General features: G+C 41.3%; 1 protein-coding gene across 14 annotated transcripts; it reads left to right on the plus strand.

The window, feature by feature from the left end:
* Positions 1 to 7,404: 7,404 nt before the first annotated feature.
* NRP1 (neuropilin 1) lies at positions 7,405 to 195,870 on the plus strand. 14 transcript variants are annotated; one of them, XM_064285103.1, is made up of 19 exons: positions 7,405 to 7,516; positions 8,956 to 9,472; positions 12,894 to 13,068; positions 81,105 to 81,286; positions 90,079 to 90,306; positions 96,882 to 97,037; positions 98,818 to 98,984; positions 142,407 to 142,562; positions 145,976 to 146,120; positions 155,084 to 155,415; positions 160,547 to 160,691; positions 163,932 to 164,036; positions 172,109 to 172,168; positions 178,063 to 178,200; positions 182,937 to 183,211; positions 183,926 to 184,022; positions 190,484 to 190,534; positions 192,738 to 192,887; positions 193,005 to 195,870. In XM_064285103.1, exons 2-19 carry the CDS (start codon positions 9,406 to 9,408, stop codon positions 193,292 to 193,294), a joined length of 2,919 nt encoding a protein of 972 aa, XP_064141173.1. In that variant the 5' UTR covers positions 7,405 to 7,516; positions 8,956 to 9,405; the 3' UTR covers positions 193,295 to 195,870. The 14 variants fall into 14 exon arrangements, with proteins under 14 accessions (XP_064141173.1, XP_023395554.1, XP_023395555.1 ...); XM_023539786.2 differs by lacking the exon at positions 7,405 to 7,516 and having other exon boundaries at positions 8,927 to 9,472; XM_023539787.2 differs by lacking the exon at positions 7,405 to 7,516 and having other exon boundaries at positions 182,940 to 183,211.
* Positions 195,871 to 288,358: the final 92,488 nt, after the last annotated feature.

Consider the following 288,358-nt stretch of genomic DNA (forward strand, 5'->3'; position numbering starts at 1 on the left):
CTGATTTTTCTTCAAATATATTGTTGCCAAGTGCTTTATCTTCAATCTCACCAATTCTGCCTTCCACTTGCTCAATTATGTTCCTCTGACTTTCTATCGAGTTGTCTAACTCTGTAATTTTATTGTTAATCTTCTGAATTTCTGATTGCTGTCTCTCTATGGATTCTTGCAGCTTATTAAATTTTTCATTATGTTCTTGAATAACCTTTTTAATTTCTTTAACTGCTTTATCTGTGTGTTCCTTGGCTTGTTCTGCATGATGCCTGATCTCCTTCCTGATGTCTTGAAGAGTTCTGTATATTAAGCTTTTGTATTCTGCAACTGGTAATTCCAGGAATGTACCTTCATCCAGGAGATCCCTTGATTCTTTGTTTTGAGAGCTTGTTGAAACAATCATGGTGTGCTTCTTTATGTGATTTGATATTGACTGTTGTCTCTGAGCTATCTATAAGTTATTGTATTAGTTTATGTTTGCCTACTATATTCTAGCTTCTTGTTTTGTTTTGTTTTATTTTGATATGTCCAAATTGGTTGCTTGAGTGACCTAGTTTGATTATTTCCACCTTTGAAGCTCTAACATCCTGTCACCAGATGGCTAGAGTTGTTACCAGGTATATGAGCCTAGCAGTCCATTCACTTTTCTTGTATGGATTCAGCTCAGGTGTCCAGGTAGTTGGTCATCAAGTGCGTTGTACAGGCTCTGTCCTACAGTCTTAGAGGGGTTGGGGTGATTGGTGTAGGTACCAGTATCTGGTCACAGCAGGAGGTCACACTCTGAACAGGGCAGAGTGCTGACAACCATCTCCTGAGTGTCTGTGAGGAAAGCGCATCCCTGTTCCGTAGAGTGCACAGGCGGGTGGGTTCTGCAGACAGACCTTGGGCACCCAATGCTTTTGGTTGTAAGGACTGAGAGATACCAGTTATCCCCGGACCCCTGTCACAGGTGGTTGGGTGACCTTAGTAGAGCCACCAGTCCTTAGGCCCCTGATGTGGGTAGATGAGGACCCTGTTTAATAGGCAAAGCAGTGTGAAATATCAAACAGCCACCTCTCCACCACACAGCTGAAACAGTTGCAGTCTGCCAACAAGGGCATACTCAAATAGGCCCACACGGGTCCATACAGAGGGGAAAGATATTCAAAGTTCACTGTCCGTTTATGCCTGGATAGGAGCCACTTCTGTCCTGAGTTCCCCAGGTTAGTGGAGCTGACAGATTATCTTTTCCCCAATTGTGAATTTATTCCTTCTCCAAGTCGGGGAGAATGGCTCAGGACATGCAATGGGACCTCTCTCAGGCCCAGGGAAATCGACAGCCACTGAAGCTGGCTTTGGGGCTGGGAGTGCAGGAAAATATACACAAGTACATAGCTTTTGCTGAAAACACTGTTCTTCTCTGGTTTTGGAGGTATGAGTAGGCTGTGTGACTGGCTGTTCCTCCCAGAGGAGACTATGACTGAACACTACCATCAACCCACCACAGCTTGAGAGTTCCTGGTGATTCAGATCCAGCACTCCTCTTCACTTCTGAACCATCTCCCCCTCCCCCTGCCACTCAGTCTGTTTTCTAACTTTGTCCTTGATATTCAGGGCTTCTAACTTGTCTTAAATGTAATCATTTTACTTGTTTTTTCTGGTCTTTGTTGTAGGAGTGTTCACGGGAAGCATCTGAACTACTCCGCCATCTTGGTCCTGCCTCCTAAATATATCTTGAATATATCTTTTTCCAATTTCCACTCCCACGACCCTCGTTCAAGCTCTTGCTTATATCACACTATAGTTGCTTCCTAATTGGTCTCCTCATTCCGTCCTTTCCCCCCTTCATAACTCATTCTCCACACAGCAGATTAACTAATAAAATTCAAATTAAAATTCTTCACTAGTTTCTAAATTCAGTTAGAATAAATTCCACAATTCTTAATTGCGTGGCGGGGGGGGGGCAGGTTATTGTTGTTGTTCTTTGTTTGATTTTTAAGAGTACTTCTTGCTTTTTTTTAGAATTTCTTAAAACTTGAGTTCTATATTAATTTTCACAAAACTATGACTGAATTTAAAGAGAGAGCCTCTTTCTTATTTTGGTCACTGAAATTATATTTTTAAAATAGTCCTTTTGAAATTTTGAATATTTTCTCTTTAATGTTCTTATGGTTTGGTGGGTATTTTATTGGTTATCTTGACTTTAATTTTCCTAATTGAAAAAGTAATTCAATTAAGACAGAATAATCTGAGATTATTCATTACAACCAATACAAGTGTTCAAATTCTAGCTTAACCTCTACTATTAACAAAATGTCTTGAATCCACCAACATGATTCAAAATTTACCATTTTCCTCCTGTATCTTCCAATTGCATGCACTATATTACAAACACTTTGTATTACAGCTTTATCTTAAAACTTTAGATGGTTATCTTTTCTTGAATACTTGAAGAGCTTTCAAGATAACTTTTTTTTTTTTTTAATTTTTATTAAGCTTCAAGTGAACATTTACCATTCCAATCAGTCTGTCACATGTAGGTTTACATACATCTTACTCCCTTCTCCCACTTGCTCTCCCCCTATTGAGTCAGCCCTTACAGTCTCTCGTTTCGTGCCAATTTTACCTTCTTCCATCTCTCTCTATCTTCCCATCCCCCCTCCAGTCAAGAGTTGCCAACACACTCTCCCGTGTCCACCTGATTTAATTAGCTCGCTCTTCATCAGTATCTCTCTCCCCCCCACTGACCAGTCCTTTTCATGCCTGATGATTTGTCTTCGGGGTTGGTTCCTGTCCTGTGCCATCAGAAGTTCTGGGGAGCATTGTCTCTGGGATTCCTCTAGTCGCAATCATACCATTAGGTGTGGTCTTTTAATGAGAATTTGGGGTCTGTATCCCATTGGTCTCCTGCTCCCTCAGGAGTTGTCTCTTGTGCTCCCTGACAGGGCAGACATCGATTGTGGCCGGGCACCAACTTGTTCTTCTGGTCTCAGGATATTGTAGGTCTCTGGTTCAAGTGGCCCTTTCTGTCTCTTGGGTTCTTAGTTGTCGTGTGACCTTGGTGTTCTTCCTTTGCCTTTGCTCCCGGTGGGTTGAGACCAATTAATGTATTTTAGATGGCTGCTTGTTGGCATTTAGGACCCCAGGTGCCACAATTCAAAGTGGGATGCAGAGTGTTTTCATAATAGAATTGTTTTGCCCATTGATTTAGAAGTCCTCTCAAACCAAGTTCCCCAGACCCCAGCCCCTGCTTCGCTATCCTTTGAAGCTTTCATTTTATCTCGGAAACCTCTTTACTTTTAATCCTGTCCAATTTGGCTGACCTTCCTTGTTTTGAGTGTTGTCTTTCCCTTCACCCAAAGCAGTTCCCATCTACAGATTGATCAATAAAAAGCCCTCTCCCTCCCTCCCTCCCTCCCTCCCCCCTTTGTAACCACAAAAGTATGTGTTCTTTTCCGTTTTTTCTATTCCTCAAGATCTTATAATAGTGGTCTTATACAATATTTGTCCTTTTGCAACTGACTCATTTCGCTCAGCATAATGCCTTCCAGATTCCTCCATGTTATGAAATGTTTCAGAGATTCGTCACTGTTCTTTATCGATGCGTAGTATTCCATTGTGTGAATATACCACAATTTATTTACCCATTCGTCCGTTGATGGACCTCTTGGTTGCTTCCAGCTTTTTGCTATTGTAAACAGAGCTGCAATAAACATGGGTGTGCATATATCTGTTTGTGTGAAGGGTCTTGTATTTTTAGGGTATATTCCGAGGAGTGGGATTTCTGGTTTGTATGGTAGTTCTATTTCTAACTGTTTAAGATAACGCCAGATGGATTTCCACAGTGGTTGTACCATTTTACAATCCCACCAGCAGTGTATGAGAGTTCCAGTCTCTCCGCAGCCTCTCCAACATTTATTATTTTGTGATTTTTGAATTAATGCCAGTCTAGTTGGTGTCAGATGGAATCTCATCGTAGTTTTAATTTGCATTTCTCTAATGACTAATGATCGAGAGCATTTTCTCATGTATCTGTTGGCTGCCTGAATATCTTCTTTAGTGAAATGTGTGTTCATATCCTTTGCCCACTTCTTGATTGGGTTGTTTGTCTTTTTGTGGTTGAGTTTTGACAGAATCATGTAGATTTTAGAGATCAGGCGCTGGTCTGAGATGTCATAGCTGAATATTCTTTCCCAGTCTGTAGGTGGTCTTTTTACTCTTTTGGTGAAGTCTTTAGATGAGCATAGGTGTTTGATTTTTAGAAGCTCCCAGTTATCGGGTTTCTCTTCATCATTTTTGGTAATGTTTTGTATTCTGTTTATGCCCTGTATTAGGGCTCCTAGGGTAGATCCTATTTTTTCTTCCAAGATTTTTATCGTTTTAGTCTTTATGTTTAGGTCTTTGATCCACTTGGAGTTAGTTTTTGTGCATGGTGTGAGGTATGGGTCCTGTTTCATTCTTTTGCAAATGGATATCCAGGTATGCCAGCACCATTTGTTAAAAAGACTATTATTTCCCCAATTGACTGACACTGGTCCTTTGTCAAATATCAGCTGCTCATACGTGGATGGATTTATATCTGGATTCTCAATTCTGTTCCATTGGTCTATGTGCCTGTTGTTGTACCAGTACCAGGCTGTTTTGACTACTGTAGCTATATAATAGGTTCTGAAATCAGGTAGGGTGAGGCCTCCCACTTTCTTCTTTTTCAGTAATGTTTTGCTTATCCGGGGATTCTTTCCTTTCCATATGAAGTTAGTGATTTGTTTCTCTATTCCCTTAAAGTATGACATTGGTATTTGGATTGGAAGTGCGTTGTATGTATAAATGGCTTTTGGTAGAACAGACATTTTTACTATGTTGAGTCTTCCTATCCATGAGCAGGGTATGTTTTTCCATTTAAGCGTGTCCTTTTGAATTTCTTGTAGCAGAGTTTTATAGTTTTCTTTGTATAGGTCTTTTACTTCCTTGGTAAGATTTATTCCTAAGTATTTTATCTTCTTGGGGGCTACTGTGAATGGTATTGATTTGGTTATTTCCTCTTTGGTGTTCTTTTTGTTGATGTAGAGGAATCCAAGTGATTTTTGTATGTTTATTTTATATCCTGAGACTCTTCCAAACTCTTCTATTAGTTTCAGTAGTTTTCTGGAGGATTTCTTAGGGTTTTCCATGTATACGATCATGTCATCAAGATAACTTTTGAAAGGCCAAAAATAAAGTATCATAAAGTAAAAATTCATTTGTTTAGTTCCTTCTTTCCTTTGGCAATACAAATTCAGGAGATAGGTATAAATGAGGTCCAAAAGACATCTCTTTATGATAGAGACATTTGACATAAATGCTGTTTTAAATTGAATTATTTTAAATAATGTAGATTAATTTAAATTCCAATTTTTTAGTCTTTTTCCAGTTTTACTTCTTCCATTCTTACATCTCAAATGTAGGTTAGAGCCTACTAAAAATATATTATTTTATTGCATTTCTGATGCCTGGGCTTGATGCTTTTAAAAACTTGACGAAGATAGACCTGATACTATTTTTGTATACCAACCTAAATCTCCACATTTCATCAACCTGAAATACTATGAGAAAGTTAGTGGCTTTAATGCCCTTCTGGGAACAATGGATCTCATCTTATTTCTGACGAATTGATGAGAGCTTGGTGAAAGGAATGAAGCATTTACCGCCCAGTCTATTCTTAACGATGAGCCATGGTTCCAGCCTGACTCTGGGGGACCCTAGCCAGCGCCTTATTTCTGGAGCAGTCCTTGAGTGCTAGTCAATGGGGCTGAATAATGCTGACCCAGGGCCTCCGCAAGGCCTTCTGGGAGTGCAGTCTATACCTCTTCCCTTCATTGGAAGTGGGTCCTATCTAGCCTGAGGATTTGCAATATCGGGAAAGAGTGATGCCTTCACCATACCAAAATAAAATCAACCCAGGAACACTGCCAAATTCCTCCTCTGGCTATCACTTATTCTTGTATAAAGGTCAGTCTGTCTCCCTTGCTGGGGAATTGCAGAAATCTAAAGCTGACCTTCTTCAGCACTTAGTGGAATACAAGAGCAAAGGAAAGAGGTTGTTAGCAGGGGCAATTTGCTCTGCAGCAGCCCACGAGCTAGCAATTATCAAGCAGCGTGGTAGGTAGGGTTCTATTATCCAGTACTGTACCTGGAAACTAAGGAGTCTAGAAAAGCCTTAAATCAGCTAAGACCAGGAAAATCAGTGGCAGAACTTAAGTATGGTATTTCCCCTAGAGTATATATTGCATGCCTTATTAGGTGACAGGAGAAAAGCGGGCAAAAGTGCTTAGCTGGTGAACAAGAAAGGAGACAGGCGTTCTCTGAGCGTTGACGCGCCGGAAGAGCCCTTCCCGCTGGGGAGGCGCGTGAGAGCCGGAGGAGGAGCGACTGCCGCCAGAGCCCGGAGGAAGCGAGGTCCGGGTGGGGGACAGTCCGTCCCTGAGTGCGCGACCCGATGGCTTTATTTATTGCCCTTTCGAGTCCAGGCTGGGAAATGCACGCTCAGCGGGGAAAGGGGAAGAGAGATTGGAAGCAGTTTTCTAAAAACAACACAGCTCCAGTCTTCCGCGTGTGCCCCCTCGCTGACCCGGCCGAGGCTCAGACGGGTCAGAACCGGCTCCCTGGAGCGAGGGCCGCACAGTCCCAGTAGGAAGAAGGCGACTATCTGTAACTCTAGGACGCCCTGATGCTGCACCTCCCTGTTTCCCTTTCTCTGTCAATATGCCAGGTGCTGAAAGCCGTCTCTCCCACCGAGCCCTGGACTGAGGTCACTAGGGGCCACCCCAAATCTGATGATGATGTTGATCCCGCGCAGCTGGGGACTGACTGGCGGGGCTGGGGCTGCGTGCAGAGCAGAGATAAGGCGGAGAGGCGGCGACGAGCAGAAGTCTTAGCCAGGAGCCCAGGTTTCCTCCGCCGGAGCGCTGGCTCCCCTGGGCTCTGCTCTGGGCGCGGCTTTCCCCCGCCTCCTCCCTCCTTCAGCCGCCAGGCCAGAGGCGTAGACCTGCCCACCCCCCTGCCGCAAACCCTATCTCTCGACCCATTTGATACCAGGGCCAGTGTCACCTTCCTACCCCACGCCTCGCTGGGAGTGCCTCCCAGGGGTCGGCGACTCGAAAAAGAGCAAACTGGACAGACAGGAGGCGCTCTGGAGACAGGGATGGCTTGCGGAGCGGAGGTGTCTTGGTCTCAAGATTGGCGGCTGGGGCTCAGCGGACGCGGGTAGGGTGAGAAGAAAGACTTGCAAAGGAGGGCTTGAAGCCAGAAACTGGCAAGGATCTGATCGGACCAATGAGTGCGGGCGCCGCGGACTGCTCCTCAGCGCGGGCACGGAGCCCGCCTGCACCCTGAGGGGCGCGCGTCACCGCGCCCAGCCTCAGCCCGCGAGTGTGAAACCCTTGCCTCCGGCCGGCGCGCTTTGGGCTGCCACTCTCCCTGCCCGCCCCTAGTTCTTCCGCCAAAACCTTTGACCAGAGTCTCCTTGTCAACATTCTTAATCTCCTTTGCCAGCTCTTTAAGCCAGGTAGGAATAAGCTCTGATTTGGGGATATGTAAATAAACGCCAATTCCCAGAAGGTAGAGTGACCTTTTCACCTTGTCCATGATCTCCTTTGGAGGGAATCCGCGGGCACTGACCCCTCTAAAGGGCTGAATCCATGATCACAAACTGTTCGTTTCTCTGAAATGTCCTTGCTATTCATATCCGCAGACGCACTTCAACAGCAGTTCTCTGGGAGCCCTTGGGGGATGAAACTGGGGAGCCTCCAGCGACAGTGACGACTCCTCTCTGTGGGGAGGTGGGAGTGGGCAGGAAGCTATAGGACTAGCGCACACAATTGCCTGTTGCCGGGAGTCGGCGACGTGCGGGCCCTGCCAATAGTCAGTCCCCCTTTCCACCTCTCTCCTCAGCGCTTCCTCTTCCCCCGGGATGCAAAAAAGCAGGGGCCACTGGACCCCTAATTTCTAAACCGCTGAGTACCTGGGCTCGGAGACGCGGGGCTGGGTGGGGTTGGGCGGCGACTGCCCCCTAGCTGGAAGGCGATTTATCTCCCACCCTGCGGGCGTCCCCTCTATCCCGAAGGGGAAGTCTTGTCCAAATCTCGGGGAACAACGGAGCCCCGCGGCGCACGGCGGGCACCCTGGCGCCCAGGCGCTCTGGCAACCAGCCGCGCGCCCTGACGTCGGGGCGGGAGACCGTGTCCGCCTGCAGCCCGGCCTCGCACGCCTAGGCGGTTTGACATGGCCGTACGTGGCACTGACACTACCTCCCCTTTCTCGGTTTTGCAGTGCGTCTCCTACTCCAGCTGGGCTTTCCACCTCTGGCCCGCCAGCCCTGACCAGGAGTGCCCAGCCGGCGCCCTGATCCTCCTTGCCACAGGTCCCAGTCTGGTCAGGCGGGGAGTAAGAGGTGGGGAGTAAGCTGGCATCGTAGCTCCCCTGCCCAGCTCCGCGCGGAGAAGCCCCGCTCTTAGCCAGCAAGGGGATTTGGAGTTGCAAGAAGCCGCCGCCACCTCCCGGCGCCCCGCACTTCTCGGCAGCGGGATCCTCGCTGCCCCGCAGCCTCCCCGGCTCTCATTCCGGGGTGCAGAAGCGAGGTCCGCCGAGGTAGGCGAACCCTGCGCCTTCTTTGGCACCAACATCGATACCCCCACCCCAAACACACACGCAAGCACGCCCTCGGCGCAGATCACAGAGCCTTCCTCCTCGTGAAGATCCCTGCAGGGCCTCGGAGAAAGACAGACAGACCGACCGGGAAGGCACAGTGAGGGAAACTTGTTCCTCCCCTCTCCTGTCAGGCAATTACTGGCGAGCTTGTGCAGGGAGAGGGGAGGAGGAAGCGAGGGAAGGGCTCAAGAAGGGGAGGGGGAGGACGGAAGGAGGTGGGGGAGGCGGGGGTGCAGTTAGTGAAACTCCTCTGTCTCCCGCTCCTCTTTTCATTCCTTGCTCCTCTCCTTTCCGCAGACACCCCGGACCTTCCCTGGGCGCCAGCTCCTCGGCTCCAACGGGTCCAGAGACTACTCGGATTTTTTTTTTTTTTCCTTTCTGGAAATTGGCTTTGGTGTATGTTTCCCTACCTCACTCCTCCCCCTCCCAGCCCCCACTTTTTTTTTTTTTTTTTTTTTTGAGACATGGCTCGGGCAGTGGCTCTTGGAAGAGGAACAAGTGTGGGAAAAGGGAGAGGAAACAGGAGCTAAATGACAGGATGCAGGCGACTTGAGACACAAAACGAGAACCGTTTCTCTGGGATCAAGGCATTGCCTCGCTGCTTTCCTTCCTCCAAGACCGGCTGGAGGATTTTACAGCTCTGAGCGGAGTTGCGGCGCTTGGGATTTTTCAGAGTACTCCCTTTGCTGTATTTTCCCTGCGCGATCTCGTTCTCCCGCTTTTGCCTGGAGGTCCGGAGAAGGTAGAATGGAGAGAGGACTGCTGCTCCTCTGCGCCGCGCTCGCCCTCGCCCTGGCCAGCGCTTTTCGCAACGGTAAGTGACAGGCGGAGGCGCGTCTGACAGCGCCGCGCCCGGGGCTCCCCGGCTGCGGGCGTCCTACCGGGCTCTGCCTCCTACCCCAGCAACCCGACTCACGCAGAGCTGCTGGGATGAAGCCGGAGGAGCCATCCGCCCGGACGAAGGAAACTTTTATCCGGGCGGAGAAATAAAGAAATCAAAGCAATCGGTTTATGGCAAGAGGATTTCAAGTCCTCTAGCTCCCTCCTGGACCACACAGCTCCCTCCTGGAAGTTGGCTGTTTGATTGTGGAGGTTTTCCTATCTCTCTTGCAAGACGGAGCTGCCGACCTTCCCAGATCAGCACACCAATTATCTTAATAATGTTTCCTCCCAAAGGCAATTAGATGAGCCTCCCTTTCAAAAATTTGATGGCAGTTAAAAGTTAATGAACACTTTACCAGGAGAAACAACTTCCTGGTTCTCTTGCAACTCCCCCAAACTGTTTCCTCTGGCGGGTGCCTGCAAAAGACAGTGGCTTGTTGGTTGATGGAACCCCCGCCCACGGTTTTGTAACTCGTCCCTAATCCGTCTGGAGTTTGAATGAAAGTTGCATGGTGTCAATAAAGGAATCTGATATATACAGCCTAAGGCACCAGGATATCTCGAAACCCCTAACCTAGTTGCAGCTTCCACTTTGCTCTTTCAAACCACTCACTGTTAAGTAAATGAAAGACCGTGCTGGGGTATAAACAGGACCATGTAACATAAATAATGTGTTTTATGTGACCTGGTTGTAGGCACGTTAAACTACCACTGAAAAGTTGCTGAAGGCAAGGGTATGAAATTATCTTTACAGTAAGTCTTGGGCGATTATTAATAACTAATTATCAAATATTTACTTTAGTCTGACTTAGATTTCAATCAAAGTAATTAGAAGAAAAGAACAACCACTACTTTCTGTGGTATATTGTTTTAATAAGAGACTGCAAGCGGAGGTGTTCATACCGAGAGGAATTTAAATCACATCTTTATGGTGGAAGTTAATCTCCCTAATACGTTTTCTGAAGGTCTTGTGATTTAAGCAATAGATTTTCCCCAACAGCTACCAAGTAGTGTTCTATAAGGTATGCTTGGAAGTAAAACACAGGGAGAAAAATTGTGAATGTGGAGTTCAATTTATTAATGAACCGGAGTTGGTGGCATCTTTGTGTAATCTGGCCAGGAATGAAATAACCGTCTCCTCCAACTGAAAGAGCACAAGTGGTTAGGAATTACAGTAACCCACCCTCTGCCCTCGACAACTCCTGGGACTAGATCAGTAGGGGAGGCGTTCACAAGGTGGATTTGAAGCCTAATACAAAAAGCTCTCAGGCTTCGGGTTGTGAATTGCACAAATACATGTGTGTGTGTGTGTATGTACATGACTTCTTTTTCTTAGCAGAAATGTAGGGAAGGCTGAGAACCTGAGCTTCGATCGGTGAGCCTGACTAGTTACAGCCACGTTGCTATGATTGGAGTGACCAGAGCCAGTTAATGCCCTTGTAACACAGCAGCCCTCTGAAAGCCGTGTCTACCTCCTCCAAGTGCCAGTCTCTGCTAAATTAATTCATTAACCTTATTTAGGACTAATGGTCCGGAGTCGTTAGAAATTGCTCTTTCTTAATCAACTGTTGGAGAGATTTAACAGAGCCAGGGAGTCTAGCAGTCCACCTTATCTTATTACACTGTCACTTTCTCAGAAGTCACAGATTAAAGAGCTCTTGGTGTGGTACCGAGTCCACCTAAATGTCTTCTGAAGTGACTCTGTCCAGTGACTGGAAGCTGTGCTGTTTTATTTCACTCCTCTAACAGATGCCAGACTCTGCCACGATGCTAGTACAGAGCTGAAGGAGACTTAATGAAACAGGGTCATTTTCCAAGTTTTCTGCACATTGAAAATAATGCAAGAGTCTCAATAGAATCACAGAACAGTGTCCAATATGATCATTAGCTGAGATTCTGAACTCCAGTTGCAACATCATTTTTTCTAGGCAAATCTTATGCTTTTAAAAGCACAGGCAAAGGAAGCCAGTCTAGGAAACACAGAAAGATCTGGCAACTGGGGGTGGGGGTGGGGGGGAATATATATATATATATAAATTATATATAATTTATATTGTCTTCTTTTTAATTTATGGGGAATGATTTCTGTAATGCATGTAGCTTTATGCATTTTTGATGTGCACTTCATCTTTCATTTCCATTTGACCTGGTTTTCCTGTAATAAAATTCTGTAGATTTATAAATTCATGCTGAGAGCAAAGAATGCCATTTTCTTTCCACAGGGAATCTATTAGATGCAATATTAAAATCTATATATACCATTACTGAAAATTTGTGATTGATAGGCTTATATATTTCGCTGCTTTCATACCTGTTCCTCTGACATAGTTTATGCGCCGAATTTTTATTGCTCAAAATTAAGCATCAATAAACGTGGCATCGTTTCAAGCTAAGGCTCTCCAGTATGAAATCCACCGTAAAAAGTGACCAGAAAAATCTACGCTGAACAATAAAGCAACCTCAGCAACTGGTTTATTTGGCTCTGGGTGAATCACTTCAGTACTTGGGTTTTTTGAAATGGAGGCTGAAAACTAGTTAGCTCACCTTTCCCAGAATGTGAGAATGTGGCTTACCATACCTGATCTCCAGGCCTCACTGTGGTGATTTTTCCCCAGTATTTAGGTAATTAGAATTAATGCTGCCTGGCTATTTATTTTTCTTTCTGCCCCATTGCTTTGATCTGGTCTCCAAGCCTGAGCAACTTAGAGAAGTGAAGCAGAATTATTTCTGCTTCACCAAATATACTTTGTTCTCTGTTGGCCTGGATCCCAAGAGCAGAGATAACTGAGACTCACTTAGATTTATGGACAGATAAAACAACAGAAAGGTTTGGTTTTAAGCCGATCGAGGCCTTGGAAGACAATCCCCACTGATCAATGACATAGACCAGGCTTATCATCAAAAAGCCACACAAGGGGTCGAACACTTCTTTTAGTCACCTTCCACTTAGAACTTGCTACTTAATGGGATTACACTTCTTGGGGGTAATTACGTCTAGCAGAAGCTCCCTGGGGGCCATGTTAACATCAATTGAGGGGATTTAATGTTTTTAATCCTTGTTATTCTTAGGTGCTAGAAGACCTTTTCTTGGGAAGGAACTTCCTGGGATGGGAGGAGGTGGGGAGAGCTCTCAGGTCTCCGTTGGTCAGCCTTCCTGGGCAAACACTTGGAGATCAAAGATTGGTCCTTCCTAGGGTGTTGCTGTCACTGTCACTTTGAGGACCTGTGGAGACTTCTTGGAGTTCCCTTTTAAAAAGTTATGGAATGTTTAATATCTGGCAATTGACACATGAAGCTAGACTGCCTAACTGGGTGTAAGGGAAAGATCTGCTAAAATGTTGCTTTTCTTGCAGATAAATGTGGTGGTACAATAAAAATTGAAAACCCTGGGTATCTCACATCTCCTGGTTATCCTCATTCTTATCACCCAAGTGAAAAATGTGAATGGCTGATTCAGGCTCCGTACCCGTACCAGAGAATTATGATAAACTTCAACCCGCACTTCGATCTGGAGGACAGAGACTGCAAGTAAGTGATCGCGTGTTTGAACAGGCACCACAGCACCATCTGGTGGTCATAGGTGTCTATGGCGGAAAAGCCTGTGTACAGTACAGGGCATAAACGGATCCAGGAGGGGTTCCAATCTAGGGCAGATCATATGTCAACGGCATGGAAATTGAATTACTTTAAGTGATTTCTGAGTTCCCCAAACTGGGAAGATTATATTTAAATGTGTAATCTTCCATACTCCTTTTCCTGTTAACACTTTTGGTTCGGGAACTCTTTTATTAAGAAATATATACATTCCCACCCCCCCAGAGAAGGTGAAGAACCTGAAACGCAAGCTCTCGCTTGCATTTTTATTAAATATTGTGGGTCACTAACATATACAGCATCCACAGATAGTGAGGTCGAATATTTTGTAATAAATTTGTGGCACATTTCATGATTTAAAAGCTGTCTTTGTCTTACCGAGTTTTACAGGGAAAACAAATTGTCATTGACCAAAAAGTAAGGCATATAAGGATGAATTAGATGACGGTTTTTTTGATAGTTAATGATTGGAAGACTTTTATGAAAAATTCTAAAAAATAATTCTTAAGGCGCAATGAATACAATGGGAACTCAAAAAGAAGTCAGTTTGTATCCATCTGCATTAGCCAGCCTATCTCCTTCCGTTGTCATGTTACTAGTTAGTCCATTACGCCAGATTTCATTATTATGAAGATGTTCTCAACTGTTGTTGTAGTTACGTGCCATGGAGTGCAGCCCCTGACTCTTGGTGATCCCATGCAATGGGGTCAGACCATTAGGATCCACACGGTATAGTGACAGTCTAAATTTTATTTCCTCACATTGTATCAAAGAACTGGTGCATAGGTTTTGCTTTCCACAGTAGTTGGAGAGTGTGTTTTAACTTTAAATGTAGTAATTCACTCCACGTTTGCTCTTCTCTCTTGGACACCGAGCAGACCACCTGTCTCCATCTTTTCTTCATTCTCCCATTCTGTTGCATTGTACGTGGTGTGGTATCCAGAGAGTTGGATCTGAATACCAATCTTTTTATTAAGGGAAAATAATCTATTTCAATGTCAATTTTATAATGTTTCTCAGAGAATGATGTATTTTCCCAAGGTTTAAAATGAGTAGATTTGATTGTGTACAATGTATATAGGCTACTACTTGCTTTGGATACAAACGTTATTATTCAGGTCCGTTCATTATAGAGGAGATGTTCTCTTTGCATGCAAAGAGAATATCTCTTTTAGGGAAGAATAGAATACTATGCTAACGTCCCCACCTGTTGGAAGTGCTCAGCAACCTGTTGAGTTGATAGGGTCATCTAGTTTTTCATAGTCAGGAAAATGAGGTCATCTGGCTAATTCAACATCCTGGTTCCTGAGAATTAGCATAAATCCATATACCGATGATCAATTTCTAAACAATTAGTATACACTACAATGCGATGTAATTATGCTGATTCCAATTTAATCTTTGTTCTGTGATTCACAAGTGCGTGAGGGCATTATATTGGCTTTTTAATCTTGTGTGGAAGTGGCCATTAGCAGAGTGTTCTAGCGACTGTTGGGAACAGGGAGTTCATTGTCTTTTTTTCCCTCAGTATTCTGTATGGTGGTGTTTACAGTGTTGATCACCTAGACAACCTGGAGACTTGTTCTCTACTTTGTTTTATTTTATTTTACTTTTTGATAATGCCTAAACTGCTAGGAGATATTTTTAAGAAATTCTTGTAAAGTAATAACACTATGCCAAAATATAAGATGCCATTAGATTTCAGGAAAGTTGCGTTTACCAACTCCTGATCAGTAAATCATACACCATGTATATGTGTAATATAATAGTTAAAGAAGTTAGAAGAGTCACTAGTTTTAGCACTGGTGTGCCGGTAAATGTTTAACAACTGGGTCCCTTTGGGGGAGAGGGTAAAATTCTGCTGTGTAACATTTGCTGATTTCTGTGGCATAAATATTCCCATTACGGCCGATTTCTCCAACTACCAAGATGATGTCATTGTGCATGGAGCTGGGAAGACGCGGGCAGCGTTGGCTTTTGTTGGCTCTTGCAGGCACACCACTGGGGTAGAAGCCTAGAAAGGAAAACCAATTGAATGAGCTCATATATGTAAAGCGTTTACATCAGTGTCTGGCACAGTAAACCCTAAACACAGTAATGGTTTGCCATGTAGTGGTGTGAGGGTGGATATAGTGGGATTGGAAGAGCACTTTTCGGCTAGTTGGGGTTTGGGAAGAGATTTTTCAGCGATATCAACAAGGTATTGAAGAACTGATATGCCCAGGAAGATTGTTTTTATAATTATGACTGCGAGAATTTTTCTGTTTTATAATGCTACTGAGTTAGGCAATTTCTTAATTACAGGGAACCGAGGATTTGTTCTCTGTGAAGTTGCCACCTCCTGCCTGCCTTTGAAAGACTGATATATTTAGCTTGATGAAGTCAATGGAGATTGTGCCAGTGGAAAATATCTTTGTGCCATGTTTTAAATTTTCGCTCTATGATATCAATGAAAAATTTCTTTTATCAATGAAAAATTCCAAAAAGGTATAGGAAGACCAATATAAAACATTGCCTCAGCTGTCTTTCTGGGCTGGCCACATGTAAAAAAATACTCCTGGTCGTTGTTGAAGGTTGTAATTGGCATTCTACAAATGTGGCCCAATTCTTACTTCCTTTTGTTGGGGTTATGAGAGGAACCTACAGCTTTAAAATCTAAAGGTGGCTAGAACTCCCAAGAAAAATGGAAAACACCAGAAACCCTTTGAAAAACAAATTCATAGACTTCAAAAGTGTATTATTAGTGGCCCCAAAAACAAAGCTTTTTGTTTCATTGTTGTAGTTTATATTAGGCTACTTCCAAAAGTGGGCTTGAGATGATATAAATTGACATAAGATGATATAAGCTGGTAAGCTTTTAAGTATCGCTATTAGGAGCAAGTGGTTGTAAGACATTTAAACCATCCCTTACTCAGCTATATTTTCTGCCTGGTAGCAGGGAGAAATACTCACCATACCCATGTCACAGAGTAACTGTGAGGATAAAACAAAGTATTGGATATGAAAGTCCTTTAAGAAGTTGAAAGCTGCCCTCAAAATAAGTTGTCATTATTATTATGGTCTCTGTAACAACTTGGTCATTGGTAGAACATTTGGAAATAGGAAACTAGACAGATGTCAAACTAAGTATATTGATCTAGTAATGGGATGATCCACGTATAATATACCCTGCATTTTCTCTTTGAAATTGTCAGTATTCAACTGAAAATATCACCATGTATAGTCAACTTTCATCATGTGAGAGCTGAAGAAATCAATTTCGTAGTACATTTGCTTATTGAGACGCATCTTCCAGGCCCAAGTAAGCAATTTGCTTTTGTAGGGGGTAGGGATGTATAAGTAATTAAATAAACAACTCATACAGTTCTGGTAAAAATAGATATTTTATTTTAACTCTTACTATTTTATTTATAAGTAGGTAAAAAAATGATCTAGTAACTTCAACAATACACTAAAATGTATACAGTCACACCTTTTCACCTGAGTGGCACCAAGACTGACTCAGTTCTTACGTACACCACGGGCCTTACTTTACAAAACGGTGCTAAGTTTTCACAGTGGTTATCAAGAGGGAGTATTTCCCTAAGGAAAATAAATGTGTGAGCTAAGCCTGGTAGTTTCAAAATGCATCACTTTATGTTTGTGCCACCACTGAGCCACGTTCCTTACAAATGGGCATCGAAAACATAATACTACACCCTCCTCAACTATTTTATTGAACAGAGTGTGGCATCAATCCATCACTCAATAGAACAGTAGAGTATCTGTCTTTGGGGCTAACATTGGGCTGAGATTTCTAGCTGACATACTGCTGTGTTTTTATTGTTACGTGATGTGGAAGAAGAGACTAGAGAATGTTCTGAGAGGAGAAGACAGTGCTGAGGGTGTGGAAGGAATGGTGACTTCCGTTTTTAACACCAGCAAAATCCCGCGTGCTTGGGAAGTGTGAAAAACCCAGTTAATAGTAGAAGAGAAAGGAAAAAGAGACCGGCTGAATGTTTCTCAGAAAGCAATGTTCATGGTGCACTGGAAATGGTTTCCAGTATTTACATTGAGTTAGTTGGTTCTTGCTCACCTCAAGTTTCTCTCAATGGTAAGGCAGACATCTTGAAATGCATAAAACTTTATATCTGTATAATAAACAAGAATGTCAATGATACAGTAGTTAGAATTTATGGAAGTTTTCCGGTTTCCCAGCAATGCAAACTATCAGCATGATAATTTATAATGGTTTGTGACAAATACTGCTGAGCAAAGAGGTGTGTGGTTACATTCAGATCAGATGTCGTCATCTGGGGAGCAATAAAAATTTCACAGACATTGGGTTAAAAACATTAAAAAAGAATGAATGTGATGCTTCAGAAAAGGAGTCTTAAAAGGTAGTAGTGTGGTGGGAGAAAGCACAGTAGTGGTTTCTTCTGACAAGTTCCTGACTTCGGGGCCTGATTTGACAGTGGTGTTTTGCAGGACTTAACCCAAACTTAAGGCTGGCATAGCAGAGTTCTTTCCTGTCTATAATTTAGATTTGCAAGCTCTTCCTTGTGTAACCAATAATAGGTGTGTATTTTTCTAATTAAATGCATTGGAAGGCAGATTTCAGTCTTGTAATGTCATATGAAGTTTAATCACAGTGCAATTATAATTAGAGATATTCAAGTTTTGGGAGGTTTGTTAGAGTAAATCACACATCTTTTCTTTAATGCTACTTTTAAAATTGCCTAAGTTAGTATTAACTTGGAAACACTGCTAATCTCATTGATTTTCATAGAATATAAACTCACTGAATGAAAATGGATCTTCCCTTAGTTTCCCAAATCTGATTTGTTCCTGTAAATTTAATGACAGAATGGCCGGTTAGCGGTTTGGTGGCAATTTTTGGAGTATAAGTTCTATTTTTGGTTTCCCTGAGTAATATTTTCTGTGGTGAGCCTTTCTTTAGTTAAAATATTGATATTATATTCATTGTGGGTTTTTTGCCCAAGGTGACTGCCTCACTTGCTTCACCCAAGTTCTAGTGGTCTGCGTGTGTTTTTCCAGTTGCCTTCAAGTTGATTCCAACTCAGGGTGACCCAATGTGTGTCAGAGTAGCACTGTGCTCACTGGGTTTTCAGTAGCAGCTTCTGAGAAGTAGATCATCCGACCTTTTTTCCAAGGCACCCCTGGGTACACTCGAACCTCCAACCTTTCTGTTATCAGCCAAACACACTAATCATTTGCACCACCCAGGGGCCCTGGTCTTGTGTTTAGAGCATTATTGAGGCCAAATCAAACCTACAAAAAATTGCCCTTGTATTATGGAAAACAGTGGATATTTTAAGCCAAAAAAGTCTTTATTTTTTAGATGACATTTAGAAATGTATGTACTTTTAATCAAAGCATAATATATATCTAATAAAAACAAAAGCAGTAACTGTTAAGTTTGGTAGAATCTTACAAGGTGAACACATCCATGGAACCAGTCAAGAAGCAAACATTTCCAGCTTCATAAAAGCCCACTTATGTCCATTTTCAGTCACTAAACTTCCCCATCAAGGGTGATGACAGTCCTGCATTATTGATTCCATTTTTATAAATTTAAATTTCAGACAAAACTGAACTCCTTTGAATATAGACAGTGAAACGCTTAGGAATGGAGCTAGAAAACCGCATACTGTTCCCTTTCTAATCACATAGCAGAGTCTCACTAAAGCACTTAAAAATGTTTTCAGTAGCTACCGTAGAAGTAGCTTATATTTGTTGCATATGATACAGTTCTGTTAAAATAAACAAAGTTTTCAATCTGGTGCCTGGTTTACGTGCAAGGCCAATCCAGAAAAACCATCCTTTGCTTTATTTTTCTAATTTTTTCATTCCTGGTTTTGATCTAGGGTGAATTTCCAGTGTGGTCAAGGGCAGAAGAACCACCACCAAGCTCAATTTAATTAAAAAAAATTATTGGATGAGTAAGAATAAAGTCTTTTCAGAGCAAGCATTCTTGGCCAAGGCTGTTGTTCCCACCTGCAGCATCCTTGCTTATTCCTCAGGCAGATAATTACCTACTTTCTTCCTTTTGGATTTTTCTTGATTGTTTCTTGCTATAAGCAATCACATTTGATCATAATGAATTTCAAGTATTACAAGGTTGTTTTGTGTTAGGTATTTCTGTAATTTTTCTTTTTTTTAAAGCAAACTTTATGAGAAGGTGAAGGAGAAGGTTAGTTGAAATCTTATCAAATTGAATCAACATGTGCCTGGCATTTCCAACCAGATTTCACTTTGGAGAGCAGGCACTTAAAAATCGATCCAAGTGAGACATATGCCTTCAGCCGGCGTGCCTGTTCTCAGCTCTTTCTTCCCAGCATAAAACTTGATACTTCCAGGCATGCTGACATACGTCAGCAGCGGCACATACACAAACACATATGTGCATACATGTGTGTGCTTGTGAAGGAGGCTAAAGAATAAACCTAACTAATGACAGTTGTAGTAGTCATCTACGGCCGATAATTAAGAGGAGAGACAAGATCCGTGTTCAGGTCAGGTTCCAAATGCCTCTTAATTGGATGTTTATAGTCAATCCTGATTGTAGGAGTTGGTGACTTGGCAGAAAGTAGCACCTTAAAAGAAGGTTTTTCCTGCCGTACGCTGGTTGTTTGACTTGTGCCTCGTATTTGGGTCACTTCGGGACGGCATGAGGTCGGTGGTGTAACTTCCAGATTGGCTGTGAAGCACACCAAACCCGTTCTATTGTCTGAAGGTTGAAATCTTTTAGAGACTTGGTGGACAGCTTAGAGAATGAACTACACTCATTCAGAATTCTGCTAAGCTCTGCAAAAGAGCAGAGAAAGGAAAAAAAACAAAAACTCCATCTTCTGGCTTCCATCCACTCAATTCCTTAAAAGCGTTCAAATTCACCAAGACCTTCTTGCCTTATAACGAGGCTTTATTCCTTATCAAGACAAGGTCTACCTGTATTGCTATGTATTATTGCATCAACACGTGTTTTCTTAACATGTTTTAATTTCGATAATTATAGGGTGTTTAAGAAAGGAATAATCCTGGCTGGTTTTTACTGTGGCAGCCATGGTGTTAAGCACTCTGTGTATATAACTCACTAAGTCTTCCTATCATCCCCATTTTACAGATGACAGCACTGAGGCACAGAAAAGTTAAATTACCTGAGTCTGAATGCTCAGCCGTTATCTCTCCCCTTTGTGACCAAAAGGCTTGTGATGTACCTTTTGAATTAGAAAATTCTCATACAATGGTTGCCAGCTTTTTTTTTTTCTTTTCTAATTCAAGCAGTCGTTTTCTTTGATGAAATTCTTCACTTAAAGGTTTAAATACAAAACAACAAATCCTGAGGGAGGGCTTGGTTTTTAAACTTGCAGAATAAATAAGCGCTTGTGAAACTGTGCACCACAACATTCAACCAATTTGTGATTTCATTCATCAAAACTTGTCTTAAATCAGAAATGGAAATTCTAGGGGCAACACCCAAATTCTGGTCCCTTTGGCTCAGGAGTTTGAAATCGCAACCAAAAAACCAAAACTAGTGCCATCGAGTCGATTCTGACTCATAGCAACCCTACAGGACAGAGTAGAACTGCCCCATAAAGTTTCCGAGGAGTGCTTGGCGGATTCGAACTGCCGACCCTTTGGTTAGCAGCCGTAGCACTTAACCGCTACTCCAACAGGGTTTCCTTGAAACCGCAAAGCACATATAAACATAGTATTTATTTGAAGCCTGCTAACCAGGCAGCACAGGCCTTCGAGCTACGAGATTAGCTGAAGGGACCTAGGAGACCCCAGCTGGGCCCGGTACTGAATCACAGGCCTGGGGGTAAGACGCCTGCATTCTTCTGGAAACACTTCTCTTTTAGCTAATCTCTGGCAAAGACCAGGAAAGTTTGCACTGGCCCACAGCTCCCTAGTTCGCAAAATTTCGATTGCTGTGTTTGCCACTGAGGCTCTGTAAGGGTCAAAGGGAGGATGTTTGCTCAGACGCTGGGTTCCTATGAGAAACAGAGCGGTGTTTTTGAGATGGAACAGATGCTCTGGAGTATTTTGTTTTTATCTCAGCAGTTGCTTGGTACAAGCAGCCGACCAGGTTTGAGGTGATTGCTTGCTTGCTTCTGTAATGGACTGGACATGTCAGGGGGAGAGCTTCCCGTCTGGGGGTGAGAGGGGATGCCAAATGTCTCGTTATTCACGTTCTTTAATTCCCCTAAAACAGCAGCAGCTATTGTAAAGACCAGCCTGTGTAGTCCCAGCTCCAACTCCTTATCTGATTCCCCAACTAACAGGTGCTACTACCAGGGCAGCTATTATATAAATTATAAGCAACAAATGAAATATCATGTAAAGAATTAAGATGTGCACAAAATCTTAGTAGATAACTTAAAAAAAAATTAAAGCAAAGTATTTCTAATTTTAAAGGAAAAAATAAAAAGAGCATGCTCTTTCTTCAAAGAACAAAAAGAAGGACACAAAACCCCACAAGCTTGGTAGCAGGAATGTTGACTTGGTCTCACTGGTAACTATGTTGTTTTTTAAGTGTAGTATCCCTTGACTAAGTCAGATTTCTGTTTTACCTTTAATTTGGTTTCATATTTGGCCATTTTTGAATAACTTGGGAAAGCAGAGATTTATTTATTAACCAATTTGGTCACTGAAAGGATGATTAAAATAAATTAACATTTTAAATTTCTAGACAAATTCACTCTTTTGAAAAAATGGTAGCCAATACAAATTTCTTAAATGGGAAAATCTCAGTAATTTCACAAGGTCACGTCTCCCTTCCGTAGTACTCTGTCTGCACATCTATTCCAATACCCGTCTCCGTAGATTCTTCATTCTAATTGTGTAGGTAAGTGTTTGTCTCTCAACTGCATGATAAATCTACCAGGGCAGAAACCATGTCTTACTTACATTTCGACCCCGTACAATCCAAGGAATGCTTTGCACATCATAGGCACAAGTTTAATTAAATAGCTGACAGTTTATTGAAGTGGGAATCTAGCATATAAAGACTCGTTGTTGTTAGTTGCCATTGACCATTGAGTCGATTCCAACTCATGGTGACCCCATGCTATAGATAAAAAAAAAAAAAAAAGTGTTTCCCTGAGTACAGTCCGTGATTCACAATAGGCAAAATGGAGAAGAGACCAGCAAATTCCATGAAGGGAGAATGAAAGAGGCAATTTTGCTAACTGCTGTAATGGACGGTCACTCTGAGTGGCAACCTTTAAGAAAGGGCTATGGCAGGAACAGCTACTACTTGGACGCGGAGGTGGTAGCTGCATTAATCCATGCAGAGAATTTGACCAGACCTCACCCATCACCCCAGCCTGTCAGAGGCATCAAAACTTGAATTTTGGAGGCTCTAGTTCACAGCAGCGCAGGTAAGGGCTACGGATTGTCTACAGAGTGGCAGTGCAATGGGGGTAGGCTCTATGGCACACAGCATGACCCTCTTCCACTGGGTATAGGTGGGATTATAGGTGCCAACCTTAACTTGGACGTTTGGTTCTATAGGAGCTGCTAACATCAACAGCTCTGCGCAGCACAGTTCTTCTCTGACATACCTGGGGCCACCGTAAGTTGGAGTCAATTCAATGGCAACTGGTTTGCTTTTTCTTGTGTGCATGTAACATCATCAAACAGTTCTAGCAGTTTCTTCGCTTCTGCAAAGGGTAGCCCATAATTTTATTGTTTAATGAAGGTTGATGGTCTGCTGAAAGAGAGATGATGGCTTTTAGTTTTCTTTGTTTTTAGTGATGGTAGGAATTAAAAAAAAAAATAGGAAAAAATCTGCATTTCTCTTACCCTTTATTCCAGTGCCAATTTCTTTGCCCAGGACTGGGGACCCTACTGAGTAACTATTAGGACCTATTGGTTGAGTCCTTAAAGACCCAGCCTCTTTTCCCTCTTTAGAAGTTCTAGCATCATACCTGATATGTGTGTTAGTTCATTAAAGCAAGCCAGGGGTTTCTGATTGTCAGGGGACTGTGTTAGCAGCTCCCTGTGAAAAAGTATTCTGGTGACAATTAGGATGTGGGTTATAATTGCTCCTCTGCCATTCATTCCCATCTGTGAGACAGGAGACAGGTCATATGGGCTGGGTACCAATGACTTGATTGTGGCAGTGTTACTACTGGACTTTGACAGTGTTAATCAGTGCAGTTCATGAAGATGATAAAAATGACTAGGTTGCTTACAGCATAGTCTGGTTGAGGAACACCACCTAGACACAGCTTTAATTCATCTTTTTACCTTCTCTTTCTGAAAAAAAAAAAAAAATCCTTCCTTCTTTTACCTATCTCAGTAACACCGTGTTGATGAGATAATGTAGGTGGAAGTATCTTACGAACACAAGGGAAAAATGTTAAATAAAGCCTAGGTATTATTTTAACAGGAAGTACATCCTCAAGTTTCGTTCCTTAAAATAAGTTCAGACTGTAAACAACAAAGCCTGCATCTTTAGGAAGAGGCACTTATAAATATTTCAAAAGCACTGCACACGTCCACAATAGAGATAGCATCTAATGCTCAGCATGGATTCAGCCAGCAAGAATTTCTGAATTCAGTGTGTTATCATTGTGGTCTTCTAAAAATCTAGATGGGTGGGGTTTCTGGAAAATCTTATGCAGGATGCTACCTCAACATCCCAAACTTGATAAAAGCATTGATGGCTTCAAAAAAAAAAAAAAAATCCCTTTTTTCCCCAAGTGTGTCTGAGGACTTATAAACATATTCAGTACATTCAGAACGTAAAGCAGCCCATTCTCAAATAGCAAGACTGGAGAAAGTATTGTGGTGGCTATCACAGCAGGAATGCCAGCCCTTCTCAAACAGTTGAACCGAATAGTGCCGTTGTTTTCCTTTCCAAGAAAGAGGAACTTCATTGATTTTATACCACAAATTTATGAAAATGATAAAGCAGCTGGGAAAAGAAACATTTTAAAACCTAGGGTCCATTCCATTCTCATCCCTCTCCCTCTATTTCTAGTAGCCTAAGATCCCTTAGCTTTACCTTCTCTTTCCCTCATTTCCAGTAATGATTGTTGTTGTTAGCTGCCTTCAAGTTGGCCTCTGACTTATGATGACCAACGAAATGAAACTCTGCCTGGTCCTGCTCCATTCCCATGTTCAGTTGTGGATCGAACCTTTGTGAGCCATAGGGTTTCCATAGACTTCCCAATAGAGAGAGGTGTTCTCAGCGGGAATATCAAGATCAGACTTGTAGGAAAGGTCTTGGAATGGTGGCAAAAAAGAAATTACTATTTTAGTTCTTTTTCCCCCACCCCACCCCCATGCAATGGCCTTATGTGATATAAATTGTATCTGCAGCCCTTCAAAAGTACTTCTCAGCTCTGTTCTCATTTGAAAAGAATCCAGGCGTGGCTGGGAAATCCGACAGAAGAGTTTGGCTCTCCTTTTTGTGGGATCATTGTGGCCCTCCAGGGGTCAAATTGATCCTGTAGGACTTTCCCATTCATGAGTAAAGGAAATCTTCATTGGACCTTATTACCCTTTAAATAAATATCCCATCTCTCTTTCCTATTACTGCCAAATTTATTGAAAACTGTATCTACACTCCAGAACTCCACTTTTTTTCTTTTCTTTTTTTTTTTATTGTGCTTTAAGTGAAAGTTTACAAATCAAGTCAGCCTCTCATACAAAACCTTATATATACCTTGCTATATATATATTTTTTTATATACTCCTAGTTGCTCTCCCCCTAATGAGACAGCACACTCCTTCTCTCCACCTTGTATTTCTGTGTCCATCCAGCCAGCTTCTGTCCCTTCAGCCTTCACATCTCCCCTCCAGAGAGGAACTGCACACATAGTCTCATGTGTCTACTTGATCCAAGAAGCCCACTCCTCACCAGTATCATTTTCTGTTTTATAGTCCAGTCCAATTCCTGTCTGAGGAATCGGCTTTGGGAATGGTTCCTGTCTTGGGCTAACAGAAGGTCTGGGGACTATGATCTCTGGGGTCCCTCCAGTCTCACTGAGACCATTAAGTCCAGTCTTTTTACAAGAATTTGAGGCCCACATCCCACTGCTCTCCTGCTCCTTCAGGGATTCTCTGTTGTGTTCCCTGTCATGGCAGTCATTGGTTGTAGACAGGCACCATCCAGCTCTTCTGGTCTCAGGCTGATGTAGTCTCTTAATTACATGGCCCATCCTGACTTTTGGGCTCATACTTACCTGCGTGTTTGATGTTCTTCATTCTCCTTTGCTCCATGTGGGTTGAGGTCAATTGTTGCATCTTAGATGGCCACTTGCTACATTTAAGACCCCAGACACCACTCTCCAAAATGGGATGCAGAATGTTTTCTTAATAGATTTTATTATGCTAATTGACCTGGATGTCCCCTGAAACCATGGTCCCCAAACCTCCACCCCTGCTATGCTGGCCTTTGAAGTGTTTGGTTTATTCAGGAAACTTCTTTGCTTTTGGCTTATTCCAGTTGTGCTGACCTCTCCTGTATTGTGTGTTGTCCTCACATTCAGCTAAATTAGTTCTTGTCTCCTATCTCCTTAGTGAATTCCCCTCTCCTTCCCCATCTCATAACCATCAAAGAATATTTTCTTCTCTATTTAAGCTATTTGAGAACTCCACTTCTTACTTAACTCTTTCACCGTAGTTTCTATCCCCTCCAGTTGAATGAAATTTCTTGCTCAAATGTTACACTGAGGTTATTCTTTCATTGCCTCAAACCACTGGCCATTTCTTGGTCCTAACTTCTTCTGTACAACATTATACACAGTTGGGTCCTGATTACCTCTGGAACTTTCTTCTTTCCTGCATCTCGTGATATCATTTTGGTTTTCTCCCTTCTTGTCTCAATTTCGGTAGTTTCTCTTTCCTACACTAAATTACATGCATTTGGCAAGGATTTCCCTTTGCCCTGCATCCATGAGCAGCCACTTCTGTTTTTGATCTTAGCTACTCCTGCTTACTTCCTTGGAGATAATCCCCAAATTTCTGCCCAGCCTTAGATCTGACCTAAGTGCTGGACTCACAATTCCCAGTTCTTCCTGGATTCTGCTGACCACCTGCATGACTGATAATTGCCTCAAATGGTCAAATCCAGCTTTTCACCTTCTCCTGCAAACCGACTTCTCTTTTGCCTTTTCTCTTCCTCTTATGGAATCCTTCAATTCCTGTTTATCCTAACTTCAAACTCTAGAAAGTTTTCTGATTCCTGTTTGTTCCTCAAATCTGGTCAGTTTAAAATTCCCCCGAACCTAATTAGTTTAAAGTCTTCTAAATTCCGTATCTACAATGCCCCTCATATCTATCTTTTTGTTGTTGTTGTTACATTTCCACTGCTGCCACCCAAATTCTAACACTCTTTAACCTCCCTTCTGAGTTATCAAATTAACCTCCTAAAGGAGCTTTCCTCGTTCCTGCCCTCTGATCTAAATTAATTTTGGGAAAGCATAGCTTTGATTCTGTTACCTCTCTGCTTAGAAATGTTAAGATTTCCCCCTTGCTTCTGTCTGTACTTCTGACCTTCCACAAAATAGCTCCCGCCTAGCTCTCTTGCCTTATCCCCTGTAGTTCCCTATACACTAGCCTAAAGGGTCACCTTGTATGTCTTCAAAATCACCCTTGCTCTCCCATCCCATTCCTAACTTATGTTGTTTCCTCATCTAAAACCCTTTACGCCCCTGTGTGTTTCTGTCAAAATGCTGAGCATCGTCCTAGTTGCACCTGATATAATACTTCTTTCATAAAGCCATTTATGATAGCTAACTGCTAATTAGATGAAGACTGTTTCCTACAACATACTGAGAATTGTGTTTGTGCATCATTCATGTTCTTTAGGATATTCTGTATTGTGTCACAATGTTTACTATTCGTCTACTATTCCTCCAAATAGATCACAAAGTGCTTGAGAGCAGAGACTGGGTGTTCTTTTCCACCACTTTTCTACCCAGCACACTTCTTTGCCCTTAGGAGATGCTCAATATTTGCTGAATTGAACTGACCAACTGACAGATATCAAGTCGTCTCCAGTGTATTCATTGAGTGCTGGAGGACCAAGTCAGCTCTTTGGAGAGAGGCTTAACTTAATCAGACTATAGAAATGCATGCTTATACTTCTCATTTCCATGGTAAACCCTTCATTTTCCCGGGTAGTGGAGTCAGACTTTCAATTTTCCTCTAGAAACCCCTATTTTTAAAAGCCTAGATTTCAACACATGAGCAGCTTTAGCTAAATCTCAAAAAAAAAAAAAAAAAAAAATATGCAGAGGTAGTGCTTAGCTGAAAGCATTTCTTTCTGTCTCATAGTCATCTCCATAATCTGTTGTGGAGTTAGAGGCATAAAATGTATTAACATTGTAGGCATATGTCCTGATTGTTGAGTGTTTTCTGACATCCCCACAACTCTTGGGACTTTGTGTCACAATTCTGTAAACTTTGTCTATTGTATATTCATATCTGGGCTCACGTCCAAACCACCTTTACATAAATTTAACACAAATAATTTAGAGCCTTCTTCCGTTCCAGCTGGCAACCCCAGTAACTGCACATGTTGACTTCTCAGCAGGCTTGCCAGGGGGAGACGTCTAAAGTGAGCTTCTCCATTGTAGAAGTTAACATAGGTTGCATCCCATGCAGAATGGTACAAGTATGTTACCCTATACAGCCACATAAATAACAAGCCCCAGTTTCTAATGATGGGGCAGTGGTGGTTCTCTGGTAGGATTCTCACCTTCCATGCGGGAGATGCAGGTTCAATTCCTGGCTGCCTTGTGCATCTGTCAGTGGAGGCTTGGGTGTAATTAGCTGTGGAATCAAGTGTTTAGTCTTTCTAGATCTCAGTTTTCTCATCTGTGGATTGAGAGGGATGGACTCTGCTCTTTAAGTTCTTTTAACTCTAATACCATAAGATCCTATCCATCCAGGGGAATCCCACTGCATAAGAACAAATTCCAACGATGTCTCTTCTGTTGGTTTAGCCTGGCACTGATCCTTTGACCTTTCTTGGGCCTTTGACAAAGACCATGCGCAATATAAAAAATTCTGCCTGGTCCTGTGCCATCCCCATGACCAGTTGGGGATCGAACTATTGTGATCCATAGGGTTTTCATTGGCTGGTTTTCGGAAGTAGATCCCCAGGCCTTTCTTTCTAGCCCATCTTTCTCTATCTTTGGCTGTTCTTTCTCCTTTCCCAGATCAAAACTAACCCCCAGCCCAGCCCAGACCCTCCCTGCCTTTTTGCAACACAGCTCCATCCCCCCTTCCCAATCTTCCTTCACCAAGATTTTTATATCACTTTTCTACTCCAAAATTGCATCAGATATTTCAATTTCTATTTTAGCAAAATTTGCTCTGAGAAATTGCCCACTTTTTCATGAAGATTTTCATCTTACCCATTCACAGATATGTTTTACTTACTCAGTTATTGAGAAGGGCTGTGAAAGTGGTCTTCATTTATTGTTCTGCTGTGGTAATACAGCATCTACAGTTAGCAGAGATTCCATGTAGGATGAGATGTTTGGTCTTGAAACTAGATGAGCCACAAGCCAAGGTGTAATTTAACTGCAGTTGATAACTTGAATAGTAAGCCAAACTCGGATTTGATCACTAACAAAAAAGTAGTTGTTACCTTATCTTTTTGTTCAGCATGTAGCTTGTTAAAATTAAATTGTAAAGAATAGGGATTGCATTGAAAAAAATGGGAAAGCATGACAACAGCAATTTTGTTAATGAATCCCACCTCACTCTCTATGCCTCAGAGGCAGTGTAAGCAATGCAGTAAGCTGCGTATCTACTTGTAAAGCAGTCTCAAATTAAGGCACTTATTCAGATGCCATTGTAAAAATAATTTTCTGAAATTGTGGTCTATCAACAGGAGATAAGATGGCACTCTGTTGTTGCCTGCTGAGACCCATTATGATATTCTATTTCAGAAGCAAATCACACTGTAAATGCAATGTTCAGATTCATTTATTCCCACAATAGCATTTTTGCAAAGGTGCAGTTTCATAACTTGACTTAGCACTGAGAGCAAGCACATCATCGTTTCAAAGCTCTTTGTAACCACTGGTTAGTTCACACATCCTTGGGAGATTGCTTATTTGTACCAGACCCATTTTAAAATGAGATAACCAAATGTATATAGGTAAAGCAGCTTGCCAAAGGCTAGTCAGACAGAGATGTGATTAAAACTTGCCTTCCTTCCATACTGTGTTCTTTGCATCTCTGATGAGGAACTTCTGAACACCTAAAGCTTAGATATGTTACCAATAAAGATTAAAGAGCCCATTAGCAGCCTTGGATTAACAAATAAAATCAAGTCCCCCCAGATCCAAATGTAAATGGGACCTCAAATGAACAAACATATTGTGCTTTTCTCCTCTGATCCTCCTGAGCCATATTTTTTAGAGCAAATAATCACCAGTGGACTAATGTCTAAAGTTATTTGGCTAATTCCCAGTGTTAATTGGAAAAATGTCTAGTATTTCTAAACACCAGAATAAAAAGGACTTGGACTGTCAACCCATAGTTTTCGTTTTTTTCCTATATCTTTCCTGACACTGACTTTGAGATTTAAACTATTCAGGTTTCTTGTCAATGTTGCATAGGGTTTGATTTATATATTGAATATTATACAAGTCCTGAGATTGATGGTGAACTTGAGTCCACTGTTATACATTCATCCCTACATATACATAGACAAAATATACATAGTGATAAATTCAAAATTGTATGCTGGACTATATGAAGAAGAACAAGCCATCAGGGTTGGAGGAAGACCCATTAACAACCTGTGTTACGCAGATGACTCAACCTTGGTTACTGAAAGTGAAGAGGACTTGAAGCATTTACTAATGAAGATCAAAGACCACAGCCTTCAGTATGGATTACACCTCAACATAAAAAAAAAAAAAAAAAAAAAATCCTCACAACTGGACCAATGAGCAACATCATGATAAATGGAGAAAAATCCATTTTACTTGGATCCACAATGAACATCCCTGGAAGTACAGGGTTAGTGGAAGAGAGGAAGACCCCCAATGAGATGGACTGACACAGTGGCTGCAATAATAGGCTCAAGGATAACAACGGTTGTAAGGATGGCACAGGACCGGGCAGTGTTTTGTCCTGCGGTTCATAGTGTCGCTATCAGTCAGAACTGACTTGAAGCACCTAGCAACAACAACAACAAATTCAAAGTTCACCAACGTGGAATTTGGAGTAAATTCAGGCACTTTCTCAAGGCACGTTTCCTTGGACACCACAATTCCGCCTGTGAACTTCTCTCCTGTTGCCTATTACTCCATTCGTTCACTCAGCAGACACTTGTTGACCACCTTTGCCAGTTGCTGTCAAGTCGACTCCAACTCATAGTGATCCCGTGTATGTCAGAGTAGAGCTGTGCTCCATAGGGTTTTCAGTGGCTGATTTTTTAGGAGTAGATGGCCAGGCTTTTCTTCCAAGGCTCTTCTGGGTGGACTCTGACCACCAACCTTTCAGTTAGCATCTGAGTGCCTTAACCATTTTCACCCCCCAGGGACGCTACATTGACCACCCAAACTAAGCCAGTTGCCCTTCGAGTCAATTCACCTGGGGACCCCGTGTGTGCCAGAGCGGCACGGTGCTCCACAGGGCTTTCTTGGCTGTGACCTTTCAGAAGCAGATCATCAGGCTTTCTTCTGAGGTGCCCCTGGGTGAATATGAACCTCTAACCTTTCCATTAGAAGCTGAGCATGTTTTCTCTGCCCAGGGACTCCGCTGACCACCTAATAGGGGTCTGTTATTGTTTTAGTGACAGAGTAGTGAGCAAGACAGAGATCTTTCCCTGCTGTCATGGTACTTACATTCTAGAGGGTTGAGACAAAGATCAACAAAAAATCTGCTAGAGGAGTGGCCCTTGTGTTCCCTCCACAGCTGCAGCTTGCCGATCCTTATTATCTCAACCTGTAACTTCCAAGACCGGCCCACTTGGGACCTGGCTCTTGCCCTAAACAAAATGCATATAAAAAGCGCCTGGGTGAGGCAATTGTTGGCTGAGCTGAGGTTCATTCCTGGATGCTGGTGCTCTGTATTCTAACCCTCTGCTGTGGTTCCAGATCCTCTGTGATTCAGTCCTCAACTGGCCTCATATAACCCACTTTGTTCTTATGCTGCTCCTTCGATGTTTTCTAATCTACCAGTCAACTTTTGTTTCCCAGTTTCGCTCAGTACCTAATCCTGAACACTTGGCCAACACGTACCTGTCCTGCACATCTGGCACTCACTGGCTAGTCCTAACTGTAGTTCCAGTCTTCTCTGCCTTTATGGGGTCTAGTCAACCCCCTTTTACTCTCCTACGTACTGTGGCCCTATGCTCCAAAGTGACAGGCCTCAGGGAACAGTAGCCATCGGCAGAGTGAGCGTGTGGTTTCCAAAGCTTCCTATGATGGTTTTAGGTCACTTTCAAGTATATCTTGATCAGAAGCCAGCTCAGCAGGGGCTGCGGGGGTTGTGGCTTTGGGTGATTCATACGTAAGAATTTCTCAGCGGGGGACTGAACAAAGTCGGCTGTGACTTTTTAGAGTTGGCTTATGGTCATAGCAGCCGTTTTAGTGGGTCTTCAAGTGTCACTAATTTAGCAGAAAGCTTAAAGAGAAACTCTAGGAAATCTTTTTCTCTTCATATCCCTAGCCTGGGTCTACAAATAATGGTTCTTCAGTAAATATTACTGACTAAAAAAATGAATAGAATGTATTATCTTACCATTCCACCTTCATCTCTTTCCACGAAAGGCCCCCAGCCACTCCCTGAGAGTAGTTAATGGAACCAGAGCTAGAAAGAAAGGATGTTGTCGAGGATACATGGACGGCATGTGACTAGTGATGGGACTGGAGGAAGGTGGAGACTGGGATGTTAATGATTATACAGATGCCTCCATCACTGGGTCTGAGAGAAAAGTGGAACAAGTGACACCAATCTCAAAAAAGAAAGGTGATGAGCCCCATTTTAGACATCTCGAGATGCTTTTGAGCGCTTTGGGTAGAGATATCCAGAAAAGACTCTTGGAAATGGAAAACTGTTGCTGTTAGCTGCTGTCAAGCCAGCCCCCCTGCTTATGGCAACCCCCTGCACAGTGGAACGAAAAGCTGCCTGGTGCTGCACCATCCTCATGACCAGATGGGGAATGGACTGTTGTGATTCGTAGGGTTTTCATTGGCTGACTTTCAGAAGTAGGTCACCAGGTCTTTCTTCCCAGCTTTTCTTCGTCTGGAAGTTCTGATGAAACCTGTTCAGCATCATAGCACACAGGCTTCCACTGACAGACAGGTGGTGGCCACGCATGAAGCGCCTAGCCAGGAATCAAACGGGGTCTCTCACATGGAAAGTGAGAATTCTGCCATATAGAGAACTGGAAATCATCTGATTGTTGAAGTTGTAGAAACTGACATTCCTTAGAAGGCCAAGCAGAGAAAGAAAAGAAATTAAGGCCTTGGCAAAAAAAGCCCCCTTCATGGGATAGGTTGAGTGTGGAGGGCGCTCAAGGGAGAGTGAAAAGAAGCTATGAGAGCTGTGGAGTGAGAGGAGTGTCTCACTACAGGCAGTTGCTGAGGTGGAAGGTTCAAGAAGGGTGACATGATTCACAGTATCATATACTGTAAAGACATAAAAGAAATTGTGGAGATGGAATATGTGGTAACCAGGCTCATTGGTGACTCAGTTTTTTACTGTGGTAAAATATGTAAAACAAAATATTTGCCATTTTAACTATTTTTGAGTGTGCAATTTGGAGATGTTAATTACCTTCATCATGCTGTGTAACCATCACCACTCTTCATTTGTGACCCTTGAGAAAGCAATTTCTCTCAACTCTTAGGCAGTAAGCCCTAACATAAGGCATTAAGCATCAAATTCATATGAAGAAGCAGAGATCGTGAGTGTAAACATTTCTATTACGTTTCTATCAGGCTCTCATTATTGAAGTAAGATGATCACGTTCAATGCCCACATAAATGAGTTTTACAATTTAGTTTTGAGGGAAGGATAAAACTAGACATATTAACTTACCAAACTGGTTATGTAGCCATGTCAAGGATGGTGAACGTGTCTGATATCACATGATAGCTCTGAGTGATTAGTAGTAGCTTTCTGTGATATGTTTCAGAAATCTTTTTGGAAAGCATGGCACAATAGATTGCAATACCTGCTATAACCAGAAACCAAACCCAGTGCCGTCGAGTCGATTCCGACTCACAGTGACCCTATAGGACAGAGTAGAACTGCCCCACAGAGTTCCCAAGGAGCACCTGGTTGATTCAAATTGCCTGTCGAGCCTTTTGGTTAGCAGCCGTAGCACTTACCCACTACACCACCAGGGTTTCCCCATAAAGATTACAGCCTAGAAAACCCTTTTTGGCAGTTCTACTCTGCCACATGGGGTCACTATGAGTTGAAATTGACTTGACAGCACCTAACAACAACATATTTTAGTATATCCTTTTTCAGCCTATTTGCATTTAGAAATATACATGTTAAAATCCAAGAATGATACTTTTTATACAATTTTTGTCCTACCATTTTCTCTGAAAATATTTTAAGCATTATATTAGGCCTTAGAATAGTTTTTAAAACATGTTTCTTACATGTCACACTGTCTTCTCAAAATAGTAAAATCCAAACTGTTTAGGATATTTAGATTGTTTTAAATTATTTTAAAATTATAAATAGTTGTAAATAATGCTGGGATAAACATCTGTGTGCATAAGTCTTTGTGTATCTTTGAGTATTTCTTTAGAAGAGATTCTAGAAATAGGGTTCCTGGACCAACTTGCTTTAGAGGGCACTTCATGGAGGTGGGCGGGGACAAGTGAGGTTTACTATAAAACCACATCTACGTTTTCAAAAAAACTGATAGGTTTTTTTTTCATGACCTAAGTTGGTATTTTAAATTAGAGGTCTGTAACCTTTTCCTGAAAATGATCAGATTATAAATATTTTAGACTTTGTGGGCCAGAGGATCTCTATTTCCACTGCTCACTGTACTCTGTTGTTAAAGCATGAAAGCAATCATAGGTAATACATGAGGGAACGAGCATAGCTGTGTGCCAATAAAACTTTATTTACAAAAACAGGCAATGGGCCAGATTTGGTCTGTAGGCCACACTTGGCTGACCTCTGCCTTAAACATTTGAAAACTGCAGTTTTGTGAAAAAGTCTGCATTTGTGGCAGTCAAGAATTGGGAGGCATGTTTTGCAATGTTTCCTTTACAAAGACTTGAGCTTGTGGAACCCTGAATTCCAGCTATAATCTAGGCAAGGGAGTAAATCTGCTTTTGTTTCAAGGAGAATTGGACACTCTGCATGGAAGCTATGAATCAGCCTGTTGTTTTAACATATGCAGGGTACAGAAGTCTATAAAGTTGGGCTTCTGTTCGCCTGTCAGAGCTGCCAGCTGTATATCTACCCTGCCTCTTTTCTTGAGACACTCATTCCAACTCCCACAAAAGTAGTCATATCAATGTACACAAATTAATTTCACCCAGTATTGATTCCAAGGCTACAACACTCATTAATTCCAGCATCACTACACAATTCTTAGGAAAACAAAGCTCAAAACTGGCAGGAAAAAAAATCTTCTGAGAAATAACTTTGTTCTCATGAAACCTACCCAATAGGGAATATTTTTCCCAGATGTTAAGCATACAATGGCTTTTCCTTAGGTGACCCTTTACAGACGGAGCTAAAAGGTAGTACAGACTACTTTTAACAAAAGCGTAAGATGTGAAGCAAATAAACCATAATTTAATTCCCTAAATAATGCCACTATCTCATGGATAATTAGCAATGATCTGCCAAGGAAACGTGTAAACTAGCCACAGGGATAAAATAGGTTTTATCAACTAGTGGTTGTCTGCCCGCTTTGTTGTTTATTGCTTCTGAAGGCACTTTGAGTTCAGAATCTTTATGGCAAAAGGGAGGCTAAAGGAAGCCACTTTTAGGAACTGTTGGATCTTACATAGATGTGTGCATGCACGCCCTTCTGCCCTCAGAATGCAAAAACATCTGCCTTTGTATACACCACACTGTGTCCCGTACTGCTGGGCGCAACGCGGTCTCTTTTTTATTTATGCTAGAAAAACAATGTGGACTGGATGTAGACAGCTTTCTGCCAACTATAGAACAGTGGATGCAAGCTAGCCCAAGCAAGTAATGAAGAGTTGAAAAAATAAACTTGACCTTAGCAAATTAATATAAATGATAACTTTTTTACACACACACACACACACACATCCCACATGTAGAGCAGCTGGAGTTAAAATTTTGGTTATAAATACTTTTATGCTAAGATACCCCAAATTGTGTTCCATCATGAGATTTTAGGCATAATACACTTTTTAGAAAGTTTATAGAATTTTATAAACACACATATACTGCTTGCTGAAATGATAACCCCAGATTTGTATTCTGACTTCTCTATTTTATGGATGAAGAAACTGAAATTTAGACTTGCCCAGTGAGCGAGTCTGTGGTGAAAACTCAGTTCTCTGGGATCCCAGGACAGTGATCTTCCCATTCCATCACACTTCCTCGTTAGCCATGTTGCTCTTCTCATTTCCTCCATTTGTTCCAGGTAGTGTATTATTCATACAAATTCGTTGCTTTAGGATACATGTGCCCTTTTTGCAACTAGTCCTTCCAGGCATTAAAAATTATTCTGTGTCATCCCAAAGAGTAGAACAGGTACCAAGGGGCAGAAATTATAATCTTAATATACCATGACAAACTTTCTAACTTCCATAAAATATTACTTACCTGGGATGTCCAGGTCCCATCTTGAGCTACTTTAACTAAAAAGAGGCACACATTTTTTAAAATGTACATTATATGTTTTCACAGATGCAATCCAACATATTAAAGTAGTCCTTAGCCACCTAAACATATAAATAAGACAGAATCTCCAGAATGGAGTGTCCAGCATGATCACCCTAAATCATCGGTTCTCACTCTGCTCTCCCCGTGTGCTGTGGCTCGGTCAAATGCAATGCCACACAGTGCTCATTTGTAGCCTGGCAGAAACCACCATCAGGCTTGTGCTGTTCTGTAGCAAATTGTTCCCCACCATGACAAATAGTTAATTTTTTACATTATTTTAAATTAACCTGGCTGTATTACACTTTTGCCTTTTGGGTTTTATTGTTTCAACTCCAAGTACAGGTAGTCTTCGACTAGGATTCTGTTCTTACAACTCCATTATAAGTCAAATACTTCATTTTTTTTTTTTTTAGTTTTCATTATTATTGCCTTTTATTACCAATATCTTTATAAATACAATCTTTATTTGTCTTTGGGGGTTGGAAACATTACATATAAACTCACAGATATGTTTTAACATTTATGTAGTACATATTATTAATGCTAAAAAAATGATAGCATGTAAAAAACAAAAAAGGATGGTTCATCATAACTCGAATACATCACAAGTTAGGGACTACCTCTACATGGCTTTCTTCTCTACTGGCGGAATCCCTGGGTGGTGCAAACGGTTAACTCGCTTAGTAGCTAACTGAAAGTTTGCAGTTCGAGTCCACCTAGAGCAGCTTGGAAGAAAAGCTTGGTGATCTACTTTTGAAAAATCAGCCATTGAAAACTCTGTGGAGCACAGTTCTACTCTGACACACATGGGATCTCCATGAGCTGGAGTCGCCTAGATGGTAACTGGTTTACACCAGTAGAAGTGTCTACTGATCGAATAGACTGCCTCAAAAGAAATGAGCTCCCCTTCCCCAGAAGCCTTCAAACAGTTGTCAGATGCCATCTGTGAGGAATATCATGCAAAGAATTCCTGCAAGTGTTGGAAGGCTAAGTTAGGAAACTCTTAAAGTCCCTTTCAACTCTTTTATCAGTCACTGGTTTGTCTCATACTTGCTTGTGGAATTTGTCACCCAATGCCTAGCCTTTCCCTACATTAAGGCAAGTACATGTGCCCACACATCTCAGCATGAGTAAACCCAAAGTGCTGGTTTTTTTTGGGGGGGGGTTGCGTAGAGTCTTCCGACTGATGTGGCATCTTGGAATCCTCTTTTGGAAAAATTCAGGCCTAGACTAAATGAGATCCATTTAGTGAGCAGACTATCAAGTGCCAGCCATTGGTTTAGATGGAGTCATTTTCATTTCATTCCCAAGAGTACTGTCTCAGTTATCTAGTGCTGCTAGAATGGAAATACCACAAGTGGATAGCTTTAACAAAGAGAAATTAATTCTTTCACAATCTAGGGGGCTAGAAGTCCGAAGTCATGTCATCAACTCCAGGGGAAGCCTTTCTCTCTCTCTGGATTCTAGGGGAAGGTCCTTGTAACCAATCTTCCCCAGTTGAGGAGCTTCTCAGCACAGAGACCCTGGGTCCAAAGGATGCACTATTCTCCTGGCTCTTGTTTCTTGATGGTATGAGGTCCCCATGTCTCTCGGCTTACTTCTTTCTTTTATATCTCAAAAGAGATTGGCTGAATACACAGCCTAATCTTGTAGATTGAGTCCTTCCTCATTAACATAACTGCCTCTAATTCTGCCTTATTAACTTCTTAGAGGTAGAATTCACAACACATAGGAAAATCATATTAGATGACAAAATGGTGGACAATCCCACAATACTGGGAATCATAGCCTAGCCAAGTTGACAGATATTTTTAGGGGACACAGTTCAATCCATGACAAGCACACAGTGAAAAACACAGTTTTCTGAAAGCTAAGTTTGCATTGGATAATGGCATTGGGATGGGTGCTAGGGGATAATCATCTTGCATTAGGCTTCCAGTGTCCCTGGGTGCTGAACAGCCAAGAGACCAGTGAAGACCAGTGAAGCAATAATTAGTTTAAAAAAAAAAAAAAAAAAAGCTTCTTCCAGGCAGCAGGAATCCTCTACAGCTGGGCAGGGCTGGCTGACAGAGAATCTCCTAGGAGGCAAAATCCTACCAAAGAGGTTCTCCTCTGGTGATGTTTGTTTTCTTTCCCAGTCTCTTCTTAGCTTTCTCAATTTTTTGCAATGGTGATATATTTATTACTCCTGGGCAGAGGTGAGGGGGCTCTATTCAAATAAAAGTTAAATCAGTGGAAAAAGAGAGAATTTTAGTAAGAACATGTCTTGGATCAATTCCTAAACTAATTATTATAAGTGTCTCGGTTATTTTCAACTGTTTGGCCTTTGTTTATGTATTAACCAAATTACATTTAGTCATTTTCCAGGAACGATTAAGTACCACACAGGAAATACTTGCTTCCTCATGTAATTTGGTTGAATCTTCTGTTTTTATCTTGACAATTAAACACATTCTCAACATTTGAAAAAAACCAGAATCTACCATTTCTTCATGCTTATCATCATGCTAATATTATTTGATTTTATTCATTAAAAACAATCTTTAGTCTATATTTTATGTCAATACCACAGTGAGGACTGAGAATAGAAAGATAAATAATACCTTATTTATTGTCCTTGAAGTGGTTGCAGTCAATGGGGAACATAGGACTTGTAAACAGATGTTTTATAAGATAAGATGGTAAGTGATATATAAAACCAAAAAAAACCAAGCCATTTGTCATTGAGACGATTCTGACTCATGGTGACCCCATGTATGTCAGAGTAGAACTGGGCTCCACAGTGTTTTCAGCAGCTGACTTTTCAGAAGGACATCGCCAGGACTTTGTCACGAGGTGCCTCTGGTGAACTTGAACCTCCAACATTTTGGTTAGCAGTGTGTACATTAAAGAAACACCGAAACCTGAACATCCATTCCACAGTGACCACTTTTGACCTCATTACTTCATTTCTCTCTTGTGAGGAAATAAGGCCCTGACCATCGCCAACTGGAAAAGAAGTAAGTTAGTTTAAACATGAAATAGTGGTTTATCTGTTTCTACCTATGGGGTGCTGAAGGGAGAGACAAAGAACCATATTAGATCCTCCTAAAATTTAAAAAGTTTATAATGTATTTCAGGAGATAAAATTTACCCAAATAATGAGATAGCAAATGAAGCAAGGCAGTATATAAGTAACTGCTAAGTGGAACAGAGAAAAGTGTGATAAGAACTCAAAGCATCCCTTGTTCTTGTCAGGTAATCAAAAAAGAAGAATGAGTTCCATAGACAAGACCTGTACAGGAAAGGAGGCATTTTAAAAATGTTTGTTTGTTTTGGTAAACTTTGATCTATCTTTCCAATTTAAGCAGGAGATCAAGGGGTAGCTAGGCTTGTTCTTCCTCTCATTTAACTCTTAGGTGACGGGTAAGGCTCACAGAACTCTGAGGTGTCGTTAACTAGAAAGACGTGCAAACTATCGAGACTGCAGAGGTGTAGGTTTTGCCTGGATTTGATAAAAAAAAAAAAAAAAATTTTTTTTTTTTTTTTTTTATCAAGAAATCATGGTCAGAAGATTAGCGGCCTTGGACAAAGACATACCGAACTTTGGATACAAGAGCTGTAACTATAAAGTAATACAGTTGACACTAAAAACAAACATAACCAGAACTTTTGCTAGGAAATGATGTCTCTGACTTATAAGTCACTGACTCAACTCCCATTGCTCAGAGAAGTTTCGAAATAGCCTCAGATCTTTTACTAGCCAAGGAGATAAAACAAATCTTTTTTGTTTGGAGTCATTATTCTTATTTCCAAAGTGGGGAAGTTTTCCCCAAGGTGGCCAAGCACTGAACATGGTGGCTCCCCTATTCTTCTTACATATTCTAAACTCAAGGCTGATCAGCTTGTCCTCCCTGACCTGGGCCCTTGCTCAGAGGAAATCTTTGTGTTCCTCCAGGCCCCACCTCCTCATTAACAGATGGGGCAGCTGCAGCTAATTCTTCCTGCAATGTCTGTGTGGCCCTCCGACTCCTGGTGAGATGCCCAGCACCTCTGCCATGGACACCTAGAATGTGCCCTCCAAGACAGCGTCTGATCTGGAAAAAACTAATGGTGGAAAATTGGGGGAGGGGGCGTGCTGGTGCAAGAGCCATCTTTTGATCCAGGAGGGGCCTGCAGCCTCAGAGGAAATCTTTCCTGTTTACAGACTTCTGGGGCTTTGAAAAGTCCCGACAGGCTGTGGGCCAGGCTCCTTAGCTTCTACGCAAAGGGGCCAAACAGGATGAGATCAGGACGGAAACTGTATATCATAGGAACCCAGAAGGGCAGGAAGTAACAACATAAGAAGGAATTCTTGATTAAAAGTATACTTGTAAAGGTTTGTGTTGGGTGGGGAGGGGATAATGACATTAAAATATGTCTAGTCTTTGTGCACGCATGTAATAATAAAGCATTAACCCACCTATTCTCGTTCTGTTCCGTTTCTCTTGTCACGTTATTCTCCACTTTGGAGAAATCTGAAATAATTTTTCTACACAGAGACACTGTGCTCTGTTTGGGGAAAAACAATCAAAACTTTTTTGTTTTGTTTTTTACTTCTCTACATTAAATAAAACCATTTGCCATTAAGTTGACTCTAACTCATGGGGGCCCCATGTGTGTCAGAGTAGAACTGTGCTCCAGGAAGTTTTCAATGGCTGATATTTCAGAAGCAGGTTGCCAGGCCTTTCTTCAGAGGTGGACTTGAACCTCCAACCTTTTGGTTAGCAACTGAGCCCAATAACATTTGCACCCCCCAGGGACTCCCTATGTTAAATAGAGCCTAGAAAACACGTTATCATCCCTTGTAGAATTAATTATTCTAGAATTAATAATTAAAAGATTAAAACTAAGAGAAGTGTGTAAAGGGTGAAGTTGCTATTCAATACACTCTTTCTACACTGTTATTACCCACAAATGGCACGGAGGCTTGTGAACCTTTAAAAAAAATGACTCCTAACTAATCAGACATCACTCTGAAAGGAACAATTTTTGCTGCTTCAAGAACTCTTTTTCTTTTTGTGGGGGTTGCTGTCGAAATCTTCACTTGTGGAATGGGGATTGCCATGCAATGCCCATCTAATTTGGGGATCCCTCTCCTGGCACCACCCAGGTTGTACACGACCGGCGGAGCCACCCGCAGCCAGCTCTGCAGCCTCACTACAGGGTTAACCGTGATCGTCTGTTTCCAGACAGAAGGCAGTAGTAACGTGTTTTCTAATTGTAGTCCTATGCCAACTAGAGAATAAATCGTCATTACCAGATGGCTCAGTGTTGCAAAAAATGTGCTCCTACAGAATTCTGCCTCAGCTTCCTTGACTTCCACCCAGTAGGTGATATTTATGGACTGTTTACAAGTTGCTCACATATGGCATTCTAAAGAGGTTTGTAACTTTTATATGCTGTCATCCAGTTTATTTTATGAAAATCCTACTCCAAAGGTCAGCCTCATTCTGCCTCCCTCCCTAACTTAAGGCTTAAGGAAAAACCCTCAATGCCATCTGAAGACAGAAGAACTAAACAAGCAGGATTTCAAACACTCCAAATTTAGTGCTCCACACTCCCATGCCCCTTAAACACCCACCCGTCTGGACTGTAGGCGCAATTCAAATGAGAACTGTGCAGAGTGCTTTTCTTATTCAAATGATACAGCATTCATGTTCTTTTATGTGGGAGCGTCTGCCCATTTTGGACTCTGTTCAATTCACACGGAGGAGAGGAGGGAAGGACAGGCATCCTATGGACAGGAGCGTAGTCGGAGCAGGAGGTCAAACGTGGGCACACATTCAAAACCCAAACGTGGCATCCTCCCTTCAGATGCTTCTGCCTGATTCTGTACAGGCCAGCAGCTCTTCTGAAATCCTCTCCTGGCTGCTATCCAGGTTGGAGAGTCGGGGCTCCCACCTGAGACAGCGACAAATCTGTACCTGAGCAAAGGTCTACCCGACACAAATGCACTTTGTTGGTGAACATTTGCATTCTTGACTTCTCCTTCCTTCTTCTAGGTGAACACACTTAAAAACAAAGTATGCAGAAATTGTGTCAGTCTTAGATAGCCAGTGAAAACAGGAGCGGTGATATTTTCTTGTTTCTGTTTCTGCACTCAGGTACCCAAACAGAAAGACTGGTGTGCGGAACTCAGCCACGGGGCTGATGGACCACAGAGCAGGAAAGCTAGTGGATTGAAGGGGGAAGGTGTTCCTGAGGGGAGAAGGGGCCACATTTTCAGCAGTGGGAGTGGTCCAGGTTTGGCTCTTCCTCTAGAAACGAGTATGGCATGGCTTTAGGAGCCCTAACGTGGTCTCAGAGAGACCCAGTTCTTGGCCCGGAGCAGCTACTTGCTCTGTGACACTGTAATCTTAGTAAGCTTCATTTCTCTCAGCTACAAAGTGGAGTTAAAAATACTATCTACCTTGTGGATTTATTGTAGTATGAAATGAGATAATGCTGGAAAAGTACTTAGTGAAGTTCCTGGCATAAGCAAATGCTGCTAGCAGTGGTAATATTAAGTAGTAGTGGTAATGATGGTAGTAGTGGTGAGAGCATTTTGATTAGTGGGAAGAATATAGAATTTATATTCTGGCAACATTCCACCCTAGGCTTATGTGTCTACTCTGCACCTGGTGGTATTTGTGTGTGTGTATAATATAGAGAATATGATGTGATATTATATGATATGGTATACACACACACGCGCACACTCATATATGTCATCTCTAATCATCACAAACACAATGTGAGGTATTATCAACCTCATTTTACAAATGTGGAAACTACCTATAAAGGGGTTAAAAGATTTGCCTGAGGGTTTGAAGCCAGGTCCACCTGATGCCAAAGCCACCACACGTTCTTTATGATGCCCGGCCGGATGCTAAGTCATTGTACCTTGTGTTCCCGGAGCACCAAAACAGAGGTCACAGAGTCTCTGCCTACATAACTGATATTACAATGGTTATTTCCTGGGTAGTAAGTGAGAGGCACTTGGGAAACTTGGGGATTAAGGTATTCTATGTGGTTAGCACATTAATTTTTTTTATGTGGTTAGGGCATTAAATGGGCTGTAAAATAAATAAAAAATAATAATTTTTTTTTTTATTCATAAGCTTAGAGGTTGGAGATTTCAGGGTAAAGAGTGGTTTTGAAAAATGGACCCGGGATGCCCAGAAGGTAGGAGCCAGCTGGGTGTACAGCCAGCTCTCTCACTTCCTTGAGGCACTCTTCAGCCTGGGCAATAAACCCCCAGAGAAACAGAGACCACAGGAGGGGTCCCTTGCATCTCTGATTGCCCAGCAGGTGAGGCCCTGGTCACCAAGGTAAAATTAAGCTTAGTACGACTTTCCCATGGTGCTTCTGGGACCAATGCTAAAAATACCATGCCCTCTTGCAAGTTCCCTTTCACCCACTGAAAAAAATATTTCCAGGGGACCCCAAAATCTTGGAAAACCTACCCAACTCCATAAAAACATGTATATTTGTATACCTACCAGAATCAACAAAATTAACAGGATAACCGTGTATGAATTGTGAAATGAAGTTGATAAGCATTATTTTCAACAGAAAAATGTGGTACTGGTTTTCAGAGGATAAAGTCATTACAAGGAATTTTTTTTTTTTTCTTAGGACAGCATCCAAGAGTCTGATTTTTTAGGCCCATAAGGCCATATCCTATTTGACTGTAGGGTCCTAGTAAATGACAAGGGGGTGGGTGTCTGTTCTCCCCCACATATCTCTGTGCCCTGAGGGCCGGCATGATTGATGAGGGTGTTTGAAGGAAAGTGGGTTCCTTAGAACTAGTTGTACTTTGACCACATGAGATGTTGGGTAAAAAAAAAAAAAACTTATTGCCATCAAGTCGATTCCGACTCATAGCGACCCTATAGGACAGAGTAGAGCTGTCCTGTAGGATTTTCAAGGAGCGGCTGGTGGGTTTGAACTGCCGACCTTTTGGTTAGCAGCCGTAGCACTTGACCACTATGTCACCAGGGTTTCTGAGATATTGGAAGATGTTGGGTAGGAAGTAAAATCTGCAGAGGCCCTGGGGATATTTAAGAATCCTTATATTTGATCTAAATATAAAGAAACTGAGAAATTCATAGCAAATGGCTTCTAGGAACATCCTTCGAGTGAACTTAACTCATAGGTTACAAGTCAAATATTTCCTCCTCAGATGAGTGCTGCTTCTTATACTAAGACACACTGCCCCATGCCTTCACTAATCCACCATAGATTCTATGGAATCAGGTTGAGATAGTAGTGTTTTAGTGTTTGGCTTGTATTACAGGTTGTGTGGACTTTCAATTTGTGATTTATAATCAATCTGTAGAGTATTTGAAGTTGTGCTGAATGAAAGGTTCTTCTTTGTTTACGTTGGATTATTTGGATTAAATTCTAATCCTGTCTGGGCTCTGGTGGTTCAGAGCCTTCCAGGGGACTTAGAGACTCCTCTAAACCAAAGTAGGTGTGAAGTCCTGGAAAACCCAGCTGCCATGTTACCTCAAGCTCTGGGGACTAAACAGGGCACCTCATGCATGCGCGGTCGAGGCAGTTATTGCTCCCGGCACTCTATCTGCAGCCAGACCTGCCCTGAAAGTCCAGAGACACCTTGTCCTTCCCCTCATCGAAGAACAAGCCAGTTCTGAGGATCCCAGATGACTCGGGGCTGGCTCAGGGGTAAGGAGCAGGATTAAGATGAAAACAGTCCTTTCTTCTAAGTCCGCTGACAGTAAACTGTAAGGAACAGGAAAAGGAGAACAAGAGAGTTCCAGAACAATTAAACCTGCTAGAGAGGTCTGTGAACCAGAAGGCAGCCTGGCTTCAAACAGACCTTCCTGTCTGCCTGTGGGTTTCCTGCCTTCACCCAAAGGCCTGGGGATATGGTTGAAAGAAAAGTGCTTCTCACACATAGGAATATACTTATCCCTTTACAAAGGAAAAAATTTCCCAGGACCCTTTAGTGTTGAAAAAAAAAATTTTTTTTTTTATAATCTTACTTCTTGTATATGTACAAAAAAATTATTCATGCGTTATTTATGCTTAGCATTTGCATATAATAAATAAAGCAAAGCAAGTTTACACATTAATCCTAATGTAACTACAAAACCAAAACACTCAGATAACAAGATTAATCTGAGGCGATGAATGATGGCATTTTAGGGAAACACAATTCCTGTGATCGGTAACACAATATAAGCATGTATTTGCACACTTTTATGCTCTTATTTGTTATGAACTTAATTTCTTGGTTTTTAGCATGAAGGAAAATCTTTTAGCCATTATCATTGTTTTTGCTATTACTTTTTTCCCTTTTCAGTGTTTAATTTATTTTAACCACTGTTTGACCAATTATTAATGGTAAAAAAAAATATGATATTGTCAAGAAAACCTTTTAATGAAAAGTTCTTCTGTGCCTATTTATCTCTGGAGTTACTATTAATGTATTACTGGTGCAAACAGCCCCATGGTTGGCGGTTTGAATCCGCTCAGAGGCACTTCAGAAGACAGGCCTAGTGATCTGCTTCTGAAAGGTCACAGCCTTGAAAACTCTATGGAGCAATTCTACTGTGCACACGTGGGGTCATCATGAGTCAGAACTGATATAATAGCAACTGGTTTCAACTGGTTTTTGGTTTTCCAAAGAATTGAGTATGGTGCCACCATTGAGGACGTGGGTTCTTTCTAGTTCAGTTCGATGTTACTCCTGTGACATTGTATAAAGATGAAAGTGGTGTCAGGGTTGGTCAAAGAGAAGCTCTGGGCTGAATGCTATGATGAAACAAGAGCATAACATGACTGTTTTTGGATCACCGTGTGTTGTTTGTGGAGGGACCTTAGAGATCTTCCAGAGCAATCCCCTTAGGTTGCAGATGAGGAAACAAAGGCCCAGAGAGGTAACGTGACTTGCTCAGCCTCACCCAACTGTTTAGCGGCAATCTGATTTAGAACTCCGCTCTCCTGGTTTTTTGGCCAAGGTTATTCCCCTCAGAGCTGCCTATATCATCCAGAACTGTTGACCTGGGCTGTATGGCAGGTTGGTAGTAATGGCTCTGAGGAAGATGATACTCATTTAATGTTTTTGTTATTGTTCAGATACAAAACAGTGGTTGATTCTCTCCAAGGCTCATTTATAAATGACAAACCTTTCAGGATCTCACAAGTTTGTCGTATGAGTTCTTTTCTTCCTCATTAACTTTTTCAAATACTTAATTTTCTGGCCCCTGTATCTCTTAGCACAGTAACTAGAAATAGATTTTGCTGGAACATTATTCTGTGAAAATACCAAACACCATGAAGAGGAGTGATACACATCAGTAGGAAGCCAGATGCCACATTAAATTTTCACTACATTATTCAACATTCTAAGGCTTTATCCCCAAATCCAGCACTCACGGAAGCATTTTAGATATGTAGGGGTCTCACCACTACATCAACTTACATGTATAAATAAAAAGCAGTAGATGACTAACATCTTATATTGACTGAAACACATTGATTTTAACTTGAGGTTGCAAGTTATATAAACAAGTTCTGATTTTATATAAAGAAGTTCTACTAACTTGAATTTGCTCACACATAGTATCATTCAATCGTAACATGAAACAAAGAGTATCTTTAACTTTTTTTTTTTTTTTTAACTAGTAATAGAGACTTGTTTGGTTGTCCTAGAGTTAATTCTTTAAAAAGAATATTATTCATCCTGCGACTGTGCTGGATATAATAATACATATTGGGTGTGGATAAGCAAACTCCATTCATTCACAGGGACATGCAAAAATGGATAATCCATAGTGTGGCAGTAGTGTCATGTCCTTATTATGCAAATAGGCTATATTTCAGGCAAGTTTTGTGGAATTTCACTGTGTATGTGTGTGTGTGCTATTAGCGATTAAAGATAATGACCATGTTTTCTGATTTTGCCCCTCTTTGCTGAATGCTGAGTTAGTGTGTTTTGATAGACGAAGCATTGGCTTTGGAAAAGAGAATCAAGAGTCTAGTAGTGCTTCTGATGCAAACTGCTGATCCCATGACCTTTGGCAATTCATATCACTTACTGGGGGGCTCCACTTCCTTATGGGTAATGTTTAGGGCTCAGAGAGGATGCCCTACAGATACCCTCCTATAATTCTGGCTCATGATATTTTTCTTTATTTCAAGCACACTGAAATTAATTTTATGGGATGAAATATATGAAAAGAAATTCCCTATTATAAGGATGTATTAGTCCAAATGGACTGTAAAATACCAAGGAAGCCCCATGGTTCTAGTTTCGTCAAGATATGTACTAAAGGTGTTAGTGTTAAAGGCTGTCGAGCCAAAAACATTCCAGCGAGGGAAAGCCTGGCGGAAATCCCTGTCCAGATTACTGTGTTAAAAGTTTATATTTCATAAACGTTTCTGGCCTCGTCTGAAAAGAAATGGAGAATCTAAGTACTCTGGGACAAAAATAGATGGTGTTGTTTTAGTCTATGTGTGTGTGCATATTTGAATAAATTGAAAGAAACAAGAAGAAACTGTCTCAAACTGAAACAAGGCAGTGGAACTATCTTCTAAAATTTTCTTGAAAGTAGGGGTTACAGAATACAGGAATGAGTTACTAAGGAGGCTGCAGAATTTCTTTCTTTGACGGGTTTTAAAAGCAGGACAGATGACATCTGCTCCTCTGCCTGAACAAGATTCGGTGTGCTAATGAACTCAAGGATCCTCAAGCCCTGCGATATTATGATTCCCACCAGAATGCCCAGTTGCTCCCCTTTTGCCTACTGGGGATTCGGTCTCAAAGTCAACAATGTGGAAATTTCTCTTCCTCTCTACCTTTATTTGAAATTAAGAATGAACTAAACCCGTGAGAATGGAGACGGTGGTGGTTCAGCGGTTGAAGTCTCGCCTTTCATGATGAGACCTGGGTTCGATTCCTGGCCAATGCATCTCACTCGCAGCCATCACCCATCACCCATCAGTCAGTGGAGGCTGGCGTGTTGCTGTGATGCTACAGGTTTCAGTGACCTTTCCAGACTAAGATGTGCTGGGAGGAAAGGTTGGCAATCTACTTCCAAAAATCAGCCAGTGAAAACCCTATGGATCACAATGGTCTGACTCACACTGATCATGGGGATGGTGAGGACTGGGCAGCGGTTCCTTCCGCTGAGCATAGTGTCATCACGAGTCAGGAGGCAACTCGATGGCAGCTAACAACAATAATAAGCCCATCAGAGCCCTTGAAAATGCTTGGTTTATTTAATGGAGGTTTTTTGTAGTCACTTAAACTTCCAAAATATGCTAGAAATATAAAACAAGCTACAATCAAGAGTTTGACATTGTAGAATTCTATTTTTCAAGAAAAGTTAGGACAAAAATACCTAGCAGAAATTATTTGTATTCTTAATTAACCGATACAGGTAGAAAAAAAATGTTTGGGAAGTCTGTGGAAACATACTGAATGAGGATTCAGAAGACCGGGTCTCCTTGATGTTGAAACTAACTTGTGATCTTGGGCAATGCCACCTTTCTGGGCCTCAGTTTTCAGATTTAAAAAATAAGGAAATTGAGCTTGATAATTTTCAAGGTCAATTCCAGGTCTGTTGTCTGCTTCCAGGAAACACTTTTTAACCTGTGTTTTAAACATTTAATATAAACAAGTTTTCAGGCTCTTGGAGTTTTTCTCTAGGAAACACGCCAACACTATCTCTTTGGAAGATTGTCTATTTGTGCCCACTTGAGGCATTCCTACTAATTTCTTACTGCATTCTGGGTTTCCACAGCACAGCTCTGTTCAGTAACGCTTTATGTTCGCTGCTGGTCGGAGTGGTCTGGAAAAGCCTTGTCTCCAAATTACAGTGGCTTTCTTTTTCTTGCCCTGAAGTTACAAATGATGGGAGAAATATGTGTTTGTTTCTGTTCTTCAGAATCAGAGCTGCCCTAGGCATAAAATTCTTAACCCTCTAGCTTAATCCAAATGCAATGAGTCAGTCAGAAAGTAAATGGGAACCACTGGCTGCATATCGTGGGGATTATGTAAGTTAAATTAATTTTTAGAACCAGATTGTATTAGTTAGGCCTGGGATCCTAATTTGTGCTGACAAAAACGTCAAATCAGTCTACCAAGGTGCCCGAGACTTACTGCCCAGATAATGGCTGAAAATTTAAGGGTGGCAGTTTTATGGATTGGTTTGTATCTAAAAAGCAGACAGCTTTTAAAAGTCTTGAATAAAGGTTGCTTTCTGTGGACACCTACGGCGTGACTATTTATAAGAGTACCCAATCATTTTTTTCCCTCCTAAAAGTGCTATTGGCAGAATAAGGCTTGGTATTTAATCCATAACCTGCTATGCACTGCACCCTACAGTGGCAAAGAACACAGCGCCAGAAGAAAGAGATCAAAAAAGCATTAAAAATGTCAGGCCACAAGACCACGTTTAAATGATTAGGTGAGACGTGTCTTGTACTTAACAATGGCCCAGCACACCCCGAGGCCCAACTTCCTCTCTCCTCGCTGTGTCTTGATAGGTTATTGCAATTTGCTCAGAAATTGAATTTCAGTTTATTTCAATAGCATTTTCTAGTAAATATGAGCGGCTCTGGTATCTCGTTTGTGAATCTTGATGTAATAATCAGAGGTAATTGAAGCATGCACAAGCCACAGAGTCTCATGACATGTTTTTAAACAAGTATTGACTGATATGAAACTAATTTAACAAAACTGGCAATCTGACTCCTATGAGAAGCAGTGAAGAGGATACAGGGTTTGTAGTCATTGCTCCTAGTTTGGTTTAAGAAATGGCATTTTCAAGTGTTCTTACCCTTTTAAGGGAGTTTGGGTGCCCAGTACTGACAGACGGGTTGTGACCCGAGCTACAAAGCCGATCATCTGATGATTGGAGCGGGTCACTTGGCAGTCCTGTGGTTTGGATTAACAGGGCCGGTTGGCCCCCACTCTCTGGCCTCTATAGACAAGAAAATCTCTTGGTACCAGAAGCATGCAAAATCAACTCCAAATGACAGCTCTGTGTGTAAATACGCACAGATTTGGAATCTTGTTGTTTTGGAAATTAACTTTCTTTGGATAAGATCACATTCTTTTCTATTTATGCTCACTTGTCCATGCATATATGTAGATGGAGACATAGCGCGTGTAAGCATTATAGGCACTGTACACGTCCTTACATTGCAGAGTGCCTGCTGGACTTATATTCCATTTCAATGGAAGTTAGATACTAAAAAGGAGAAATAAAAGAAGAACCCCTGCCATTTACATCTCTAAGCCGCACAAGAGACAAAGCGTTATTAGAGCAGGGTGGACCGTTCTACTTAGGCTCTGGTCATAAAGGGGGTGAAAAGCATTTGCAGATAAGCATTTGAAATTCAAATGACAGAAAAAATAATCAGTCTAAAATGTTGGCTTCCACAGATTCTCACCTTAAGTACAAATGGCTGTGATTTTTTACTATCACGCACTAAAGAAAAGAATGAATTGTATGTAGTACTCAGAAGACTAGTGATAAAGTATAGGAGACCTTTTGATGCTTGTCGCCTAATTGAAGGAAGTAGAAGGAAGTGATAATGCGGGGAGCAAACATAATGGGGAGAAAATAATTAACAGCATCATTAAGCAAAACTTACCATTTGTACATGTCTCTGACATACACTAATTCCAGTTGGACTGAGACTTTGTGTGGAGCAAATTCCTTTAAAAGATAATGAAAGTTTGAAATGGGTAAATGTCATCTTATCCGTGACAGTACCAGGGACTACTATTTTTCTGAACAGAAATCTTGAAGACCACGTACCTCGTTAGAACTATCAATCCACCTGTGGAAGCTGGAACAGAGAGCCCTGACATAAGCACCTGGGGATCTACAGACGTAATGCTTATTATCACTAATAGGAGTTAGGCACCCAAGTCCCAGAACGTCTAGATGAGCGTATGCCCCTAAGTACTTGGTGTGTTCTTCTGAAGACATGTTATTGTAATGATGGTTATTTTAATAAGTTTAATGTAATTGGAACAAATGCATAATGCCCAGTGCCTTGAGTTTTCCCCAAAGTGATCTATGTGATTTGTAGAAAAAAAAAAAAAAATTCTCAAACGATAAGATGTTTTCTTCCAGAATTATTTACTAAGAATTTTAGAAGATTCTGTTTAGTGTTATTAAAAGTATGACTATAAAATAGTTTGACTACTTGGGTTATGCTATGTTTGTTTTCTCATTTTTCTTGTGTATAATTTCCTCAATAAATATTAATTTATTTCCAGGAAATAGTTTTTTTTTTTTTGGATTCTCAGAAAAATGCAAGATAAACAGGGTGTTTTCTACCCACAAGAAGTATGATCTTATCGGGGAAATAAATAAGGCTTGGTTCATGGTAACAACTAACAAACAATCCCAATATACTCGGCAAATTTGTGACTCTGACCTACACTGTCTAACCAAGGGTTTCACAAATCCAAAGGGAAGAAACGTTTACAGATAATTGAGTTTAAAAAATTTTCTCAGAACAAATGAAACTTGAGTTGGGGGTTTTAAAGAATGGGATTTGAATGGGCAGAAGGAAGAAGAGAGAAACTTTTAGGAAAGAGAAGCAAGGATAACTCTGCACAGTCGTACTGAGATGATAGACATCAGGGCAGTGCAGAGGAGCTAATATGATCCCAGGCGTGGTGACTGGGCAAGGACCTGGGGCAGGGGCCCACAGCACTAGCCAGTGGGTATCTCCTTCAGCCTGTGCTTCCAAACGAAACTGTGCAGCTCATACCTGGACAGCCTCTGACCTCCAAATTGCCCTGTGTAATTTTCTTTTTACCTTACCATTTATCTACTTGGATTCATTATATATGTGTGTGTGTATATATATGTATATATATGTATATATATGTATATATATGTATATATATGTATATGTATATATATATATATATGTACATGGAGCCCTGGTGGCACAGTGGTTAAGAGCTCGGCTGCTAACCAAGAGATTAGCAGTTGGAATCCAGCAGCCACTCCTTGGGAACCCTATGGGGCAGTTCTATTCTGTCCTATAGGGTCACTATGAGTGGGAATGACTCAATGGCAATAAGTTTGGATTTTTTTTTATATTTACATGTATATAACAAACAAAAAAACCCAAACTCATTGCCATCAAGTCGATTCCAACTATACATATATATATGTGTATATGTATATACTTAAGACTATCATTGAAATTTATATATACACTTAAGACTATCATTGAAATTTTTATTTTAACCAGATTTAAACATGTTTTTTTTAAACATCTGGGGTTCACCAAGAAGAAAATGCACTATGTGATTTGCAGTCCCTAGAAAAGCCAGGGCTTGCTCCTGCCATGAGATAGCTCTAAAACGGAGACTGTGGTCAACATTGTTGTTGATGGCTGTTATCGAGCCAGCCCCTGTCAGGACTACCCCATGCACAATGGTATAAAATGCTGCCTGATCCTGCACCATCCCCATGATCAGTTGAAGATCGATGACTGTGATCCATATGGCTTTTATTGCTTGATTTTCAGAGGAAGATCACCAGGCCCTTGTTTCCATCTCAGTCTGGAAGTTCTGCTGAAACCTGTTCAGCTTCATAGCAGTCTGCAAGCCTCCACTGACATACAGGTGGTGGCTGCACGTGAGGCGCATTGACTGGGCATCCACCCTGGATCTCCTGCAGAAAAGGCCAGAATTCCACCACTGAAGTGACAACGCCCCCTGTGGCCAATGTACTATTCTGTTGTCAGGTGCCCTAGGGTTTCCTAGCCTGTAATCTTTACAGAAGCAGATCATCAGGTGTTTTCTTTGAGGAGTGGCTGGTGGGTTCCAACCAAGGCTTCAAACTGGCCATTTTCCATTCAACCTCCTGCTGAAAATTTGTATTTTTGACCCCAGATATAGATTCTCATTCAGTATATCTGGGGTTAAAATGCAAATTCTCAGCAGGGGATCGAACTGAAAATAACCAGTTTGAAGCCCTGGTTCCCACCGCCAACCTTTCAGTTAACGGCCGAGTGCTTAACCATTGCACAATCAAGGCTTCTTGTGGCTAATATCCAAAAAACCCACACATATTGCAGTCAAGTCGATTGTGACTCATGATGACCATACAGGACAGAGTAGAACTACTCCATAGGGTTTCCAAGGCTGTAATCTTGGGTTGGGTTTTTAATCTTTACAGAAGCAGACCGCCACATCTTGTCCCGTGGAGAGGCCAGTAGGTTCCAACCATTGACCTTTCAGCTAGCAGCTAAGTGCTCAGCCACTCTGTCACCAGGACTCCTCATGGCACACATACTGCTCTAGAAATGTTCTCAAATTATTTTCAACAAGCACAACTTCTCTTTCTTTCACCTTCTCTCTAGCACGCAGTCCAGTACTCAGCACTCATACTCTTAATTCACTTCCTGGCCACTGATAGGAAGTCCAGATGAGAGGATGAGGGATCGGCTCTGTCTGTACCCCACTCAGGCGCTTGGTTACATTCTAGGCAGTGTGGGACGCTGGATCAAGAATTCAGAAGTTAATTCAGTCAATTAGCTAGACAGTTCAGTGAAGACTTGCCTGTGAAACCAGTGGTTTAGCAAAATGGACTAACTGTTCTAATAATGATGTGGACACAGCTGCAGAAAAGATGTTCTCCCTCATAACAGGATACTACCTGGTCCCTCTCTTTCCAAGCCTGTGAAATAATGACAAGCATAAAAGCTCTCTCAGCATCTCAGAAAAGAGTGCTACATAAATGTACGCTATGACTCCTTTTTTCACTGAAAATTATATATATCACATACGCTGAGAATACTTTCATCCTTAATTGCAAAGCATAATGAGAGTCAAAATCAAAGCTTTGGCTCATAGTCTTTTACCATTTGTATGGAAAATGTCCATTTAGGAGATCAATATTGTTACTGTTTCAACATTTACACAGCCCGTGTTTAACACGTCTGTCATACATTAAGGGAAAAGTATTTTTGAAGACATTGGCATTTAAAGAGGAAAAAATAAGAAAAACATCAAGTTGAAGTTATTATTTTTAATGACTGCCAAATCCAGCCTTCCTTCTGCTTCAGAAGTAAACTTGTTAACCTGTGTTTCTGAGTCTACATCCATCAGCAAATAATTAGGGAGGCTATCTTTTGTAAGTAATTGATGGGAAGGCTGTTTGACTTCTAAATTTACAAAAGCCCATTTTAAGGTTGAAAAAATATATGAAGGCTATGCGAGTGTTTAATTAGTGAAAATAGGTATTTTGCCTATGTCTGGGAAGGAGAATTATTACAATCTGAGTCGTTAAGGAAAGTATCCTGAATCAGTGATACTTTTACAGTATAACAATAATCTTATTACATTACAAAAAAAAAAAAATGTTAATGGGGCTCTAGGATCCGACCTGAAATTACACAGTCGTGTGACGAGTAAGGGAGTAAGAGAAAATTCACCATAGTAATTAAATAGTTACAAAAATACGAATGTTCTCTGTTCAACGTTTGGAGTTCTTGGCTAGTATACCTAGTTTGTAAAAGAAAACTCAGCAGAATAAATTAAATTCTTTCTTTAGCATCAGAAAGCCAACCCTCAAAGTAAAAGTGGAAAATGCTCATGTTGAATTGTCACCTAGGTATTTTTTGGACCCTTTGACGCTGGGGCCCATCCATGGTGAGACCTGGCTCATTCCTTCCTTCTGCCCTGTACCTCTCTCCATTGGATCCTTGCTCCAGTGAACCAATTCTTCATTTCCATAGCAAAACCCTACCTTTAGGTTAAAACTAGCTACTATTGAGTCAACTCTGACTCATGGCGACGCGGTGTGTGTCAGAGTAGAACTGTGCTCCCTACGGTTTTCAATGGCTGATTTCTCAGAAGTAGATCATTAAGGCCTTCTTCTGAAGTTCCTCTGGGTGGACACAAACTGCCATCCTTTCAGTTAGTAGCTGAGCGTTAATCATTTGCACCAATGCCTCTCCAGAAAACTGGAGAATGTAAGGGCGGAGGCAGAAGGAAGGCATAAAAAGGGTTTGGAAATGAGAGAATAGAAGTCTAGCTATCCATCCTGCCCACCCGACACAGATAAAATCCCAGGGCCTAAATAATATAGCTCCAGAATCTTTGAAATCATACATACATTTTCAAAATGCTTGCTTAATCTTATAGCATAATGATGCCTCAACAACCTTCAATTAGTTAGAAAAAAAAATTTTTTTTTTTTTTTTTTTTTACTTATCTGTGCCTATTTTTTTAGTGACAGTCTAATAAGCAAGTTCTTTAAAGTTTTCTCTTCTTCCAATACCTAAAAAGTTAGAGACTCATCATGGAGGAGTAAAACTTAGTAAAAAGAAAATGATAGTCTTCAGAAAACTGAAGGTCTATCAGGTGGAAGAGCAATTAAGTGTAGTATTAGAGTCAACGAGTCGAAGCTATGATAAACGCTGAAAAAACATGAATTGAGTTCCAACTGTTGCCGGAGGGAAGGGATCCAAGGTAAGGTAAGGAAGGACTGGGAGTATCAAACTAGTGTCAAAGACGGAATGGCATTGTCTTTCCATGAAGGATGGCATAACAAGCTTTCTGCTCAGTTTATTATAAAGATACCTTGGGACTGGAGGGCACTGAGCTCAGTGCGTCTTCCCTTCCTATAGGTTTTTGACCCTAGCCTTGGTTGGAGTGCTATGGAGCGGACTCAGACTCTCAAATTTGTACATCATGATAATCTCAAAGACTCTTCTCAGCTTCTCCAAAAAAAAGAAAAGAGCTGTCCTTCATGATAATACAGTAGCAAGTTGTAGATCTTCTAGTAACTGTATTGAAATATTATTCCAATCTTTTGAGGGTTGTGTGCTTCAGTTTTCTCATCTATAAAATGCAATTCCAAAAACCAAACCCATTGCCCTGGAGTCAATTCCGCCTCATAGCGACCCCATGTGTTGCAGAACAGAATTGCTCCGTAGGGTTTTCTTGGCTGTAATCTTCATGGAAGCAGGTCACCAGGCCTTTCCTCTTTGATGCTGCTGGGTGGGTTTGAACCACCAACCTTTAGGTTAGTAGTCAAGTGTAAATGGTTATGCGCCACCTAAACCCACTGCTGTCGAGTCATAGCGACCCTATAGGACAGAGTAGAACTGCCCCATAGAGTTTCCACCTAGGAACCTATAAAAAGCAATATTGGTCTGTTATCTCTTAGGTTTCCTCCCACCGTAAAATTTTGCTTTGTCCTGTTCATGGCGGTCACCTTAACTCTGAGTAAGTGGCAACAACAGGGCGTTCCAGGTTTCTGCCCTCAGAGAGACAAACTAGAGTAAACCACGCTAAGCGCATTTGTCAGCCTTGGTTGAGCCAATTTACCAAGAACAGGTACAGTTTCAGGTATCAGCATTGTACTTGCTTAGCCAGAAACTGTTGCTAAAACAGTATTTCAAAGCACTGATTGAAATTAAATTCCTAACATTTGAGACAGATGAGGAGAAGGAATTAGGTTGCTAAATTTGTCCCCGTCATTTCAAATTCATGCCATCATCATTTATAAGGTTGATTCCTTCCCTGATTTTTTTTATTGCTTCTGACCTGTGGCTAGTGGAAAATAAATGACTTTTCAAAACAGCACATAGAAACTCCTTTTTGAAGAACATTAGTTTCACAGGTATTATGTAATAAAAGAATCTCATGATTAAATGAGTTTGGGATATATTGAATTAAACCAAGTTAAATCAAGGCTTCATAAATGCAGGACTTCTCAGAGCCTTTAATATGCTGATATAAATTGTGAGTTTTCATGAAAAAAGCACTATGTGCAGTGTTTCCCAAATGATTTGGGGAAAAACATTTTTTTTTACCTCGAAGCACTTCATAAAACTAGTATTTTGGGGAACACAATTTAGGAAATCCCATTCTCTACTATTTCTACTTCCTACTAAAAATGAGGAGTAAACACAGTGGATTGGCAAGTGATAAAAACAGTAATAGCATAATCTAGATAATTTGCCATAACTAGAGGAAAAGGCAATCAGAAATAATGAAATATCTGAAATATGGACTATTTTTTAAAGGCATACAGCAAATTTCAAGAACTTGCAGTGTTTTAAATAAATTCCACTTAAAGAGGTTCCCAAAAGACCTGCTCTAACATGCGTTTTTACCAGGTGCTGTTAAGCTGATTCCGACTCGTGATGTCTCCATGTGTCTCAGAGCAGAACTGTGTGCCCTAGAGTTTGCAATGGCTGGTTTTTCCAAAAGGAGATCTCCAAGTTCTTCTTCAGAGGTGCCCCTGGGTAGAACCAAACCTCCAACCTTTCAGTTAGCAGCCGAGTGTGTTAATTGTTTGCACCACCCACAGACTCTGTACATTTGTGAGCACTTAATCACCCCCAAATAATTCAAGAACTAAAATGCTGAAACACTTGCTTGTTCTTATCTCCCTCTGTGACTTTATCTATGCCATCAGTTCTCTTAATAAAGTTTTATTCCTAGATAGATAGAGTGTGGTAAACTTTAGCCCTTTACATTTGAAACGTTCAAAGAAGCTAGACTTAAATATAGTGAAATGTTAAATCATCATGTGTTCCGGTTTTTGGTGAAAAAAAAAATTGTCATTTCTTCATGGAATCATTAGTCAAAGTCAGGAAGGTAGAATACTTATCTGTCTTGTTTTTACAGCCCAGTCTTTGGAATTATTGGGGGGCTGGGGGGCTTGTACTGTTTTCTAGCTTATGTTGTACTTATGAGAGAGGACACTGGGAAATACTCACTTTGTGCTACGTTTTATTTTGGCTAACTTGGCCATATTCCCTTTTCCTTCCTGGTATGCTCGCCATAAAGATAGGTTGAGGCTAGGGAGTACTTTAGATGGGAGAATGGGAGTTATATATTTTCATGGTTGAGTTAAATCCATGCTCCAGTCCAAGAGCTCATTTCATTGTGCTGACCCTGTATGCGGACATATGGTTAAATTTAGGTGTTCTCGCTTTTAGGCTACTGGTAATGTTTATGGCCACTGCTTTCCTTTCTTCTAAACACACAATTACTCTTTAAGGTCCATATAAATCATGAGCCCACCTAGGTCATTAAAATCTTTTCTTCTCTCCATGAGTTTGTTCCAAATACAGATATAGTTAAAAGCTTACTGTACACCAATTAATTATCCAGTCGGTAAGGCAAGACAGCGAAAAAAATAAAATAGAAATCACGTAAACTTGTGGGTCAACCAAATAACCACCCACTGATTCTCAGCGTATCCTGCTTTCCAGCTGGTGTCCGTGTTGTCATACGGAAACAGCCCTAGTTGATATTTGAAGTATTTTATGTCCACTGCAATATTTCTCATTATATAAATTATTCACTGTGTTATAAATTGAGTTTTGGCTACAGAACACACACTAGGGTAGTAAGACTACTTAAACCTGGCCAGTCCACTTCAAGTGCAGCCAACATCCATCTGTCACTGGAGGTTCGTGTGTTGTTATGATGCTGAACAGGTATCAGCAAAGCTTTCAGGCTAAGACAGACTAGGAAGAAAGGCCTGGTGACCTACTTTCAAAAATCAGCCAGTGAAAACCCTGTGGATCACAACTGTCTGATCCATGACCCATCATGGGGCTGGCACAGGACTGGGCAGTATTTCATTCCGTTGAGCATGGGGTCATCATGAGTCAGGAGCCAAAACAACAGTAAGAATACTAGATGCGGTAGTCTGCAACTGATACAGCTGCCTTCCGAATTAATGGAATTTCGAATAATGATAAACAGCAAATGCTCTAAGCCTGAACGAAGCAGACTCTAAAGATGACTTACTGCAAACTCAATGCTACTTTCAATAAACATTAGGAATTGAGGAAAAGAAAATCTCCCTATGACATGATCTATTGTCCTCGTGTGCATTTCGTTCTAGTGTTATAACTACATTAGGCCTATATCTAAAAGACCCTGTTTCTGCTTACGGTTAGCTTTCTGGTTTGAACTTCAAGTAAACTTTAAGATTCTATTGAAAAAATAGCACAATTTTGTCTTGAGCTGTGTCCGCTGCCCATCCTAAAATTCGGCTTTTATCGCTGATGCCACTAAAAGTGTGAGCCTTTTAATCTGTGTCACTGAACCCATTTTTTTTCCCTCCGCTATTTTTGCTTTCTACTTTTTCAGAAAAGGTGGGTGGTCGTTTCACGGGAAGAGACTTCCCCACTTCAAAATGAATAACCTCACCTACTCAATGCTGAAAAGGTTTGAGAGTAATTACTACAAAAAGAAAAGGAAAACCTCTTTAAAAACGAGTATTCGCCAACTTTCAGTTCCTGTAGCTCCGTTAGAAAACTACCTAGATCCCCACTGAATGATTGCTAATTAATCAGGAGGATTTTGTTTTAACTGTTAAAATTAGTACGTTAGGCCCTATAGTCTAAAATAGACTTATTGTTTTACTTCCGTATTCCAAAGGACACTCAGTGACACTGTAAGCATGAGTTGCAACCTTTCCAGAATGGAAGTTACGCCCTGGTGCAGCCACCGTGTCAATTAACGGGACTTTGGGAGCACCTTCAGCACCACAGGCTGATAGCACTAATCCAGCTGCGGACCTTTAAATCAGCTGGGCACATCAATGGAAACACTTAGCGAATTTAGTGATTTTTTTTTGAAAAACGTACTTTGGAATACATAAATTGCTTTCTATAACTGCATTACTGAAAATTGCTTTAATTGGTTGAGTTTTGGCAGTAGTACTGAGGGAAGACCTACCCTCATTCTGAATAGTATTTTTGGGAACATGAGGTTATGGTCTTATTCTGAGAGAGTCGGTCATCTTCTGGCTGATAGGTCCTCCTGAGGGATAAGAATAGCTAGATTTCCTGTACCCCCTAAACCACAGCCTGCTGTGAACTGGTAGTACACAGTTTGGAAAATAGAGCTTTGCCCCGCTTAGTTTTTTGTGCATTTGTCTCATTCCTTCTCCTCGAATTCCAACCTCAGTTGGAAAGGGACAATCAAGCCCTGCAATGGGGACTGCATATATTATCTCATTTAATTCCCCCTTTCCTCCTAATTATCATTCTGTCCACTTTGCACATGAACAACTGAGTTTCACAGACGTTATTTAAGTAACCTGCCAAGGGCACCCAGCTGGTCAGGGGCAAAGAGTGTGAGGAAAGATTGACTCTGGTCACAGTGGAAAGTTGGCAAGAAGTTACAATTTTCTATGAAATAGGGAGGTGAACCAGTTGTAAACGATGTTAATATCTTCCAGATGGCACAGCTTTACTTGGGAACTGAATTTGGAGTAATTAAAGGCATGTGAATTTTCAATAAATGCTGAGCTCTGCAAGTCTGACGTGGGAAAACGCCATCATTCTTGAAGTGCAGTTGTTTTAAGGAAGGCTTACATTCAAAATGTATCTTTGGGGTTCTTTTTTTTTTTAATTAATTTTTATTGTGCTTTAAGTGAAAGTTTACAAATCAGGTCAGTCTCTCATACAAAAATTTACATACACCTTGCTACACACTCCTAATTGCTCTCCCTCTGATGAGATAGAACAGTACTTCCCTTCACTCTCTCTCCTCGTGTCCATTCGGGTAGCTTCTAACCCCCTCTGCCCTCTCATCTCCCCTCCAGACAGGAGACGCCAACATAGTCTCACATGACGGCTTGATCCAAGAACCTCGTTCTTCACCAGTATCATTTTTCCACCCCCTATTCCAGTCCAATCCCTGTCTGAAGAGTTTGGTTTAGGAATGGTTCCTGCCCTGGGCTAACAGAAGGTATGGGGCCCATTGGCCTCCAGGGTCTCTCCAGTCCCAGTCTGACCATTAAGTCTGGTCTTTTTTACAAGAATTTGGGGTCTGCATCCCGCTGCTCTCCTGCTCCCTTAGGGTTTCTCTGTTGAGATCCTTGTCAGGGCAGTCATCAGGTTGTGGCCAGGTACCATCTAGCTCTTCTGGTCTCAGGCTGATGTAGTCTCTGGTTTATGTGGCCCTTTCTGTCTCTTAGGCTCATAATTATTTTGTGTCTTTGGTGTTCTTCATTCTTACTTGTTCCAGGTGGGTTGAGACCAATTGATGCATCTTAGATGGCCGCTTGCCAGCGTTTAAGACCCCAGATGCCACTCTCCAAAGTGGGATGCAGAATGTTTTCTTAACAGATTTTATTATGCCAATAGACTTAGATGTCCCCTGAAACCATGGTCCTCAAATCCCCGCCCCTGCTACACTGGCCTTTGAAGTGTTCAGTTTATTAAGGAAACTTCTTTGTTTTTGGTTTAATCCATTTGTGTTGACCTCTCCTGTATCGTGTATTGTCTTTCCCTTCACCTAAAATGAAACTTTTCTACTTTCTAATTATTGAGTACCATTCTCCCTGCCTCCCTCCCTCCCCCCTCTCGTAACCATGGAAAAGTATCTTCTTCTCTGCTTAAAATGTTTCTCCAGTTCTTATAATAGTGGTCTTATGCAATATTTGTCCTTTTGCAACTGACCAATTTCACTCAGCATAATGTCTTCCAGATTTCTCCATGTTATGAAATGTTTCATGGATTCAATATTGTTCTTTACTGATGCTTAGTATTCTATTGGTTTTTTTTAGTATTCCGTTGCGTGAATATACCATAGTTCATTTATCCATTCATCTGTTGATGGGCACCTTGGTTGCTTCCACCTTTTTGCTATTGTAAACAGTACTGCAGTGAACATGGGTGTGCATACATCTGTTCGTGTAAAGGCCCTTCTTTCTCTAGGATATATTCCAAGGAGTAGGATTGCTGGATCATATGGTAGATCTATTTCTAGCTTTTTAAGGAAGCTCCAAATAGATTTCCAGAGTGGTTGTACCATTTTACGTTCCCACCAGCAGTGTATAAGTGTTCCGGTCTCTCCACAACCTCTCCAACATCGATTATTTTCTGTTTTTTTGATTAATGTCAGCCTTGTTGGAGTGAGATGGAATCTCATTGCAGTTTTGATTTGCATTTCTCTAATGGTTAATGATCGAGAGCATTTTCTCCTGTATCTGTTACCTGCCTTCTTCTTTAGTGAAGTACCTATTCATATCCTTTGCCTATTTTTTAATTGGGTTATTTGTCTTTTTGTGGTTGAGTTTTAGCAGAATCATGTAGATTTTAGAAATCACACGCTGGTCGGAAATGTCATAGCTGAAAACTTTTTCCCAGACTGTAGGTAGTCATTTTACTCTTTTTGTGAAGTCGTTGGATGAGCACAGGTGTTTGATTTTTAGGAGGTCCCAATTACCTGGTTTCTTTCTGGCATTTTTAGTAATGTTTTGTATTCTGTTTTTGCAATGTATTAGGGCTCCTACCTAACATTGTCCCTATTGTTTCTTCCATGATCTTTACCGTTTTAGACTTTATATGTAGGTCTTTGATCCATTTTGAGTTCGTTTTTGTGCATGGCGTGAGGTATGGGTCTTGTTTCATTTTTTTTTTTTTTTTGCAGACGGATATCCAGTTATGCCAGCACCACTAGTTTAAAAGACTGTCTTTTCCCCATTTAACTGACACTGGGCCTTTGTCAAATATCAGCTGCTCATATGTGGATGGATTTATATCCGGATTCTCAGTTCTGTTCCATTGGTCTATGTGCCTGTTGTTGTACCAGTACCAGGCTGTTTTGACTACTATGGCAGTATAATAGTTTCTAAAATCAGGTAGAGTGAGGACTCCCACTTTGTTCTTCTTTTTCAGTGATGCTTCGCTTATCCAGGGCCTCTTTCCCTTCCATATGAAGTAGGTGATTTGTTTCTCCATCTCACTAAAAAATGTCATTGGAATTTGGATCGGAATTGCATTGTATGTATAGATGGCTCTTGGTAGAACAGACATTTTTACAATGTTAAGTCTTCCTATCCACGAGCAAGGTATGTTTTTCCACTCATGTAGGTCTCTTTTGGTTTCTTGCAGAAGTGTAGTTTTCTTTGTATATGTCTTTTACATCTCTGGTTAGATTTATTCCAAAGAATTTTATCTTCTTGGGGGCCACTGTAAACGGTATTGATTTGGTGATTTCCTCTTCCATGTTCTTATTGTTGGTGTAAGGAATCCAACCGATTTTTGTATATTTATCTTGTATTGTAATACTCTGCTGAACTCTTCTATTAGTTTCAGTAGTTTTTTTGAGGATTCTTTAGGGTTTTCTGTGTATAAGATCATGTCATCTGCAAATAGAGATGCTTTTTCTTCTTCCTTGCCAATTTGGATGTCCTTTATTTCTCTATCTAGCCTAATTGCTCTGGCTAGGACCTCCAGCACAATGTAGAATAAGAGTGGTGATAAGGGGCATTCTTGTCTGGTTCCGGTTCTCCAGGGGAATGCTTTCAGAATCTCTCCATTAAAGATGATGTTGGCTGTTGGCTTTGTATAAATGCCCTTTATTATGTTGAGGAATTTTCCTTCTATTCCTATTTTGGTGAGAGTTTTTATCATGAATGGGTGTTGGACTTTCGTCAAATGCCTTTTCTGCATCAATTGATAAAATCATGTGGTTACTGTCTTTTGTTTTATTTATATGGTGGATTACAATAATTGTTTTTCTAATGTTGAACCATCCCTGCATACCTGGTATAAATCCCACTTGGTTATGGTGAATTATTTTTTTTGATATGTTGTTGGATTCTATTGGCTAGAATTTTGTTAAGGATTTTTCCATCTACATTCATGAGGGATATAGGTCTGTAATTTTCTTTTTTTTGTGGTGTGTTTACCTGGTTTTAGTATCAGGGATATGCTGGCTTCATAGAATGAGTTAGGGAGTATTCCATCCTTTTCTATGCTTTGAATTACCTTTAGTAGTAATGGGTGTTACCTCTTCTTTGAAAGTTTGGTAGAACTCTACAGTGAAGCCGTCAGGGCCAGGGCTTTTTTTTGTTGGGAGTTTTTTGATTACCTTTTCAATCTCTTTTTTTTTTGTTATGGGTTTATTTACTTGTTCTACTTCTGTTTGTATTAGTTTGGGTAGGTAGTGTGTTTCTAGGAATTCATCCTTTTCTTCTAGGTTTTCAAATTTGTTAGAGTACAATTATTCTTAGTAATCTGCTATGATTCTTTTAATTTCAGTTCGGTCTGTTGTGATTTGGCCCATCTCATTTCTTATTCAGGTTATTTGTTTCCTTTCCTGTATTTCTTTATTCAGTCTGGCCAAAGGCTTATCAATGTTGTTAATTTTTTCAAAGAAGTAGCTTTTGGTCTTGTTAACTCTTTCAATTGTTTTTCTGTTCTCTAATTCATTTAAATTCTGCTCTAATTTTTATTATTTGTTTTCTTCTGGTGCCTGACAGTTTCTTTTGTTTCTCTCTTTCTATTTGTTCAAGTTGTAGGGACATTTCTTTGATTTTGGCCCTTTCTTCTTTTTTGTATGTGTGCATTTACTGATAGAAATTGACCTGTGAGCACTGCTTTCGCTGTGTCCCAAAGGTTCTGATAGGAAGTGTTTTCATTCTCACTGGATTCTATGAGTTTCTTTATTCCATCCTTAATGTCTTCTATAACCCAGTCTTTTTTGAGCAGGGTATTGTTCAGTTTCCAAGTGTTTGATTTCTTTTCCCTGGTTTTTCTGTTATTGATTTCTACTTTTATGGCCTTATGGTCTGAGAAGATGCTTTGTAATATTTCAATGTTTTGGATTCTACAAAGGCTTGTTTTATGACCTAACATGTGGTCTTTTCTAGAGATGTTACATGTGCACTAGAAAAGAAAGTATACTTTGCAGCTGTTGGGTTGAGTGTTCTGTATATGTCTATGAGGTCAAGTTGGTTGACTGTGGCAATTAGATCTTCCGTGTCTTTATTGAGCTTCTTACTGGATGTCCTGTCCTTCACCGAAAGTGGTGTGTTGAAGTCTCCTACTATAATTGTTGAGGTGTCTATCTCCCTTTTCAGGGCTGTTAGAGTTTTTTTTATGTATCTTGCAGCCCTGTCATTGGGTGCATAAATATTTAATATGGTTATATCTTCCTGGTAAATTGTCCCCTGTAATCATTATATAGTGTCCTTCTTTATCCTTTGTGGTGGATTTAACTTTAAAGTCTATTTTGCCAGAAATTAATATTGGCATTCCTGCTCTTTTTTGCTTGTTGTTTGCTTGATATATTTTTTTCCATCCTTTGAGTTTCAGTTTGTTTGTGTCTCTTATTCTAAGGTGTGTCTCCTGTAGGCAGCAGATAGCTGGATTATGATTTTTTTACCCAGTCTGCAACTCTCTGTTTCTTTATTCGTGCATTTGGTCCATTTACATTCACCATAATTATAAATAAGTATGAGTTTAGTGCTGTCGTTTTAATGCCTTTTTTGTGTGTTGTTGACAATTTCATTTTTCCACTTACTTTTCTGTGCTGAGAAGTTTTTCTTTGTAAATTGTGTTTTCCTCATTTTCATTGTAGTTGAATTTATTTTTGTTGAGTTGTTATGTTTATCTTGGTTTTCATTTCAAAGTACAGAATTGTTAGCCCTCTTTGTGGTTACCTTAATACTTACCCCTATTTTTCGAAGTAAAAACCTAACTCGTCTTGCCCTATATTGTCTTGATTTCCTCTCCATATGGAAGATCTATGCCTCCTGTATTTAGTCCCTCTTTATTGATTATTGTCATCTTTTACATACTGACGTCAATGATTCCCTGTTTTGAGCACTTTTTTAAATCTTATTTTGTTTTTGTGTTTTCCCTATCTGAGTTGATATCAGGATGTTCTGTTCTGTGTCCTTGTGTTGTGCTGATATCTGATAGTACTGATTTTCTGACCAAAGAATTTCCTTTAGTAATTCTTGTAGCTTTGGTTTGGTTTTTGCAAATTCTCTAAGCTTGTGTTTATCTGTAAATGACTTAATTTCACCTTCATATTTGAGAGAGAGTTTTGCTGGATATATGATTCTTGGCTGGCAAATTTTCTCCTTCAGTGCTCTATATATGTCATCCCATTGCCTTCTTGCCTGCATGGTTTCTGACAAGTAGTCTGAACTTATTCTTGCTGATTCTCGTTTGTAGGTGACTTTTTGTTTATCCCTGGCTGCTTTTAAAAGTTTTTTCTCTTTATCTTTGGTTTTGGCAAGTTCGATGATAATATGTCTTGGTGATTTTCTTTTGGAATCTATCTTGTATGGAGTTCAGTGAGCATCTTGGATAGATATCCTTTCATCTTTCACAATGCCAGGGAAGTTTTCTGCCAATAGATCTTCAAATATTTTCTCTGTATTTTCTGTTATCCCTCCCTGTTCTAGAATTCCAATCATATGCAGGTTATTCTTCTTGATAGAGTTCCACAGGATTCTTAGGTTTTCTTCATTTTTTAAAATTCTTTTAACTGATTTTTCTTCAAATATATTGATGTCAATTGCCTTACTCTCCACCTCCCCAATTCTGCATTCCAATTGCTCGATTCTGCTCCTCTGACTTCTTATTGAGTTGTCTAATTCTGTAATTTTATTGTTAATCATTTGAATTTCTGAATGCTCTCTCTCTATGGATTCTTGAAGCTTATTGAATTTTTCACTGTGTTCTTGAATAATCTTTTTTATTTCTTCCACTGCTTTATCTGTGTGTTCCTTGGCTTTTTCTGTACATTGCCTTATTTCATTTCTGAGGTCATCCCTGATGTCTTGAAGCACTCTATTAGTTTGTTATATTCTACAGCTGGGAATTCCAGGAATGTTTCTTCATTTGGGAAAGATTTTGATTCTTTGATTTGGGGGTTTGTAGAAGCAATCATGGTCTGCTTCTTTATGTGATTTGATATCAGCTGCTGTCTCCGGGCCATCTATAAGTTATTGTAATGATTTATTTTATATTTGCTCACTGAGTCTTATCTTCTTGTTTTGTTTTGTTTCTGTACACCCAGATGGGCTACTAGAGTGCGCTAACTTGATTGTTGGAGCCTTTGAATCACTTATGTCCTGTTACCAGATGGTTAGAGCTGTTACCAGGTAAATGAGCCTATGAATCCATTCACTATTCTTGAATAGAATCAGCTCAAGTGTCCTGATGTTCGGTCACCTAGTGTGTGGTGTAGGCTCTCACCTACTATCTCAGAGGAGTAGTGATGATGGTCATATGCACTGGTTTCTGGTAGCGGCAGGGGGTCACACTCCGAGGAGGGCAGGGTGCTGATGGCCTTCCCCCAAGTGCCAGTGAGGCAGGAGCGTCTCTGTTCTCTAGAGTGCTCTGGTGGGTGAGCTCTGCAGCTGTACCTTAGGACCCAATGCTTGTACCTGTAAAGACTAGTAGGCGCCACTATCCTCAGACCCCTTTCACCCGTGGCTAGGTGGTGTGGATGGAGCCTTCGCCCTCAGGTCCTTGCTGTGGGTAGGCGAGAGCTTTGTTTAATAGGTAGAGCAATATCAGACCTCCAGAACCTACCTCTCCACCTCTCAGCTGAAACAATTACAGTCAGACCTCTAACAGAATTGCCTTTGCATTATAATAGCCACCTGGTTACATGTAGGGGTGAAGGCCAAAGTCTGTGAATCTCTTATGCCTGGATTGGAGATGCTTCTTCTCTGATCTTCCAGTTTAGGGAAGTCAAGAAAGGATTTTTCCCCTGATTGTTAATTTGGTGCTTTTCCCAGGGCAGGAGAATGGGCTGGAAAAAAGCAGGGCACTTCTATCTCTGGCCCAGGGAATTCAAATGTTAATGAAGCTGGCTGGGGCAGGGAGGGGAGGGATCAGATAGATAAGCAAGAGTAGTGTGGTAAAATAGACAAAACCACTTATCTTGTGTCGAGAAGGGTGTTTTATCTGAGATTCCAAAGGGGCATGTAGCCTGTGTGTGCTGGCTGAGTCCCCACCGAGATTACCTCAGGGGGATAGGGCTGCTCCTGCTTGCTTTGTCTCAGGAAGCCACCATCAGCCCCACCACACTCGCTCCAAAGCCCAATACCAAGGGATTAGGACTGGGAGGCTGCTTCTGCATGATCTCTCGCTTCCGTCACTCAGGTTGGTTTGTAGCCTGTGTGCGCTGGCTGGGTCCCTGTGCTGGTTGCCCCTGGGGGTTAAGGCTGTATCCCCTGCTTGCCTTGTCTCAGGAAGCCACTATCAACCCTGCTGCACTTGCTCCAAAGCCCAGCACCAAGGGATCAGGGCTGGGTCGCTGCGCACCAGGCTCCGGAACCAGTCGCTGCTTCCATGAGGTCTCTCCTTCCCCTGTCAGCCAGGTCGGTGTGTAGCCTGCGTGCACTGGCTGGGTCCCTGCTGATATTGCCCTAGGGGGTTAGGGCTGCATCTTGTGCTTGCCTTGTCTCAGGAAACCACGATCAGCCCCACCATTCTGGCACCAAAGCCCCACACCGAGGGCTCAGGGCTGCAGCGCGGCACGCCGGGCTCCGGAACTGGTTGCTGCTTCAGCCCATGGTCTCTCGCTCCCCTGTCACTCAGGTCGATTTCTTAGTTCTGTGTTTGATGGTCAAGGTTTGTATACTGTCATGTATGTAATTGATTCACTTGTTTTTTCGAGTCTTTGTTGCAAGAGGGTTCAGCAGAAGCTTCTGCCTAGTCAGCCATCTTGGTCCCACCAAAAAAAGAAAAAAAACTCTCTGGGTTTCTTAATCTGGGTTAAATCATAGAAATATTTTCCCACATTTTTTTTTTTTTTGTCTTCCATGGCAATAAATCTTAGTTATGAAGAGAAATTCCTCAGAAATGAAAATTTTACACTACAAATATTTTCCATTAAAATTACCTACTTTGACTATTATTTTGCCTCAGATCTTCATTTCTTTCATATTTTATTGTTGAATTAAGCCATTATCACTTTCTTGTCTCTAGACATGTGTGTTGAACAATCTTGGGATTTCTGGTTTTGGCTTTATCAGGAGAGTGGGTTCACTCAAGGACCTGTCTTCCTTTTCACTGTGCACAGCAGCACCCGTGGGCTGAGGCTCCCAAGCTTGCAGCCAGTATTGGTTCAGTTCCCAGTCCTAACCCTCGTCTTGCCCTGGATCCTACTACTCTTTATTCTATCCAGTGATGCAAGTGGATAATCCCTCCTGCTTTCAGTACCTTATCCAAAACCCAGCCCCATCTGTTCCATCAGAGCTTGATCTATGTGGTAGGCAGAATTGCAAAACACCCCCAAAATCCCCAGCAACTGGTATATACATACTCTTTCACAGTTATTCAGTCAAACACTAATTTGGTGCTGCTATCAAGGGATTTTGAAGATGTAATGAAGGTATCAAATCAGATGTTTACCTGTGTTTTATTGACTCTGAAAGGCATTCGACTGTATGGATCACAACAAATTATGGATAACATTGTGAAGAATGAAATTCCAGAACACTTAATTGTGCTCATGAGGAGCCATGTACCTAGATCAAGGGGCAGTTGTTCCAACAGAACGAGAGGATACTACATGGTTTAAAGTCAGGAAAGGTGTGTGTCAGGGCTGTATCCTTTCACCATACTTATTCAATTAGTATGCTGAGCAAATAATCTGAGAAGCTGGACTATATGAAGAAGAATGGGGCACCAGGGTTGGAGGAAGACTCTTTAACAACCTGCATTATGCAGATGACACAATCTTGCTTGCTGAGAGTGAAGGGAACTTGAAGCTGTTACTGATGAAGATCAAAGACCACAGCCTTCAGTATGGATTACACCTCAACATAAAGAAAACAAAATCCTCACAACTTGACCAGTAAGCAACATCATGACAAATGGAGAAAAGGATTTCATTTAACTTGGATCCATAATCAACACCCATGGAAGCAACAGTCAAGAAATCAAAAGACGCATTGCGTTGGGCAAATTTGCTGCAAAAGACCTCTTTAAAGTATTAAAAAGCAAAGATGTCACCCTGAAGACTAAGGTACATCTGACCCAAACCATGATGTTTTCAATCGCCTCCTAAGCATGCAAGAGTTGGACAGTGAATAAGGAAGACCAAAGTAGAGTTGACGCCTTTGAATTGTGCTGGCGAAGAATATTGAATATACCATGGACTGCCAAAAGAATGAACAAATCTGTCTTGGAAGAAGTTCAACCATAATGCTCCTTAGAAGCAAAGATGGTGAGACTAAGTCTCACATACTTTGGACATGTTATCAGGAAGGATCAGTCCCTGGAGAAGGACATCATACTTGGTAAAGTGGAGGGTCGGCAAAAAAGAGGAAGACCCTCAACGAGATGGATTGACACAGTGGCTGCAACAATGGACTCAATCATAACAACGATTGTGAGGATGGCAGAGGATCGAGCAGTGTTTCATTCTGTTGTACATAGGGTTGCTATGAGTCAGAACCGACTAGATGGCACCTAACAACAACCAAATCAGTTGGCGTCAAGAAAAGGAGCTGATTCTGGGTGACCCTGACTGATCAGGTGAGCCTTAAAAGAGAATAAGCTTGTCCTGAATAGATTTGAAGTGTGAAGATAGTTCAGTGTGAGGAGATTCACAGTTGCTGGCTTTGAAGACAGAGGGGGCCATGTGGCAAAGAATGGAGGTGGCCTCTAGGATCTGAAAGCAGCCCCCAGCTGACAAGGAAACAGGAACTGCAGTCCTATGACTGCAAGAAGCTGAATTCTTCCACAACCATGAGTTTCAATGAGGATTCCAAGCTCAAGATGAGAAGGCAGCTGAGCTGACACTTTGATTTTGGCCTTTTGATACCCTGCCATGCCATGCCTGACTTCTGATCTATAGACCTGTGAGATGATACATTTGTGCCATTTCAAGCCAATAAGTTTGTGGTAATTTGTTACGCAGCAATAGGAAACTAACAGTGTATTACCTACCCCAAGTTTATTTTCTCAATTTCTCTCCTTCTTAGTTGGTCCTGACCAGGCATGACCCATTGCAGCCCTCAAATTCCCTAACGCAATCAGTCATTACCTTTGGTATTGCTATAATGAAAGCCATTCCGTAGCTCTTTTAATTTTATTCCAGTAAAAGCTTCTTCTTCTTTACTAGATTTCTTCATTTCTGTAATGCCTTATTTCCTGGGACTGTAAACTCTCTAATTCTCTCATACCTGACTTGTTATCGAAGCTATTAATCATCATTTTCCTACAACTGCAATAAAATTATTGATCTTCATTATTATGACACTGAGGCACTACGAAAGCTTAAAGATTGTTTAGTGGATGAGATTAGTTCTGTGAGTTTTGCTGTACACTGATTATTTGAGAATTGGTCATCTGAGTATGATATATATGGGAACCTTGACAGCACTAGTCAGAAGGACACACATCATGGGAAAGGTGTTAGGATTTCCTGGAGGGGAATTACCTGGAAGCGTGTGGACAAATACAAGTGTAGCACCATGTGGGTCTTTGAGGAGGACAATGATATAACAAAAGACTTTTTTTTTGCAAAACATTTTTTTTTTGGCTCTAGGAGAGGTTAGGTGTTGGGGTCCCACTTACAGTCAGTGGAGTCTGTTGCAGGAGAGATGGTTTGGTCTAAATATACCCAGCAGCCCCCTGAGCACAGTTGCCCTGATCCCTACAGCACCATGCTCTTCCCAGCTGTGCTGCTTGTGGCCCAGCCAAGGGGGTAACCCCCACACTGTGAAACTTGTTCTCATCCTGCAGGTGGTAAAACATCGGGCCCTGAGTCTACTCTTTGATGGAAACTGAGTTTGGGTGATAAGACCAGTGAAGGAACTCAATAATGGGGAAATGGAAATGTTCCTAAAATAATGAATGGAGTCACCAGTATGTCACAGGTAGCTCCCCTAGCAGAGATAACGTTGTCTTACGTGCTGATAATGTCAACAGCATATTACTTGGTGCAAACACACATAAACACATTATAAGTGTAGAACTAGGAATGCTATGGATCAGAAGTTAGAACAGGTAAGGAAAACTGAGTTTTAGAGAGTGTCATACATGAAAATGAGACCCAGATCCAAGGCTAAAATGTCCTGTAATTCTGCTTATAATACACAGAGTAAGTTTGTGGTAATTTGTTACACCAAAACAGGAAACTGGAAACGTGGCGTAGTGGTTAAGAGCTACATTTGCTAACCAAAACGTCAGCAGTTCAAATCCACGAGGCGCTCCTTGGAAACTCTATACGGTAGTTCTACTCTGTCCTATAGGGTCGCTATGAGTCAGAATTGACTTGATGGCAACAGGTTTTTTTTTTTTTTTAAATAGGAAACTAATAGTGTATTACTACCCCATGTTTATACCTACCTCATGTGTATATTGAGATGTTTCAACAAACGGATGCAGTGCTGGAAGTGCTCATTCATCTATGCCAAGAAATTTGGAAGAGAGCTACCTGGCCAACTGACAGGAAGAGATCCATATTTATGCCTATTCCAAAGAAAAGTGATCCAACAAAATCCAGAAATTATTGAACAATATCATTAATATCACACCCAAGTAAAATTTTGCTGAAGCTCATTCAGAAGTGATTGCAGCAGTACATCCACAGGGACCTGCCAGAAACTCAAGCTGGATTCAGAAGAGGATGTGGAATCAGGGATATCATTGCTGATGTCAGATGGATCCTGGCTGAAAGCAGAGAATACCAGAAAGATGTTTACCTGTGTTTTATTGACTATGATAAGGCATTCAACTGAGTGGATCCTAACAAATTATAGATAACATTGAGAGGAATGGGAATTCCAGAACACTTAATTGTGCTCATGAGGAAACTGTACTTAGACCAAGAGGCAGTCGTTTGAACAGAACAAGGCGATACTGCATGGTTTAAAGTCAGGAAAGGTGTGTGTCAGGGTTTTATCCTTTCACCACACTTATTCGATCTTTACATAGAGTAAATAATCCGAGAAACTGGACTATATGAAGAAGAACGGGCATAAGGATTGGAAGAAGATTCATTAACAACCTGTTATGCAGATGACACTACCTTGCTTGCTGAAAGTGAAGAGGACTTGAAGCACTTACTTATAAAGATCAAAGGCCACATCCTTCAGTATGGATTACACCTTGAAACAAAGACAGCAAAAATCCTCACAGCTGGACCAATGAGCAACATCATGATAAACGGAGAAAAGATTGAAGTTGTCAAGGATTTCATTTTACTTGAATCCACAATCAACAGCCATGGAAGCAGCAGTCAAGAAATCGAAAGACTCATTGTATCGGGCAAATCTGCTGTAAAAGACCACTTTAAAGTGTTGAAAAGCAAAGATGTCATCTTGAAGACTAAGGTGTGCCTGACCCAAGCCATGGTGTTTTCAATCGCTTTATATGCATAAAAAGCTGGACACTGAATAAGGAAGGCTGAAGGAGAATCGACACCTTTGAATTATGGTGTTGGTGAAGAATATTAAATATACCATGGACTGCCAAAAGAACAAACAAATCTGTCTTGGAAGAGGTACAGCCAGAATGCTCCTTAAAAACAAGGATGGTGAGACTTCATCTCACATACTTTGAACATGTTATCAGGAGTGATCCCTGGAGAAGGACATCATGCTTGGTAAAGTGGAAGGTCAGCGAAAAAGAGGAAGACCCTTAATGAGATGGATTGACACCGTGGCAGCAACAATGAGCTCAAGCATAACAATGATTGTGAGGATGGCACAGGACCGGGCAGTGTTTCGTTCCATTTTACATATGGCCACTATGAATCGGAACCAACTTGATGGCACCTAACAACAACATTTGTATATAGGGGAAAAAATATACACACACACGTATATGTAGGAAAGACATGTATATAGGAAAACTATTCGACTTCATTTCAATGAAGGAAAAATTTACTTTATCAATTTGGAAACAAACTTTCAAAAGAAATGTGGCAATATAATAAACAAAGCAATATTCTATCAATAAAAATAGCACAGATTATATGATTTTGTACAGTTTTAGAATGGCTTTCTTAGAAAGGTAGCATTTGAACACAGGCCAGGAGTTGGGAGAACAACAGGGAGGTCATACCCCCAGCCACACTGTTCTTCTATTGTAAAAGTCTTTGGCATTCTCTGGCAGTACCTTCAAGCTCAGGCCCTCTACCCTGCTCTGAATCTGGGGTGTTGACAACTCTATCTTGGAGGAGTGCACCAGGCTGGCTTAAGCCCTGGTAGCGGTCAAGGAGCCCTGTCCTTCCCACTTACTCCTGGTGGGGAGGGGGTGGGCCTGCATGACCCAGGCTCTGCCCTGCCCCAGCCTTTACTGGGGGTGCCTATGTCCAGGCCCAGGGTGCTAACACTGAGGAGAAAGCAAAATTGCAGCCACCATTAGCACCACTCCAGCACCCACTATTGTCTCCTCCCTATTGCGAGGGTGGGCTTAGGTTTATCATGTAGTCCCTGAACACCCAGACTGAGCAGGAGCACTAGCCCAGCTCTGGCAGAGAGTCCATTCAATGGGACACTGTTAATGTCACCGAAATTTATAACTCACATGACCCCCTTGAACCCAAGAGCCTTCTCTCTCACACACATACACACACATGCATGTGCATATGTAGTTGCACACACCAAGATGTTTGTTTATATACCTGTCAGAAGTAGTGCAAATGGCTCACCCCCTTGGCTGCTAACCGAAAGGTTGGAGGTTCAAGTCCACCCAGATGTGCCTTGGAAGAAAGATGTGCAATCTGCTTCTGAAAAATCAGCCACTGAAAACCCTGTGGAGCACAGTTCTACCCTAACACACATGGGGTCACCATGAGTCAAAGTCAACTCAATGGCAACTGGTTTTTGTTTGTTGGTTTGAAAAGCACAGTTAAGTCAGTTAAGTATTTGTTGATGTGACAATTTCCTATCAACAATAACCAATAGGAAAAGTGCATTACCCGTAGCTAATGGCTAATTCTAAAACAATAAGACCATATCCATGGCCAAACCCCTCCAAAATGCTAAAGGGAGTAACGAGGGCAGATATTGGAAGCAAGTTATACACAAAAGTAGGCAGTGTTAAGAGGTTGCAAATTCCTTCATACATGTGCATGTGTGTGTGTGTGTGTGCACATATGTGATGGTTAAGATTGTGTGTCAACTTGGCTGGGACATGATGCTCAGTGTTTTGGCAATTGTATAGTGTTGTGATCACATTCCTATATAAATTTCATATGTGATCACCCCCATGATGGAATCTGCTGAGTGGTACCAGCGTGGGTGGTGCCTGTGGCAACTCATTGACCCCTCGGCCTTCATCTCTCTGCCTTCCGCCCACCTACTTCCTTCCTGCTCACCTTGCAAAGGTTGTTGGCTTATTTTGGATCCATCAGCTATCTCTTGTCTGACCTCTGGTTCTTGGGACTTGAGCTAGGAGCTTACCTGTCCATCTTGGGATTCGCAGATCTTCACAGCCTGTAAGCAAGAGTCCTGCTCCCTGACCTGCCTCTCTTGGGTTTGCCAGTCCCTACAGCTAAGTGATTCAGGAGAGACCTTGTGGTCTTGCCTGCCGACCTTGGGGAGTCCTTGACTGTCACAACCTGTGAGCAGGATCCCTGATCTCCAACCTGCTCACCTTGGGTTCACCAGCTTCTGCAGCTCCGTGAATCAGGAAAGGACTGTATCCTGACCCAAGGACTTGGGATGTTCCAACCCCTCCAATCGCGTGAGCAGTTTCCTTAATCTCTCTTTATACATTTATATGCATTATTGGTTTCGCTTCTCTAGAGAACCCAGCCTAAGACAGTGTGTGTGTGTGTGTCTTACCCAGCAATGCTTCCCTAGCTTCCTCTTGATTATAACACGTGCTATCTGCCTTTCTAGGATCACTGTAAAGACTAAACTAGATGATACATGTGAGTGCGTTTTGTCATACGGAAATTACTATACAAATGTAAAGTATTATTGCCAGCCTTTCAGAAAGTATGAGACTAAATCTAATTCAGTTTAACTTTGTGATACTAAAAAAAAAAAAAAAAAAATTCACACAGAGTCTCATTGATCCACTGGTTTTAAAAAAAAGCAAAGCCTTTGATTTACTTCCAAATAAAACACTATAAAAGATAGTGCTTTCTGACCAAGAAATATAAAATTGTGAGCTAGGCAAGCAGGTATTGATTTGCTACTTTATATACGGATTAGTTAATGCTTTTCAAAACAACATTTACATGATTGTAAAGGAACTCTTGTACACTGTGAAAATTTTGAAAAATGTGGACATGATTAAGGAACATAACCTCACTCTCCAGAGATAACTACTGTTAACAGCTTGGTGTATTTCCTTCCAGCTCTTTTTCTGCCTATGATATGATTTAAGAGTATATTATATATGGAGGTTATGTCCTGAATTTTCACTTGTTATATCATAAGCCTTTTCTGTGTTATAAACAAAACTTTTGTTGAACATATTTCATGGCTGAATAATATTCCGTGATATGAAGGTACCTAATCTCCTTCATCATTCCTTCTTATTTCCTTCCCTATTTCTGTTTTTCTTCTCTCCATTAATACAACTAGGGCTTCAGACCATAGGTATTTGACTTTATTCCAGATTATTTCCTTAGAATAACCAAACCAAACCAAACCCATTACTGTCGAGTTGATTCTGACTCATAGCAGCTCTATAGGACAGAGCAGAACTGCCCCACAGGGTTTCCAAGGAGCAGCTGGTGGATTCGAACTGCCAACCTTTTGGATAGCAGATGAATGCTTAGCCACTGCACCACCAGGGCTCCTTCCTAGATCCATAAAATGCAATTACTAAATAAGAGGCTATGAACATTGGAAGGGTTTTCATACATCGTAGTTAGAATATTATAACAGGCCAGAACTGTTTGGGGGTAAATCTCATGTAAATCTCTCAGAATCGCAAATGCAGACAAATTTGGCCCCTCCTAGCTCCATCATTGTATGTTTTTATTTCCAATTCCTCTCTCTAATACACTGGACAAAAAAAAAAAAAAACTCTTCTCTCGTGGGGGATTGCAAGGTACTCCTTGGACAGCAGCAGAGTGATCGTTTGCAGGTTGCTCAGTTGGGATAGCGATTAATGCCTTGTGCAAAGTAAACCAAAGAGCCAAGTAAACGCATTTCTACAGATGAAAATTATGCTAGCCAATGTAATTTCTCACTCTAGTTTACGACGTCAGGTATCAAATTTCTCCGTTATTAATGCATTTATGCACGTGGGGGTAGATCCTCTTGGAAGGAGATTAAAAAGACACTACCTCCTAGAATCCCTCTTCCTAATAATGCGAGAACGTCCAGAGCCTTGAGGGGCTGGCGCAGTAGCTCACTGTATCAGACAACACCCTGCAGAGAATTAACTTCCCTCCCATTAATGGGTTCCACCATACAGAGTCAGGGGTCATCTGCACTCATAAGAGAAAACCCGACTTAAGTAGAGTATGCCATCTGTCTATTCAGCACGGTCACCTATAAGGCAGCTGAAACCTCCCTGGAGTGACTGAATACATTGCTCATTTTCCCATCACTTTTTCCCCTACTTGGCCATTTTCCTAAACCCATAATTCAAACTTTCCAAAAGGGAAAAAAAAAAAAACTGGATAATCCTTTCAAGAATTTTTAGAAGAAGCCTTTATTCTTTTATCACTCTTATGGGAAACCTAACTCATGATTACTATTCAGATTCAAAATGGCTTCACCACCCACGTATACCTTATGTAGACTGAGAGTGGAGGAATACATTAGCAAGACATATTGTGGTATTAAAAGATATGGCCATCTAGCTTAAAGAGCTTGGGTTCTAAAGCCAGGGACACAAGTGAAAAGACCCACACAAACCTGTTAATTGCTGTCGCTTTGATTCCAACTCATAGCGATCTTACAGGACAGAGTAGAACTGCCCCATAGGGTTTCTGAGGCTGTAAATCTTTACAGAAGCAGACTGCCACATCTTTCTCCCAAGGTGCTGCTAGTTGGTTCAAACCACAGACCTTTTGGCTAGCAGCCGAGCACTTAACCACTGTGCTACCAGGGTTCCTTCACAAGCTAAAATTGAAATGGTTGGAGAATGCCTTTTAATTGCAAAAGGCTTAGGTAGCCATCTTTGCATTGTTGTTGTTGTTAGCTGCCCACGAGTTGCCAGTTACTTACAGTGACCTTAGGTACAACAGAACAAGACACTGCCTGTCCTGCATTATCCTTACAATTGCAGCATGTTTGAGTCTATCTTTGGGGCTTCTGTGCCAATCCATCTTGCTGAGGATGTCCCTTGCCCTCCCCATTCCTGCTCTTCACCAAACAGGATGTCCTTCTCTAGCGATTGATGCCTCCTGATGGTTCCTTAACTGGAACCTGTATTTGTGCTGTGAGCAAGGAAAAGGAAGCAGCCCTGGTTCCAGGCTGCATAGAAGGGTGCTACTCTTTGGATTCAGACATCTCCTTGTCACCTGAAACATCCTCTTTACAGAGCAGGGTGGTGGCTTTCAAGCCACAGGGCTCCCAACCGAGGAGTCACCTTTCTGACCCCCCCTCTAGCTTCCATGAAATCGCTTCCTGGGACACAATTCCCGCTTCTCCTCTAACAGCTGGAGCACGTGGTTCAGAACGAGAGTCAAACAAGTGTCTGCATTCTCACCTTTGCACGGCTGTGGCGTCGCTGCTAGGGGACTCGTGACATTCCTAGAAATGTAGTGTCTGCCACACTGGCAGCAGTCACAGAGCAATGTGCAGCCGGCTGAGGGACCAAAATTTGCAAACTCAGTATCCTGGGCCTCAGGCCAAGGCAGGCTGGGAGCGTTGCTGTGGTGACACATTGTGTCTCTGGAGAGGGATGTTGGCACACCAGCTGCATTCCTGGCACCAGGTTTGCCAGTGAGAAACTTATGGAGTGGAACTGGTATCAACTCCAGGGGGAGTCACAAGCTGCTGTCTTAACTTCTTTGGCGTGGCTACCCTTTTCAACTTGGGCACGTACACCCTCCTGAATGTTTACAAGAACTGCTTGCTATTTGTGGTACTCTTTGGGATCCTGATGGATGAGCCTTTGAAAGGAAGTGCTAAAGTGATACCAGAATTCCAGTTTACAAATGTAAGCTCTTGCATCCCCTGAATAATTCAATCTTCTAAAATTGGCACTTAAAGATGCAATGACTTATCTTTTGCTGGGAAGGGATTCTAATCCCTCTCCCCCTTTTAAGAATAGCTCTCGCTCTTGCCAAGAGGAGAGCCTAGTGTTTACTATTGGAGGATATGTGAATTAAAATACTAACTTCCTTCCCGGTTGCAATTCACTGGCACTCCATTGGCTTGAGTTCTGGAATACCTGGGAGAAAGGCCTCCTGGCTGGAATGCCCTCCCTTCCTCAGAAATGCCTGACCCACCTCTCTTATTTGTAATTGGAAGGCAGGATGCGCTTGAATTTGACCACTTAGTATTCAGACCATGTCAGGATCCAAATGAAAAGCCTATATGGCAACGCTAGATGCACAGTAGCCAGGCCAAACACAGCCAACAGTTCAAATCACAGCTAAATTATATGAAAGCATGGGGCAAAACATGCAGACCTGTCCTGTCAAAGAAGCAGTTGAGATAAAAGGAATTAGTCCATAAATGCCAACTTCTGAGGCTTTCATGAATACAGCGATGGTGTTCTTTTCAGCTGCTCCCAGTTGAATGTAAAAGACTAGTTAGGATTTTGAACAAAATGCATTCTTCATCCACCTCTTCCTTCTCCACTTCTATTTCTCCTCCTCCTTCTTTTAACATGCAAAGCATCTCCCAAAGTATTGAGAAATGCACAATTCCTTTGTGTATTTCCATCGTTTTGAAAAGGGGACAGCGATGCTAGCAGGCCAAGCGATTATTACTGGAAATATCAGATGCAGCTGAGGAAATGCGGTTAATACAATAATTCACATATGTGAATGCTTAGTTCCATCAACGTCAGCTTTATTTTCTTCTTGGTATACACAAAGCTGGCACACAGTTTTAACTGATGAGGTAATGTCATTTTTAATTTAAAGAGCCTTAAGCTCTCCACTTTAACTAGTGATATCATCTTAGCAGTTGTCTCAGGAGACCTCTGTGTAGACATAAGTAATGTGTCCTGGACAGTTTGAAAAGGGATTGTTAAAGATGACATTGGTCATCACGAAGACATCCCCCACTTTGATCTCTTTTGAATTGCCAGATACGGTTTATGTTACTGCCATATTTTAGCCATTCCCAAAATTAATATATCCCAGGACTTTGGAACCAAGTTGAACAGAGAAATAACATGAAGGTTTAAAATGAAATGCATTGTGATGTTTTCATGTCAGTTCTAGAAGAAAAATGGAAGACAAATTAGCTTATCTGGCTCCTAGGTGACTTGGTAAATAAAAAGAGAGGAAAGAGCAAGATTCTGTAGAACACTGAACAAACCGAGGCCTCCCTGTTTTCCTGGGGGACGCTGGTTTATCAGTGATGGTTTTCCAGGTTTTAGGGACAAATGAGGTCGGGACATACCTGTTATCTCAGTACAATCTTTAGAGTAATATTTTATTGTTGCTTCTTTATTGTATGCCTCATTAAAAAAAAAATAGCATATCATTATTAAGCCTGATTTTATATATATATATACATATCTCACATCACTTGGTGATTTCCAGTGTGTAACTTCATTTTCAAACAATGATATTCCTATAAAGATTCAGGCTGGTCGATATAAATGAAGTTACTTTCCATTTTTAAATAAACTCTTTTCTTTGGAGAAATTGTGCTCTATGATCCAAGTGTAGGTTGTGGGAAGATGATCCGTGTTTTAACCATGGGATGTGGATACTGAGAGAGTTTTTTCTAAGAAGTCTGGAGTTGGGTGCAATTGAGTTAAATAGTAAAGAATCTGTTTATTATTCTGTGGCCATATGTTTAGAGGGTCGCTCACAGAAATCCAAGTATTGTTCGTGGAGAGCTTCAGCCAAGGGGACATTTTGAATTCATAAAAGAACTTCACAGTTTGAAAAGAATGCATAGCATTATGTATTGACACCCCACCACCATACACAAAGGAACACAATTTAATAATAGAGAGTTGTGCTCATGAGATTTCTTTTTCTTGTTAATTGGTTACTTTAACTGACATTGTCTGCAAGTATAATGGACATCATTATTCTTAGTAGTTCTGTGTTGCCAGATGATGTATACAGACATGATGTAGTCCATTTTAATTATTTCATTTTGCTACATTTTTCTTTCCTCTACTTAATGCAGGGGTGAATGCAGATTGCACTTTTTTTTTTTTTCCTTGACAGACTATGCTGGATAATGCTGGTTTCTAAATTATGGAAATTATGTGGGCATTTCTCAGCAAGCTAATGCTTTCTTACTGTGTTTATACACTAGGTATGACTACGTGGAAGTCATTGATGGAGACAACCCAAATGGACGCTTATGGGGAAAGTTCTGTGGAAAGATAGCTCCTTCTCCTGTAGTGTCGTTGGGGCCGTTTCTTTTTATCAGATTTGTCTCTGACTATGAGACCCATGGCGCAGGATTTTCCATACGTTATGAAATTTTCAAGAGAGGTAAGTAAATAACTTATAATAGACCAAGTATGACTAAATGTTCATTGACACTGTTTGATTTTATGAAAGACAAAGTGAAAAGAAAGACTGAGAGTAATGATTTTATCTTCTCACAAATATATATATATATATATATATTTCCATTACAAACATGTTGGAAAACACTTTGAAACAGTTACCCATTGTATAGACGTGTGTTTAAAATTGGAAAACATATTTCAAGAATCAAATTGTATCAATTTGATGTGTTGACCAGTGTTGTATAAAGAATGTACTTGATAAAATTATTTTTAAAGCAGTTATTTTTATCTTTCTTCTCAAAAATTAGTTTTCAATATTCTTGAAATGATTTCTCTTCTTAAAAATGCATCAGTTCCCCTTCTTACCTTAAAGCTATGCACACCCTCTTCCCTTTATTTTATTACAACATTCAAGACTGGAAGTTCCGAGGGAAAGCCAAGAAGCCTCCCAGTTTTAGAGTTTCTAAAACTATTAAGGGAAGAAGAGGCTTTCTATTAAGAGGGGCTGGATGGGGGATAAAGCCTTTTGGAGGAAAAGAGATAATAATGCTTTAAATGACACTCCCATTAGGAATAAAAAATCAGCCACCCCTTTCAATACAGTCACTTTGTAATCTTCTGTTACAATGTCCTTGTGGTATATATCGGGATGGGCTAGAATCTAATGAGTCATAGCTTCCCGGCTTTGAGGGATTAAATACACATAAAAAAAAAAAAATCAACCAATAAATAAATGATGTAGCTTTATCTGGATGTCACCGTTTCCAGCAACAGCCAGTAAAATCCTTTCATGTGTTAAATTCAGCCTTTCAATTATTTACATTTTTAAGATGACATTAATGTGTGGGCCACTGATCCAGGGACAGAGGATCAAGATTTGAATGTATGGTCCTTGAATATAGGAGAAAAGGCTTTTTTTTTTTAAAGTAGAAAAAAATCTAGCCGTGCCAATTACAAAAGCCTAACCTCCCTGGGTCAGCAATATCTGAATAACAAAAAGAAAAGCCATAAGGAGTTTCTGGGAACACTGGTACAACTTCTTTAAATTTGGCCCTACCCATATGATTATAAATATGAATAAATGGAGAGAACTTTCTTCAAAAATGTATCTAAAACACATACTTGGAACACGTTTAGTATAAAGACCAGTATACATATGACATCACTATGTATAGATGATAACATATGTACATGTTTTCTTGTGTTGAAAGCTGACTGACTTGTTATATAAATAATATACATGTACGTATGTAAGTGTACATCTACATTCTTTTGCTTACCTGCATATGGCACTATCAAAGAAAAAAGCTGTCAGAAAAGAAACCAAGAATAGCCTTTCATTTTCAGTGTTTCCAAAGATCTGAAAAGGGTTGAAAGAGAAAAGAGATCTGTTGCTAAGCCAGTGAGAATTCTCCATGTTCCTTCCAAATGAACTCAGCTCTTACATTTCTGTTAGTCTAAAAAGTACCAGAGTCTCTGTCCTGGTCCCCAATACCATCCTTAAGACTTAAAAGCTTATTTTGTTGTTCTTCTACTTGACTCCCTATATCCAATATGGCTTCTTCTTCTTTTGAATGTTCATTGAAAGGTCTCAAAGAGTCATGGCTTCCTTTCTACATCTGCTGCTCTCTTAGTCATCTAATGCTGCCGCAACAGAAATACCACAGCTTGGTTAAACAGCCACACATGGTTTAACCAAGCTGACACATATTTTGGGGGGACACAAGTCAATCCATTACAACTGCCATTAACCATATGGGCCTCCAGTTGTGGTTCTCCCTATTTACTTTGTCCTACACACAGCTTTTCAAACAGCCATGAGCCACTGTCCTCAAAACACCCACAGAAGTTCCCCATTGACCATTGTGTCAAGCCTCAATGTCCCACTCAAGACTTGACATTACCTGCTGCCTGTACTTCTCCAACTTCAGCTCCTACAAAAACACAATTTGGCTTTCCTGCTTTGGAGAGTGTGGTGATTAGAAACACAAGTTGTAAAATCCAGCAGACCTGGATTTGAATCCTAATTTTGCCCCTGGCTATGTGTGTGAATGTTCAGAATCTTGGTTTTCTCATCTGAAAAATGGATAGTAATACCTAGCACAGGTGTTTGTGAAGATCAGTTGAAATGAAACCATGGAAACCCTTTGACCGGAGCCTGTCACTGAAGATGTGTCAATAAATAATATCTATTACAATTATTATGGATAAAGGTGATGCCTTCAAAATTCATTGCCATTGCCTGGGGAAGCCAGCACAAGTTCTCCAAGGCAAGGTCATATAAGCTCCATAGACACAACCAAACTCCCTGAGGGACCAAATTGCTGAGCTGAGGGCTGTGGGGACCATGGTCTCTGGGGAACATCTGGCTCAATTGGTATAATGTAGTTTATAAAGAAAATGTTCTACAGTCTACTTTGGTGAGTAACATTTGGGGTCTTAAAAGCCTGAAAGCGGCCATCTAAGATACTCCACTGGTCTTACCCTGCCAAGTGCAAGGGAGAATGAAGAAAACTAAAGACACAAAGGGAAGATAAGTCCAAAGGACTAACGGACCACATCTACCACGGCCTCCACCAGACTGAGTCCACTACAACTAGATGGTGTCTGGCTACTACCACTGACAGCTCTGACAGAGATCACAATAGAAGGTCCCAGGCAGAACTGGAGAAAAATGTAGAACAAATTCCTAACTCACAAAAAAAGACCAGACTTACTGGCCTGACAGAGACTGGAGAAACCCTGAGAGTATGGCCCCTGGATACCCTTTAGTTCAGTAATGAAGTCACTCCTGAGTGTCACCCTTCAGCCAAAGATTAGACAGGTCCATAAAACAAAACGAGACTAAAGGGGCACACCAGCCCAGGGCCAAGGACTAGAAGGCAGGAGGGAACAGGAGAGCTGGTAATAGGGAACCCAGGGTCGAGAGGGAGAGCGTTGACATGTCACGGGGTTGGTAACCAATGTCATAAAACAATATGTGTACTGTTTAATGAGAAGCTAGTTCTGTAAACCTTCATCTTAAGTACAATAATAAAAAAAATTAAATTAAAAAATTCATAGCCATTGCTCTCTTCCAGTTTATGTCCCCTGCCTCCTTAGAAATCTGGCTCTAAATGTATTCTTTTCAGAAAGATCTTTCTGATTAATCATATGCATACACACATGCACACGTGTATACACATGCGTATGTATACACACATAAACATATATATACACATATGTACTGTATACATACACACACATATTTCCCACTTACTAATATATTCCTCCTTAATATTTTCAAATTTCCTCACGTGTCTGTGTTTCATTTTCCAACTAGATTGGCACGACCTGAAGGATCCAAAGAACACATATTTTGTTGTTTCATTTCTCTCACTGCACATACTATCCATCTATTCCAGTGCCGTCGAGTCGATTCTGACTCATAGTGACCCTATAGGACAGAATAGAACTGCCCCATAGAGTTCCCAAGGAGCGCCTGGAATATTTGAACTTCCCCCGCTTTGGTTAGCAGCCATACCACTTAACCACTACACCACCAGGGTTTCCCCCAAAGCCTCAGCCTAACAATTCTGTCCCTCAGGGAGTTTGGATGTGTCCATGGAGCTACCACTACCTTGCCTTGTACAGGTTGTGCTGGCTTCCCCAGTATTATGCACTGTCTTACCCTTCACCCAAGTTACCACCTATCTATTGTCTATTTAGTGTTTTTCCATCCCCACCCTTCCACTCCCTCGTAACAATCAAAAATTGTTTCTTTCTGTGTGTAAACATTTTCATGAGTTTTTGCAGTAATGGTCTCATACAATATTTGTCCTTTTGTGATTAACTTATTTCACTCAGTCGAATGCCCTCCAGGTTCATCCATGGTACGAGATATTTCACGGATTCATCATTGCCCTTTATCGTTGTGTAATACTCCATTGTGTGTATGTACCATAGTTTGTTTATCCATTCATCTGTTGATGGGCATCTAGGTTGTTTCCATCTTTTTGCTATTGTGAATAATGCTGCAATGAACACGGGTGTGCATATGTCTATTTGTGTGACAACTCTTATTTCTCTAGGATATATTCCTAGGAGGGAGATTGCTGGATAGTCTGGTATTTCTATTTCTAGCTTTTTAAGAAAGTACCATATTGTTTTCCGAAATTGTTGTATTATTTTGCGTTCCCACCAGCAGTGCACAGAGTTCCAATCTCCCTGCAGCCTCTCCAACATTTGTTATTTCCTGTTTTTTTTGTTCCTATTCATGCTAGTACTGCAGGGGTGAGGTAGTATCTCATGGTTTTGATTTGTATTTCTCTAATGGCTAGTGATCATGAATCTTTCCTCATGGATCTGTTGGCCACTTGAATGTCTTTGGTAAAGTGTCTGTTCCTTTGCCTGTTTTTAGTTGGATCGTCTCTTTGTTGTAGAGGTGTTGGATTTTCTTGTAGACTTTAGAAATTAGACCTTTGTCAGATTTGTAATAGCCAAACATTTTTTCCTAGTCTGTAGGTTCTCTTTATACTCTTTTGGTGAAGTCTTTTGATGAGCGTAAGTTTTTAGATGATCCCAGTTATCTAGCTTATCTTCTGGAGTTTGTGTGTTGTTGATTATGGTTTGTATCCTGTTAATGCCATGTATTAGGGCCTCTAGCATTGATCCTATTTTTTCTTCTATGAACTTTATAGTTTTTGGCTTTACATTTAGGTCTTTGATCCATTTTGAATTCGTTTTTTGTATATGGTGTGAGGTATAGATCCTGTTACTTTTTTTTTGCAGATGGACATCCCATTTTGGCAGCACCATTTGTTAAAAAGACTGTCTTTTCCCCATTTGATGGACTTTGGACCCTTGTCAAAGATCAGGTGACTGTAGGTGGATGGATTTACATCTGGGTTCTCAACTCTGTTTCATTAGTCAATGTACCAGTACCAGACTGTTTTAACTACTATTGCTGTATAGTAGGTCCTGAGGTCAGGTAGTGCGAGTCCTCCTACTTAATTCTTCTTCTTCAGTAGTGTTTTACTTATCCAGGGCTTCTTCCCTTTCCATATAAAGTTAATGATTAGTTTTTCCATGTCTTTAAAGAATGTTGTTGGTATTTGGATAGGGATTGCATTGTATTTGTAACTTGCTTTGGGTAGAATTGTCGTTTTCACAATGTTGAGTCTACCTATCCATGAGCATGGTACATTTTTCTATTTATGTAGATCTCTTTTGGTTTCTTGCAATAGTGCTTTCTAGTTTCCTTTGTATAGGTGTTTTACATCCCTGGTTAGATTTATTCCTAAGTTGTTTTTTTTTTTAATGGGCTGTTATAAACAGTATTATTTTCCTGATTTCCTTTTCATTGTTCTCTTTATTGGTGTATTGGAATCCAACTGATTTTTGTATGTTTATCTTGTACCCTGCTACTCTGCTGAATCTATTATTTCCAGTAGTTTTTCTCATGAAGTCTTTTGAGTTTTCTATGTATACTATCATATCATCTTCAGATACGGACAGTTTAACTTCTTCATAACCAATTTGGATGCCCTTTATTTCTTTTTCTTGCTTTATTGCTCTAGCTAGGACTTCCAGCACAATATTAAATAGCAGCGGTGATAAAGGGCATCCTTGTTTCTGTTCTAAAGGTGAATGTTTTCAGACTATTAAGCATGATGCTGGCGTTGGTTTTGTAAATGTGGCATTATTATAGCTATGCAGGCTACTCTCAATCTTATAAATAATTTCAGGAGCATGGTGTTCACTGGCTCCCAATGCTTGTGTGTGCCCTACTCACACCAGCAGCTCATTCACTCCTAGACACAGGGGGCTGATACCACAATTGCTTCACTCCTGTTTATCAGTGTGGGTCTATACCAGTATTCTTTAACCTATTCCCACCATTGTCCTTTTGCAGAGAGGTTCTAGTTCAGTTGTGGCAAACTTACACAGCAATGAATAAGAAAATATTAAAACAAATGCTGTTAAATGATGGATAAAGTAGGGAATTACAGAATCTTTAACTTAGAAGGATTTTTTTTTTTCCAATTTCTAAAGCCCAACCCCACTCGTTATGCACAGAACCTGACAATCAGAAAGTCTAGGAGCCCCCCCCACCCTGCCAGCCCCAGGTTACACAGGGGGTTAGAGGCAAAGGTGGGGCTAGAGCTCAGATCTCCTGATGCTCAATCCAGTTCTTTCCATTACCTTATAGATCTTCCCCAAGATCAAAATATGTTAGAAAATCTGATCTAGCTTCTATAAGTTTTTGTCATGACAAGGGCACAGTGAAAGCCTTGAAATTCGTTGTTTGAAATTATGCTCTTAATTCCTCTTATTCTTTTTTTTTACTATTTTTATTTTTGTTGTTGCTGAGAATATAGAAATATACACAGCAAAACATACACCAGCTCAACAGTTTCTACATGTACAATTCAAACATTGATTACATTCTTGGAGTTGTGCAACCATTCTCACTCTCCTTTTCTGAGTTATTCCTCCTCCATTAACATAAACTCACTGCCCCCTAAGGTTCCAGTCTAATCTTTCAAGTTGCTATTGTCAATTTGATCCCATACAGATAGTTCTTAAAAGAACATAATTCTCAAAGCAGACAGTTTTTACTAGTAAGCTAAACTATCGTTTGGTTTTAGCAGACTTCAGGGCATGTTTTTGGTTTAAGATTTGAAGGTTATCTCAGGGCAGTATTTTCAGGGTTTCATTCAGCCTCCATGGCTCCAGAAAGTCTGGAGTCCAAGAGAAACTGAAATTCTGTTCTGCATTTTCTCACTGTTGATCAAGATTCTTCCTAACTCTCTTACTAAGTCTTATTCTCACCTAGATTTATCTTTTTAAGAGATGGCAACATTATTATTACCTGCATTAAACTCTGTTGTTTGCTTCGCCTTACAAGGACCTGCCCAAGCATTCTCTCCACCCCATTTACCCCCCAAGGAAGAGGTTGAGAGTCTCCAGTGTCACTATTCCCACATTTTGTAAATAAAATTCTAAAAAGTTCTCAGTACATATATTTTCTTTGGACCTGATGGCTTAAATTGGCACAGCAACTGCCCTGTCAGAAGCCACTGGAGTAATTTAGAAACAGATTATACACTATACAGCACATTCCAGAATCTCTTTAACTGAAATTGACATGGCAAATCGCAACACTTGAAGGCAGTGGTTTTTTGGGGGGTTATATATATATATATATTTTTTTTTAACCAGAATTAAATAGATAAGTATTTGAGGCAGTTATGGTGAAGGGTGAGCCTGTCCAAAAAGGTTTTGGTAGTAGTTTTAAGCAAATCAGACTTCTGTGAACCAGGCTCATTGGCCCATCTAGTAAGTATTCTTTGAGTCTCCAATGCCATGGCTATCTAATATGCCCACAGGGAGAAAACAATTGATTTGCTTTCTCAATTGGCTGTCAGATACACTAAAGTGGAGATTCCGCTTCCTGACCTGAGCCACTAAAAATAGAGACCTGGCGGGTTAAATTTAATCTGTTTTGATGCCTAATAAGTTGGATCTAGTTGCTTGGCACTTTTGGAGAACATTTAGTTAAGAAAAATCTCACCCAGCTACCTTCTTTAGGGTTGAATCCATGTATGGCATTGTAGAGTGCCGTTCTGCTTGCACATGGCAGTGAGACAAGAAAGAGTCACAAAAAACGGGCAAAACTACAGTTTAATGACTGAGGAAAAGCACTATCTAATTGAACATCCCCAAGATTGATCCAGAGACTCAAAAGGGTCAAGTCATCCCTGATTCACACAGATCCTTGAATTTAGTTACCTGAGAATCCTGGCAGCAATGGTGGTGGTGGCAGTGGAGGGGAGTTGGCAACACTTACGTCCAGATAGATTGATGTTATCAGTCATGTAGTGAATTCCCCGTTTAGCACTGGATGTCATCAATTGAAATTGTGGTCATTCATACAGTCAGAAGGTCAACTTGCATTCTATGCGTATGCCCTTGACCAATTTTAAATTAAAAGTCACCATAATTTAAAAAGTCTCATAACACTGAACAGTCATTAAAATTACACATTACAAATACACACACACATATTGCCCTTGTTGCCAATGTTTGCATAATAAACAATTTAGAACGGCATACAGTGTAGTATCTGATACTTTGGGGAAGGTTAGGATGTCAACGATAATATTAGGTGACTTCTAGCAACATGGCCTGTAATCACAGTTTATTGTGCCCTCACTAACAGCCACACTTTACCAGCACACCTGTGTCAACACCACTTGGAATGAGTCACTCACCCCAGGTCCATGTACGAATTACCTTTCACATTTAGTTTGTCAAAGAGGCATAGGTCACATCTGGCAGAGTTACTGAGTCACTGGTGTAGGAATCTGAAACCCAAACTCCCTCCACTGAATTCACTCTCTTGCTTTTGCAAATGTTCTATTTTCCCAATAAAGGGCTGTCAGCTCTAAGATTTAAAGATTTAAGCTTGAAGGGGCTATAATTATTTCTCTAGGGCTCTGTTGAGATTTCTGCAGCTTACTCATTCATTGTTCCCACGATTTTACATTTGTCATTTTTTTTTCCTGCAATAGCAGAAGTTTTTAAATTGCTCCACACAAATGGAAAACGAGAGTTAACACGATAAATCTCAAGCTGAATTTCCATACTTATCACTAATAGGAAAAAGCTGAGTAATGAATGACTAAAATGGTGGGCTTTTATTAGAAAGTTGTCTTTGCCCAGGTTCTTTCTTGGTGAAGTCCTATGAGTGGGATTGTCACTTTACTCCTTATTCTCTTTCACCTGTAGGTCCTGAGTGTTCCCAGAACTACACAACGCCTAGTGGAGTCATAAAGTCCCCCGGGTTCCCCGAAAAATATCCCAACAGCCTGGAATGCACTTATATTATCTTTGCGCCAAAGATGTCAGAGATTCTCCTGGAATTTGAAAGCTTTGACCTGGAGCCTGACTCCAATCCTCCAGGGGGGATATTCTGTCGCTACGACCGGCTAGAAATCTGGGACGGATTTCCCGAAGGTAAGGGCTATAGGAAGCATCCCGAAAAGAGAAAGTTCTGGGAGAGGGGCACCAGGATTCATCTACCAATGTCATGATACGTACAACGTTTTGAAAAGAGTGGTTGCAAAGGGGAGGGAGAAGGCAAAGCAAAGCAGCAATGCTTTTTCTACAGAGCAGCGATGAAATATCTGAGGTCAAAAGGACCTCTGAGATTCTCTAGTCCAGTTCCTTCATTTTATAAGAAAGCTGAGATCATTCAAGATTATGCAAGGTCTCCTAGCTACTTCGGTGATAGAATTGAGACCAAAACATAGCTTTCCTGGCTAAATAGTGTGCTAATTTCACTGACCTGCTTATTGTTGTTACTGTTATTAGCTGCCGTTGAGTCAGCCCCCACTCCAGGCACGATGGAACAAAATGCTGCCGGGTATCACACCATCCCCAGGATCACCTGCAGATGGACCATTTTGCTCCACAGGGTTTTCATTGGCTGATTTTCAGAAGTAGATTGGCAGGCCTTTCTTCACTGTCATCTGCCTACTGTCATTAAATCATAGACTGTCAGAGATTGAGATCTTTGAGATCAGTTAAACCAATTTCCTCATTTTTACAAATGCAGAGACTAAGGGCCAGAGAGGTTAAGTACCCGATAAAATTTTAAGGGTGAAATATGCATCCATTATGCTACAAAAAAAAAAAAAATGAGACATTTAGAAAAGGAATGAGAACGTGTGAGCAGTTCTAATTTAGGCAGATCTTCTGTCTGCCCTCTAGGGAATTTTTATCTTCAGAAATTTCTGTCACCTCAATATATGATTTATACTCATTGATCCTATCATCTAAATTCACTTATACATTGAAAAAATATGATTGAGTGCCTATCATGTACCAGGCACTGTTGTGGGCACTTGGCAAAGACAACGATCTGAGGGGGCTGCCCGTGTGTAGTATATACTCTGCCAGGAGGGATCAGACAATAAGCAACGCACATTATACATAAGTGAATTATGTATACAGAACATTGCTGTTGTTAGTTGTCATGGAGTCCATTTCAACTCATGGTGACCCCTTGAAAAACCTTATAAGCAAAAAGAAAGAAGAGAAGGAGGGAGGAGGAAAGAAGGAAGGAAGGAAAGAAACTAAAGTAGGGCAAAGGGATGAGAAGGATAAGGGGTTAGGAGAGGCAGATGTATGGACTGCAATTTTAAATGGCTTGCTCAAAGTACACCTTATTAAGAAAGTGACATTTGAGCAAAGATTTGAAGGAGGTGGAGGAGATAGCTGTATGGACCTCTAAATGAAAGGTTTCCATTCAATCCTCATGAATTAGCAGGTGAATGGCGAAAATACACACCCAGACTCTGAACAGAGAGAGATAATATCAAATAATTTGTTGCAGCTGCGTTGCTTCTCTTGTGTTTAGTCTGGTTTAGTATTAAGATTTCTCTAGAGAGCACATGCTACACAGATCAGTAGGGGCAGCTTGAAGGCTCTGACGAGTCATACAGTTAGAGATATATCGCCATCTATAAAATAGAGCCACATAGTATTGTCAAGTCAGAGCAAAGAATACGTAAATAAATTGCAAATGAATAGCAAGCACAACCTGAAAGAGATTGCCTTAGTCTTTGAATTGACATTAAATTATCAGTGTAATTCAATTTAGGAATGTCCCTCCACAGTGAATATCACGGGAGAAAATGTGGGTTTTGAGAAAGCTTATCTTCTCGTTAGAGAAAATGAGCGAGTGTTAGTTTAGCTTCTTCTTTGCTCTTTTACCATGTAAATAGGGTTATGATGGTCTTACGGAAACTCCTTCATTAAGTAATAAGATTTACCCAAACAGAATGCTGATTGGCTTCTCAGTGTTCAATCCCACAATTAGGAAAACAGTATTATAATAATATTGTAACAATAGTTGAAACATTTAATAATGGGTTTGTTTGTTCACAACCCAAATTCTCAGCCTTCTCATCTAGAACTTTCATTTAAAATGACATCTGAAAAGGAGGTCCAATGAACCAACTTATTTAGAATACTTTCAGAAAGCAGTGCATTGTTATTAGTGTCAAGGGTTTTTCAAAGTAGTAATTTTCTGGTTCTAGAAAATCACTGAGTTGAAAAGAGGAACAATTAACAATAAGAGTTATCAGCCTTACAATTCACCCATGTTTTGAACTATGGTGTGTTTGACATATTCCCAGAGAAAGCTGGCTTTGGAATACGAAAAATACGTTTATGTATTTGTGAATATTTACGTGGCCTGGTCCAGCCTACTCCAGCTAAATAGCTCTTTCTTTTTTAGGAGAAATGAAAGACTGCATTCCCCTGGTTTTTTGTCAGTGGCAGTGGGAACATTTTTGCCATAGTAGTTCAACGCCTTCAGCTCCCCTGCCAGAGAAATTGCTTTTAGTCTTGGATATCATTTCCAAAAACAACAACCAGAAGGTTTAAGCATCGAGTGATTCTATGTTGCATTTTATCATAAACATTGAATTAAATGACTAAGTAATTGAAAGCTACCCATTGATTCAGATTGATTTGAAGAAAAGCAGTTTACTCCAAAACTCAAAATACATGGCATGTGCATTGTGAATCACACATCTCCATCCATTACTTTCTTTGAAGATCTATGTGTTCTCAAGTAGCAACTCTGAAGTCATTTTTGTGGAAGTTTACGTGTGGTTTGAGAGCCACGAGCTAAGCTCTGCTGCCCCGGTCGACACCACAGTGCTGGAGCTGAGCTGTGGAGCCAAACATGAATGCTTAGCTCCCACCACGTGGGGGCTGATGACAGCAGCCTCTGTTTAGGCCGGGGATGGGGCTTGAACTACAGTCTTATCTACATTCCAAATATTGCAAACACTTTTAGGAAGGAGTTTCATAAAAGCTAGATTGAGCTCTGTTTGTCTTCTTTATTTACATTTATATTAAAATAAAACTTTTAAAACCACAGGGATAGGTAGAAATAAGCAAAAAAAAAAAAATTTCCTGAGGAAAAGTTGCCAAGTTTATATTTAGTCCTCCAAATATTCTCCACCAAAACGATTATTAATTTTTAAAACGTATACATGATTTATCTTGATCTTTGAAATGATTCACTTGTTTATTTAGTCAAAAGACCTCATTTTAAAAGCACCTTTTTATAGTAGATTGTTGCTTTTTTTTTCCACATTAAAAGTGACAGAAGGTAAAATTTTGTGCTGATAAGGTAGGACTGTAATTACTAGAGAGACTGAGGAAAATACAAAGAATGTGGTAACACCATGTCCACTTGCAGGTGTTTTTTAAACAGCACAAATTCTGTGTTACCTCCACACCTGAGAAGACAGAGTCAATATAGCCCTACTCGCTCCCAAGTGATAACTTGGTACATTTTGTTTGCTTAAAGTTTTCAATACACTTGAATTATACTTCTATCTCTGTGTCATTTTTCATTCCTCTCCTGGGCCTTTGGGTCCACAATAACGGAAATAGGAAATCCAATAGCCGCGTTCATGTAAATACACAAATGAGCACACGCAAAAAGGATAAGAGTACTTCGTCCACTCTTGCTCAGATCAATATTGCATTAGCTAGCCGAAGGTCTCGCTGTTGTTCAGGAAAATTCAATACTTCTTTGTATTATAGTCGCAAAAGCCTTTCACTCTCATGTCTTGAGGGCTCCTGAAGAGAGTTGCACACTGCTGTCCGGGGGCAATGTTCTAAAAGACAGAAGGCAGATTTACCCAGCATGTCTTAAACATTATCAACCAGTGAGTCATGGAGACACTCAAAATTATGAGTCTGCATTAGACAAGTTCTCTTCTGTTTGCTCTTTCAAAGAGACTCCCTCTCCTACCCTCCCCCAAAGACTTGGGTGATAGTGAAGGGGGAGGACCAGCAGCCAGAGCTTTACCAGGGTGATCACAGCTACCCTTCCTTGCTTATATTCTCGGTAAGGTCAGTGGCTTTGGGGATCAGAGATGACCTCGAAGATTAGGGTCGTAAAAGTTTGCGCACAAACTAAAGAAAAAGAAAGATCATGAAACCAGAATAATGGCATTTAAATGGAGGGAAAATGAGGACGTATGAATGGACTCTAAACCTCACATTTAAAACCGCAGACCAAAAATAAAATAAAATCTCAGACGAGCTATAAAATTCTTTTTGAGGAAAGGAAAGACTTGAGTTTATGGCACTAGCAAGATATTTTCATGCATATGTTATGGGCAACTTTGAGCTCTGTAGGAAAGAAAAAAAGTGTTGAATTGGCAGTAGGGCTACGTTCAGAATGAAGAAAAGCTGGCGAAGAACTAGTACTTGTTGCAGAAGAATATGAGGCTAAGATTAAAACTGACGAGAAAAAAAAAAAGCAGAAACGGCAAGAGTTTCGTCTTCTGAGATGCGTTCTCCTGCCAACAAGGAAGCCCAATATAACAAAATCCCCTTCCCAGAATGCACAGCTGTTTACCATTACAAGGTGATACCCTACAGACTGTCTCTATCAGTTCCTCTTACTGGGTCATTCTCCTGGCTTCCTTTATGATAAAGCAGAGTCTACACATGGAGAGTGAGGATTGCTGGAAAACAAGGGGATTGCAGTAGAGAGAAAAAAATTTGAATTCAGTCAAATCAGTTAATTTGGATGCCTTGAGAAGTTACTAGATAAATCAGGGTTTTTTGTTTTTAAAGAAGGTTGGCCAAGAACTGAAAATCTAAGCCCAGGATCTGCACACTCTAAAAATTGGGGGCTAAGATGAGCTAAGGAGCCCTGGTGGTGCAGTGGTTAAACACTCAGCTGCTAACTGAAAGATTAATGGTTTGAACCAACCAGCTAATCCTCAGGAAAAAGATGGGGGCAATCTACTTCCGTAAAGATTACAGCCTTGGAAACCCTGTGGGGCAGTTCTAGTCGGTCCTACGGGCCTATTAGGAGTTCAAATTAACTTGATGGCAACGGGTTTGTTTTTTGGTTTTGATTTAGGATGAACTGCCTACCAGGGACTTAGTTCATGTATGGGACTCCAGGGAGATCAGTTCTCAGGTCTGTTCTTGTGGGGTTAACTTTTTCATTTACACTTGTAGCTTCTCCTAGGCCTTATCAGCCGCCTTCTGAATCCAAGCTACACATGCAGACCTTGGAACAAACATGAAGAGTGGGGCACTGTTGAAAGCCCATCCTTCCAGGGAAAGGTCCACCTACTGTGCTTCTTAAACAAAGCAATAACTCTTAGTTGAAATGCACAGAACCATGGATTTCTTGGAGGGGAAAACAGTCCACACCAGATTGTCCTTCTAAGTCCAAACCATCTGGTATGTTTTCACCATATGTGCAATGAAAAAAACCCAGAGAAAAAAGGACTTATTTTTTTGTCTTACTGCTGATCCAGACAGGAAAATGGAAAGATTCTCCAAGTCCTGGAGGCTTCTGCGCTGTCCATAAGGCAATTTACAATTAGTAATTGCCAATGTCTGTCTAAAAGCACTTCTCAACAAAGATGGGGCTAGTTGGAGCCAAATCACAGTTTGACCTTAGCACAAATTAGTCAGTGTTCCAAATGGTCTGTTGCCTTGGGAATTACTTTTTTCATGGTGAGCACAGTCAAATGGCTGCTTTGGGCCATCTCTTGGCTACTGGACACAAGCATAACATAGCCAGCTCTTAGGTTTGGTTTAGGAAACCTCAAAAAAAAAAAAAAAAAACTGGGAACAAGTCAGAAAGATACATTTTTACTTCTTTTTTATTGAAAGTTGTGATTTGTAAATTATTGGCATCTGTATCTGTGTCTCTAGAAATTTTAAATTGGTACAATTACTAATTAGTCTTCAGAGTACACCATGAAAACCAAAAACCCCAAATACACTGCTGTTGAGTCGATTCCAACTCCTAGTGACCCTACAGGACAGAGCAGAGTTGCCCCGTAAGGTTTCCAAAGAGCAGCTGGTGGATCAGAACTGCCGATCTTTTGGTTAGCAGCCATAGCTCTTAACTACTGCACCACCAGGGCTCCAAGTACAGTATGAGTAGGGAATAATCCATTACCCTTGATGGTTATCCGTGATGCTTATCTTAATAGGAGTCCATGACTAAAAGGTGGGAGGAGGAAGGAAATTGGGGTTACCCAGTACTTGATCAGACCCTTGGGACTATTCTATTCTTGGGACATTATCCTTCCCCAGGATATTCTGCTATGACAGAACTGAGGACAGGTCTGTCCAGGAGGTCCTGGTGATGATCACAGCATGGCTGGGGGCCTTCAATGATGAGCTGTGGGTGGTGTTGGCCACAGAGGTGAATGCCAAGGTGTCACTTGATGGCCAGATCCCATTCTCTGCAACTGAACCGAGCGTTTCGATTCTGTCCCTGAAAACCCTCCTGCTGACTGGGGAATGCAGTCCCGCTGTCCTTGCCCACCTGAGCGTACTCTGAAATCCCCTCTGCACACCTGGTCCAACATGCTCGGTGCAAACTGATTCACTAGGGAAGAAAACACTTGCTTTGGGGTAGAAAACACTCTGGGTTCTGCCGGAACCCCAGTTTGTGAATGTTATTTTTTCACCTGCTTTAGGAGAAAAACATTTTGACATCGTCTGCGTTTTTCTCTTTCCAGTTGGCCCTCACATCGGGCGTTACTGTGGACAGAAAACACCAGGTCGAATCCGCTCTTCATCAGGCATCCTATCCATGGTTTTTTATACTGACAGCGCGATAGCAAAAGAAGGCTTCTCAGCAAACTATAGTGTCTTGCAGAGCAGTGTCTCTGAAGGTCAGTGTTTATTCATCTTGCAAAGCCTTGTGGTAAACATGCCCCATCATTTCTCCTCTCACACCTGCAGCTGCATGAAACGCTAAAGAAGTGTATTGTGAATTGGGATGCCAACTATTTTTGTTTCTCTTTTAAAATGGTTTTTATGAATATCAGTGTGAAGAACTATTTGGTGTGCTTTCTAAACAAAATTGTGGATGAGAAGGTTAGATTGTAAGCCTCTGAAATCATGGCAGAAAAAGGGGAAATGGCAAAAGAGTAGAAACAATGAACTATGACCAGACCACCTGCCTTGCTCCCCTGAATGTGGAATAGGCTGAGAATCATTCATCCCAGAGGAAAAGGACAAATCTGCAGAAAGCTCATTGACATAGCAGTCAGTCAGAATGTACAATGAGCACATGGTGGTTTGGTTTGTGGAAGACCCTGGAGGAAGCCATCTTTGTTTTTCTTTCTTACATGAATGAAAGTGGGTGTCCATGTAAAAGAAACACATCTTAATTTCGGCTATTCCTTAACATTAAAAAAAAAAAAAAGTAATGTATTTTTGGATTCTATTAAAATACTCAACTAATTCAACTCTTTCCCAAAATGTATGTGGTCTTCAGTTCTTTTAAGGGCCTAAAGAAAAAAACAGAGAACACAGAGTAAGTTGTTTGTATGTTTCATCAGTTCAAGCTCCCAGGTTGTAAAATAAAATAAGTAAAGGACAAGGGAGTGTTTGGCAGACCTGTTCTCAAGTTATATTAGTATCTTCTCTACCAGATCTTATTAAAAAAAAAAAAAAAAAAAAAGGCCAATTACATTTCAAGATCTAATTTGTAGCTAATTTATTCTTTTAATTAGTATGTGTTTTTGTGCTTATAATTTTCATTTTGCAAACAACAAACTTAAGTTTAAAAGTATAGCACCATAAAACCTTATCTGTCGTGACAAAAAAATTCAGAAAAGTCATCATTTTTGCCATTTTGGTTTGTTGAGCATTTCTGGATGGCTGAGAACCTTCCATTTAATCTCTAAAGCTTTTTTTCGCTTTTGCTACTTTGGATTAACATTTTCTTAAAATTGATTGCTCATTTCCCAATATCATCAAGCTGAGCACACAGGGCGTAATGGAAAACATGTTTTGATTGGTGGTCGTCATTGTGAGCATTATCATTTTACGCTGTAGAAGTGCAGTGCTCTTAGGAGCCATATGATACTGCGCGTTACCCCTGGTGGATACTTTTGTGTTTTAACATGATAAACTAATGATGTTCATAATGATGACCAGGCCAGAGAGGTGGTCTTGGTGCCGACTGCAAGGAGTCTCAAAGGCAGAGAGTCAAGATGTAGTGTCTACCCGATATGAATTCTAAGTGTGCATAGGCTCTTTTTCAGTTTGTATACGATATGGCAGGAAATAATTAAGTACTAAAATGCTATGTCAACACAGTCGGTGTGCATCCACATGACATCTCTGTATACAGTCAACTGCGAAAATACCTCAGCATTTGTATCACTTCCTAATAAATCCCAAGTAGTGTCTCTGCTGACCTAGGTCCAGTTTGTAAAGCAACTAATCACTGGGGTAATCTTCATCATCTCCTTTTTAAAATCCATTGCCATGAAAAGGCAAGTATTAGTGCTAAGTTCCTATAAGTCCCTTGCCATCATCTTCTTTAAATTAACATTAGAATGAACTCTTTAATCTGCCAGTTTAAAAAAGAAAAATGTGTTTTATCCTTATGTCACCTATGCTTTGATCTCTTTGGACCTTTTTTTCTTTTTTGCCCTTCAGATTTTAAATGTATGGAAGCTCTGGGCATGGAATCAGGAGAGATTCATTCTGACCAGATCACGGCTTCTTCCCAGTATAGCACCAACTGGTCTGCAGAACGATCCCGCCTGAACTACCCTGAGAATGGGTGGACTCCTGGAGAAGATTCCTACAGAGAGTGGATACAGGTATGTAGCATAACAGCTGGTATGCTTGTGCTGAGAAGATTTTGGTAATCCAGAAAATACTGTTAAAAAGAAGCAGTGCCATGCCTTGTGCCCTCCAAGGAGAAATACAGTGGACACCAGGCGCCATAACTGCAGCATTGTCAGAGAAGAGCTGGCCCAGGCGACTTCCTGAACATCCATTTACCTTCTCAGATAGTTGTATACTACTCTTCACACAATATGAGCACACGTGTCTCATTTTTTTAACAATGGAAGGATCTGGATTTTTTTCCAACAATGACAAATGCTTCTATTTACTTCCCACTTTAGCATATTTTCACTTCCTTGATGAAAGATATTAACCCTATGTGTAGACCTATATGAAATAATTTATTACAAATATAGGACTTTTTGTTCAGGGTAGGAGAAGGGAAAAAAGGAGTTGGGGTTTATTTTTCCATAAAGGTCTACATGGTGTTGTCTTTGTATGCCCTCAAGTCGATTCCAACTCATCGCAGCCATATAGGATAGAGTAGACCTGCCCCTTGGGGTTTCCTAGGCTGAAATCTTTATGGCAGCAGATCTCAGGGTCTTTCCTCCCACAGACCTGCTGGTGGATTTGAACCAAAGACCTTTCGGTTAGCAGCTGAGTGCTTAACCATTGCATCACCAGGGCTCCTTTCATAGGTCTATATAACATGTACCAAAGAAGGGGTTTAATTGAGGACACTGGTCTCTGTCAACTATGTATACACGTATGTATGAATGTGTGCCAATTTGTATCCTCATTGGTGTGGTTGTGTTCCTCCTTTGCTCTGACACTCCCTTCCTTGCTATAAACCAGTTGATATTGAATCGACTCCAGCTCATGGTGATCCGTGTGTGTCAGAGTAGAAATGTACTCCATAGTATTTTTAATGGCTGAGTCTCAGGTCGATTGCCAGGCTTTTCTTCCATGGCCCCTGTGAGTGGGCTCAAACTGCCAACCTTTCAGTGAGCAGCCCAATGCGTTAACTGTTTGTACTACCCAGTAATTTCTTTCCCTGCTGTAACCCTTACATTCCCCACTGATTCCTCTTCCTCTGCCTCACCACGATCAGTACTTCCAGCAGTCTAATCTTCCCCCTACTCAACCCCACCACCACTTCCAATTCCTAAACTTCCCCCACCTTGACACCTAGACACTCTCCCATCCAAAGCCTAATGCTCACTTTCTTGACTTTTTCACCCATTGCCAAATGAAACATCCACATCTGGTCTATAAGTTAAACTTTGAGCAAATTACATGAAAGGTATTTGCTGAAGAATCCAGGCTTCTTTTCAGTAGAGTAGGCAGAACCTGCCTTACACTGGCTGGTGGGTGTATAAAATGGTGAATTCCCACAGAGAATTTCTCAGCAAGAAAAAAACCAAGATGATTAATCCTCTACTTTCCACATCTATTGCTGTTTCAGTCCTTTGAGCACAAATACCGAATTTCATTTTACTTTGGAAAGGTCAATATTAGTTTAATATACACTTTAAGTGAAATGGCCTATTACAGGAGACTGAACTCATGCTAAACTCTAAATGATAACACTGAGGAATGTGTAGAGAGTGAGAAAAGATGAGACTCTCACCTTGGGATTGCTGAATCCAGCTCGAGATTAAGTCAAAAATGAAATGATTTTGCCTGTGTCAAAATAGCTCTTGGTAACTTGTTTTTCCACATCTCCAAACCAAAAAGCAGTTCGGTATGATTGACAGACGTGCCTCTGGAGGAAAACTTACATTTTGCAGTGCTAAGCATGTTAGAACAGTAATGTAGTCCTATTCTTGGTAATGTGTGGAGCACTCAATAATTTAGGGACAGTGATCTTGCAGGAGTTCTGAAATTGCAGCTATAGCAATTCTTCTGTCCAAGACAATTCCAGGTCAGTAGAAACATGTACACAGAATGGGCTCTCACAAACCATTTGTCAACAGGACAGGATTTACATCATTCTTAGGAGCTGGGCGTAATTGAGGTTGCCTCAGAAGAAAAAAATCTAGGTCTATTCAACTCTTTCTATCAATGATAAAATATGGTCATAATAAGCTAGTTGACTTAAACCTCAAAACAAGAAGATTGACTTCTTGCTCACGCTACACTCCATCTCTGCTTGGCTAGGGGTCACTCCAGGGCCCAGGCTTAGGGAGCAGCCATGATCTGAAATGTTGGCCATCACCAAGGCAGAGGGACAAACAGTTGTGAATCACACACTGGCTCTTAAAGTTCTGTTGCAGACACTTCACCCACATTTGATTGGCCAGAGGAAATCACAGGCACACCTAACTTCCAAGGGGCAGTTGTTGTTGCCAGCTGCCATCAAGTTGGCCCTGACTCATAGCAACCCCGTTCAAAACAGAAGAAACGCTGCCAGTCCTGCATCATAACCATAATTGGTTATGGATCGGACTATTGTGACCCATAGGGTTTTTACTGGCCAATTTTCAGAAGTAGATCCCCACACCTTTCTTCCTAGTCTGTTGTAGTATAGACACTCCCCTGAAGCCTGTTCAGCAGCATAGCAAAACACAAGCCTCCATTGACGGATGGGTGGTGGTTGCACATGGGGGTGCATTGGCTGCGAATTAAACTCGGGTCTCTTGGATGGAAGGGGAGAATTCTACCACTGAACCAAGTGGCAACAGAAAAACCAAAAACCAAACCCGCTGCCAACAAATCGATTCTGACTCATAGAGACCCTAAAGGACAGAGTAGAACTGCCCCATAGAGTTTCCAAGGAGCAGCTGGTAGACTCAAACTACCGACCTTTTTGATAGCAGCCATAGCACTTAACCACTACGACACGCAGTTGAACATATGCATGAGGGAGAAGAGCTAGAACAACTTGGTGATCAGCACTAGTGATAATTATGCCATTGATAGAATAATTTTATTGAGTGCTTATTATGTGGCCTGACTTGTGCTAAGCACTTTACATATTTCTTATTTAATCCCCATAGCAAACCTCATTTCAATATTGGGAGGTACAGTTATCTCCATTTCCTAATTAAGGACATTGATGTTCAGAGAGATTAGAAGTATGCCCAAGGGCACAGTAAGTGACCTGGCTTGGAACCAAGGTCTGCTTGACTCCAAAACCTTCCCCTTTATACCTCATTATGCTGTATCTTTGTTATTCATGACCATTCATATAAATTCAAGTAGAGCTTCTGAAGCAGTGGTCACCTCCTTTCCAACTTTTCCTCCTGCTGAGAAGGCTCACGCTGAGACAGGTGGGGTACTGACTGTTTCTAAACCCAGAACGCAGGGGCCTTGCTCCTGGATCCCTTTGAAAGGCGAATGTGAGAGAAGCTCAGCGTCAGTTTCACCCTGAGGTAAAAATTATCTTTTTTTTTTTTTTTGCCTGAGTTCAGTGGGCTCATTTACATGCTTGTTGAGTCTGAGTACACAGTAGCTGTTATTATCCGCCGATCACCGAATTACGAATAATTTTGTGTGTTTCCACCATTTCTGAAACTCCTTGGAAGTGGTTGGCTTTTTGTTTTCATTGGCTGAATGTTTTATAACCAACAAATAAAGCATAATTTAGATGGAGGGCAAGAGGTACCCACCTCTGATCTCAGAAATATTAACACACATACATTTCCATTTTTACGTACACGCGTATAGGGACAGCATTTGTTTTTTCAGCTTTTTCACATTTTGCATGAAACAAGCCCCCCAAAACATATTGCTGTAGCAACAGCAAGAACAAATACTCTCATGTGTTAAATTAATAAGGCAATGTTGGCAGCTGACTTCCCTTTAAGACAGGAATAATCTTTGGGCTCGCATTGTTTTGTCTAGGAAATTACTGAGTGACGTGAAAAAACAATGCATCATTAACGGTTGATGTGAATGTCCACATTGGTGTTTCCTGTGAGATCTGTTGTCTGCCAGAACACTTAAAAACAAGTCAAGGAGCACGTTAGTGAGAAGGAGCATGAAGGGAAGTTCCGGTTTGCCGGGTTTGCACACAACCGTATCCCGCTCAAAAGGCCACTCCATATCCTGAGCTGCTAAAACTTCTTCATTGTCAATGACAAAGTTTGTCACACTTTGAAATTTATCCATTTTTTCAGAGTATCCCATTCTGTATTGTGTGTCCTGGAGACGCTAATCTTATTATCAGTTTAATCTTTTTTCTTCCATTGTTTCTGGTTAAACAATCAAGGATTCAAAGTAAAGACTCAGTCTATCAGTGGTGCTGGCTGGTTGTCTGAACCCACCCAGAGGCATCTCGGAAGACAGGACAGGGGATCTGCTTCCACAAGGTCACAGCCTGGAAAACCCCAAGGAGCACAGTTCTACTCTGCACACATGGGGTCACCATGTGGCGGATCGACTCCAAGGAAATGAACAACAACAACATAGACATTCTTGATTTTCAAACACATTGTTATAGTCTATGCCATTAATCTCATTGAGGCTGAGTTTCCTTTTCCATAAAATAAAGAGAATATAACCTTAACTCCATTCAGGCCCTAGCTGATTATGATACTACGACTGCCAGAGACATGTAGTCTCAGATTTTTCTTCTCTTATCTTCCAACTAAATATATAGCACACTGGGTCTGCTCAGGAGACATCCTCTCATGGATCCTAAACGTAGCCACTCACACACAAAGCAGAATTTAACTCATTAATTATTTCAATGTTTTATTAATGACAGTGTTCACCACGCTGTAAACAGACTTCTACTTCTAACTTTAATGAAAGCCCTTGGGAGTGCTTTTCTCAAAACAGTTGTGACTTTTCCCTGGTTAAAATGCCAGAAGACAAAAAAAGAAAAGCAAGAGACATAATGCTTGGGTGGGATATGAACTTTGTTAATCTAATGAAATAAAAATGGCAACAGGGACTAATCAATTACCACACCCTCCAGTGATTTTAGAAATACAATGACTTGAGAAATTAACTCAGGCTAAAGCTCTGTGTTCTTCTCCAAATTTTGAGACATTGTGTCCCGTGAGAAAAATACTGGCACTGGATTATTTATGCCTTCCCTTATTTCAAAGGAGCAGAAAGTGGCTTCTAAACCACATCCTGTTCTGTGTGGTAAACTAGCCCTCTCATGGATTAATCACGCAGAGGAAAGGAAACCTCCATGAAGACACTCTGTAAGAAGACAGTAGCAACCCCTTCAAGCAAAAGTTCCTTTTCTCTCCACTACATTTTCTGGTACAGATGTTAATTCTGAGGTGTGAGGAAAAGGCACGTTCCAGAAGAGAAAAGCTAAAGTTAATTAACTTTCCCTTTGCCTTCTATTTATTTCTCTTGAATAATATTAAAGTCTTCAACATTTCTGTAACTGAAAGAACTTTATATTTCCTTTTTTTGTTGTTGTTGTGCTTTAGTGAGAGTTTACAGAGCAAACTAGTTTCTCATTAAACAACTAGTATATATACTGTTTTGTGACATTGGTTGCCAATCCCATGACGTGTCAACACTCTCCCCTTCTCGACCTTGGGTTCCCCATTTCCATTTGTCCCAGCTTTCTTGTCCCTCCTATATTTTCATCCTTGCCCCTGGGTTGGCATGCCCATTTAGTCTCATATATGTCGTTGAACTACGTGTATTATTGCTTTTTTACGGGCTTGTCTAATCTTTGGCTGAAAGTTGACTCTAGGAGTGACTTCAGTACTGAGTTAAAAGGGAGTCCGGGAGCCATACTCTCAGGGTTTCTCTAGTCAGGCTAGTAAGTCTGATCTATTGTTGTGAGTTTCAATTTTGTTCTACTTTTTTCTCCAGCTTTGTCCGGGACCCTCTATTGTGACTGGTGATGGTAGCTGGGCACCATCTATAGTTGAACTGGACTCGGTCTGGTGGAGGCTGTAGTCATTGTGCTCCATTAGTCCTTTGGACTTATCTTTCCCCCTGTGTTTTTGGTTTTCTTCATTCTCCCTTGCTCCAGACTGGGTGGGACCAGTGGAGTAACTTAGATGGCCACTCATAAGCTTTTAAGACCCTAGACACTACTTATCAAAGTAAGATATAGAATATTTTCTTTATAAACTATGTTATGCCAATTCTACATGCCCTTGAGATTACGGTCCCAAGCCCTCAGTAGTTCAGTTCCTCAGGGAGTTCAGATACGTCTATGAAGCTTCTATGATTTTACCCTGATCAAGTTGTGTTGCTTTCTCCAGTATTGTGTACTCTTATCCTTTACCAAAATTACCACTTATTTACTGTCTTAACTGAAAAAAAAAAAAAAACTGAAGGAACTTTAAAAGCAGACACCAATAGCAAAAGCCCTTGGTAGGGAGGCGAGCTAAACTAAATCAAAACACACCCACAACAACACACACACAATCATATCCACTCGCTCAGAACTATGGTGTCAGAGAAAATAAATGCTCTTGTTAAATGTTCAGCACATGAAGCTAGTCGAGTCCAAGTAGCCATTAGGTGGCTTTATGGATTTTAATATTAATTTTGAGATATATCTCTAGCCAACAAAACCTTATGCTCCTGTTGCACTTCTCCTTTCTTAAAGCACTTTTTCATACACACCACCCCCGTTTGCGTTTTAGAAGATCAGGTAAGTGAACCAGAGATTAGTATCTCCATCTTTATGGGAGACAACTGAGGCCCAGAGAGGTAAATGGCTCACCGAAGTCCCAACTTTGGGAAAAGATAGAACTTCTGGGAAATTCAGCATTACACAACTGAAGTGGACTTCTTCCCTGAGATTTGGATTAGCAAAGAGGCACTGAATAATAAGTTTGGACAGTAGATAGCTGATGAATCATAAATTGTGGTCAGATCTGACAGAGACCCAGGGAGCAGTCGATGTTTGTATTGCATAGCTCTTTGACATTCGAATTCTGAGTTTTTCAGTTCATATTCTCTTGATTGAGGTAAGCTGGACAGATAGGAATTTTGCCAAATATATAAAGACTACAAAGCATGGTGAGTAGTTAAGGCCTTAGGGTCACGAAGACAGATTTTCACTCAAATACCCAATTTCCTGACGGCTCCAGTGTCTTTTTTTTACATCCAGGGGGCCTTCAAGAAGTTAGAAGATCCTTCAAGGTTTATTACCCATAGGAGCCCCCAACATTCAAACCAGGACTGTGGCTCGTTGCTGCCAGCAACTCCCAAAGTGACTTTGCCGAGATTCAAAACTTGAATTGTCAGTTACAACTTGCTGAGAATGGAGATTAAAAAAAAAAAAAAATTATATAAAGCCATTGGGCCTTAAGAAAGGGATGACTGGACCATCTTTAAGGGCCAGATGGGTTCAAATGACTCATGAATCCTTGGAAATATTTCCTCTGACAGTGTTGTAAGTTTTATCAAACTGTGGGTAAGTGCTTGCTTATTCAATTAGAAGAATTTGACCCTTGAAACTCTTGTCTTCATCTTTAAGTTAGGGTCTCCCAAAATTGAAAATATTTTTCAAGCTAAAAAATGACTGAAGTAAATATCTAAATGCTTTAGAATGTCATTTAGTTCAATGAATTTCATATATAACCTTTTTCCTTATAAAGTTGAAATAATTCTTGATTTTTCATAAAATTGCCAGTTTCTAGCAGGTTTATAATCTTTAATGCTGGATTCAAAATGGGGTCCATCTGCTAAACGGACTGATCCAGAACATACTTAGAGCTAGGTTATCCTGACTGTAAACACTCTGTGGTTATAAACCAGACATTTAGGGAGCGTATTAACTCATTCAGATCATTAGTAAATTGCCAAAATTACAATAAAATGATACTTTGTAAATCTGTAACCAGAGAACTGACAGAAAGAACTTACTGGGTTACCCAAATGCGGAATGATGCGTATAAGATACAATGCTGGCAAATCTAGGGAAAATACAGCTGTTCAACTGAATGTTTATTCCCCAGGTGTGCTCTGTGTGTGTGTGTGTGTGTGTGTGTTTGTTGCAACTAATATTACCATGCTGTTTTAGCTAAAACATTCATCTGGAAGGGAGACAATTTGCTTCAAAAATTCCACCAGGTGAGCCTTTGTTATTTTAGCCCGATTCTGCATTGACTTCTACTTCCTGCCTCAAATAGATGCTTTACATCCTATTGTTTAACATATCATAGGTCTGTTCCACCCAGAAAGTCTGTGGTCCCAAGGCTACTCTGTCCTGAGAAACTTTTCCTAATGGTTTCTCTAGTGCATTGGTTTTTCACATTGCATGAAATCATTTGAGAAAAACATACAGAGATAGGTTAAATCCAGTTTTTTTTGTGAGCGGATTGTTTATTTTTTAAGAAGGATATGACTCAGGGAAAATGGAATGCCTATGTGCCAGGTAAATATTTGGATGTTTTTAACTGGTTCTTCTGCCATGGAGAAATTATCATGGTGACTTTAGTCTTTTTGGTTCAATTGTCCACTTAATTCAGTTGTAAAATATCCATCAGTTTTACTAATTAGTACTTCACATCAACACGCCCTAAAGAAAACGTGACCCTCAAAGGAACTGCTTAGATTTCTATGATGAAGTATCACTGGAGAGGCAATATGGGAAGCACCGCGACCGTTTAGATAGAATACTTGGAAATACATTAATTTGGGTGGCATGCAAGTTCCACTTTGCTTATGATTTTGAGTTTTATTGTTTTATGCCTGTACCAATTTGGAATCAACATTCACAGCCACATTCTAGAGGAAAAATTTTTTCTAAGATATCTCAAATTTCAGTGAATGACTAAAAGGGAATGCAAATATCATTTTGTCTAAAACCCTTATTTTGAATAGGTGCGGAGATTATGTCTAAGTGTCATTCTATGTGATTTGCAAGATCACACAGCAAGTTAATGACAGAACCTAGACTAGAACCTTAGCATTCTTGCTGCCACGACCTTGATACTACTCAGTTGTAACAACATGTGGAAATTGACTTTTGTCCATTTTGAGGCTGGTATTTTATCCTGTAGACAAGGAGCCGTGGTAGCACAGTGGTCAGAGGTTCTAACCCACTAGAAGCTCTGCAGGAGAAAACTGTGGCAGTCTGCTTCTGTACAGATTTACAGCCTTGGAAACCCTATGGGGCAGTTCTACTCTGTCCTATAGGGTCATTATGAGTCAGAATCGACTTGACAATAGTGGGTTTTGTTTGGTTTGGGTCTGAAAACTGAAACTGTTTGTGGTCACCAAGCAAGCATGTTTAAACCTCAGCCTTTCCCTACTTAACTGCTGATAAATAATATCTATTAAATTGAACAATCACTGCAGGAGCTTTATGTTTAACAAATGGTTGTTTTGTGCCTAGAACCAATACAAAACCAAACCCACTGCCATCGAGTCAATTCTGTCTCATGGCAACAGGGTATGTACAGAGTTGAACAGACTTCATAGGGTTTTCAAATCTATGATCTTTTGGAAGCAGATTGCCAGGCCTTTCTTCCAACGTGCCTCTGGATAGGTTCAAACCACCAGTCTTTTGGCTGGTTAGCAATTGAGCGCCTAAACGTTTCCATCACCCCGGACTCCAGAACAGGGTTTCTAGGCAATGCTGACATTCTGAATTGGCTAATTCTTTGTTGTGGGGTTGTGCTGTGCATTATAGCCAGTAGCATACACATGTAAAAAAACATGTACACCCACACAAACACGCACACCCAGCTGGTGACACCCCAAAATGTTTTCAAACATTACCCAATGACCCCTGGGGGACAAAATCACCCTCGACTGAAAACCACTGGTGTAGAAGATGCTCAAATTCCTAATAAAGTAACTTTTAAAAAATAATTAGGTTGGTGGATGTTTTGAAAGAAAAAGTAACTTATTACTTGACTGGGTTTTGTCTCATCTCAACTGCTTGTTGTCGATATTTAGGCAGACTTGAGTTCTTTTGTTTTCCAGAAATATGGATGTGCCTGTTTACCTTATGCAGGAAAATAGCATCGGGGCCCTCCCCAAGTATTTATCTTAAGCTTCACTATTTTTAGCTTTTAAAAGAGAACTGTTTTTCGCTAAATAAATACAGATGTTATTTTAGAAGGCTGCACCATCGAATATCAAAATCCACTGATAAGAACGGAATTAAGGAAACACAAGGGTAAAACCCCAAATTATAGTTGACAAGACTGAGGAAAAACAAGACCAAAATTAGCTCATTCACACAGGGACACTGTGTCATTGACCTTTGGCTACCTATTTTAGCTTCTTTTTTTTTTTTTAACAGTATCTATACTCGGGTTTTTTGTTTTTTTTTTTAAACTTCAGATGTAATCAAGAGCAAGGAACTGTGGTTGAAAAGCCTGTCTATCGCTTATTAACTTGTCATTTCATGGGAAAAATATTAAGTTTCCATTTCTATAAACTAAACAACAACACATTAAGAGCTATCAATTACCAACCAGTTTCTTAACTGTGGACCAGTAAGAAGGCAAAGTTGATAGTCTCACATCTGTTTTGGGTGAAAGGCTGTTCCTGTCCCTGGTATTTAAAATTTAAAGAACTTCTGTTATTATACAGTTGGGAATCCTCAGGGAGTAAAATGTTAATGAAACCCATAACATGCACAGATTTTATGACAGCAGTTTTAAGAAATTCCTTTAGTGGGGCTTGTTGCTTTCTGTCCCGGTGGTAATAACTGTACCTTTTACAGACTGCATGCATGTTCACATTTAGGAGCAATGGCTGTGTTTATGCAGCATGTAATGTAACACACCAATTCCTATGCTTTAAATAATTTCATATCGTAATTTGAAAGCCCCAGAGCAAAAAATGTGTTCTTCAAAACTGCCAGACCACGCAGTTTGAAACTTGTCTGGCGTGTACACAGCAACCCTGTCTGAACGGTGACAGACACCAGTGGACACTGAAAATTCCGACGTCCTTGATGTGGGTGGATGCTGCATGCCCTCATGTATTGCTCCTGTAATGTACCATTTGAAAGCTTCACATAAAAATGGTAACTCTGATCCACATCAGAATAGCAGTTTTGGATGCTGACCTGAAACACTGACACACACAGTCTCTGCCCCTGCCCACCATCTAATCTCACTCAATTCTAGGTTCAAATAGAGAGAGGAAAGTAGATTAAATCGAAAATGGTCTATATAAACCCCAATGGTAATCAACTGCATTATGTTTTTGTATGTCCGACTCCTGCACAGAGCAAGCATTTGAGACTAATAGCACATTATGGCTCAGAATAATCAGTATGCACCCATACAAGTGATGTGTGCACTTTTTTTTTCCAATCCTCCCTCAAGGGGTTAAAAAAATACTTTTAAGGTATTCTGCTAACTTTCTTCAGAAGAATGAAAATATGATTTTCCCAAAGTTTTATATTTCTTACAATTCTGATTCACTAAACTTCTACCTACCTTTTCTGGATTTAGCAGAAAAACACATTAATTTCTTTTTTTTTCTTTTAGCAAGCTTGAATGGGCACCACCCATTGCCACAGAGTCAGTCTGACTCGTAGTGACCCTACAGGACTGGGTAGAATGGCCCCATAGGGTTTCCAAGGAGCGGTTGGTGGATTCAAGCTGCTGACCTTTTGATTAGCAGCCGAACTCTTCAACACTGTGTTCCCAGGGCTCCCACTGAATGGGCTATAGATGAAATTCTTCAGGACATGGGTGATCTGACTAGATAGCCCCTCAGGTCCTTTCAAGCATTTAAGAATCTGATTCTACTAAAAATAAATTTCTGCTACCACTTAGTGTTCTGGGCTTGCCTGAGATGAAAATATAAATATATGGAGCATAACTGGATAATCATTTGAAGCCACACATAGAAAAGCTTTTTTTTTTTTAGTTAAGAACATATTCTTTTCCTTAGATCAAGTAATTGTTTAGGTTGGCTTCACCATGAAGCTTATCTGAGAATTTCACATAGGAACCCCACCAGTGGGGCCTGTTTTTCTTGGTTCTTTTGTGCCAGCTTGCAGGGAAGTGCAACCCACGAGGAGAGATAAGATGAACCCTCGACATCTTTCATGTTCCTCCAGTCTTAGAAGGAAATGTCTGGAAGGCCTGGGCTTACCCACCATTACAGACTGCTAACCCCTTAAAGTCCTGCCAATACCTGGCCTTTTCTTTTCCTTAAGAAGACAAATACCACATTCAATTCTGGGCATTTTAAAGGCCAATAATACCAACAGAGAACAGGGGGGGAACAGAGGAGCTCCAGGGATCCAGCTGCATGAAGAAAGTCATTACAGTTGTCTTATGCTTCTAAGATGTGCTGTGTTGACTTAGGGCTGAAGCTGAGCCAGGTAGATCCCACCTCAGAACAGAGAGAAAGGCTGAGACCCAGGTTGATGCACAGGCTCATGGCTATAAAAAAAAAAATTCATGGCTATAGGTGCAAGAAATCGAACAGAGCCTTAGGTTTGAGGATCTGAAAAGGAAATATAAAATTTCCCGTGGGAAATATTCATGATAATCAAAGGAAGTTATAAAAATGGTATGAAATGTGAAATACCAAAGAAATTTTTTTTTTTTTTTTGATATTTCAGGAGGCACACAGTGCTTGTGGGGAGAAGAGAAAAAAAATTAAGTTCCCAGTCTTAATAAATGAAGATATAATATGCAGAATTTTACTGGCCTAGCTATTTAAGGAGTCCCTGGGTGGTACAAACAGATAACATCCTCAGCTGCTAATTGAAAGGTTGGAGGTTTAAGTCCACCCAGAAGTGCCTTAGAAGGAAGGCCTGGCAATCTACTTCCAAATAAATCAGCCATTGAAAACCCTATGGAGCACGGTTCTACTCTGATACACATGGGTTCGCCACGAGCCTGAACCGACTTAACGGCAACTGGTATGGGTAAAATGACTGGTAGTTATTTAAACTGTTACAGAATACATCCTTACTGGTTATAATTACTCTCAATCAGCAACATTCTACAGTACACACATTATACTAGTTCTTTAATTTAACTGCTCTTTACAAGTATTTCATTCACTTGGAAGGATACTGTCATTTATTTAGAAAACTTCAATATTGAGATGGAAAGAATTCATCTAGTAATCATTTACCATGGAAAGAAAAACCAGTCAATACATTTGTTTTTTTAGTGTGATATTTCATCTAAATCAATCACCAATAAATAAATGAATCTTATCTAGAAAGCCAAATATGGAACGCATCTTAAATAGCCTTCCTCTGGACGTTCCCTGTGCCTTCTGCAGAGCAGGACAACAAAGAAAAGGAGCCAGGGATAGGTCATTTGGGGGTTCCACCAGTATATGCCCAAATTCAGCTCTGATTATCGACTTCTATAGCACAACAGAAGTCCCTTGGTGGTGCGAATGCTTAATGCGCTCAGCTGCTAACTGAAAAGTTGGAGGTTCTGGTCTACCCAGAGGAACCTGAGGAGAAAGGCCTAGCAATTCACTTCTGACAAATTAGCTATGCAAGATCCTGTGGAGCACAGTTCTATGGTGGCACGCATGGGGTTGCTGTGAGTCAGAATTGACTCCGGCAACTGGCAACCCATAAAATAATACGGTAACCCAACCCCCTTATTCAAAGGAATTTGCTGTTTCCAGAAAGGTTTGTGTGAATGTCTGTTTATCTATGTATCTTTCTTTAAAGGGTCTAGATTTAAAATATTCATGTCTCATATAAAATGCATCTCAAGTAAAATCTCTTTATCAAAAGTAATTCAAACAAATTAAAAGTTCATTCCACTGCTTTCCAGACACTGGCAGTTTATTAAAACCATGCAAAGTGACATGTGTCCATCCCTAGCTCTAAATCTAAAAGTACAGCAACAATGCGGTACGATTCTTGCTACTCCAGAAACCTGCAAGGAATACTTTTTTTCAGCATTTCTAAATATCTTCCTTAGCTCTATTAGTTTCTGGCTAGAAGCATCGCGCAGACACTTACACACCAGTATGGCCATCTTCGCCAAGGAAACATTTCACCTCTTGTCACCTCCAAGTATGTGTTTGAAATAGATGTGTCCAGCCACGTGTGAAGAATGCTTCCAGTGGATACACGCAAGTTAGAGCTTCCATTATGCCAAGGACTTTGGTCACTGCTAGGGGAGAAATAACATGGTGTGTTCAGTGCAGCAACATTTGTGCTTGTTCTTCTGTAGTTTGAAAGTGGTCGTGGGCATGCATTTTCCCATTGTGTGACCCAGGGGAAAATGCATGAAATTTGTATAGATAGGGTTTTGTTGTTTTTTTTTTTTTCCCTGTTTAGAACATGAAAAGAATTTGCACTTAATCCTCAGAGTGCATTTGGATGGCAATGCCACTTTGGTCCAGTAGGAATGCGGAGACCACGGTTCACTATGTAGGCATTTCTCCCTTCCTTGTTTTCATTTTGTGCCTCCATCCATGGAGCATCCAGCTTGGCTGCCCTTCTCCTGTCATGGACTTTCATTCATTTGAAAAGATGCTTCCATTTATTTAGAAAACTTGAATACCAAGATGGCAAGAATGTATCAATTTAACAATGCAAGGAAAAATCCAGTCAATGTGTTTCTTCATTTAGTGTGATGTTGTTGTTGTTAGGTGCTCTCAAGTCGGTTCTGACTTATAGTGACCCTGTGCACAACAGAACGGAACACTGCCCGGTCCTGAGCCATTCTTACAATCGTTGTTAAGCTTGAGCTCATTGTTGCAGCCACTGTGTCAATCCACCTCGTTTCCTCTCTTCTCTGTACTCTGCCAAGCATGATGTCCTTGTCCGGGGACTGATCCCTCCTGACAACATGTCCAAAGTATGTAAGACACAGTCTCACCATCCTTGCCTCTAAGGAGCATTCTGGCTGTACTTCTTCCAAGGCAGATGTGTTCATTCTTTTGGCAGTCCATGGTATATTCAACTCTGGTGGCGTCGTGGTTAAGTGCTACAGCTGCTAACCAAAGGGTCAGCAGTTCGAATATGCCAGGCACTCCTTGGAAACTCTATGGGGCAGTTCTACTCTGTCGATAGGGTCGCTATGAGTCGGAATCAACTCGATGGCACTGAGTTTGGTTTGGTTTTGGTATATTCGATATTCTTCGCCAACACCACAATTCAAAGGTGTCAGCTCTTCTTCGGTCTTCCTTATTCATTGTCCAGCTTTCGCATGCATAAGATGCGATTGAAAATACCATGGCTTGGGTCAGGCGCATCTTAGTCTTCAAGGTGACATCTTTGATCTTCGACACTTTAAAGAGCTCCTTTGTAGCAGATTTGCCCAATACAATGCGTCTTTTAGCGTGATATTTCCTCCTAATCAAACCACAAGTAATGAGTCTTATTCGGAAAGCCAAACACGGAACGCATCTTACACAGCCTCCTTCTGGATGCTCCCTGTGTCTTCTGGGGAGGAGCACAACAAAGAAAAGGAGCCAGGGACAGGTAATTTGGGGGTTCAACTAGGATATGCCCAAATTCAGCTCTGATTATCAATTTCTATAGTACCATAAAGTAGCCCCAGTGGCATGGTAGTTAAGCGCTCAGCTGTTAACCAAAAGTTGGCAGTTTGAACCAACCAGCCACTCCACGGGAGAAAGGTGTGGCAGTCTCCTTTATTAAAGATTGTTTTTGTCATGTGCCGTCAGGTCGATTCTGACTCACAGCGACCCTTAGGACAGAGTAGAGCTGCCCTGTAAAGCTCCCAAGCCTGTAATCTTCACAGGAGCAGACGGCCGCAGCTTTCTCCCCGGGAGCAGCTGGTAGGTTTGAACTGCCAGCTTTTCAGTTAGCAGCTAAGCACTTTAACCACTGTGCCACTGGGGCTCCTTCCATAAAGATTACAGCCTTGGAAACCCTATAGGGCAGTTCTGCTCTGTCCTCTAGGGTCACTATGAGTTGGAATTAGCTCAGCGACAATGGGTTTCGTTTTTGGTATAATACCACAACCCAGTTCCCTCAGTCACAGACTCAAGTCAAAACCACATCTCATTACAAATGATTCTCTTAGATAATAACTCCTGAAAAGGTATCATCTCAGGACCCCTCCCCCCACCCCTTATGAGTGATCTTCAAAAAAGTTCCGTATACACCTCCTGGCTGATTAGTAAGCCAAGTTTCCAAGAGGGAAAATGCAGTTGACCGAATATTAAATTGCCAAGTTCCTTTCATCTGTTCTCAGGGATGACTGGCATCTCTTCAGAGACTGTTTCCGCACCAGTTTCTGACAACCAGCTGGACCTAGGCAGCCTGTTCTTTCTTTTCTTTCTTGTCTTCAAGGTGGTGTTTGTTATAACCTTGGGGGTGAGGCGGTGGCAGACTTAAATCTCAGTAATCCTATCAGCTCTTGCAGAATTTGTAATGCCGAGTACAGGAGCTTTCTTGGACACCTGCATGTCCAGACTCTCCATCAGCACATGAAACTCTCATTATTAAGGAGGCCGCCTAGATCACTGAGAAGTACATGGGAAATTGGTGTAAAAGGATGTTATCAACGTTTATAGGCCAAAGGACTGGTGTAGACCATTGCCTCCATCTGCAAGTCTTTAGTGTCCAGAAATTCATCCTTACATTTGCGTTTGAAACCAAGCTTTTAGTAGGAAGGGGAGAAATTAAAGGCGTGACTTACTGCAACACCAATAATAAACAAGTTGTTTTGTTTTTGCTGAATTAGACAGATGCTGTTGGGGTACGAATGTGTGTTTAACTGAAGCCATTTAGGAATTTCCCCACTAGCACAGATAAAACTTCATGCGTAGCATAACGCAACAGCTTATAAAACAGAAATATGCCTTACCTGGACATTCTATTTAATATATTCTTGGTCTTTATGTTTGAAAAGCACTTTCAGCTGCCCCTAGACTGGGAAGGTGTCTGCTCGCCGATAGCTGAGGTTACTGCGTGTTGTAAAGACAGAATAAGACCTTGCCCCATGGCAGAGCTCAGCTCCAATTCTGCTGCTTTCAGGAGGCTTGCTTCTCAGCCTGCTTCTCTCATAGCAGGAGACAAACAAACAAACAACCAACAAAAAACCCTACAAAGATCACAGGAGGCATGAAGTCTGTGTTCATTCTCTAGCCACGCAAAGCTAAATTTTCAACACCTACTATAAAAGGGAACCCTGGTGGCATAGTGGTTAAGTGTTACGGCTGCTAACCTAGAGGTCAGCAGCTCAAATCTGCCAGGCGCTCCTTGGAAACTCTATGGGGCAGTTCTGCTCTGTCCTGTAGGGTCGCTATGAGTTGAAACCGACTTGTCAGCAGTGGGTTTCTATCAATAAAGATCACAGTGGGGCATTGGTGGTTCAGTGGTAGGATTTCTGCCTTCCATACAAAAGAACTGGCTTTAGTTCCTGGCCCATGCATCTCCTGCGCAGCCACCACTCATCTGTCAGTGGAGGCCTGCATGTTGATATGATGCTGCCCCAGTTTCAGCAGAGCTTCCAGACTGAGAATAGGAAGAAAGGCCTGGAGATCTACTTTAAAAAATCAGCTAGTGAATACGAGTCACTACAATCGGATCCTCGACCAATCATGGGGATGGTACAGGGCAGGGCAGCATTTTGTTCCACTCTTCGTGGGGTCGCCGTGAGTTGGGAGCCAACTCAATGGCAGCCAACAATAACAATAAAGATCACAGGTTAAGTGGTTGAAAGTATGGAGACCCATAGTGGTGCAGTGAGATTTTGATTTCGTTACTTTTTCAAAACTGTAGATAGGCTACAGGGAAAGTCTAAGATACCATATACGTAAACACATGTATAAACATGCTGGGACATCATGCATGCAAATAACTTAGCTCTAAAGAAAGAAAACGTAGGGGCTGAAAGGAGGTTTGAGTGAGATATTTGAGACCGTGATACATATCGTGAAAAAGTGCTGTCTTTTGGGACAACTGAGAGACCCTTATAAAGTTAACGAGAAGTCTTTTGAGAAATAACTAAAAAGAAATACTTCACACAGTGTGGGCCTGGCCAATGAAACTCATGGCTCAGCAGACTCTAGATTTAAGCAGTGGACTTATCTAAATACCAGATATTTTATGACTACTTATGATATTTGCAGTTATGAATACCAAGATAAGAATACTCACATCCCGGCTTGAAAACATACATTAGCTGCCGAAGCATTTTCACCCTGAGTTCAACAACGGGCACTTGGCTTTTGTTTGGAAGAAAGGAGGGTCAGCTCTTGCCAGCAATGCTGGGCTTACACAACTTTCATTTAAATGCAACAAACATTTATTAAGTACCTGCTAAGAATTAGAGACTGTGTGTGGGACTAGGCTAATTTAAAGGTAAAGAAGACCCTGTTCCTCCTTCAAAGAAGTTACATTCTAGGTTTTCTTTTTTTTTCTTTCAGTTGCCATGGAGCCACTTCCAACTCCTGGCAACGTCACATGTGTAGAGTAGAACTGTGCTCTGTAGGGTTTTCAATGGCTGATTTTTCAGAAGTAAATCACCAAACCTTTCTTTCGCCGCACCGCTAGGTGAAATTGAACCTCCTGCCTTTCAGTTAACAACCAAGCATGTTAACCATCTGCACCACCAAGAAAAATGCAAACGGTTGTTGTCAAGTTGATTCCAACCCATGATGACCCCATGTGTTTCAGAGTGCTACATAGGGTCTTCAATGGCTGTGATCTTTTGGAAGTAGATGGCCAGTCCTTTCTTTCAAGGCACCTTTGGGTGGATTTGAACCACCAACCTTTTGGTTAGCAGTCAAATACTTTACCATTTGCACCATCAGGGGCTCCTATAATCTAGGTACTTCAGTCAAAACTACACACACACACACACACACACACACACGCTCTCCCTAATGACCAAAGGAAAAATATCATAGTCCCATTCTAATGGCTATTGTGTGCACTTATATGTCATTGAGGAAACCCTGGTGTCATAGCAGTTAAGAGCTATGGCTTCTAAACAGGAGGTCGGCAGTTCGAATCCACCAGGCACTCCTTGGAAACCCCATGGGAAGTTCTACTCTGTCCTACAGGGTTACTATGAGTCGGAATCGACTCGATGGCAACTTTTTTTTTTTTTTATGTATCATTGTAATTATCTTAATAACTGTGAGAAGCAAGTAAATGGGCCAAGCATTGTTATTTCTGTTGGCCATAGAGGGAGACTAATGCTAACAGTGGCTAATTAAGGTGAGCCCTGGTGGTGCAGTGATTAAGTACTCAGCTGCTAACCAACAAGGTCAGCAGTTTGAACCCACTAGCCATTTCGCAGGAGAAAGATGTGAAAGTCTGCTTCTGAAAAGATTTACAGCCTTGGAAACCCTATGGGGGCAATTCTACTCTGTCCTACAGGGTTGTTATGAGCATGAATCAACTAGACGGCATCGAGTTTGGTTTTGGGTTTGGTTAACACTGTCCAGGTCATTCTTTCATGGCAAACTGACAGAGCTACTTCTGGGGTCTGTATCTTTGACCCCACATGCTGCCCTGTTTGCCCAAATTTCCTCTCTGCATATCAGAATCCCTTGAGCACTTTTAATGTAGTCTATTCACTCTGAGTTAAGATTTACTGTTGCACGGCTCTTCCCCTGACTAGAGAACAGGAATCTCCTAGCCTTCCCTTCCTCTCACCCCAGCACCTAGCGCTGATTTGCGTTCTAACAGAATAATTGCCAGTCACCAACTTCCCTCCACCAACTTCCAGTGTGATGGGTTAGGAACAAAAATACCAAACATCACAAGCTCACAATCAGGCTTCACAGCCCTCTCCTTTACATACTTGAGCTGCGAGCGCTGCAATTTCAATACCATTATGAATCCCTGAAGAAAACAGCACACAGTTTTTGTGCCATCTCATTGAAATGTTTTCTTTTAAACATAGACATAAACATGGGATAGGACTGAAGATGTACTTCAGACTCAAGAGAGAAAGTGTCTTGTGACTCATGTAGATGGAGGTTTAGCTCACACTCCTAGGAATGCTGAGATTCCCAGAAGCAGTGACAGTAAACATTCTAGCTAAATTACCTCAGCAATACGGTGCAAGATCATGGGCTTAAAGTTTAATTACAAATAAGGTTTTGTTGTCTCTCCGTCACCAGCCAAACACTTTCTGGCCTAGCCTGCTGAAGGCCAACACAAAGGATGATGTTCACGGGGTGGACACTTATCTTTACTCTCTAAAGGAATTTTGCCAAGAGATATTAGAAGGAAAAATTTCACCATATTATATTTTTGAATGTAGGCAATTGGGTGAGATTTTTTCCCCCATTCCTTCTGCCTTTAGCTCATCAACCCTGGCCATTTCCTCTTGCCAAAGTCTTACACCATCCTATGAGGTCCAGTTCCAATGGTTCAAATGGCCTCTTTTCCATAAAGCCTTATCTATTCCATTTCACAACAATCTTCCTTCTTCTGAATCCCTAGCATACAATAAATGTGTGTTAAATTTAATGCATGAAAATGTTATCTGGACAATTGTCATCCTTTGGTTTATTTTAATTTCACACTTTTAGTTGGAACATCTACAATTGGTAAAGCACCATGATTGGGCTTTAGGAAGTAGCTATGTGAGCACGAACCCTAGCTCCATTGTTTATTAGTTATTAGACTCAGCAAATGTTATAGCTGTTCTGTGTCTGTTTCCTCTTCTACAAAGCCTGCCTTGTGTGATTGTTTTGAGAATTGAAAGAGATTATGTATATAATTTAGTGCCTGATACAATGCCTGTCCCATAGTTGTTGCCCAAAAACTGTTTTTAACAACAACAATAATCAATACTTCATCCACATAATGCCAAAAAACCAAACCACGGGACTTCCGGCCAACATGGCGCCACAGACAGAAGCACCACGCGGTCATTCCATGGCAAAAACACTAAGTAAAACACAGAAAACATCATTCCTGGGACCTGAAGTGCCAAATGAAGAGAGAGAACTCAGTCAAACACCAAATGGAATAAGAAACTGACAGAGGACAGAGAGGGAGGAGAGATAGGTGCACAGAGCCCCATCAGCCAACGCAGCACAGATCCGCCATCCTGGACCCCTGTCGGGGATCCGCAGACAGGGAGGACGGGAAAGCACCTTCATGGAACTCTCAGCAGGAGACAGAGCAACGGGTAACCAGCGATATATGCTTTCCCACTCCCCATTCTCTTCCCACTGCTTTACCTCTGAGCTTCCAGCTGGCTACAGTGGCTCGGCCGGCCAGGAAGTGCAGCGTTTTTGCCGCTTGGTTTAGCCCCAACCACGTCGGAGATCAGCAGACAGGAAGTACAGGAAAGTAGCTTCAGGAAGTTCCCAGCAGCAGATGAGCACCAGTAACGAGAGAGATACGCTTTCCTAGCGCCGCTAACCCCTTCTCCCCCCCCGCCCAGGTTTGGCCTCCTCTGCTTCCCACCAGCTGCAGTCTTTTGGCCAGGAGGCAACTGCTTTGGCCTCAGGCTGTTTGGATTTGCTGTCTACACTGGCTGGACCCCTGAGCTAGTGTTGGGGTTCTTTCTGTCTCTTTTGGTTTCTTCTATGTCTCCCACCATCTACCTCTCCTTTGTCTGGAACACCTGGCTCCATGTTTTATGTTTGAAACTTCTTGAAAGGCTGTGAAGCCACGCTTGACGGGGGACCACTCCCCCAACCGGTGACACCATACTGGTGGGATCCCTGGGGCTTTTCTTTTCCTTGTTTTGCTTTGTTCTGTTTTATTTTGCTTTGTTTGTTTGTTTTCTTTTCTTTTCCCAGCTTGGGAGCCCCTTCTAGCCAGGCTGCACCACACAGCTTAGGAGCCACTCCCCCAATCTGTGCAGCCGTGTAGGATCCCTGGGGCATTTCTTTTTTTCTTCTTTCTTTTCTCTCTCTGTCTGTCTTCATTTCTCAGTTCTTGTCTCTCTACACTTACCTTCTTTTCCTGTCTCTTGAATACCTGTTGCTGTGTAACATCTATACCCCATCTAGCCAGGCTGTACTGCGCATCCTGGGAGCCACTTCCCTGGTCTTAGCAGCACCATCGATGGGACTCTGGGACTCCCGGGGGCTTTTCTTTTCCAAATTTTTATCTAGTTTTTTTTTTCTTTCTTTTTCCCCCTTTTTTTTTTTCCTTTTCTCCATTTCTTGGTTTCTCATCTTTCCACTCCAATGGCAAGCTCCCTTAGTGCTTTTTTTCCCCTCCCTTTCTTTCTTTGCTTGTTTGTTTTTGGCTCCTGTTTTTCTCTCCTCTCTCTCCTCTTTCCCATACCCCTATTAGCTCCACACATCACAACCTCCCCCCTCTTTCCTGCCTATTTGTACCATGCAATGAACATCACACCCCGGAGCAGCACAGGCACGGCCTCCTGGAACCTGCCCAGCACTGATTCCTGGCCCGCCCTGTTGGCCCTAGTACGTGGCACAAACAACCCATCCTAGACCCCCCCTTCAACTGGACCTGTCTCCTGCACCATAGCTGAATGACTGGCCCTGACCATTGGACAAGGAGGTGAAAATTATCGTGACTACAGATGAGGAAACAACAAAAGAACGCACAGCCCATCTGCTCAGGCATAACCAAATACAACAAAAAGCAGGCCAAGCAAATCTACAATCAAGAAATGAAGAAAATAACTACTGAATGTCCTGAACAGCAGACAATATCAAAACATATTAAAAAACAGGACAGGATGGGTCCAGTAGGCATCCAAAGTAAAACACCAGGTGACTCTCCAGTAGAAGAAAAGGCACTAGAACTCCCTGACAGGGAACTTAAATCTCTACTATTCAGAGCAATCCAAGAGTTGAAACAAAAGCAGACAAAAATGAGAAAAAAATAGACAAATTCATGGAAAATACAGACAAAAAAATGGAACAATTCAGGAAAGTAATACAGGAACAAAATGCTAAAATTCACAACTAGAAATCATACAAAAACAACAATTAGAAATCCAAAAGATAAACAAGATTTCAGAAATGGACAGTGTCATAGAAGGGCTGAGGAGCAGGTTTGAAATGATGGAAGACAGTATCAGCAAAATTGAAGACAAACACTGGGATACAACTCTGAGGAAAAATCAGAAAAAAACAAAGAAAAAATGAAGGAATCCTGAGAATTATGTGGGATACAATCAAAAGCAAAAATTTGTGAGTGATCAGAGTTCCAGAGCAGGGAGAGAAAACAGAAAATGCAGAGAGAATCATTGAAGAATTGCTGACAGAAAACTTCCTTAATATCATGAATGATGAAAAGCTAACTGAAGCTCAACGAACCCCATATAGGATAAACCCCAAAAGAAAAACACCAAGGCATATCATAATCACACTCATTAAAACCAAAGACAAAGAAAAAATCCTGTGAGCAGCTCGAGAAAAACAAAAAGTCACATACAGAGGAGAAACAATAAGACTAAGGTCCGATTATTCAGCAGAAACCATGCAGGCAAGAAGGCAATGGGATGACATATATAAAACCTTGAAAAAAAAAATTGCCAGCCAAGAATAATATACCCTGCAAAACTTTTGTTCAAATGTGATGGTGAGATTAGGACATTTCTAGATAAACAGAAATTAAGGGAATATGTAAAAACCAAACCAAATTTACAAGAATTATTAAAGGGAGTCGTTCTGAGAACAAACAACATCAGACCACAGCTTGAATCTAGGGTGCAAGATTGTACCAGCCAGATAATAATCTAGGAAGTGAACTCTCAAAGACTATCCAAAACCAAAACAATTGCAACAGGGAATCAGAGAGGTTAATCTTTAAGTGACAACAATGTCAGAACAATAAAAGAGGGAATAAATGGTATAGGTATAGAACTTTCTAATGGAGAGGAAGGCAAGGCAATACCAAGTAATTATTTATTACCTAGGAAGTCAAGAGTAAATTTCAAGGTAACCACAAAGAAAGTTAAAAAACCTACTCATCAAAATAAAGAAGAAAAATATAAAGTCTCAATAAAAACAAAAGAAATGAAAAAGAAATCCACAAACCAAAGCAATTCAGCACAGGACAGTAAGAAGAACAAAGAAAACGTTAGCATCACCAAAAAAAGCACTACAAAATAACCGCAATAAACTCAGTGATAAAGAACAACAATGGATCTGTGAAGCATTTCATCTGGAGGACATTATGCTGAATGAAATAAGTCAATCACAAAAGGACAAATATTGTCTGAGACCACTACTGTAAAAACTCATAAAAAGGATTACGTAGAAAACAGAACAATATTTGATGGTTACGGGGCGGGTGAAAGGTAAGACGGTACACAATACTGGGGAAACCAGCACAACCTGTACAAGGCAAGGCCACGGTAGCTCCATAGACACATCCAAACTCCCTGAGGGACCGAATTGCTGGGCTGGGGGCTGTGGACACCATGGTCTGAGGGAACATCTAGCTCAATTGGCATAACAGAGTTTATAAAGAAAACGTTCTACATTCTACTTTGGTGAGTAGTGTCTGGGGTCTTAAAAGCCTGTGAATGGCCATCTAGTATACTCCACTGGTCTCACCTCTTTCAGACAAAGGAAGAATGAAGAAAACTAAAGACACAGGGAAGGATCAGTCCAAAGGACTAATGGACCACATCTACCACGGCCTCCACCAGACTGAGTCCAGTACAACTAGATGGTGCCTGGGTACCACCACTGACTGCTCTGACAGGGATCACAATAGAGGGTCCTGGACAAAGCTGGAGAAAAATGTAGAACAAAACCCTAACTCAAAAAGAAGGACCAGACTTTGTGGCCTGACAGAGACTGGAGAAACCCTGAAAGTATGGCCCCTGGACACCCTTTCAGCTCAGTGATGAGGCCACTCCTGAGATTCACCCTTCAGCCAAAGATTAGACAGGCCCATAAAACGAGACTAAAGGGGCACATCAGCCCTAAGGCAGGGATTGGAAGGCAGGAGGGAACAGGAAAGCTGGTAATAGGGAAACCAGGGTTGAGAAGAGAGAGTGTTGACATGTTGTGGGGTTGTTAACCAATGTCCTACAACAATGTGTGAACTGTTTGATAAGAAACTAGCTCGTTCTGTAAACTTTCATCTAAAGTTCAATAAAATATATATATATATACATAAATAAAAATGGCTACCATCATTTCGGACTCATGGTGACCCATGTGTGTCAAAGCAGAACTGTGCTCCATGGAGTTCAGTAGCTCATTTTTTGGAAGTAGATCACCAGGTCTTTCTTCCAAGGCATCTCTGGGTTGACTTAACCAACCAACCTTTCAGTTATACTGAGCACTTAACCATTTATGCCACTCAGGGACTCCACTGAAATTATGTGCAAAGATAATAAATTCTGCTACTAAGTGTTAAAAGGTCATAATCCAGACCATCCATTTCCATCCCTCTGATACTGTGCCATCTTTGTTTTGAAAGAAACCAGTAACAGAAGCCAAAGACCTCGATGTGCAATCTACTTGACCTTACAGAATATCAAGAGTCACATCCCTGTGGACAACTGGGTCAGAACCACTTGACCCATCAGCCTACCTACCTCACATGGTTTCTTGCCCTCTAGCACTTCTACTAGAAGAGCTCTTTTCCTGGCTTTGAATGGGTATTACCCATACATGATTAATCACGTTGGAACCAAGAGTTACAGCAGGAGAGCATTGTCCCAGACCATGCCAGCCATATAGGGGGTGCTCGTCAAATCTCTGTGGAGTAAACCTCTCTGTGGAGAACACATGCTATGGCTCTCCTATAAGGCATTTGTATAGGAGATTTGCATCACATTTATATGCATTTGGGGTTCACTAGCATTAAAAAAAAAAACTGTAGCATTCTTGTTTTTCTCAAGAAATTCCAGTTAAGTGATTTTTGTCACAGAGTTTTTAAGTTAAATACATTCTTAACTAAGTTTCCAGGGATTGCATTTGTTCTGTTAAGCATACTTGTTCTCTTTTCAGATCAAAGGAGTAGGCTCAGATTTTAAATAAAATGTAAATTAAAAATAAGCATTCAAAAATGTTGATAGAAAGTATTAAGTCCCTGAGTCTTTTACTGCCCAATGAGAGCTCCTATCTTAGTTGGGAAAGGGGCTATTTAAATATCATCTTCTTGACCAAGCTATTAAAGGTTTCTGAGGTACCCATCTGGAAGTTAACATGATATTGAACCAAAAGATTTCATTTTAAGGGGAAAAGGATTTAACAAGTCAGTGTACATCTTAAAAAATATAAAACGATCTTTTCTAAAGCATAGGGATTTAATCAGCCTTTCTCTTTAACTCTACGTAAAACTCAAAAAACTCACTGCCATTGAGTAGATTCCAACTCAGTGATCCTATAGGACAGAGTAAAACTGCCCTATAGTGTTTCCAAGGCTGTAAATCTTTTATGGAAGCTGACTGCCACATCTTTCTCCCGCAGAGCGACTGGTGAGTTTGAACTGCAGATCTTTTGGTTAGTAGCCGAGCGCTTTAACCACTGCCACAAGGGCTCCTTAACTCTACATGTTGTTAGGTGCCATCGAGTCAGGTCCAACTCATAGTGACCCTATGTACAACAGAGCAAAACACTTCCCGGTCCTGCACCGTCCTCATGATGGTTGTTATGCTTGAGACCATTGTTGCAGCCACTGTGTCAGTCCCTCTCATTGAAGGTCTTCCTCTTTTCCGATGACCTTCTACTTTACCAAGCGTGATGTCCTTCTCCAGGGACTGGCCCCCTCCCGATAACTCTACATAACCAAAGAACCAAACCAAACCCGCTGCCCTCAAGTCGATTCCGACTCATGGCGACTCTATTAAAAAAAAAAAAAAAAAAAAGAGTAAAACTGCCCCATAGAGTTTCCAAGGAGAGCCTGGTAGATTCCAACTGCTGACCTTTTGGTTAGCAGCTGTAGCACTTAACCACTACACCACCAGGGTTTCTACATAGGAGTTTCAGATTGTCTTAGACACTAATTACTAGTATCCCAGAGACTATAGAAACTCCAGTACTATTTCCTTTTCTCCTCACTGGTTGTCAGAATGCTTGTGTCCTGGTGTCCCGATCGTCTTACAGGTTTATCCAGTAGGACAGGAATCAAAATTAAATATTTGTCTGATTTTTCAGAATACAATTATATTTGTTCTAGAATGTATGAAGAAAAAAAAAAACCTTTAGGCTTTGCATAGAAGATTTGGAAACTCTTTTCTCAAATTGGCTTTAAAAATGGTTTAGAAAATAAGCTGGGCATTTTCTGGTGGGTTGTCACAGCCCCACACAGTGCTCTGGAAGCAAAGATCTCTCAAAGCCTCATGTCGTTGCTCACCACGCTGAGGAAACGTGGAGCGGAGGTGGGGTTTCTACCCCGGAAGAGCATTCTCCTCCTTCATGTTTGATCTTTACGGTTTCCATATTGGAGTAATTTGGGGAGCTGGATTCTGGAAATGTCTCTCATTGAAATGCCAGTGTATTAACCTGCTGCGGAGTCCCTTTTGTCTCTTTTTTGCCAATGCCACTTGCCAATTTTAACAACTACGGCAGATTTTACTATTCAAACAGAACCAGATGGAACTCCAGTTCAAAGAACATGTCAGAATTAAATATTTCTTTTTTAATTAGTTGCTTCTGATTTATGCAAAAAGAATCAACAGGAGAGTGAGAGAATGTGCTATGCATCCAGATACAGGGTAGCCCACACAAATGTTACCTCATTTTATCTGTAAAAAAAGACAAAGTTCAGCCCTTTGTTGGGGACTTCTTTTTTTTTCTTTTCCCTTTCCTTGTTGTTCTTCTTTGCTGTAAGTACAGTGGCAGCCAGGGAAGCCTGCCTTTCCACTGCATCTGTGCTTTTACGTTCTTATCTAATGTTATTCCAACCGGCTGGTTCAAGTCTTTTGATAGGGAAAGTCATCTGTTCATTCACTTGGCATTATTTTACTATCAGCAAAGGTTCTGTTGCAACCAGTCGTGTGTTTCCACCAAGGAAAATTCTTTCTTTTAATTTTAACATTGGAAAAAAAGGTTGATTTGGGCAATTAAGGCATGAAAAGAGATGTGGTGAGGTTCTTCAAGCGCTGCGCTTTACTTCTACTTCGGCGTCTGTTACCTTTATCAGAACTTGGAAATGTTTTTTCATCGTCGTTTGCTAATAACGATCCGTGACCACTGTCTTGTTTTTCAACAGCATAACTAAGTCATTTGCAAAGTTTTGCTTTCCGGTAACCAGTATAAATTTTCAACTGCTAGAGTAATTATAAATGGTTTTTGTCCTGTATAATTACTAACGTAGTTAATTTTAAAAAAGAATGGCTATCAGATTTCATTATTTGTTAAAATTCTAAATTACATTCTAAATAGGTACGGTTTTTTAAAAAAAGCTATTTGGGGATCAGAATAGATGTAGTGGCTCGTGCCTGGGCTTTGAATGCAATCCGTCTGGGGCAAGTGCTGACTTAACAACTGGTAATTTATGACTCTGGGCATATATTGCTTTGGGCCTCAATTTCTTTACCCAGAAAACCTTTCTTGTATGATTGCTGGAGTGCCAGGATGGTGTAAATGGTTATTGTGCTCAGCTGCTAACCAAAAGATTAGCAATTCAAGTCCATCCAGAGGGACATCAGAAGAAGGCCTGGTGATCTACCTCCAAAATATCAGCTATTGAAAACCCTACGGAGCACACTTCCACTCTGACACACATGGGGTTTCTATGAGTTGTAATTGACTCTACGGCAACCATTAACTGGTTTGTAAGATGGTCAAGAAAATCAGAGGACATAGTGTATATAAATTTTAAAACCAAAACTAAACCTGTTGCCATCGAGTCTGACTCATAGCGACCCTATAGGACAGAGTAGAACCTCCCCACAGAGTTCCCAAGGAATGGCTAGTGGATTCGCACTGCCAGCCTTTTGGTTAGCAGCTGTAGCTCTTAACCACTGCACCACCAGGGCTCCATGTAAATTTAGCACCTAATAAAATGCCTGACACAAATGCGTTTTGCTCCTGAAATGTTTCTAATAATAACAGTAGTTTCAGCCATCAGTATTTCATCCACATAATACAGTAATACTGACAAAATACATAGAGAGAAGAGCCCTGCCCCTAACTATAATGTGGCTGTAATTTATGCATGCAGTAACCACAAACAGTCCAAGATCCTAAGCTGAAGGAGCACAAAGATCAGGTGCTGTGAATTAAGCCCCCAGATCCTAGAATAGCAGTGATGTTCAAATGTCTAGGCACTGTTAGAAAACATGTGTTCTAGCTAAGGAAATGAGACAATTGCTTAAAAATATTTTCTTTAGCTTCTAGCGTCAAGTGATGAATTAAACAGCACTTTGAGTCATCAGAGATGCTCTAAAGAAAATCCAACATACTCCCACCACAAAAAAAAATTTTTTCCTGTTTTTAATCAGACCTTTGTCCTTTATTTTTTCAGGCTGTTGTATTGACCTACCTTGGGAGTGTCAAAAGCTGGGAAACGCTCACTTGCCAACGCTAGCTCGATGGACAGCATTTTATTGAGCAAGACAGATTTTCATTTCAGAAATGAGGCTTCCCACGTTGTGACATTGCCAGTAGCTGCTTATGTATTATTATAGGAAGCAATGATATTCATTTCATGGCTGGAAGACCACAGGCTAGTGTGTACCGAGCGGTTTGCAAAGATTTGCTACAGGATTTCCTTGCTATACAATGCTAAAACATGCTGCTTTGTCCTCAAAGGATTCCCAGGAAAATGTGCACCTCTCATTGCTTCCCTGTATCTGGGGAATGTGTTCCCCATCGTCATTAAGACAATGCAGTAGCCGTAAAGTACACGTGGATTGTTTCTGGAGACATCTTACAACAAAGAAAGTTGAAAACGTGGGCAGAACCCAGTCACCACAGAGGAATGACTATGACACCCCTCCCTCAAAAATGGGAGAGGACAGCTGTGTCTTCTGCTAGTGTGTTTTTCCCCACCCAAAATGAAAGGCTTAGGATTTCCTCTTCTGTATACGCTGTCCAGCAATGTCTTCTCTTTGCGAAGTTATTAGTATGAAGCACAGTAAAAGTTAGATGGAGGTAAACATTCTACAGCCAGTGGTAGAACTGTATATTTAGATTGCAAACAGGGTGTCGTGTCGGGTCACTTATGCCATGTATAAGCTAAGTCAGAGAGTGGTCGCTAGAACTCGAAGTTTGATAAACTTCTGTAACATAGTCTGCATACCATCAGATAAGTACCAGATGTGTGTGTTCGTCACACACACAGAGGGAAACGTCCAGTAATTTTAGTGAACGCATTCGATGTTCAGTTCCGTACGGACCGCCGCCGTCGCCATATGCCCTCACCATTAACCTTAACGCAAACCGGAAGTGCATCCAATTCAAATGTGAAGTCACGGCCGTTTTCTAATTAAAGATAAAGCCAGCTGTGAAATAATGATATTCCTTCAAAATAAGAAAATGGTGACTGGAGAAGAGCTGATTGGATTTAGGGAAAGCAGGTTACTTAATTATGGTTATAGTGTGCCTGAATTTTTATGGAAAGAAAGGAAGTATTGTTTAGGACTGTGAACCCTCCGAAACACAGAGGGTAGCATTATGTAGAACTGCTCTGGGGTTTTATCTTTGTTTCTCCAGAGGCTCTTCTTGGGTCACCAGTCTTGCCTATTAGATTGTGAGGTTGATGAGAACTCATCGCAATTCAAAAAGCTAAGCCACCAAGAGGCTGATTTCAGCTGGTTTTCATAACAACTGATTCTTTTGATTGCCAAATGACCAGAGCAAAATAAGCTTTACAGATCAATAAATTTCCTGACAGATAATGTCTATAGTGATCAGGGAAACATATTATGTTGTTCCACGTCCAGTATTTCATGCATTCATTTCCTTCTGCTTGCCTCTGCACTTTCTGTTCCTTCTCCCAGAAACGCTTTTGCTCTTTGTATCCACTTGTGAGCTCCTGCTATAGGAATTTTGAGCATCAGAGTCTACCTCTGCAACCCCCTTTACCTCCATCTCTGGAGGAAGGAGTAAACCAGGAGTAAACTGTTTACTCCCTCCACTCCTCTGCAGCATACTTTGTGTATTTCGTCCCATATTATAATTATTTGTTTTGTTTCCCACAGTCTTGCTGTTGTTAGCTGCCCTTGAGTTGGCCCCTGACTCGTGCACCCATCACAGCAGAACACACTTCGCAGTCCTGCGCCACCCAGAGGATCAGATCGTTGTGATCCATAGAGTTTTCACTGGCCGATTTTTAGAAGTAGATCACCAGGCCTTTCTTCCTAGTCCCTCTTAATCTGGAAGCCCTGCAGAAACCTGTTCAGCATCACAGCAACAGGCAAATCATCACTGGCAGTCAGGTGATGGCTGTTCATGAAGAGCATTGGCCTGGAATTAAACCCAGGTCTCCCACATGAAAGGCCAGAATTCCAGTACCTCATTTCCACATCTTACTGTTCTTTACATCCTAACCATTTAACAAAGACTTTAGCAGATAAAAGGTATTCATTCAGTTAAGCATCCACTGAGTGAATGTCAGTTCAGCTGAGTAAAATACAATCCAATACCTGAATTTTCTAGGTAACAGACTGATTAAATAGGTTATGGTACAACCATACAATGGAATACCATAAAGCCATTAAAAATGATGTAGGAGAATATTCTGGGCATGGAAGTATATCCATAAAATTAAATGGAAAAACAGGTTATCAAACATAGTGATGATACGACCTCGTTTTTGTAATAACAAAGCATATGCACAAGTAGTCACATATATTTGCATATGGAAAAATTCTATATGTCTATTCTTGGTGGTAGAAACCCTGGTGCTGTAGTGGTTAAGAACTATGGCTGCTAATCAAAAGGTCGGCTATTCAAATCCACCAGACTCTCCTTGGAAACTCTGTGAGGCAGTTCTACTCTGTCCTATAGGGTCACTCTGGGTCAGAACTGACTCTGCGGCAATGGGTTTAGTGGGTATTCTTGGTGGTTATTTTCTAATAGCGATCTTATGGAGATTTTATTTTCTTTCTTAACCTTTACTGTATCTTATGAAATTTATAACAAAATCTATTACGTTCTATGTAGAAAAAAGACGCTTCTCCAAAGAAATAAAAATCTAAAAGGAAGTGTAGCAAAAACACGCTGTGATAAATTCACTGAACTTTGGAGTAGAGCTGACTAACTTAGCCAAACAGGCTGAAAGAGGAAGGAGTCATTTCCAAGTCAAGAGAGCTTTACATGCCAAGGCATGCAGACAGAAAAGGCTTATCTTGTGTTAGGAGTCACAAATATTTTAAAGTGGCTGTAGGATCCAGTCACAAGTGGGTAGATACAGGATGTAGGACCAGGAAGGTAGATTGAGGCCAATAGCATGGTTAGCAGAGACAACAATGCCTCTAGAAAGGCGTAAACATCCCAGGGTTAAGTCCTGCTCCATCTTTCCAACACAGACGCCAGCAGCGTCAGCACTGGGGCTTCTGAGTGGGAAGACTCTGTCTCATCCCAGACTCGCTGTTTGAGAATTCACCAAAAGGCACCTAGGGAGAAAGGACTTCTGGAAAGAACTTCACGATGTTGCCAGTGAGAGTTCCCACAGTGCTTCGGGGGCTCTGGGTACCATCCAGTTTTAATTGCAATGGTTCAGGTCCCATCCCTAATCATTTTGTGAGGTTGCCATTCATCCTTACTAAACCCAGTGGCAGTAATATTAGACAGAAAAATGAAATGAAATTTCAAGTATCCCAGTGTGGCAAATAAGAGGATCTGCAGAGTTTTAAAGCACAGCAGGAGACTTTATGCAATTACAAGGGAGGTTGCTAGTGCATGTCACTGCTGTTGAGAAAAGAAAATTTCTTTTTTTATGAGTGTTTCGTGTATATGCTTTTGGGGCCTTGATATTCAGGACCTTGATCATTTCCTGTGTTGGTTACTAGTTAATTCCAGTCAATTGCTCCTTCAAGTCAACTGTTTCCACTACCTAGGATTCTTCTGGAGCCCTGGTGGTACAGTAGTTTAGAGCTTTGGCGCTAATCGAAAGGTCAGGAGTTCAAATCTACCAGCTACTCCTTGGAAACCCTATGGGGCAGTTCTACTGTGTCCTGTAGAGTCTAGCTGACCATCAGCTAACTTCTTTCCTACTGTTATGGATTGAATTGTGTCCCCCAAAAATATGTGTCAACTTGGCTAGATCGTGATTTCCAGTTTTGCATGGTGGTCCTCCATTTTGTGATCTGATTTAATTATCCTCCATTCTGTGATGTGTTATAAATCCTAACCTCTATATGTTAATGAGGCAGAATTGGTATAGGTTGTATTGTGAGTCACTGCCTTACAAGGCACACCTTATTTAAGCCATATACTTTTTGTCTAAGAGCAGGGAGATAAAAGGAAAGAGAAGCAAGCAGAGGAGGGAGAGAACTCACTACCACCAAGAAGGAAGAACCGGGGGCAGAGTGTGTCACTTGGACCCAGGGTTCCTGTGCTGAGAACCTCCTAGATCCAGGGCAAGATTGATGCCAAGACACACGGAGATCTCTAAGGAGTGCTGGGCCCACAGATGTTGAAAGGAGAGAAGGCCTTTCCCCAGAGCCGACAGACAGAGAGAGAAAGCCTTTCCCTAGAGCTGGTACCCTGAATTCGGATGTCTAGCCTTCTAAACTGTGAAAGAATAAATTTCTGTCCGTTAAAGCCATCCACGTGTGGTATTTCTGTTACAGCAGCACTAGATGACTAAGACACCTACCCATTGAGGAAATCTTACCCTAAAAGCAAAATTTAAAAAATAGGGAGAGGACATCTAAGGAATGAAGTTCTAGAGTTATTTCCAATCAGCCTAAGCTGAATCTGCACTCCTGAGAATTTCATCTTTTACAAGCTGAAAATCCATTTGTAAGTTTGACAGAAAAGGTTTATTTGAATAGCTCTGCTTCGTGCTCCCTTAGGCTTCAAGATTTTAAGGACCCTTCAGCTTGAAAGAATATGGCATTGGGCATGACTCAGTGGACAATCAGTAAAGCACTAAATGTTCCCAGAGCTTTTGAAAACAGCTGAAATTGTTCAGTGTAACTATGTCCAGAGACCCCTTTAACTTTCAGGTTGCAGTGGTATGAAATCACAGAGGTTTTGCAGCAACTTAAAATCACCTGATTATTTGTGTGAGTTAGAGTTAGATTTAGGGTTGCCAGATAACTACAGGATGCCCAGTTAAATTTGAATGCCAAGTAAACAGCCAATTCATTTTTAGTATATCCCAAATATTGCATGACACATAAACCCCATGAGACATACTTACACTAAAAAAAAAAAAAAAAAAAAGTATCTTTTTACCTAAAATTAAAATGTATCTGGCTGTCCTGTATTTGCCTTTTCTAAATACAGCAACTCTGGATTCCTCCACACTTTTTAAAAATTCATATATAAAGGGGGGATAGGGATGTGGAAGTATCAAACATTCATACAAATTACCATGGTTGCTTTTTAATAAATACACATTTTTGGTAACTAGAGTAAGCACTGGATAAAAATATGTTCAGTAAATATTTTTTGGCGCTCCGGTGGCACAGTGATTAAATGCTTGACTGATAACCAAAATGTCGGCAGTTCAAATCCACCAGCCACTCCTTAGAAACCCTATGGGGCAGTTCTACTCTGCCCTACAGGGTCACTCTGAGTCAAAATTGACTAGATGGCAATGGTTTGGGTTTTGGGGGCGAAATATTTGTTACTCGTTAAATTAAAATGTCAAACATCATAATTTTCCTAAAATACTAATTTCTATTAAAGTCTTGTTACTTTTTCTCTTGAAGCTGGTAAAAGCATACAGAGCACAGACTTTATATTTTTTAAATTCAGGGAAATAAAATAGAGATTGCTTTGCTTTGAATGGAAGGACCCTGGGAGGTGAAGCAGTTTGCTAACTGAAAGGTTGGTGGTTTAAACCTACCAAGTGGGGCAGTGGAAGAAAGGCCTGGCGATGTGCGTCTATTAAGATTGTAGCCAAAAAACCCTACAGAGCAGTTCTACTTTGACACATATGGGGTATCCTTGAGTCGTAATCCACTCCATGGCAACAGGTTTGGTTTCTGGTTTGTGCATTGAATGGCACTCCCATCCTTTCCAGATGAAGTTCACAGCTGTTGAATAACTTCAAACTGGCTTCTACCCAAAGGAGATATCGAAGTAGCCAGTTTTCCCCAGATGTAACTCTTGGTTTAGTGTTGAAGAGACTTAGCAACGTGATGATTTAACCAGTTATTCCAAGGGCCTTCGGGAAAAAGCAGTTCGTGAAAGACAGTTATTCTGCATGAGGCAGACTGCATAGAACAGAAATTATCTAGGTGTTCATGGCACACAGGCATTAGAGGGTTAATTGAAATATTGTTTTTCTGAAAATTGGATTGTCATGGTGTAGCAACTGGAAAGTACAATTCAAACTTTTGGTCAGTTATAGGGGGTTTTGTTTTGTTTCGCTTTGCTTTTGTTTCTGTTTTCAGAGGAAATGGCATTCCATTGCCTGTTAATGATAAATGTATTGTTGCAATATCTTGTAGTTGTTAACTTATCATAATGTTTAATTACATGCTGCGTCCTTTAAGAAATATTTACTATAGACAGTAAAACCGCTGAGAGCCAGAGCCCAATGGGATTGCCTTGTTTTCCAAGTCACGCAAGTTTTCCGCCCTTGGCAGGGTACAGTCTTACCACTTTTCTATCGCTCTCTGTTATTGAAAATATTTGAGTTTTCCTTCTCTGGGAAGTTTCTGCTTTACACAGTTTCTGGCTTTTGCAGGTTTTACTGTCAGGCATACCTTGTTTTATTGCGCTTGGCAGATACTGTGGGGTTTTTTTTTTTAACAAATTGAAGGTTTGTGGCAACCCTGCCTCAAGCAAATCTCTTGGCGCCATTTTTCCAAAAGCATGTGCTCACTTCGTGTCTATGAGTCACATTTTGGTAATTCTTGCAATATTTCAAACTTTTTTATTATTGTTTTACCTGTTATGGTGATCTGTGGTCCGTGATCTTTGATATTACTATTATAATTATTTTGGGGCCTCATGAACCACACCCATATAAGAACTTAATTGATTAATGTTGTATGCATTCTGACTAGTCCACCAACCGGTTATTTCCCCATCTCTCTCCCTCTCCTTGGGCCTCCCTATTCCCTGAGACATGACAATATTGAAATTAGGTCAGTAAGAACCCTACAATGGCCTTTAAGTGTTAAGTGAGTGCAAGTGTCGCTCATGTCTCACTTTAAATCAAAAGCTAGAAATGATTGAGCTTAGTGAGGAAGGCGTGTTGAAAGCTAAGAGAGGCCAAAAGCTAGGCCTCTTGCACCAAAGTTAGCAAGTTGTGAATGCAAAGGAAAAGTTCTTGAAGGAAATGAAAAATGCTATTCCAGTGAACACAAAAATGATAAAAAGGCAAAATGGCCTTATTGCTGACATGGAGAAAGTTTTAGTGGTCTGGATAGAAGATCAAACCAGCCAGGTTGCCTAAAGTCAAAGCCTAATCCAGAGCCAGGCCCTAACTCTCTTCAATTCTATGAAGGCTGAAAGAGGTGAGGAAGCTGCAGAAGAAAAGTTTGAAACTAGCAGAGGTTGGCTCATGAGGTTTAAGGAAAGAAGCGGTCTCCGTAACATAAAAGTGCAAGGTGAAGCACCAAGTGCTCATGTAGAAGCTGCAGAAAGTTATCTAGAAGATCTAGCTGAGATAATTGATGAAGGTGGCTACACTAAACAACAGATTTTCAATGTAGATGAAACGGCCTTATACTGGAAGAAGATACAATCTAGAACTTTCATAGCTAGAGAGGAGAAGTCAATGCCTGGCTTCAAAGGACAGACTGACTCTAAATTGACTTTAAGTTGAAGCCAGTGCTCATTTATGATTCCAGAAATCCTAGGGTCCTCAAGAATGATGCTAAATCTACTCTGTCTGTACTCATAAATGAAACAACAAAGCCTGGATGACGGCACACCTGTTTACAACATGATTTACTGAATATTTTAAGCCCACTGTTGAGACCTACTGCTCAGAAAAGAAGATTCCTTTCAAAATATTATCGCTTATTGACAATGTGCCTGGCTACCCAAGAACTCTGATGGAGATGTACAAGGAGATTAACGTTGTTTCCATGCCTTTCGTTTACTAACACAACATCCATTCTGCAGCCCATGGCTCAAGGAGTAATTTCAACTTTCAAGTCTTATTATTTAAGAAATACATTTCATAAGGCTATAGCTGCCATAAATAGTGCTTATATATAGCGACGGCTCTGGGTAAAGTCAATCAAAACCTTCTGGCAAGGATTCACCATACTAGATAACAGTAAGAACATTCATGATTCTTGTGAGGAGTTCAAAATATCAACATTAATAGAGGTTTGGAAGAATTTGCTTCCAACCCTCGTGGATGACTTTGAGGAGGTGAAGACTTCAGTGGAGGAAGTAACTGCACATGTGATGGAAATGGCAAGAGAACTAGAATTATAAGTGGACCCTGAAGATGTGACCGAATTGCTGCAATCTTGTGATAAAAATTTTATGGATGAGAAGTTGCTTCTTACAGATGAGCAAAGAAAGTGGATTATTGAGATGGAATCTAGTCCTGGTGAAGATGCTGCGAACATTGTTGAAATGACATCAAAGGATTTAAAATATTACAGTAACTTAGTTGATAGAGCAGAAGCAGGGTTTGAGAGGATTGACTCCAATTTCGAAAGAAGCTGTACTCTGGGTAAAACGCTATCAAACAGCGTCGCATGCTACAGACAAATCTTCCCGGAAGGAAGAGTCAATCGATGAGGCAAACTTCGTTCTTGTCTTATTTTAAGGAATTGCCACAGCCCCCACAACCTTCAGCAACCATCACCCTGATTAGTCAGCACCCATCAACATTGAAGAAGACCCTTCACAAGCAAAAAAATTACGAGTCTCTGAAGGCTCAGATGATGGTTAACATTTAGCAATAAAATGTTTTTTTTTTAATTGTGTTTTAGGTGAAAGTTTATAATGCAAATTAGTTTCTCATTCAAAAATTTATACACAAATTGTGTTGTGTCATTGGTTGCAATTCCCACAATGTGTCAGTGCGCTGTCCCATTCCCTTTCTACACCAGGTTTCCCATGTCCATTCATCCAGGTTTCCTGTTCCTTTCTGCCTTCTAGTCTTTGCTTTTGGTCTCATATGCTTGACTGAACTAAGAAGCATGTTCCTCATGTGTGTTATTTTATTGTTTATTTTATAAGCCTGTCTAATCTTTGGCAGAAAGGTAGACTTGGAGAGCGGCTTCAGCTCTGAGTTAGCAGAGTGTCCGGGGGCCTTGTCTCAGGAGTTCCTCCATTCTCCATCAGACCAGTAAGTCTGGTCTTTTTTTTGTGAATTCGAATTCTGTTCTACATTTTCTCCCACTCTGTTCAGAACCCTTTATTGTGATTGATTCCTGTCAAAGCAATCAGTGGTGGTAGCCGGGCACCATCTGGTTCTTCTGGGCTCAGGCTGGCGGAGGCCGTGGTAGATGTGGTTCATTAGTCCTTTGGACTAATATTTTCCTTGTGTCTTTGATTTTCTTCATTTTCCTTTGCTCCGAACCTGCTGAGACCAATAGATGTATCTCAGGTGGCCACCCGCAAGCTTTTAAGACCACAGACACTGCTCACCAAAGTAGAGTGTAGAACATTTTCTTTATGAACTGTGTTATGCCAGTTGACCTAGATGGCCCACAAAACCATGATCCCCAGCCCTCAGCCCCAGTACTCAGTCCCTCAAGGTGTTTGCTTGTGTCTAGGAAGCTTCTATGACTTTGCCTTGTTCAAGCTGTACTGACTTTCCCTATATTGTATGTTGTCTTTTCCTTCATCAAAGTTAACACTTGTCTACTATTTAGTTAATGATTCCTCACCCCCACCTCTCCCCTCCCTCATAACCATCAAAGATTTTTTTTCCTGGTATGTAAACCTTTCTTGAGTTTTATAATAGTAGTCTCATACAATATTTGTCCTTTTGTGATTGACTTATTTCACTCAGCATAATGCCTTACAGATTCATCCATGTTGTAAGATGTTTCATGGATTTATCATTGTTCTTTATCTTTGTGTGGTATTCCATAGTGTGTGTGTACCATAATTTGTTTATCCATTCATCTGTTGACGGGCGCTTAGGTTGTTTCCATCTTTCTGCTATTGTGAGTAATGGTACGATGAACATGGGTGTGTGCATATGTCTATTTGTGTGAAGGCTCTTATGTCTCTGGGATATCCTAGGAGTGGGATTGCTGGATTGCGTGATATTTCTATTTCTAGCTTTTTAAGGAGGCGCTGTATTCTTTTCCGTAGTGGTTACATCACTCTACATTCCCACCAGTAGTGTGTAAGAGTTCTAGTCTTCTCATAACCTTTCCAACATTTGTTATTTTCTGTTTTTTTGATTCATGACAGTAATGTCAGGGTGAAAAGATATCGCATTGTAGTTTTGATTTGCATTTCTCTAATGTCTAATGTCTGATGATCCCAAGCATTTCCTCATATGTCTTTTGGCTGCCTGAATGTCTTCTTTGGTAAAGTGTCTATTCATATCCTTTACCCATATTTTTAATTGGTTTATTTGTCTTTTTGTTGCTGATGTGTTGAAGAAGTCTACAGATTTTAGAGATTAGACTCTTGTCAGGAATGTGGCAGCCAAATTTTTTTTCCCAGTCTATAGGTTCTCTTTTCACTCTTTTGGTGAAGTCTTGTGATGAATGTAAGTGTTTAATTTTTAAGGAGCTCGTAGTTATCTAGTTTCTCTTCTGGTGTTTGTGCATTTTTAGTTATGGTTTATATTAAATTTATGCCATGCATTAGGGTCCCTAGCATTGTCCCTATTTTTTCTTCCACAGTCTTTATCATTTTAGGTTTTATATTTAGACCTTTGATCCACTTTCAGCTAATTTTTGTGTATGGTGTGAGTTATGGGTCCTGTTTCATTTTTTTACAAATGTATATCCAGTTATGCCAGCACCATTTGTTAAAAAGACTATTTTTTCCGCATTTAATGGACTTTGGTCCTTTGTCAAAGATAGGTGGATGCATTTACATCTGGGTTCTTGATTCTGTTCCACTGGTCTTTGTATCTGTCATTGTACCAGTACCAGGCTGTTTTGACTACCAGGGCTGTCTAGTAGGTCCTGAGATTAGGTAGTGTGAGGCCTCCTACTTTGTTCTTTTTCTTCAATAATGCCTTGATTATCTGTTGTCTCTTTCTTTTCCTTATAAAGTTGGTGATCAGTTTTTCCATCTCTTTTTAAAGAATGCTGTTGATATTTGGATCCGGATTGCATTATATCTGTAGAGTACTTTGGGTAGAGTTTATATTTTCACAGTGTTGAGTCTTCCTATCCATTAGTACGGTACGTTTTCCGTTTATGTACATCTCTTTTGGTTTCTTGCAGTAGTGTTCTGTAGTTTTCTTAGGATAGGTCTTTTATGCCCTCGGTTAGATTTATTCCTAAGAATTTCTTTTTTAGGGGCTATAATAAATGCTATTGCTGTCCTGACTTCCTTTTTGTAGCTCTCTTTATTGGTGTACAGGAATATGACTGATTTTTGTATGTTTACCTTGTATTCTCTTATTTTGCTCAATCTTTCTATTAGTTCTAACAGTTTTCTTGTGGAATCTTTGGAATTCTCTATGTGTAGGGTCTTATTATCTGTGAATAGGCCTAGTTTTACTTTTTTCTTTCCAATTTGGGTGTCTTTTATTTTTCTTGCCTTGTTGCTCTAGCTAAGACTTTTGTGATAAAGAGCATCTTTGTCTGTTCCTGTTCTCAGGAGGAATGCTTTCAGCCTCTCTCCATTGAAAATGATGTTGGCTGTTGGTTTTGTATAGATGCCCTTCATGATTTTGAGAAATTTCCCTTCTATTCCTATTTTATTGAGAGTTTTTATCAGGAATGGGTGTTGGACTTTATCAAATGCCTTTTCTGTTTCGATTGAAATGATCATCTTTATGTGGTGGATTATTTTGATTAATTGTCTAATGTTGAACCATCCTTGCATACCTGGTATGAATCCCACTTAGTTGTGGTGTGTTTTTTTTTTTTTGAAATGATGATGAATTCTATTGGCTAGAATTTCATTGAGAATTTTTGCATTTATATTCATGACAGACATTCCTTTTTTGGAGTGTCTTTGTCTGGCATTGGTATTGGAGTTATGTTGGCTTCACAGAATGAATTCAGGAGTATTCCTTCCTCTTCTGTGCTCTGAAATAGTTTGAGTAGTACTGGTGTGGGCTCTTCTCTCCAGTGAAGAGAATTGGTAGAATTCTCTAGTGAAGCCATCTAGGCCAGGCCGTTTTTTCAGTTTGGAGTTTTTAAAATTGTTTCTTCAATCTCTTCTCTTGTTACGGGTCTATTCAGATTTTCTATCTCAGTTTGTGTTAGTGTAGGTAGGTAGTGTGTTTGTAGAAATTAATTAAGGTATGTACATTTTTTTTAGGCCTAATGCTATTGCACATTTAATAGATTACTGTATAGTGTAAACATAACTTTTATATGCATTGGGAAACCAAAAAATTCATGAGACTCGCTTTATTGAGATATTTGCTTTATTGTAGTGGTCTGGAACCAAACCCACAATATCTCCGAGCCATGCCTATATTTGTGTTTCACTTTTGTAAAGTTCCTGTATAATCCTGAGCATACAGTAGATCCACCCACTGCCACTGAGTCGATTCCAACTCATAGTGACCCTATAGGACAGAGTAGAACTGCCGTATAGGGTTTCCAAGGCTGTAAATCTGTACAGAAGCAGACTGCCACATCTTTCTCCCACAGAGCAGCTGGTGTATTGAACCACCAACATTTTGGTTAGCAGTAAAGTGCTTAACTGCTCCACCACCAGCAGTCCTTATACATTAGATAGAGTGAAAGAATTTTAAGAAATAATCAAATGTATTATTTAAAATAAAAAGGAAACTGAAAATATTGCTAATATATGGTAACTGGTGAAGAGTTTTATTCTATGATTATTCTTAGTTATTAATGATAGAAATAAGGAAAATTAAAGAAAAAGCAAACTAGTTTACTGAAAACATCTGTAAGGAATATGAAAGAAGGAATCATAGAAAGTCAGAGCTGAAAAGGCTCTTCCAGGTTATCTAGTCCAGTTCCTGCATGTTACAAATCAGGAACTGAAAGCCTGTAGATGAAGTGACTTGTCCAAGGCTGGACAGCTACTAATAGCAGAGAGAGAGGACCACAGCCTTGAGTGCCCGATGCTTAGCTCTGCATGCTTCCCACTAATATCACAGGGACACAGGAATGACTCTGGGCTATCTCTGGGATGAAATCATGGACCTTTGAGAATTTGGTCACCCTCTGGTCATCACTACTGCGATGCCCTCAAAGTGAAGCTCTCTAGTGTGGCCCAGCCTTCAGGGATATGAGATAGGTTAGTGAGATACGGAGTTGCTGATGGTGCAAACAGTTAACATACTCAGCTGCTAATTGAAAGTTTGAAGGTTCAAGTCCACCCAGAGGTTCCTCAGAAGAAAGATCTGGCAAACTAATTTTAAAAAATCAGTCATTAAAAACCCTATGAAGCACAGTTGTACTCTGACACACATGGGATCGCCATGAGTTGGAATCAACTCCACGGCAACTGGTTTCATGAGAGATGAAGTCAGGATGTCATGGTGAGCAGGTGCTCCATTGGAAACTCACCAATAAAAGCTTGCAAAGCCTAGCAGTTGTTGCATCGGAAGCATCATCCTTATTAGATGATACCTGGAATCCACCTGCCTCTCAAGTTGAACTGCAAGGAGAGAGGTCACAAGAAGATACAGGGAAGAAAGAAATTTTGAGATGAAACAAAAACCCATAATTTGCCCTCCTCCTCTCCACTTCATTCCTGATTATAAATCTACGGCCCATTTCCTAAACCACAACACTCACAGTGCTTTCAAAGTGAGTATTGTTTCAGTCTGCATTTTATTTGGAAGGAGGTAGCATGCTAACCAGAACAATCGCTGGTGAAAGGCATCATGCTTGGCAAAGTAGAAGCTCAACAAAAAAGAGAGACTCAAAATGAGATGGACTGACACCGCGGTTACAACAATGGGCTCAAACATAGCAAGGACTGTGAGGATGCGCATGACCAGGCAATGTTTCATTCTGTTATACATAAGGTCACTGCAAGTTGGAGCTGACTCTATGGCACCTAACAACAATGACGGGATGCCGAATAGTGATGGAAAACAGAATCATGTTAGGCTTGAATTCTAGTCAAGACCTCTCTAATGACCAGTACATGAATTTATCTTGTTTGTCTTGATTTTCTATATATAAACTAGGTATATCAATGTGTGCTGTTTGAAAAGAATTTTTAATTTTTAGAAAATATAGCAACATGACATTGAACCCAGTTTTCTCCTTTGCACCAGGGACCATGCAATCCTGCTTACAGCAATGAGAGATGTCTCTTCCTAGCCTTCCTCCTAACAATACAAACCAGCCTGGGACAATTGCCGTCAGCTGGTCTGTACCTTTCTTTGTAAGGAGTGGAAGGGACTTAGGGGCTGTTGACACTGGATGGAATTGGGGCCTACTGATCACAGGTGGATGTCCCCAGGAAAAGGTGCTCCAGTTTAGGGTGATGCAAAGATACCCAACTGACCGTACTATACCAACCCACTTGTAATTGTCTTGCAGGTAGACTTGGGTCATCTGCGCTTCATCACAGCTGTTGGGACACAGGGAGCCATTTCAAAAGAAACCAAGAAGAAATATTACGTCAGGACTTACAGAATAGACATTAGCTCCAATGGGGAAGACTGGATCACCATAAAAGAAGGAAATAAACCTGTCGTAAGTTTCGCTGCCACCTCTGAGCTGATTAAGACTTTTAAATGGATGACCAATTTGTACTTGTTTGTTTGGGGGCCCTCTGTTTGGCCTGACTTATTTTTTTAATTGACTGAAAGTGAAAAGTGCAATTAGAGGTTTAAGTCTGACCAAAGGGTCTCGTGTTCCCAGACCTAACAGCAAAAAAGGAAATTGTACAGATGCTTCCAAGAAAAGTTAATATGAGCCAAATTAAGAGTTAGACTAAAGAATCACTTTAAACATTCCACAGGGACGTAGACTATACATAGGACATCCTCTTACAACCTAAGGCCTCCCCGCATCTCATGTTTTTTTTTTTTTTCTTTTCATTCTTTTTCAAAGATTCAATCTTTCTTCCTCTATGTAATGGACCAGTTTTAGAAAACTCCTTTTCATCTACCTTCTGTGGCTTACAAACTAATTTACAAGTCTGTTTGGCCGCTTCTGGTGAGAACTAATAGAACTAAAGCTATTTCATACTGTTCCCTTAAAAAAACTAACATACTACTTCCTAACTGCTTTCAACCAAAGAGGCAACATAGACCATGCCATCCCTGGGGCTCTCTGCCCTAAATCATTTGGAACTGGAAGGTTTTTCTCAACTTGCTCATTTATTTGAAGTTACACTTGCTCTGATTTACTAATCAAAAGATTTCTGGGAGCTCATACCAAAAATTAAAAACTCACCCCTGAAGGCAGAGTAAAACAGAGGGAATTGATAACACCAGTAGAGGAGATTCAGGTAACTTGAAGTTAATGTTTTGAGAAAAGGCCAATTAACATGTTCTTGTCTCTCTTTTGAGCATCATTGCCTTGATTTTCTCCTTCTGGGTCTGGGACTGAGAAAAGCCTTCTGGGTGTCAAGTGAGAGAAGAGCTATGAATTCCCTTTGATTGGTGTAAACCACCGTTCTCATTTAGGGCAAACAACATGAAGGGGGATAGTAGCTAGCTGCTCAGTGGAAGGAATGTTCGTTCTATGGACAGGCAAGTTCAGGACCACTGTCGCACTGGAGGGCCTGGAACCAATTCGCTCCCTGGGGAAGAGAATCCTCCCAATCAACATTTGTGGAGATTGAATGAGTAAATATTGACCCCAATTTTCATGATGTATTCTTGTTTCAGAGTAGATTTTTAAAGATTTTGCATTCATTAAAAAAAATAAAAACACTAGATGTTAAGGATACACCAACAATGAAAAGAATGTATAGAATTGAAAGAATGGACACTAGACCTTCAGCCTATTACTTTAAAAAATAAATGCCAAGCCTCCAAGATGTCCTCTTCTGTCATTTTGTGTGGATTTTTTCATAGCCTGGTAGCAGGGTGTCAGAGAGCATACACATGAACTAGGTCTATTAACAGGAACATCCTGGCACACAGATGGGCTTCCAGCACAGGAGACAGAATAAGGAAAGATTCAGCAGAGATGAAGATGTGGTATCTCTCTGGGACTTCAGCTGAACTTAAATAAATCAAACACCCAGCTGGAGTCTCATTCCTGTTGACCACTCTGCCTTTCTCTGTACTGTGGGGCCTTTCAGCCACTGCTGTCTGCATCTTTCCTGTTTTCCTCAGAAACGGTTGGCCATACCACACAGATCCTTGGACTAATAACAGCTCCAGCAGTCCCTTTATGTTGAACTGAATCCATATATTTGGATAGTTTTTGGTGAACATAAAATTCCCTCAACGTGAGCAAAATGTGAATCTCCTTCAACCTCTGTCAGAGCACTCAGCAGGCTTCTGGCTTCTCTCTGAAGTGGCCATGCTGACCCTGCAAGGAGACCCTGGGGTTAACGACTCTCCTTCTGGACGTAACTACCCATCATTCTTCGTCACACAGAATGCTGCCACTAAAATTGTTTCTCAGAGAGAGCTGTTGGAAGTAGGACAGCAATCTAAAAGCCATTACAGGCTAGGACAAATTATGATAGTAAATTTTCTCCAGAAAAGAATCAGGCTAACAACCAAATTTCTGAAGCATTTGACCACGTTCGCTTGTACAGCCCACTTAAAGGAAATGAAGTAAAAACACTAGCCAGACATTTACAAACACTTTCTCCCAGGAGGTAAGTTCAAGCTTTGGTAAACTATAGCCCCCCTCTAAGTATCCATCTGGAAAGGTAGGGAGAAATCTCCATTTCTCTTCTGGGTCCCCAAAATGCTCTAGTTGCACGGCCTCCAAGGAAGATTATGACTCAGCTGTGCAAAGAAGCATGGTGCTAAGCATAAACTGTTCATTAAACCCATCACCACTGAGTCAATTTCAACTCATAGTGGCCCTGTAGGACAGAGTAGAACTGCCCCACAGGGTTTCCAAGAATCAGCTGGTAGATCTAAACTGCCAAGCTTTTGGTTAGCAGCCACTCTCTTAACCACTGCACCACCAGGGCTCCAAAAACCCATTGCCTTTGAGTTGATTCCATCTCACAGTGACCCTATAACCATAAAATCAGGAAGCACTATGTAAAATTAGTGCTTATGGTTATAGGGCTGAAGTAAAAATCTAGGAGTGGAGTAAAGGGAAGGCTTTCTATTCCACCTAAGCCCCTTCTAGTGCTGGAATGTTCCACAATAGCAAAGGATCTCCATTCCTCAGAGATCTTACTAGAGAACACTTGCAATGCCATGCCCAGGACAGAGTGGTCCCAATAGATACTTACTGGGAAAGGGATTCATGTCTGGCACTAGTTACATTTGCAGTTATACCCCTCATCTTTCTAATAATAAAATGACTCATTTTAAAACTAGAAGTCCTGGAAAAGGTGATTTTCAGTGAAAAATCATTTATACCGCATTTTTGATCTTGACCACAAAAACATCATCCTACGGATAACTAAAGAAATGGCAAGCTCGTTAATTAATGTCAAGGATAAGACCTTCCATGAAGAAATGGAGAGAAAAGGGAGGAGGCTACTAGATGTAGTACAATAGCTGGGAGCTCAGCCTAGAATTTCAAAAAGCCACACCCTACACTGAATTCAAAAAGAGCATTCCATCTGGAGGTCCCTGGGAAAGTGAAACCCTGACAGTTCCCCTAAAATGCCTATAGCATTCTATAGGTCCTTATGGTGAAAGTAATAATTCTCCACTTTATAGGTGATGCTATGGATCCTTAAAAAATGTTTTCCTTGTAGTAGTGTTTTAGGATTCCAGTTGTTCCAGCCACTCAGGAAACCGTACAGATGATTAGGACAACATTCTGTCAAATATGATTCTTCCTGATAGCCATCATTTGAAAAAATAACATGGAAATTTATTAAGGCCACCCAACTTGATAGACAATGCCGAAATTGTAAATATTTTTTGCAAGCATTTATGAAAAGCTATTTTTGGATTTGTTTTAAATCCCAAAGTTCTGTTATTTAAAAGCCCTTCTCTTTCTCCATACAGATCTTTCAGGGGAACACCAACCCCACAGATGTTGTATTTGGAATTTTCCCCAAACCACTGATAACTCGTTTTGTCCGAATCAAACCTATGACTTGGGAAACTGGCATTTCTATGAGATTTGAAGTATATGGCTGCAAGATAACAGGTAAGCGCCAGCTTTAGGATTGCTGGTTCTGCTATATACGAACTTTTACGTATAGGAAGAGTAATTTTGTATGAATGAAGTGATTTTTCGTGTGGGAGTTAAGAGCATCTGTTTTGTAGTGAAACAAATCTGAGTTCAGAGACTGCACCTTGCATTAGCTTGTTTCTCTGGGCAATACACTTAGCTTTCAAGGCCTCAGTTATCTGACTGGAAATAGTCATAATACTATACACCACACAGGGTTCTTGGGATAATGAATGAAATAATGGATGTGAAGAATTTAGCACAGTCTGGCGTGTATGTGGTATTTGCTAAATGGTGAAGCCCCTGGGAGGCACAAATGGCTAAACACTTGACTAATAGACAAAGGGTTGGCAGTTCAAACCCATCTGGAGGCACCTTGGAAGACAGGGCTGGTGATGTACTTCCAAAAGGCCACAGCCTCAAAAACCCTACGGAGCAGCTCTACTCTGCCCACATGGGGTCTTCACAAGTCAGAATCAACTCTACGGCAGCCAGCAACAACCTTTTCCACCAGACTATAAGTTCTGTGAGGTCAAGCACCATGCTTCTCACCTGGGCTTCCCTGGTAGTTTAGTAAATTTGCAGTAAATGCTTGTTGCAGGGAAGATTTTCCACACATTTTATCTTTTTAATTTTGGAGGCGAGAGACAGCCTTAACAACTACGGTCAAGGAGGAGTTTAACTCATGACAACATTCTCCTAGATAGGTTTTGTTTCTATAAATATTTACCTTTTGCTGAATGAATATCCTGAAATTAGAAATCAATTGGTAAATATTTCTAGTTTTTTTGGATAGTTTCTTTTAACACTAACAGGACTTTAAAAGTTTCTGTCAAATTTGGAGAAGTGAAGAAATTGAGTTACTGAGAAGTTAAGCAGATAAAAAAGTGGACCAGGTCAGGATGAAACGGAAGGTGTAACTATTTCCATGACTGTTATTCTCACTGCATCTCTATGGCCACCAGTACTGCTGTTACTTGTCCGCTGATCTTCCTGTAAGACTACTCGGTATTCTGAAGTGAATAGCAATCACAAAGGAATTCCTTTCCATTTAAGCAATTACATTGCAAAGCTTTCTTAACAAAAAGCAGTACAAAGTAACAGTCATATTAAGCTTCACAGTTCAAAAGACAAAATCAGTAGATCCATTCACCAAAAATAATTAAAAGTTAAACAACTTTTAAAAGTTTGTGAAGTATCTCTAATATTATCACTGGTGGTGCAGTGGTTAAGAGCTCAGCTGCTCTTAACCAGCCTCTCCTTGGAAACCCAGTAGGGCAGTTCTACTTTGTCCTATAGGGTTGCTAGGGGTTGGAATCAACTCATCGACGATGGGTTGTATATGTATTTAGGGCATTTAATTTCTCATTCCGTGAATGCCAACACTATTATTTTTATTTGTATCTTTTTCGTATAATTATTTTTAGAGGCAATTGACAGATTTAACAGACTAAACGCGGAAAAAAAAAAATCAGCTAGAAAGTTTTCCATGGAATTGCGAGTAATTTGGAGAAGAGCTAGGGGAAAAAAAAAAAATTACACTTGCTAATAGTAAACTCCATCTTGGAAAATAAAAACTGCCATCTAATTTCTTACTAAAATCTTATTTATTGCCATCCCACAGACAGATTTGTTTATCGTTTTAGAATCGAAGACTTACAAAGTTTAAGGCCTTAGAGACTGGAATTAGGTGGAGAGGGGTTTGGAAGAAGAAAGGACATTGAAAAATTAGATGTAACCTTGGTTTTATTTTTCAATCAGCAGTTAGATGAAAGTTCTAGGTTATTTTTAGAGCATTGCAAATTTGAGAGTCTACCCATAAATCCATAGAAACAAGGCCTTTTGAGGTCAGGGTAGAAATTTCTGGCATTTTCCTCCAACCTTAGCTCATGTCACTGTACAAAAAAAAAAAAAAGAAGAAGTCATTAACTTCCTAATGACTTCAAATGTGTTAGTCTGAACTCTGAATTTTCAGACTCTTGAAGACTTATGTCAACTCCTTTCAGTTAAATAAAATACTTATTTAAACTCAAGTTGGCCTTTTTTATTTTCACAAGAATTTCCCTGAGAGTTAATTCTGGCAGTACGTATCTTCACATGTAAAAAGGGCAAATGATTTATTGGGTTAAAAAAGTTTTCATTAAATGACCCAGTTATTTAATGATAGATCTCTAAAATAGCATATTCTAATATTTTCATATATATTCTATTTTACAATTATTTTAAGTAGCTAATTATTATTATTTTTTTCAAATAGGGTAACCATACTGCTTTTAAGCTCATAACGCTAGTCTCTTAATCATGACCTTTAATATATTTTAAGTATTTAATATATAGACAGAGTTTGGAGAGGCCACCACGTAATAGTGGTGGTCACACGGACAGATATTACGCCAACATACAGAGCTCAGTTTTGGACCGCCTACTTAGTGACTGCGGAACCGCAGGCTAGTGATTCAGTCCCTCCGATCTCCATCTTCTGATGTGTGAGGTTAATCAGGATGCAGCTACAATGAGGATTACATGAAAGAGTGCTCGTAAAGCAACTGTCCTAGGGTAAATGCTCACTACATAGTATCCGTAAATTAAAGCAATACATGGTACCCAGTGTATTTAGCCTAGAATCAGCCCCAACAAACAGAGCCTTTAATAAGACAATGACATCAGAGTTTTCTGCATGGCTACCCCAGCAGGCAATTTCCTTCTTTTTAAGGCCACAGTCCCTCCAGAGTAAAAATTAATGAAAGAAGGATAGGACAGTAGTATCCCTCTAGACTGGAAGAGCCGTGAAGCAGGGGCAGCCATGTTTGCATTTTTTCTACTGTGTTCTGTATGCCTGAAACATAAAGTGTTCAGTGGGTAATCTTTTAATGAGTTGCAATTCTAATCTATGCCTTCTGACAGACAAGTGGCTGGACCTCAAAATCGCACCCTCTCTTTAGTCAATGCTCAGTAGGCAAGTCATAACTCAGTATTCCTGGATTAAAAAAAAAAAACTATCAATTTAGAAGTTACCATGGAAACATATCGTTTGACTTCCGGAGTCTCCAGAGCCCTGTGTTTTATTTATTTATTTTTTGTTTGCTTTTTTGGCTTTTTGTTTGTTTGTTTTTTGCTGTGGTAAAAGTATATATAAGACCCCTGCAGCCCCATATTTTTAACCAAATGTTTTAGTTCAGAAGTCATCTTGCAGAAATATAGTAATCCTATTAGGTTGCTGTGAGTCAGAATCGACAGGACAGCAACGGGTGTGTGGTGTGTGAGTGTACTATGGGTGTCACCATATGGAGATGTAAAGAAAACCAGATTAGAGCAAACCATTCCACTTTATAAATAACTGATAAAGGAGTGTTTTTGTAAGCAGGCTTCATCATTTTCCAAATATGAATCTCTGTGAAAATAAGCTCGCAGGGTTGCTGCTTGATGTATGAGAACACACTACGACCTCCATCACTTGTGCTTGCTAACCAGAAGTCTATTAGCTGGTGCATCTGCACATGTCAGCATGCTCCTGTGTGAATCAAAGTTCACTGTGAGGAGTTCGGGCACTGCCACATCCAGAGGTACTTTCTGAGTCACCAAAGGAAGACAAAATTACACTCATTCAGGTTCTCCCATCAAATGTGGCCATTACCTTCTCATTCTTTGAAAATTTGTTAACTGGGTATTTGATTTACCATTTGTCCCAGTTATCCAGGGCCACTTTAATAGAAATATCACAGGTGGATGGTTTCAACAAACAGAAGTCCATGCTCTCACAGTTTAGGAGGCTAGAAGTCCAAATCCAGGGCGCCAGCTCTAGGGGAAGGCCCTCTCCCTTTTTTGGCTCTGGGGGAAGATCCTTGTCTCCCTTCAACGTCTGTGGGCCCGGCTATCCTTAGAGATCTCCATGTGTCTTGGTATCAGCCTTCGCCTGGGTCTAGGAGGTTCTCAGTCCAGGCACTCCATATTCAAATGATGCACTTCACTCTTGGCTCTTCTTTCTTGGTGGTAGTCTCTGCTTGCTTGTTAAATCCCTTTGTCTCAAGAGAGACTGATTCAAGATACAACCTAATTCTGTTGATTGTGTCCTGCCTCATCAACACAACTGCCTCTAATCCTGCCTTATTAACATCGTAGAGGTTAGGATTTACAATACTTAGGATAATTACAGCAGACCACAAAATGGAGAATAATTACATAATAATGGGGATCATGGCCTAGTCAAGTTGACACATATCCTTGGGGGGCACAATTCAATCTGAACACCAGGATATATCAGTTTTTCCATTAAAGCTGAATACAGAGATTAACCCACCTCAATTCCCCATCACAGAACTCATCTCTTCCTCCCGTGTAGAACTCATTTTAAGTTTTACCAATAAGGTCACCAGGTTAAGTATAGGATATCCAGTTAAGTTGATGCAGATAAATAATGAGTAACTTTTAGTGTAAGTATGTCCCGTGCTATATTTGGGGCATACTTAAATACTAAGAAATTATTGTTTATCTGAGATTCAAATTTAGTTGGATACCCTGATTTTTGTTTTATTTTATTGTTTGTTTGATTGCAGTGGTGGTGGTTTTAGGTAAATTTGGCAAGCCTATTAAAAAAAAAAAAAATTTTTTTTTTTCTTTTTATTTACAGAGGGTCTGACTGTAGCCAAGCCGTATCTGAGCCAGCCTTCTACGGAAGAACAGAGTCATAGCCTAGCATCTCATTCAAGTGCTTAATTATGAGTAAATTTTTTCTCCTAATCATTGTTAAAATGAGTCACATAGTTTTCAGTGAAAAGCAGTCACAGTGCCTCTTCATTGTTTCTTTGGGTGAAGTAGACATGTAAAAGGAATAGCAGTTTAGCTGTGCTCTACGGATGGGCTGGCTGAACGGAGGCTGGGCATCACTGGCTCTGAGGATGTGTACACTACTCCTCAGCCAACCCTGCATTAGACAAAGGACATTAATCTGGTAAAGGTTCTGCTCTCCTAACAATATTCAAGTTAATTATGTTTTTCTACAAATGGTGACATCTGGTACCCATTACCAGCTAAATATTGCTTTTATAAAAGTTGGTTTTGAATCAGGCAGGTGTGACCGCAGTGGCCAAAAATGTGACTTCTATTTTTGACACTTACAGTTTCATAGTCCTTCAGTAAAATAGTTTTTTGTAAATCTTTTTTTAATCGACATCAAGTTTATTCTTGGTGTCTAGATCCCAGTCTGGAGCAAACACTGAGGCTGAATTACAGGAAAGGGTGTTTGAGAAAAGAACATCTGCCTTTTATTGTATTAACAAGTTGATTCATTCAACAAATATTTGCCAAGAAAATGCTCTGTATAAAACAGGGTGCAAAGAATCATAGGAAGTAGAAAAATATAACTTGATTCAGGCCCTCAAGGCTTAAAATCTGGGTGGAGAAAATAACAGCAATCCAAGGAACTGAATAGAAGAAATATCCCACGTCTGAGGAATGCAGATAAAGTACTGGGGAGAGTCCAAGAAAAGGAAAACCCATGCAGTTAGAGGGAATAAGTGACATGGCACTTGAAAATGGGTCAAGATTTTAAGAGGTTTGGACAGTAGCGAGGGAAAAATGATGGGGAATTTCTAGTGGAGGGAATAGAATGAGAGATAGCCCCTCCAGAGGTGAGAAGGTTATTCACCTCAGTTGGCTATGGCAAAAGGCATGTGTAGGGGCACCTGGAGAGGGCAGTGGTCGTTCAGTGGTAGAATTTTCACCTTCCATGCAGGAGAGTAGGGTTCTATTCCCAGCCAATGTACCTCATTAGCAGCCACCATTCATCTGTCATTGGAGGCTTGGGTGTTGCTATGATGCTGAAAAGATTTCAATGGAGCTTCCAAACTAAGAAGGACTAGGCAGAGAGGCCTGGGAATCTACTTCCACAAATCAGCCAATGAAAGCCTTATGGATCACAACAGTCTGATTGTGTTGTGCATGAGTTCACCATGAGACCAGCTGACATGATGGTAGCTAACAACAACAATGAAGAATACCTGGGAGAGATCTTGAGAAGACGTGATATAGAAGATCTTGCATGCCTGGTTGAAAAGTACATATATAATTCCTAGACAGGCAGATGCTGAAGGTATGAGTAAAAAGATGACATGAGCTGAACTGTGCAACTCATGTGGAAAGTATCTAAGTAATTACTTCTTAAGGTTCATCTGCTAACATGAATGTAGTGCAATGGCATTAGATACATGCCTCTCCCTTAGGATAGTCATGTTTTAAGGTTAAACTTTGATTAAATAATGAAGAATTGGGTTGTTTCAAAGAATAATAGGTTATCATTTCTGTCCATGTTCTTGACCAAGATGTACAATTTTGAAAGAATAATTCAAATCTTGGACATTTTGTTAAGCCACCAATCAGTTGATCCATTGTTATTCTCATGCTAAGCATTCTTTTGGTTGCTATAAAAAATATAGAAGATATAAAAAGATGTGTGATGTTGTTCATTGCCTTCGGGAATTTACAGCCTAGCTATGTGTCATAGGCTGGGTTCTCTAGAGAAGCAAATGCACTGAAGAGTATATATATATACATATATGTATATGTATATATATATGTGTGTATATATGTATGTATATATGTGTGTATGTATGTATTATCTAGAGAGAGAACTTATCTCAAGAAAATGGCTCATACAGTTGTAGAGGCTGGTAAGTCTCAAGTCCATGGGTCAGGTGTCAGGCTGGAGGCTTCTTCTGACTCACTCCCAAGATTGGCAGGTCAGACAGCAGCCTGCTGGTTCAGAGGCTGTGGAGACAGATGAATCCCATGATTGGCAGGCAATGCAGCAGACCACTGGCTAAAGTCCCAAGAACCAGAGGTGAGACGATGACGAGCCAGATGCAGGATCCAGAGCAAGCAAGCAAATGTTGCCAGAACATCCATACATATACGGGTGTTTCCTCGGCCCACGTTCCAGAAGAAACTCCTCTTACAAATGATTGGCCGATCACATCAGGTCACATAATGGATCAAACTATATCATTTCATAACTGCCAAACTACATCATTACATGACTGCCAAACCACCGAGAATCTGATACACAACCAAGCTGATACACAACCTTAAGCATCACACTATGGATATAAGACTAACACACTTAAAATACCTAAACCAAAACAAACCAAACCCAGTGCCGTCGAGTCGATTCTGACTCATAGCGACCCTATAGGACAGAGTAGAACTGCCCCATAGAGTTTCCAAGGAGCACCTGGCGGATTTGAACTGCTGACCCTCTGGTTAGCAGCCATAGCAATTAACCACTACGCCACCAGGGTTTCCCGTAAAATATCTAGAGAACAATTTAATACTGAATTCTATGCTACTGACTGTTCATGCAATCATATTCCTGAGAGGTTGTTGCTCTTGTTGGGTGCTGCCATTGAGTCGATTCTGACTCATAGCAACCCCATATATGCAGAGTAGAACTGTCCGATAGGATTTTCTAGGCTGTAATCTTTACAACAACAGATCACCAGGTCTTTCTCAGTCGAGGAGCCACTGGGTGGGTTCAGACCATCAACCTTTCAGTTAGCAACTGCACTCTTAACTGTTTGCCACCAGGGTTTCTTTTTCTTAAGAAGAGAGGGCTCAAAATAAAGACAGGAGTAATTCGAGAAGTTTTTATGATGAGTATTAAGCTAGACCTTAAGGGTTGGGCAGAAGTTAGCTCTGTTAAGGAGGAGAAAGACACAGCAGGAAATTTTTGAGCAAAGGCAATGACCAAAAGCTATCTATAGTATATGAGAGGAAAATGAATGAACTGGAATATACTTCCAGTCGTAGGAAATAAAATACAGAAATAAGGCAAAATCAAAATGAGGGTCTTGAGAGACAGAGGACTACTCATGTCATCCTATAAACAGCAGGGAGCCATGGGGGAGCTGAGCATGGCAAAAGCAGATTTACTAAAATATCGTATGGCAGTTATGTGTAGTGCAGATTCAAGACTGGGGTTAGGAGGCCAACTAGCGGACCCTGGCCATGAGCGCGTGGAGCAGGATAGTGCCGAAAGAAATGAAGGCTGCACGTAGGTCCAAGATACTTTAAGTAAATATGTATATATGACAGAGTTTGGTAGCAAAAGAGGAATGAAAAATACAAAATAAGGAAAGACAAGGTAATACTACTGATTAAAATACATGGTTCCATAAAGGGATTCAGTGTCAAGGGAGTAAGGAAGGATTGCTTCAGATTGGACATCATATGTTTGAGATGACAATGGGATATTTGTGTGGAAAGATTCTAATGCAATTAGACACAGGGATGGAGAAGACAGCTGAGTGTGGAGACAGGCGCAATTCTTCACGCTCAGTAAGTCCAAATGTCACCTTCTCTGGGAAACCGCTATTATTTCTCCAAGCTGAGTCAAGCACTTTCCTTCTCTTTACCTCCTTACCCAGTCTGTTCTGACTCATGGTGACCCCATGTGTGTCAGAGTAAAACTATGATTCTTAGGGTTTTCAGTAGCTGTGATTTTTCAGAAGTAAACGAGGCCAATTTTCCCTTCACCTCCTAGCCACTTTCTTTTTACCTTTGCTTAGCACTCTCTTGCTCTTGGGATTATTTATTTCTGTATGTCCAATCCATTATAAACTATGAACTTCTACTGGGCAGGGCCTATATACTTTAGCTACAGAGAATTTCTGGATACCAAAGAGAGTGAAACATCAACAGTTTGGCATTAAACTTCGCAGAACTCAAAAGATATACGTGTTTTATTGAAAATTTTCTTTGCTGGAATGTGAGTTAGGGAGGGGAGTTCTGAAAGGATGGGAGAAACTATTGAGGGAGGGAGAGCTGTAGCCTGTAGAAGGTAAAATATTCCAGATTTTAAAAATTATATGAATGGAAGGAAACAATGTTTTTATTCAATATTCTCTCAGGAAATCATTTTACATTATCTATTTCATTCCTTCTCTCAGATTATCCTTGTTCTGGAATGTTGGGTATGGTGTCTGGACTCATTTCTGACTCCCAGATCACAGCATCAAACCAAGCAGACAGAAACTGGATGCCTGAAAATATTCGCTTGGTCACCAGTCGCTCCGGCTGGGCACTGCCACCCGCACCTCATACCTATGTAAACCAGTGGCTCCAAGTAGACCTGGGGGAAGAGAAGATCGTGCGGGGCGTCATCATTCAGGGTGGGAAGCACCGGGAGAACAAGGTGTTCATGAGGAAATTCAAGATTGGCTACAGCAACAACGGCTCTGACTGGAAAATGATCATGGACGACAGCAAGCGCAAGGCCAAGGTGGGTGGTCTGGGGACAGCGATATCCCAGTGAGGAGGTCCTTAAACCTTAACTCCAGGGTCTCCACCACTTCCAGAGGAAGTGCTACTTCTTTTTTTTGTTGTTGTTGTCATTGTTCCCTTAAGCCTTGAGGTCAGTGGAGGTTTGTAATGGTGTCCGTAAAGCTGGCCATCCTGGGGAAGTCAGAAATGGGCTGCCGAGAGTGGTGTCTGAGACAAGCACAGAAGAGAACCGCACTGCTGGTTGCATGCTTTCCCCTCCCTGTCAGGAAGCCCAGATAGCTGAATACTCAGACAATTGACATGGGAAAGGTGAGAGTGGGACGAGGGGATTCACAGCAGCAACCAGGTAGGAACCCAAAAATCTCTCTGCAGATTCTATCAGTTAAACCAACAGCCATGGAGCCAACTCTGACCCACGGCGACCCGATGTGTGTCAGAGTAGAACTGTGCTCCACAGGGTTTTCAGTGGCTGACTTTTTGGAATTAGATCCCTAGGCCTTTCTTCCAAGGTGCCTATGGGTGGACTTGAACCTCCAACCTTTTGATTAGCATAGTGCTTAACTGTTCACACCACTCGAGGACTCCAATCTCTCAGTTAGGTCTCCCTTTTGCTTCCGTTCTTTGATTTAAATGTATTTTTTATACACTGGAAACATTTAAAATACAGTTGGCTCTTTATGAGTTGGTCAAAAGAGAAGGAAACCCCCATATAAAAATATTACAAAATTCACCAGAACACATGATTTTTTTTTTTTTTTTTTTACACCTAACAGATGTACTTGACTAATAATATTTCAGTTAGGCTGGGAGTTGAATTTGTCTGCATTTCCTGAGCACACATCACCAACTAGTAAAGGGAGCCCAGAAGTACTCTGGGTGGCCAGGAAGCCTGTTTGGGATTAAAATAAGTAATCAACCCACAGACAATCAAAAGTTTAGATTTTGTATACAGTGTGGGAATTCTTTTCAGCTGATAATGCTTCTCCCAATCCACGCAACTGGCCTTTTGTTCCCACCCCTGCTTTGCCTGGACCTACTGGCTTGTGAAATGAAGATCTTAGCCCACTGGAGGGAATATTATCCTTGTTCCCACTCTAAGCGAGTGTGGGAATATGGCTTAGTTTAGTGACTCAGGCCAAAGGCGTTGCAGGCAGGAAACGTAAGTCCGGAGACGTCGCCAGCTCCCGTCCCTCCAGATGTAGAGGCTCTGTTCTTTGGAGACAGCCCTGCGTCCCCTGGGCTGCTGAGAGCCAGCCCCCTGCACGGGGCCCAAGCAAGAATCTCTCTGCCATCTCTTTTCCCTTTAACTTCGGGCTTCCAAAACGTGTTCATGTTGTTGTTACCTCTGTGAGGTCACCTTCTTTCTTGTGTCCATTTTCTTTCCCCTTTGGGATCTGCCCCTTTTGCTTGGGGGAAAGAAAAAATAAAATAAACACCAGAAACTGGAAATCCCTTACGAGCCAAACTTTCCTGAGGGGTGGTGAGCGTCGTGACTTCATCGTGAAGTGTGAATACGCTTCAAATCAACAACTTCGGGGAAGTGCCGTCCTATTGAAGTGTGTGCTGTTTTGACATGTTCTTCAACACTCTGGTTCTAAGAGAGAAAGAAAACAAATCGCCATATGTTTTTGATAGGATACTCCTTTGCTTCCCGGTCCGTTGTTATCTCATCCCAGCGTCTACAATCAAGCCTGAAACTATCACTCTTTTGTAGTGACTGGAGTACAGAATTCCACATGAAGCCTATCCACAGTTTTTCAACTTTAACACAAAACTCAATTCAAGATGGGTTGAATGTGTGACAATCTTACTTCTAAAATATGATTGTATCCACCCTTGTCATTCTCCTATGATACTTAAAACCATAAAGCTTCTAAATTGTTTACATGGAGCCTGATCTGTAATTCTTAACATGCCCTGCCACTGAAATATAATCTTTAAAATGAAAAAGGACTGGTAAAACCTCCCATTTAGGAGCACCACATATTTAAAAATGTTATAAAGATGGAGCCCTGGTGGCACAGTGGTTAAAAGTTAGAGTGCTAACCAAAAAGTCAGCAGTTTGAATCCAATAGCCACTCCTTGGAAATCCTATGGGGCAGTTCTGCTCTGGTCTATAGGGTCACTATAAATCAGAAAGGACTCAAAGGCAACAGTGGTTTTTATATTTAAATTTACAAATGAGGGCTACCGGCTTAGGATATCAAGCACCTTTTAGGTAAGTGCCAAGCACTCTGCTTTGTGAAATAAAACAGCATTTTGATTGGATTGGAATCCCTGGGTGGTACAAAGGGTTAACGTGCTCCGCTGCTAACTCAAAGGTTGAAGGCTCAAGTCCACCCAGAATCACTTTGTAAGAAAGTCCTGGCAACCTACTTGTGAAAATTCAGTCATTAAAAACCCTATTGAGCAGAGTTCTACTCTAACACACGTTGGGTTGCCATGAGTAGGAATCGACTCAACTGCAGCTGGTTTTTTGTTTTGTTTTGTTTTGTTTCTTATTGGATTTAAAATCTTGTATGCCTCTCCTCAGCCCCTACCCTTAAATAGTTTATGATGGACCAGGTATATCAGAGTCTGAATTAACTAGACTTTTCAGGAAGAGATTGAAGATCCAAATACCCAAAGCCCTCTTCTTCTAAAAAGTGATTAGTAAAAGAACACAAAAATAATTCGTAAGCAATCGTTCGTTATCAAAGTTAGCCCAGTTCCATATGGCTTTTCATTGCTAATATCTCCTGAACTCATCACTGTCAGCTCTTATAATGTATTTACATTATGCTAATCCTTCCCTCAAGTGAAAATTAAGAGATAGAAATGCTTTTCTCCTATGGTCTTTAAATCTGTGTTAACACAGACAAAACTTGCATGTATAGTAATGGTATTTTCATTATAATTGGTATCTTACTGACAACAACTTAATTGGGCCTAGCAATAACATATGTCAGATTCTCAATTACTGGCTTGAATTGCAGTTCTATCAAAAGAGTACAGTTCTATTAAAAGAGGACTCTTAAAAAAAAAAAAAATTGGAAGGAAACTTTAATTGGGAGGAGCAGGTCTATGTTACTCACACACTTTTAGGTCCCTGGAAGCTCCGCTGGGTTGAAAAAGGCCGAATAATTCACTTCTAGAACTTGGAAAGGGTCCCTGGGTGGTGCAAACAGTTAACATGCTCTGCTGCTAACAAAAAGATTGGAGGTTCAAGTCCACCCAGAAGCACTTCAGAAAAAAAGACCTACTTCCAAAAAATCAGCCCTTGAAAATCCTACGGAGCACAGTTCTACTCTGACACATGCTGGGTCACCATGAGGAGGAATCAACTCAAAGGCAACTGGTTAACTGGTTAGAACTTGGACAACCCCTGGTTGTTTATGTAACCAACTACCCAATCTGTCTATCTCCACTTACACACCTCCACTATTGGGTCATGATATTTCCACTGTTGAATGAACCTATCTTTGGCTTGGTAATGATGCCTTGACCCAGTTATTGAGCATGGTTCCCACTACTGACCAACGTGGCCTTGGATCAGCCACCTACTCAATCTGATCAACCAGACTTTGGTAGCCCATATTGCTTCAAATTTAATGAAACATTAATGAAAGTAAATGTGTGGCCTTGGGCATAGACATTTCGTGAATCTCAGTGTTTTGATCTATTAAAGTGAGGAGAATTTGATTATTTCTAAGGGCACAGGCATCATTTTGGTGTGGTTAAGGGCCCCAGTTCAGACTGCCTAGGTTTGAATCCCAGCTCTGCCACTTACCATCCAGATGGCTGTGGACAAATTAATTAACCTCTCTATGCCTCAGTTTCCCCATTTGTAAAATACTAGAACTTACCTCATGGAGCTGTTTTGGGGATTAAATGAGTGACTATATTAAGCACTGAGAACAGTGCTGTCATCTATAAACAAGATATGATTGTCAATATATACAAGGACGCTCCCAATGCTAAGATAATTTTATTTTTCTAATTTCTCCCCCTCTCCTATCTTGAATGAGATTAAGAATGGTGTTGGGAGAAGAGTATACATGGAGGCTCGTCCAGTTCTAGAAAAAGAAAACAGGCCTAATCACTGCTCCACTTTCCAATGATCCTGCTGAAGGATTCTGACTTTCCTGACAATGTAAAAAGGGAAATACTCAAGCAGTGGCACTGCAATGGGTGCCCTAGCTCCCAAAAAATGTCACAGTGACTTCAAAAGAGGTACAGATTCATACTGCAGTTCATCCAGTCTCAAAGCATAAAGTGAGGACACTTGTTACTTTCCTGAGATGAGAACGTCTTTTACCCACAAATGCCTCCAAGTGGTAGGTACTTCTTAAGTAAATAGTAATTTCAATGGGTTTCAATAACTGCCTTAGATTTGGGAATAAATGAAGTTATTGAATATACAACACTTGCCTTAGATTAAGGCTGTCTGGGTGGCACAAATGGTCAAGCACCCGGCTACTAACTGAAAAGTTGCTGGTTCAAGCTCACCGAGAGGCACCTTGGAAGAAAGGCTGGTGATCTACTTCTAAAAGATCATAGCCATTGAACACTCTATGGAGCTCAGTTCTACTCTGACACACATAGGGTCGCCATGAGTTGGAACTGACTCAACAGCTCAACAGCAACTGGTTTGGCTTTTTGGTCTGCCATAGATAAAATTTACTAGTTCCTACTTCAGGAATCTAATTCCTCCCTCTTCTACAGCAAAACTGGGACCCTCTCCTTTAAAAGGATGTAGCCGGAGTGCTTGTTAAGCTCTAAAAATCAGCAGGTTCTCTTCCTGAGCTATCTTCCTCCACCTCAAGGAAGTGATAAAAGTGTCACTTCACCAAGGCGCACATCAGCATATCATTTAAAAACGTGTCTCATTAAATCCTCAGCTTCTGGGATAGCCTCCGTGTGTACAGAAGTTCTGAGAAATGACATCTGTCACTTCTCAGGGAAGGTTTAATTGTTTCTTTCCTTCCTCATTTATGAAATAAATGTCAGCCATTTACAAAGCGATAGAAAGAGGCCTATTTCTTTGTCCTAGTAAGAATCCTGAACGACAGAAGAAACAACTGTGGTTGAAAGGGAGGTTTTATTGATTTATTTTTTTCTTCATAACCAGTGTTTTTCATGCTTCACAGTCTTTTGAGGGCAACAACAACTATGACACACCTGAGCTGAGAACTTTTCCACCTCTTTCCACGCGATTCATCAGAATCTACCCCGAGAGAGCCACTCATGGAGGACTAGGGCTAAGGATGGAGCTGCTGGGCTGTGAAGTGGAAGGTAATGACATTTCCAGAGCCCCTTCTAGTTCTCTAGTTTGTTTGTTTGTTTTTTCCTTTTTCATGCATTTATACCCCTTTGGTGCTGTTACAAATTGCCACCTTTTCCCCCTGGATGACCATCTCCTCTAGCATACACCATGAATCAGGGCCTTTAGCATCACATTCTTTTCTCAAATGTTTGCTTAACTCCCCTCAGATTCGGGGATTTTTCTCTTCTGACTTTTTTAATGTTTAGAGATCTATTTCTGATTCGAGTTTGCATCTGCGGTGTTGACTACCATTGGCATACTAGTAGGAAGTAGCATTGGACAGGCTGGGACACGAAGACAGCATCTTGGATGATTTTTTTAGCTGCTGCAAAGAGACAAAACTTTACCTGCAATAATGTATATAAAAGTGCTGTTTAAGGGTATGACTGCATCAGCTTAGGTTAACATCAAAGACAAATTCAGTTCCCATGCTGACCTCAGGATTCCATTCTCCTCTACAGTTTTTAACACGTGATGAATGAGATACATGCTAGAAAAGATGCTATAATGGTTGCTTATTGTACCGTTTATTGAGTTCATGCATTGTAATTCCCATCTGCCTTAGATTTGGGAATAAATGAATAACCCTATGCCAACTTTTCCATCCCCATTGAGGTCTTTCTCCCGGTTAGCTGAGAGAATGGCTATTGTTGGTACCCAGATGTTAATTAATAGAGCATATGCTCATCGTTGTTTTGAAGAATGCTTTTTAATATCACCTTCTCCTTGTGATTTCCAAAATTATTTGTGTTTTGAGCTACCCAAGTATGATTACATTCCTGAGGGCATCAAATGCCATAAAACTTTTCTTCTGCACTGTAGAATCTTAGGCTATAAATCACCGCACTACTAAATAATTCATAGCTACTTTTCTATGTGTTTATTTAAAGCCAGGCCACTATCTCCCATTCTTTATAGTGCCATTGTTTCCAGATTTGTAGTCATGTCCTGGACCTCTGAGTTAACTAACTGCTATCAGCACAGACCAAGAAGTCTTCTCTGCCAGGGCTTTGGCAAGGATGCCAAGAAAAAGAAGGGATAGACAGGCTGAACCAACTGCAGACACATTCATTCAATTTACTAAGAAACACAGGCATCTGGAAAAGGGAGTCTGCTGCTATGATGCAGGTCTTAAGCCTAGATTCTGGAAAGACACTCTGATTTAGGAGGTGGAGTGAATGGATGGTTGAAAAGACTGAGCCTGGTGGCAGTTTGCCAGTGTAAACTCTGTAGTGAGGTAGAAATTGTTGGTGAAGTGACTTGCCTGCAGATGTTTCCAAGGACTCGCAAAAGTGAGGAAGTCGCCCCCAAGCCATTTGAGAAACCAACATCCGGGAAAGGAGTGTCAAAGTTTTTAGCACAGTTGGTGAAAGGGTACGTTTCTTTTCCCCTCAATCAATTAACAGGCCCTTAATAAATATCTTCTCTGGGCCATGTTCTTTGAGAGGCACCTAGAGGAAAGATCAGGAGTAGCTCCACCTTCATGAGTTTTCCCCTTGTTGTAAGCTAGCAAGTATATTTAAGAAACAGTTGGAGAACCACAGAAGCTAAAATATTTTCAAGTAGCAAAATTGGGAAGCAAAATCATTCACTTTCTAATTTCTTCTGTTCAGCTTAGGCGCCACTAAGGGTCACTTCCAAGGTGGAACCCCCTCTTTATAAATAGCATAAGGAATGCAGAAAAAGCAGCAGATAAACCAAAACCAAACCAGTTACCATCAAGTCCATTCCAACTCATGGCAAGATTGTTCAAAACACTCGAAAGTGGCACATTATCAAGAACAAGGACAGCTTAGAGAACACAGCTACCTGGACTGCCAGAAAGGGTTCTATTGATTCAATGACATCACTGAGTAGAGCCCAGAATACACGTCTACATTTTATGAAGTCTGAACTCCATGCCAGGATTTTGCGTGCATTAACTATACTTGGTGATCTAGTTATTATCGGTGTGTGTATTTGGGCAGTTAAGGATGTTGGAGGAAGCTGAAACTTAGATACTTGCCTACATTTGTCATAACCCTGCTCTTTACTTAATTGCAATAATAACTAGTATCAGACTTTTATTGAGAAAGTGGCAGTAACCAGAAAATTCCTACTGTCCAGAAACTGTAAAAGAACAGGCCCCCACTCCCGACATCTTGTCTGGCTCTCCAACATCAAGAGAAATGTACATTATCTCAAGTCTTGTAAAGTGATATGTAATGCCAAAAACTGTAAAATATTAAACAGATTGCAAAAATGAAAAACAGGTTAAAAAAAAAATGACTGAACTAAATGTAAAGGACTTCAAAAGCAGTCTTTGATTAATGTTGGCTACCTTTCAACTACAAATTCAAAAATATGGGAATACCTGCCAACAGTGGAATGCAATCCTATGGGAGTCAAGGTAAAACGACCCCAGGATATCTGAGACAAATCCTCTCAGACACCTGCTCTGAATAGAGGAATTTTAGGTTGAGAAGCTTACTTAAAGGGAAATAGAGAGATGGAGTGACTCTAAAAAAGAACAATGTTGCACTAAATGAAAGGGGCTCCAATTTGGAGAAATAATATTATTAATAATATATTTTTAGAAAAACTGAGTAAGTACTAAGGATATAAAAAAATTCGTAGCAAGTGAGTTCTCTAGCACCTTGAAAATGAAAGGAAAGATGGTGCAAGCAAAATCTCTATCATCAAAGTTCTCAACTCCAAAAAATAAAATAAAAACTATTGTCAAGTCAATTCCAACTCCTGGTGACCTATGTGTTTCAAAAAGTAGAACTGCACTCCATAGGGTTTTCAATGGCTGTGACCTTTTGGAAGTAAATTGCTAGGCCTTTCTTTCGAGGCGCCTCTGGGTGAGTTTGAACTGCCAGCCTTTCAGTTAGTGCCACCCAGGGATGACTCCTCAACTCCAGGGTCATGAATAAATAACCAGTGAGAATTCAAGAGCTTTCCAAAACACCAAAAAACGTTTATGTATGATGTATAAAATGTGAAGGCAGCCAACTCAGCAGATATGGATCAAATACCAAAACAAAACATCTCCTGATGCATTCTGCAAAATCCAAGTATATTTAGCCCCTGAAAGAAAGGCAAACCATGCTCCCGGCCTGCTTAGCAGAGATTGGAGTTTTCTGCAGAGGGATTAGCAGATTCAACAGCCAGAGGCCTGAGAATACATTTCTGAGGGGTGAAATAATAACCTTTGGATTTTGTTTCAGTACCTACAGCTGGACCGACCACTCCCAATGGGAACCCCATCGATGAATGTGATGACGACCAAGCCAACTGCCACAGTGGAACAGGTGATGACTTCCAACTCACAGGTGCAGAAACCATCTTCATCCCATTGCTGGGCCATTTTAGTTGACATCATATAGTGGGGACCAGCTGATGCCTGTCTGTGTTAGCCTAACTCCTCACGGCAGTGGGCCATCAAAGTTCTGAGAGAGCAGCCCCAGGGATAGAGGCAGCTTTGCCAGGACACATGCATCATCATTTCTTTCATGTCGTCCATGTAACAAATTGTTCTAAATATCCACAGCTATTTGAAACAATCATTTTAGCCATTTTCAGAGCCAATAGCTTAATTGAATAAGAATTTCTCCATGGTTGAAGTCTCTGGGTGGTGCAAAAGTTAAGCACTCAGCCTGACCCATACGTTGAAGGTTCAGATCTACCCAGAGATGTCTCAGAAGAAAAGGCCTGAAAAATCAACCACTGGAAATCCTATGGAGCACAGTTCTACTCTGACACACATGGGGTTGCCATGAGTCAAGGTCGAAGCCATGGCAACTGGTTAAATGTGCTAAACTGATCCTCATCTTCCCCTCTCACCCTGCCTCTTCAGCTCTCCCCTAACACATGCATTCATCAGACACAACCACACACTGGAATGTTTATTTTCCTGTTCTAACTAGGACAAAGTTATTTGAGTGGACCCTTTCTGCAACTAATTGATGAAACCAGGCTTATACCTGAAATGCAGCTTTTAAATGAGGATTTCACAAAGCGTTTTACATTTGAATTTACTAAGGCAGGTTAGTTGTTGAGTCACATCACCACCAGCTAGCATCTACATCAGAGATGGCGTGTGCCAAATATCTCACTAATCTGCCTAGAGTGTTACTCTGTGACATACTAAAACTCTGCAAGCTAGAAAATGACCTTCTCTTCCACTTGGAAAAGCAGAAGAAATATTAGGCAAGTGGGGAAATGGGATTACGCCATTTGGAAATTGGCCAAGGCACGAGGATTTTCACCCTATTGTCGCAAAAGCTTTTGTGGGGCCTTTACTGCTACCCAGGTCATTTGCAGTTTTATATAGAACCTGACTCTCGTTTTAAGAATCCCAAACCTCAGAGATTAAATATGAGCCCTTGGATGCAGGTCTGTATTTTTACCCAGTAGGGACTCAGAGAGCCAACAGAATTAATTTCCACGGGAAAACTGAAGTCGTTACCATGTAACTTCATGTTATTGTCTAAAGCGTTAGTGCAAAATCTTGAAAGACACTTCCCACAGTACATTTTCAATTACTTCAAAAGCTCTGCTCTGAAGAAGCAAGAGAGTTTTGCATTCTGAGATGGATAATGGGTTAAAAAAAAAAAAAAATCTAGCTCAGAAGTTTAGTACCTTGCCCTGGGTTTACATTTAAATCCCACCTTCCTAAAGCCGTCTCTCTCCAAATTTCCAGAATAATCATTTACATCTCCACGGCCAATAAATGTTACATTGCTGTGGGCTTTTGAATGCAAATCTGGTAGGTAAATGGCCACAAAGATCACTGTAATTAATGCAGAGGCATTTTCTGCATAAGGCATCAAGTTCAAGTTGAAAAACTCCATCTCCAATTCTGTAAAAAACAGAAAACTGTCCCAAGAACCAGGTCCTTTGAAACCTTCCTGGGGCTGCCTGTAAACACTCTGCTGCTAACCCCAGGCTTTTTGTGGACCCCATCAGGCATCTGTAGTGAAATGCCTCATGAGCAGGAGTGACTGCAGTAATCGCAGTATACGCTTTTCAAGTACAGTCTGGTGGAGGAGGTTCTTTTCTTCATAAATCCTGAAGTGGTCAGTTAATATTGATTAGAAACAAAGCCTCAGACCTACTCCTTATATCAGAACAACCAGCCTTCTCATTTGCGCATTAGCTCATGACTGAATCAATTGAAACTGAAGACTTTGAACGAAATAGGGCAAGTATGTTAGCCTGGAGCAAATTGTGTATGGCAAGGAGTTACAAACCACAGAAAATGGGTCATTTATAGTGGAAACACTGACAAGCCTGTGGAAGTACAAGGTTTGACTTTATCTAGAGTGTTTAAAAAAGTACATTCTAATTTTTTTTTTTTTTACATATTTAAAAAAAAAAAAAGCCGTTATCCTCTAGTTGATTTCCAACTCATGGCGACCCCATGTGTGTCAGAGTAGAACTGTGCTCCACAGGGTTTTCAATGGCTAGTTTTTAGGAAGCAGATCACCAGCTTTTCTTCCTTTTACCTATTTAAAAAAAAATAGTGCTATCGAGTTTACCTATTACCATAGCAAAAATCATAATTAATAATAAGTTATTTTCTCAGGCCAGTACATTTGTCTCAATATTTCTATGTTGCTGCTGTTGTTGAGTGCTGTTGAGTCTATTCCAATGCATGGTGACCCCATGTGACAGAGTAGAACTGCCCCATAGGCTTTTCTAGGCTGTAATCTTTATAGAAGCAGATTTCCAGGTCTTTCTCCCGAAGGGCCACTGGGTAGGTTCCAACCACCCACCCTGCAGTTAGCAGCCATTGCAGCGTCAGGGCTTTTTCAATAATTCTGTAAACACGTATGTATTTTAAGATCCTCTGGAGGTGTTGATAATGCCAACCAATGCCCGCATGAAGTAGGGGTGATTTTAGAAGGCATTATCATGGTTCTTATTCATTTATTGCATGAAGGGCAATTTGTCCTTTTAAAAAAACAAAACGAACCTGATTTTGGTTTATGAAGCAATGTGTTATCCTGTTCTGAAAAAGGATGCGTTGTTGTTATGTGCCATCGAGTCACTCCGACTCATAGCAACCCTACAGGACAGAGTAGAACTGCCCCATACAGTTTCCAAGGAGCACCTGGCAGATTCGAACTGCCGACCCTTTGGTTAGCAGCCGTGGCACTTAACCACCATGTCACTAGGGTTTCCAAAAGGGCTGTGCTCCTATGTAAATGTAAGGAGCAAAAGCTTCACCTAACCCAGGTGCATCTTTCCATCTAAATACTGTGCTCATTATTGCTCACACAGAACCGCATCCTCCCTGCTAACTCCGTCACAGGCTTTACTGTTCGAGCGGCAAACTTTGGCTCTGCAGTGTAAGGAAACCAAACCAAGAGCATTCTCACTTTAACCCTGACTGGTGGCAACACGGAAATTGGGTTCAATGCTCTCTTCAGCATTTTTTTGTGTTTTTTGTTTGTTTGTTCTTTAACACAGATGGTGTTGATTTAATTTCTCCTCCTGGGGTGACCTATTTGTACATAGAAAGGGAGAAGGATTGTAGCGAAATGTTCATTACTTACAAAGAACAACTCTGAATTCCAGATGAACCGCACCAAATGCATGGAAATTAGGAGAGATTTTGCACTTCTATACTTGCTTGCCAAGGTGAAAATTCAACACTGAAGTTAATCATTTGCAAATGCCTTTGAAGTCTTGGATAATACAATTGGCTTCAAAGGTACCAGAAGGCCGAATATCACTTTGGAGCTGTGTGTACCCAGCAGCGGAATTTGGCTCCCAACCTCTAACAAAAACTGATAATGCATATCGGTTTTAAAAAGTGAATTTTCACCTTGAGCCTTTCTCCTGTAAGGCCATGGGGGACAGAATGCTAATATATTCTGGCCTCCCTCCAATTCTGCCATTATAGATTCACCTTCTTAACCCATAATATATATAATTCCTTCTTTCTGGTGCCTGCCTCACTGAGGCCAGGCACATATGTGGCCACTCAGCCAGCATATTTACTGGGACAGCGAGTGTAACGTGACTTGATGCTGCAGCTGATGAGCTCATAAAATCCTAAGATCATTCCAAGGGCATGAGTTTTACAGCTTTCTCATTCGTGCTCTGGATTTGTAGCATGATTTCTCATCTGTGGGAGCTGCAAGTATAAGACTAGGGCCTGGCCAGGATAAAGATAATCACAAATCTTTATCGAATGATGCTGTTGCAAGGTACCCGATCACAACACCTTAGAACAATCTCAAAATTTCCATGATAGTCTTGGGCCCACCGCCTACCCTGAGTCAGCTCAGTACATTATCTCTTGGGGTAACAGATTACCTTAGCCCGTGAGCTGCGTCATAGACACACATAAGGAGAAATGGCTTTCTCAAGCACCTAAGTAATAAGTATCAAATGATAGTTTCCCAAATTCAGCAGATTGTAAAACTCAGCTAAAAGCTTTCAAAATATAGATTTCAAGGCTCACGCTTAGAAATTCTGATTCTTTGTTAGGTCTGATGGAGATAAGTGGATAGGCAGATAGTTCAATCGACAAACAGATAGATAGCTGTCATCCAGTCGACTCCAACTCACAGTGCCCTTATGTACATACAACAGAACAAAACAATGCCCAGTCCTGTGTCACCCTCACCTGACAAAAAAATCAAAACACCTAGATGCCAGTCCTGGCTCTGTCACTTAGCCCAGTGACCTTAGACAAGTGATTTGCTGATCTACAGTTTGAGTGCCTTCTTTTTAATGATAGTGATAACCTCCATCCCACCTTCCTCATGGAGCTGCGGTGTACATGAGACAGAAGGTATATAAAGATGCTTTAAAACATGTTGTAGCTGGGTTTTTTGGTTGCAAGGAACATAAACACACTCAGATTATATCAGATAGTAGGCAGTTTACAGCAAGGTTACCAAAGGAAAGTTTTTAAAAGGTGGCAAGTGTGTGATAATGCATATCGGTTTTAAAAAGCAAATTTTCACCTTGAGTCTTTCTTCTATAAGGCCACCGGGAACAGAATGCTAATGTGTTCTTAGCCAAAATCTTAGCCAAAAGTATAGGCTAATCAGAAAACTAGGGGGTGGCAAACTCTGTAGCAAGAGCTTGCCAGTCTTTTCTGAGTGCTTCCAATAACACTACATCTATTCCTCTGTCTCTTTCTCTCAGGGGGACTCTCTGCTCTTACTTCCAACTAACCGACCCCTAAATCTATGGTTCAAACACCCTATAGATTGTTGCTGTTGACCTAATGGGCAAAGCTCTTGCTCCAGGTTTCTTGGTAGGAAGCCAGCCAACCAAGAGTTGGTTGTTCTTAGGTGGAAGGTGCTTTCCTGGTCCAGTCAGTAGTGGCCATGGTGATGGTGTCATGAGGAACAAAAACACCCACTTATTCCTATGCCCAAGGCTGTTGCTTTAGCAGGGATTGTTGGATGAAGGTTTCTCTTAGAAAGAGACTGTGGGTCAGCTGGTCCTCCCAGTGAGACAGGCCCTTCTTCAGTATATCTGACCCAAAAAAAAACCCAGTCGCATACAGAAATGTTAGGTGGCATTATTATCAGGAACAGAATTCAAAGCTTTAAACTAAAAAAGATAAGACAACTTTAGGCTCTGCCCAGCAGGATGAGGGATGGTCAGGGTGGGAACAGGGATCAGTCAGTCTAAACTAGCAGTATCCAGACTGTAACAAGGTAAGGTCTTTATACCGTAGGGTCTCCTCAGGCTTACAGAAAACACTCATTCAGATAGAACGCGATGCAGGGAACTGGTTACATAAGTGTTGGAAGAAGGAATCTAGGGATTAGCCACAGTAGGACACCACCCCACCACTAGGCTGAAGGGACAAAAGGAGCAGGAAGTGTGGAAAAATCCCAGGGACTAGGGTTACCCTGTGGAAGCCTGCCCAGCAGCCACTGAAATCGTGAAGGAAGCAGCTGATACCCAAGATGCCACCGGATGGGGCCATAACCAGAAATAACCTGCTTTTTCCTTTTGCCCTCCAAACTCCTCCCATCAGCCAAATACATCGGGAAGCCAGTGACACAGAAACATCAGCCCTCCCTGTGACACGGAGATCAGGGAAGGGCAAGAAATGGATCTGAGGGCAAACAGGCCCAGGACCAGCTCTGTGTCTTGTCATTAATTGAGCCGAATCTCCAGTGTATTTAGGGGTGGCCAAGAGAGTCAGCATTGCTGTAAAGTAGACTGAGTACAAGCTTTGGAATGGCTTTGAGTCTCAGCTCTGTTATTCCATTTTACTTGGGATGGATTACTTAACCCTTCCAAACCTCAACTTCTTATTCTGCAACAGGATGGTTTTGATTCAGTTCCGGGAACGTAAAGATTCAGTATAAGGAACATAAAGGTTTCAGTATAATGTCTAGACCTGGAAGATGCATAATTGTTACGGTGATGATGGTGGTGGTGGCGGAAGTGCTGGAGACTGTGGTTGTCCTCGAGCTATCTTTCCTTTTTGCATCCTCAACAGCTTGTCTTAGCAGGTTTTTCCAAACTGATCCAAAACACAGGCATTGTGGGGCTTCTAAGTACCCTTAGCAATACCAAGGTGTCTGAGGCTAAAAAGTCAGTGAGTAAAATGCCATAGAGGTTTCTACATCTCATCAAACAAAATTACAAGGTGCTTTACATGTATAAAATCCTTCCCTGCGTAGACAGTAACAATAGTAACCACAATATTAAACATTTAAGAAAGAGTACAAAGGGTAAGTAGCTAAGTGGGACTGTATCTTTGAAATTGCAAATATATTTGAGCAGACCAGCAGGCATTCTTAGGGGAATTGTAATAAAGATTTATGTGACTATGATTTTGAACAAGCGACTCATCCGTTTTAACAGACGGGAACTTAGTAGATAGTTTAACAGAAAGAGTTTGGGTGGATTAACCAAATTTTGGGAAAGCGCTGACACTAATTGCCATTATCTGGAGTGTCAGAATTTAAAATGCTGTCTTTTTTTTCCCAGCTAAATCTCCTTGTACTTTATAAGTAAATGCCCTGGGTGCAGAAGACTTGGTGTTTTTGTCTCTCTTTTCTGATGTTGCTATGACTTTTAAAAAGATTTTTAATCCATCAAATAAAAAAATACATATTGTGCAATACATACTGTACATAAAAGAAAGTGTGCACAATTTCCGACATATTCAGGCCCGTAATTGCGGCTATTGTGCCAATCCATCTCACCCAAGGGTCTCCCACACCCTGGTCGGCCCTCTGCTTCACCAGGCATGTTGTCCTGCTGCAGCAAGTGACCCCTCCTGATGAAATATCTCAAAGAAGCAGAGTTGAACAATGTTCTGTTGTGATCCCTAAGGTTTTTATTGGCTAGTTTTTGGAGGCAGATCACCAGGCCTTTCTTGCTGGCCATCTACCTCCAAGTTTGGAAGCTCCACTGAAACCTTTCTACCACGGTGACCTCGCTGGTATTTGAAATGCTGGCGGCATAGCTTCCAGCGTCATAGCAACATGGAAGGCACCACATTACAACAAACTGACGGGCGATGGTGAATCCACAATTTCAACAAGCACTCAGGGGATTTTTATGATTGGGCATGTTTGAGAGCACCACTTTAAAGCAGAATAACGATAAGAGTGGAAAATGGAAGAGCTAAAACATAGATGAATAGAGGGTAAGGCAAAGTCTCGCTCGACTCAGTTAGCACATGTCGCCTGACTGGGAATTCCAAAATGTGCCCACACTGATTGAAAGTTCAGTGTTCAACTGGCCTTTTGTTCAGTCTTGCAGTTCCTTGGGGTGATGAAGAAATATTTCTTCCCTTCCCCTTTTCCTGCTGCTTCCTGCAGCTTCTCCAGACCACATACTGGGCGGAATATTTGTCCTTGGGAAAAATAAACAACTATAGCAGTGCTTTAAAAAAAAAAAAAAAAAGGAGGAGCCACTCTCACTCACATTAAAAGTTCAGTTGTAAAATAGATTGTGGGGTCTAGCCTCGCAATTCCCCTGAAGACACATCTGAAACCTTGGAGAACTATTTGAAGCTTAGAGGTCTAGGTCAAGTTTAATGCCCCAGGCACCCAGGGCCTTCAGAGACCTTTGCTTTTTGCTATTACAGTTGTACACCAGGCTTAGGCAGGGAACCACTGAATGCCCTTGTAACAAATTCTCAAACTCCGGCTGCTGCCTGGATGCATTAGAAGAAACTTGTTGGGTTAAAAAAAAAAAAAAAAAAGCAATGGTTAGTTTGAATTTGTTACTTGTGGAGAATAAAATTTAAGTAAAATCATTACTACAGCTGGAATTAAAGGAAGAATTTCCTGTGGAAAATCTTTGCTTCTAACAGATGCATGTGGCATGCAAAGTGTCTGCGTTGCAAAGTATCTACTGTGCTTCCTTTTTCTCATTTTTGTCTGTTATTGTTTTTGTTTTTCAGGGGGTACCACTGTGCTGACCACAGAAAAGCCAACAGTATTAGACAGTACAATACAATCAGGTATCAAATTAAATATAAAATTTGGTCAATCCCACGCGTGCTCTCCCTCCAAAAAAAAAAAAAATACTGCATTGCTGCGCTTCTCGGTTTTCAGTTTCCCTGAACGGCCTAGAAGGAGAGATGCCACACAGCATCTGGTCTCCAAGCGTGAGCCATAAATATTTCTTGCCTTCCATCCACATGTATATGCAGCAGGGAGCGAGACTTCCTTCTCCATCAGTAATTGCCAAATGTGACAATCCCAGCTCACGATTGAAGGAGCTGAGTAACATACTTTGTTTAAACGCAGCGCGTCTAGGACATGGACTGTGTTTGCAAACTACAGGAGAAGGAAATCGCACAGGCAGCAGCCTTCCTATTTATTTTCATCACAATTCTGCACTGCCGAGACAGGCAAAGTTTGTCAGTTTTGCCTGCCACAGAGCTGGCAGTTTTACAAGAGCGTTTCCAGTGGGCGGGCCATGAAACGGGGTTCAGGGAACCATGGCTGGAATTGTCCACGGGGCGAGGAGCCTTCTCAGGAACGGCACCATCTCCTCCGTTTATTAATAGAAAAGCGTAGTGACTTTTAAAGTCCTTCATTTACTATTTAGCAGAGGCTCAAACCGAAAACCAAACCCACTGTTGTTGAGTGGATTTCGACTCACAGCAACCCTCTAGGGCAGGGTAGAACTAACTGCCCCATAGGGTTTCCAAGGCTGTAAATCTGTATGGAAGCAAGTAGACTGCCACATCTTTCTCCCCAGGAGCAGCAGGTGGTTTCGAACTGCCGACCTGTTGGTTAGCAGCCAAGCACTTAACCACCGCACCACCCGGGCTTCTTTGCCGGAGGCCAGCCACGGTTAAAGGGTGACCTCCCTCGCTCTCTTTTTTTGTTTTGTTGTTAGGATTCTGTGAAACTCCTCCCCACAGACACACATGAAGGGAAACAGTCAATCTAAGCAATCAGAGGTTTTAAATACTTTAATCATTAGAGAAAGGTGACCAGGTCAGTTGTCCTGCTTTTCCCATTTCCTTTCCTGAAGCCTTGGCCTCCACAGACATTTATTATTGGGGCATGTGGTGTATATCAATGTTTCCTCAACAGCATGACACTACCCAGCTAGGCTGAAAGTAGAAAGGATGGCTCTAATTAGTGTGCTTCCTTAAAGGACTCTGTTACTGTTGACCTGATTAAACTGCAAAACAAACTTCTCTTCAGCTGAACTTAACCCCGAGTTTCTCCGTGGTGTACTCAGGTTGACACAATTCCTGCCACCACTAAGCTTAAAAAAAAAAAAAAACCCTAAATGCCAAAAAATAAAATAGAAGATCACCTAAATCCTGAAAACCCTATGGTCCTACACAAACCTTTCTGAGTTGTAAAAGGTGGCCTTCAGAGGTTGTATCCCTGTCATGAGTGAATGTGCAGTGGTGGTACAGCGGCCGAACGCTCGCCTTCCATGAGGGAGATGGGGGTTTCATGTACCTCACGGGCAGCCGCCATATTGCTATGATGCTGAACAGATTTCAGTGCAGCTTCCAGGCTGAGACAGACTAGGAAGAAAGGCTTGGTGACCTATTTCTGAAAATCAGCCAGTGAAAGCCCTACGGCCACAACAGTCTGATCTGCAGCTGATCGTGGGGATGGAACAGGACCCAGCAGTGTTTCATTCTATTGCGCATGGGGAAGCCATAAGTCAGGGACCAACTCCGTGGCAGCAACCAACAACCTTTTGAGTGGAGCCCTGCCTTAAGCTGCCTATATTCCCTGGTAGTTCTCTGCCCTCAGTGTGTTTTATGTGGAGAAAGGATAGTAACCCCCAGCTGGCTTTCTACAACCCCTTGTAATAGGGGAAAAGGGTGAGATGAATAAATGAAGTAACAAATAGTTTACCTCTTGGTTGAGCTTCTTTTCTTGCCAGAGAGTTACTTAAAGCCACTGTGAAGTTGCCAACTAACTTATTTTATCTCATCTTTCCTCCTTCCTATTAAAAGAAATAGAGATCATTAAAAAAAAAAAAAGGGAAGAACGGCTGTGGAAAAAATGGAAAGCTATAGATTCTGGATAGTTCTCCCCTGAGTGTTGGGCAGAACAGGAATGACATTTTAACATACTTGATTTGGGCATGAGCTCAAGGCCATTAACCTGATGGCCTCAGAGAGGAACTTCGGGGCCAGGTGGCCCTCTCATAGGGTCTACTGCGGCCAGGGCAGGTATACAAATCATGAACCAGTAAGACCCATTTCCACCACCATCTGAACAAATCCAGTTCAAACCACATGGCTTACTGAATTTCACAGTCAGCACTGAGTCCTTTACAAATCGACTTGGTTTCCGAACAGTTTTTCCGTTGTCTGAGTCATGAATCTGGGCTCCAAGCCTTCGATTATGGGCATTGGTTTGTCTGGCCTTCTCTGGAGAAGCTCTCTTCACACTGTCGTCTCCCAGCTAGGCCAGTTCCCAGGCCTCGCTTGAGGACCCGAGCGGACGTGGAGTTCGAAGGCCAGGTCCAAAAAAAAAAAAACCAAGCAAACAAACCAGTTGCAGTGGAGTCGAATCCAACTCAGGGCACCTCCATGTGCGTCAGAGGAGAGCTGCCATCCGCAGGGCTTTCAGGGCTGATTCTTCAGAAGTTGATTGTCAGGCCTTTCTTCCGAGGTCCCTCTGGGTGGACTTGAACCTCCAGTCTTCTGGTTAGCAGTGACCGTGTTGACCTTTTGCACAGTTAGATATACCTAATTGATACTTTATAGTCCACACTACTCTGCAGGTTTCAGATTCTTTAGGCATCTTTACCAGCAGCAGCACATGAGACTCCCAGACCTTCATCATAATCCAATTTTGCTGAGGCCACAAAGAGTTAAACAGTCTTTAGATTTCATATAACAAACTCAGTGGGTATATAATATTCGTATACTGTCTAGGTTGTAATCAGATGCATAAAAGTCTATTAATGCTCTGCCAGCAACTGATGAGAACCCTGCATATTTGATACAGTTTCCCTCGTAAGGCCTCTTAACTCACTGATGGCCTTCAGACATTACTGTGGCCGCTCAGGGTGTGTTCATGACCTGTGATTACATGGGCCTCAGCATCTCCATTTGATTGAACTGAGAAACCAGCCTACGAGTAAGGGAGTCCACATACTCAGAAGTTTTGAATACCAGATTTAAAAATTAAATCCTTGTGCGTATACAGTGTTAATGATTCCACCTCGATCCGGATAGGTTCCACGCGCACAGCTGGTTCTTGCTCATAGAGACTATAAATTTGTTTTAAGTTCAGAATATTGTTTCCTGCTATTTTTAAGAGTCGAGAAGGAATTTAACCAGATTATTCCCGTTGAACTTAATGAGAGCCGTGCAGCTGTAGGGCCTACGTAATATTGTGAAGATTTAAAGGTCAATAGCCCTGTACATTTCTTTCATTTGTTTGTTTCTACACTTTTTTTTTTCTACTCCTTCTTTTCTTTCTTACTTTTTTCTTTCCTTTTGTATGTTTAATTGCCTCTCAAGCCAGGCTAGAGCTTTCAATGTCAAACCACTTACTCCAAACCCCTCCCCCACAAAATGCATTTTTTTAAGCATTTCTTTTAAATAAATGAGTTGCCGTAAATTATATGTTTGGGGACAAAAAGACAAAAGGGTGGCACGAATCAGAAAGCTGGGGCAGTCAGCCTTGTTAAATTCGTCGGACTCAGAAGGACGTTGTGAGGCTGACTGCTATTCACTGCAGCCAGGAGAAGTGCCTGGAACATCCCTTCAAGCAAAGCCATCCCATGTCCTGGTCATTATGAAAACATCCAAGTTCATTTAAGATATCATCAGGATATTAATAGCCAAAATAATGGACTATGTAGTTTTCACTACTACAATAAAAAACAAGAAAACCAAACCCATTGCTGTTGAGTTGATTTCAACTCATAGTAACTACTACAATAAATATAAGCTATTAAGAGATAACCAGAAGTATGTGCGCTGTAATGGCTTATTGCCCTCCTGCATGTGCATGTCTCATAACTATATTTAAGGAGAAAAGACAAAACCACACACACATTAACATTTCCCAATATTAGCATTTTCTAAGGAGATTATGCAACAATTCATTCCAGTGTCTTGGGAGGGTGACATCCAAGGTCACTCAACCATTCAGCCAGTGTTTAGCTGGCTGCACTTCATCTGCATGATTCAATTTTTCTGTGAAAAAGTGTGTAAATTTTGGAACGAGTTTCTCATGCCTTAAGAAGTCTTATTTCATGGTTACGATAGACTAGGCATAATATATATCCCTCCGATGACACTATAGCTGTGAAATATAGCCCTTTCCCACTAACTGAAAGTGCTCATATTATATACGTCATCTGGCTTAGGAGTTTACTTTCCCAAACCAACCGTGTCCTCCCTTGGAGAGGTCACGTTGTCACTGGAGAGGAGAATTCATCCAGCTCCATTTTGACAATTCACATGGTGCGTTCCTACCAGAATTTGACGTTAGCACTCAGAGAGAAGTCCTTGGAAACTAAGCATGAAAAGAAGAGCATCCTTCTCTATTTAATATATATTTCCATTAAAATTTCAAACACCATTGTTAAAGGTGGGGAGGAGCAACAGAGGTGGGGTTCAGAGGAGAAAGCAAACTACTCTGTGCCAAACACTTGAACAAAGTTAAAGGAAAGCCAAAACAAGATAGGATCTCGGCCTGACCCTAATCCAGTATATAATACCAGACTTCCCTTACTGTGCACGGGGCTTGTTTTGAGGTTTATTTTGAAGTTCAATTGGCAAGACACCCTACGTGCCTTTCTTCTTTCTGTTTCAATGCTGCCATCTTGTGGATCACCTAAACTCGATGAGAAGCAATGACCCTCTTTGATTAAAGAAACCTGCTGTTTCATTTTATATTGGGGGGTGGGGGAGAAGGTGTCCAAGCGAGTGGGACATCCAGAAAATGAGAATTTTACCTTTAGAATCATTTTTTTTCATTAGCTTTTCACCAAAAGAATTCCCAATGTTGAGGATTTTGGTTTTCCCATGCTTTAAAAAGTCAAGCTATTTCCAAACAAAGTGGTTGAGTAACAACTAGGGCTATGGTTTAAGAAAACACCATAGTCAAATAGCACCTAGCAGAACACATAAGAAGACTCATTCCTGGAAATCCATTCTTGCTTTCGTTTCAGATTCCAAAGGACACATTTGAAACATTAAAAAAAAAAAAAAAAAAAGGAAAGCTATGTAAATGTGTGTGGCTTTAACACGACCTTTCACTGAGATTTTAAGTGGGGCCAACAATTTACAAGCAAATTTTAAAATTCATGAAAAAAGCGTATACTTAAAATAATTGATCTGATGTAAAGCACAGAAGGAAAACAAAATCTTCAAGAGAATGCTGCAGAGATTTCTACCCCAGCACCCTAGACCCAGAAGCATAGATGGTGGTGAGAATGCAGAGAGCCTCCATGATGAGACTCAAAGCCAACTCACATTTCTAGACTTTTGAGGTTCAGGGGTCAATCTCTAATTAAGATTCTTTTCCTTGGTAGATACCGATTTATATGATTCATCCTCAAGAATAGAGTATCTTTCATATTAAATATGCTGGAAATATGGAGAGGCAGATGTAATATACATGCTCTTGAAAGTAACCTTCCTGAAAATTTTATGAAAAATCAATTTGACAGGGAGTCTGTAATCTTTTTAAAGCTGGATTTAAAAGAAAATGACTATATGTAATTTTGCAAACATTTTGACATCTCCATGCATCTTTCAAGTTTCCAGGTAATCCTGAATTTTGTGGCTTTCCCAGAATCTTTAAACAGAAGTTTTATGAATGGTGACTTCCATGCAATAATTAAAGGCTTTTCTGACCCTCAGTGATTCAATTTGTCTCTGTTTTTCCCTTCCACCCACTGAAGAGTTTCCAACATATGGATTTAACTGTGAATTTGGCTGGGGCTCTCACAAGACATTCTGTCACTGGGAACATGACAATCACGTGCAACTGAAATGGAGTGTGTTGACCAGCAAAACCGGCCCAATCCAGGATCATACAGGTAATGGGGAGCTCACAGTGGACCTTGCTTTCTTTGCAAATTATCTTTAAATCAGATAAAGTTCTCTTGGGGAGGGTTTACTGGTACCTGTGATTTCGGGGGAGGTTAGGAAAATCCTACAGAGCAGTCACGCATGCTTTTATTTTCTGGAGTTAACAAGGTCTCTTTTCAAGTCTCTGGGTGGCACAAATGTTTAAGTGCTCAACTACTAGCCAAAGGGTTGGCTGTCGGAACCCATCCAGAAGCGCCCTGAAAGACAGTCCTGGTGATCTGCTTCGAAAGATTACAGCCTTGAAACCCCAATGGAGCAGTTCTACTCTGCACATGGGGTTGCCATGAGTCAGAATCACCTTGACGGCAATTAACCACAACAACAAAAACTTTTCTCAGTTAGAGGTGTACTAAGGGCAAGTAGTCCAGTATGCTGATTTAATTTTCCACTGATTTGCCTCTCTGAAAAATAGCAAACTGGATTAGAATGTGCAAATCAGTAACTGTTTTATACTTCTTAACTTTTTATTATGGAAAATTTCCAACATATTCAAAAGGAAAAAAAAAACAGTGTAATAAACTCTATATGTACATAACCCAGCTTTAACAATTATAGAATCATGGGAAATCTTATTTTCTCTACGTCATCCCACATTTCCCAACTCTGAATTATTTTGAAGCAACTTCAGACATAGATAGATTGTCATCTCATTTATTGTTTCAGCTAAATAAGCAGTAAGTAAACGTAATGCTTGCTCCCTCTTGACCCTTGAAGTGGAGCAAGATGGGGTGGGATTCGTATGCTTTAGGAGAAGATTTTTAATCTAGGCCATTTCCTCCGAGCAAGTGGGAACCTTAGCACACCCCACTTCACAACTCATTTCACCTCCTGCCTTACTTCTCTTTGCCTTACTTCCCTTCTAAGATTTAACTTCATTTTCTAAAGCTGGTGGAGGTGCTGGAAGGGAGGGCTGGGGAACAGGAGGGTGCTGACAACCATTGGCAGTGAACTGTCTTATGCATCCCAATGCTATTTTCCTCCTAGTCATTTTATCACCTAACTTGAGATGTGGTATAAAGACCCAGCAAAACACACACCACACACACATACAACAAACATCTAAACCACAAATGGCTACCCTACTCAGTGATACTTTCGGTGCAAAGCTTACTCAAAGAGTGGCTTCCCAAAAGATACCCCAGAGGAGCATTGACTGATACTAAGAAATCTCATTAAGCAAAGTTCTCCCCAAGCTGGTATTTGGGATGAGTGGGTCAGTGGGTTGATGGATGGGCAGAGGCTACTTCATGCCTTTCTCATTTTGTTGTTCACTTTTTTTCCCAGCAAATATAACCATTAAGTAGGTTGAATAGGCCTCCTTCCACCACGGCTACCTCCTTGCCTAATGAGAATGACAAGGAAATTGGATAAAATTGGACGCCTTCAATTCTGAGACACTTTCAATGGAATCTTAAGACAAGCAGTTTTAGAAAACTTAAAATACTTTGACTGTAAATGGCACTGTACATATAAATGGCATCAAATTAACTAAATGCAATTAGCTGAGATGAAGGCAGTAATGGTGGAAAAATTGATGCAAAGTGAAGCAAAAATGGCTCAGTAGGATCTGACATTCAAAGGAGGTTAAAAGCTATGTTAGCCAGAGACAAAAGCTGAAAGGCTTACAGAAGTAAAGTGCTAATTGAGAAAATGAAGACAGAGTTCCTGACCCAGAACTCTGATAAAACCCCTGAAAGGGAAAATATCAGTGCTTTATGTGTTGGGGTATCGGAAAAGTGGGGCTTGTCTTAAATTAACAGCTGAAAAGAGCTGTCCTCCCTTAAGAAAGACTTGCCCCTTTTGTTCTCCCAGACACCCGGTTTTACTCAGCTATCACAGCTGGTCTGTCCTTTCTAGAAATAGCCTCCTGTAGCCAGAGTGAAAAATAATCGGACTGTGAGAGAGATGGGCAAGCCAAACATCTTAAAGGCAGGAACTCTTTAATGCTCAGGGACTCTAGATGAAAAGAGCCCACACACAACACCAACAGACACACACACACACACACACGATGACATTACCTGTTATATATCACTTGTTTATATTTGAAGAAACTTTGCAAATTAGATATTGAGGGGTTTTATTTCTTTTTTAATTAATTAACTCTACCCAGGTAAAATATTTTGCTGCCCAATTTTGAACATATTTAAAGGTGTTCTGCATTTGACCCCTAAGAATGAAGCTGTGTACCTCCTTACAAAAGAGTCCTGAAATCCAGCGTCTTTGTCCATTGAGCTCAGCTTACTTGAGTAGACCTATTACATGGCTGCTGTATTGGGCACTGGCAATGTAGATATAAAGGAGGTTTCCCTTCTCTTAAGGAGCTCACAGTTTGGTTGTGGGTGGGAAACCATTACAAAGCAGTGGGTTTGAGAGCCTCCAGTACAGAGGTGAGAATGATGGTAAAAGATAAGAAAGGAGGTGTCTTCGATGGTAAAAGATACGAAAGGAGGTGTCTTCATTTCCTAGGGCTGCCGTGGTAATGCACCACAAATGGTAACATAAAGCAACCAAAATGTATTCCCTCACAGTTCTAGAGGCTGAAGTTTGAAATCAAGGTGTCAGCAGGGCCATGCTGTCTCTGAAGGTTCTAGGGGAGGATCCTTCCTTGCCTTTTCCTAGCTTCTAGTGCTTTCTGGCAATCTTTGGCGTTTTCAGTCTCTGCCTCCGTCTTTGCATGGGCAGTTTCCCTCTGTGTCTCTTCTCCTTTTCTAGAAGGACCCCACTCAGGTGAGATTAAGACCCGCCTACTCTACTATGACCTCATGTTGACTGAGAACACCTTCAAAGACCCTATTCCCAAACAAGGCCACATTTGTAAGCACCAGAATAAGGACAACATATCTTTTTGGGGAACACAATTCAACCCATGACAGGAGGCCTCAGAGAAACAGAGCAAGTAGTTCTGTCTTAGACACAGTCTAAGCTGGGGCTTGAATGAACTGAAGGAATAGCATGTGAAAGTCATAGTGGAGGTGTTATGTTTTAGAGGTTTGCAAATGGTGTGACTGGATAGGTTCCCCCATGGGAAGCATCTAGATGCATGGTAGTAGACGTTAGGCTTTGGTTGCTGTGTGAAGGAGTGTGGGCAGGCTGGGGCTGGTGAGGACCCACTGAAGAACTGTGAGCAGAGGAGTGACATAAGCAAAGTTTTAGAAGCCCACAATGGCAGCAGGGCGGAGGCCATGAGACCTTTCTCAGGCAACCTTCTTCCCTATTTCCATGTCTATTTTTCATCCCCTTTACCACGTAGTCTCTGATTATCCTAAATAAACTGCAAGGGCTCAATAAATGTGTTTCCACTCTGCAGCCTCTCCAACGTCATTCTTTTCCCATAAGGTTAGGAGGGACAGAAGCAAGATAGGTGCACTTTTTTAACCTGTCTGTCTTGGTGGGCTGAAACCCTACTCATCTCAGTGAAATGGCACTGTCACACAGACGAGTGACCCATACTTGGTAAATTTGGGGTAAAACAAACCCAGAAGTGACTGAGTCTGCTCAGTCAAAAGCGGACACTTCACAAAGTCAACATAGAACATACTGCTGGGGCTGTGACTTATTTCAACTATTCTTTTATTATCCCACTCATTGGTTTATTTAAGAGTGTTCTGTTGGGTTCTCATGGCAGCAGTCAGGTAAATGAAAAGCTGCCCACCAACATATCTCAACTCCACATGGACACTGGTGACATAGACAAGCAGATACGAGGACATGCCCACATATGCACACTGAAAACATATCTCACAAACATGCTAGCCTCTTGGGCGGCAAACAAAGCACACCTGCCACCCATTGAGGCCAGAGCCTCCGGTTCACGCTTACATCAGGTGAGGCATTAGAGGAGCTGATTTCTATTTGTAGCGCAAACAGTGAAACAAGAGTTGTGTGCTTAGACCAGGTGATGGCAGGAGGGAACATTCCCACGGGGGATAATTAACAGAAAAGCCAAGCAAGTCCTAGCAGCTCAGCAAATGTCTACGTTGCCAAAATGGCACATTCTAATGAGCCTCAGAAACACAACCTTGAACCAGAAACCCACATCAAACAGTAGTGAAGCTCGAAGTTGAGGATCAAGCTTTCAGGTGTTTAAGGAATTTATATGCCATCAAATAAACTAGGGAAAAAAATCATCTGGGTTTGGAAAAAAACAGTAATTGCTAGATTATTTTGCAAAACTACAGTTCTATTATTATCAAACAAATATAGTAACCAAAGTATCCTCAGAGGTTCTGCTGCTCTGATGATCAATAACAATACATGTCAATTAGTCCATTCCATGCTGGTGTTCAAATGGGTGGTGCTGAAGTGATCTGAAAGTTGCACAAAAATAGGTTTTCTTCACAGAGAAGTCATTGTCAGGCTGCTCTTTGCTTTCAGTTGGCTTACAATGGTGCTAAGGCAGATCTGAGTCACGGCCTGAGCTCATATGACTGTGCGTTCTAAATAAGTAGTATAGAATTCATGCTGTTGTACCTTCCCTAATCAAATGTCCACCCAGAGAGGCTTAGAGTGAAGCCTTAGGTGCCAAAGAGGTTTCCCAACAACTCTGCTCCCTTTCCACTGTGTGTTTGGGTTCTCGGGTGCTCAGCCTGGGAGAGAAGTTTTGATGAGTAGAACTTGAGAAACAAGCGACAAAGGAGTTGTAAACGTGGCCATTCTTCCTAACACAGTTTTTTTGCCACAGCAGGAGATGGCAACTTCATCTATTCCCAAGCTGATGAGAACCAGAAGGGCAAAGTGGCTCGTCTGGTGAGCCCTGTGGTTTATTCCCAGAACTCAGCCCACTGCCTGACCTTCTGGTACCACATGTCTGGTTCCCATGTTGGCACACTGAGGGTCAAGCTACGCTACCAGAAGCCAGAGGAATATGACCAGTTGGTCTGGATGGCTATTGGGCACCAAGGAGATCACTGGAAGGAGGGACGTGTTTTGCTTCACAAGTCTCTGAAGCTCTATCAGGTATGACCCCTTACCTAGGCTGGAGAGGGCCAGTTGCTTCAGGAACACTGGAGTAATATTTTGGAAGTTACACAAATGTGAGGGAGCCTAGGTAGTGCGAGCAGTTTGCAATCTGCTGCTAACCTAAAGGTTGGTTGATCAAACCCTCCCAGAGGCTTCATGGAAGAAAAGGCCTGGCAATCTGCTTCTGTAAAGGTTACAGCCAAGAAAATCCTATGAAGCAGTTGTACTCTGTAACATAGGAGGTCACCGCAAGTCGGGGGCCAACTCAACGGCCGCTAAAAACAACAACTGTGCAAATGTGATGGGGGAATTATTTCAAAAATTATTTCAGTTGCTTTGTAAACCTGAGATATGATTGCCGCGATGGTAATCTCAGTAGCATATTCCAGTCTCCTAGATTACAGGAAAAGAAGCCATTTGCTGAGAAAGGGAAAATGCTATTTTACAATCTATTGCTGGGTTGTCACAATGGATCATGCCTTTTATTTGCGGCTTTTCCCAGCTTTACATTATGTATTATAAAAAGAGAGTCTGAGGAGACGCTTTATGCCATCACCAGGCAGCAAATATTGATTGATGTGCGAAGTGTGTGCTTATGTGAAATCTCGGGAATTTCATTTTTGTGCCATATCTGGAACTGGACAAGCATTTGTAAACACTGCTATTTGGGACTCACATTTAAACATTGTGAAAATGATCTCATTTTGTTAGGTGATTTTTGAGGGCGAAATCGGAAAAGGAAACCTTGGCGGGATTGCAGTTGATGACATTAGTATTAACAACCACATTTCACAAGAGGACTGTGCAAGTAAGTCTGAGCTGCTGTTGACACCAGTGAAGCCGTTGGCCGGAGCGAGAGACTTGCCATGTGACGGCCTTTGTCTTGCTCATTTGGGCCTGGAATTTCGATGTTGGCTCTAGGCGCACCGTATGAAAAGCACGTTCTAATGCAACAGGGCATAAAATCGGGTCAAGTTACCTTTAGTCACCCCATCACCTAACCTACCTAGTTCATTAATTGTCTGGTTGGTACCTGCAAAACTACATAAATAAAGTGGAATCCAAAGATCATAGCAAAGAAGAAAGGCTCACCGCTATGTATATGGCTATATATGCCGTACCAGAAATTTTGATGGAAAGTGGTAAGCTCAAACATCTGGATAATTTCAAGCACCTGAATGTATAAACAAAACAGAAGGCCTTTGATAACTTTGATTGCAGTGAATTTAATGAAGGTTACGTTGCTAGTGAATCACAGAAGCCATAATTCCCTGTTTTATTATAAGTGCATAGACATTGCTGACTCCAAAAATAGTTGAAATGATTCAAAATAGCAAATGGAATCCAGAGACTTTGCCTCATACCTTCAGAGTTGGTCCTTATTGGTCTGGTACTGTATAGATCAAAGTCTGACATAAAAAACCAATTCATATTCCCTAGTTCTTGTTATATAATTCTTGTTATATAATTAGAAGTAGCATCACTAATGGTGATACAATAGCACAGTAATTAGTCTTCAGCTCCATTGGCTACATTTAAACTTTCGTTATATATCATTATATAAAAAAAAACAGGACGTTAATTATAACAAAATGGGATAAGCCTATTGGGCAAATTTAAGACAAATGGAGCCTATTGGCTATAATGAATTTTGGGTCATTTCAGCCACTTACAAAGCTCTTATGATACAGTGTATTGAACGTACGCAGTCCCTAAAGTAGCAATAGTTTGATAGAGTCAGCTGAAGAAATTGGGAGCCAAAAATGTAGTGAGCGAAAGCCTGTTTCTTTGTACTGTATAAGGAAATCTGTTTAATGATACATGACTTACAAAATTTTCACCCAAAGCTGTAAGGCTCAATTTTTCAGTTGCAACTATTTACGAATCACCCACATCCAAGCCTGCAAAGCTGTTAAAATATATATTTCATGTATTTGCACTATATGTAATACCGCTGCACTCCTATTGAAAGGTGAGAGCAATGTGGCCATGGTTTTGGAATGTCAGCACAAGCGCCACAAACTAAAACAAATAAAACTCAATTGCGTTCAATAGATTTAACTGACCACATACTATCTGCAAAGCAGCATGCCAGGTGCCACAGGGACTGCAGAGATGGCTAAGAGAGTTCTGTGAGCGCACGTTTTTTGCTTAACTGATCTTCTTAGCTGTAACTGCTGCTTCCCCATTGTTCTGGCAACAATTGGGGCTCCAGTAAAACACTGTATTTATGTTGCTGTACCAATCAAAAGATGCTTAAGGTAATCATATTTATCAATTCATTAGATATGTTCTGGAGTACTTACCTATGAATTATATGAAATTAAACCAGTTAAAAACCCATTGCCGTTGAGTCAATTCTGATTAATAGCGCCCATAGTGGTCAAGTGCTTCAACTGCTAACCCAAAGGTCAGCAGTTCGAATCCACCAGGCGCCCCCTTGGAAACTCTGTGGGGCAGTTCTAGTCTGTCCTATAGGGTCGCTGTAAGTCGGAATTGACTCAATGGCAAGGGTTTTTTTGTGTGTGTTTGTTTGTTTTTTATAGGACAGAGTAGAACTGCCCCTTACGGTTTTCAAGGAGTCAGCCTTTTGGTTAGCAGCCAACCTATTCATCACACCACCACCAGGGCTTCTATATGAGATTACCAAATCTTTATTAGTCATTCATTCATTCATACACCAAATACTTATTGAAGCACCTATTATGTGCTAGACACTGTTCTAAATGCTGGAGATGTAGTCGTGAACAACGTACTAAAAAATCCCTGGCCTCTACTCGGTACCATAGGGATACTGTGACTCTACTCCTCCCGTAGCCTTTTTTTTTTTTTTTGGCAAGACACAGGATTCAGTCTCTTACCTCAAAGAGCTGACATACTGTTTGGGAACCCAAACTAACACCCAACAAACTTAGGGAGCAGTTGTCTACAAAGTACAAGATGGTAGCCATATGTACAATTCCACTTCTGTTCCTTCTTTTCACCAGATTTCTCCCACACTCTAGATGTCCAAACCGGTCTGTCCATTCTTCTTTTCTCCTAAAACACACTCTGCTAACAGCTACCTGGATTTAGATCTGACACTGTAAGGGACATGTCATACCCCATGTCACCAATTTCATAGTCATTTAATATTGCCTCTCTATTGCTCCGTGGTTATGGGGTGGGATCTGATTATACTAAAAACGCAAATGGAAACCCAGCAGAGGTGTGTGTGTGGGTGTGGGTGTGGGTGTATGGTGTGGGTATGTAATGGTTCATGTGGATTGTGTATTTTTTTTTCAATAATCATTCAACAAATATTCACTGAATGCCTGGTATGCATTCAGCAGCTATGTTGTGTGCTGAAAACCACAAAGAACCACAACACATGGCTTCTGCTTTTAACGAGCTTGTTGAAATTCAGTTGAAATAAACATACATCAGTAAACAAATGAAAAGTTGGTTAACAATGAAAGAGTTAAATTACAATGGCAATAGCAATATAAGAAAGCAGTATATTGTTGGTACAAATGTAAAATGGTACAAGCACTCTGGAAAAGGGTTCAGCAATTTCTAGCAGAGTTATACATCTACCACACGACCCAGCAATTCCACTCCTAGGTGTTTACCCAAGAGAAATGAAAGTACATGTCCACACAAAGTCTTGTACATAAATGTTCATAAAAGCTCTATTCACAAAACCAAAAACTAGGAACGATTCAGTAGTTCAGTTTCTAAACCTAAAACACAATGTTCTCTTTTCAAGCATGAAATGGGATCAGATTATGTGAATCTTTCATGTTTGAAAAAAAGTGTGTTTTCTTAGGAAAGTTCAGTTAAGATTGTTGACTGTGCTGTTCAAATCTTTCTTGTCTGCTCCATCCTTGATTCTGAGAGAAGGGTGTCTTCCATTACGATCGTGGATTGGTCATTTTCATCATTTATTTTCAGTCTTCATACTTTTCAATATTATGTAACTATGTTCATAAAGATTCATGGCTAATAACATATCTTTAATCAATATAAGCTAATAGCTTATATCTTTAATTAATATGGAGCCCTGGTGGCGTGGTGGTTAAGAGCTCCAGCTGCTAACCGGAATGTCGCCAGTTTGCCCTCACCAGCTGCTCCTTGGAAACCCTGTGGGGCAGTTCTACTCCGTCCTATAGGATAGCTGCGAGTCGGAATCGACTGAATGGCAATAGGTTTGGTTTTAATCAATATGAAACACCCTTCTTTATCCTTTTTAATGTGTGTTTTATTTTAAAATTTGCTTTATTGTGCTATATATAATATATAGAAAAGAATATATAAAGCACACATGAACCATTTGAACAGTAATAATAAAGCAAAGTAATGACTATTCCCCACCTTTAGAGTATGAAATAGAATATCTCCAAGACTTTAGAGTCAGCTATACCAGTCGGAACCGACTTGACGGCAATGGCTTTGGTTTGGCTTATAAGTCTCTCACCCTCTACAGGTGCCCTGATATTGGTGATGATCTTTCCCTTGTTTATGGTACACTTCCTCTGAATGTTCTGAATGTTCTTTTTTTTTTTTAATTTCATTGTATTTTAGGTGAAAGTTTACAGCTCAAGTTTCTCATTTAAGAATTTATACACATCGTTTTGTGACATTGGTTGCAACCCCCACAATGTGACAGCATTCTCCCCCTTTCCACCCAGGGTTCCCTGTATCCATTCGTCCAGTTCCTGTCCCTTCCTGCCTTTTGGCATATATTTGAACTATGAAGGCCCGTTCCGCACATGTGTTATTATTTGTTTTATAGGCCTGTCTAATCTTTGTCTGAAAAGGGGGCTTTGGGAGTGGTTTCAGTTCTGAGTTAGCAGAGTGTCCCAGGCCATAGTCTCAGGGGTTCCTCCAGTCACTGTCAGACTAGTAAGTCTGGTCTTTTACATTAATTTGAATTTTGTACTACATTTTTCTCCCGCTCCGTCCCAGACTCTGTTGTGGATCTCTGTCAGAGTGGTTGGTGGTGGTAGCAGGGCACCATCTAGCTCTTCTGGACTCAGGCTGGTAGAAGCTCTGGTTCATGTGGTCCTTTAGTCCTTTGGGCTAATATTTTCCTTGTGTCTTTAATTGTCTTCATTTTCCTTTGCTCCAGATGGGATGGGACCAATAGATGTATCTTAGATGGCTGCTCCCAAGCTTTTAAGACCCCAGGCACTATTCACCAAAGTAGGATATAGACTATTTTCTTTATGATCTATGTTATGCCAATTGACCTAGATGCTAGATGTCCCTCGAGACCATGATTCCCAGCACTCAGCCCCAGCAAGTCAGTCCCTCAAAGTGTTTAGATGTGTCTAAGGGTATGTCTATGATTTTGCTTTGGTCAAGTTTTGCTGACTTGCCCTATATTGTGTGTTGTCTTTCCCTTCACCAAAGTTGACCCTTTTCTACTATCTATTTAGTGATTTTCCCGTCCATCTTTCCAGACCCTCATAACCATCAAAGCATTTTTTTTCCTGTGTGTACAACTTTCCTTGAGTTCTTATAATAGTGGGGAGCCCTGGTGGTGCAATGGTTAAGAGTTCGCTATTAACCAGAAAGGTCAGCAGTTCAAATCTATCAGCAGCTCCTTGGAAACGCTATGGGGCAGTTCTACTCTATTCTATAGGGTCACTATGAGTTGGAATCGACTCAACAGCAGTGGGCATGAGTCAGAATCAACTGGACAGCAACAGGTACAGGGCATCAAACAATATTTGTCCTTTTGTGATTGACTTATTTTACTCAGCCTAATGCCACCCAAGTACATCCGTGTTGTGAAATATTTTGCTGATTCATCATTGTTCTTTAGTGTTGCATAGCAGTCTACTGTGTGTGTGTACCGTAATTTATCCATTCATCTGTTGAGGGGCACTTAGGTTGTTTCCAGCTTTGCTATCGTGAAGAATGCTGCAACGACCATGGATGTGCATATGTCTATTCCTGTGAGGGCTCCTGTTTCTCTAGGACATATTCCTAGCAGTGGGATTGCTGGCTTTTATGGTATTTCTGTTTCTAGCTTTTTAAGGAGGTGCCATATGGTTTTCCATAGCGTTTACACCATTTTACATTCACACCAGCACTGCATAAGAGTTCCAATCTCTCCATAACCTCTCCAACATTCGTTATTTTCTGTTTGTTATTTGTGCCAGTAGTGTCAGGGTGAGACGGCATCTCATTGTAGTTTTGATTTGCATTTCTCTAATGGCTAATGATTGTGAACATTTCCTCATGTGTCTATTAGCGACCTGAATGTTTTCTTTGGTGAAGGGTCTGTTCATATCCTTTGCCCATTTTTTAATTGGATTATTTGTCTTTTTGTTGTTGATGTGTTGCACTATTCTGCAGATTTTAGAGATTAGGCCTTTCTCGGATATGTCATAGCCAAAATTTTTTTCCCATTATGTACTTTCTCTTTTTACCTTTTTGGTGAACTCTTTTAATGAGCATAATTGTTTAATTTTTAGTAGCTCCTAGTTATCTAGTTTCTCTTCTGGTGTTTGTGCATTGTTAGTTATGGTTCATATTTTATTTATGCTGTGTATGCTCCTAGCATTGTCCCTATTTTTTCTTTCATGATCTTTATCACTTTAGGTTTTGTATTTAGGCCTTCAATCCATTTTGAGTTAGTTTTTGTGTATGGTGTAAGGTATGGATCTTGTTTCATTTTTTCACAGATGGACATCCACTTATGCCAGCACAATTTGTTAAAGAGGCGGCCTTTTCCCCATTTAACGGACTTTGACGCTTTGTCAAATATCAGCTGCTCATAGATGGATGGATTTACATCTGGGTTCTCAATTCTGTTCCATTTGTCTATGTGTCTGTTGTTGTACCAATACCAGGCTGCTTTGACTACCGTGACTGTATAATAGGTTCTAAGATCAGGTAGTGTGAGGCCTCACTTTGTTCTTCATCGATAATGCTTTACCTATCCTGGGCTTCCTCCTTTTCCATACAAAGTTGGTGATTAGTTTTTTCCATCTCATTAAAAAATGCTGTTGGGATTTGGGTCAAGATTGCATTGTATCTGTAGATCACTTCAGGTGGTATTGACTTTTCACAATGTTGAGTCTTCCCATGAGCATGGTATGTTTTTCCAGTTGTTTAGGCCTCTTTTGGTTTCTTGCAGTAGTGTTTTGTAGTTTTCTTTGTATGGGTCTTTTATGTCCCTAGTTAGATTTATTCCTAAGTATTTTATCTTCTTGGTCTATGTATATTGCATTTTGTTGACAGTTCAAATAACTTCTTTCAATTTTGTTTGACTTGTAGAACCTGCAGACCTGGATAAAAAACACCCAGAAAATAAAATTGATGAAGCAGGTAAATTTGCGTTGATGACCAATTAAAAATTTTTTTACTATAGCTTCCGTTATGTTAACGAAGAAGCTTTCTGGAACTCTAATACATTGGTATATCAATTCAATCCAAATAAAATGAATGTCCACGCCCATAGCCCTGAGTTGGGCCATAGATTCTATTGTTGCACAGAGCGCCCTCCCCTAAGCTGCCCTTAAGACTTTTGGGAATTTGTGACATGGTCAGCTTGTGTAACAGCTGAGCCCTGGGAGAAGAGTGCTGGCCCTGACCCTTTGCTGCCTAAGCCCAGAAGGAGACTCAGAGGATAATCAAGTGAAACACTCCCATTTGACAACTATAGAAACTGAGAACAGTGAAGGCGGTGACTTACCCAATGATTTATGATAATTTTCACACTCTGATATACAACCAACCCCAATTCTTGTGTCTGGTTCATGTCTAGATATGATTTGTAAAGGATGGAGGCCAGTTTCTATGTATCCAATATGTGTGATTCATCATTTCCCATCTACTGGGACCCTGGTTTTATAATGATGATAATGATAGTAGCAAGGATTATTGAGGGACTACTGTATTTCCAAGCAGGTTACATAGACTATCTTATTTAATTGTCACAGCAGTCTTGTAAACCCCCCCCCAAAAAAAAACCAAACCCATTGCCGTGAAGTCAATTCCGACTCATAGTGACCCTGTAGGACAGAGTAGAAGTGCCCCATACGGTTTCCAAGGAGCGGCTGGTGGATTTGAACTGCCAACCTTTTGGTTAGCAGCCGTAGCACTTAACCACTGCACCAGGTGTATCTATCCCCGTTTTTACAGATGGTAAGATTGAAACTCAGAGAGGCAATTAGCCCTAGTAACGCGGTTAATTAGGTAGTGGCACCACATTTACACAAATTAACTCTAAAACAAGCGTTTTCATTGAACACTGCTTTATGATCCATTCAAGACATTCATTCAGAATTGGTGTTGCTTAATATATTTTGTTTTGGTAGCACAGTGGTTAAGGGATCAGTGGCTAACCAAAAAGTCAGAGTTCAAATCCACCAGCCACTCCTTGGAAACCCTATGGGGCAGCTCTACTCTGTCCTATAGGGTCACTATGAGTCAGAATTGACTAGACAGCAACTTTTTTTTTTTTTAATATTATTTTATCCTCGAGGTTTCTGCACCTCCTGGCTAGAAGTTCTGGGTATTAGACAGCTGCTGCAGGAAGTGCCATGCCATAGCTATTACGGTGTACCAGCGTAAGTTCCTGTTCAGAATGCAATCCTCTCGTAGCAAGACACAGACTTGACAGAGTCGAATAAATACAGTATGATGGTGTTAGGAATATTAATACGTGGCTCGTTTAGCTTGGCTACAAAGCCCACACTGAGAGGTAAACTCCGTTAGCGGTTGTTTCAAAACAATATTTCATCAAGGGAGAGAATATTAATATGCACCATTGGCTTGTTTTCCCCCGTTTAGGGACTTGCGTCTCATATTTTTAGTTTTCTTTGATGGGAATCTTTGTTGATCTGAACACCGTGAAGTAAACACCAAACATGTTGCACATTAACATTTCAGTCCTGTTTCTAGTACCAGGTAATTAGGCTCAAAGCGCCCCTGTTAATAATTTCTCATGTTCCACTCTAAAGAAAACATTTCCCCAGTGCCCACACTGTGGAGCAGTGTAACTCTCTCCAGTGAAACCAGTAAGGCTGCAAAGATGCTGATTTTTAAGTGTGTTCTATTCAGCATAGCCTAGACACGGTTTCCAGATTTGAGCTCTTAACACTCTTTAAATGTTAGCTGTGAACATTCACACACTCTGAGAGATCTCTCCTCTTTGAGCGAAACCATTGTAAGCTTGGGGGGAAACTTTGGTTTGGTTTGAAGATTGTACACGTGGGAGAATGAGCACATGTGTAAAGCTGTGCCCAGACCCTGGAAACCACACCATAGACAAGGGCAACACTGAAGGTCTCCTCAGGTCTGGTTTTGGAATCAGGCAAAGGCACAGGGGATATTTACATGGCTCCCCTCGCAACACGTGTGACTAAGCATCTTGCAAAGTTTAATGACCACATATCTGGCCCAGGTCTATAAACACAGATTACAATCTAGCACAGATGGAGGGCTGCAGGACATCTGAATATGATTAGAAGATAACACTCACTTTTTAACCAGAATCGGTATTTTTCATGTGCTCAACTCTATGCAGAATTACAGCGTCAGCTTCCCAACACCCTCACCTCCCACGCCTCAGTTCCCAACAGTGAATCAGACAGAGACCTTGGTGGCCACAGGCGATGGGGGAGCCCAGCTCCACTTCACTCAGCCTCAGCGGGCTCTTGGGAGACTACAGGCAAAGGTGGACCACGTGATTAGTCCCCCCGCCCCCGCACCTTTTTTTTCCTTCTTTTATTCTGTTTGCTTTCATCCAGCATGTTGGTATTGCTCATGGTGCCAATTTTGTTTTCCTCCTTAGGGAGCACGCCAGGATACAAAGGCACGGAAGACGGCGAGGAGAACATCTCAAGGAAGCCAGGCAACGTGTTGAAGACCTTGGACCCCATCCTCATCACGATTATCGCCATGAGCGCCCTGGGGGTCCTCCTGGGTGCTGTCTGTGGGGTCGTGCTCTACTGTGCCTGTTGGCACAACGGCATGTCCGAAAGAAATTTGTCTGCCCTGGAGAACTATAACTTTGAACTTGTGGATGGCGTGAAGTTGAAAAAAGACAAACTGACTACACAGAGTACTTACTCAGAGGCATGAAGGCATGTGGAGAGGAAAAGACCGTGGGGGAATTGCAGTGGAAGGATGGAACTTGAGCGTGCTGGGGAACTGTGGATCTTCTCTTACTGTACAAGCTGGGAAGTGCGTGGAGGACGCCGAGCCAGGCTTTTCTCAGGAGCTTCAATGAGTATAGCCGACAGACGTGGACAAGTGAGCTGTGTTAACAATCGGAATCATGTACAGTCCGTTTTTTTTCTGTTGGTTTCAATTGGATAATCAGATGCTGGTATTGAGACCAAGTATGATTGACGTAATGATTCATTTTCAACTCCCCCCTTCTCTCTCTCCTTTCCCTTTCATGGATTCTTTTTGGAAACTGCAAAATCCAAGATGCTGGCACCAAGTGTATTCAGTGGGGCCCTTTTGATGGACATGCTACCTTTAGCCCAGTGCCCAGGATATATTAGAATAACTGCATTTCCATGGACCCCTGCAGCTGTACTTGTGTATAATTGGCCACATTGTGCATAGGCAAAGAAGAATTAGGATGTTTTCTTTTAAAAGTACTGTAGCCTCGGTACCAGTATAGTGTGTCAGCTCTCTTTACGAAGCAATACCGTCAAATTTTCTTGATGTTTTCCAGTGTTGTACTAAACCTCGTGCTTGTGAACTCCATGCAGAAAACTGTGCCATCACCAAACAGTGCTGGCAACTGGGTGTGCTGCCGACAACCGAAACGAAAACTCCTTGGCACTGGCTAGTCTCTGTCCTCTCAAGTGCCTTTTTGTTTCTACTGGTTCTCATTGTGTTACATTAACAACCTACTCTGGTTCTCGCTGGTGAAACCCTGGTGGCCCACTGACTAAGAAGAAAGTATATTTTAGTGTGAGATGTCAACCCCCGGGAAGGCAAGGGCTCCGAAGACTTGGCAATGTGGCTTACTTGTTCTGCTTTTTTCTGTAGTTCAATTTCCTGTCTCTTGACCCTTTTGTATAAAGCTGCAATATTCTCTTATTGTCCTTTCACATGGAATGTATTTTCAGATGTAAACGCTTTCTCTCTCTCTCTTATCTCTCTGTCTTTTTTTCTCTCTTAGAATTTAAGCATTTGCCATTGTCCAGAAAAGAAACTTGCAGCTTTAACCTTGCTGGGAATGGCAAACAATTTTACTAGACTTTATGTTTTAAAATAAGTAAATAAGGGAAATTCCTAACTTTGCCCTCCAAAGTCTAACTTTGGTTTTCTTGTTAACTGGTTAAAGTGACAGTATCTTTTTTCCTGAAGCCATTTGTCTGTCTATCCTGATCAAAATGCTCATTGATAACAATGTTTGAATTTAATAGAAATAGTGATAAATTGAGGGAAAGAATAATATTAATTGGTTTTCAAGTACGACTTGAAGGAAGGGCTGAGTAAAACTTTCTAAATACACACACACAAAAAAATTGAGATTTTACATCCAAGTATGCAAAAAATGGCCCCTGTGAACATTCTGATTTGGGTATTGAGTAAAACAAGGGAGGTGGAGGGAAGAACAGTCCATTTAAGAAAGAAACTATAAATCCTGGTGCCTGGAGGTGAACTCTTTTAAGATAAGAGAGGGGAAGATGAGCAAAGTTAAATGTTTAAAATAATCCATTCGGCAGCAACCCTGAAAAAAACAGGAACTTGAATGAATGCTTCTAGAGGTATTTCCAATGGCTCATGATGGCCATGAAGAAAAGGCGGGACTTGGGCTGGCAAGACCTAAGTCTCTAACAGCAGAACAAAGTAAATACCACATCAAGGCAGTGTGTGAATCAACCCAAAGAAGCTTTGGTTGATTTCAGTGTATCTGCATCAGGCCCTGTGGTGCAGGATAATTTTTAGACTGTCCTCCTAAAGCACTTATGGGAGCCACATTTCACATTTGCACCATAGTCAAGACAATGCATTCATCTTGGCGTAACTGCATTGAGAATGCCTTTTGTTTCTGGGAAAGTATTGATTACTATGAAAGAAGTTGTTTGTTTTTTTTTTTCCCCAGAAGCATTCATTCAGTGGTTATAATCATACCAGGAAGAAAACACTAAGCAAGACTTGATTTTCTTTTTCCCAAAGGCAACGGACTTAATGTCCCTCAACCAAGGAAAAACGATACTGCAACTTTAAATTTTAAAAGTATCTTGCACTGATAAATATATTTAAAAATTATATGTTTATAAAGTTATTAATTTGTAAAGGCAGTGTTACAAAATGTTCAGTTTATATTGTTTTAGATTGTTTCGTAATTTTTAAAGGTATAAAATAACATATTTTTTTCTTTATTGAAATCTATAAAAAAAACTTTCTGTAGTAAAATGTTTTCATTTTACTGGTATATTATTGCTTCATGTTTTGTACCATCATAAAATTTTGTGCAAATTTTTTTTACAGAAATTTTTATTTTCTATGACAATATGACACTTGTAAATTGTTGTTTCAAAATGAACAGCAAAGCCTTAACTTTAAATGACATTTGTATTCTCAGACACTGAGTAGCATAAGACCCACATAGAACTGAATTGTAACTTAAATTCCAAACTATGACTACTACATTCCAAAGAAACAGTTGAATTAAACATTTTCATAAAATATCCCAAACCTGATGGCTTTTATTATATTAGCTCTGTTATTGTTAAAGAAGTTGGTCTTGCTCCAGTATCAAATGACTACTAAGACTTTAAGTTCTCTGTTAAAATTAATATCCTAATAAGGATAAAAGAATAAGAAGACATTTCCTGAAAGTCAAATATCAACTCAAATTAGAAATGGTCGATATAAGGAACACAGAATTTGGCCTCAAAAATGGAAACTTTTCAACCTCAAATCATGTGTAAATTTTTCTGTATTCCATTAAGTGACACTTTTTATGATATTCACAAGTATCTGTTGGCATTTTCATTCTCATGCAAAATGTGCACGTACTATGCTAAATTTAGGCCCCAGGCAATATCAAGCATGGATTAGAGCTGGCCCGTTGGTGTTTCTGAAGAAAATTTCCGTTCCATCCGGGACAAAAGTAATAGTAATAATAACATCAACAACAATAACAAGAATGACATCAGAAGTTTTGAGCCAAAGCATGCTGAACAAGGCCCTTTTAAAAGCTTTTTACAACAAAAAGTGGCCTACTTTTGTCCCCATTGGAGTCCCTGGGTGGTGCAAATGGTTAGTGGTGCAAATCATTAGCGTACCCGGCTGCTAACCAAAAGGTTAGAGGTTCAAGTCCACCCAGAGGCACCTCAGAAGAAAAGCCTGACAATCTACTCCAAAAGATCAGCCATTGAAAACCCGATAGAGCACATTTCTACTCATCTGAGACTCATTTCCATGAGTTGGAGTTGATGCCGCAGCACCTGCTGACTGGCTACCCACAGACCAACAGTTCTTCCTCTCCTTCTTCTGACTGCAGCTCCTCAGAGAATCAGTATTTCCTCCTCTCCCTGCTTTTCCCTGCACATTTATCCTTTTTTGCTTCTTCCAAGATTTAACCCAGGATAGGAAATTTTCTCTATTGATTTTTAGGTTTCTCTGCTTAAAGAAAGGAGAGATAGAGACAGAGCCAGGCAATCACGTTACTGAAGCTAAATTCTGTCTACACTCATGAATGTCTCTAGAAAACATGATGAACTCCAAGAAGTCCAACAGAATGAAAACCGGAGGCACGTTCTGAAAAATGCTAACGGCGTGGACTGACAATCTGTCTGTTTTATTTTCTGGAAGAACGTAAACATGGAGCGTTTTCTTATCCCTAGCTAGCTGCTAAGCTAAGCATTTCTCACTGGCTTTAAGGAGCTCAATCACTGTACAATTCTTCCCAAATTCTAGAATTAAACATGTCATGAAAGTTGAAACAATTTAAAACATAAAAATTATTTATTGTTCTATCTCCTTTATTCCTTGCTAACTTATTAATTGCCACTTGGACTCAATTGCACTATATCTTTGTACAAATCAATTAGATTTGTAACATTCCATAATATTTCTGCTTCCCAATGGTAATTATAGCCATTTGTGTTCAATTAAAAAGCAGTTCTGCTAAGAATTAGCTCTGTTTCCCTGAACTATATCCACTAAGCTATCTTAAGCAGAATTTCAACACGAAGGTTGAAGAGCTTAGCAGCACCAAAAAGACTGGGAAGACCAGAATGCTGGCTGACTCGTTTTTCTTTAATGTCTAAAGAAACGTTGCAAGATGATACAAATAAGAACATCACATTTTCACATACATATAACTTCTCAGCTGGAAATAAAGGCCTTGGGGTCTGACCCAATCATTTTAGGAGAGAAAGAGCAAACTCCATTTCGTAGTTATCTTCTAGGGTGATGTCATATTCCTTCTTTTTACTGAGAGCATTCTCTGCTTTCACAACAGCTCTGTGAGGTGATTTTTGTAATTATTCCACTCTATAAATGAGGAATTCAAATTCAGAGGGTTAAGGGAGTGGTCCAAGACTTACCTGATTTCACTTGCCCGTTCATTACTCCTTCCACATGCACTGTTGATAGCTGCCGTGGCGTCGGCTTCGACTCATGGCTACCCCGTATACGATGAAACATTACCTGGTTCTGCATCATCTTCATGATGGTTGGTATGCGCGAGTCCATGGCTGTGGTCACTGTGTATTTTGAGCGCCTTCCAACCTAGGGGCTCCTCTTCCAGCACTATATCAGGCTGTACTCTGTTGTGATCCACAGGTTTTAATTGAATAATTCTGGAAATAGATCTTCAGGCCTTTCTTACTAGTCTGTCTTACTCTGAAATCTCCCGTTGAAACCTGTTCACCACGGGTATATGAAACGCCAGTGGCATAGCTTCCAGGATCATAGCAAAACTCAAGCTACCAGAGTATGACAGACTGATAGACGAGTGGTGGTACCTCTATGTAGCCTTGCATTAGCTTGCTCAGTCTCCCATTGAGCTTTGCCACTCAAAGATATGGCCCAAGAACTGCAGCAGCAACCTTCCCCAGGAGTTTGTTAGAAACACAGAATCTTAGCCCACATCAACTATGACTATACTGAGCAAGGTGTGAGAGAGTTTGCCTGGGTTCCGATGGTAGTTTCTGAACTCTCAAAGAAGAGGTGGAAGTCCCTGCAGCTTTTAAGCACTTTCCAGAAGAGTCTGAGCACATGGCAGCCTAGAAAGCATAAAGTAAAGTTGGTAAATTTTAAATTCCTGTCACTTAGCCCAGGAACTCTTTTGTGACCACTCTGCCTGATTGCTTGTGAGGGGCCTGGACAAGAATATCAAGGGCGCTTCTGAGAGGGAAGAAATATAATGCTGATGAACCATTTTGCTGGATTAAAAACGTAAAAGTGCTAGAGAAACACATCACTGTTTAGTCATGGGAGAGGAGACGGCCAATTTGTGAAGAGCCAAGTCTTCCTAGTCAAAAGAAGTTGTCTTATACATCACACACAGTTTACTGATTTCCAAAGATACTGAAATCCTGACTGGTAGAATTAGACTGAACCCTATTATTTTGCTTGGATGGTTTCCGATCTCGTGCCCTAGTGTCCTTGCTGCAAATAAGTGAGAAAGCATCAGATAACAGAGCTTTGTTCTCAAATTGTAACTCTCAGGAGAGGGTTTTTCTATATAGAAAGCTTGTCTGGTCTCCATGTCTCAATGGAATGGTACCTATTATGATGTAGGAGATCAATAAGTATATAATATTCATAGCCAATAGCCCAATTTTATCACTGCCCTGTTATTGGAGTTGGATGGTTGCTTGCTCTGGCAGAATGGCGGGTCAGACATGGACTCTCTGTCCTCTGATGTTACACCTGAGTCTCACCCTTCTGCAGTTTTAATGGGCACAATGACTAGCCCAGATAGGGAGCAGATCCCCACCATCTTGGACATGAGCCTACTCCACGCCCTTTATTCAAAGGCCCCACCACCATCTTTCAGTGATGTGATGCTGGCAATGTTAATGATCTGCTTGAGGTAATCCTCTCAGGACATCATTCCAGCTATTAGGTCTATTGTGTCTCTATGGGAGCATTGGTGGTTCAGTGACAGAATTCTCACCTTCTATGTAGAAGACCCAGGTTCAATTACTGGTCAGAGCACCTCATGCATAGCCACCACTTGTCAGTTACTGGAAGCTTGTGTGTTGTTATGATGCTGAACAGGTTTCAGTGTAGCTTCTAGACTAAGATGGACTAGGAAGAAAGGCCTGGAGATCCACTTCAGAAAACCAGCTAATTAAAAGCTGATAGATCACAATGGTCTGATCTGCAACCAATTACGGAGATGGTGTCAGGCCAGGCAGCGCTGCATTCTATTGTACATGGGATTGCCATGAGTTGGAGCTGACTTGATGGCAGCTAAAAATATCATGTTATAACAACAACATCAGTCTCTATTTCTGTCCGACTTCCGGAAATTTTTCAACATTGATTACATTGCTTCTTGACATTGTATATATAATACATTGTAAAGCAGACTTAATCATTTTTCTAATTTTTTTGCAATTCTTCTGCTGGAGTTCAGCCTTCCCATCAAAAGGGATTTCTCTTTGGAGTCTTAAACATAATTTTTCTTGGGTCAACTTTTAATTTGATATATATTCAAGTCATCTACATCCTTATTCTTTGTGAAAAGAAATATCTTTTCGTTTTCTGTATAGGGTCACTATGAGTTGGAATTGACTTGATGGCAGTGGGTTTATGTAAGAAGTTGGCCCTTCTACTTAGCTTGACCTATTTAATTAGACGGTTAGGGTGTGGGGGAGAGATCCACTAAGTGGCACTAAATCAGTATCCTCCTCGTTTTCTAAGCACACAGAGCTACACATCATATATACAGGTTCACCTGATCAGTGAGCACATCGAGTCTATTCCACATAATCTCACTAACAGCATGGCCACTACAATCTACTAAATGCTTACTGTGCACCAGACTTTACTTGATGCTTCAATCAGCCCTTAAAATAACCTTATTATTTTGGAGGTACAAAAACTGAGGTTCAGAGAGGTCTAGTTAATAAGATCCAAACCCAGGCCTACTTCCCAAATCAGCCAATGAAAACCTTGTGGATCACAACAGAACATTGTCTGACTCGCTTGCTTTGGACATGTCATTAGGAAGGATCAATCACCAGAGGAGGACATCATGTTTGGTGAAATGGAGGGCCAGCGAGGGTGGGGGACACTCTCGGTAGCAAGGCTTGTCACAGTAGCCAAAATGCTGGGCTCAAACATGCCAGTGATCATGAAAGTGATGTGGGACTGGGCAACCTTTTATTCTGTTGTGTATGGGGTAGCCATAAGTCAAAGTTGACTGGGCAGTAGCTATTTATCTATTCATCTAATATATTGTATATTTTATATATATATATATTTTGTTTGTTAGCCATGCATATTAATAGAAAGCAAATTCCATGAGGACGGTGATTTTCATCTCTTTGGTTCACGGCAGTTTCTGCAGCAGGCAGCATCCCATAGTACCTGGCATATGTTAGATGCTAAATTGATATTGGGTTTGTATATGTAATACATTTTAAAACAGCTTAAGTAAGACAATCTCAATGGAAATGTGAAACCAGGACACAGAGTTGGGAGTGGGGGTAACCTACCAGGAAATTCTTCTTCTGGGGCAAGAACATGGAAGGTTAGGATATCAGGGATTTTCCTTAACAAAAGAAAAAATAATTTGCACGTAGCTTGTTCTGGAATTTCTCTATAACAAGATGACACCTCCTCTGCTACTTATCTCTTGCACAAAGACAAGTAATCCTCCCGCCTAAGTTTCTCTTTTTCTTGTCTCTACCCAATAGCAACAACCTCACCACACAGAATTTATTCAGTGTTAAATAAGCCGTGGCCTCATAGAAGCCCATCTCCCAGCAACTGTCAGAAGATGAACTTTCTAGATACATGATTGAAAATGGCATATATGTTTAGCTCTGTGAAATGGCAACATTAAGGATACATTTTGAGAACACAGCTGGGACACCCGCAGATCAGCTAGGGAAGCAGATGCCTTCCTAAGTGGTATCATTTGAGGATTACTGAAAGGTCTCAAAAAATTTAGCTTTGACTCTTTTTTATTCAAAAAGACGGATTAAGTGAGGACTAGTATTTTCCGTATTTCATTTTATATAAAAAATGATACTTTCAAAATAATAAAACTGTAATAAAAGCTTCAAAGCAGTAGCAGACCATAAAGTTTGAAGGAATATGAGAAGATAGAAAACAGGACTTCAGGGCTAAAATTGTGAATTAAAACTTCACCACACAAGTGTAATGGAGAAAAATTAAGCAAAAAAAAAAAAAAGAGAGAGAGAGAGAATTCTGGAAGGTGGTTTATGAATACTAAAAGAGAAAACAGGAAAAAAAAAAAAAAACATTGTTATGGGTTAAATCGTGTTGCCCAAAAAGACATGTTGGAGTTCTAAGCCCCAGACCTGTGAATGTAACCTTGTCTGGTAATATGGTTTTGCAGATGTAGTTAGTTAACATGAGGTCATACTGGAGGAGGGTGGACCCTAATCCAATATCACTAGTGTCCTTATCAAAAGAGGAGGAGAGACACAGAGACAGATGCAGAGGGAAAAAGAACGTGAAGACAGAACGGAGAATGGAGAGACCCCAACACAAGCCAAGAGATACCCAGGGCTATAAGAAGGTGGAAGAGACAAGAAAAGAGTACTCCCCCAGTGCATTTGGAAAGTATATTTCCCTGCTGACACTCTGCAGCCTGGCCCCTTGCCTCCAGAACTGTGAGAGAATAAGTTTCTGCTAATTGAAGCCACCTCATCTGTGGCGTTTTATTAGTGCAGCACTAGGGAACTAACACAACAGTAGAAACGAACAGCAGCAACAACAACAAAAGGCTACATTACAAACTCCCTCTCCTGATGACTAGGAAATAAGGTTAAAATAGTTAAAGGAAAGAAAAAAAAGCTAAAATAATCGCCAAAACAACTAAAAAAGACAAAACCAAAACCCATTGCCATCAAGTTGATTCTGACTCATAGAGACCCTATAGGACAGAGTAGAACTGCCTCATAGGATTTCCAAGGAGTGCCTGGTGGATTCGAACTGCTAACCTTTTGGTTAGCAGCCATAGCTCTTAACCACTACACCATAAGCTTCAAAACCTAAGACCAAAGAAATAGAAGACTCCAGGGCAGGACAAGAAGGTACGGCACAGCCCTGCTTCTCTCCTACCCCAAGAAGAAAGACATACTGTGGGTCAAAAAAATCCCAAGAATTCTCACTCACAGCCCCAAATTTTGAGATGTAAAACTGAGAGGATGCCCTCAATCCTTTCCTTTTCTGACCCCAGGGAAGTGGAAACCTACTGGGAAGAAACTGGTAGGGTGGAGGAGGCCCTTGTGGCTAATTCTATGAATTGGGGAAACCATCTGAAGCCAATAGATGAGCAACAACTCACCATTTGGTAGAGGGTGAAGCAGAGCCTGCTGGTCCTCCAATTTCTTCCTTTAATAATAGAATCCCCTGATTTCAACTGCACACATGACTGCTCAGAATAAGAGCTGCATTTCCCATACTCCCTTTCTTCCAGGTGTAGCCATGAGACTATGTTCTAACCCATCATATGTGAGAAGATGTGATATTGGAAACCTCAGGTTCATGTCTTGAAAGAAAGATATCATGCCCTTTCCTTCTTCTTTCCCCTTTCCAAGTAGCTGGAATGTGGGATTGTAGGTAGGAGCTGGGCCTCCATTGTAATGTATATAAAGTTTGAAGACAACCAGGTAGAAGAATCTGGCTGCCTGATCCCACAGAACTGCTGCCATGTCAACCCTGGACTGCTTACGTTCAAACAGTTACATAAGAGAAATATTAACATTTATGTTGTTCAAATTACTGTTATTTTGGCCTTCATAACTAAACCAATATCAAATCTATACCTGATTAGATATCTAACTTAAGACATTTAAAAAATCGTAGCAGAGAGAATCAAGCCCAGGTATTCTAACAAAGACTGCAAATCCTCAGAGATGATACTGTCTCCTCCCTTTCCGGGAGAAAGACCTGGCGATCTGCTTCCATAAAGATCACAGCCTAGAAAACCCTATGGGCCAGTTCTACTCCATCACATGTGGTCGCTCTGAGTTGACTATCAACTTGACCACACCTAACAACACCACCCAGCAACATGGCTCGAATACAGCAGAAAGGGAGTCAAGAATTACATACTCTATATCAGAGCAGAGAATATCCAGGCAGAGTGGTGGCTCAAGTAAAAACAAGATTAAAAAAAAAAAAAAAGACTGTGGTGCCAGAAAAACAAATAACAGCAAAAAACAAAAACATCATGAAAAAAAAAAACAACAAATAACACAAGCTAGAAGAAAACATAAATCAAGAAACAAAAGTGATTTACTCACAATTACTTGATGTTATATATAGAACCTGAATGTAATAAACAAAAGCTTATAATTAGACAATAAAATAACAAGATATGACAAAACTACAGCTTCAGGATCTAAGAAGACAAATTGAGGCACCAGGTAGAATTTGAACTTAAGAGCAAGTTACTGCTGAAAATAGAAGCATTGACATAAGGGGAAAGCCTTCAGCCAACCATGGTAACACAGATGAAAAAGAAAATAATACCAAAGCAGTTTAATTTACCTTAACGTAAATGGAAGAAAAGGGCATTCTAACATAAAGATACAGTGAAGCCTGTGAGAGCCAGAACTTGATAGGACTGCCTTGCTTTTCCAGATCCCGCAAGTTTTCTGCCTGTGACAGGGTGCAGTCTTACCAGTTTTCTATCGCTCATTTTTGTGGAAAATATCTGAGTTTTCCTTCTCTGACAGGTTTTCCACCTTACACAGGTTCCAGCAGTTACAGGTTTTACTGTGCTTGGTGTCCCTGTGGAAACTCTGATGGCATAGTGGTTAAGAGCTATGGCTGCTAACCAAAAGATCAGCAGTTTGAATCCACCAGGTGCTCCTTGGAAAACCTATGAGGCAGTTCTACTCTGTCCTATAGAGTATCTACGAGTCAGAATCGACTTGACGGCAATGGGTTTTGTTTTTTTCTTTTTTATTTCTTTATCAGTCCCTACTCTAGAAACCACTCTAGAAGCAACTCACTTTGGATAGGAGATGCTTGCATCAAAAGGCCAGAATTAAGTTGCCTAGGTTCAAGCTTGATTTTCTACCTAAGGGCCAAGAGAAATTGCACCCTCCTTCCACCAGTATGAGTGAGGTTCACCTGAGAAACTATAGCTGACCAACCCTTTAGACTTCCTTACAAGTAAAAAGAGTTCTGACCTCATTGATCAATCTCACTCCATTGTCTAACCTCAATTGTCAAAGCCTTGGAAGCATTTTGGACTTTGAAGATCATTTTTGAAAACGGCATCATTTGTCCCTTCGTCTGCCAAGGTTTCTCCATGAAGTCATTGTAGTTTATAAATCCTGGTTGCAAGTTCCTGTATTTACATGCTCTTTAGCTTTTTTTATTTTTCTAGCTTGTGAGGCTATATAATAGGCAAAGCACTTTGCAGTTAAGCATCTTAGAAAATGATCTTTTTAAAAGGAAACATTATTATTATGTCCAATTTTTCCATCATGCTCAGAATTCCCTTTGAACTCAATGATAGCCCCACGTGGAGGAGCCTCAGCCCAGAGCTATGCCAACACATAATGCGCTTGCTTGCCTTGGGAGCCAGCCATTTCTCAGTCCCAGAGGTTTAGGAAGATGGAGAGAATGTTTATAAAATACAGATCCACAGACAGACGTCTGCAAGTGCAAACCATTCTTATTATGAAATCACAAGGTAACACGCCCCTCCTAACGCAGAACGGCCGATTCGTCACGCTGCGTTGCGGTCACTTTAGGCTGTTACTCTCAGCTCCAGAGAGCATGCTCCGCAAAGCACATGTCACATGCTACCATTGAGGCCCTCTCGCCATCTTGGGAGCAAGTTGGACAAAAATCCTAAGTGAAAAACTACAGCGATCTATTATTTCAATAGACTAGAGTGTTGTTAATTTTAAAGAAATTCATGTGATTCCATTTCACTTCTGAAATAAATAAAAGATTGTTAGGTGAAGTAAAACGATGAGAAATGTTAATATTTGTATAGAACACTTCAGGCAATACTCACAGGTAATTAGCAATGTGTATCTTAAATAATCTACGTTGTACAAATCTTATTTCTACGTTCATACATTTCTATTTAAGCAGCGGAGATAATTTTTTTCTTTTTTTTTTTTAGAAACTTTGCATTAACTCTTCATAACTCTTGCTAGCTAGTGTGTAAACCAATATAGACTATTTTAAATCAATATATTCATATTTCCTTACATAAAAGGATGGAAACCAGAGATATATCAAGATAAAAGTCAATGTAGGCTTGTACTTTATATTTGTTGTGATCAGTAATATTTAAGATAGTATTCATTATAGTGAAGAGGACAATGAGTTTAGCCTCAGGAGACTTGGATATTTGTCTAATGCCTCTTTTTCTTTCCTCCCTTCTTTGCTCTCCCCTCCTTTCTTTCTTCCCTAACTCTCTCCCTTTCTTCCACAAATAGTCATTAAGCACTTATCTGTGCAAGGTGTTATGTGATACACAAAGTTATATGAGATTTGGTTTATGTCCTCACGTGATTTGTAGGTTTGTATGGGAAATATGAAAAGCCCTGGTGGCACAATGGTTAAGCATTCAATTGCTAACCAAAAGGTTGGTGGTTAGAAACCACCCAGTGTTTCTGGGGGAGAAAGACCTGGCTATCTGCTTCCATGAAGACAACAGCCTAGAAAACCCCATGGGGCAGTTCTACTGTGTCACGTGGTGTCACTATGAGTCGAAATCATGACTAACAAGCATGATGTCAGTGGAGGCTTGGCAACCACTTCCACATGGGAAATGTCCTCTTGAGAGCCAGCCACCATACTGAAAAGAAGCTCCAGCAGGACAAATGATGAAGGGGCAATGGGAGAGGGACCCTAGAAGATAAGAGACCAACCTGGACATTACAGCGCCAGTGGAGCTCCCAGATAAATGCAGCCACGTGAACGGTCTCGGGTGCCCCCCATGGAGCAGAAAAATCAACCTATTGAATTACGAGCAATAAAAAATCATTCTTCTTTGTGGTCAACTATGTTTTGGGGTTGTTTGTTACACAGCAATAGACAACTGATTCATGATCTATTAGGTGTGACATGATCTGAGACCTTAGGTATGTAGTAATACAGCTATAATAATGCAGTAATACGGTATTTGCCCATCTCTTTTGCTACTCCTAATGCTCACTGATGTCCAGCTACACTTTCAGTGCCTTAAAAGAATCAAATTCTTTCATGCCCCAAAAGCATTGTTACGTGTTTTCTTTTCTTGGAAAGCTCTTCCCCACACCTCCCCTTCACCTGGTTGCCTCCTATTAATCCTGTGGGTCTCAATTTAAATATCACTCCTTCCTAGAGGTCTTCCCTGATTCTTCAACCTAAATTGAGCCTTCTGTTACTCTCTTTAGTCAGACCCTGTTCTTGTCTCACATTGTACTTATCATGATTTTTAATTATATATTTATTTGAGTAACTCTATAATGTCTGTCTCTCCCACTGAGCCCTGAGGGCAGGAGCCATGAGGGCACTTGGTAAGTCCTCAAAACTCTTACTTGAATGGGTAAAATTTTTTTTTTTTTATAATGTCTGTCTCTCCCACTGAGCCCTGAGGGCAGGAGCCATGAGGGCACTTGGTAAGTCCTCAAAACTCTTACTTGAATGGGTAAAAATTTTTTTTTTTATAATGTCTGTCTCTCCCACTGAGCCCTGAGGGCAGGAGCCATGAGGGCACTTGGTAAGTCCTCAAAACTCTTACTTGAATGGGTAAAACAAAGGCGTCATGTTCTAGGTGGCTGTGAGAGTGTGGCTCTAATGCTCAGGACAAATGCTGATGTGGAGGAATGGATTTGGTAACTGCAGGAAGGTGCTCCAGAGTGGAAATGACAGACGATGTGCCTGCTGGCAGCAGGCGGAGTATGAAAGCAGGGAGTCCGAGCAGGCATGGTGTGAGGGCGTAAGCTAAGAAGCAGGTATTTCAACAAGGTAGAACATCAGATGAGAGTATGTAGGCTCAAGGCTGGGTTAAGAACTCGGAACCCAGCTCCCAAGAAGAAATGAGAATCTTTGGCAGCCAAATCCTCACCTTTCAGAGGTTGTCTTTCCTTGAGCCTCTCATTAACAGTAGCTCTAAGAACCCCCATCCCGCCTACAATGGAATTTCCAGCATTGTCCACTTCAGCATCTCTCCAGTGTCTCTGAGATGCCTTTCACAATGAATCCCACTTCTGCTGAATTCTGCATCTCTCTGGATACTCACTTCCACCACCGAATCCCTTCTCTGCACGTCACATTACACCTACCTAAACAGAGAACACAGCGCCTTTTAGCTTGATTCCCCCAAGCTACCATGCACACAGGCTATTGTTTATAGCCGAGTTTTACTTAAAATTTGGAGTAATGTATGTGTGTGTTGGAGGATGAGGTAAAAGGGAGCTGCCAGAGGAGTTATTAAAACACACATCATATCAAACAGCTTAAAACAGAATTACGTATTTGTTGGTTTTGTTGTTTTTAGCTGCCATTGAGTCGGCTCCAGCTCATGGTGACCTTATGTGTAACAGAATGAAATGTCGCCTGGCCCTGTACCACATCCGTAATCACTGGGATACTTGAGTCCGTTGTTTTGACTATTGTGTCAATCCGTCTCATTAGGGGGTTTCCTTCATTTTCATTTACCCTCTACTCTACCAATCATGATATCCTTTTCTAGTGACTGATCTTTTCTGGTTATGTGTCCAGTATAAGTGAGCCAAAGTTTCACCATTCTCACTTCTCAGGTGCGTTCTGGTTGTATTTCTTCTAAGACTGCTTCATTCATTCTCCTGGCAGTATACAGTACATTCAATATTCTTTGCCAACACCACAGTTCAAATGCATTGATTTTTCTTCTGCCTTCTGCTTCCATTGTTCAGGTTTTGCAGCATATGAGGTGATTGAAGAGATCATGGCTTAAGTCAGGTGCACCTTAGTCATCAAAGAAACATCTTTGCTTTTCAAAACTTTAAAGAGGTCTTTTACAGCAGATTTGTCCAAGGCAATATGTTATTTGATTTCTCGACTGCCGCTTCCATGGATGTTGATTGTTGATTCAAGTAGAAAGAAATCATTAACTACTTCAATTTCTTCCCCATTTATCATGATGTTGTTTATTTGTCCAGTTGTAAGGATTTTCATTTTCTTCACTTTCAGGCGTAACCCACGCTAAAGGCTGTAGTCTTTGACCTTCATCAGGAAGTACTTCGAGTAGTCTTCATTTTTTGCAAGGTGGGTTGTGTCAGCTGCACATTGCAGGTTGTTAATGAGTCTCCCTCCAATCCTGATGCCATGCTCTTCATCATATAGTCCATCCCTTAAATACCCTTAAGAAGTTTTATCTACACTGGGCCGCCACTCATCTATCAGTTTGTCATACTGTGATGGCTTGCGTGTTGCTATGATGCTGGAAGCTATGCCACCAGCATTTCAAATACCAGCAGGGTCACCCATAGGTGACAGATTTCAGTGGCACTTCCATACTAAGACAGACTAGGGAGAAAGGTTTGCAGTCTAGGCTTGGTGACCTACTTCTGAAAATAAGCCAGTGAAAATCCTATGGATCACAATAGAACATTGTCCCATACAGTGCTGGAAGATGAGCCCACTAAGTTGGAAGGCAATGGAAGAATTGGACTGCAGCAATGGACTCAAGCATAACAACGATCATGAAGATGGTGCAAGACCGGGCAATGTTTCATTCTGTTGTACGTGGGTGGCCATGAGTCGGAGCCAATTCAACGGCCACTAACAGCAACAACACCTACACTAGGAACTTCTCAATGGACTTCTCAGAAAGCCCCCAAACCCACACAGCACCCTATCCTGCTCTATTGTAGCTAAGGTACTGAGGAAAATTTCTCTTCCTCCTTGCATTTCTTAATATCTGATCCTTCCTCATGCCAACCTCCCTAGTAGCTGATATTTACTTAATATTGATATTATTGAAATGTGTTAAGAGCTTACTAAGTGTCTGGTACTATTTTAAGCACTTTATATGCATGTATTATTCAATCCTTACAATGACCCTATACATTAGATATTATTATCATCATCGTTCCCATTTACACCAAAGTAAATGTGGCTCAAGGAGGCTAAGTAATATGCTAAAGATGGCCCAGCAAGCAAGTGGTGAAGTCAGGGTTCAGACAAAAGCGTTGTGACTTCAGAGCTCATGCTGTCTGCCTTCCCTCACCAGCTATATTGGAGACCCTGCTCTCTCTGTTTCTGACCTTTATTGGACAATTTATTGGACAATATTCCGTTGTGATCTATAATGTTTTCATTGGCAAATTTTCAGAATTAGATTACCAGGCCTAGATCACCAGACCTTTTTTCGTGGCATATTTCGTGGAAGCTCCACTGAAACCGTTCCACCATGGGTGACCCTGCTGGTATTTGAAATACCAATGATATGGCTTCCAGCATCGTAGAAACATGCAAGCCACCACGGTACAACAAACTGACAAGAAGGTGGTGGTCCCATTTATTGTTATTGTTAGGTGCCATCCACTTAGTTTTGACTCATAGTGACCCCATGTACAATAGAACAAAACACTGCCTGGTCCTGCACCAACCTCACAATTATTGTTATTCTTGAGCCTACTGTTGCAGCCACTTTGTCAATCCATCTCGTTGAAGCTCTTCCTCTCTTTCACTGATCCTCTGCTTTACCAAGCATGATGTTCTTCTCCAGGGCCTGATCCCTTCTGATAAGATGTTCAAAATAAGTAAGATGAAGTCTCACCATCCTTGCCTTGAAGGAGCATTCTGGCTGTACTTCTCCCAAGACAGATTTGTTTGTTCTTTCGGCAGTCCATGGTATATTCAATATTCTTCCCAACACCACAACTCAAAGGTGCCAATTCTTCTCCAGTTTTCCTTATTCATTGCCCAGCTTTCGCATGCATATAAAGCAATTAAAAACATTATGGCTTAGATCAGGTGCACCTTAGTCCTCAAAGTGACATCTTTGCTTTGTAACACTTTAAAGAGGTCTTTTGCAGCAGATTTTCCCAATACAATACGTCGTTTGATTTCTTGACTGCCACTTCCGTGGGCATGGATTGTGGATCCAAGTAAAATGAAATCCTTGGCAACTTCAGTCTTTTCTCCGTTTATCATGATGTCGCTTGTTGGTCCAGTCGTGAGGATTTTTATTTTCTTTATATTGAAGGTTACAGTCCTTGATCTTCATCAGTAAGTGCCTCAAGCCCTCTTTTGCCGTCTGCATAACACAGGTTGTTAATGAGTCTTCCTCCAATCCTGATGCCCTGTTCTTCTTCATAGAGTTCAGCTTCTGGGTTATTTGCTTAGTATATGAATTGAATAGGTATGGCGAAAGGATACAACCCTGACACACACCTTTCCTGACTTTAAACTGTGCAGTAGTATCCCCTTATTCTGACTGAACGACTGTCTTTTGGTCCAAGCACAAGTTCCTCATGAGCACAACTGAGTGTTCTAGAATTCTCACTCTCTGCAATGTTATCCATAATTTGTTATGATCGATACAGTTGAATTTCTTTGCATAGTCAATGAAACAAAGGTAAATATCTCTCTGGTATTCTCTCTGGTATTCTGATCCATCTGACATCAACAATAATATGCCTTGTCCCACATCCTCTTCTGAATCCAGCTTGACTTTCTGGCAGTTTCCTGTCAATGTACTGCTACAACTGCTTTTGAATGATCTTCAGCAAAATCTTACTTGCAGGTGATATTAATGATATTTTTCAATAATTTCTGCATTCTTTTGGATCATCTTTCTTGGGAATAGGCATAAATATGGATCTCTTCCAGTCGGTTGGCAAGGTAGCTGTCTTCCAATTTTCTTGGCATAGATGAGTGAGCACCTCTAGTGCTACATTCGTTTGTCGAAACATCTCATTTGGTATTCCATCTATTCTTGGACCTTTGTTTTTCGCCAATGTCTTCAGTGCAGCTTGAACTTCTTCCTTCAGTACCATTGGTTCTTGATCATGTACTATATTCTGAAATGTTTGAATGTCAGCCAATTCTTTTTGGTATTGTGACTCTGTGTGTTCCTTCCATCTTCTTTTGATGCTTCCTGAATCGTTCAGTGTTCTGCCCATAGAATCCTTCACTATTGCAACTCAAGGCTGGAATTTTTCTTCCCTTCTTTCAGCTTGAAAAATTAGCATGTTCTTCCCTTTTGGTTTTTTACCTCCAGGTCTTTGCACATGTTATCATAATACTTTACTTTGTCTTTTTGAGCTGCCCTTTGAAATTTTCTGTTCAGCTCTTTTACTTCATCATTTCTTCCATTTGCTTTAACTACTGAATGTTCAAGAGCAAGTTTCGGAGTCTCTTCTGACACTTATTTTGGTCTTTTCTTTCTTTCTTGTCTTTTTAATGACTTCTTGCTTGCTTCAAGCATAATGTTCTTGATGTCATTCCACAACTCGTCTGGTCTTCAATCATTAGTGTACAATGCATCAAAGCTGTTGTTGAAATGGTCTCTAAATTCAGGTGGGATATACTCAAGGTCATACTTTGGCTCTCATGGACTTGTTCTAATTTTCTTCAACTTCACCTTGAACTGCATATGAGCAATTAATGGTCTGCTCCACAGTTGACCCCTGGCCTTATTCTGACTGATGATATTGAGCTTTTCAATCGTCTCCTTCCACAGGTATAGTCAATTTTATTCCTGTGTATTCCATCTGGTGAAGTTCACGTGTATAGTCACCATTTATGTTGGTGAAAAAAAGTATTTGCAATAAGTAAGTCATTGGTCTTACAAAATTGAAATGATCTCTGGCCTCATTTCTATCACGAAGGCCATGTTTTCCAACTACCAATCCTTCTCCTTTGTTTCCAACTTTCCCATTCCAATCACTAGTAATTATCAATGCACCTTGGTTGCATGTTTGATCAATTTCAGACTGCAGAAGTTGGTAAAAATCTTCAACTTCCTCATCTTTGGCCTTAGTGTTTGGTGGGTAAATTTGAATAATAGTCATATTAACTGGTCTTCCTTGTAGGCTTAGGGATATTATCCAATCACCGACAGTACTGTTCTTCAGGATAGATCCTGAAATGTTCTTTTTGACAATGAATGCAATGCCATTCCTCTTCAATTTGTCATTTCTGGCATAGTAGACCATATGGTTTTCCAATTAAAAATGACCAATACCAGGCCATTTCAACTCACTAATGCCTCAGATATCAATGTTTATGCGTTCCATTTCGTTTTTGACAATTTCCAATTTTCCTAGATCTGTACTTAGTACAAACCACATTCCTATTATTAATGGATGTTTGCAGCTGTTTTTTCTCATTTTGAGCCCTGCCAATCAGCAAATGAAGGTCCCAAAAGCTTGACTCCATCTACGTCATTAAGGATGACCCTACTTTGAGGAGGCAGCTCTTTCCCAGTCGTATTTTGAGTGCTTTCCTACCTGAGCAGCTCATCTTCTGGCACTATATCAGGCAATGTTCTGTTGTTATTCATAAGGTTTTCACTGGCTAATTGTTTTCAGGAGTAGGCTGTCAGGTCCTTCTTCCTAGTTTGTCTTAGTCTGAAAGCTCAGTTGAAATCTGACCCTGCTGGTATTTGAATACCAGTGGCATAGCTTCCAACACCACAGCAACACATAAGCCACCAGATTATGACAAACTGACAGATGCATGGGTGTCCCACTTATTAGTCCCCATAAATTCAACTTTCCTTGTCTTAGCCTAGCCTAACCACATTGGCAGGCATTCTTCCTCATTCCTAAGGCACAGCAAGGTGTCAGCCTTGGATTAGTGCCTTTACCGGCCTTTCCTTGCTGCTGTCTCCTGGATGAAGCTATTTTACCTAATTCCTGCTCTCCCTGGGCAGAAGGATGAGGACTGGCTCCTTCCCAAGGCTCACTGCCCTCTTCTCTAAAGCCAATACCAAACCCCTTGCCATCAAGTCAATTCCTACTCTAGTGACCCTATAGGACAGAATAGAACTGCTTTATAGTGTTTCCAAAGCTATAATCTTTACAGAAGCAGACTACCACATCTTTCTCCCACAGAGCAGCTGGTGCTTTCGAACCGCCAACTGCTCAGTTAGCAGCTGAGTGCTTAACTACTGCACCGTGAGGGCTCTAAAGCCAGGGTGAAGTACAAAACTCTCAAGACACAAGGAAGGAACGAAGGGGCCTAGGTGTCACCTCCACCAATAACTACAATCAGACTGTCACCCATTTCCATCCGAATATAAGTAACTTGATTAAAGCTGACTCATAGCCATGTCATTCATTAATTTCCACCTCGAAATGTGCCAGCCCCTAGAGTTGATCATAAAAGGACTTAACTCTTACTAGTATCTTTCACTGTCATAGGAAGACCCAATGTGTTAACCTTGAAGTTAAAAACAAAACAGAAACCACATTAAAGTACAAGGCACTTTTCAATTATACAAGCTTACATTTTTATGGCTGTTCTTTACTTTTCGAACTCATTCCCTAAGAACCCTCATGGGTGCTACAATCCCTTTCTGACAGAGAAAGTACAGAAGTAGTAGCAAACTGACCGAGCCTATCCAGACACACAGTGGTCAAGGTTGGAATGAAATACACCTCCTTCTAGGAAAACCTAAACCCTGAAATTCACAACCTTTTGTTTTAACCCCCTTATGTGCTAAATTTTGTCTCAAGAACTAATTTCATGTGTGTTCTGCACTTTTTTTCTGCACAGCTGCAGAAGGAGTGGTTAGTGAGACACAGAATGAAGGGGAGAATAAGAAGTTTTCAGAGGGGACTAGGAGGAAAATTCAGGGATCTCGTAACATTAAATTAGGAGAGGGAACCATATAAGCTTCTAGAATCTTAGAGGCTTCCCACTTCATTAGCTCTTAGAGAAGCAGTATCAGAATATGATGCAATTCCAGTGGAACTGAAAACTTGTCATTTCCTGTTGAGGAATGATGATGTTTATTTATGAAGTGTTAATATGTGCCTGCATGGTATTCTAATGTGTAAAGATTAAAAATATGTCAGTATTTATATTATTAGAGACGACTTTGTTATATCCAGGAGTGTGTGGTCACTTAGCAAATGAGAGGATGGCAAGGAAAAGGGAGACTTGATCCCTAGACAACACCACAGGACATTTTCACTTCCCTTGTGCAAAGGTTCTCCCAAAGCTGTCTGATGGCTATTCACTCCAAACACGAAGGAAGGGTAGACAAAATTTTGTAGAAGGGACACAGTACAGTAACTGAAATCACTGGGACAACTGAAGAAGAGGAGGAGGAGAGAAGAGCCCTTCGTCAAGTTCCCTAAGGAATGTTGATTGTTTAAGACACTTCTGTGGTTCAGTGATAGAATTCTTGCCTTCCATATGGGAGAACCAAGTTTGATTCCCAGCCAGTGTACCTCATGCACAGCCACCATTCTGTCTTTCAGTGGAGACTTGCCTGTTTCTATGATGCTGAATAGGTTTCAGCAGGGCTTCCAGACTAAGGTGGACCAGGAAGAAAGGCCTGGCAATCTACTTCCAAAAATCATCCAGTGAAAACCCTGTGGATCACAACCATGTAATCCACAGTGATCATGTAGATGATTCAGGTCTACGCAGCATTTTGTTTCATTGTTCACATGTAGGGTAATGCTATTCAGCTATGTGCATCCCCTCCCTAATGGAATCAGCTTTGCTCTTCCCTGAAACATGCTGGGGATGAATTCAGGATGGACTCAGGCTAAGGTACAAGGCCAGGAGTGGCATGACTGGGCCAGCAGCCAAGACTGAGAAATGTCTTAGCAACAAGAAGGAAAACATCTGGGCCTGGACGTAAAGTCCCTGGGGACACTGACTGCCCAAGGATGTGGGAGAAAACGATGAGCCTTGGTCCCAGCTAGAATAAGCCTGGGTCCCTCGCTGGGTAGTTGTGGAAAATACTCCAGCCAGCTGCCACTGGAGAGCAGCTGCTTGCGCTTGTCAGTAGGTTTCCCTGAATAAACTCATGAATTTGGAAAGGGCTACGTGTCAGTTCTTCAGATTATCTGCCAGGATGCACAGCAAGGGTCTTTCTTTGCTGGGGCTGTCCCCCGACATCATGGGATGACAATGAGTTGGGGCAACTCCATGGCAGCTAACATAAACAAGACACGTCTAAAAAAAAAAAAAAAATTCTGTGGACTAATGTGTTGGGAAATGCTATAAGCAACTATACTGCTTTTGAAAAATGACAGTATATCTCAGTATATGAAATCTGTTTTAATACTCTAACATACACTTTAATCTTTAATCCAAAGTTCCCTAAATTTATTTAACCATGGAAATTTTTTTTGTGTGTGCAGTACTTTTCTAATATCCCCATTGTGAGCAGCGGTTAGATTTTAACAGACTAAGAAACATATTTGGTTGCATGGACAAAAGACAAGAATACCAATTTGCAACCATCTAATGAGCAAAGTTGACTGGAACATTTTCCAAGATTTGAAGAAGGGTTCCTTGAGATCCTCTGTTCTAGTTGAGCAAATAAAGGGCAAAAGAATCTTAGAGAATTGTTATTATAGGGGACTTAGGCCAGGACTTTTGACCAGAATGTAAAACTTCTTCCTTACCCTTTCTTTCAACAAATTATTTATGCTAATGAGTCTGGCATTACTACTTACCATCACCCCTCGCTTAAACACCCTTGGCTGCCTCTTCTGTGCTTTCAAAACCTTAGGTTCAGCAATGCAGACAACTTTTTCCTCTTCCTTGACTAAGACAGCATATCATAATCGAGCCATTCCTGCCTCTCTAGCGACCTTCATATTCTATAAAGTGTATCCTCTGTGCATTAATCCACTAGTTAAATATTGATAGCAAGCCTCTCCCTTAATATTTACTTTGTTGCTCCATTATCGCTACATGCAGGGTGATTATTTGTTTCTGTCTTTCCAGCCTGTTTACTCAGGACTGAGTCAGCCTTCCCTATGTTTAACCTTCTTCTCCAATCATTGTTGGAGAGCATTCTGGCATCAGCTCAAAATAATTCTCTATGCTCAGTGCCTGCCATGCCATCGCCAGCAGGGGTCAGAAGGGCATTTCTTTCTCGGGTCAGGTGGGTTGGCAGTGAGAAAAGAAAGCCCTGGAGCATTGTCTTTGGTAAACATCTCTTCTTGAACATTGTCTCCTAAAACAGCCTATGAGAAACACCTCACCAGGTCCAACATGACAGTTTTTATGTTTGTTTGATTTGTTTTGTTTTCCATGTTGACCCTGGAAATCTTACAGTGCATAAACTTGTAACGATAGCGCCACCCTGACAAGGACTATTCCAAAGTCCATTGCCACTGAGTCAATTGCCACTCACAATGACCCTCTAGGACAGTAGAACTGCCCCATCGGGTTTTCAGGGAGTGGCCGGTGGACTCAAACTATTGGCCTTTTGGTTAGCAGCCAAACTCTTAACCACTATGCTACCAGGGCTATGGAACAGCAGAAATTGCCCTGACCAAAATTAACGGGCCTGGATGCAAACCCTGGTTCTGATAAGCCTCTGTTAGATGCTCTCGGGCAAGTAACTGACCTCTCTCCGTGTGCCTCAACCGCCTGACAGGGAAGCGTGGGAGCATTCAGCGGTGAGTGAACAGGAGGTATCACGGAGAACATAGCATGCGCCGCTACTGAAGGAAGTGTGTTAAGGCAGAGAGATCTAAATGCCATCCGTGAAGGCAGGCAAATGCTTATGCTCTAATCAAGAAGGGTGTGTGTGGCGGCCTTCGAGTCCTCTTTCCAAATCTGAAAACTGTGACTCTTCAGCAAAAAGGCCACCATTGCCTTGTGTCTATGTGTGTATTTGCGAGGGGGGGGGGGATGATGATTAAATTTCAGACTCTATTTGCATTACTGTCAAAAGACAAAGATTAAACAGATGTGGTCTGGGCTGCTTCCAAGCCCTTGCTGGGTTTGTTCACCAGTGGCTTCTAAAGTCTCTCCCCCGCCACTCCACTCTCAGCAGAAGGAAGGCAAGCAAGAGACGAACCCTGGAGAAGATGAATATCGGATTTCCAACAATAAAGTACCTTGCAGTTTAGAGACTTTACCTAAGATAGGTATCAAATGTAAATACACTGCTTCAAATTTCCCCAACAGTCTCTGATAAAGCAAATGGTGTTGTTGTGTGTCGACAAGTAGATTCCAACTCATAGCGACCCTATGTGAAAGAGTAGAGCTGCCCCATAGGGTTTCCCAGGCTGTAATCCGTATAGGAGTAGATCGCCAGGTCTTCCCTTTTGTGGATCCACTAGTGGATTTGAACCGTTGACTTTTTGGTTAGTAAGCCGAGCAATTAAGCATTGTGCCACCAGGGATCCTTGATAAAGCAAGTAGTCTTTTAATTGGTAGCATAGGACACAGTCCTAACTTTTTCAGTTATTTCCAAGTGATTTCTCCCATCCTCTAAGTTCTGGGAAATTTGAGTCTTCCTTAGCAGTAATGACATCCAGAGTCATAGAAACTAAAATCTAAATATCTAATCATGGAGTAGTCCACTTGCATGCCTGATCCATTACTCAGTGGCGTTTGAATATTTGACATTTCTCTAAAATTTATTCTGTCACATTGCCATGTTTTTTTCAAATGCCTGGAGTACTCTTTCCCCTCCTGCATCAGAAATTTCTACTCATTCTTCAAGCTCCAACTCAAATTTCACATCCCAGAGACCCTTCCCAGTCGTCCACGAGTGAGTGAGAGTCACTAGCTAGGCCCTCATAGCACCTGACACAGTGTTCATAGCAAGCATTGCAGTAACATTGTAGCTGTTTGTTTACTTTCTGCATCAGTCAGCACAGAGCCAATAAAATAAAGCCAACCAGATAGTTAAACAGAAAGAATTTAATGCAGTAAACTAGTTTCAAGGCTGTGCAGTTCGAACTCAACAGCATTTCTTCAGGAGAAAGACCTAGCAATCTGCTCTTATAAAGATTATAGCCTAGAAAACCCTATGGACAGTTCTACTCTGTTACATGGGGTTGCTATGAGTAAAAAGTTGACTCGATGGCACCTAACAATAACAACAAACTAGTCGAAAAACTGTTGGGAGAGTTGATAAGCCAAAGAGAGGACAACGTAGAAACCCAGATTTTTAGTTTTACTAGGAAGCCTCCAGCAGTAATAGGGCTGGAAGAACAAAGGTAAAAAGGAGTTAACAACTGAGCAGAACCCAGAAGCCAAAGTTACCTGGCCTGATCTGGGTCCATGGGAGCTGAGACCACTGCCAGGACCCACCCAAAGCAGAGAGAGATGGGGATAAACATCCCTGAACACTCACCCTCCAATCTCCAGCTAGTGCTCCCATTGCTTTAACCTGATCCAAAGCCATTTGGCAAGGGGGCTGGGAAATGCAATTTTCAGGGACAGGTCTAGGGTTGGACCTGAGAGCCAAGAGTCGAATGGCTGGCATACATGCCTATATCCCTCAGTGCGTGTGAGTGTCACTTGGTATCCCTAGCACAAAGTAGATGTTACTAAATTTGTTGGGTAAAGTACTGACTAAAAGTGAGATTTTTTTTTTTTTTTTTTGTATTCTTATCAAAGGGGCTTATGCTTTGAGAAAAAGAATATCAATCTTAGCCTGCCTTTAACCATTTTCTTTGTCTTCCTCCATCAGACTGAACAGTTCTCTTTTTCTGTTTTCACCATGGTATTTCCATGTTTCTTTGTTGTCTTTTTTTCAGTATCCACATTCCCAGAGTTCCAAGAGGATGATAAGAAGCCTCTGGTAATCTTGTCTGAAATTTGCATTGAGTTCAGTCATCTGTTCCCTGGGGCCCTGCTCTGTAGGCCAGTCAGGCTAAGAAGGGATGTTCTTTGCTATCAGACAGTTTTTTAAGTCTTTTCATTATCAATTCACCAGGACAGCACATAACGAGGTCTTGTAGTAGCAGATAGGGAATTCATTTCTCAGCCAAGTGGCTGAATTTGAAGCTTCAGGATTGTGGAGCATTATCTATAATTACTTTGTGGGTATTCCACCAAGATAATTTTCTTTGTAGGTTAAAAAAGTCAGGTCTTGCTGAAGGCTTTGTAGATTAAGTCCAGAACAAAGCCAGATGAGCTGGTGTTGATACCTAAGAAGAGGTGTTTCTCTTTTCTAGGATGAAGTCATTTGGCCTCTGCCCCAGCCATGAAGCCACCTTCAGTGAAGCAATGACAGTAGCTATATGGATGGGCATTTGCTGATCTCTAAAACTCTGTGCTCTGCCATTTGCCAATTTCTTTATGGGAGTTCTTTGTTCCATTTCAGTCGTGACGTTCTTCAGAACTTGCTTACAAATCATCCAGGTGCCAGGTTCCTCATGCAAAATCAGGGAAGAAAAAGGTCATAAGTTACTCCACAGATAAAGACGTTCTGGAAAACTCAGTGAAAAAAAGAAAATGTCCTTGTTTGAGGAAGGTGGGTGAGGAAGTGGCAGTGGTGTGCTGGAGCGAACTTGTACTTGAAATCAACTAGGGTGGAAGTATTTACACCACAAAAATTGGCAAACACTACAAACCAGAGCTTTTTCCATTCCTTTCCTTCTCTTTTTTGAGATCCAGTTGTAAAACATTTACCAGTGCATCCATGGAGGGTGGGAAGAACCCCATTTGTGCCAGCCCCAGGCCTTTGATAAAGGCTCTCAGATAAAGACCACCAGAAACACAATTGCGGCCAAACAAGTCAGGTTTATTAACTTGCTACATCAAGGGTGACGAATCACCTCAGGAACTGTGGGGCATCTCATTGAAAGGGAGTTGAAAGGGGCTTATTATAGGGTTTGGGCTTTTGCAGGATGATTTTTAAGAGGGGCTGGGGAAAGGGGAACCAGCTCTACATTGAATGCTGTCACGAGCAGGGGCAATTTAGAAATTGGGTACTAAGCAGTCATGATTCAGGAGGAAGAGGAATGAAAGGGAGCCGAGGAAGTCGTGGGGAAAGAAATCGTTGTTAGTAAGAAAGCAGTAACTCAAAAAGGGAAAGGTCGCCCCCCATTTTGCAACTGTGGTATAGCCTTGGGAGAAACACTGTGTATGTAACCTTGGCCATGTCTCATTGGAAACATTTTTTTTCTTTTTTTTAAGGTCCTGTTAGGAACATCATGGTCTGATTACTAGCAGGGCTATGAAACTCAGGGTTCTGCTTTTTGGAAACTATAAAATTATGATAAAAAGAGAGTGTTATATTCAAGCCCCCTTATCACTTGGAAACCAAGGCTGCTTCCCTGTGTCAAAGTGAGCTACCAGGTTCAGCTACTCCAGGCAGAGTGGGGTGTTCTACTCCTCCTGGGATGAATCAAACAGCAGTTTCTCACAGTTTGTGAGATTACAAATCAAAGTTTGTCAGCACAATTCCACTGAAATCAATTATCAAAAGTGGTTTTTACAGGTTCAAACCTTCTACCAACCCTTCTTTGCTCACTGCTGCTTGTTTTTTGCTGGAAGCCACTAGTTTCTGACTCCTCAGTCTGGTCACTGGATTCACACGGAGCCTGATTGCATTTTACCCACAGAAAGTGAGACACAATAAAAGATCTAAGATCTCTATGTCTTCTATGGATGCTAACCAAAAGGTCAGCAGTTCAAATCTACCAGCCACTCCTTGGAAACTCTACAAGGCAGTTCTACTCTGTCCTGCAGGGTTGCTATGAGTTGGAATTGACTCAACAGCAATGGGTTTGGTTTTTGGTTTTACATCTTAAAGGAAGAGCCCTGGTGGTGCAGTGGTTAAGTACTTGGCTGCTAATTGGTGGTTCCAATCTACCAGTCATTTTGGAAGAGAAAGATGTGACAGTCTTCTTCCATAAGATTACAACCCAGGAACCTGTGGGACAGTTCTATTCTGTCCTATAGGGTCACAATGAATTGGAATCAACTTGACAGGAAAGAGGTCTTAAATCTTAACTGCCCCTGAGTGATACAAACAATAAGCATATTCGGCTCTAACCAAAAGGTTGGAGGTTCAAGTCCACCCAGAGGGACCTCAGAAGAAAGAACTGGAGATCTACTTCTGAAAAATTAGCCGCTGAAAGCCCTGTGGAACGCAGGCCTGCCCTGACACACGTGGAGCTGCCGCGAGTCGCGCTGGCTCCACTGCAGCAGGCTGCGTCTCACGAACCTGTTGTCTTAGCAGCGCCTGTGCGATTACACCGCGTAGGGCGGCACGTACTTAGGGGCGAAGTAGGATTTGGGTACAACTCATGCCACACTGGACAGTTCCACACTGTGCACGTTCACAGGTTGTTTGCAGCCATCCTTGCTAAGTTCCTTTTTCAGCAGAAAGTGTCACTCCAGCATCTTCACAAAGGAAGGAAAGTGCGGTGTCTGCAGGTGTGCCCTCCAGGTGTGGCCCTCGCTGCAAATAAACACAGAACGTGGCCCTTTTGTCTATAGTTCATATTCATAAGGCAACATGTCACAAATGTCCTGAAACTTCAAGCAGCTTTTCTATTAATGTGGTCCCCAGTCCACCTGCTCCAGAATCACCTGAGATGCTGCTGGTTACAAAATGCAAATTTCTGTCTCTACCCCAGATCTACCGAATTAGCACCTCTAGCAGTGGAAAAAAAGGGGTGTGGATTTTTCACCAGTACCCCAAGTGCGGCACGAGAACGACTGATCCAGATGGTATGACAGCTTTTTTCTGTCCTGTCTGCTCATTTAATAAATCAACGGGAATATATTCACACCTGATATTCATTCGTTTATCCGTTCAGCAAGTATTTACTGAGTGCCAGATACTCAGGTAACTACACTGAAAAAGATACTCAAGGAGCTTATAGTTTTCCAGTAAACCCGTCTGTCAAGACTCTTTTCCCTGATTTGAGATTTTATTTTATTTTTTTTGAACAACAACAAAAAAGATATCATGTTCGTGACAATTGGAATTGCTAATATTACAATCCAAACTGTTTGCAGTGGTTACTTCTCAGAGGGTGGGGTGGGTTGGGGACCGGTTGGGAGTGGAAAGGGAAATGTACTGTACTGCACATCCCAGTTTTTATTGCTCCCACACAGCCCACTCTCCACCCCCACACCCTTGATGACAGCACAGTGCAGAACCCAGGCACCCATGTCATCATATCATTTCCTTCCACTGCCAGCTGTCTCAGCCTCTCTGGGCTGAGGGCTGGGCTCCCGCAGGGCCTCTGTCACACTGGCCATGGTGGGAACCCAGGTGGGAAGAACAATAGCTCCAAGGCCTTCGTTCCCACCAGACCAGACCTCTTGGAGGGTCTGGCTTCTCCTATCACTTCCAGACTCCAGTGAAGCTCCCTGTGTGGAGTAGAACTTGCTCAAAGGCTGATGGGACAGGTGCTTTAGGCCAGATAACTCCCCCCGTTGCCATAGAGTCGACTCCAACTCATGGCTACCCCATGTGTGTCAGAGTAGAGCTGTGTGCTCCATAGGGTTTTCAATAGCTGATTTTTTGGAAGTAGATCACCGGATCTTTCTTGAGGCAACTGTGGGTGGATTTGAACCACTGACCTTTCAGTTAGCACCTGAGCAGTTAGCCATTTGCACGACCCAGGGACTTCTACATAACTCCCAGACTGACAAAACATTGACCAGTAAGGGACAAGGCAAACAAAAGCCCACAAAGAAATGTCCTTTTGGAAAGAGGCACTGGATAAGCAAAGCATTACTGAAAAAGAACAAACTGGGAAGCCTCACTCTACCTGATTTTAGAACCTGTTATACTGCCACAGTAGTCAAAACAGCTTGGTACTGGTACAACAACATATAGATAGACCAATGGAACAGAATTGAGAATCCAGACATAAATCCATCCACATATGAGCAGCTGATATTTCACAAAGGCCCAAAGTCAGTTAAATGGAGAAAAGACCATCTCTTTAACAAATGGTGCTGGCATAACTGGATATCCATCTGCCAAAAAATGAAACAAGACCCATACCTCACACCATGCACAAAAGCTAACTCTTAATGGATCAGAGACCTAAACATAAAATCTAAAACAATAAAGATCATAGAAGAAAAAATAGGGACAATGTTAGGAGCCCTCCAATACATGGCATAAACAGCATACAAAACATTACTAACAATGCACAAACACCAGAAGAGAAACTAGATAACTGGGAGCTCCTAAAAATCAAACACTTATGCTCATCCAAAGACTTCACAAAAAGAGTAAAAAGACTACCTACAGGCTGGGAAAAGTTTTTAGCTATGACATTTCTGATCAGCACCTGATCTCTAAAATCTACATGATACTGCAAAAACTCATCTACAAAAAGACAAGTAACCCAATTAAAAAATGGGCAAAGGATATGAACAGGCACTTCACTAAAGAAGACATTCAGGTGGCTAACAGATACATGAGGAAATGCTCACGATCATTAGCCATTAGAGAAATGCAAATCACAACTACGATGAGATTCCATCTCACTCCAACAAGGCTGGCATTAATCCAAAAAAACAGAAACTAATAAATGTTGCAGAGGCTGTGGAGAGATTGGAACACTTACACACTGCTGGCGGAAATGTAAAATGCTACAACCACTTTGGAAATCGATTTGGCGCTTCCTTAAAAGGCTGGAAATAGAACCGCCATATGATCCAGCAATCCCACTCCTTGGAATATATCCTAAAGAAATAAGAGCCTTTACACGAACAGATATATGTACACCCATGTTTGCTGCAGCACTGTTTACAATGGCAAAAAGATGGAAGCAACCAAGGTGCCCATCGATGGATGACTGGATAAATAAATTGTGGTATATTCACACAATGGAATACTACACATCAATAAAGAACAATGATGAATCCATGAAACATTTCATAACATGGAGGAATCTGGAAGGCTTTAGGCTGAGTGAAATTGGTCAGTTGCAAAAGGGCAAATATTGTATGAGACCACCATTATAAGAACTCAAGAAATAGTTTAAACAGAGAAGAAAATATTCTTTGATGGTTATGAGAGAGGGGAGGAAGGGAGGGAGATGGGTATTCACTAATTAGATAGTAGACAAGAACTATTTTAGGTGAAGGGCAAGTCAAAACACAACACAGGAGAGGTCAGCACAACTGGACTATACCAAAAGCAAAGAAGTTTCTTGAATACAACCAAACACTTTGTAGGCCAGAGTAGCAGGGGCGGGGTTTGGTGACCATGGTTTCAGGGGACATCTAGGTCAATTGGTGTAATAAAATCTATTAAGAAAATATTCTGCATCCCAATTTGGTGAGTGGTGTCTGGGGTCTCAAACGCTAGCGAGTGGCCATCTAAGATGCATCAATTAGTCTCAACCCACCTGAAGCAAAGAAGAATGAAGAACACCAAAGACACAAGGTAATTATGAGCCCAAGAGACAGACAGGGCCACATAAATCAGAGACTACATCAGCTTGAGACCAGAAGAACTAGAGGGTGCCCGGCTATAACCGATGACTGCCCTGACAGGGAACACAACAGAGAATCCCTGATGGAGCAGGAGAGCAGTGGGAGGCAGGCCTCAAATTCTTGGGAAAAAAACAGACTTAATGGTCTGACTGAGACTAGAAGGACCCCAGAGGTCATGGTTCCCAGACCTTCTGTTAGCCCAAGACTGGAACCATTCCCAAAGCCAACTCTTCAGACAGGGATTGGACTGGACTATGAGATAGAAAATGATACTGGTGAGGAATGAGCTTCTTGGCTTAAAGCCACCTGAGACTATGTGGGCATCTCCTGTCTGGAGGGGAGATGAGAAGGCAGAGTGGAAAGAAGCTGGCTGAATAGACACGGGAATACAGGGTAGAGAGGAGTGTGCTGTCTCATTAGGGAGAGAGTAACTGCGAGTATATAACAAGGTGTATATAAATTTTTGTATGAGAGACTGACTTGATTTGTAAACTTTCACTTAAAGCACATTAAAAATTAAAAAAAAAAAAAAAAAAGAAATGTCCTTCCTTCCTCATCTCAAACACATACACCCATGGGCTGCTCCAAGATGTGGTGAGTCCCTCAATACTGTCAGGAGGCCTCTCAGCTGGCTGACCGGGTGACATACCCCATTTCCTCCCTTCCCTTTCCTGTTTCCATTATTCCTGCAGCACACAGATGTGAAAGCACATGAGCTTTGTCCAGGGCTCTGCTCCTAAGGAACTCAGGTCAAGACAGTGTCTCAACAGCTGTTTTGATAATTTAATTTTTTTTTTTCAATTTGTCTATTAAAATATTTAGGATGTCTCCCTTTGGCATTATGGTTAACAGTGTGTCCATCTCTCCTTTGAAATAAGAGCTTGTTCATATTTGTCTCTCCAGTCCAAGCATCCTCCAGCCTTCAATATCATAGGTATTCAATAAGCCTGTGTTTAGTTGAATAATGCAAATCTCTGCCTTCAAGGGGCTTCCAATCAGAATAGTCAAGCACCAATGCCATCCTTGAAATGGGCTCAGTTCCCTCACAAGGTCAGACACCTGAAAGACAAGACAGAGCTACCCTGTGTGACTGAAACATCAGATGTCAAAGTGTGTGGGAGGGTGGTGAGAGAAGAAGAGCAGAGATTATATATTATAACTTTGAGATTCCCAAAATTAAACTATTGAGAGGACTGTCATTTTCCTGCTATGAAGGAGGGCCTGGGCTATGACAGCAACCTAGCACCATGAAGGCCCTCTGAACCACCTCCATACCAAAAGTCGTCCATTTTCATCATTCTGGGGCTGGTCCCATACAAACGTATCTCTGGTTTTAATATGTACAACCTTATCTTTCAAAGAGCTTATTTCATAAATTGAGAATGCTCTTTTTGGTTAATTTGTGTTTTTATCAAACAGATATTTACATCATTCAAGCTTTAAAAAATCAAACAGATCTAAAAGGCAGTCTTCCACCCTTCCAATATCAATGTTCTAGGCATGATCCCCAGAGTTTATCTCAAGCAATTCCTTTTGTCTGTTTCCTCAAGTATTTACAGTCATATCTCTAAATAATATATTGATATCTCTAATTTTGATTTCTCAGTTTTAGACCTTAACCAAATGAAATCCATCGCCATCGAGTCAATTCACAGAGTAGACTAGCTCCACAGGGCTTCCAAGGCTGTAATCTGCATAGAAGCAGACTGCTACATCTTTCTCCATGGAGGGGCTGGTGGGTTCAAACCACCAACTTTGCCGTTAGCAGCCAAGTGCTTAACCACTGCATCACCAGGTCTCCTTATTTTAGACATTAGCTGTGTTTTATTGTTTTAACATATATATGTGGTAAAAAAAAAAAAAAAAAATTTTTTTTTTTTTTTTTTTTTTTTATGTGGTATTGATGAAGAATATTGAATATACCACAGACTGCCAAAAGAACAAACAAATCTGCCTTGGAAGACATACAGCCAGAATGTTCCTTCGGTTGTGGGAAATTTTCTTATGTTACTCCTTTTATGATTCTGCGCACTCCAGTTTCTGTATTCTGTTTCTGGAACTTCTATCAGTCAGATGTTAGGGTTCCTAATTTGATCTATAATTTTCTCGATCTTCATCTCCTATTCTCCACGTATTCTTTATTTTCCGGAAAATTTCCTTATCTTCAAACCATTCTAATAAGCTGTGGGAAGATGTGGTATCCTTATTTTTAATTTCTATGGTCTCTTTCTTGCTCTCAGATTGTTGCCTTTCCTTTTTTTTTTTTTTATTAACTTTTATTGAGCTTCAAGTGAACGTTTACAAATCCAGTCAGACTGTCACATATAGTGTATATACACCTTACTCCGTACTCCCACCTGCTCTCCCCCTATGAGTCAGCCCTTCCAGTCTCTCCTTTCGTGACAATTTTGCCAGCTTCCCACTCCCTCTATCCTCCCATCCCCCTCCAGACAGGAGATGCCAGCACAGTCTTGAGTGTCCACCTGACATCATTTTGCCTTTCCTTTTTACCAGTGTTGCAGTCTAGTGTTATGGATGTGATAGCATTGCTTACCTTGAAAGCACATTAATTGCAGTTTTGTGTGTGTGAGTTTTACATTTTCCTCTCTCCGGTTACTGCCTGTCTCTGTTTTCTTCAGTATCATTATCTATGTTTTTGGTTTTGGCTTTTGTCTTTCCTGATGGAGGTTTTTCTTAAATGCCTCGTAAACCAAAACTAAAAACCAAACCCATTGCTGTCGAGTTGATGCCAACTCATAGCGACCCTATAAGACAGAGTAGAACTGCCCCATAGGGTTTCCAAGGAGCAGCTGGTAGATTCGAACTGCCAGCCTTTTGGTTAGCACCCTGGGCTCTTAACCACTGTGCCACTGGGGCTCCAAAATGCTTGGTAAGCTTTAGCAATGGCTGAAATTTGAAGGCAGGGCACTAAAAGCCTGACAGGGATTCACTCGGTGGCGGGTGGAGCAAGATAGTGAGGTGTATTCTGACAGGTCCAAATGGCAATCCAGCTTGGTAAGAGAAGAATTCCCCAAACGTCAGTACATGCAGGCCTTTCTCTGGGGCCATCGCATTCCTCCACAGACAAATCCTCTAACTGTCCAAACTTCTGTCCACGGGACAGTAGGCTGATTACCAGTACTATGGAAGCAGGGTCAGAAAAGGGGATAAATGAACCCATCAGTCATTATAAGTATTATTACTTAATCTCCTTGTTTTCCAATGTATCCTTCACCATCCCCCACTCTCCACTCTTAACTCTTTTGTCTGATGTCCTAGAATTCAGAGCCTCTCGGATTCAACTTCCCCAAAGAATAATAAACCTCTACTTCTTGGAGCCACCACCCGTCTGTCAGTTTATTTGGTTGTGGTGACTTGCATGTTGCTATGATGCTGGAAGCTCTGTCACTGGTATTTCAAATATCAGCAGGGCTACCCATAGTGGACAGGTTTCAGCAAGCTTCCAGCTTCCAGACTACAACAGACTAGAAAGAAAGGCCTGGCAATCTACTTCTAAAAATTAGCCAATGAAAACGTTATAGATCACAACAGAACATTGTTTGACTTGCTTCCTTCAGACATGTCATCAGGAGAGATCAATTGCTGTAGGATGACATTGTGTTTTGTGAATTAGAGGGCCAGTGCGGGTGAAGGACACCCTGGACAAGATAAATTGGCACAATAACCACAACAACACACTTGAACATGTCAATGATTGTGAGGAAGACGCAAAACCAGGGAATGTTTTGTTCTGTTGTACATAAAATCACTTGACTTGGCAGCAGCTATCTATCTATATATCTGTGTATCTCTCTCTCTATTTATCTATTTAGTTCTTGATGGGAGAGGGGCATGGGATGGAGGAACGTAACTGGGGCCTAACCTTTCTTCTTGGGGACCTTTTCCTGGTTTCCCTATTTTAGCACCTTAGGTAACCAACTATGCTTGAAAACAATATCTTGTGCCTCCAATTTCTGCCCCTTCCTGGCTGCTGAGGGGCAAACCAGGTCACTTCTCAGCAGTCACTTCTCCAGGTATACAGGTTTTAGCTCCCTCCACTCGCCTAAGTCATTGTCACCTCCATGTGCTTTTCATTTCCCAGGAATTTATTGTAATCCTTCGCCCACTCTTGTCTTGTATGGTCTTTGATGGTTTAGGTCTGTTTTTGTTCCTTGGCTGATACTTTGGGAGGAGAAAATAGATACATGAGGCCAATTCATCCTGTTTTACCAGAACTCCTTGCTGTCTACTTCAGGACTCCTGCAAGCCTTTTTCTTTGTGATTGCTATGGTTCAGCATTTCCCAAAGGCTGTTTTCAGAAGAAGTGGTTATGAGGGTTGTTAATAAAGGTAGATAGAGAAAGGTTCCCCCGGTTAATTAGCTGTGGGAAATGTTAGGTCATAGATACCTTCCAGCAGTGCAAGTTTCTCTCAAAACAAGTTGACCAGCACTCTTCAAAAAATGCCTTCAGATCTGGGTTGAAACCCACATTTAAAAAAAAAAGTTCCAATTGAATGATTGTGATGACCAACACACACACACATCTATATTAGTAATACTCAGCTTGCATATGTACTTTATTCCCCAGACCTGGCTCTACATTATTTTAGAGCTAAAATATACGAAAGACTATGCTTCAGTTTCCAGAAGAGGAATTCCAAACACGTGTGGAGTAATGACATTACCAGGTTAAGTCTAGAGCCACCCAAGGTAAATGCTTGGAAAGGGACAGCACATGACTGGAGACTGAATGCAAGGGCAGATTAACCAGTAAGCAAAGTATGCATGGGCTTACAGTAAGCGAGGTACACACAGGTTTGCAGTAAACAAGGTACACCTGGGCTTAATTGTGTTTACTTACTAATCTGCAGTGCACAGTCAAAGATGTGGTGGAAAACGGATTAGCCAGTAAGCACAAGTAAGCCCTGCATAACTTGCTATTGGTCAATTCGTCCCTGACTGAATGTAGAAGCCCTATTTATGGATGCTTTTCAAGTCTTTCGATATCGTGGTCACAAATGGGTTACATCCTGAATAGTGGTTCCCAGCTTTCAGAAAAACAAGGCGTAATTTCCCTTACCACCACCCATCTGTCAGTTTGTTTTACTGAGGTGGCTTGCATGTTGCTGTGATGCTGGAAGCTATGCCACTGGTATTTCAAATACCGGCAGGGTCACCCATGCTGGACAGGTCTCAATACAGCTTCCAGACCAAGATAGGGTAGGAAGAAAGGCCTGGTGAGCTACTTCCAAAAATTAGCCAATGAAACCCTATGAATCACAACAAAATACTGTGCAATATAGCACTGGAAGATGAGACCCGTAGGTAGGAAGACACTGAAAATACATAGTGGTCACAACAATGGACTCAAGCATGCCAATGATCAGGAAGATGGTGCAGAATGGGGCAATGTTTCATTCCATTGTGCATGGGGTCGTCAGGAGTTGGAGCCAAGTCAATGGCAACTAACAACAACGACAATCTCCCTTAACGACCAGTGAAGACTTCTCCCTTGACAGGCATCAAAATCAGCAAGGGTTTGCTCTTCTATATCCTTTGTTCTTTCTGTTAAGCTCTTCCTATGAAGTCGTCCCACATTTGATGTGTTCTTTGTTCAAACACACTCATTCTCTGCCAATTTAGAAAAACATGCCTTAGTTCTGCTGCAGCTGAAAGAGAGAATAAAAGAGGGCCTTGGGTTTTTTTTTCCAAGGGGGCGAGGGGGGGAGTCGAGAGAAGCATTTCTAAAGCCACCCAGTGATTTTCTCCATTCCTGATTTTGACATTTCTTTCATGGTTTGTCTCTTTCCTGAGGAAGGACGCTTCTTGTATGCCAAACTGCCACTTGTTACAAATGCAGTCAGCATCCCTGAAACACTCATAGGGTAACTTCGTGATCTGCTGAGGCGTCTGGCTGACACAGAGTGCAGCTCAGCTGCCAGGACCCTAAACGAATGCCGATTACAATTAAACGCAAATTAGCTGCAGCAGTACATACATAATTCCTTCAGCTGCCTGCTATTCCAAAGCACAAATGCCATTCCAGACTGTTATAATTAATTGCCCCCAAATAAGTGTACGGCAAGAATATCCCTATCATTTCATCTTTCATTATTCATTTACACATCTGACATGGGGAGTGTGTAGTTAACCAGTGACGCAGTTTAATTAGGTTAATTGAAGCCACCACCAGCATGCTACGGAAGTCAGTAGACTCTTTGTTATCCGTCCACCTTCTTTCAGGGCTGCAGCACACTCACAGCTGAAACCCTGCACAGACCCTGCAGTGGGCTATCTCTGCCTTTCTGTCATCTAGTGGACAGTGTTTCTCCCGTGCGTAGCCCGGTGACTGGCACATAATAGGTGCTCGTTGAATGGGTTACATATATGAATGAATGCTATTCTATGGTCTTACTTTCATCACTGCAATTCCTTACTTCCACAAGAAGTCAGAGAAGCCCTATGAGTATGGAGATGAGGATGTGCAAGAAGGACTAACAGATGACAGCACCTGTGGTCAGGTATCCTACCTTGCCATATTTCTGCAGCTGCCAAGTTGAGCCCAAGGCCCTATCTGGCTTGGATAGATTGCACTGGAACATGTTGAAGGTCAAGCAGAACCTCAAGTGCTCACAGCATGGTGCTGCCAGATCTGCAAAATACCCCACAAAGTATCTTTGCAAATGTCTGCATTTGACCAGTGAATGAGATCAAGAATGGGATCATTCATGAAATGAAAAAGCTCCTTACTGCATGTGGTGAGGTGACCAGCTCCAATGACAATGTGGGCTTTCTTCCCACGATTGTTCCTTTGAAGTGGCTATCCAGCTCTAGAGCTGGATTTTCTTGCCTGTGTTGCACCCTAGGATGGCCTCATATGACTAGTTCACACAATGGAACTGTGGAAGATTGTATTTTCTAAAGATGGCCACACAAGTAGGTCCCATTTCATAAGGTCTTATAATGTGGAGATGCACTCCCACATTCAGCAGTGGGGTCTATGTTCTCCCCAGTTTAATCTCAGTGGGAACGGTGAGGCTTATCAGATCAAATCATAAAAGGTGACAGAGCTGCCACCTTGTACGCTAGGACGCTCACCCTCAAAAGCCAGCCACCATGCAGTGAGGAAGCCAAATAGTCACATGCTAAGTCCAAATGTGGATATTCTGGCCACAGCCATGACTGAAGTGCCAGTGAACAGCTAGCCTTTGATACGAGGGAGTAAGTCTACCAATGGTCCTAGCCCCCAGCCTTTGAGCCATCCAGCCGACTCCAAGTGGAGCTGAAACAAGCTGACCCCATTTAGCCCTGGCCAAATTGCAGATTCCTGAGCAAAACAAACGTCTGAGTTTGCTACTGAGTTTGAGGACAATTTGTTTTGCATCCATAAAGAACTGTAACAGGAATGTAAGTGGAAATGATCCTGGTCCAAGGCACTCAAGAACTGGGGATGCCTTCTCCCCACACTTTTTTTCTCTAAGGCCCTGGGGCTGACTGAACTGCAGTATGGAAGAAGCTGAGTATCCTGAATTGTGGCAAGTGTTCTGTCAGCTGATATACCTGCATCAAACTTTTAAAGAGCTAGAAATGAATTTCTGTTGTGCTAAGTCATTTAAAGCCCCTGAGTGGTGAAATGATTAACATGCTTAGCTGCTAACAGAAAGGATGGAGGTTGGAGTCCACCAAGAGGTGCCTTGGAAGAAAGACCTGGCGATCTACTTCCAAAAAAATCAGCTTTTGAAAATTCTGCAGAGCACAGTTCTACTCTGACACACATGGGGTCGCCATGAGTTAGAGTTGACTTGATGACAACTGGTAAGCCCTTAAAATTAAATACTTTACATTTTTATAGCATCTAGAATTACCCTAACTCAGCTCACTTTTTCTAATCTGTCCCAAATCAACTCTTACCAGTATCTACCCACCTCTTTTGTTTGCCAGTTGTCTGAGTAATACTAACTGTTGTCACCTGGATTTCTGTTTCAGTATCTTCACACCGATAGATGAACTTATACATTATCAGAGGGACAATACTTATAACTTCAAATGCCCCAAGTAATGCTTAGTCAGAGGGTAAAGGAAAAGCATACACTCACCTTCTTGCCCCTCCTCCACAACACCTCTGTGATCAGGGCAGCATTAGCCCAGAATAAGAGAAGAGGAACATCAGCCTCCAAAGAAGAAAAGCCAACAGAGGTCAGCAAACTGGAGCGCCAAGTTCCACTCCAGAGGCACCCTCCATGGTGAAGATGAAAGCACCACACATAGAGTTTTTGGGGTAGACCATATTGAGGACCTCGTCACATTTCATAACCAGCTTGGAGAGAACAGATAGGTTTCCCATGGGCTTCAGTGCCAACACACACACACACACACACACACACACACACAAAAACAGAAAAAACCCAGTTGCCACACAGTCGACCCCAACTCATGACGACCCCATAGGGTTTCAATGGCTGATTTTTCGAAAGTAGATCGACAGGCCTTTTCTTCCAGGTGTCTCCTTGTAGACTTGAACCTCCAACATTTCATTAGCAGCTGAGGTCGTTAACCATTTGCACCATCTAGGGACTCTGTGGCAGACATCGAGACCCAAAGCAGTAACTTCCCTTGGCCAACCGTGCCACTGGCTTCTAACTCCTTCCCCACAGAGCTGAGGAATCTCGATCCAGTGCTCATCTCCTGAGCTCTCCGTTGACAAGCACTTTCCCACTTCAGAGGTTTAAAGGTCCATAGGCCACCAAATACAAAAGCAGAGAAGATTTGCTCATTTTTAAGTATGACTATGACTCAGTACTACAGTAGGTAAATGATGAGTTTCAGTGAGACTCCTTCTCAGCATTTTGGGATTCTGAGAGACCCTAAAAGAATTTGCCTTCTGCTCAGTTTTTAAAATTTACTCCCTAACCTGAAGCACATTTGGAAAAACTAGAGAAATTCTACTCGGGGAGCTCAGATAGTGTTCATGAAGCCCTAGATAGGGAATCTTACTATGAACCTGGTGTTCGCGGAAGTGACATTTTTGAGTGTTCAGCATAAAATATCCGTGCCCCTTGATCTGACATCTGACCTGTGCATTCCCCGAACAACAGGAACCTGCCACTCAGCTCCTTGCAACTTCCTTCCTGATTCTCTCACCTATATTATTTATAGCTGCCTAAAACATTGTCTGTTTAATTTTTATTACTATATTTTACAAGACTGAATGGCAACTACCCAGGGAGCAATTGGAATCCAATCCAAGATGAAAAGCTTTACCACTGAAGGAAAAAGTACAATAAAAATCCCCTGGTTCATGTTGACTTTTTGAATTCCAGTAAGAACCCACTTCCTCAGTGGATTTCAAACCCCCTAGACTCCCAAATCCCCATCCTTTCAGCGTGCGATCACGAGCAGGGTCTGTGGGCTTTGCTTTGTGCTGCAAGCCCTCGCACAGCATAGAATGGGATCATGTGCCATTTCCCCAAACGGCCTGTGGGAGAATTTTTTGTATTTTGTGTTTCAACTGAGACCCCAGAACAGAATTCAGCTCTTCACAGTTCATTCCTAAGTTGAACAAGCCCCTTCCCTAAGGGGGCCTCAAGAATGTTGGAGATTCCTTCATCCTTACATGGTCTTGAGCTCAGGCTAATCCCTTATCTCTTCACGAGCTGTTGGGCTCATGCTGTTTTGATTTCACCAGAACGCCTGAGCCTCAGAGATCCTTGGCTCTGGGCCCCTCTCTTCAATGGGTCCCTTTGGGCCTCTGGGCTTAATGTTTTCAATGGAGATCTTGTGGGATAATGTTTCCAAATTTGTTTGCCAGAGCTTGGGCCCCTGGGAGCAGCCTTGCCTGGGTTTTGTCAGTCCCCTCCAGATCCTAGCCTCCTCTTCCCCCTCCCCTTCTCCTCCTCCATCAGCAGCAAACTCCCTGTTGGCCCCATCACTCACTGTCGACCTTGGAGAAGCAATGAAGGCTTTTTGGTGGCTGGACTCAGCTGGGGACACTCAGAGGCCAAAAGCTCATTTCTAGTTTTCAGTCTCCTCCATCTTTCACTCCTTGCTAACAGATTTGGGACTTTTAAAGGTTTTGTCAATCCATGAAACTTCATCCCATCCTTGAAGCTTTTCACTACAGGACCAGCCTCCTGTTAATAGATTCTTTTATCTTATTAATAATAGACCCAGCCCAGTCTGCTTTTGTGCCAGACTCTGCTGCTGAGCAAAGAGTGGCCTCACCCCAGGACTAGGTGAAGCCATCAGCCCCACTTTCTGGGTTCTATTTAGCCCGAAATATATGTGGGCCTGGGGGTGGCCCCATCCACCAGGGCTGTCCCTCCCCTCCTACAGACCCAGTCCCTGTTACTACTCCCTGGATTGCTAGGCAAATAAGGGCATCTGCCTCAAGCAAATGAACCAAGATCGTTGACAAAGCCAGATTCTCTAGCAAATCAGATGAAAAGGAATGTAAATCAGGGATGAAACACATTATGCTTTGGGCCCACTGCTGCTCAGGTCCCAAGCACACAGCTGTGTGATGATTTCTGCCTTCAAATTATAATCAGGTTTCAGATCTGACCTTTCACGCACTGACTAGCAGGAGTCTCGTGTAGAAGCTCTTATCATCTTAGAATTACAAAGGATATTAAATACTGAATATTCTAACCTGCATATTTCACAGACGCAGGCACTAAAGCCTGAAGTCTATGACTTACTCAATGCCACATTGCAATTATTCTTTCAGGAAGCATTTATTAAACAAATGTTGAGTGGCTGGGGATGCAAACAGCAACAGACACAGTCCCCATCCTTCAGGAATTCAGGTCTAATCAGGGAGGTAGGCTTGTGAGCTCATGATTCTCCCGCACCCACCTCGGCCCACAAGGTTCTCAGTGAGGACCTCTGAGTCTGGACCTCGGGGATGTGTAGTCTTGGACACCACAGTTCCTCCTGATGCTCACTCAGAGTTGAGAATCCTGGGAGTAAGCACAGAACGTGATGGGAGAACAAAGGAGAGCAGCTTGCTCATCCAGAGGAAGAAGGGTGGGGAGAATCCGGAAAATCAGTAATGAATTCACTCATTCATTTGGCAAATATTTATTGAGCTCGTTTAGATGCCAGACGATATTCTGGGTGTGAAAACTATGGCAGTGAACAAAATGGATGAAAATTCCTGTTTTCATGGAGACGTTGGGTCTCGGTCCCCTTGAATAGGATCCAGATTAGTGGAGAAATGAAGGAGAGGAAGAGGGTATTCTAAGTTCAGGAAACAGCACCTGCAAGGTGTTTCCATTGCTGTTGTTAGCTGCCATCGAATCAACCCCCAACTCATGGCAACCCCATGCATAACAAATCAAAGTGTTGCCCAGTCCTATGCCATCCCATGATTGGTTGCTGATCAGACCATTGTGATCCCTAGGTTTTTATTGGTTTATTTTCAGAAGTAGAGCACCAGGCCTTTCTTCCTAGTCCCTCTTAGTCTGGATGCTCCATTGAAACCTGTTCAGCATCATAGCAACATGCAAGCCTCTACTGACAGACGGGACAGGCTTAAAAGACAAATTAAGAATGGCTCTACTAAACAAGGATGGAAGAGATGGTTAATAGGTTGTGAGGAAAAGGACAAGACTAGAAATAAAAAATTCTGATGAAGATTCAAAGAAGGAATTGTGGGTGGAAAAAGTGGGAGAAGTGAGGGGCAGGGAGGTTGCAATTTGGGCTGCAGAACACGTTTTAGATGATGACGAGATCTAGGTGGTGGCCATGGCATGTTGCACAGAAATCGAGGTAACGTTCTGAGAACTAGGAGATGGAAGGGGAGTCCATCCAGCACCCCATCCACCAAAAATGAAGCAACACGCAACCCTGTTTTTGCATCTTCTACTTCTACCTATGAAAGGACAAATTGTTATCAGCTGTGAAATAAAACCAACTGTTGTTAACACTTCAAGCATTTGGGATTTCTTTTTTTTCAACGGAAGTAAGCCAAGGTATGCTGGTATCTAAATTTCCCTCTGAAAACCAAACTGGTGTTGAATTTCCTTAAAAGACTATATCCTTTCCTGTAACTAGTGTAAAAAAAGAAAGACATTTCTCGAAAGTACCAATTTATTCCATGCCTCACTCCTCTAGCTAACTGAATAAGATGACTTTTTCTTTGTTTGTTTGTTTTTTTTTTGTTAATAGAGGAATTTCATTCTTGGTCTGAAAACATAAATTCCCTGAAACACATATACTTTGCTATTATAATTTGTCCTGAAGATAATACAATGATAAACTCTTATGCTCTTTTCCTGTATATTTGTCAAATTCTGGTTCTTAATTTTAGCTTTGCATGACAAGAAATGGTTACACAGCTTTTTTGTTGGTATCTGTTGTTATGCTTTGCTTTGCCTTATTTTGCAAATCTGATTATGGTTTCTAAAATGCTGGAGTTCCTTAAGGGAGTTATTTGTGTTATTTGTGTAGATGAATATATCTACCCTCCCAAAAGGCCTGTAAGCTGATGCTAAAACTGCTGACCAAAAGATGAAGGCATATCTGTAACCCTTGCTTTCCCAGAAACTCCAGTTAAAAAGGAAAAATAACCGAAGTCCCCAACTTACAATTGCAGTCTCATTTGGTGTGGCGTCTGCCCAGTTTCCTGTTCTCCATGAGAACATTTTTTGTTGTTGTTGTTTACTGCCATAGTCCCAGCACCCAGAAGATTACTTTGCACATAGTAGATTTTCAATGAATTTTTGTCAAACTAATGAATGAATTGTTAACTCCCTGGATTCTCTCCGTTTTTTTCTCCTTCCCTCTGGATGAACGAGCTGCTCTCTTTGTTCTCCCATCACGTTCTGTGCTTACTTCCAGGATTCTCTACTCTGAGTGAACATGAGGAGGGACTGTGGTGTCCAAAACTACACATCCCTGAGGTCCAGTCCCTAAGGTTCTAACTCAGATGTGGGCCAAGGGCGGGCACAGGAGGATCACAGGCTTACAAGATGATCTCCCAGATGACACTGGGATTTCTTGATGACAGGGACTGTTTCTATTGACGTTCACATCCCCTGCCACCCACACTTGGTTAATAAATGCATAGCAAGCAAGCGCTTGCCAAGCATTGCTGTGTGGATATTAGAAACACTACTTCTACATACCTTCCCTCGGAGAGCTACACCCTTTCTGTCCCTGCACTGATGGGAGCTTCCTCGCCCAGCTTTAGGCGACCTGACTGCTAGCAGTTTTAGAGCTTGCAGTCCACAGAAGTACCTTATTCATGGACCTCCCTAACATCTCCCGGCAGACACTGACTCCAGGAACAGGTCTAAGGGAGGGTGAGGGGCTTCCCGCCTTCGTTTACAGCTGAGAACACTGTATTCCAAGATGAGGCACCAGTGTGCCCGGCCTCCCACCCCTGAGCTGGAAGTGCAGTCATGCTTTCGAGTCTGTTCTGGACTCCCACCCCTGGGTCCCAGGAGCCTGGCAATCAACCCCAAAGTACTTGGCAATCACTCCCTTCACAGTTTCTTCCAGAAAGCCCCGGGAACCTCAAGTTAGCAGAGTAACTAACATTCTGAGGCACTACGGTAGTACGTATATCCTAGAGCTCTGAGGCAAAATGGTAGCATACAAATTAAAAAAAAAAAGTTGTCATCTGGTTGATTCTGACTCAAGGCAACTCCATGTGTGTCAGAGGAGAAATGTGCCCCATGGGGTTTTCAATCTCTGATTTTTCAGAAGTAGATCATCAGGCCTTTCTTCCAAGGTGCCTCTGGAAGGATTTAAACCACTGACCTTCTAGTTAGCAGTAAGGGCATTAACCTTTGTACCATTCAAAAATGCCAGCAAGCAAATGGGATCCCAAATAATCCAGAGAAATAAAAGTCTTGTCCCCATGATCTATCTATATACATATACATACACATATACATATACATACACATATACATATATTCCACCGCCCCCAGAAAAGAGACAGTACATTTTAGAAGAAAGAACACTGGGTTTGGAGTCGTGGGACCTGTCTCCTTCTCTTGCCAGCCTTGTAACCTAGGGCAACTCACTTGGCTTCTTTTAATTGGAACTCCCTCGTCTGTAAATGGGGAGATTACCAACAGCCATCTCCAGGGTTTCTGTCAGAATCAAATATAGATGTAAAGCTCTATAGAAACACTGGCCAAAAAACAAAAAGATAAATCAGAACATAGGCCAGTCTCACTGAATTGTTGCTAATTCATCTATTTACCACTTCCCGCCTCTACCCTCCTCCCAACCACCTGGCCATTTCACTACATCTCTCAATCATAGGAAGCCCAAGAACTGCACATTCTGATTCTTAAGTTCTGGTAAGATTGCTTCATGGTGGAGGAGACCATGTCTGTTCAGGCTGAACCAGGTCTTCTGAGCAGGAGGAGGACAGCTGAGTTAGCTATAGCTGCCCTCCCCGTTCTGTGGAAAGTGGCTGCATTGCCCACGCACCTGTCTCCTGTCATGCTGCACCTGAGTCAGCTCTTTGTTTTATGTTATCTGGCCATCTCTTCAAAACACCCCCATTTTGCTACTACATGGCCCCCTCTTGTGCTGAGGAGTCTACCACATGCCCCTTATTAATATGGGTCTGTGCTCCTAACTTCACTGTCTTCGAGGCTTGGCACATCTACTGTAAATAGCTTTGATTAGTTTCAGTCTCTTTTAATAGTAGCCGTTGTGCCTGCCAAGGGAGGCTAGACTTGAGCTTAGACTGAACCAATTAGCAGCCCGACCTCCTGCCCCCTGCGTTTCCCCTCCACCCCGCCATCAATGCCTGACTTTGCGGCATGAACAATCCACACAGCAGCTGTGCCAAGTTCTAAGCCAGGACTTTCAAAAGCCCTCCCTGGCTGCTGCCCCCTCTGGACACTCCCTTTGAGGCTGGGCTGAACTTGGCTATCTCTGCCACAGACTAGCTTTGATGCCAGGTGCTCTTCTGATGGTTTCCGTGTCTGACAGCTCAGCTGAATGCTGGCCTCTCATTTTAGCTTCCACCAGTAGAGCAGTTACAGAAGCTTTTTTTAACGTTATTTCAGTTATATAATATTCTTTAAACTCTGAAACACACTATGTGAAGTCTCCGATTTTAGCTCAGTGCCAAGGAGTGGCAATGGCAAGAGTTGAGTCATAGGGTATATATAAGCTGGAAATGACAGGAAATGAACCTCCTTTTGCCACCTCCAGTCCCTCTGAGCTGAGCCATTGAGCTAGGATTCTGAGCATCTACCATGAGCAGACTCTAGAGATGACTTATCTCCTGTTTGCTGGTGTTCGTTGAGTAGAAAAAGTTACTGGGCGTTAAACTGGCACAATGTTACCTTGAAATGACTCAACCCACATGAGTAGGGTGAGTCATGGGCACTACTGACTTTCAGGCACAGGCCCTAGGTTTGGGGTTTTATTATCTTGCTTATGATTCAGGTTTCATCCAAGTAGCTCTTAAAAGCAGCCTATCTCCACTTCCTCTATTAGGAAGGAAGTGGCTAGGCCGAGTGCATAATATGGTGGAAGATGATTTTATCCCCTGAGCCCATGGGGTTTTGCCTCCTGCCCATCACTTGTGGCAGAGGGATTGGTAAGACTGTGAATGCCTTCGATCCTTGATCACAGCCAAAACTGAAAGTTCTGACAGTGGAGGGCTTGCTCCTTTCCTTATTTGGTCAGTAGATTCCAGCTCTGAAACCTCAGCCTGCCATCTTTTTTTTGCCTTTGTATTTTATTTCCAAAGGGGCAGGTGGCAGTAGTGTGGTATGTTTTTACCTAGTCAGCTAAAAGGTTCTGTATCAGCCTCTGTCACTCATAAAGTAATACCTATCGTTATGTACCATGAACAGAAACAGTCAAAGTGCAGGATTAACACGTCAAGAATGAAAGCTTGACCTACATCATTAGACTTTGTCCTGTCCAAAGAAAGCAAGTGACTGCATAGACCAAGAACAGAACCTGGGAATCACGTAACATCATACAAAGCAAAGTAGGCTGTGGCAAAGGTAACAAATTCAATCACTAGCTAAAATAAACTGCCACTGAGCTGAAAATAGGAGCCTTGGTGGCACAGTGGTTAAGTGCTCAGCTGCTGAAAGGTCAGCAGTTCGAACCCACCAGCTGTTCCATGGAAAAAAGATATGGCAATCTGCTTCAATAAAGATTACAGCCAAGAAAACCCAATAAAGCAGTTCTACTCTGCCCTATTGTGTTGCTAGGAGTCAGAATCAACTCAATGGCAATGGGTTTTTTGGTTTTGGCCCGAAGGTTCCAGTTACTCTGCTTAGAGTGCTAGGGAAACCAAGAAGGACATCCAATCCAGCTTGGTGAAGGGCATGATGGAGGCGATCCTGAAGCTGAGTTCCAAAATTTAGTAGGAGTTGCCCAGGTGAAGGGTATGAGCTTACCACTCAAGGGGAGCAGCAAACATGAAAACTCAGAGGGAAGAGAAACTCTCCACAGTAGCTTAATAGAACTGCAGAGTGAAGATGAGCTGGAGAGTGGAGAAATAGGGTCCTAGAAATTAAGGCAGGAATTGGATCAGATACGGAGTCCTTGGGTAGCATTCAGCTCTAAAAAGGTTGGTGATTAAATCCACCCAGAGTTCCCTTGGAAGAAAGACCTAGTGATCTGCTCTCGAAATATCACCCACTGAAAACTCTATGGAGCACAGTTCTACTCTGACACGTATGGGGTCACCATGAGTCAGAATTGACTCAATGGCAGGTGGTTTGGGTATTTTGGATTTGAACCAGAAAAGGTTTGTGTAACTTGCTAAGAGGTTGGGTCTTCCATTGAAGGCAATGGGGAGCCAGTGAAGGATTTTAAGCAGGAGAGTAACACGATCAGAAGTGTGTTTTATTAAAGATCACTCTGATGGAAGAGGCAAGAGTGAAAGTGGAGAAGTCAGTAGAGAAGCCAGCAAAGAAATGCAGAAAATTTGAAATTCAGGCAGTGGTGGTAATGATGAAAAGATGAGACAGGACAGGGGAACAGTGAAATTCTGAATGAGATGTGGAGGTTGGTGAGGGGCAGGAGGGGTTCTGAGTCTACTAGAGGTCTACAGATCTACTTGGCTTCTGGCCTGGGCATCCAGGAGAACATCAGAGCCATTTGTCAAGACAGACTAGGCACACAGGAAGGGGGTCAGGTCTGTAGAAGGGGGGGAAGGGAGAATGATGTCATCATGAGCTCCATTTGAGATATTGAACCTGGTTGGAGCTTCCTGGCTCCTCAATTTCCCATCATATGCAGCATGCATGTCTATGGTCTAGATAACCACATTTAGGGAGTTGTAACACCTCTGTAGGAGCCTCAGTGGTGCGACGGTTAAAACACCTGGCTGCTAACCAAAAGGTCAGTGGTTAGAATCCACCAGCTGCTCCATGAGAGAAAGATGTAGCAGTCTGCTTGTGTAAAGATTTATAGCCTTGGAAACCCTATGGGGCAGTTCTATTCTATCCTATAGGGTCACTGTGAGTCAGAATCAACTTGACAGCAGTGGGTTTGGTTGTTGGGTTTGTGTGTGTGTGTGTGTGGAACACCCTCTGTGCCCTGTGTGACCCCTGACCATCAACCTTGGTGGTGGCAGGATGAATTGTAGAAAAGTATGGTGTGGGATGGGAAACATTGGCTAGCCATGATCTAAATACGCCTTCTTTAATTCCACAAAAGGAAAACGCATCCATGCACAGCATGAGAATGCTACCTAGTCCATGAGATTAAAAACACAACAGTCTTTTCAATCCCAATTTCAAAGACTGTAATTATTTTAATCTCGTGAATCCATTACAAATTCTGAAAGAGTTGACTGGTAGTAAGTTTGCTTCGCGAATCAAAACATCATGATTCAGGTAGTCAAGCAATAAATAACAAAGCCTACTGTGTGCAAAGATAAATATGATGGCCCATACCCTCAAAGAATTTGTAATTTTAAAGAGAATTTATGAACACAAGTAGCTGCAGAACGATGTATATTTCATAAGTTGACTCATGGTGGTTTATGTGCACCACGGGAAGAAGTAGAACTACATTCCATTGGGTTTTTAAGGCCGTGACATTTTGGAAGCATATCACCAGGCCTTTCTTCCAAGGTATCTCTGGGTGGGTTCAAGCCACCAACTTTTCACTTAGTAATTGCTGGCGTAAACACTTGCACCACCCAGAGTCTCATGAGTCGCTATGAACTAGAATCAAGTTGATAGCAGTTGGTTTGGGTTTTTCATTGCTATTTCATAAGTACTGTTAGTGAACTCTCAAATCTACCAGCTGTTCCTTGAAAACTCTATGGGGCAATTCTACTCTGTCCTATAGGGTCACTATGAGTCAGAATCCACTCGATGGCAGTGGGCTAGGTTAGTGAACTCTTAGTCAAGGGACTTGCAGGGAGGGAAAGGTTAATTCTGATGGGGGCTGGGGGATTATAAGAGGCTTCAGAGAGAGAAGCCTAACATTACATTGGCTAAGGATGCTTTATGAATCAAACTGGACTTCGTAAAATCTAAATTTCACACAGGCCCTGTTATGGATTGAATTATGTCCCCCCCCCCAAGAAAAATGTGTTGAAATCCTAACTGTAGTACCTATAAATATGACACTATTTGGAAATAGTTTTCTCTTGTTACGTTAATGAGGTCATACCAGAGTAGGATGGGTCCTAAACCTCATCACTTAAGAGCAGCATCTTATAAAACGAGCAGAACAGATACAGACACATGCGCACGTGCAAGCGCATGCGCGCATACACACACACCAAGGGGGAAGACAGACACCGTGTGAGGACCTGCCTGTAAGCAAAGGAACGCCAAGTGTTGCCAGCCGTCATCAAAAACTAGTCACCTACCCGGCAGAGATCCCCAGAACTGTGAGAAAATAAATTTATGTTCTCTAAAGCCAACCTTGGTGGCATAGTGGTTAAGTGCTATGGCTGCTAACCAAAGGGTTCGGCAGTTCGAATCCACCAGGCGCTCCTTGGAAACTCTATGGGGCAGTTCTACTCTGTCGTACAGGGTCGCTAGGAGTCTGAATCGACTCGATGGCAATGGGTTTGGTTTTTTTTTATATAGCCACCCACTTGTGGTACAGCACTAGCAAACCAAGACAGCATGTCTCTGCCACTGTGAAAGCCACCCACTTGTGGTACAGCACTAGCAAACCAAGACAGCATGTCTCTGCCACTGTGAAATAAAAAGTTTACAATCAAGTATCAAGTACACATATTAGTTTGAACCACAGGATAATTTTCATTTTTGTAAGTAAAAAAAAAAATGGTTACATATCAATAATTTCATACAGTCCAGTCTAATAATCCTGTTTGATCAGAGACCTCAGTTGAAAGAATTCCTAGTATGTCCTGTTCATCCCGCACCTTCTGAATAGGCTTGGTTTGTGATGATCAGGATTTTCACATCAACTCCCAAAGGAGCAACATTCCAACCAGTGGACTCCTTCTGCTGGATCGAATTTTCATGGTTTGAAGCTTAAGGACAGCTTGGAAAATCCATCGATGTTTTCTGCCTCATTCCCAGATTCCCGGTCTTGGACCTTAAAAGAAAATCAATATGATTAGGTCACGTTTCTGATGGCAAATGATCCCGGCAGGCCTTGCATCTGAAATTCTCACTGCAGCTAAGGCTCTACAACCTCTGCAGCTTCCAGGAAGCCAAACACACTCCTCGTTCAATCTTTTGTGGAGGCGATTCATCACGAAAACAGCGCCATCGTCCCAGCCTGCCTTTGCTCAAACTTCCCTGGTGTTGAAAAACTCAGTTTGAACTCAGACCTATATCCCACAGGAAAATGCTCTAGAGACTGGGGTTGAGTCAGTCTTTTTAAGGCAAACAAGCCCTTTGGAGCTGACTGATTCCTGATGCTGTCAGCTGATGAGGAGGTAATGATTCCCCGAAGCTGAGGTCGTGAACCTGGAGCATATTTTTAAAACACTATTAGAAAACGATTTTAACATCCATATATGCGTGAGAAAAAAGGTTTTTGATAAATAATTTAAATGGTCACATGCTGACCTTGCGCCAGGATCCTGGACTCAACCCCCGCATGGCCATGGGATCACTGAATACGATGTATCTAAATGGCCCAATTTCTTTCTCTTTCTTTCTTTCCTTCCTTCCTGCCTTCCCTTTTCTTTTTCTTTCTTCCTTCTTTCCTTTCTTTCTTACTTTCTTTTTTAAGGGAGTGCCTCATTCTAGAGTTTGAAAGAAAAATGCTTTGGAAAGCCAAAGATCTCACAAACGTTTTCAGACATTACTTCACTGGTCTCTGCAGCCCTATTTTATAGCTCCCATTTAGGAGCCTCTTACTGAGGCAAAAGGGGGCAGGCTTGCCCAAGGTCAGAGCCTTGCCCTGGCAATGGTGCGCCTCACAAAGGCTGACGCACACTCTGTGAGAGCCAACAGGAAGCACTACCTCCACAGGCTTGGCCCGAGGCTTAGCAACTGCTTTCCTCCTGTCCCTGTGGTGCCAAATGTGGGCAGGAGAGAAGAAGGAAGCTACTGCTAAAGCTGAAGAGACCTGAGCCTTCAGATAGTTGGAAGCCCTGAAGTCACAAGGAGCCCTATAGAGGCCGCTCTGGGGAGGCTGAAGAGAGTGCTTTGGAGAGGGGTCCAGGCCCTCACTCCTCCCTTCAACTGGCTCAGCCCTGATTTCAGCATCCTAAGCTTTAGTCTCTGAGTGGTGCCAACGGTTAATGCGCTCAGCTATTAACAGAAATGTTGGAGGCTTGAGTCTGTCTACCAGAGGCACCTTGGAAGAAAGGCCTGTGATTTATTTCAAAAACTCAGCCACTGAAAACCCCATGGAGCACACTTTTTCTCTGATACACATGGGGTTGCCAGGAGTCAAAGTCAACCCAATGACAGCTGGTGGTGGTGGTAAGCTGTAGTCCAACCTCCTGTTTCTACACTTGAGGAAAGCAAGCTCCAAGGGGATGAGGGGCCGCTTTTAAGGTTCCTAAGAGAACTGGTCAAAAGCCAGTTCTCTTGATTCCAAACAATTGGAAAGGAAACATTGAGCAAGTGGAAGGAAAAATGGGAGATAGAAGAAAAGGGGCAGAAGGAGAAAGCACAGTGTTGCAAGTGGAGAATGCTTTTGTGTCTCTGACCATCATTCATGGTCTGGCTGACAGACAGGCAGGTGCCGTGAGGTATTTGAGAGAAGCATGGCCACCGCTCTTGCAGGAACTGAGCGTTACACACATACCAGACACAGAGCACACTTGACTGCATTCAAGAAAAATGTTTCCTCATTTTATAAATGAGTAAATGACCTGCCCCCATTTGTGGAGACAGAGATCAGTGTTGTGGGATTCATCCCTCTCTGCCATCCCGTTTGGGAATGGGTTGTCTCTGTTATGTTAATGAGGCAGGATTAATGTAAGGTGTATCTTGAGTCACTCTCTTTGGAGATACAAAAAAGATTACACGAGCAAGCTAAAAAGCAGAGGTGGGGGAAGGGATATGCCAAGCCACATGAAGATTGTCCAGGAGCAAAAGCTCAAAGAGACAAGGACCTTCCTCCAGAGCCGATAGAGAGAGAAAGCCTTCGCCTAGAGCCAGCACCCCGAATTTAGACTTTTAGCCTCCTAAACTGTGAGAAAATAAAATTTCTGTTTGTTAAAGCCATCCACTTGTGGTATTTCTGTTATAGCAGCACTAGATAACTAAGACAATGGTAGGGTTCTCCCTTTGCATGTGGGAGATCTGGGTCGATTCCCAATCAATACACCTCGCACAGACGACATCTATTCTGTCAATGGAGGCTTGCATGTTGCTAAGGTGCTGAACAGATTTCAGTGGAACCTTCAGGCTAAGACAGATTAGGGAGAAAGGCCTGGCGATCTGCTTCCAAAAAATCAGCCATTGAAAACCCTATGAATCACAATGGTCTGACCCCCAATCAGTCATGGGGATGGTGCAGGACTGGGCGGTGTTTAGTTTTGTTGTGCATGCATGGGGTCACCACGACTCAGGGTTAACTGGACAGTGGCTAACAACAACAAGGATCAATAAAGCCCCTGGATGGTACAGTTAATGCGCTCAGCTGCTAATCGAAAGGTTGGCAGTTCAAATGTACCCAGAGGTGCCTTGGAAGAAAGATCTACTTCTGAAAAATCAGCCATTGAAAACCCTGTGGAGCACAGTTCTAGTCTGATATGCATAAGGTCACTGTAAGCTGAAATCAACCTCACAGCAAGTGGTTAAGGGCCAATAGAATGGCAGTGTTTGCTGGAATTGTGTCTTATGCCCAGAGAAAACCCCAGAATGGTCAGGCTACACCCTAATCTCTTGCCCTTCTAAAAGAGCTGGCTGACCCTCCTCCTGCCCTGGCCACAAATTCTGGACTGACTTCTTAAGAATATCTCAGGTCTTGACAAGAGAAACAGGGCATTGGCTAAAGGAAACACTGCCATGTTCTTCCTTCATAGAAATGAGCAGGAAACGGAGGCAGGAACACGGTTTTTGGAAATAGGTCAAGCAAAGGGAATGGCTTGGAAAATCACCTTTCATTTGCCTCCAGAGGCTACTAAACATTAAAGGACATCCCAAAGGAAGAGGTGAGAGATTTGTCCCTGTCAATCTCTGCAAATAGCCTAGATACTCAGTACTCTGGAATGATTCAAAGCAAGACCAGTCCTGGCCAAGGGCAGGAGGAAGAAAGAGGCCACCACTGACAATTCCTCTACCTACAGGGTTGTACACTTATGCTCTAATGTCCTAGTTTAAGCCAAACTCATGATGATATATATACTATTTGAGCTTTCTTATGCATATTGTATAAGTGTTGTTGTTGTTAGCTGTGCACCGTCATGGCTCCTGTAAAGATTACAGTCAAGAAAACCCTATGGAGCATTTCTACTCTGCAACATATGTGGTCACCATGATTATAGAAGTAATAAATTTTGTAAATATTACCTGAATTTTCCCAGTTCTTTGAAAATAATGACCAAGGATTTACATTTTCCAGGCAAATATGAAGGAAGACACATCTGTGTGTCAGCCTCCTTCCCCCCTGTGCTGTACCTGCCCTACTAATCCTCTCCAGCCCCAAACGTCCTCACTTCCTTTTGTACGTCACATTGTCTTCATTCCCTTTTGCTTTGTCTCCAAGCTCTGATTACTGGGCAGTGCACCTATTAATCTTGAATGGAATGAAGTCTCTGCCACTTCCATTTAAAAGAGAAATAGCTTTGCCTTTTCCATTTGATTCGACACTATAAAATATTTATGAATCCTCTGGCACCTCCAGGCTCCTGCTCTCCCATCGATTCTCTCGGTCGGCACTAAGTGCTCACTTTGAGCAAAGTACTTCCCGTTCATCAGGGACAGGCCAGCATGACAACATTCAGTTAGCCCCAGCTGCTCCAAGTCCGCTGGGTCACTGGCAAGAGCCCCTGCTGCTCACGTGAGGGGCCGTCATTGGTTTCTAAGCCCTGCAGCCATCCCACAGAAGACAGTTGCTCCCGGTGGCTCTGGGGTCCTGCTTTGTCTTCTCAGTTTCTTCTACCTATGTGTTCCTGATATAGTCACACACAGACACAACTGGCATCTTTGAGTCTTCTGTGACCTCAGGGGCTGCAGGCAGGGAGCTGAAGGTGCTGCTGGTATGGCAGGGCCATTGCAGATTCCTGAGGTCTGTGATCTTGACCCAGGTAGGGTGATTAGATTCTTCCAGGAAGGAAAGAGTCATGTTGCTGTTCTCGAGTCTACTAGAGCTTTTCCAAAAGTGACTCCTGCTCACTCATTCCTTGCTAGTCCCTGTATGATACCCATGACTTCACAGTATCAGTAATTCATTAACATTTACTCACTGTCCTGTTGTTGCTGTTGTTAGCTGCCATCAAAGCTGGCCCCAATTCATGGCAGCCCCATGCACATCAGTCCTGCATCATGCCCATGATTGGTTGCAGATCAGACCATTGTGATCCACAAGGTTTCAAGCGGCTGATTTTTGGAAGTATACAACCAGGCCTTTCTTCCTAGTCCATCTTAGTCTGGAAGCACCAGTGAAACCTGTCCAGCATCATAGAAACACACAGGCCTCCAATGATAGAGGGGTAGTGGCTGCACTTAAGGTACATTGGCCGGGAATCGGACCTGAGTCTTCTGCATGGAAGTGAGATACTACCACTGAACCACAAATGTCTTCCTACTCCCTGTCCTAGGGGAAGAAAATAATGCTGGAAATGGTGTGAGACAGAGATCCCAACTGACCAAAAGAAGACACAAAACTCTATAAGTTACCAAATGTTTCCATGCCTCAGTTCCTTATCTGTGTAGGGAGAATAACATCAGTACCTACCTTCCTGAGTTGTTGGGAGAATTCAATGGGATAACATATATAAAGAGCTTAAAACAGTCTCTGGCACCTAGGAAGTGCTCAGTAAACACGAGCTATTATTGTTCTTGTGGTTGCCATTAGTTTTTAGACAAGGCAATATCAGTCCCAGCCGTCAGTGATGGGGATATGACTTTGGAAGGCGACAGGGAAGTGCCATGAGCTAAAAGCCAGGGAACAAGGAGGTCTTGACATGGGGGTAACTGCTGCTTTAGCCTGGAGGCCCCTTCTATGCTTCCTGCTATTAGCCCAGAGCCAGCAAGGTGGGGCATATATATGAAGCTTCTCAGGCAGTGGTTGACTTGGCTGGACCACTCCCTCTCCCAGCACCTAGCATAATTCTTTACAAAAGATAGTTGCTCCATAAATCCTAAGTGTATTCATTTATGTTCAACACCCCCTACATGCTATTTTTGTATTGTCTTGGCATCGTAAGTGCTTTTTCTAGGAAAGACCACCACATTTTTTCTTTCCTCCTTCCTGCCCCCCACCATCAAAGCATAGCTGTCAGGTGTCCCAAATTCTGAGCCTTAACTTTACTGTGTAACCGGGTAGTGGTTAAAAACAAGAATTTTTGGACCCAGATAGACTTGGATTCGAATCCTGACTCAAATACTACCTGTCTGTGTACCTGGGGCAAGCAATTTCACCTCCATATTCCTCAGTTCCCTTAAGGTAAACTGAGGATAATAATAGTAATCGGCTTATAAAGTTGTCACTCATAAAGCAGGCATTTTGTTAAACATTGCAAGAAAAGAGATCAGCAAAATGTCTGGCACACAATAAGTGCTTAAATAAACGCTGAGTATTTTGGTCACTGTTGTGAATGAGTTAATACACTTCACCAGAAAAATCTGAGTTTTCCTGAAACTTCTAGAAACTGTGTACCCCAAGACTATCAGAATAGGGATTAATGGTAGACATTAATTCAGGGCATCAATGGAGCATTACCTCCTCTGGCCTTGACCAAGCAAAGCAAAGAAAATCCTGCTACCAGACTGGAACGTGGACTGAGCTTATCCAAACCTTCACTGTGCCAAGAGAGGCAGGATGGGGAGAGCAGAACAAATAGAAGAGTGATTCTGAGTCAAATATGTGGTCAAACAGGCAACAAGGCCATTTCAGTCCTAAAGGTATTTTAGGTGATGGCACTGGAGGCTGGTTTGAGGTTGTTTAATTGTATTTTGCATCCTGCAAAAATCTCGAAAGCTAGAGAGTTTAAGTGAAATTATTTAAAGTCATCACAGCTAAGAGGTAGGTACATTTCCTTGAACGCGCATAAATATACTGCTGCTCCAATCTCTTCTGAACTGAAATGGTGCCACCCAGCCAGTCCTGGGTGGACGCAGAGAGAGACAGAGGCATTAGCTGTGCATCTTCTGATGTGAAACTTGTGGGCCCTGCTGGAAAGGGCTGAGCAAACAGTCGCTGAATGCAGCCACATTTGCCCAACCAGTGTCAGCATGTTACTGCATTAGAATGTATTACACTCAGCCATTCTGGCATTTTCTCCATCTGTTTATATTTAGAATGAGACTCGCTGCCAAAGATTAGGAATCCCAGTGCCCACGATCCGAAAAGCACAAGCCAAGGGGTAGAAATGAAAACAAATTGAAAAACTACTTGTTGCTAGCTGGTTTAATTGTGTTCACAAGAACTAGGAATTTTTCCCTAGAGCGCTCAGTCCCAGAGAAAGCCTGACTGAGGCTTCACAGGGTCCCTCTTCAAGCGTTTCACCCTGACTCTGGGCTACCTTCTCACCTACTGCTGAACCATGAGTGCCTCAAAGCAGGCAGGGACACGCTGACCTTTTATAAGTCTTCCTCACATAGAGCCTGAGTACCTGTGCTTAGTAAATGTTGGTTGGTTGAATAAATAAATGAATGAATGAAACACAGACAGATCTTTGTGGTGGTTTTCAAACATGGCTACCAATTCTTTGATACTTTGACACTCTCCCATTGAGAGGTAAAGTCTACATCCCCTCCCTTGAATTTGAACAAGTTTGTGATTATTTCCACCATTTGAGTTCTGCAGAAGTGGCCTTATGTGATTCCAAAGCTAAGTGATAAAAGACCATGTGTCTGTCACATTTTCTCTTGGATCCCTGAGCCGCCATGTAAACTGTTCAATTACTGGGAAGGACCCCTAGGGAGCACAATGGTTAAGCACTTGGCTGCTAACTGAAAGTCGGAGGTTTGAACCTTCCCAGCAGCTGCATGACAGAAAGACCTGGCAATCTGCTCCCATAAAGATTACAGCCTAGAAAACCCTATGGAGCAGTTCTACTCTGTCATATGGAGTTGCTATGAGTCAAAACCAACTAGACAACACCTAACAACAACAATGTTGGGGGGTTCCTACACGGCACAAAAGGTTAATATCCTTGGCTACAAATGAAAGGTTGGAGGTTCAAGTCCACTCAGGGGGGCCTCAGAAATAAAGGCTTGACAATCTACTTCCAAAAAATCAGCCATTGAAAACCCGTATGGAGCACAGTTCCACTCGGACACACATGGGGTCACCGTGGTAGGAATCGACTTGACGGCAACTGGTTAATGTTTTACACCACAAAGTTTTGGGGTGCGTTGTACACAAAATAGATTACCGAAACATCCTTCTAGAGTCACAGGAGTCTGTGCTCTGCTAGCCCTTCTAGTTGGTAATAACCTCCGCAGCCAGGAAGTTGATCTTAAAACGAATTTAAATCCTTTCTTCAGTATAAGCCTATAACTTTTTTATATGACCTCTGAAGAGATGGATAACAGCTGGTTCCCACTCTCGCTTTATCACAGCCTTCCACATACTTGGATATATTTACTAAGTAGATTTTCAGCTTTTTCTTCTTTCAGTCGAATATTCTAAAAACTTTGTAGAGCCTTTCACCTTTCTTCATTTTACTTTATACTTATGACCATCTAAAAACAGATGTCAACAGCTTTTGGAGAGAGGGAGGACAGGGTCATAAAATGAGAGCCTTAGGTCAAAATAATAACAATCCTTTTGGCATTTAAGGCACTTCATAGTATGCAAAGCATTTTCACCTGTATTATCTCAGGATTCTCATAACTACTCAATAACATGAATAAGGTGAACATTTGTTCCCTCTTATTAAAGGATCATACTTGTTAATGGCTGAACTGGGACTAGAATTGCCAGTATATGTACCAGGACAGAAATAAAAGTACAAAGAATAAAATCAGCTGACATGTTTGAATAGTGAATGGTTTTCTGTTCAATTTTCATTTAATATTATAACTTCATCTTTTCAATAAATAAAATCCGAATATTTTTAGAAAGGAAAGCATGTTTGTGATTAAAATACTGGGGCTTTATAAAGTGTTTGGACAGCTTGGAAATACTTTGAAGTATCACATTTTAAACACAAATAACTCAGGATGAAAGCACAACAGAAACTAAATAGTGAATTTTCTTATCCCTGCTGTCCTTGACTTTAAACTTTCAACTTCCAGAAAAATGGTAGAAAATTTGGTGTGCTCAGAATCAGAAATAAAAATGTATTGAGAACTACTGTGTTGGCCTAAAAATTTACATACATTTGTAATTAAATGTAATTAAAATGTGTCCTATTACATGAGTAATGTAAGTATTAAAACTTAAAGATGCACCAGGATTTTATAGACACCATATAACATTTTCATTGACAAGTCACTTGGACGGGAGTCCCACCTTTGTCTGGTCCTATGTTAGTGACAGAACATAGCAAGTTGAGGCAGAGTAGTCTATGCTCTATAAAACAGGCATGAGTCCACATTTATTCTCAATGTCAGACCCGCAGACAGGGGCATAATGAAGGCAAACCACTGGACAGAATGTGTATTTCTATGTCCTGAACAGAGGCAAGGAAGAAAGGAGGTGGCAGTGATCCAGAAGAGAAGTAATGGGGATGAAGGGCAAAGTGAATAAGGCTGACACTTAAGCCTACTGTTACAGATTGAATTGTGTCTGCCCAAAATATGTGTTGTGAATCCTAAATCTCTATACCTAGGATGTAATCCCATTTGGGAATAGGACTTCCTTCGTTACATTAATGAGGCCACATCATTGTAGGGTTCATTTTAAGTCAGTCACCTTTGAGATACCAAAAGAGAAGATCGGGCACAAAGAAGGAAGCACAGACTGAGGGGTTAGGTATACTCCATGTAAAGATCACCAAGGAACCCAGAAACAAAAGCTGAAAAGAGACAAGGATCTTCCCCCAGAGCCAACAGAGAAAAAAAGACTTCACCTAGAACTGGTGCCCTGAATTCAGACTTCTAGCTTCCTAAACTGTGAGAAAATAAATTTGTGTTGGTTAATGCCACCCACTTGTGTTTCTGTTATAGCAGCACTAAGAAACAAAGACTAAACTAAGAAACTAAGCTTCTTAAAGTGAAGATGCTTTCTCCGGATCATACTGGTTAACGGCTGAGCCAGGACTAGAAAACAAACCTGAGGGTGAAAAGAACCCAGAACGGATGGTGAGAACCATTGGAATCTTGGCAGGCTGTACCACTGTGAGACAGCAGACACTTCCATGTGTCATCACTATGTTCCACCATGGAAACTTGAATCAGAACCTCTGGTGGGGAGGGGCGTTCCAGAATCTGCATTTTTAACAAATATACCAGGTGATTCTGAGGTACACTAAAATATATGTGTTCATTCATATCACCTTCTCAACAATTCAAAAAGTTATAAAGAGTACTCCAAGACACAGAAGGTTCTGTCAGACAGTGACTGGAGGAGCCACACTTGAACCCTTTGGACTCTAGAGCCAGACTCTGCCCAACGGCCCATCTCCATGACCTGGAGGAAATTCTTCTCACCTCTCTGAGCCTCAGTCTCCTCGTGTGTGAAATGAGAGAATGGAGCACATTAGCTTTAAGATGTCCGTTGTGTCTGACATCTGGGAGTGACCTGAGGTGAAAAAGTTGACTCCATCCAAGGCACTTAGATACCAAGGCGCCATTTTGGTTCAGAGAAACACTCAAAAACTTTAGGCAAGATGGTTTTAAAATGGTCTCTGAATCTCCCAGGCTGACTTAAAAAGAATCCAAGTAGAATACACATATGACCCATTTATACCAAGATCCAGCCTATTGCGAATTGGCGCAAACAACCGCCAAAACTGCATGCTCCAGCTCTTACAAAGGTGACTGCCACCGGCAACCCAGCTGCAGTGGAGAGGATGTGGGCACAACCCTTCAAACTTGGGTGTGTCATTTTAGACCAGGCCAGAGCCCTCAAAGCACCTTGCTTTCCTCCACCCTTTCCGACTGCCCCAAGACTGGCACAGGGCTTACTAAGAGCGAAAGTAACACTTGCTTATTTGGAGGTCGATAGTCTTTTCTAGCTTGTTGAGTGAGGTGCCAGACAAGGCCACCAGAGAGGGAAACTTTTCACAACCCCAAACCAGATACTTCTAATGCCCAACGTGCCACACACCCTGGGTCTCGCTTGTACACGCCAGCAGCCCGCAACTACAGTGACAAGCACATATTTATTGCCTGTGCTTGACTGCAAATCCTGGTCATCTTAATTTGTCGTTCCAAAATATAAAGTTACCTACTTAGACCATAAAGCCGTCTTTTGCCAACGATATTTTAGGAATAAATTGGCAGCGAAAGAACACTGCATTGTTACGGGGCTATTGTCAGTTGGTTCAATTTATCAATTTATTTTTCAACACCGTTTTGTAAGAAATAGTCACCACTTTAGAGATGACACCTCATACATAACAGGAAGTGTTGGAGTCTTACTGGGCTGTCAGAACGTTACATAATAGAATGTGTTAGCAGGCCTCAAACAAAGCAGCAAAAACCTGTGCCTGCCGGTGACACCAAAGCCTGTATGAGCTTAGCCAAAAACAATGATTCAATGCCTTCAGAATGTGGGATGCAAAACGAGATTCTGCAGAGCCAGGGGTCAGTGGTGATAGAATGAAGAAGAAATACTGCAGCTCCCAAGCCCTGGGCAATCTGTTCCCGATTATCTATTATGGTTATCTAATAGCAGGGAGGGAACACAAAGAAATGAGACGCTGACAGTCCAAAATGCTTGAGTCAGTTTCACTATTTGGCCGGATTTTGTGTGTCTGTTTCCCATCCCTCCCTAACTCCTGCAGGAGGGGCCTCATTAGCCGGCTTGGTTGTCGGTTATCAAGTTATCAGCTTTAACTGAGATAAACGGCAGTTACAGGATGATGGGGAAAGGGATCTCATCTGCGAAGTCTTGGTTAACCACCGAGCCAGGCAACAATCCCTAATTAATCAAATGCCGGTGAAGGCTGTTGACAATTTTCATCCAAAGCTGGCAAAGCCGCCATGCTGAGGATGCCCCCAGCATAAAACACAGGAACCCTGCATTTTCTTTCTAGCTCTGTCTGTTCTTGACGGAATGATCTCAAGTCACCCAGTTAACCTCTCTGGAGCTCTGTCTTCTGAAAAGCAAGGCTAATGGATCTAGCCTTCTGCAGACAACTACTCGTGAGGAATAATGACTAAAAATGATCATGAAGCCCTTTGCGAATATCAAAGTGATGATGAAGCAATAGTGAGCTTTGACCAAAAGCCATATGTTACGTAGGATAGTTGCTTTAATTGCGCCTGTGCAATATTAAACTGGTGCTGGGCGTGTAGAAGAGAGTCCGAGGTAAGTGCTAGGCGGTGGTCTTGTGAGGCGGGAGCGTTGGGCTTTTGCAGATATGCAACACTGCCCTCTATGGGCACCCGGCATTTTAATAAGCCACTGAAGCCAAATAGCCCCTTTGCAACAGCTGTGTACCACGCGGCCCAGGCAGAGAGAGCTCGTGTGCAAAGGCCTGTGACCAGACATGTCAGCGGAGGCCTTTTGCTTCTCAGAGTGCGGTGTGTGTCCATTAGAAAGCTGCTGAGTGGAAATCTTACTCCTCGGGATTTTAAACAGCCACATTTCCTGGTATATGACATCGATGGGACATTTAGCAAATGGAGTGCCAGATGGAGCTCCTGGCTCTATTTTCTGTAAGACACTTGAGAGTTGGAAATCTCAGGATGTTTGCATTTGATTGGCTTGCGCACCACAGGGCTGGCCATGGCTGATGGATGCAGGGCCTTCTTCAGGCTGCTGAGTTGGGGGGACTGGACCGTGGGGTGGGGGGACAGGGACACAAGGGACAACTCTACCTACAATGCTACACATAAAAGCTTCTAAAGTTCAGCATCACTGGTAATTCATTGTAAGAGTCAGAAACTCACTCCTCTCACATGATCTGACTTTCTTACAAGCCATACGCAAGAGTGCACATAATAATTGACTAACACCTTCCAAAACATGGAGCTTTAGTGGCTCAGTGGTTAAGGGACTGGCTGCTAACCAAAAGACAGGTAGTTCGAATCCACCAGCTGCTCCTTGGAAACCCTGTGGGGCAGTTCTACTCTGTCCTACAGGGTGGCTAGGAGGCAGAATCAGCTTGAGGACAATGGAGTTTTGGGTTTTTTTTCATAAACATGATCTCTTCTCATGGGAAGATCTCACAAGACTAGAAAGTAAGGTAAGGCGGATATTTGTGCCACCATTTTAGAGATCAGGAAGCTGAGGCTCAGAATGCTGAGTAACTTGTCCACAGTTACACAGTAAATCCCCACATAAATCATGCACAAAGTTAATCTATTCACATGCATGTGAATCACACCCTGAGATTACAACTCCTTGAAATTGTTTTGTTAATCACTTTATTTAGGAAGACTCAGAGGATCTCAGTGGTGGTATTTTGAGAGTCTTTGGTATGTATATGTACGAAGCAGCCATGCGATTACAGTGAAGATGGCTGATACTGACCTAGTTAATGAAGTAATTATTCTCAGAGAATGAGCATCTGGATTTTTTCCACCACATTGCTAATGTCTTTGGTGTTCAGGCAGATAAATGTCACCTCGATTTCTTAAATTGGTGCCATATAGAATGGTTGTTGTTCTTTCTCTATTGTCAAAAGCAGAGCTTATCTAAAACTCCAGCACCATGACTGATCCCTAAGGGTTTTTTACGTGTGCAATCACCACAAAGTGTTCAGGACTCACGCTGCCGCTGAAATGGGCACGGCCCACATTCTTCTAAGTTTGTGTGCTGTTTTCCTTACATAGGTTCTCTTCAGTTCCCACCTCAACTCAAGTCAGGGGAGCTACTGGAAATGAAACTGTGTTTCCTCCATTTCCCCTCCTCCCCACGTGGTTGACTTGAATTTTAAGCCCACAGATATGCTCTACTGATTGAGACTTGGTTGTTTACCACTTCAGCCAGGAGATGCAATGATTAGCTGTTTTTGCCAGCTTTCAAAAAAGGGTTGCATTATAAATATATGGGGAAATGATCTGCGTATCTGGTACATTTAGTTTTTGTTTTAGATTATAGATTACTTGCTTTAGATTATAGATTATCTGCTTCCTTACTGAGATGCCAAACCAGTCTAAGGCTGTTCCTACAAAAACATCTTTGCAACCTGTGTCACCATTTAAAATAATTTCCCATACACCAAACCAAACGAAACTATTCCATTGTTCCAAAACAAAAGTCCTCAACTCCTATGACTCTTGCAATGAAAACAGTAAAGAACATCCTTACTTTTTCAAGTAAAAAAATTAAGAAACTTTGACTTATATTTATTGAACTTCCCTTGGTAACCCTACATTGAAGTAAGTATTTGATAATAGTTTCAACAAATCTTAACTTCAGAAGGACTATTCCAATCTCCCAGTTAACACAGAAACATATTCTCTTTATAAATACTTTCACTAACAAAGAACTCTCTTTTTAAAGGTAGTCCATCCCAATTTTGAACAGCTCTAATAGAGGGTAGAAGGAGCCCTAGTGGCACAATAATTAACTGCTCAGCAACTAACTGAAAATTCAGCGATTTGAACCCACCAGACATTCTGCAGGAGAGATGACCTGGAGATCTGCTGCCATAAAGATTACAGCCTAGGAAACCCTATGAGGTAGTTCTACTCTGTCATATAGGGTCCCTATGAGTCAGAATTGACTTGACGGCACCCAACAACAATGGCCACAGTAGAAGATAATCAAAAGGAAAAGCCTTTCTCTTGCCAGACTTTATATCTTAGTAAGTGTCCATTTCAGACAGATTTACAAGTAAAAGGAGAAGGAACTAAAAGACTTGAGAAGGGGCCATGCCTATGAAATAACTGTATAATAGACTAAATTTGAAAGATTTGATCAATCTTAACAATTGTGAAAAGAGAAGTCTTACAGAAGGAGCCATGGAAACCCCCCAAACTGATGTTGTCACGTGTTTGGTGATCATTTGGATACAGTTGTGGAACGTGCCATTTGGGTCTAACACAAGCTCAGAATAACATGTAGCATACACTCAAATTAAGTGAGTCACTAGCCGATAGATCCTTAAAGTCTACAAAAACCAACCACAGGATTGTAATGAAAGAAAGTGATGACAGACAAGTTATAACATCCAGCCAGCCAATTTCTGAACACACGGTATTTTGGCTGACTAGTCTTGGACATGGGAAGAATTATGTCGCTCAATTTACAACTTATTAAAGAAGGAGCAAAGCCATCAATACAAATGGTTGGTTTTATATCAAAGAAGACTAGGAGAGGTGAGAGTATAGAGCTTCTATTGAGCAAACTGTCAAGCAGTGCTTAACTCACTTTTTTCCCATACCTAATTGTTAGAAAAGAATGAATTTTCAAAAGGCAAAGAAACTGCAGAAGTATTAGTACGCCATGACTTTTGTGTCTTGTTATCTGCAAAAGCCTAGACATGTTGATAGAACCCGCTTCATTCTTTAGGCAAGGCAGTAATTACTTTTTCACATGGTACATGCTCTTTGCCAGCAGTTGCTTGTGACATGCAGAATGGAATGCCTTTGTTGTGAGGGTGGGGGGTGGGGAATTGGAAGCATATTATAATGTTTTCGGCTAGTACATGAAATCTGCTCCCGAATATAACATAGCAACTTCTTTTTATTTACTGGAGTAAATACATGGTACCTACAATCTGTGAACACTTTTCAAAATAGGTACCAAGAAGCATCAAATATGAAAAGAATAAAGTCATCCTGGCCAAAACAGACTTTGAATTTGGTTTTATTACACCATGAATAAAATAGCGTTCACTGCTGGTTTCCGTCGGCGTAGTGGAAGAGCCAGGAGATTGGGTCGTAGTCACTGTTTTGCCTTTAAATGTGTGTGCCTAGGTTTTTTGTTTTATTTTTTTTCTAAAGTCATTTAACCTTGCAGAGGCCTTATCTGTAGAAACAGCAAAGCTGGATTAAACTATCTCCAAGATTCTTGTATTCTATGATTTTTATCTTCTTGGATGAATAACTTCACCACTTAGCAGTGGAAATTAAAGATACCAGAAGACCCTTATAAGTCCCCAGAAATCAGGGGCAGCCTTGAGCCCAGGGAAGGCCTCTGGATAATATGTTTCAGAAAAAGGATTGGTCACTAGTCCCCTGACTCCCATATGGACGTGAATTAATCATCCCACCACTGAGTCATTTGTGACCTTAGAGATGACTCTTGAATTCCTTTTGCTTTTATTTGCTTTTAGCCGTTTATAAAAGGCAATAACCAGCCTCCTGCCCAGCCAGACTCCATCTACAAAAATTAATTAGATAACGTCTTAGGCTTTCTATTCCACAGAATTAAATGCTCTAAAAATGTACCTAATTCTTACTGTGTGGTTATATACAGCTTAAACCTCCAAAAAGAATATTTGAAGTGGGTTCTAAGCCATGCTTCAAGAACTACTTTTCTTTACAACTGTGATCCTTCTTACTTTTTCCCGAATATACAAGCTGTTTATCAGAGTAAGTCACCAGCCTAGGCCATTTCCTTTTCTTTGCAAAAGGATTTCACAGGGTGAGCAGGAATTTCTTTTACTTAATATGCTTGAAAAATCTGGAATGTTCTCACTGGTTCATTTCTAGAGTAGGAGTCTCCAATCAAGAGGCCTAAACTGACATTGTGCCTAAAGGGTTCCTTCAGCATGGTAGTAGTTTATATTTCACACATTGAAAGTTAGTGCCAAGCAGTTGTTCAGCCTATGTAGATGCAAATTTCATAGAATCTGAACTCCTTAGTCAGGAGCACCCAGATGTATTTTAAAACTGGGTAAAGGGCTGGGCATATCTCCTGTGCATTTGATGGTTAACCATTGGGCTTAAGCGATGATTAATCAAAAGCACAAACAGTTTCATGGATCTTTATAAGACTATTTAGCAGCTACTTGGTTTCCTTCCTTCTATTTGATTTGACTCATCATTTTATATGGCGACCCATTTATGTCAAATTTTAATATTTCAGGTTATATAGGTTATGTGTCTAATATTGATATAACCAGAGCAATATACAAAATTACTGATTTTTATATACGATGTTAATTCTACCGTAGCTATTTTGCACCTTTCAAAATGCAGCCATGTGTAGAACAGAAAACAGATGATTCAGCCCTTCTGTCTGTTTTTTTTTTTTTTTTAATACATTTTGTGGAAGAAGTTTTTAGTTAATTTCCCAGAAGAGCACAAAACTGAGAAATATTTTTTCCCTAGTACTATTTTTAGGAGCTGGTCCAAAAATTTCTTCATGACCCTGAGTTAACTGAGATCATTCTGGTCCTGAAATATAAATTTGAAAACAGCAACTGGGTTGACCCCAGGGTGATCTTCCCGTTATGATATAGTCCATTCAGAACTGAAGAAGGACAAGCAGAGTATGGTGGGCATTCAGAGGCAAGCCAAAAAGTACAAGTTAAAAACTAGGACCCAAAAGGAAAAGTTAAAGAAAGAAGGTTCCTATTCTCGGTAAGGAAAAGGGAATGATTGACTCTGAATCTTGGAGCTTGTGAAGGCCCTTGACACACAAGAGATACAGGAGACATACTCCACCTCCCCGTGGACATGTCAAGAAAAAGCAGAAGTAAATTGCAACACAGGGGGCTTATGTTCCCCACAGGGAGGCATTTCCTGACAGCGAGGGCTGTTAAACACTGGAGTGAGTTACCAAGGGAGGATGGGCAATCTTGGTTCTTGGCAAGTTTAGAAATCAGATAGATTCTTATCTTCTGGAATCAAAGCTATGGAGAGAGAACTGGTCAAACTCAAGAGACACCACCCCCAGTTTCAAATGTAGGACTCTCGACACCAATATGGTTAAGAGGAAAGCAGATAATGTAAAAATGAACAGGGCTCTCAACTGACTCTCAAATGTTTACACATTTTCTTTTTCTTTCAAACCAAGAATTTTTTTTTTTTCTTTTTCTTTTCTGAGAGGGTGTGTATCCTGAGGATAGTATTACTTTCTGTTTGCTTTTGGTCAAAATACTGTGAAACGCTGATTGGTTTTAGCACAACCATCTGGCAGGGGTGACTGAAGTCTTTGAAGGTAACTACAACAACTCAATGAGTCTCCCAAAATAAAGGTTTTCTTCAGGGAAGGCATGAGAAGACAGGGCCATTCTGGGTCATGGTTAGCAAAAATCCCTTAAGAAGTCAGCCTATATAATTCTTCTAAAAAAGAAACAGGAAATTTCATTTTTCTCACGGCAGCTACTTGAGGGATTTGTCACAACATTCTAAGTATTAGTGAAATGCAAGACAGCCACTTCCAAGACTGTGCTTGATTTCAGTTCAGGTGCTGTTGGCAAGTTGTGCATATTACTTATGAGCTTCTGGATAAGAATTATGTAGAGATGCATTGCATCAAAACACGTGGCTTTCACACATATTGCCGTGCAGATCACAGGAATGTTACACTTGACAAATACATCTTGGGAGAAGAATCCGGAGTGAAATTTGAAGCCCTCTGCATTTTTCTCTTTCCATTATGGTTAATCTGAGCCCAGATGCAATCCAAATTGCTCTCACTGTATCTATGTCTTTAGGCCAGTTGTGCTATATTTTGCTCAATAAAAATGGAGACCTCGCCTGCAGATAGCGGTACGGCCATTCCAATAAGTAAGGACAGGAATCCCTTTTATGTCTCTGAAAATACAGGGTTAATAGTAACTTCAAAATCTTTTCTGCAGACCTTTGTGAGGGGAGCTGAAGCAAGTGCCCTTAGGGAGTGATTATTATCTGCTCTGTCTTGGTGGTTGTTTGGGGTACGATACGTAGTTTTCCCCCGGCAGCTGGAAAATTACGTTGTAGCAGGAAAGACATCATTCTGCCTGTTTTGAAATGCTTTTCCCAAGGAATTGCGAGCTGAGGCTATGTTGATAAAACACATACATGGAGAAGAGGAAAATACCTTTCCTTCTTTTTTTTTCCCCTTCTTCCTAATCTTTGGGCTACACATCTTTGGAAGGGAATAAACTAAGCATAGAAACAAAATAGAAAAGAAACTTGAACACCTAATTTGATGTAGGAAGGCATTACCTATGTAGAGAGGGGGCCAAATTACGGGAATTTCTATGTATCTTTTGCAAGCCCAGACGGAAGCTGTCCCATTTGTAGATTGGAGCACCTTTCTGCAAATGAGCCAGTTGAACTTATTCAAAATTGTACAGACACACAGGTACGTGAAACCTCGATACAATCAACTGCGCTATAGCTAGGAATGGATTGATGAAATCCCCAGGGGAACTAGTTATGCTGCCTTTCGGGGCCTTCCCAACTCTCAAAAGGTATGCTGCTAAAGCTCTCTCACTTCTTCCTCCTAATGAACTTCACTGTTTTATTTATTGTACTTCCCAGTAACCACAAACCACTTCAAGGTTCCATTCCTAAAATCCTCTACATTTCAGGGGATTTTGAAGAGTTTCTCTAATAATTCTCATTTCAGAAAGATAGCCTCCAGTTATCTGTGACTGGAGCACTCTCTGAACAGAGCAAGCTTTGGGAATGAGTGCAATAAAACCAATTCATAGAGACTTTTTGGACAAAAGACTTCCTTTGATATAGTTCCCATTTCCTCCTTTGAGACCTTGGAATAAGTAGAGGAAGAAGTCTAGGCGTGGTGCTATGATGTCTCTGTGTTAAAATTTCAGCCTAAAACGTATGAGCTGTGTGACTTAAAACAAATTATTCACCCTCTCTGAGTCTTGGTTTTCTCACCTTTAAATGAGGATTCCTGTCTCTTCCTTAAAAAGTTGCCATGAAGATTAACTGAGCTTATAAGGTGATTAAGCATTTGGCTGCTAACCAAAAGGTTGGGAGTTTGAATCTACCAGCCACTGCTTGGAAACCCTACGGGGCAGTTCTACCCTTTCCTGTAGGGTCGCTATGAGTCAGAATAGACTCAATGGCAATGGGGTTTTGGTTATGAAGCATTTGCTATTGCTGTCCTTTGGTTCATTGCTAAGGACGTGTCCCAACCCCAAACTTGTATGAAAACCTGTCTTAGTTTCTTAGTGCTATTATAACAAATACCACAAGTGGGTGGCTTTAATGAACAGAAATGTATTTTCTCACAGTTTAGGAGGCTAAAAATCTGAATTCAGGGACTGTCAGCTCTGGGGGAAAATCTTTGTTTTCTGCTACTGTTCCTTGGTTCCTTGGTGGTCTTCATGTGGCATGGCATCAACCTTCCCCCATCGATGATTTCTTTCTTCTGTGCCTGATCTGCTCTTTTGCATTTCAAAAAGCGATAGGCTTAAGACACACATTACACAGGCATAGCCTTGGTCTTAGGCTGGATTCTCTAGAGAAGCAAGACTGTCAGAAATATATATAGAGAGAGAGAAAGAGGAGCCCTGGTGCAATGGTAAAGAGCTATGGTGAGCTACAGCTGCTGACCAAAATGTCAGCAGTTCAGATCTATGAGCCTCTCTTTGAAAGCCCCATGGAGCAGTTCTACTCTGTCCTGTAGGGTTACTATGTGTCAGAATCAATTCCACAGCAGAAGGTTTTATAGACAGAGAGAGAGAGAAAGATTTATCTCAAGGAAATAGCTCATGTGGTTGTAGAGGCTGGCAAGCCTCAAATCCACAGGTCAGGCATCAGGCTGGTGGCTTTTCCTGACTCATGTAGCTTTGGGGGCTGACAAACCCAAGATCAGCAAGTCAGTCAGCAGGCAGCTGGCTCATGGGCTGCAGAGCTAATGAATCGGAGATCGTCCAGTAAGGTGGCAGGCTGCTGACTCACAGACTGCAGAGTCCAACAAATCCCATGATCAGCAGACAATATGGCAGGCTGCGGGCTCAAGTCCTAAGAATGAGACTCAGATGATGACTAGCCAGATGCAGGATCCAGAGCAAGTAAAAGCTAGCAATTTTACCAGAATGTCTATATACATTTGGATGCAGGCCATGCCCTCAAGGAAACAAGCTCCCCTTACAACTGATTGGCTGATCACATCATGGAAGTGATTACATTGTATCACAAAATCACAAAATGGAGGATAACTACATCATTACATAACTGCCAATTACATCATTACATAACTGCCAAACCACTGAGAATCAAGGCCCAGCCACGTTGACACACGACTTTGACTATCACAGCCCATTAACATGACAAAGAAATTCCTATTCCCAAATGGAATTACGTCCACAAATACAGGGATTAGGGCTTATAACACATGTTTTTGGGCAACATAATGCAATCCATATCAAGACCTTAGAAATAAATTGGGAAAAGACGATTCACAAAAATCCAAAGGAACAGATTGAACAAAGTTGATTTAACAAAATAGACTGAACAGAACCCCAAGCATTTAATCTCTATTTTTACATCTGCCTACAGGGCCACTTTCTCTTATCTCCTGGATATTCTGCAGGAATTCACAAATGCAGAAACTGGTTTAACTTCTGAAACTTGCAATCCTCATTAACGTGATTCAACTGTTCCCCTTTCTCTTTCCAGGAGGATTCGGAATGGCAATGGCCACATGCTCTCCTACAAGTTTCCACGTTACTGCCTTTCTCATTCTCTAATAAAAAAATGGCCTTCTGACCTGATCTACCTGGTTGTATTACCCTCCCTGCACTTTGCATCCCTGTTCCCTCAATTTATCATACACCATTTGCTAACCTTGGAATTTGTTAAATCCTCTATTTCTACAAAATATTTCCCATTGATTAAATGGCTCATTAAAATCATGTCCTTTTCAGTAAGGGTTTTACTAAATTTGTTGGTAGGTCTACAAAATATCTGCTATATTTATTGAGCACATACTACATGCCAGTCATGGTTCTAAGAGCATTATCTCAATTAATTTTCCTAACATTCCCAAAAAACAAGTACTTTTGATACAGATAAGGGAGACTGAGGACTCAAAGGTTACAAAGCCACTGCATGGTAGGATGGGGAACCAATTAAGCCCATCTGATGTCAGAGCTTGGACACATGCTGCTATCATACACAAACTGTTCCATTCTACTGCTTAAGTTGGCTCTGCATTAGCATGAGAACAGTTTTATTTCTACTGGAATTCAGATTGCTGGGGTCCATGGAGCTGCAGTGACCCACCCAGGCCATTTCCCTGAGATCTTTTGAATTTTGAACCTTGAGAAAACTGGTTTCCTGAAGTCACCTTTGAGTCAAAGAGCAGTCTGGATAAACTAGTGAAGGCTGTTTGCCTTAGGCATTGTGCTTTTTTGTACAATCAGTTCTACGTGTAGTCAGTTCCAAGAAATAGAGACTCCAAGGGTCAGACTAGAGCTATGTTTTAGGGTAAATCAGTAATTATTTTTATCGTTCTTCAAGGCAATGCTGTGTGAAATCCTTCCTGACAGAAAATTGTTTTATCACTTTTGTTCTGGCCCTTTTCTGTGGCAATGTCGGTAAGACTGGATATAAGAATTTTTGGATTTTTTCTTCATCTTAGAAACTTTTTTACTTCCTAGTCAAAATGTTACCCCTATTGGAAAATAATGTATTAAATAACCTTTCTTCAATTTCTCTTACTGGCTTAATATGATTTTTGTTTTAACAGGTGTTTTAGAGAAACTTTATAATAAATCATGAAAAATACAGTTCTGCTGGTTTTTTCTAAGGGATGAGGATAAGGTTACTTCATTTCTAAATTACACGTGCTTTTAATTAGCACAGATACAAAATTGAAGGAAATTTTAGTATTCTAAGGGAAAAAAGGGGGCTTGTTTCTGTTTAAACTAAGTCACCGTAATGAATGGCTGTTTCCAAAGCCAGTAGGACCTCCCCAAGGTAGAACGGATTCTATAGAAATATGAAACTATTGTTGTTGTTGTTACATGCTGTCGAGTTGGTTCCGACTCATAGCAACCCTATAGGACAGAGTAGAACTGCCCCATAGGGTTTCCAAGGAGCGGCTGGTGGGTTTGAAGTGCTGATCTTTTGGTTAGAAGCCCAGCTCTTAACCACTAGGGTACCAGAGCTCCATTAAACCATTTTGAGGAGCAAAACACAGGGTCGTCTTTTTTTTTTTTTTTTTTTTTTGCCATGGTAGCTATTCAATTGTGGTGCACGATTTTCATCTTTTTCTAGAACAGGTAGATGCCAGTGTCTTATTACTTTGAGAAAACTAGCATGGAAATTGTATAGAAAGTGTTACATCACTATCAAGTTCAAGAAGCAGTTTCAAAACTCACTCCTAAACCCCTAAGCTCTTAACCTTCACAGCTATGCTCTGGTCCTTGCTGGCTAAACAGTGTGGTCTGAACCTTTCCAGCAAGCTGCCAGTGCATAGGTGACCGACCTTGGGAAGAAGCCAGGGCAACCAAAGCTTTGAAGACATTTCTGATGTGTTGAGTGCTGCCTATGGACTAAGGACTCATTCTTTGATTCTAAATAATTGCTCATTTGGAGTGTTAACTTGAGTTTAAAACAGCGTTAGCCATCAGGTTGCCACCAGTTGGTTAAAAAGCCACCCTTGCTTGCTCCTGAATGTCCCAGTACTATCCAGTTCAGCAGGCCTAGAACAGTGTTTGAGGTCTGCCCTGCTCATACAGTTTAAAAGTGTCTTATTTCCTCTCTGGGTTTAAAAGCAGTGTGTGTTCACGGTGAAGTCCTGAAGTGGTACAAGCAATTAACATGCTCAACTATTAACTGAAAGGTTAGAGCCTCAAGTCCACCCAGAGGCACCTTGGAAGAAAGTCCTGAAGATTAATTTCCAAAAAATCAGCCATAAAAATCCTATGACTACTCTGACACACATGGAGTCACCACCATGAGTCAGAGTCAATGTGATGGCACCTTTTTTTTTTTTTTTTTGAAATTTTGGAAATATCCAGGACCAAGACCAAGACCCAGATCTAGACTGAAACATTGACCAATAAGAGAGAGCTAAGCCCGATCACAGTGAAGAAGAACTGAGCATTAATATGTAATTTGTTGCATACTTTCATATAGTTTAGCCACATAATTGGTTCTTCTTAGCACATTTATTTTCTGAATGCTAAGTTAAAAAGCTCTGGTGAATCCAAAACACTAAACACGGTAAAAACCCAGCTCCCGGGAGTCCCAGTACAGAGATGAACATAGCTGGCCTCAGAGGAAACACCGCCATCAACTGTGACTCTCACTTTTCCCATATCATTTCCTCGGCAACATGAATCCGTCAGTATTGAGGCACAACTGATTGTACAACATTAAAAAAAAAAACAAACCCAGTGCCGTCAAGTCAATTCCGACTCATAGCAACCCTAGAGGACAGAGTAGAGCTGCCCTATAGAGTTTCCAAGGAGCGCCTGGTGGATTCGCACTGCTGACCCTTTGGTTAGCAGCCGTAGCACTTAACCACTATGCCACCAGGGTATCCTGTACAACATTAGGAGGAAGAAAATGAGGCTGCCTGTCAATCTCTCTATCACTTAGAAATACAACAACTCAAACACTGATTAGGTGCAACCATCGTATCAGAAAATGGGAGCTCAGAAGTGTGTTGACTGCTCCCAAGCTTCTGGACACCCAAGACCATCTGGGATTAGTCTGAGGCCTGCAGAACTTCTTGAGATGACACTAACATCTGAATGGTCCTTTCTGAAGACCTTTCAAAAGCCCTAACAGCTGTGGAAAAGAGCCCTCCACCCCACATGTATTTCCTGACTATTTTTTATATTTATAACAAGACACTTCACCAGGAAAGACCAATTGCCAGAAAAGGACATCATGTTTGGCAAAGTAGAGGGTCAGCAGAAATGAGGGAAACCCTCAATTAGATAGATTGACACAATAGCCAAACCTTAGACTCAAACATACTGATAGTCATGAAGATGGCACCGGACCAGGCCACTTTTTGTTCTGTTAGCCATAAGGTCTCCATGCGTCAGAGCAACAATAACAAAATGAAAAAAGCAAAGATGAATAGATTATAGTCCTTGTCCTCACAGTGCTTACAATCTTATTATAGGAATGAAGCATGTTCACCTTAAAGATTAAGTGGGCTGTGCTGCCGTGTATGATTAAGTACCCAATGAGGAGGTGATCAATCAATGGCATGTCATGTTTTTAATCTCGGCTCTGGTCTGCCAGCTACAGTTCAGTGCATAGTGACACGAGTCAGGATGAAGGGAGCTGCTGCTAAAAATGACTTGAGGCACTCACTTGTGTAAAATCAACTCAGAAATGCAGCCAAGACAAGAACGGGGGGAGGGCAAGGCAAAAGAGAGAGCACCGGCTCCCTTGCACACCCACCTACAGAATGCTTGCGACTTGATTTCCCTGCCACCACAGCCCTTTGTTGAGCGGGATCCTCCCTTCTCTTTCCATCCCCCACCTCACCATAGGGAGGAGGTGTATTTAAGCTTTTTTTTTTTTCTTTTCTCTGCACATTTCAGTTCTGCTTTTTGAGTGGCTCTATCTGAAGTTCATTAAACATAATTTAAAATATTCTCCCTTACCTCTTTACTCATTTCGTTCTTTAAAGTTTCCCTTCCCCACTTGTGTTTTATTATCACCTCTGCATTCTAATCATGTCCCCAGCTGCAAATATCATCACACAACCTTGTTTTAACAATAGGTTTCCTTTCCTTTTATCCTCTAATTGGAATTTGCCTTCAAAATCTCTCAAGACTCCTGCCTGCAGACTCCCAGTTTTATTACCAGCCTTCCCTACTATTCTCACCTTCTCATGTTAAATCTTCCTCCGTCAGGAAGCCAAAACACCAGCTTTTCTTTAAGCTTTTCTCTGTTCGGTTATTCATTTCTTAGAAAGACTTGTATTAGAAGTTGGAATTCACCATACAATGCGCAGCCTAAGTTGTGACAAACACCAGCTCATTTTTGTAGACTGGAATAAGAGTTTACCTTGATTCCACCATGTAATAGATATCTATGAAGGAGGGTTGAAAGTGAAAAGAACAAGTTTCTGTTTTAAAAAAGAAACTACACTTGATTATAATGATGTCCTATGTTTTGTTTTGGTTTGGTTTTTTCCTCCTAAATGAGAAACTAGAAATAGAAATTTTGTTTGTTCCATGATTCTTTAGTGAGCAGTGTCCAGCTGGCAAAGAACAATTAACTCCATACAAAAAGAAAGCCAAGTGTGAGTATGTCAGCCCATGACTCAAGGAAAGGCCCCTGCTAGAGGCCATCTCAGAAACAACGAGGAACTTGTCCCTGCCAGGAGAGGCTAAGGAGCTTCCAGAAGCGGTGAGTGCCAGTATAGGCTGTAGAGGCAACAGAGAAGGGCTTGGTCCTTCTCCACTATTCTGTTGGAATATTCCCACTGCTGAGAAAATGGTCCAAGGATCTAATCCTGAGAAGGCAACTGCTCCATTTAAAATTGACATTCAGAAGAACAGGGGTGGGAGCACAAGTCTGTGAAGAGAATTCTGAAAAATTCTTAAACCTCAGTAAGCGGTAGGAATAAGTACTAACAGAATCTACAATTGCACTTACAGGGACCTGAAATATTGTTTCACCACTCCAGATTCCATAGTCGAGAATCAGGACACCTGAATATTTGATACCAGATAATCAGTCAGTTGATATTCTTTCACCATTACAATTTCCCATCAATCAATATGTGAGTTCAGAAGGAAAATAGACTACTGCAAGATATGTAAGTCGTAGAATAAATTCTTATATTTTCTCAATAACCCCAGACCCAGTACCCAGTGCCGTCGAGTCGGGAGTGAAAACTCCTCACATTAATAGAAAATGGTTTATGCTGAATGCAAATGCCAGTCATCTAGAAAAGTTTCCCAAACTAAATAGCAGGGCTTCCATATTTAAGAGTATCACTTTTACCTTTTCAAACCACAGCTACTATTCTCTGTACCTCTCACTCACCCAGCCGCTGTCCTATGCCATGGGACCAACACATAGTATCAGTCTTCCAGAACCCTGTAGCAAGCTGTTTAGATTCTCTTTCCTGACCATTGGAATCATACAGAAGGCCTTACACATAGTGGCCATTCGATTAATATCCGTGAATGCCTAGAATCTTCATCAGCACTGTAAACTTGCCAGTATTTGATTTCATCCCTAGATGGGTGTATTTTGTTTGAGTGTGTCGAGGGTCCTAAAGAATGAGACTATTCCACTGAAGTCTCAGCGCTTGGCCGGGCATGGTCTCTGATCTTATAGGCAGATGCCCGGTAGCAAGGACTCTGGTCACAGAATCAAAAGAATGACCACCATTAAGGGCTGAGAGATGGTCCAGTCTAGAAAGCAGGAGGTGGTATAGAAAGGACTCAACGATAAGTTATAGTCTAGACTCGCAGCTGGCAATGAGATTTAAGCCAATAAGAATGTGTCCTAAGAGGGAAAAGTCAGAACGAAGATCTCTATCGATTACTGATAAAAAAACAAACCATAGACTGGGAGAAAATATTTGCAAAACATATCCAAAAAAAGGATTTGAAAGACTTATATCTAGAATATGTAAAGAATTCTTATAATTCAGTAATAAGAAGATATGCAACCCAATTTAAAAAATGAGGAAAAGATTTGAATAGACACCACACCAAGAAGACATATGAATCACATTTAAGTATATAAAAAGATACTCATTAGTCATTAGGAAAATGCAAATTAAAACCACAGTGAGATACCACTACCACCCACTACACTGTCTAAAATTAAAAAGACTGACCTGCCAACTTTTGGCTAAATTGTGAAGAAGCTGGAACACTCATACACTGCTGGTGGGAAACCATTCAGAAGTTTCTTACATACTTAAACATACACTTAACCATAGAACCTAGCCATTCTACTCCCAGGTAGAGCAGTGTAATTATATAACCACACAAAGAAGGAGAGGAGACCAACGCTCATAGCAGCTTTGTTAATGATAACCAAGCCTAGAAACAATCCAAATTTGCATCACTAAGTGAATGAACAAACGAACTGTGGCCTATTCATACAGTGAAATACTACTCAACAATAAAAAAGAAAGAACTATTGATACATTTGGCAACATGAATGAATCTCAAAATAATTATGCTGAGGGAAAACCAGACAAAAAAAGAGTAATTGTATGATTCATTTATATAAAATTCTAGAAAATGCAAATTTATCAGAATAAAGCAGATCGGTGGTTGTCTGAAGGTAGAGAGGGATTACAAAGAGACACAAGAAAACTTTTGTGGATGATGGAAATCGTTCATTATCTTGGCTGTGTTGTTGGTTACACCAAGTGTATACATATGTCGAAATTCATCAAATTTTACACTTTACACATATGCAATTTATAGTACTTCAGTTGTACCTCAATATAACTAAAAAACTAAACCCATTGCTGTGGAGTCAATTCCAACTCATAGCAACCCTACAGGACAGAGTAGAACTGCCCTATAGGATTTTCAAGGAGCTCCTGGTGGATTCGAACTGCCAACCTTTTGGTTAGCAGCCAAACTCTTAACCACTATGGTTTCCGTATATCAATATAGTCTTTTTTAAAAAATGATCATGTCTTCAGACTCTCAATTATGTAACCACAACAAGATTTAAAGTTGTTTTAATTCAAAAGTTCCAGTGTAAACCACAGGAGATGTGAAATCACAATTGATACCAAAAAATAATTAAATGAATCTAGTAGGCCACAGAAAATGACAGCATAATTGAGTTCATTTATATTGAAATGATAAGGTAGATGATAAGGGGATTCTAATGGAGCAGGAGACAAAAAAAAAAAAATTAGTTGACAACAGTGAACGATGGAAATGCCCTAATATATGAAGACATGGATTAAAACTCCAGCGCCACCAATTAATAGCTGAGGAACCCTAACCAATTATTTAGACATTTGAATCTCAAGAATTTTTATGAAATGGTAATACTAAAAGCATTTACAACGTGTCTGCAAACAAGAAAATATATGTGAAAGTTTTTGCAAAAGTACAAAACATAAACGATGATAATAATTGGAGTCCCTGGTGGTACAGCTAAGCATTCAACTATTAGCTGAAAGTTTGGTGGTTCAAACCCACCCAGAGATGCTTTGGAAGACAGGCCTGGAGATATGCTTTCGAAAGATCATAGCCTTGAAAATACACCATGAGTTGGAATCAACTCAACGACAATTGGTTTGATTGGTGTGTGTTTGAGAATTCTTAGGTGACGCAAACAGTTAATGCCCTTGGCTGCTAACCAGAAGGTTAGAGGGTCAAGTTCACCCAGAAGCATCTCAGAGGGAACGGCTGGAGATCTGTTTCCAAAAAATTAGCCATTGGAAACCCTATGGAGCAGAGTTCTACTCTGGTATACATGGGATCCCTGTGAGTTGGAAATGACTCCATGGCAGGCAAGTTTTTGTGTTTGGGCATTTTCCACATTTGAATTTAGTTGCTTCCCTCTCTTGAAACTGGAAAGGACAGATTCCCCCTTCCTCCGCCTCCTAGCCACAGGATACAAGATGTGACCTGGGCTCAGCCAACTAGGTTTTAATACTGAAGTCAGTGATGCAGAGTGGATCCGGGAGGTACCAGCTCTGGCAGCGGCTAGAGGGTGATGACCCCAAAGTTCATGGTCACTGCCATAGTTCCAGTGGTGTTCCAGTGGTCAGTGTCCAGGAACAGCAGTACTGAGGCAGCAGTGTCCAGCAGCCCTACCTGGCTTGTGCTGGGGCGAGGCCTGGGCTGTGATTCCAGCTACTCAGCTTCTCTTGGTCCCAGCACAGGTTTGGTTCCAAACTTAGTTGCAAAGTCTTTCCATTGATGGTAAGAGCTTCCCAACATCATCCAATCAATTCCATTCTGGCTTGTCAGTCAAAGTTGGTTTCTCTTATTTAAAACCAAAAGCCCTGAAAGTAAACTGTAGGTACACCTTTTGATCAAATTGGTGTTTTGTCCCAATTCAACCCTTGTTTCCATACTAATGTTTATTCTATGTAGAACTAATCCTAATGCAAACAGATTGTGGGGAAAAAGTGTGTGTAGTATCAGAACTAATAAAATACTGAATTATGCATGTTTTTCTAAATCCAGCAGTATTCCCTTTAAAGGCATGAAATAATCGGAATGAGTTTGTTCTAGTTCCTGGAGGAAAGTGATGCAAAAAACACATTTAAAAGGAGTTCAGTTTAGCAAATAAATTACCTGTTAATAAACAGGCACTTCTATGGTTTTAAGTTCACTATCTAGGTTAATTGTAAATATCCTGCAATCTGTTTTGTTTGTGATACTATTTCAGTAAGTAAAAATCTCAGAAGGTGGGGTTTACCTTCAGAGCAATCAGTGTGAGGGAAATCAAGATAGTCTTCCTTTTCAAATTATTTTTCTGAGTTGAGGGTTTGATTGCTTTGCAAAGGAAGAGGGGATAGAAAGGTGATTGTTTAAAATGCAGATATTCGTAGATCATTGAAAAATGACTAAAATCATAGTGAACTAGGCTGCTGTTGATTATGAAAGAAAGATACAGGAAATGAAACATAAGGGAGTCTTTTTTTGTAATTTTTAATGTGATAAATGTATTTAATATAAAATGTGCCTTTTTGACCATTTTAAAGTGTACAATTCAGTGGCATTAAGTACATTCATGCTGTGCACCAATCACCACTATCTATTTCCAAAACTTTTCATCACCAGAAGCAGAAACTCAGTATCTATTAAATAATAGCTGGCTATTTCCCCGTCCCTCAAATCCCAGGTAAAGACCAATCTACTTTCCGTCTCTATGAATTCGCCTCTCTAGATATTTAAGACAAGTGGAATCATACAATACTTATCTTTTTATGTCTAATTTATTTCACATAGCGTAATGTTTTCAAGGTTCATTCCCATTGTAGAATGTATTAAAATTCCATTCCCTTTTATGGCTGAAAAATACTCCATTGTACGTATATGTCACATTTTAACACAACATTGTTTTGTTTTGTTGTAAAATGTGGTATAAACTTACAATGGAATATTACCTCTGTTGATGGACAGTTGGGTTGTTTCCACCTTTTGGTTCTGCAAAGCTCATGCTGCAAGGAACAGTGGTGTACAAGTATCTGTTCAAGTCCCTGCCTTCAAGTTTTTTGGATGCACAGATAGGAGTGGAATTGTTGAGTCCTATGGTATGGTATGGTATGGTAGTTATGGAAACCCTGGTGGCGTAGTGGTTAAGTGCTATGGCTGCTAACTAAACGTCGGCAGTTCAAATCTGCCAGGCGCTCCTTGGAAACTCTATGGGACAGTTCTACTCTGTACTGCAGGGTCGCTATGAGTCGGAATTGACTCGACGGCAGTGGGTTTGGTTTTGGTTTTTGAATGGTAGTTGTATGTTCAACTTCTTGAGGAACCACCACGTTGCTTTCCACAGTAGCTTCACCATTTTCCAATCCCACAAACAATGACTCATAGGGCTGCTATGAGTCAGAATCTACTCGGCGGCACTGGGTTTCTGGGTTTTACAAGCAATGAATGAAGGTTCTCCACAACCTCCACAACATTTGTCAGTTGCCATTTTTCTGAAAATAGCCACCCTAGTGGGGGTGAAGTGGTATCTCATTGTGATTTTGATTTGCATTTCCCTACTGACTAAGAACTTTGATCATTTTTTCATGGGACATTTGTGTATCTTCTTTGAAGAAATGTCTATTCAAATCCTTTGACTTTTAACTGGGTTATTTTTCTTTTTGTTGTTGAGTTGTAAGAGGTCTTTTTACTTTCTGCATATTAAACCTTTTCAGATATGTGATTCCCAAATATTTTTTCCCTTTCTGTAGGTTGTCTCTTCACTTTGTTGATAAAGTCTTTTGATGTACTTTTTTTTTTTTTTTCATTTCAATGAAGTCCAATTTATCTATTTTGTCTTTTGTTGTGCTAGTTTTGGTGTCATTATCTAAGAATCCATTGTCAAAAGCAAGGTCTTAAAGTTTTACCCATGTTTTCTTCTAAAGCATCTATGGTTTTAGTTCTTATATTTAAATCACTGATATATTTTGAGTGAATTTTCATGTATGGTGTGCAACATGGGTCCAGCTTCATTCTTTTATATGTGGAGATCCAGTTGTCCCAACACCATTTATTGAAGTGACTATTCTTCCCCATTGAATGGGCATGGCACCCTTGTCTAAAATCAATTGGCCATGGATGTATGGGATCACTTTGCCAGTTTTTTAATTGGTTTGTTTGTCTTTTTTGTTGTTAGTAATGCTGTTTTTCTTTTTTAAATTACTTATTTCATTGTTGCTGTTGTTTAGAATACACACAGTGAAACATACACCAATTGAACACTTCCTACAAGTACAATTCAGTGACACTGATTACATTCTTCAAGTTGCAACCATTTCCACCCTCTTTTTCTGAGTTGTTCCTCCCCCATGAACATAAACTCACTGCCCCCTAAGGTTCCTATCTAATCTTTCATGTTGTTGCTGTCAATTCGACCCCATATGGATAGTTCTTAAAAGAGCATAATGCTCAAGGCAGACTTTTTTTTTTTACTAGTTAAGCTAAACTTTTGTTTGGTATTAAGACTTCAGGAGTTACTTTTGGTTTAAGGTTTTAATATCTCAGGGCAAATGTTTCAGGAAGTCATCCAGCCTCCACATTGTTAGCAATGTTTTGAAAGAAGAGTTTGAGAGAAATGTGCAGAGCCTTAGGTAATATTCACGTAGATGGTCCTAGCCTGGGACCCTGAGGAGAGATGGGGAAACTGGAGGGGGCACCAGGGGGAAGAAGACTTTCAAGATGGGGAGGGGCAAAAAGCAAACTCTATAAACGTCCCTGTTTTGTCTATCCCCACAGGTGTTTCAGGTAAGTCCTCTTAATACTCAGCCTAAATATCATCTCACTATTGTTTTACAGTTTAGGTCTCTAAACTGCAATCCAAATATGTAAGCATTTAGCCTCAGAAAGGACCACATTTAATCCCTGTTCTGGATAAGAAATACATAGTCGAGGGTTGGCTTGTTTGTTTTCTGTTCATTGTTGCTGTCGTTAAACTTTCCCCTCATGAATCTGTCCTTTCAGATCATTTATCACTTCTGTGACTTTTCCTTACATTTACCACAATATGTCAATAACTCCCTAGCCCTTAACACACCTTTCTCATTTATTTTTTCCCTTGACTTGACTGTTTTGTAAGAAATAAAGTAAGCTTGAATATCAGTGACTGTCAAGTACAGAAATGCAGCAAGAATCCAGATGCCATGAACATAACAAGCCACTGAATCAATTTCTCCCAGGGAGAACTTGCTCCCTGAAGTCAGACTCAAGAGGCCTTCGAGAAGTTCTATAGACATGGGGAGACGTGGGTCACTGTGAGATAAACTCTCAGTGGGATGATGTTGGTGGTCAGCACGGAGTCATCACGGGGACAGTAGAAAATGTGCCAGGCTAGATTTAGCTGCACTGATCATTGCTTGGGATGAGACTCTTCATCTTCCCATGTTCTTCACCATTTCAGAGGGTAACTATATAAACACAGGAGATTCTTTTAATAACTCCCTCAGAAAATACTGCCCAATGGAAGGTATACGGCTATAGCATCAACATACCTGAGTTTGAATCCCAGGTATTCCACAGCTAAATGGCCTAGTCAAGATCTGAGCCTCCAGCTCACGGTGTCCACATGCACAACAGAATGAAACACTGCCAGTCCTGTATCGTGCCCATGATTGCATGTCAGACTGCTGTGATCCAGAGGGTTTTCACTGGCTGATGTTCAGGAGTAGATCTCTAGGCCCTTCTTCCTAATCCACTTTAGTCTGGAAGCTCCTCAGAAACCTGTTCAGCGTCATAGCAACACAGTTCACCGTTGACAGTTGGGTGGTGGCTGCGCATGAGGTCTAATCGGCAAGGAATCAAACCCAGGTGTCCCACATGGAAGGGGAGGATTCTACCACTGAACCACCTGCCCCTCTTATATTTCCTTTAGAGATACCATATTTTCTTAGTTTTTCTCCTGCCTCCCCAGACACTCCCTTCCAGTCTCCTACTACTCTTTACATGTTACTGTTCCTCAGATTACTCTGTCCTGAGCCCTTCTCTTCTTACCTCAGACCCTCTCCTCCTGCAATCCCATCAATTCACTAGGGTGCCCGAAGAAATAGTGATCGTGTCAAGGTGTTGATGCATCCCCCAGGACCTCTCAGAGTACCTGGCACATTAAATTTAACTTCTTGTTTAGTGAAGGCCCTGTGGGTGGCTTCCTGGGGGAGATGAAGAGGAGTGTGAGTCCAGGTGTGCAAAGGGCAGATGCCAAACTCAGCCCTGACCTGGGGCTCCTGGGGCAGCTGGCACCCTAGGAGTGGGTTACTAAAAAAGCCCAACAGGCAGAATTACAACCTGGACAGCCCAAATATAGAGCAGCTTCAGTCCCACTTAAAGAAGTCAGATCATAGTCTCTGGAAGGTTGAAGGAAGTTTATGGCAACCTAGACCTCTAGGACATTACTGCAAAATAACAGCTTCTCCAGTCAGCCTTCGGAGAACACACAATCAACATCAACTTTGTGTGGCAATGAGAATCAAAGGCCTTGTGTCAAAAAAAAGCCAGGTGGTTTTGGACAATTCAGGCTCAGAGGTGTTTGGTTCAAGAGGGCGATATCTGGCTTCATTACTAATATAGCCCATGAGGGCTTAAGTCATTAGTTGAAAAAAGCAAAACAAAAGAGATGAGACCCTATCTATACTCTAGGTATGGCACACAGTTCATAGCAGTCACCCCGGCTAGGGTGCCCTGTTGTTATATTTACTTATTAGTGACTTTTTCCTTTGCACCCAGAAGCCTCAGTGGGGGGTGGCGGGGGGGGGGTGGCAAACAGAATATGCATTCTCTGTGACAGTCCTGCAAAGGAGTGGCTAATTTTTCTCTTGCTCCTGTTTCTCATGGAGGTACAGTGGCAAATACAAGCTCCCCTGGGACCCCTGGAGACAGCTAACATTTTGACACACTCAGTAAATAATGAGCAAGCCCCTTGCAGAATGTCTTGTTGTCTGAAGGCTCCAGACAGGATACTTGCTATGACTTGGTGGAAACAACTTGCTAAAAAGACCAGAGCCATTCAATTTGTTTCCACGGAGCTCTTCGTGTTTATTTCGCTCATGAGTCCTGCTCAGGCTGGTGCTGAAAGTAAAAGCAGAGACCATTCCTTCAAGAAATTTTCTGAGGCAGGATGCATCCAAGAATTAGCATTCATGTCGTAATATCATCAGATATAAGGTTCCCTCTTCTGTTTGTCTCAGGGGACTCACATCTTCTTGCCAAAGATTTGTCCTATTTCACCCAAAAAGCAACCACTAAAATCAGTCCCCATCCTCAGGATCCCAACAGAATCAGCAATTCTTGCCTTTCCCTTCCACATCCTTCCTCCCTGTTTCAGACCGCCCCTTCTCCACCTAGCAAGTCAATGATCCAGTTCTGACCCATGGCTGTGGAGGAGCCTTTCACCACCACTTCACCAACAAAGCCTGTGTTCCAGACTTATCTTGACACTTGCAACCCCCACCAGCACACCAGCCTACACTGAATTCCATCCACTCTGGTTAGTCTTCTTGGGAACTAATAGCTTGCTGTCCTGAGTTTTCAATGTGTGTTAACCTAAACTTAAAAAAATTCAATATCTTTCATGTTGTTGTTGTTGTTAGGTGTCGTTGAGTCTGTTCCGACTCATAGCGACCCTATGCACAACAGAACGAAACACTTCCTGGTCCTGAGCCATCCTTAAAATTGTAGGTATGCTTGGGCTCATTGCTGCAGCCACTGTGTCAATCCACCTTGTTGAGAGTCTTTCTCTTTTCCGCTGACCCTGTACTTTGCCAAGCATGATGTCCTTCTCCAGGGACTGATCCCTCCTGACAACATGTCCGAAGTATGTAAGATGCAGTCTCACCATCCTTGCTTCTAAGGAGCATTCTGGTTGTACTTCTTCCAAGACAGATTTGTTCGTTCTTTTGGCAGTCCATGATATACTCAATATTCTTTGCCAAAACTACAATTCAAAGGCGTCAGTTCTTCTTTGGTCTTCCTTATTCATTGTCCAGCTTTCACATACATATGATGCAATTGAAAATACCATGGGTTGGGTCAGGTGCACCTTGGTCTTCAAGGTGACATCTTTGCTCTTCAACACTTTAAAGAGGTCCTTTGCAGCAGATTTACCCAATGCAATGCGTCTTTTGATTTCTTGACTGCTGCTTCCATGGCTGCTGATTGTGGATCCAAGTAAAATGAAATCCTTGAAACTTCAATCTTTTCTCTGTTTATCACAGTGTTGCTCATTGGTCCAGTTGTGAGGATTTTTGCTTTCTTTATGTTGAGGTGTAATCCATACCGAAGGCTGTGGTCTTTGATCTTCATCAGTAAGTGCTTCAAGCCCTCTTCACTTTCAGCAAGCAAGGTTGTGTCATCTGCATAACGCAGGTTGTTAATGAGTCTTCCTCCAATCCTGATGTCCCCTTCTTCTTCATATAGTCCAGCTTCTCATATCTTTCATAGACAAGTTCATGCTAAAGCTTTGAGATAAGTATCAGTGAGTCTGGAAATGAGGGCTGAGTAGGTGCGTTGGGGAAAAGTGGTCCATCTGGAAGCTGGGGAGACTACTCTGGTACTGCTCAAGATGATCTGTAGCACTACAAAGATGGCTGCCGCTTTCATCCCCTGGTAGCACCTGCAAAGTAATCAATTCATATTAGCTCACTAGTCAAAGTAGTAATGCCTCTTTTGGATTATTGAATTTTGGACTCAGATAACCAATTGTCTCTTGAATTATCTACAGGCAGTTCCAACTCTACACTAAAATGGCTATGATAAAAAAAAAAAAAAAACAGAACAGCAGATGATGGTGAGGGTGTGGAAACATTGGAAGCCTCCTTTATTGATGGTAGAAATGTAAAATGGTGCAGCTTCTGTAGAAAACAGCTTGGTAGTGGTACCTCAAAAAGTTAAACATATAATCCACTCCTAGGCATATACCCAAAAGAATTGAAAGCAGGAACACAAACAGATACCTGCATACCAATGTCCATTGCAGCACTATTCACAATTGCCAAAAGGACAACCTAAATGCCTGTCACCATATAAAAGGAAAAACAAAACATGGTACATACATACAATGGAATGTTACTATCTGCCATAAAGAGAAATGAAATTTCAATACATGCTACAATATGGTTAAACCTTGAAAACATTATGCTGAGTTAAATAAGTCAGTCATAAAAGGACAAATACTGTATAATCCCACTTATAAGAAACATCTAGAATAGGCAAATGTATGAAAACAAAATTTATTAATGCTTAGTGCTTAAAGGAATCAACTGCTAATGGAAATTTCGACATGAGGCTCCTTGGGAGAAAGATGTGACAGTCTGCTTCTGTAAAGATTTACAACCTTGGAAACCCCGTGCAGTCACTATGAGCTGGAATCAACTCATCTGCAGTGGGTTTGGTTTTTTGGGGGGATACCAGGGATTTTTTTTTTCTTATTTTACCAGGGATGGTTTTTGGGTGGGTGACCACGGATGGTAAGAAGCAGGGGGGAGTAGTCATTGCTTAAGGAGCACTGTGCTTCTGTTAAGGGTGGTGGAAGAATTTGGAAATAGATAGTTGTGAAGGTTGCATAACTTAAATTCATTATCTACTCATCACCGACACACACATACACTCTAAAACAAAAGGAAAATCTGCCCGTCCTTCCTTGTACAGATTCTCCCAGATCCAAGATGCCTTTTGAGGAAAGATGGGAGAAAGGGATGGGCCTGTTGAGATGTGATAAATACCTATTAGAGTAAATTTGTACTTTGAAATAAGAAATATTTATTAGAGAAAAATCATCTTAAACTAAAGGAAACTGAGTTTCCTTTGAGTTTTTTATGTTGCCATCAGCAAGAACAGGGATTCCAGAGAAGAAGAGTTCAATTATAAAAAATAAAAAGATTTTTCCCTTCTGTTATGTATTTATGTTCCACATTATTTCAAAAAAGCATGCAAAACCAAACCAAACCCACTGTTGTCGAGTTGATTCCAACTCATAGCAACCCTATAGAGGATATATAAAATACAAGCTGACAGAAATTAAGAGGGAAGAATAAAAGAAAACAAGGATAGGAACATAAATGGAACCAGGGATGATGGCAATGTACATTCCATAGTGAATTTTTCTCTTGCTATTCTTGGGCTACAGAGTAGGTTCGACGTTTTTCAGCAGCTAATAACAAAAGGGTAATTCATAGTACCCATGAGATTAAAAACAAACCACAGTTTAGGGTAAGTACAACTTTCTCCCCAGGAAGTAGAAGGGTTCCTTCTAAGTAGGGCAACGTTCTTACAGCAGACTCCTTACATGGGGCTACTTCTTACAATAGCCTTATTTCTTATTACACATTAACATAAAGGGAACAAAAACCCTCACGACTGGACCAATAAGCAACATCATGATAAAGAAAAAATTGAATTTGTCAAGGATTTCATTTTACTTGGATCCACAATCAACGCCCACAGAAGCAACAGTCAAGAAATCAAACGATGTATTGCATTGCGCAAATCTGCTGCAGAAAAAAAAAAAAAACTCTTTTACAAAATCTCATTCCGAAGACTAACATGTGCCTGACCCAAGCCATATTTTCAATCACCTCGTGTGCATGAGGAAGCTGGACAACAAATAAGGAAGACCCAAGAAGAATTGATGCATTTGAATTATGGTGTTAGCAAAGATTATTGAATATACCATGGACTGCCAGAAGAACCAACAAATTTGTTTTGAAAGAAGTGCAGCCAGAATGCTCCTTAGAAACAAGAATGGCAGGACTTCATCTTATGCAATTTGGACATGTCATCAGGAGGGACCAGTATCTGGAGAAGGACATCATGCTTGGTAAAGTAGAGGGTCAGTGGAAACGGGGGAGACCCTCAACAAGATGGATTGACACAGTGACTGTAACAATGGGCTAAAACATAGCAACAATTGAGAGGATGGCACAGGATCGAGCAGTGTTTCGTTCTGTTGTACATAGAGTCACTGTGAGTCAGAACTGACTCGATGACCCCTAATAACAACAACAACACCCTCTAGGTTTATGGCATTACACCCAAATACCGTTCAGAAAAAGCAATTCTTTAGGGAACCATGACAGTGTAATTTAAGCCTCCAGCTTCCAATTAATTCTGCTTGATCCAGGGTGTGAATTTTAGAATAACTGAGGAAAGCAATGGACTTGACACACTTAGAAGACTTGGTCTTTCATAAATATTGGGTAATAATAAGTACCCCCGACAAGTGGCAAGATTGTAGTTATAAGTGTATACCCATTTCCCACTACAGGTGAGCTGGAAGTTTTATTGCTTTCTTTTTTATAGATGCACAAAAACGGGCAACAGGATCCCACCATTCTAGTAAGATAATATAAGCACAGTTTTTACAAAATGAAAAACCAGATGAGCACTTCAAGCAAACTTGTCAACTAAAAGAATATTTAATACTGAGTAGAACCACTCCCTCATGTGTCCTCCAAAATAAATTACTCAGAAATAGGACCCAAGGAACAAAATGAGGCCACTTTTTGTGGGGAGTTATTTATGAACCACATAAAAATTCGGTAACACCTTCAAATAGCTTTATTTTTTTTTAATTTTTCTGATAACTGTTTTTAGTTGCTTTTAAGTCAGCTCTGACTCATGGCAGCCCCACATAAAACATAACAAAACGTTGTCTGGCACTGTGCCATCTTCATGATTGTTAGGACTTTTGAGTCCACCAGGGTAGCCATTGTGTAGTGCCTTCCAATCTAGGGAGCTCATCTTCCAGCACTGCATCCCACAATATTCCTTTCTGATAATAACTAACTAGTTGATCAGTCGCTGTGATAATCATAGTTCATCCATATCTCTCATTCTGTTCAGATAGGAGGTTTGAGGTCCCCTGTCCTCTGTGAAAGTAGGCACCGTCATGTGACTTGTTTCGACCAATATTAGCAAGAACAATTATCACTCGGAAGAGTTAAGAGTCAGTGTAGAATTCTCCATCGTTCCTTCTTTTCACTCGGCAATCATTGAAACATGGAGATGGAGCTTTCTTCAGGCAGCCTCTGTATGAGGTCCATGTACAGTACATTTTCAACAATGGACTTGACACACTTGGATCAACTGAGTCTTTCATAAATATTTGGTAATATGCTTCTCTATCCCACCATACGGGCTGCATATTCACACAGCACAGTATTTCTTACTTGCCAGCTGTTGTGTGTGCTGACTGACTCTCAGCCTCTTCTACCTCTTCAATATTGGTAGAGATAAATCCTGTGATAAAACTTAGCTCAGCTCCACTCTTTCAGAAGGCACTCCTGAATCACTCTCCCGCGAACGACATTAGAAACAAATTTTGTGATTCTAGAACATACTGCACATTATTCTAACATGCCATGTGACGTTGAAATGATCTGTTTTGTTTATCATTCTCCCTGGTTTGATTATGAGCTCTCTGAGGCAGAGACCCAGCTTTTTGGAATCTTGGTATTCCCAGCTTCCTACTCAGCACCTAGCATATAATGTATGCTCAATAAATGTCTGCTGGATGAATAAATGAATGACTTAATGAACAAGTGAGTAAAAATGACTATGCGTTGAGGCAGAGAAGTCTCTTCAGTGGCCATTCTGACAATTCAAAAGACCTTATTTTTAGTAATTACCAGACAACGTATAATGACCACTCAAAAAAAAAAAAAAAACCAAGCCCTTTGCTGTCGAGTTGATTCTGACTCATAGTGACCCTATGGGGCAGAGTAGAACTTCCCCATAGAGTTGCCAAGGAGCACCTGGTGGATTTGAACTGCTGACCTTTTGGTTAGCAGCCATAGCTCTTGACCACTACACCACTAGGGTTTCAATGACCACTCAATAAATATTTATGGAATGAATATCAAATAATTTTTTTTCTTCTCATGTCAAAGTTTACTGACCATTTCGGAGAGGAAACATCACTGTGGGAAGTTTTTTATCAAGGCTCCACAAGTTTTGCATATTAATACAAGTGAATTCTAGTACCAGCCCTGGAACTCGTTAAATGTGGTGACACTGGGAAAACCAATTAACTTCTCTCTTTTTTCATCTGTTAGATAAGAAAACAGACCCAAGTATCTGTAAGTCTTTACATGGCTCCCTCTCACCAGGTCCTTACAGTGAAAAGCAGTGCCAGACAACCTTTTAAATTACAAGCACAAAGCCATTGGCCAGGAGGTCCTTTGAAACTCAGCCAGAGAACAAAATCCTGGAATGAATATTTGAAGTCAAGATTACACGTATATTTTGCCTCCAACCTACCGATAAAATTTATGCTGGCCATTCTCATAAAACAACTAATATGCTAGCATTCTCCCCTCTGCTTGTGAAGGTCAAGGTTCAGGGCCTGAATGGTGTCTCTTCCGTTTTATTAATGTGTTCAGACACTGCAGTGGCATTTCAGCCTGGTTTATGAAGGAAGACAGAAAGGTCAGGATTTTAGTTCTTTATCTCCATTATTGCACTGTTTATATAACAAACAGCCATGGGTGTTCTTCTGTATTTATGTTGCTTAGTGATGAGAGAGCACCACTTTCTCTCCTTCCAATAAAATATATTTAAAAAAAAAAAAAGGCTAAGTCAAGTTTTCTCAAAGTCACAGGAAATGAGAAACCACAAACAAAACAATTTACGATCTTTTTATGGGTAATATGAACTTTACTTTTTTCTGAGAGTTCTTTTTTTGTGGGGGAGAGGCAGCAAGATGTTGCCCATTTTCTATTCTTCTCAGGATAAATACAGTTGCTGTGCAAACAAGCTGTAGTTGCTGAAGCCTGCTGGCCTGCCCCACTGTAGTCACCCTTGAGAGGGTGGCCAAAGGACAATAAATGCTGAACTTTTTCTCAAGATGAAATTCTGCATTATAAATTAACTGAGTAGAGAAATGTACCCAGAAGGAGCACCGCAGGGTCGCAGGTATTCAAGCCTATGAATCACAATCAGGAAAGAAATGCTCAGAGTAGGCCATCGTGGGCCGAGGGAACTCATTGTCACACCCTCCAGGCACAATCCTTCCCCTAGATGGTAAGAAGAATAATGCCGCCCTGCATGGGTGGAGAGCATGATGCTGATTCACAATGACAAGCGACCCAGCTAGCACTTCACAGTCTTTCTATATCATGATTTTGTAGATGAGCTCACGGAGGCCCTAAGCAGTCCCAAAGCTTGGGACACAGCAGGACTGAATTCCGATCATGGTTCCAAGCTCCTCACATGCATGCATTGCGGATGATAATCAGATCTCACAGCCTTGAAATGCCAGGAGCCCTCGCCCACCCATGACAGTGGTTTGCAATGTGAAGAAGTTACTTTCCACATCTCTTTCCAGAAAAGAAAGAATATGCCGTTTCAAGAACACATGCTTTTAGGATATTTTACTTAAATACCTCGGTTTATGCTATCTCATTTCAGGAGACTGGGATTCAAACAAGGGTTAATAGTAGAGAAGAACGGATTGATTGGATTAGCCAGAGAAGCTTTCGTTTTTGTTCAGTGACATGTGTTTGTTGTTTTAACTCTTTACAGCACTGTAGGCGGTCTGCATCCAGAAGGGACCCTGCCCAAGGGTTCCACAGCACCCAGGAGATAGACTGCATAGGAGTGGACACTAATATATATAGGTGGATTGTAGTCTAAGTAACTTGACCTTCGTTAGGGCCCAGGAGTGAATGAGAATGGTTAACTCTATTTAGTTCAAAACAAAACACGTCTCAGCATCATGAACCTTACTATAGCACTTATTTGAAAGCCAGTCAGACTCTTGCTCATGGTTGCCTTTTATCCCCTTAGCTAGAAATCCTCCATCTTGCCCCAGCAAATAACCTCAGCTCACCAGTTTATCCTGTGTGCATAGCATGTAGCATTCATTCTTGAACCCACAAATAGGAAAACATAATGGAAAACACCACAATATGTAAACTCATACCTGCTATATTGTGGATGATGGTCCATTCCATACAATTCCCACTTAGAGGGAGATAGGTGGTAGCCCCAAAGTCATTTGCAAGAGAATAAATTTCTATTCAGAATCTCTCGGGTATATCCAAATTTCCATTTTTTGCAAGAAAAAGATTTATTATGCTCTTTGATTCATCTTTTCATTAGATAAGTCCTCTCCTTTCTTTCTTACTTCAAAGTGTTTCCAGTCCCCACTTCCACCCAGATCTGTTTTTAAGATGTAGGCTATTAACGTAACAGAGTCACATTTGAAATGCACCCATAATGTATGAGGGAAGCATTCAGAAATATAAATTTTCTGAATAAAAGTGTCAAGCTCCTAGTAAAATCAGGTGGATTTATTTTTCTTTTGTGTGTCTGTAGCATAATTCGTTCCCACCATTAAAAGTCTTATGCGGAATACCAAGATCCACAGTTTTTTCCAAGTAGAAAACATTAGCCTAATTCCTCCACTGAAAATGATTTAACTTCCTGCAGATGTCCTAGGACGGCTTGGGGTACGTTCAGAGGTTCTCAGCAAATTAACTATAGTCATGTCCTAGAATGACCAGTCCCTTCGAATGCCTAAAGCAGATTATTTAAGAGAAAGACAGGAGGCTAACCAGCACGAGAATAATAATTTTTAAAACCCTCACCAAGCATTTGTAATGCAGCAAAATCTTGATTTAAAGAATGGCTTATTACTTCACAGATGCTGATATGCCAAAGGTCACATTATGTCTCCAGAAACAACTGCGCCCGGTGCAGGCTGGAAGGAATGCACTTTGGCCATGAGGTGTATATTAATGCTGCCTCTCAGATACTGCTCAAAAGAGATTCCACTATTTATCCAGATTCAATAGTGGGGCCTGGTGCCCTGCACTTCCATTCAAATTCCAGAAGGAATATATATCATCTCTTGTTTTCTAAATTGTCAGTGGCTGGCCATAACATGCAATCAGCAAAGTATGAAAAAGAAAAAAAAAGCCAAGCACATCTATATACTAAGTTTAGTGCTGTAATCAAATAAAACTGACAATAGGAGTTCAGGCTGCTTGCTTTGTCATTGTGCATCACAGTCATTAAGAATAAAATTGGTGAGTTTATGCAAATGACTTTAATTAGCCTTACTTTTCTACAGTTGCATCAGTTGGAATTAAGTTTGGCTGCTAATGACAGAAAATCCCAAAATAACAGAAGTATAAACATGATAGACGTTTATTTTTCTCCTACATAAAAGGATTCTGGCTGAAAGACGCAACTTTCCTTCGGTCACCACACTTAATGTTCCTGCAGGGGTGAGATGGTGGTTCTAAAGCTTCTGGAATCAACCCATATTATTTAGGAGGAGAATTTGAACACAGGGAGGGACTCACCAAGTAGGGGGACCAACTGCCCTACTGTACCAGCTTCTGAGGCCTGTTGTAACAGGTACCACAGACTTGGAGTATTCTGGCAACAGAAATTTATTGTCTTACACTTCTGGAAGCTGGAAGTTTGAATTCAAGTTGTCAGCAGAGCCATGCTGCCTCTGAAGCCCCTAGGGGAAGACCCTTCCTTGCCTCTTCCTAGTTTCTGGTGGTTTCTGGCAATCCTTGGGGTTCCTTGGCTTGTAGATGCATCACTCCGACCCCTTTGCACATGGCTGTCTACTCCCTGTTTCACTATCCCTGGTCCCTTCTCCTCACACTGGTCACATGGAATTAGGACTCACCCTACTCCAGTATGACCTCTTGTTAACTGATAACATCTTCAAAGACCCAATTTCCAAACAAGGTCACATTCACATGTACCAGGGGCTAGGACCTCAACATATTTTGAACACAGTTTAATTCGTAGCACCCGTTTTGCCCAGGACTGTTCCATTTTAGCAAGGAATGTCCCGTGTCCCAGGACAACCCTCAGACTGGGGCGGTTGGTCAACCCATCACCACATACGCCTTCACAGTCAAGGACAAAAGACAAGCCTGGTGGGGTGTCCTCATCAATCCCACTAGTCCTGGCCTGGTGATAGTCCTTGTCAGCCTGACCAGGCCCTGCATCTAGTTCTGCCTCCTACATCCTCTTTCTGCTATTCACAA

This window comes from Loxodonta africana, chromosome 4 (assembly GCF_030014295.1).
Source record: "Loxodonta africana isolate mLoxAfr1 chromosome 4, mLoxAfr1.hap2, whole genome shotgun sequence".
Lineage (NCBI taxonomy): Eukaryota > Metazoa > Chordata > Mammalia > Proboscidea > Elephantidae > Loxodonta > Loxodonta africana.

Bases quoted from the DNA above. Each gene is read 5' to 3' on its own strand.
- NRP1 (XM_064285103.1), top strand. From the start codon at position 9,406: ATGGAGAGAGGACTGCTGCTCCTCTGCGCCGCGCTCGCCCTCGCCCTG. The intron at 98,985-142,406 runs GTATGTAGCATA...ATTGTCTTGCAG, and splicing joins CCTACAGAGAGTGGATACAG to GTAGACTTGGGTCATCTGCG. The intron at 190,535-192,737 runs GTAAATTTGCGT...AACTCTATGCAG, and splicing joins AAATAAAATTGATGAAGCAG to AATTACAGCGTCAGCTTCCC.